At 43.6% G+C, this 283,997-nt stretch overlaps 1 protein-coding gene across 4 annotated transcripts; it reads right to left on the bottom strand.

Moving 5' to 3' along the window:
• Positions 1-58,260: 58,260 nt before the first annotated feature.
• SCHIP1 (schwannomin interacting protein 1) lies at positions 58,261-215,303 on the bottom strand. Of its 4 annotated transcripts, none has more exons than XM_084847378.1 (9): positions 215,170-215,303; positions 214,136-214,831; positions 103,567-103,685; positions 68,688-68,805; positions 67,522-67,719; positions 66,001-66,124; positions 64,154-64,247; positions 62,293-62,343; positions 58,261-59,367 (listed from the first exon to the last, which is right to left on the bottom strand). In XM_084847378.1, the coding sequence occupies exons 2-9, from the start codon at positions 214,823-214,825 to the stop codon at positions 59,316-59,318; spliced, it is 1,446 nt and encodes a 481-aa protein (XP_084703504.1). In that variant the 5' UTR covers positions 214,826-214,831; positions 215,170-215,303; the 3' UTR covers positions 58,261-59,315. The 4 variants fall into 4 exon arrangements, with proteins under 4 accessions (XP_084703504.1, XP_084703503.1, XP_084703505.1 ...); XM_084847377.1 differs by having other exon boundaries at positions 215,175-215,303; XM_084847379.1 differs by lacking the exon at positions 62,293-62,343.
• Between the last annotated feature and the right edge of the window lie 68,694 nt (positions 215,304-283,997).

The following is a 283,997-nucleotide window of genomic DNA, read 5'->3' as shown; positions in this document are numbered from 1 at the left end:
AGGCTTAGTTACTGGCAATAAAAGTTTTAAGCTAAAATATGCTTGTATTTTTGGCCCCAACTATTTGGCCTTTGGCCTTGCCTCCTGTCCTGCCCATCTCTTGAATGCAGCCTCTGAGACCGTCTCCAAAATGGAATTTGGCCCTCGGGCTGAAAGAGGTTCAACACCCCTGAATTAAAGGCAAGTTGCAAAAAAAGGTTCTGCCAGCATAAGCCTCAAAATTCTATTGCTTATAAAAATGACATGCGTTGATCTAATAACTTGAAATTCAGAATCTATTATCTACTTCAGCCTTCCCCAAACTGGTGCCCTCCAGATGTTTTGGACTTCACCTCCCATCAGCCCCTGCTAGCATGGTGAGTGGATTCTGGGAGTTGTAGTCCAAAATATCTGGAGAGCACCAGGTTGGGGAAGGCTGATCAACTTGATGAGGTCTGTAATTGTGCTAAAATTCAAACCCATCAATAAAAATTGCCACAGTTCATTCATAGTAGTGTTTCTGGTAGGTAGATTCTTTTTCCAAAACAAAAACAAAAAACAAACCTATACATAACTGTACTACTTACATTTATAATGGTTTATGTAGGAATTATTAACTTTTCCAGACAGTGCAATCCTATGCAAACTTCCCTAAATACACTAGGACTGCGTGTCAATAAGCAGCAGTACTTTCCTGAGCAATTGGTTGAATTAAACGAAAAACAACCCATTTACTCAAGATTCAACCATTCCTTATTTATACTGGACAATATCTAATGCTGCCCTCATCCCAATGGGACCCCTTGCCAGCCCAATGGAAAGCTCTCTCTTCCTAAAGCAACTGAAACAAGCTGAAATATTAGTTTCTGAAATGGAAGAGGTAGAAGAGCTGGCAGAAGGGAGCTTTGCTGTCCTGTCCCATTCTGGAAACGTGCATTTTGGCTTGTTTCTGTGGTTGCTCTGTTGTGCTAACAGTGGGTCCTACAGGTGCAACATGAACAGCGGAGCACAGCAGCAGTATTGGATACAGCCTACTGTCTCTTAATCAAAAAGCTAGAATACATCAGCAGTGCAAGAGTTACAGTATTCTATCACATGTTCTTCCAGGTGAAGGAATAGCCTTCAAGTCAGGAAAAAGATACTGGTTGTTGTTGTTGTTGTTGTTCAGTCGTTCAGTCGTGTCCGACTCTTCGTGACCCCATGGACCATAGCACGCCAGGCCTTCCTGTCCTGCGCTCTCTCCCGGAGCGTGCTCAAGTTCATATTCGTTGCATCGGTGATGCTATCTAGCCATCTCATCCTCTGCCGTCCCCTTCTCCTTTTGCCTTCAGTCTTTCCCAGCATCAGGGTCTTTTCCAGGGAGTTTTCTCTTCGCATTAGGTGGCCAGAATATTGGAGCTTCAGCTTCATTATCTGTCCTTCCAATGAGCACTCAGGGTTGATTTCCTTTAGGATGGACTGATTTGACCTCCTTGCAGTCCAGGGGACTCGATACTGGGCTATCATCTAAAAACACTGGGCTATCATCTATGAACACACGTACACTCCATTAGGTTTGAATAACTGGACAGCGCATATATCTACAATCTCCATTCAGTGTACATCATGGGAGTGCAACGCATAGCCCACAGGCCTCATGTGACATCTTTAGCCAGTTTTGTGATCCCCCCTGCCCTTCCCACTGCACTGCTGAATTTGCTGCTGAAATTTGGTGATGCGGGAAAAAATTGTGATTTTCCTTTAAAACAAAACATGTGGGGAGTGCACACTTTGTCTTAAAACATAATTGCGCTCCTGGAAGTGGCCAGCTCCCTGTACTCTTTCCCCACTGCTGCACTGCTGAATTTTGGTGGCATGTTCAGTAGTATAGTGACAGCAGGGTGCAGCTCCTTGGTAGGTTCTGGTGGGGGAGGGGGGAGATTGGGAGGCTGCCCAGTCCTAGTGTACATAGATGGTACACAAGTTGAATGTAACATTAGTATTACTATACGTGTGCACAGATCAACAATCTGTATACACACACAGATTACACATGCATTGAATGTAAGATATGAACACCTCTGTTCTCTCAGCCTCCCCTAACCTCTGTATTGTGAAGATAGGCAGGGGGAGGATGACAATCATGTAAGCTACCTTGAGGAGTTTTCTTGAGGAAGAAAGGTGGGATAAAATGTAATTTTTAGAAGGATTTAATGTGTGGATACTTGGCAACGTTGTTTTTGTACCCTGATTGTAGTTATTTATTCATACTTATTTCTTTAAGTTTAGCATACCCAACAGAGCTCCCCAGGTCACATAGGCATCTGTTTCCTAAGAAGTTTCTCTTCCTAAAGAGAGCTGCTTGCTTGGACTACTAATATTCTCTAATTTTCCAGTTTCACCGTATATTTCCCACTCTTTGGCTAAAGTTATTGAGACTCTAGCTGTGGTGATAACTGGGTTAAGAGACCATTTTCTCAATAGAAGTGAAAGTGGTTATAAAAAGATATGAGTGTGCATTCTTCAAAAGACTTCCCAGGTTTTTCTGTATGGAAAAGAATTATAATAGTTTTATTTCATGCTTCATATTTTCCAGTGGATGGAACTTTTGACAGAGCCATTCCTGATGTCACATTAGTGGGGAAGCAGGCAGAAAATGGTGAGAAATATATTTTAAACATCTTGCAATGTTCCCTAAGAGTTAATACATCTTATAACATGGGAAAAGCAGAGTGAGAAAATGTCTAGTCACTTAAATCTTCTATGTGCTAATGATGATATGACATAACAGGTCACTCTGATTGTTTTACAGGGTTTCTCACTCAGATCAGATTCAGTGTGATGCAACTAGTGAATAAATGCTCTGTCATATTAGATTTGGGGAAATCTAGGTTCAAAATTTAGCTCAGCCATGACACTCACTGGGTTTGATTAATGAAAGTCACAGATCAGATAAGACACAGAAAGAAAAAAAATCATAAAAAAAATAATAGCTGTCAGTTGGAACTCGCCAGCCTTGGTTGTGTCTTTCCTTTTTCTTTTTTGTGTGAATATATATTTATTTTATTTTTATAAATGAAATAAACAATACCAAAATTACCAACAACCATCAATTTCACAACTGTACAATATTCTGATGAGGACACCACAATAACAAAGAGAGAAGAAAAAAGAGGGAAAAAAAGAAAAAAAAGGGGAAAGGGAGGAGGAAAGGAAGAAAAAAGAAAAATTCCCTCCCCCTCTCCCTCTCCCTCCCCCTTAAAGAACTGAGTTTAAACTCCAACACCCCCTAGCCTCCGATGCCATTCTGTTTTAAGAACGATATCTATAACCTTAACAATCTTACAGTTTAATAAACAACCTTACATTTCTATATCATATCATCAATCTTATATCAAAGAAACAGATCCACAATTCATTCCCCAAAGCCTATATATATATATATATATAAAACTGAATATAAACCTTCAACCATCAATATATTTTATACTAGATATATTATCTATTTAAAAATATATAAAGAAAAGCAAGAAAAAATAAAAGATGAAAGAGGGTAAACCAATATAAATATAATCATTTATTTTCTAAATTAGCTTGGATTGTGTAGACTAAACACAAACAGTTAACTTGTTTAAAGATTCCAGTTCATGGGGTTGTAACAGAATTCTCACGCATTTTTACGTTAAGCCATGCCTCTGCCATTTCATGATTTAGAGACTTCTTCATCTGACCTTCAGACACAACACAAAGTGTAGCAGGATATTTTAAATAATATTGTAAGTTCACTTGTTTTGCCATATTCTTTGCTTTGATAAATTGCCTTCTTTTATTCACCACCTCTTTGATGTAGTCTGGAAATAACATAACTTTATTTTGTTTCCAGGAAAGGCTTCCAGCCTCCCTTGCCAAACGCAGGATATAATTCTTTGTGGAGACTTTTGCAAATTGAGCTATGATCATGTAATCAGTCCCTTTAGCATTTGGCACACGAAATGCCTGCTCAATATCAAGTAAATAATCAGATGGAATAGGGAGTATCTCATGCAAAAGTTTATCAAAAAAAATAGGCAATTTTACATCATTAGGCAGATTTTTAATCCCAATAATACGTACATTGGATCTTTTCGTGAAGGCCTCCAGTTGAGAGATTCTATCAGAGATATTTTTAAAACAAATTTGAGTGATAGTTTCATTTCCTGCCACTCGGTCTTCGAGCTCATTAATTTTCGTCTCCATTTTTTGCCGTGACGCATTAATTAAATCTACAGCTCCTTGCAGGGCGGTGATGGAATTTTGGATTAAATCCAACCTTTTGACTTGTTCCATAAATTGTGAAGATAAAGTCTTTATCAGCATAAATAATTCCCCTATATCTTCTGTTTTCGACACTTCTGACACAGAGGATGCGGGGGGAGTAGATGCCAGCTCCCTTCTTCTGCTCGGCGCAGACATGTTTCTCTCAAACAGATCTTACAGGTCCTCAGATGTTCTCAAATATTGTTAATGTTTCTTAAATCATCCCTCAGAGATGATCATCCCTCATCCCTTGTTGATATTTCTTGAAGCATATATTATTATGGAACACGTCAGCCTTGTTTTCTTCTATGAAACAGGAGTCTCATCACAGCTTTTTGCATTGGTAAAACTCTGGGGAAATAATCCTGGAATCCAGCCCCCCCCACTATCTCGAGGGGGGTACTTTTCTCCAAGATGTTGTCCAGATGCCTCCTTGCCCTCCCTTTAATTCCAGGGGGGAGATGAAAAGGTTTTTCAACCTTTTAAAAAGCTGTTTGAGAAAGCTCCCATGGAGACCCCGTGGGAAGCTGCCAGAGCGACATTGGTCCCAGCCAGAAGTCCAGTGTTTCTCGGTTGTGTCTTTCCAACCAACTAAAACTTCTGACCAGTATGTGAATTGTCAATGTCATAAAAATGCAACAATGAATTTAGATTTCCTTCCTACATTTCACAGATGAAAAAAAGGGCACACAAGTCCCTGTTTGCATACCGTAGAACAGGGGTAGGCAACCTTTTTGGGCCTGTGGACTCATTTGGCAATTTGAGAAACTTGTGGGCACCACCACAAAATGGCTACCATAGGAGGCATGTCTAGTCGTAAAGGGCCTGTCCAAAAGAGGCACACTAAACTATTCCTTTCAACCCACACTTTTCAGTACCAACAGACACCTATTTGTTAATTTTTTAAAAAAGTGGGAGTGGTAAGTCACCTTAGTGGGTGTCCTGGGGCAAACTGTGCCTGTGGGTACCTCGTTGCTATTTCAAAGTTGGGGGGCCACCACCGAGAAGGCCCTCTCGCGTGTTGCCACCATCAGAGGAGGCGCTCAGCAGAAGGCCCCAGATGTTGATTGTAGCGTCCGGGTAGGTTCATTATGTATGTGTACATTAATGACAAGATGCACCCTCCTCACATCCCAGCTCAGAGATTTAAGTTCTATAGATCTGGGGCAGGGAGCCAAGACCTGTAGAATGGCAAATTATCTAGCAACTTTGCAGACAAAATCGCTCAGATCCGCTCTGACTTGGATGCTATAGTTACATTAGTCACGCAGCAAGAGTCTCTGTACGTTTACCATGCTTTTACATAGCTGGGCGCTTTAATTTCTAGTTCTCTGTAGCACTATATGTAGGTCAGATTTCCATGCTGCATTTTTGCACATTGTGTGCCTGCATGCACACACTACTGTGTGTGTATGTTGTCTGTCTGTCTGCCTGCATGCCTGTCTGCTTGTCTGGCTTTAAAGTCTGGGACATTACATGGATATAAACCCCCAAATGGGTTTAGCACCTTGGATAGCTCCTTTAGAGTTCTGGCTGGCTCTGACTGAAACCCAGAGTGGATTCACTGACAAGACCTGATGACTCCCTGTGGGTTAGTCTCAAGAGAAAATAATGTCTAAAAGATTTCACAGTCACTCATCCGATAGTAAGTGGATAGTCCTCACACTTTCCAGCAAACTCCAGCAACCAATTTTGTTTGTTTGTTTGTTTGTTTGTTTAATTTATTAATTGCCCATCTGGCGAATTTATTAATCGCCACTCTGGGCGATGTACAGAGTGTATAATAAAACAGTTTAAAACAATAAAAAACTACAATAAAAACACCATATTTCTAAAAATACCCTAACCCACCCCAAATGCCTGCCTGAACATCCACGTTTTTAATGCGTGGCGGAAGCTCATTAAGGGGGCATGGCGGAGTTCCCTAGGGAGGGAGTTCCACAGAGCCAAACTCATTGGATGCTACCTCTCCTCTGGATTCAGCTTGGGACGGCAAGAGAGCAGGTATTGAGTGAATCTCAGTAGCACTGTGCAGGCTTTTTGCTAGTAAGCTCTCCTAAATCAAACCTCAGAGAGGGCACTTCATCCTTATCTTCACCCAAGGGAATACTGCATACTGAGTATCTTACAAGGGGTTTCTTTACATGGAGCTTTTATCCTACTATTGAGATTGGTTAGTCACGGAGGTTTGCAGGTCCTTTAGATGATGTCGTCAATCTCCACAGCGTCTCCCCCACTAAATGACCTTTATTCCATTTTTAAAAGATTGGAGATAATGAGCTATCAACTTACAGTGCTTGAGTTCTACTTGAGTTCCCTTGTGAAAAGAGGAAAACCCACAGTAAGAGGAGCTAGGCCACAGTGCCATCTAGCAGCTGTATAATGAAACATATTGAAGACTCCGATAAGGGGGGAAAAGAGGGGGAAAGGGGCGGGGAGAGTGAAGTGCATGTAAAGGGAGTCTGTCGTGATCCTGCATTTAAAACTGAAGCAGAAAGACCCATTTTAAATGCGGGATTTTAGGCTGGTGTAGAGATGCTCAAGGACAATTGCAAGAAGTGAACTCCCTAAAGGTAGTGGATTTAGGGATGTCAGAGAATTCCGCGACGGATCTCGGTGAAATCCCCCGAAATCCATCGCAGAACGGCCTGCCACCCCCCCGCCCCTCGCGGATCGCCCCCGGGACGAGACTTACCTGGGGCGGATGTTTCGGACGGCGGCGGCTCCAGCGGCAGTGGCGGCTGGTCTTCCAACCAGCTGCCACCGCCGCCATTTGTAGTCTGTGTTTTTTTCTTTTTTTTCCCCCTATAGATGTGATAGGCTACGTAAAGACTTACGTAGCCTATCACATCTAGGTAAAAAACAAACAAACATGCGTACACAAATGCATTCCTTATTTTTCGCCGTCTTAGTCTACGTAAATATTTACATAGACTAAGACGAAGACAAGAAAGGAGAACACAAATAGCGCCCAGTACGCTATTTGCGTTCCCCTTTCTTTTCCATAATGATCCAATATGGTGGTGTTTTAACAAAGGTCTCACCACCGCCTCCTTCAAGCAGGCTGGAATTCTGCCTCGCCTAAGGGAGGAATTAACCACTCCCTTACCCACTTGGCCAGTCCACCTCTGGCTGCTTTTATGAGCCAGGAAGATCAAGGCATTGGCTCATAAAACACACATGGTTTATGAGAACACACATGTTCATAAAACACACATGTTTTATGAGAACATGGCTCATAAAACACACATGTTTTATGAGAACACACATGGTAGCTCTCACCTCTCCCAGGATCCTGTCCACATCCTCAGGCTGTACAAATTGAAAAGTATTCAACAACACTGGACAAGCAGGGGCAAAAGTTTCCCGCCTCCCAGCTGAGCAGAGCAGAGCAGAGCAAGCTGCTCCAGCTGGTCCAGGGACTACAGAAGCAGGCAAGCTCCCAGAGAGCGAGCGAACAGAGTGAGCAGACAGGGGGAGCAAACAGGAGTTGGCCAGGGGAGTTCGGCAGGGGAGGTCAAGGGGGAGGCCCCTAACATTTTTTATTTTATTTTATTTTATTTTTTTTTACTAACTTTTTTTCATTTATTTGTCTTGTAACACACACTTCCACACCAGTGGGACTCTGCTTTTAACCTCTACTGAGTAGAGGAGCAGGCACAGGCTAGTCTAGAACAATCACAAAGCTAGACACAAAAAGGGAAAAGAGGCTATGGAAGGACAAGACTCTCCAGTTTGTTTTCTTGCCTGAGAACAACATGGCCTACACCTGCAACAAGTGCAAGTTGATCACGCTGCTGGAGGAAAAAGTAAGTGGACTGGAGCGGCGACTGTCAACCCTCCGGGGAATAAGAGAACACGAAGAGTTCTTGGACAGAATGGGGGAACTACAGCAGCAAAGGGCAGACCAGAAGCTTGAAGAGCAACAGCAAGATGAGGCAGTGGGAAATGCTGAGGTGAAGAAAAATGGAGTAGAGGATACTCCTTGGAAAACGGTGACAGTTAGGAGAAGAAGAACTAGACGACACTCTGCACCAGTGGAAGCGGTGGAGCTGTGGAACCGATTCCAGGTACTTGCAGATGAGACTGGAGGACAGCCTGCAGAGGAAGAATCACAGGGGAACCTGCATGAGAGTGAGCAAGAGGCTAAAGGTCAGTCAAACAGAGGCGATGAAACCCAGGCCTACAAGAAGAAGAAGAGAAGAGTGGTAGTAGTGGGAGACTCCTTGCTGCGTGGGATCGAGACCCAAGTATGTCGCGAAGACCCGTGGACTCGCCAGGTATGTTGTCTCCCGGGAGGACAGATTAGAGACGTGACTGAAAGGTTGCCTGCACTCATAAAGCCCACTGACAGGTATCCCTTTCTTCTCATCCATGTGGGAACAAATGATACCGCCAAGCGGAGCTACGAAGAGATCACGTCAGACTTTGAAGCTTTGGGAAGGAAACTCAAGAACTTTGGGGCCCAGATAGTTTTCTCATCCATCCTTCCAGTAGTTAGAAGAGGGATAGAAAGGGAACGAAAAATACTCCGGGTGAATGACTGGCTACGAAGGTGGTGCCGACGAGAGAGATTTGGATTCTGGGACCACGGGCTATACTTCCTGGAAGATGGGCTGTTGGCTAGGGATGGGTTGCACCTCACAAAGGCTGGGAAGAATGTGTTTGGCCACAGCATGAAGAACTTCATCAGGAGGGCTTTAAACTGAATCCTACGGGGAAGGGAGATGTAATGTTGGGGGTAACAATGGACATAGGCGCATGCACTGCAATGGAGAGAACAGCTCTGATAGCGTCCAATAATAGTCTTCAGACACAGGTAGGAAGAAAGCCAGACTATGAAGCACATGGTCTTCGATGTCTATATACTAATGCCCAGAGTATGGGAAACAAACAGAACGAACTTGAACTCTTAATACAGGAGGGAAATTATGACTTGATAGGTATAACTGAGACTTGGTGGGATGACTCTCATGACTGGAATACAGCAATTGAAGGATATAACTTGTTCAAAAAGAACAGGAGGAACAGAAAGGGAGGCGGGGTTGCACTGTATGTGAAAAATACATATCTCTGCACAGAAATACAGGAGGAGGAGCTTGGTAGCCCCATCGAGAGCATCTGGGTTGAAATAAATGGAGCAAAGAATAAAAGGAACCTGGTGGTCGGAGTCTACTACCGGCCACCCAATCAAGGAGAAGACAAGGATGAAACTTTTGAAAAGCAAATAGCCAATGTTTTAAGGAAGCTTGATGTAGTAGTAATGGGGGACTTCAATTTCCCCGATATTTGTTGGGAGACAAATTCTGCAAAACATGGCCCCTCCAGGAAATTCCTGACTTGTGTGGCGGATAACTTCCTCCTACAGAAAGTAGAGGAAGGAACTAGAGGATCGGCTATCCTTGACTTGATCCTAACCAACAGAGATGACTTAGTGGAGAAAGTAGCAGTTACAGGAACTCTGGGGGAAAGCGACCATGTTGTACTTGAGTTCTTGGTTCTAAGGGAAGCAAAAGCCGAGTGTACTCAAACGCGTACCCTGGATTTTAGGAAAGCTGATTTTAATAAACTCAGAACAATGATCAGTAAGGTCCCATGGCAAGCAATGCTAGCGAGAAAAGGAGTCCAAGATGGGTGGGAACTTTTAAAAAAGGAAATTCTCAAGGCACAATCACAAACAATTCCAACAAGAAGAAAAGGTGGAAGACAACAGAAGAAGCCAATGTGGCTTCACAAAAAGCTTAGGGATGACCTGAAAACAAAAAAGGACACATATAGGAAGTGGAAAGAAGGCCAAGTAACAAAGGAAGAGTACAGGCAGGTAGCACAGAATTGCAGGGATGGCGTCAGGAAGGCTAAAGCGGAGAACGAGGTGAGGTTAGCGAGGGATGCTAAAAACAACAAAAAGGCTTTCTTCAGCTACGTGCATAGTAAAAGGCAGAGGAAAGAAATGGTTGTTCAGCTATTAAATAAGGATGGCAAAATGATAACAGAGGACAAAGAAAAGGCAGAGGTGTTCAATTCCTACTTTGGCTCAGTCTTCTCCCAAAAGAGGGTCTATGACCCCCCTGGCAAAGGCGAAGTACAGGCTGAAGGGGCAGGATTGCAGCTTGAGATCGACAGGCATATGGTCAAGGAACACCTCATTACTTTGAATGAGTTCAAATCTCCAGGGCCAGATGAACTGCATCCTAGAGTCATAAAGGAACTGGCAGAAGAACTCTCAGAACCGCTGTCTATTCTCTTTGAGAAATCATGGAGGACCGGGGAAGTGCCAGATGACTGGAGGAGGGCTAACGTTGTCCCTATCTTCAAAAAGGGTAAAAAGGAGGAACCTGGGAACTACAGACCAGTCAGTCTGACATCAATCCCTGGGAAAATTCTGGAGCAGATCATAAAGCAATCCATCTGGAAGCACCTTGACAACAATGCCGTGATTACTCGAAGCCAACATGGATTTGTCAAAAACAAGTCCTGCCAGACAAATCTGATCTCATTTTTTGATCAAGTCACCTCCCTTGTAGACCGTGGGAATGCTGTAGACATCATATACCTCGACTTCAGCAAAGCTTTCGACAAAGTGCCCCATGATATCCTGATGAGCAAACTTGCTCGAAGTGGGCTAGATGAAACAACGATCCGGTGGATCCACAGTTGGCTACAGAATCGGACTCAAAGAGTGCTTATCAATGGGACCTTCTCAAGCTGGGGAGAGGTAACGAGTGGGGTACCGCAGGGCTCAGTCCTGGGCCCAGTGCTCTTCAACATTTTTATTAATGACTTGGAGGAGGAGGTGCAGGGAATGCTGATCAAATTTGCAGATGACACAAAATTGGGAGGGATAGCTAATACTTTGGAAGACAGAAACAAAATTCAAAGTGATCTGGATAGACTGGAGTGCTGGGCAGAAAACAACAGAATGACATTTAATAGGGACAAATGCCAAGTTCTGCACCTAGGAAAAAGAAACCAAATGCACAGTTACAAGATGGGGGATACGTGGCTCAACCACACTACGAGCGAGAAGGATCTTGGAATTGTTGTCGATCACAAGCTGAATATGAGCCAACAATGTGATGTGGCTGCAAAAAAGGCAAATGCTATTTTGGGCTGCATTCATAGAAGCATCGCTTCCAAATCCCGGGAAGTACTAGTTCCCCTCTACTCAGCACTGGTTAGGCCTCATCTGGAGTACTGTGTCCAGTTCTGGGCACCACACTTTAAGAAGGATGCAGACAAGCTGGAGAGGGTTCAAAGGAGGGCAACAAAGATGATCAGGGGACTGGAAACAAAGCCCTATGAAGAGAGACTGAAAGAACTGGGCATGTTTAGCCTTGAGAAGAGAAGACTGAGGGGAGATATGATAGCACTCTTCAAGTACTTGAAAGGTTGTCACAGAGAAGAAGGCCAGGATCTCTTCTTGATCATCCCAGAGTGCAGGACACGGAATAATGGGCTCAAGTTACAGGAAGCCAGATTCCGACTGAACATCAGGAAAAACTTCCTGAGTGTCAGAGCAATACGGCAATGGAACCAATTACCTGGGGAGGTGGTGGGCTCTCCCACACTGGAGGCCTTCAAGACGAGGCTGGACAGCCATTTGTCAGGGATACTCTGACTTGGATTCCTGCATTGAGCAGGGGGTTGGACTCGATGGCCTTGTAGGCCCCTTCCAACCCTACTATTCTATGATTCTATGATTCTATGATGTACTCGTAACAAGTCATGCATCCAGAATGTTCATTGAGAACACAATTTTGGGACAGGGGAGGGAAACAGCCACACAGCTTGTTTTCTGAGAGGAAACGATATTGTGGTTATAATACGGATTTAGATTTACAGTACTGAAATGAGGCCCATGGAACTGAATTACTCACTGAGAACTTCCAGTTGTACATTTCAGTCGGGCTTCAGGCCTGGGCATGGGACAGAAATGGCCTTGGTCGCCTTGGTGGATGATATGAGGAGGGCTCTGGATAGGGGTGAATGCTCCTTCCTTGTTCTCCTCGACCTCTCAGCGGCCTTTGATATCGTTGACCACGGTATCCTCCTGGACCGCCTGGAGGGGTTGGGCACTGGAGACACTGTATTATGGTGGTTCTGGTCCTTCCTCTCTGGCAGGTACAAGAGGGTAACACTGGGAGAGGAGGTTTCAGACCCATGGCCGCTCACTTGTGGGGTGCCACAGGGTTCCATCCTCTCCCCGATGCTATTTAACATCTATGTGAAACCGCTGGGGGCTATCATCAGGAGGTTTGGGGTGTGGTGTCATCAACAGGCAGATGACACGCAGCTCTACCTCTCATTCAAATCTTCACTAAGGTTGGCCATAGAATCCCTGTCCAAATGTCTGGAGATGGTGAGTGGCTGGATGAGGAGGAATAAGCTGAAGCTGAACCCTGACAAGACCGAGGTACTTTTGGTGGGAGACAAGAGGAGGTTGGGGGATGATGACCTGGTGTTGAATGGGGTACGGCTACCCTTAAAAGACCAAGTCCGCAGCCTGGGGGTCATTTTGGACTCCCAGCTGTCCATGGAGGCTCAGGTGTCAGCAGTGAGCCAGACAGCACTGTATCAACTCCATCTGATACGGCGGCTGCACCCCTACCTTCCCGAACATCTGCTCCCATCGGTAGTACATGCCCTGGTCTCCTCTTTTTTAGACTATTGTAATGCGCTCTACATAGGGTTACCCTTGAAGATGGTTTGGAAGCTGCAGCTGGTACAGAACGCGGCGGCTCGCCTGATTAAAGGCAGCCGCTGGCGAGATCACATCACTCCAGTGCTGAAGGAGTTGCACTGGTTACCAGTTGTTTTCCGGGCCAAATTCAAGGTGTTGGTTTTGACCTTTAAAACCCTATATGGTTCTGGCCCAGCCCATCTTAAGGAGCACCTCCAGCAACACCAGACAGGCCACTTAACAAGATCAGCCTTGGATGGCCTTCCCTCTGTCCCATCAGCCAGGACAGCTAGACTGGTGGGGATGAGGGAGAGGGCCTTCTCTGTGGTGGCCCCCCCCCTCTGTGGAGCTCCCTCCCTAGGGAACTCCGCCATGCCCCCTCTTTAATGAGCTTCCACCGCGCATTAAAACGTGGTTGTTCAGGCAGGCATTTGGGGTGAGTTAGGATATTTTTAGAAATATGTTTTTACTGTAGAATTTTATAGTTTAAAACTGTTTTATTATACACTCTGTACATCGCCCAGAGTGGCTGGGTGAACAGCCAGATGGGCGATTAATAACTTTAATAAATAAATAAATACAGCAAGCAGAAAGCATATACTCTTCTATAGTATGGTACCAACATAAAACCAAAGTTGTGCTGAGCTTGCTCATGGTTTCACTTAGATCCTTCTTTGTCTTGATGTGACGTCACTGAGTACGGCAGTTTCAAATTAATGTTTGTCATATTGGATCAGAATCAGCTTTGCAGAGATGAGGTTTTTAAAACAACTCAGGTATTTGTACACTGGAATATTACCATCTGGGATAGGTACTCTTTGGGGCTGATACATGCGGGGAAAAAAATTGCAATGGCAGCCAGCACCCATCTCACCCCATGCGATGGCTGCCAACTTGGGATAGCTTTAAAAGGGGATTAGACAAACCCATGGAGGATAGGTCTATCAATGGCCACTACTCATGATGGCTATATGCTACCTCCAGTATTGGGTACAGTATGCCTCTGAATACCAGTAGCTGGAGAACATGAGCGGGAGGGTGCTATTGTGCACATATCCTGCTTGTGGGCTTCCCTGTAGTTGTCTACTGGTGGAACAGGAGGTAGAATTGGCTGAGATTTGGTGCTGCTTGTGGGTTTTAGACATCAGCTTGTGGGACCATTTTGGAATATGCCACAGGTGAATTAAATACTAAACAGTTACTTCCTCTTAATATAAGTCATTAACCTGATTGCATCAATTGCGGTTTTATTGAAGCCCATAGCATTTTTCAAGCACGCAAGTGCAGTCAAGATTGCGGCATAAAACCCCCTCCATCAAGACATGAAAAAAGCCTACTTGTATATTTTGATTCAGTTAGGTTGACTTTGGTTTCACACCATTTCAACCATTCACTGACTCCTCCCCCTCTTTAGTTGGTCATAGCATTCTGATTTTGTTTAATTACTTCATACGTACCCCTCATTTCTTGCTAGGAATCTGAGGCAATGCCCTGTGAGGGGGGCTATCCCAGAAGCTTCATGGCTGAATAGGGATTTCCAGTGATAGTATTGCCAACTTGGCAATATGCCCCAGTAGCCTTTTACAGTGGTTTAAGCTGCCAGAATTAGCAGGTCGACATTTTCACAGGGTTCAGGCAACATCACATGAATATATTTTGTGCTGGGGCAAACAGATGAATCGTTCATGCTTGATGTGGTAATGTAACATTATGCCTACTGCTATCTCCTGCATTATTTGTCCTTTGGTCCTAAGTCTGGGGAAAAAAAACAAACAATGCTAGTGTGTGAAATCATGTCTCATGTTATTTGTCTACTTCTGTGAGCAGTATAATGCAGTGCAAAGAATGTATGTGAGAGTGCCTGCTCACTTCCAAGAACCAGAAAATCAAAATGTGTGATTATTTCATTTGTACGAAGGATTAGGAGAAGCTCTGGTGTGTTACTTGCAATGCTCGCACATTGTGCTGCTGATGTGGCTAGTATTTTTGCAGGAGCAATGGCCTTTGGGAGAAGTTGTGGAATCAGGCAATTGTTGGAAGATCTAAAAATCTCTTATATTCAAAGATGTTATGGCTCCACCCATGTCTGCTTCTTAATTTAAATCTACTTATGAATTTGATTAATCAGTTAAAGTCAGGTGGTCAATCAATTAGAAATGTTCAGTTGTGGGGAAGGCGCCTGTGGGGAACAGGAGTAGCTGCGCTTGAGGCTGAACTCAGGCTGTGTTTGCTTTTGTCTCCACCCTCTCCTGGAAATAAAAGGCTAGGGCCTGCCTCCAATGCCGGGGAGGAGCATGTGGGGAAGAGGATTAGCTGCACCTGTGGGCCCTAAGGCTGAACTCAGGCTGTGTTTGTTTATGTCCCCACCCCCCGCCCTTAGTGAAATGCTAGTCCTACCAGGGGTGTGAGCCCTTGGTGCAAGCCTAAGGGCAAGTGCTAAAGGGCTCTTGTGTGGTGGCTCTTAGCATGTGACTTGAAGCATGTGACCTGGGAGGCAAAGAGACATAGGAAGTGAGAGAGCCAAATTCAAATGATCTACTCAACTCTGTTAAGATGAGACTGTACAGACCTCTGCTACCATTTTAAACGCTGTTTGCATCTCTGGAACTGACAGGAATGGAAGACTACCTTCAATTACTCCTTCCGTTCCCTCTTGATTGTTGGATTTCTTTTCCTCCCTTTTATTCAAGGAATTTATAGTATTGATGTTAAAATAGGTTCTTTTTTTTTGTATTTAAAATGGGAACTTAGTGGAGAATATATGTAGTTGTTTTACTTCCCTTTACTTGTTTGACTCCCTTTTCTTCTATTCCTTCTCCCTTCCCTCCCTTGGTGTTTTGATTATAATTGATTCAGTACTCTGACTTTAAATGAAGAAGACCTGTCAGAGAAATCTTAACTCTGTTTGGAAGTTTCAAGGAGGTCAAGAACATAGAGTTTTGACTAGAAGAAGGAAGAAATTGATAGGAAATATGGTTGACTCTCAATTTTACACTGTGGAGGAAATGCAAAGAATATTGAGGGACGATTTTAAAATGTTTAAAACTGGATGTATGGAAACGTGGGAAGAGGTGGAGAAAAAGTTTGCTTCTAGATTTACAGCAGTGTTAAAAAAGGAAAGGAGACAGAAAAGATAAAACAATTAGAGACAGAATTGGAGATTCAATGTTTTGGTAATAATGCGTTATCAAGAGAGGCAGTATTGGTGAAACAACAAGTTGAAGAGTTGGCCAATAAAATGGAACAAGCTAATGAAAAGAGTTTAGATTTAGTAATGGAAATGGATAATACTAAGAGTAATCTAATTCTAAAGGGGATGCCAGAACATATTGCAGATTATCTGTTTGGTTTGGTAGAAAATGTCTTTATGGAGATGATGGGAGAGGAGGTAGAAGAAATAATACCAATAGACTCAATGTATATAATTAATTCACCATCAAGATTTTGTTCTGCTAAAATTAGGTAAAATTTTCTTTCTTTAAAGCAAGACAACTTATGAAAAAAATAAATAGAGAAAGGGATCCTAGGATAGCAGGGACAGAAATCTCAAGTTTTTGCAGATATTAACCCTAGAACGTTGGGTAAGATAATTTAGAGGGGTTACTGAGGAATTAAGGAAGTTTAACTTATATTAAATACTAAGCTGGAGAAAGCACCTGGTTTAGATGGATTCCCTTTTGAATTTTATAAAACATTTCTGAAGAAGATCTTAAAACCATTAACAAAAGCAATTAATGCTATTTTAGACATAGGAAATATACCAAATACCTGGAATGAGGCAAAGGTAGTGATTATTCCAAAAGCAGATAAAGATCTATATTTACTAATCTTGTATCACTCTAGATAAAATCTTTGCTGCAGTTTACAGACAGGTTAGATTTAGTTATGCATAAATTAATTCACACTGATCAGCAAGGGTTTATTAAAAACAGAATGGGTTATAATATTTGCAAAATGATTAACCTGATAGATTATATGAGCTGGGAAATAAATAAGGCTGCAGTAAAGCTTTTGTAGACGAAGAGAAAGCTACAGGGTAGAGTGATCCAAATTATTTCAGGTTTTACAATACTATGGATTTAGACTGAAATTTAGGAGTTGGATTAATGGTATTAACAGCTTCAGACACTCTTGGATAAGACCAATTATCTGGATCCATTTCAGTTGGGGTTCAGGCCAGGTTTTGGCACAACTTCATATATTGTATTTTATGAATATATGAAGTTTAAATGCCATTTACATAAAAGCACACAGACAATATGCACAAACAACATATAACTAAAAACAACTTTGAACAGTCAGTCATAACTAAAGACACATTCCAATCTCCCACTTCTGATACCCAGTTAACAGCACAGCTACTGATGAGGGTAGAAGCTGAAACATTTAGCTTAAAATATATTTTAATACTCTGTTGTTAGTCTTTCTATCTTTTTAATAGATTTTACTTTAAGACTGACTGCATCCACAGTAGATCCAGAGCTTCCTTGTTGCTTTGCTGTTATGCCACTTTACACCAACCTCTCTCTCTCTCTCTCTCTCTTGTGTGTGTGTGTATATAATTTAGAACAAAGTTTTGTTAAAATACCATTAAAAGCCCTGCTTTAGATGAATCCAAAAGACAGAAAAGTATTAAAGGAAATCAGTTGTATTATCCCAGAGTTAGACAGTTTGGAATAAACTAGGAATCTATTAATGTCCTTCAAAATCACCATTGGATCCACAATTTAATACAAATGGGGTAAATGCTATTTTTATAAAATGTCATAAATATGGTGTTGATAAATGTGTTGATTGGGTTGATGGTAATCAGGTTAAGCCTTTAGACCAAATGGAGGATATAATGCTTGCTGTTGTTTATTCGTTCAGTCGCTTCCGACTCTTCATGACTTCATGGACCAGCCCACGCCAGAGCTTCCTGTCGGCTGTTGCCACCCCCAGCTCCCCCAAGGTCGAGTCTGTCACCTCCAGAATATCATCCATCCATCTAAAATGCTTGCTACAAGACTGATATTGTTTGAATACTTTCAGACTACAGTTTAAATAAATAGCTGGTTAAGAAATCAGTAGGGAGGATTAAAAACAATCAAATACATTTGAGAAAATAATGTGAACAAACCAAAAAATATGCTAACTGAAATCAACCAAATTATAATGCATATAGAAGAAAACAGAAGACCAGATTACTTTCAAAGATGGGAAAAAATACTTGGAGAAAGAACATCAAATGAAATGTGGAAGTATATTTGGAATAACTTAAATAGATATACAGTCTCTATGTCTTTAACAGAAAATTCAGTTAAGCTCCTGACTCAGTGGTACATGATTTCTTTACGGTTATCCAAGATCTATGAAAATTGTAAGAATATTTGCTGGAAGTGTGGAAAGGGAGGAGCAGACATGGAGCATCTCAACATCAGTCTAAAATCCTGCATTTAAAACGGGGCTTTCTGCTTCCGTTTTAAATGCAGGATCACAATGGGCTCCCTTTACACGTGCTTCCTCCCCAATTTTCCCCCTTATCTGAGTCTTCCATATGTTTCATTACACAGCCACTAGATGACACTCTGGTCTAGCTCCTCTTATTGCAGGTTTTCCTTTTTCACAAGGGCACTGAAGCGAAACTCACAGGAATTTGATAGCTCATTATGTCCAAGGTATTAAAAAATGATATGTCCTGGAGCTTGATGACATCATCTAAAGGGCCCACAAACTTCTGTGAGTAACCAATCTCAATAGCAGGATAAAAGCTCTATGTGAAGAAGCCCTTTATGCATTATTGGTGGAATTGCTCTGAGGCAAGGAGATTCTGGAAATAAACTATTTTTTACTATTAGTAATATTCTGCAATATACTACAACTTTTGATCCTAGAATTTGCTTGTTCACTTATCTGAAAGATCCAAAGAATGAAGAAACACTACTCTTTTATATGATATTAGCAGGACGTCTTCTTTATGCCAAGTATTGGAAAACAAAGAAAATACCTCAATTAAAAGAACGGTACATTAAAATGTGGGATTTGGCATTATATCTCTTCTTTGGGTTAGGCAGGGAAGATATAGGATAAATCAATTACAACAGAAATGGGAGTAATTCGGGAAGTTTTGGAATGATGAACAAGGTCTGATACATGATAACCCATTTCCTTTACTGTGATGTCTCGTTGTTCAAAGGTTATAGAATCATAAAATAGAATCATAGAATAGTAGGGCTGAAAGGGGCCTATAAGACCATCAAGTCCAGCCCCTTGCTCAATGCAGGAATCCAAGTCAAAGCATCCCTGACAGATGGCTGTCCAGCCTCATCTTGAATGCCTCCAGTGTGGGAGAGCCGACTACCTCCCTAGGTCATTGGGTCCATTGTTTTATTGCTCTAACAGTCAGGATGTTTTTCCTGATGTTCAGCCGGAATCTGGCTTCCTGTAACTTGAGCCCATTATTCCATGTCTTGCACTCTGGGATGATCGAGAAGGGCTTCCTCTCTGTGACAACCTTCAAGTACTTGAAGAGCACTATCATAGCTCCCCTCAGTCTTCTCTTCTCAAGGCTAAACAAGCCCAGTTCTTTCAGTCTCTCCTCATAGGGCTTTGTTTCCAGTCCCCTGATCATCTTTGTTGCCCTCCTCTGAACCCTCTCCAGTTGGTCTGCATCCTTCTTAAAGTGTGGTGCCCAGAACTGGACACAGTACTCCAGATGAGGCCTAACCAGTGCTGAGTAGAGGGGAACTAGTACTTCACAGGATTTGGAAGCTATACTTCTATTAATGCAGCCCAAAAGAGCATTGGCCTTTTTTGCAGCTTCATCACATTGTTGGCTCATATTCAGCTTGTGATCGACAACAATTCCAAGATCCTTCTCGCTTGTAGTGTTGTTGAGCCAAGTATCCCCCATCTTATAACTGTGCATTTGGTTTCTTTTTCCTAGGTGCACAACTTGGCATTTATCCCTATTCAATGTCATTCTGTTGTTTTCTGCCCAGCACTCCAAGATCACCTTGAATTCTGTTTCTGTCTTCCAAGGTATTAGCTATCCCATCCAATTCTGTGTCATCTGCAAATCTGATAAGCATTCCCTGCACCTCCTCCTCCAAGTCATTAAAAAAAATGTTGAAGAGCACTGGGCCCAGGACTGAGCCCTGCGGTACCCTGCTCGTTACCTCTGCCCAGTTTGAGAAGAACCCATTGATAAGCACTCTTTGAGTCCGATTCTGTAGCCACCTGTGGATCCACCTGATGGTTGTTTCACTTGGCCCACTTTGAGCTAGTTTGCTTATCAGGATATCATGGGGCACTTTGCCAAAAGCTTTGCTGAAGTCGAGGTATATTATGTCCACAGCATTCCCACATTCGCAAGGGAAGTTACTTGATAAAAAAATTAGATTAGATTAGTATGGCGGGATTTGTTCTTGACAAATCCATGTTGGCTTTGAGTCATCACGGCATTGTTTTCAAGGTGCTTCCAGATGGACTGCTTTGTCATCTGCTCCAGAATTTTCCCAGGGATTGATGTCAGACTGACTGCTCTGTAGTTCCCAGGTTCCTCCTTTTTACCCTTTTTGAAGATAGGGACAACATTAGCCCTCCTCCAGTCATCTGGCACTTCACCCGTCCTCCATGATTGGTCAAAGATAATAGACAGTGGTTCTGAGAGTTCTTCTGCCAGTTCCTTTGTGAGCGGAGATGGGGAAATAAAGAGACTGACACAGGTACTTGGGTTCAAATTGGGCCACATTTATTGATAAATCTGCAAAGGGGAAAACAGGATGGGCAGCTAAACTGGGGCATCCTCTAGCTGTCCCTGACATGGGCAAAAGCATTCAAAGCCTGTGGGGTGGCATGTCATCTCACCACCCCACAGGTCTACCCCTTTTGGGGGAGGTAGGCCTTCCCCCGTCACCCCCACCCAGGCCGCGTGCCCCGAAAGGGGTGTGGCATCACCTCCAGGCCGTATCTGAGGGGATATGGAAGTGTCAAGTGCGCCCACAGCAGCCAAGGTGTCAGAGCTAGCATGTGCCATGGCTGACCCTCCTGTTGGCATTACTGGGGCAGGTGGGGGTTGCAAAACTATCTGAGGCAAAACCTCATTCCCAGCTGCGTTTGGATTGACTTGATCTCCTGTAGGCGGAGAAAAAGGCCATTGAGGGGCCAACATCCATGGGAACCATCCCCATGGCCCCATCAGGCCCCACCCCTACCAGTGGAAGGTGTTAGAGAAAGTTGTCTCACCTGCAACTGAGACAGTTGGAGCAGGATCCCCCAGAGATGCAGTAAGCAAGGCTGCCGCTGACCCTGATGCCTGTGTCGCCGCAGACATTGCACTTTCCGCTGCAGGGGGAGCCGGTATGGAATTCTGAGTGAAGGCAGAGCTGGAAGGTGCCTCAACTGCATCTAAATGCTCTGAAAGGGAAGACAACAACGTATGCTGGGACTGTCGTCTAGTCTGTTTAGGTTGAGACCCGCCCAAAGTGGTTGGCCTAGGTACAGGTGGTGTAATCCCTTTGTCTTTTTCCATGGCTGCCACACGGGCCAGAATCAGTGCCAAATCGGGATCCTCCTCCCCCTCTGACAAAGACTCATGCTTCCATCGAGGCCTTTTTGCTGGAGGGCAAGGGGCTTTGCCCTTACCTTCTTGCTCCCTTGTCCTTTTTTAGGGGGCATATTAGCTAGATGGTCGGGCACAGGAGTTGGTGCCTGGGAAGGTATAGAGTGCCCAGCGAGAGGGGAAGAGGTGTTGGGAATAACCCTCCTGCCCCCCCACAAAGGAAGATGAGGCGTTGTTGTTTTTTTTGGCAAACTCTATAGGCTTATCTAATTGGTCACCCCAACACAGCCTCAGGACTCAGTGCAAGGACCCTCCTCAAGGCTGGGAGAAACCCCCCAGAAGGAAGCTGTCCCCAAGGCCCCCTCCAAACCTCGGGCCGGCAGGCCCCAGAAGCTCAGGCCCAGATGCCCAGAGTCACCACCGTGCCACAGATCTCGTGGCCCCATGGCCACCCAAGAGGGAAAACCAGGACTGGACACTAGGGCCAGCCAGACCGTGAGGCCTGGGATCACTGGAGCAGGTACGATCTGGGCCACCCAGAGCCTGAGGGCAAGAAAATCAGCTGCCTTCTGCTGCTGCGGCTGTGGCCACGGCAAGAAACGGCTGGTTGGCGTCCGGGCGAGGAGAGGCCAAGACCACCACTGCCGCTGTCCTCCAGATGCTGCTGCAGAAGGGGGAAGAGTCGATTGCTGCCGACGCAGCCGCACATCAAATGTGGCTGCTCTCGCCCAAAGCTGGCGATCGCCTCTCCAGGGCAAGCGTTGCCACCGCCCACATTTCTCTGGCTGCAGAAGCACATGGCACCCACTCTGCAGCCAGCTGCACGTTGGAAAGGCATTTGGGAGGGACGTGGAGAGCTTGTGATGGCTCTCCGGCACCTCGCACTCTGGTGGAACCACCGCAGGCCGCCAATCATGGCCGGGGACGTCAGCTCACCCCACCCGCCCACAACGGCCCACCACGAGGCCAAGCATGCTGGACTTGGGGTGTGGCATTTATTACCCTAGGGAGCAGTTCATCTGGCCCTGGAGATTTGGACCCATTCAAAGTAATTAAGTGTTCCTTGACCATATGTCTATCGATCTCAAGCTGCAGTCCTGCCCCTTCAGCCTGCACGCCTTTGCCAGGGGGCTCATAGACCATCTTTTGGGAGAAGACTTAGCCAAAGTAGGAACTGAGCACTTCTGCCTTTTCTTTGTTATCTGTTATCATTTTGCCATCCTTATTTAATAGCTGAACCACCATTTCTTTCCTCTGTCTTTTACTGTGCACGGAGCTAAAGAAAGCTTTTTTGTTGCTTTTAGCATCCCTCGCTAACCTCAGCTCGTTCTCAGCTTTAGCCTTCCTGACGCCATCCCTGCAATTCTGTGCTACCTGCCTGCACTCTTCCTTTGTTGCTTGGCCTTCCTTCCACTTCCTATATGTGTACTTTTTTGTTTTCAGGTCACCTCTAAGCTTTTTGTGAAGCCACACTGGCTTCTTTTGTTGCTCCCACCCATCTTGGACTCTGAGTTGCTTGCCATGGGACCCTACTTATCATTGTTCTGAGTTATTAAAATTGGCTTTCCTAAAATCCAGGGTATGCGTTTGGCTACACTTGGCTTTTGCTTCCTTTAGAACCAAGAACTCAAGTATAACATGGTCACTTTCGCCCAGAGTTCCCGTAACTGCTACTTTATCCACTAAGTCATCTCTGTTGGTTAGGATCAAGTCAAGGATAGCCAGTCCTCTAGTTCCTTTGTCTACTTTCTGTAGGAGGAAATTATCAGCAACACAAGTCCGGAATCTCTTGGAGGGGACATGTTTTGGAGAATTTGTCTACCAACAAATATCTGGGGAAATTGAAGCCCCCATTGCTACTACATCATGCTTCCTTGAAACATTGGCTATTTGCTTTTCAAAAGTTTCATCCTCGTATTCTCCTTGATTGGGTGGCTGGTAGTAGACTCCAACAACCATGTTGCATTTATTCTTTGCTCCATTTATTTTAACGCAGGTGCTCTCAATGGGGCTACCAAACTCATCCTCCTGTATTTCTGTGCAGAGATATGTATTTTTAACATATAGTGCAACTCCACCTCCCTTTCTGTCCCTCCTATTCTTTTTGAAGAAGTTATATCCTTCAATTGCTATATTCCAGTCATGGGAGTCATCCCACCAAGTTTCAGTTATACCTATCAAGTCATAATTTTCCTCCTGTATTAAGAGTTCAAGTTCATTCTGTTTGTTTCCCATACTCTGGGCATTAGTATATAGACATTGAAGACCATGTGCTTTATAGTCTGGCTTTCTTCCTATATGTTTCTGAAGACCATTATTGAGCGCTATTGGAGCTGTTCGCTTGGTTGTGGTGCATGAGCCTTCATCCATTGTTACCCCCAACTTTACGTCTCCCTTCCCCATAGGATTCAGTTTAAAGCCCTCCTGATTAAGTTCTTCATGCTGTAGCCAAACACATTCTTCCCAGCCTTTGTGAGGTGCAACCCATCCCTTGCCAACAGTAAATTTTCCAGGAAGTTTAGCCCGTGGTCCCAGAATCCAAATATCTCGTGCTGGCACCACCTTCGAAGCCAGTAATTCACCCAGAGTATTTTTCTTTTCCTTTCTATCCCTCTTCTAACTACTGGAAGGAAGGATGAGAAAACTATCTGGGCCCCAAAGTTCTTGAGTTTCCTTCCCAAAGCTTCAAAGTCTGATGTGATTTCTTCATAGCTCTGCTTGGCAACATCATTTGTTCCCACATGGATGAGAAGAAAGAGATACGGGTCAGTGGGCTTTATGAGTGTAGGCAACCCTTCAGTCACATCTCTAATCCATCCTCCTGGGAGACAGCATACCTGGCGAGTCCACAGGTGTTCGTGACATTATACCTAGATGTTTTATTGTTGTAAGGTATGTGATGGTTCTTACTGCTTTATAATGTTTATAGTAGGTTTTAGTGTGTTAAATGTCCAAAGAATAGTGATGTCTTATTTTTCACAGTGATTTGTTTTGTAAAATAATCTGTTAAAAATAATAAATAAATGCTTAGAAAAGAAAACATTCAGTTGCTTTGTAGCTCTAGGAGTAAAGTTTTGCTACTTTCTGAAGAGATTTGGTCAGTTTCTGAACTTTTCTACTCCACTGAATACTTGAAAAGAATTCTGTTGAAGTTAACCAAATCACCCTAGATTTATTGCATCATGAGAATGTGTCTGTCATATTACGGAACATGCACTTTACATAAGCTGGTGGTTTCCTCTGTGGTTAACTAATGTTTGGAACAAGTAAAATTCAGGAAGAACCTGTGGGTCATAGTGGAAAGGACTGGGGAAGACACTATAATTTCTTTCACTAAGCTTATTTTTGAAGTTATTAAGCTGCTTCTGTAGGGAATCCTTTTGAAACTGTTGTACATTTACAGTAATTGAACACATGATACAAAACAGAGTTTGAAAGATGGCACTCCCCGCCCCCCCCCCCCAAGAAATCTGCCTCCAACTGAAGGTTATGCTGGGGCAGGTATTTGTCTATGATGCAGGAGGTTACATATACTCATGATCATAGAATCATAGAATAGCAGGGTTGGAAGGGGCCTACAAGGCCATCGAGTCCAACCCCCTGCTCAATGCAGGAATCCAAATCAGAGCATCCCTGACAGATGGCTGTCCAGCCTCACCTTGAATGCCTCCAGTGTGGGAGAGCCCACTACCTCCCTAGGTAATTGGTTACATTGTCGTATTGCTCCAATAGTCAGGACGTTTTTCCTGATGTTCAGCCGGAATCTGGCTTCCTGTAACTTCAGCCCATTATTCCGTGTCCTGCACTCTGGGATGATCAAGAAGAGATCCTGGCCTGATAATGACTAGTAGCCATTGGTAGCCTTATGTTCTTCCTCTTTTCTTCTTGTAGTTTAACCACTTACTGATTAGAGGACTTGACATCTTATCTCTTAAATCTTATGCTTTAAATTAGCCTTTAATCATAGGCTATGGTCTATTTCTCTGTTCACACAGTGGCCAACTAGCTGCCTGTGGAAAGCCCACAAGCAGGACATGAGTTCAATATCACCCTCCCACTCATGTTCCCCAACAACTGGTACTGAGAGGCATACTGCCCCTGATACTGGAGATAGCATATAGACATCATGATAGTAGTTACCACTGGCCTCATCCTCCATGAATTTATCTAATCCCCTTTGAAAGCCATCTAGGTTTGTGGCCATCACTACACCTTACATGTTTGTTACATGGTAGCAAATTCCATAGCTTTTACTATGCACTGTGTGAAGTACTTCCATTCATCTATCCTGAATCTCCCACTAATCAGCTTCATGGGATGACCCCAGTTTCTAGTATTATGACTTTCTCCATACCATGCATAATTTTATACACCTCTATCATGTCCCTCCTAACTTGCCATTTTTTCTGAACTAATAAAGCCCAAATGTTGTAATCTTTGCTCATAGGGGAGTTGCACCAACCCCCCTGATTATTCTGACTGGCCTTTTCTGTGCCTTTTCCAGCTCTACAGCATCATTTTGGAGGTTCGGTACATAGTATTCTGAGTGCAGTTGCACCATATGTTTGTATAAGAGTATTATGATATTGGCAGTTTTATTTTTGATCCCTTTCTTTCTTAATGATCCCTAATCTTGAATTTGCACTTTTCACAGCAGCCCTGGTTGACATTTTCATTGAGCTATCCACTATGACTCCAAGATGCCTTTCCTGGAGGGGTTGGGGGGGAAACTGCACAAAAGCCAGGAAATCACCAAATGATTGGTGGTTGTGGGAAAGGGGGCCTGGCCATCTGGGAAACCCCAGAGGGTTCAATTGGGACCCAGGAGGACCACATTTGCCACTTGGGCCTGAGGGACCTCATCCTTGCCTTATTGTCTGCTTACATTTCTTCTGCTAGATTTGCTTTCCTCATTTGGACAAAAGACTTCATTTTTCTGAAGGGAGCCTTCTTGTCTCCAATAGCTTCCTTGACTCTTTTCATTAACCATGCTGGCATCTTCTTGGATTTTGAGTTACCTTTTCTGACTTGTGATATGCATTCTAGATGAGTTTCTATTATTATAGTTTTGAATGACTCTCAAGTGTTTTGGAGAGATTTGACTCTCTTGACTTTTCCTATCAAATTCCTTTTTACCAGTCCCCTCATTTTTTAGACGTTTCCTCTTTTGAAGTCAAGTGTGACAGTGTTGGACTTTTGCATTTTCCCACTTGCATATACATTGAATTTGATAGCACTGTGGTCACTGTTTCTAATTGGTTCCACAACACTGACATCTTGCAACATATCTTAGGCACCACTTAGGATTAAGACCATTGTCATTTCCCTTGTGGTTGCTTCCATGATCAACTGTTTTAGGGAACAGTTATTTATCTAGACATTTTACCAATTTTTGTTATCTAAATATGCATTTATCTAGTCTACATGAAGGTGACTGAAACCATCCATTGCTATAACACTTCCTCCTTTGGATATTTATTTATTTATTTATTTATTTCATTTCCATACCGCCCAATAGCCAAAGCTCTCTGGGTGGTTCACAAAAATTTAAACCAAAAAGCACGCAGTAAAACAATATAAAATATAAAAGCATTAAAACCACAATATAACAATACAATTTGAATAAAACCAGAATAAAACCTAGCAGCAATGCAGACATTTAAAATACAGATTTAAAACAGCAAAGTTCAAAGACTAGAAAGCTAAAATACTAAAACACCTGGGAAAATAAAAAGGTCTTCACCTGGTGCCAAAAGGAATACAATGTAGGTGCCAGGTGAACCTCACTAGGGAGCTCATTCCACAGCCGGGGTGCCACAGCAGAAAAGGCCCTCCTTCTAGTAGCCACCCACCTCACTTCCCTTGGCAGGGGCTCATGGAGAAGGACTGCTGAGGATGATCTTAAGGTCTGGGCAGACACATATGGGAGGAGGTGATCCTTCAGATAACCTGGCCCCAAGCCATTAAGGGCTTTAAATGTTAATACCAGCACTTTGAATCGGGCCTAGAAATGGACTGGCAGCCAGTTCCAGAAGTACTGGTGTAATATGAGCTCAAAGGCAGCCCCATGTATAATACATTGCAGTAATCGAGATGAGAAGTTGGATGTCTCCCGAATTTCATTCTCTATCTCAAGATCACCCTGAGCATTTTGGTTAGGGGGCCAATAGTATGACCCTGTACTATATTACTTTTGGGGCCTGATATTGCCACCGTAGCAATTCTATTGAGGAGTCTGCCCCTTCTGAGCTTTCTAGTTTGTTTGACTTCATGCGTTCTTTGATGTACAGAGCAACTCTGCCTCCTGTACACCTTTCTCTGTCCTACCAATAGAGTTTGTATCCAAAGATAACCATTGCCATTAGTTCTCCCAATTCCACCAGGTTTCTGTGTACCTACTATATCTATGTTCTCCTTTAAAACCAAGAACTTCAACTCCCCCACCTTGGCTCAGAGGCTTCTAGCATTAGCATGTACACATCTATGCAGTGTCTCTCTCCGAATGTCTCTGGCAAATGCATGTTCCCTACGACCCTTTAGCCTTGTGACTGGCTATCATGGCCTACTGAAATTGGGGTATTTGCCTGTTCTGGATAAAGCGGCACTCCCTCTGAAGGAGCAGGTCCATAGTTTGGGGTGCTCCTGGATCCATCTTTGTTACTGGAGGCCTAGGTGGCCTCAATGGCCAAGAGCGTCCATTACCAACTTCGGTTGGTGCACCAACTATGTTCATTCCTGGATAGAGATAGCCTAGCCACAGTGATCCATGCACTGGTAACCTCACGATTAGACTACTGCAATACGCTGTATGTGGGGCTGCCCTTGTGTGTGGTTCAGAAGCTGCAGCTAGTGCGGAATGTAGCAGCTGGGGTGCTCACTGGGACACCTACCTGTGCTCACATAACACCTGTGTTAAAAGAATTGCCCTGGCTGCCTATTAGCTACTGAGCCACGTACAAGGTTATGCTATTGTCATATAAAGCCCTAAACAACTTGTGACCAGGATACCCAGCAGCCCACCTTCCCTTATACATACTCAGGTGAATTTTAAGAAAATCAGAGGAGGCCTTGCTGGTTACACAAAAATGAATGGAATGTTGCCATGAAGTACCGAGATGGCAGGCCTTCTCTGTAGCAGCACCTGCTCTCTGGAAAACCTTCCCTCATGCAGTTCGTGAGGGAGAAAATGTGTCATCTTTTAATCCCTTCCTAAAAACACCAAGGCTTTCCCTGGGCTGTATGTAAACTGATTTGGTCCTTGTATTGTTTTTATTGTAGTTGTTGGTGAAGCTGGTGGTTGGTGAAGAGACTCCCTGCATATAGAAAAACAGCATGTCAAGGAGAAGCTCAAATCTACAGAAAGTTGGATTTTGTTTTGTTTATTGTGGAGATTCATTCAAGTGGTCCAACCCAGGAAAAGTTTTACTACTTGATTCTGCTGGTTGTATAAAGTAGCCCTGAGCAGGTTGCAGGGGAACAGAAAGAAAAGGGGAACTTCTGCATACTTTTGGGTTAATGCACTTCTAGGTACAGTATTCATGGACTAATTGCCAGTCCCAGACAAATGTTGCCCCAGTAATGTAATGTTTGAATTCCCTGACATTGGTATGTCTCCTCCTTCATATTGCATTGTCATGTCTTTCCCAATTTAATTTCTGTAGGTGTAGAACTCAGACAGCTGAGAAATGTCTCTCCTCTCGCTTGCTCTCACTGCCAGGAGGAAGTGAAAATATTCTGTTGCGTTTCATGAATCGCTTGTTGGCTTTTTGACTCATACTTTCTCTGCATTGCCTGCAAATGCTTAATACGGACCTCTGCTTTTCTTTCTTTTGCCAAAACGAATGACAAGCTTAGATTACTAGTTTCATTTTTTCTTCTTCCAGCAACAGCATCAGAAGCGTGAACTAAAATACCCTTAAGTACAGAAACTCCAGGCTGCCAGCAATTTAGCCAATGTTTGTTTCCCAAATTTCTGATAGCAGAAGCACACTCTTTTTCCTGTGTGACTCCTTGTTCTGGGCATTGTTTCTGATTGGAAGGAAGCCATTTCAAAGCATTCAAGTTGCGCAGAGATGTCACAGGGAATGCTGGGAGTTGTAGGACTTTTTTCTGTCTAAACCTGCCTAGGATTCTGCCTTAAATTAAATCACTTGATTTCTCACAGAATGCTAACACCTCATGTATCATTTATCTTGCAGCACACTACTGTGTGGTCTGCCACATCATTTCGGAATGCATGGATTAGACCAGTGGTCCCCAGCCTTTTTTGCACCAGGGACCAGTCTCGTGGAAGACCATTTTTCCACAGACCAGGGTGGTGGTGGTTTCACGGGCAGACTTCTGGCCGCTGGGACGCCATTTGCATCCCTGTTCTTTGCAGTAATAGGTTACGTAAAGATTTACATAGCCTATTACTTGAAGAACAGGGACGCAAATGGCATCCCAGCGGCTGGAAGTCCGCCAGCAGCCGGAGCCGGCAGGCAGCTCTGCGGACTTGCTGCGGAGCGGAGCCGGCCGGGGCCGGCGAGGATTCTGGGGAGGAGGGACGGTTCGCCTCCCCCCCCCGCGGACCACCACGGACCCAAGGTAAGGGGGTTTCACACACCCCTATGCGGCCCAGTTCCTAACAGGCCATGTATTGGTACTGGTCTGCGGCCTGGGGGTGGGGACCCCTGGATTAGACAGTTCTGAATGTCCTACAAGCAATGGTAGGGCTGGAGGTTACGCTAGGTTTCTGATGACAGGCTTTTAACTTAAAATGTCTTAGAACTGAGGTAGGCAAACTTCTTGGGTTTGTGGGCATATTTGGCAATTTGAGAAACTGTCCTGGCACCAGCTCAAAATGGCTGCTATGGGAGGCATGGCTAGTAGGGATGTTGGAGAATTCTGCCGCGGATCTCAGTGAGGCCAAATGCCAGTGCATTCGGCCCCCCGAAATCCGTGGCAGAACGAAGCCCCCCGCCCCACCACCCCGCGAAAGGCACGCGAAATGGAGCACTTACCTGGTGCTGTTCGCGCTGTTTTGCGAATGGCAGCCGCGTTTGCGGCCGCCATTCGCTTCTTCATTATTGCCGTGATAGGCTATATAAATACTTACGTAGCCAGTAGCCTATCATGGCTAATGCAGGGATGCTATTTGCGTCCTTGCAGAGGCCGTGATAAGCTACGTAAATATTTACGTAGCCTATCACGGCAAAAAAGGGAACGCAAATGGCAGCCGCCATAGCTGCCACCATTTGCGCCCCTGTTTTTTGCCGCGATAGGCTACGTAAACATTTATGTAGCCTATCACAGCAAAAGACAGGGGTGCAAATGGCAGCTGCTACGCCATTTGTGCCCCTGTCTTTTGCCATGATAGGCTATGTAAATATTTACGTAGCCTATCACGGCAAAAAAACTGGAATGCAAATGGCAGCCGCCGTAGCTGCCACCATTTGCGTTGCCTTTTTTTTGCCGTGATAGGCTACGTAAATATATATGTAGCCTATCACGGCAGAAGACAGGGACGCAAATGGCGGCTACGGCGGCCGCCATTTGCGTCCCTGCGCAGCCCAGGGGCCAGATGTACGGTTGTGGGTGGCCCCGGCCAGCGGCTCCGCAGAGTCGCCACAGAGCGGAGCCGGCTGAGGAGAATTTCAGGGGGAGGGACGGGGTGCCTCCTCCCCACCGCAGATGTCCCTGGGTGAAACCAGGTAAGTGTTTTGTACATCCCTAATGGCTAGTCACAAAGGGCTAGCTGCACATCTTCCCCAAAGTACAAGGCAGAGGTGAGATTTGAGGCCCAACTCACTAAGCAACTCCTTTGAACCCACAGTTTTCAGCATCATCAGAAAACTATTTCACAGAAGAGAAACTCTTTTTGTTCCTCTCCCCATCTACCGATCAACTCATCCCCCACATCTCTTTTATTCTCTCACTCTAGCTCAATGCCCATAGGGGTGTTCGGACAATTGTAGGGGGGAAACGAAGCCATTGTGGCTTCTCCCCCCATCCCTGTATGTGCCATGTGCGCACCTCTTGGTTACATAATTATCTGTGCTGCAGCATGGGTTGGCTGCAGCGTAGGAAATTATGTAAACAAGGGGTGTGCGTATGGCATCGGGGAGTGGGGAGAAGCCACAATGGCTTCTTTTCCTCCCGTGACTGTCTGAACCTGGTGACTGACTGATTCTCTCTCTCTCTCTCTCTCTCTCTCTCTCTCACACACACACACACACACATCATGGCTGCAACTCCCATAATCTCCAACCAGCATGGCCATTGGGGATGATAGAAGTTGTAGTCCAACACATCTCAATGGCACAAGGTTTGGGAAAGCTGTGTTACAGAGTGCATTTAAACACTTAGTCCCAGTGGTGTGGGAGTCTGCTTCAGTAAGTGATTTAAATGGGACCAAGGGGTGGCCCCTTCCTATCCTGTCATTCCCCCTGCTGTGAGGAAAGTGATGATCAGGAGCTAGGCAATTGACCCTGGAAGGGATCATGCAGTTGAATCTGACCACATGGTTTCTGAATCTGAAAAAAGCATAGTTCTGTAAGATTGCACTAATGCTCTTACACAACTCTTGTACATTTCACCAAGGCTTACACATGTGAGAATCTCCTGGTAGATGTTCCCCATGTTAATTAATGGGAAGAGGTATCATTTTCATTTTCCTTATACACCAGAATGCCTTGGTCTGGCTGTGAGCAACAGTGGAGGTGTATTTTTCTGTACTGAACTGAGTAGTCATCATGATATTAAGCTGATCAGCTACATTCTTCATGTGTATCCCTTTTATTCCTGCAATCTTTGAAGGCAACGGACCTGTTTTCTGAGTGTGGCAGATCAGACAAATTTTACATATTTGCGTCATCTAACCCCTACTGCCCAGTTAGGAAATTCTAAAACCAAATGTCTCCAAGAGAATTCTGGAATTAAAAATGAGATTCCAGTGGCTAATGCAACACAGCTTGGCCTCCAGACCCACAAGTAATAAAAGTGTCTCATCTCTGAGGTTTGCCAGATAAGTATCGGCAATGTCAGGCCATGGGAGATTGATCATTGCCACTCTTTACTGATAAGAAAGGAATCCAGAAATGGAGGTAAACATGTTAAATTTATAGTTATGTCTTCCCCTTAGCATTGTAAAAAAAGAAAGAAAAAAGAATACTATAAAACAATTAGCTTCATAACAAAGCCAGGTAGGCTATCAGATAAGTAACCTTATCTTACCTTATCAGATAAGTAAGCTTATCCCAGATCGTAAAATACAACAGATATGAAATAAGAAAACAAGCTCACAAGACAGGATGAAATCAAGGGAATATTTTTGTGTCACAAACACATCTGTAACATGTCAAGAAAGGTTAAAAGCTTTGCATAAGTACTGTATATTGTTATGGTCGTTTATTTTGATAAGATGTTTGGAAATTCAATAATCTTATTGAGACATATTAAAATTTAGGGTACAAGTGCATCTTTGGAATTGTTAGATAAGTAACATAAAGAAGTAGCAAAAATAGTTTGAACATATTTTATAGCATCCAAAACGCATATAAAGGAGGCTCAGAACACGCGACAGGAGGAGCTCTTCTCTTGGATCAGCCTCCCCGACCAGTTGCCTGTAGAATCAGTGTGGTAAGGTTGCTATTGATTATCACTGAGAACTACCAATTGTACTTGAGAAGCCTTGTTTAGAATGATGCTGAATATTTCATGTGTTTGAATTTATGCATGCATAAACTTTTGCATTTAGTGCTGTTATGCTGATACTTCTGTAGTAAAAGACAAATCTTGTCTTAGGGTTTTTTAAAGAAATAATTCCGTATCACCCATATCGAAAGTGAAGTATTAGGCTTGCTCTATTATGGTATCTGGTTTTGGGAGGCTTTGAATATGTGTGGCTAATCAGGTAGCTCAGAGTTGCCTACATACTGGTAACATATTTTGAAAGAACCTCTGAATCAGGACATATGCCACATGAGGTAGCAATTCTAGGTTTGTCACCAGATGTACATCACTTAAGCAACTCATGTAGCATCTTTCTGAAAATCTCTATACCCAACATTTGCTAAATAGACTTCACTATCAAGTGAGCAGTCAAAATGATATTCTTCTCTACCTGGTAATGCTTACCTTGGATTCACTTTGGTAACTCAAATTTATTTATTCTGAAACTGCTGCTGCTTCCCACCCTTTCTTATAAAGCTATATTTCACATTTATTTTGAAGCTGTGCTTATTCCCTTCATTTTTTTATGTTTAAGCCCATAATATGAGTAGATAAAATATAGAACCTTGAATTTTGAATGGCTCCAAGTGTGGAGTAATGGCTGTTACTATGATACAAAAAGAATATAATAATAAGAAATGGTTTGATAAAAAGATGTTTTGGATAACTGATCTAATAGTGAATGTATAAATGAAGTCAGAGGTCTGCTACTCTCATCCATGCCTTATAGTCATATCTCACTTTGTCTACTATAACTTATTTTAACCATCTTGCCCTCTTTTTATTACAATCTTATTCACAAAATAGAGGATAATTCCCTATGACAATTTTTGAGCTCAGAATCACTATGAAAGTATGGCATCCTGAAAAGAAAACACACTTGTTTTATAGTGTGTTGCTAGGGTGGCCGTATGTCCTCTTTACAGAGGACAGTCCTCTCTTTGAAAGGCTGCCACAGGATTGTCCTCTGTTTTGAAAGTGTCTACTATCTGAAGGGGTGTCCAGTCCAAGTCTGGTTTGAAGATAATGAACCACGAGAAAGAAGATGTTGCTCATCAACAGCACCTGGACAGCAGACTGAGCAAGGCATGCAGGTCACCTCATCAGAGTCTTTCCACATTGTAGTGAGATATATTATAATTCTATTTAAATAATAATAATAATAATAATAATAATAATAATAATAATTACTGACTTTGCATCTATACATATAAATTGGCATCTGCATTTCCCCCCCAAATTGGTGTCCTCTTTTTGTGTGTGATGCAGGTCCTTTCCCCCCACGCCCAGCAAATCACAAGTGGCCCCCCTATTTGGGACTGCAGCATCAGGTCTAAAATGATCAGTTGGAACTTGCTAGAGGAAACCAAGGTTCCATCTAGTCCAGCATCCTGCTTCTAACAACCAGATGCCTAAGGCGGCGGCAGTGGGGTGGGGTGGGGGCTACATTCCCTCAGGGATAATCTTTCGGGAGTGCATGCTGCGGGGGGGGGGAGTGCTAAATGTGGGTGGAGCTACCCTTTTGTCTCTCAACCCATTTTCTTTCTTGCTTGCTGACACCCTTCTCTCTCTCTCTCTGTGTCGCCAACAGGTTGCCAAGGGAGGGACAGTTTACTCATGCCAGTGGTCTGAACTGATCACTTGCAGGGGACATTTGAAATTAGGCTGAGGGCCACAGACTTAGCCTAAAGGAAGCCCACAAGCAGGACATGAAGGCAACAGCCCTTTATGGTTGCTCCCAGCAACTAGTTATTGGCTACTAGTCATGCTGGCTCTGTATTATCTTCAGTATCAGAGACAACTTGCCTCAGTGAATACCAGTTGCTGGTGAACATAAGCAGGAACATGTATACCTGTCTTCCTTGAGGAATGGGAAGTGGGTACAAGATGGGCATATAAGGAAACATTCTTGGTCTCCCTGCCATAATCATAGAATCATAGAATAGTAGGGTTGGAAGGGGCCTACAAGGCCATCGAGTCCAACCCCCTGCTCAAGGCAGGAATCCAAGTCAGAGCATCCCTGACAAATGGCTGTCCAGCCTCGTCTTGAAGGCCTCCAGTGTGGGAGAGCCCACCACCTCCCTAGGTCATTGGTTCCATTGCCGTATTGCTCTAACAGTCAGGAGGTTTTTAAATCATTAGTAATCATTCTTATTCTTATTAATTCAATGTACGTGTTACTAATGCAAGAAGCAATCTCAAAGACAGTAGAGGATGGTTAGTTGTGGTTCAATCACTACTAAATACACAGATGCTGGTAAATATTAACTACTCATAGTATTTAGGAGTAACAGTAATAACAACAACAACAACAAAGAGGGGGCAAAGCCCATCAGAAAATGCAAAATAAGGTAGAAACTCATGCGTGCAAAAACACTGGTCTGGTTTGGATTCCCCCCCCCCCTCTTGTCTGCATCACACTTGAGTCTCCACCTCTTAAGTTTGTTTTGTTTCTGTTTCAACTCTGGAACAGAATTAGGATGCAATCTGACAGCAGCTTCACCCAATAACTTTCTAAGCAGGCACTGGTGGATATACTCAATCAGGCTATGAATCACTGATTTGGACTGTGCCATTTAGCATGATCCACAGAAAGGCTGGCACAGTCCTTATGTTGCTTGTCAGCTGTATATCTGATTCCGTACAGCTGACACTTTCAAACTCTTCTGTTTGGATATGTTCTTGCATGACATGTGTGCCAAGGCTGTCTGAGTGTGTCTTTTCTTTTCAGCTCTACATTTCCACTGTGGCAGCCCCTGTGCATCTTTCCAGACAGTCCTGGGGACTCCCATCACAGTCATACTCTTCTAAGCAGAGTACTTCCTTCCTGTCAAATTGTTACAGGGATGGTATCAATGTACTGTACTACATTTCTTATGAATGGGACAGCTCACGTTATTAGAGTTAAGTAGAACTGGAAGTCTTACTATTTAGTAGATGGCTCTGGAAATACTATCCTAGTAAGTACAATACACGTACAAAATTTTCCTGCGTGGAGGTTTTGGTTTGCTTTATAGTAAGAAGGAAGAGAAATTTCCAAAAGCTCTTTCTTAGAGAATCCAGGAATCTAAACTTCCCAAGCTGTGCATTTTCCTGTTCAAATTTTCTTGGGGATGCCCTTTTGGCAGGGTCTTGACAGATACTGAATCAAGACCTCCAAGAAACAACAAGAGACTGAAGGCAGGAAATGACCCTGAACTGTGAGAGTTATATGTCAAAGCAACATGTAGTCAGGAGGTGGGTGGGATCTGTGGAATCTTCTCTGGAAGTTCACAGTTCCACTTAGACAAGCCAGCTGTAGCTGGGGTTGGATGAAATCGTATTTCGGGATGTTCAAGCTCTGATTTTATGATAGTAAGATATTTTGGGGAGGGGCAACCACCCAGCCATGAGATTTGTTGTCCTTATACCCATGAGACTCAGTGTTGAACAAGATAGACCTTGAACAAGATAGATCCAAGAGTTCAGCACTTATGTTCTTATTTTTCAACACGTGAAAATGCTACTTATGAAATAGGAGGGCTGATTTAAACATTATACCAGCTACATGAAGGCGGACTGAAACAGTTTCTGAACAGAGATTGCAGCCTGCTCCATGGGCATAATGGGCACAGTAGATCCCCATTATGATTTTATACCCATAGGATGGAACTGTTGCTACCAGGCAGGTTTTTCAGCTAGCCTCCCCATGACAGAGAGTCCAGCCCAAAGTCAGAAAGTATTTTTCTTTACTTGCTTCCTTGACCCTTCCAGTCTCTCAGTAATCAAACACTGCATAAAGCCATCCAGTTAATAAGTCTGGGGTTCATTTGTATGAGCACTATTTGGCTGGCCTCCTTTTGGTCTCACTTCAAAAAAGTAATGAAAACTCATCTTTTCTCTCTAGCATTTCATTTGGTGCTCTATTTAGTTTTTTTAAAATTCTTTCCTACCTCTAGGTTGATTGCTGAAGTCTTTAACTCTTTTTCTTCCTTTTTCTCTCTCCCAGCTAGTGTACATTTTTGCCTTTCCTCCAAATTCGCTCTCCCTGTTGTCTCATTTTTTTAAAGTTTGTGATCCTGAGGGCAGGGATGCATATTTTCCAATACTGTAGAGCAAGCAGTGCATAGGAGATGTTTTTATAAACATTTAGACCACAGTTGGCAACATCTAAGGAGCTGGGGGGGATTTCTCCCCCCCAGAACTCACTGGGCATTGCCCCCCACCCCACTGACTTTGCCACTGAAACTGCTGCCATGGTGGCAGCAAAAAAGCAGTGATTTTGCTTGAAAACAAGGCACACAGGAAGCACGTGCCTTGTTTGGAAGCAGAATGGCATTCCCATGAGGCTTCTGGCCACATGATTCTGTTTCCAAACAGGGCATGTGGGAAGCAGTGTGTGTGTGTGTGTGTGTGTGTGTGTTGGGGGGGAGGAATGAGTGCCACAAAAATGTCCACGGGGGGCCACATGCGGGCTGTGAGCCATGTGTTGTCCACCCCTGACATTTATATTCTGCCTTTCTACGATTTTTTAAAAAATTATGGCAGGTTACAAATGAAAATATAAATTACTTCAAAATTAAAAACAATCCTGACAGATCAGGATGATGGAGAAAAGACTGCCTCAACAGCATACATTGTTTTGTGCAGTGCCTCAACTGTCTTCCAGTGAAGCACTTAAGAGAAAGCTGCGATACTGAAGTCCCTAAGTGTTCCACTTTCAGCCCACGGCAGCTTTCTGCCTGTGACAAACATAAATCATTTTAACTCTTTCCCCATGAGCAAAAGGGGACACATTGCGAGTGTGTGCGCGCCTGCAAATTATTCCTAATTTCAGGTGAAGATCACACAAAAGCAGCTGGTGGAGAGTGAGACGACTGCACTTTGCTTACCCATGCATTTTGTTAACAGTTGTCAGGCGGTACCATTTAGGAAGGCGTGGGCAGCAGTTTCAGACCACAAGTGATTATTCTGCAGGAGCGCTTATGTCACTGGCCAACTCGCTGCTGTGCTTCTACACACTGAGCAATGCCAGCCAGTGAGGCAGTCCACTAGGGGAAACTGCAGGCTGCCATGGCATAGCAGTAGAAGGAGAGGCCTTCCTGCTGTTACCTTGAGGGACCGGGGGGGGGGGCTGCGATGTCAGCATGGGAGGTCCCAGCCAGCACTGCGGAAGCACATGGTAGTTTGTTTGTTATTTAAAGCATTTCTACCTTGTTCTCCAGCCAAAAAAGGCTTCCAGAATGAATTACAAATATGAATAGTAAGAACTCAGTCCCTGCCTTCAGGCTCACAATCTAAAAAGACACAACACAAAAGGAAAGGGATTATGGGGGAGGGGAAAAAAGCAAACTCCGGCACTAGTTTTTACTTAACAGAGTTCTTATAGGTGCTCTTTCTGGCAGGAAGGGTAAACTAATCCACCTGCAGATCCTTCTCTGTCCAATGTATGGGCACAGATTGGTCTCCCCCTTGCTGGGATGTTCTTCCTGCGAAGCAGGGGAAACAGCCTCGCACTGACCCTTGGTCCCCTGGCCAATAAGAACATAAGAAGAGCCCTGCTGGATCAGACCAAGGGTCCATCTAGTCCAGCATTCTGTTCACACAGTGGCCATCCAGCTGCCCACAGTAAACTGACAAGCAGGACATGAGTGCAACAGCAGGACACGAGTGCAATGGAGGAGGCCACAACCCTTCCGCTCTGCAGTCCCAGGGTTGCTGAGTGGATGGTTGTCCTAGTGCGGAAGCAGGCTACTGATACCATCAGAATGACCATCCACTCAGCTACTGTGCACTTGCACAATGCTGGCTGCAACACCCCTCGCCTCCACCGAGCAACCAATGGTACCAGTGGGAAGGGCTCTCCATTGTCATGCTGTGGTAGCCAGCAGCTTCACCTAGCAAACTGCCTTGTCAGCAAGCGGCTGCCAATAATGGTTTATTGTAAACCAGAAATGGACAGAAAGTAGACCACAGCCACTGGAAGAAAACTGGCCCATTTCCTGTGGACCACTTAGCACCTGCTGGGCATTGGGATTCTTGCCATGAATGCTGGGCTATGTGGAGGTTGATCTGATCCAGCAAGACACTTACACAAGCATGTATACTAAGCATCACTCAACACAGATGAGTAAGGTGGCCACATGTCTTCTTTTACAGAGGATAGTCCTCTATTTGAAAGGCTACCAAATGGAGGACCATCTTCTGTTTGAAGGTGTCCTGTATTTGAAGGACTGTCCTGCCTCCTGTCCAAGGCCATTTAAAAGACAAAGAAAAGGGGAGAACAAGGGCCCTGAAATTAGCCATCAACAGTTAACATAGAAACGTAGGAAGCTGCCTTATCCTGAGTCAGACCGTTGGTCAACCTAGCCCAATATTGTTGACACTAACCGGCAGTGGCTCTCCAGGGTTTCAAGCAGGATTTTTTCTAGCCCTACCTGGAGATGCCAGGGACTGAATTTGAGCCCTTCTGCATGCAAAGCTTGTGCTGTACCACTGAGCCATGGCCTCTTCACCTGGACACTTACAGCAGACTGATCAGGCAAGCACACAGGTCACCTGGTCACTGTCTTCCCCACTATGGTGAAACTGCATTTCTGTTTAAATTATAATACTTTGGAATGATCCAGTTGTGCCCATGCACTGCCATTGTTGACTTAGCACTAGTGGAAGCTAATGCTTGAAGAATGCCAGTAGCTCTTGTTAGAGTGATGGGTTTCCCAGGATCCAGGTTTCCCAGATACAGGCACTCTTGAATGAGACTGCTTTTCTGAATCCATTTCAGTCAGAGTTCAGACCCAGTTTTGATACTGAGATGGCCTTGGTTGCCCTGTATGATGATCTGTGTTGGGAGAGAGACAGGAGAAGTGTGTCCCTCATGATACTCTTTGATCTCTCAGCAACGTTCAATACAATCGATCATGGTATCGTTCTGGAGTGGCTGTCTGAGTTGGGAGTTGGGGCACTGCTTTGCAGTGGTTTTATTTCTATCTGGATGGTCATTTCTAGAGGGTTGTGCTTGGGGGGAGGGGGTATTGCTCCAGTGTGGGGTTCCACGGGATCAGTTCTATCCTCCATGTTGTTTAACATCAACATGAAACTGCTGTGTGGGGTCATCCAGAATTTTTGGGTGTGTTGTTATCAGTATGCTGATGACACACAACTCTGCTTCTCCTTTTAATCTCAGGCAAGTGTAGAAATGGATGTGCTGAACCATTGTCTGGCCTCGACAATGGACTGGATGAGAGCCAATAAATCGAAGCTAAATCCAGACAAGACTGAGGCTCTGCTGATGCGTGATTCCTCTGTCCAGATGAGGGAAGTGCCGCTGACTCTGGATGGGGGGAGGGTCACACTTCCCCTGAAGGAGCAGATGTACAGCTTGGCAGTACTCCAGGACCCATGATTGTCACTGGAAGCTCAGGTGGCCTCCATAGTGCGGAGTGCTTTCTACCAGCTTTGGCTGGTAGCCCAGCTGGATGGATATAGCCTAGCATCAGTGGTAACAGGCCTTCTGTGATAGCCCCATGTTTATGAAATGCTCTCCCCAAGGAAGCTTGTCTGGTGCCGAAACTGTCATCTTTTTGGCATCATGCCACCATCTTTTCAGCACCTAGTTTCCAAGGCACTTGGACATTAGTTATGGCCCAATTGTTTTGGGATGCTTTTGTGGTGTTCATTTTAGGTTGTGAGAAGAGGGGGGAGATTTTGTGTATTGTGGATGAAAACCTTTTGTATTGTATAGTTTTTAGATTATGTTTTTATGGTAATTATTTTTATTTGTAGTATTGTGCTGATTATGGTTTATATGGTTTTTGGGTTTTTCTCCCTGTTATATTAATCTTAGGTATCAGTATTGTGTGTGTAAGTTGCTTCAAGATGGCTTTTTGTGATGGAAAGTGACACAGATATTATTATTATTAATAATAAAGAAGATAGGACCTATAGACATTGCTGAAATTTGCTTCCCCCACCCCATGGAAATAAATAAATAAGTAAGTGTGTGTGTGTGTGTGTGCATGCAAGACATTTATATGCTGCTTTTGGCTTGCAACGCAGATAAAAAACATAGAAACATAATTTGAAGACAATAACAACAATGTAAAATAATACTCTAGAAACAATGCAACACCAGAAATTAGCAGCCACACTGCCAATCGAAACATGTCTAGCAATTCTCATGGAAGGCAGTGCAGAAGGAACATCCCCTAACCTTAGCAGGTATGTCTCTTAGGACAATCCTACCCACATCCAGTGGAGGCTGATGCCTCCAATATCAGTGGGGTGGTGAATCTGCTCTGGGTTTCAGTCAGAACTAGTCAGTACCCTAAAGGAGCTACCCAAGGTGTGAAGCACCTTGGATAGCTCCTTTAGAGTTCTGACCGAAACCCGAAGCGGAATCACTGCCCCACTGACATCGGAGCCACCGGCTTCCACTGCTCATGTTGTTGTTGTTGTTCAGTCGTTCAGATGTGTCCGACTCTTCGTGACCCTGTGGATCATAGCATGCCAGGCCCTCCTGTCCTCCGCTCTCTCCCGGAGCATGCTCAAGTCCATATTCATTGCATCGGTGATGCTATCTAGCCATCTCATCCTCTGCCGTCCCCTTCTCCTTTTGCCTTCAGTCTTTCCCAGCATCAGGGTCTTTTCCAGAGAGTTTTCTCTTCGCATTAGGTGGCCAAAATATTTCAGCTTCAGCAAAAATATAAATGCAAATTTAGAAATTATAATTTAAATAGAAATACTATTTCATAGTGCAGAAGACTGTAACCAGGTGATCTGTGCGCCTGCCTGTTCAGTCCAGGTGCTAACTGTAGATGCAAAACTTCAGGGCCCATGATCTCCCTTGTTATAGTTCTTTATCTTTAAACCAGACTTGGTCAGGACAACCCTTTAAACAGAGGATGCCTTCAAATAGCAGACAGTTCTCTGGCACCCCTTCACATGGTGAAGAGGACAAATGGCATTTGGCAGGACAGCATGGGAGGCAGGGCCTTTTCTATAGTGGCACCCAGATCGTGGACTGATCCTCCTGCCTCCATTCTTGATTGCTTTTTGTAGGGTGGTCAAGACTTATTTATTTCAACAGGCATTTTGCTTCCAAGATGAATATGATTTGTTGAAGCTCCTATACTGATGTTTTTATATGCCACCCCTTTATTTTAATGGATGTTTTAAAATATTTTACTATTATTGTATAAGCTGCTTTGATTATTGATAGAAAAGTGGAGGTAGAAATTCATCAAAAGAAACCTCTGTTTCCTAGTGCATATCTATCTGAGCATAGTGTCTACTAAGTCCGCTGCTCTTGCCTGCCTACTTAATGAAAGATAGAGCTGGGTGTCATCAGAATATCATGTAACATTTTCACTGTGCCCTTTATTAAAGTATGTCTAAACAGCAGCTTTGTCTACAAACGCGCATGAGCTACCACTAGGAAAGGATTCTGGGACAAAAGCTGGGTTTTATAGTATGTGAGGACAATTAATAAATGACACCGTGCCTGTGTGCTTTATGTACACAGAGGAATATATGAAGTGGCTCTCAGTGTTAAGCAAAAGGGGGGAAATCTTGCTTTCTCTTTTATTACTTGGAACACTGTGCTTAAGCAACTATCTCCAACTGCTCTGACCTTTGGGACAAGGTTTCTTGTAATGTGCATGCTTTTGCCATCAACAAAACAGGAAGTGCTTATAACAGAGTATTTTGATCTTACTCTTCTGGATGAAACCTGTTAACCAAGACCTCTGAACCTCTTTGGGGAAATTTGAACATTGTCAGCATCAATTCTCTGTGAAACTATACAAACATCCAACACCTCAGTCCTACGCACACTTACTTGGAAACAAATCCTGTTCATTTTCAGTTATCCTTACAACTATGTAAATGGCTTCAGATTGAAGTGTTAGTCATTCAAAATTTTAAAAAACTCTAATTAAGGGCTACCCTATGCGTTATATCAGCTTTCTTCAACCACTTGCCATGCTGTCTGGGGATGATAGTAATAGTAGTCCAACACCAGGTTTGGAAAAGATGTATCCAGTATGTGTCAATTATTCTCTCTCTCTCTCTCTCTCTCTCTCCCCCCCCTCTCTCCCCCCTGAGATTTCAGTTTGAAGAAGATGATCAGTGAGGGGCTTTAAAACCCTTTCCCCTCATCCTGTCTTTCTGCTGAAAGATTACCCCCAGCTGTTTTATTGGTGAAAAGACAGAAATACCTGCATTTTCTCCCATGCAGCAGTAATACCTGGGAGCTGCGGGCAGAGGGAAAGAGTGATTTTCAGCAGATTTTTTCCCCATTAAACATTGGCAGAGAATTCCTATGGCCTCCTGACAGTGTTGGGGGTATCAGAGGATGCTGTGGATCCTCTCCTCTGAGGCAGGAGACAGAACTCTGGCCTTGGAGAAAATCTGATTGAGGATCTTCCCCCAGCCCCTCAGGTGACTGTCATTCAGATTTTTTTTTTTTAAGCTGTAATTAATGTCTGGGATACATGTCAGCGTCCCCTAACCCAGTGCCTTTATTTGCTCTGCTGGTTGGGGATTACAGGAGCTGTAGTCCAACACATTTGGAGGGCACCAAGTCTGGAAAGGCTAAGTTCTGTATTAGTCAATTATTCCCCCGCCCCTTTTCCTGAGGTTGCAATTTGAAGCAGAAGATCAGCATGGGTGGAGCTCTGACCTTGGGAAGAGAATGGAGGGAGAGAGGAATAAAGGGAGGGGGCATGCCTGTGGATGGAATGGAAAGGGGACAGCAGAGACCCCAAACCCACTGGATCCAAAGGTCTCTCAGGTCCCACCTCCAGTGGTGCTCAGATGCCTGACTAGCTAATATCACTGCAAAGGAGGAGGCTGTAAATGCCTGAGCTAGCAGGGTTTACGATGGATGGAAGGCTCTGATGTCCATGAACTGAAGAGTAGCTTCTAGAGCTGGGGTGGGCAACATGTGCCACTGAAAATCGTGGCAGTGGCAAAAAAAATCCCATTATTTGTCACCAAATTTCAATGGCAAAACGCTATGGAGGGGTAAAAAGGCCAAATTTATCATGTAGACCCACCCCGCAAAGTTGCCTGCTCCTGTTCTAGAGATTCCAAATCAGTGCATTTAAAGCAGACTTTCCTAATCTTGGGTCCTGAGATATTGTTGGATGACAACTCCCATCATTCTCAGCCAGCATGGCCAATAGACCATCCGAATCAATGTGTTTAAAGCAGCCTTTCTCAACCTTGGGCCTCCAGATGTTGTTAGACTACAACTTCCAGCACCTCAACTAGTGGCCATGCTGGCTGGGAATGATGGGAGTTGTAGTTCAACAATACCCCAGGACCCTAGAACATCAAAAAAAGGAAAGCATGTTGGAGCAGATAACGATCTTCCAGTACTTACACATTTGCAATTTTGTGCACAAAGAAACGAATCAGAAATACAAATGCCAAGGACAAGGACTCGACTTGACTATTTAATTCAGACGATTGAAGGTGACACAGATGGTTTGATCTAAGCTGTGCACCACATCCTTCTACAGTTAACTCTCTATAGTACAACAATTGGCATGGCTCATTGGTAGACAAACTTAATTGTATCACAGACAGAAGAAGGTTTGGAACAGGACCGGCCCTGGGATTAATAGCGCCCTGGGCGAAGAGTGCCTTTGGTGCCCCCTCCGCCAGTCAGATTCATAAACCCCACCCGGAGGGGGCTGGTGCAGGTGTGATGTCCTTCAAGAACAACATTGCTCAAAACTTGATCTCGCAGCCACTGTGCTCAGTTTGCACAAGCCAAAGTTCGAAAAGTCACATTCTGAGCAGTGGCAGTGCACCATGCAACAGAGCAGAACTATCACAGGTTTTACTTACAATGTTTGATGTTTTATAGCAGTTCCAATCTTTTGGTAAGCATTCTTTATTTTAGAATATCAAATTATTATCATCTTTAAAAATAATAAAGAAAAGTTATAAATAAAAAAGGTATCCGGCTGACCGCTTTCAGCTTTATTTTATTATTATTTAGATAGTGCTTATAGTGTTTACAGTATTTGAAGTGGTAAGTGCTTGGTGACGTTGCCTCATAGTAAAGCTGAGTTCTTCTGATTTTTCCCTAGCACAAATAACATCAAAGCGGAAATTGAAAAAGAAACATACTTTAACGCTAACTGAAGGAAGATCATTGTTGCAGTTAGTACCCAAGCAACCTGTAGAATGCTGAAAGAAAGGTTACAGACACTTGCTTTTTGTCACCCTAGTTGCAGACAGTACATTAAAAAAAACACAGCCACTGACCTCAGCTTGGTGGTCCCCCCAGCTCAGTCCTGGTTGGCTGCCCAGTTTGCCCACCCCTGGTTCAGAAGTTTGGGCCACACCCTCAAAGTGTATTTTTGCACAATTTAGACAGACACAGCCAAGACTGGCCTTAGGTGTAGGCGAGTTAGGCGGTTGCCTGGGGCGCCAAGTTGAGCTGAGTTCTCAGCTTTTTAAAAAAGCATTTTTATCTAAAATGTCCACATTTTACGTGGACAGAAGTAAAAATCCTTTGAAAACAGGCATGGGGAACCTCTGGCCCCCAGGTTAGATCTGGCCCATCAAGCCTGTCCATTTGGCCCCCTAAGCTGTTCTGCCAGGCCAGGCTCCCTCTCCTAGGCTATGCCCCAGTGTCTCCTCACCAACGGTCCTCCTGCACTCCTCCTGCTGGCACATTTTATCCCCACGACAACCGTGAAAGGTAGATTGAGCTATGAGATAATGACTGGTCTAAGCTTCAAGGCTGTGTGGAGATTTGAACGCGGTCTTCCTTGTTCTAGGCCGTGTCTCTAACCACTACACTACATTGGCTCTCTCATGATAATTAACAGTGCCTTTCCTGCAGTTATCTGTTTTGCTGTAGGGCAGGGTGGGGAAACCCCTTCATGGATCACTGCCTTGTTGTGGCGAAGGGGCTTGCATAACTCAGTGAAGCCATAAGCTATGCCGTGCAGGGCCACCCAAGACGGACAGGTCATGGCAGAGAGTTCTGACAAAATGTGGTCCACTGGAGAAGGAAATGGCAACCCACTCCAGTATTCTTGCCAAGAAAACCCCATGGAACGTATCACAAGGCTAAAAGATATGACGCCGGAAGATGAGCCCCTCAGGTCGGAAGGTGTCCAATATGCTACTGGGGAAGAGCAGAGGGTATTTCCAAGTAGCGCCAGAAAGAGTGAAGCGGCTGGGCCAAACCCGAAAGGACACTCAGCTGTGGATGTGTCTGGCGGTGAAAAGAAAATCTGATGCTGTAAAGAACAATATTGTTTAGGAACCTGGAATGTCAGATCAATGAATCAAGGTAAGCTGGAGGTGGTCAAACATGAGATGGCAAGATTGAACATTGACATCTTGGGAATCAGCGAACTAAAATGGACAGGCATGGGCGAATTTAATTCAGGTGACCATCATATCTACTATTGTGGGCAAGAATCCCTTAGAAGAAATGGAGTAGCACTCATAGTCAACAAAAGGGTGGGAAAAGCAGTAATGGGGTACAATCTTAAAAATGATAGAATGATCTCAGTACGAATCCAAGGCAAACCATTCAACATCACAGTAATTCAAGTGTATGCCCCAGCCACTGAGGCCGAAGAAGCTGAGGTTGATCGGTTCTATGAAGACCTACAACACCTTCTAGAACTAACACCAAAAAAAGATGTCCTCTTCATCATAGGGGATTGGAATGCTAAAGTAGGAAGTCAAGAAATCACCGGGATAACAGGCAGGCATGGCCTTGGTGTACAAAATGAAGCAGGACAAAAGCTAATAGAGTTTTGCCAAGAGAACATGCTGATCATAGCAAACACTCTTTTCCAACAACACAAGAGGCGACTCTACACATGGACGTCACCAGATGGTCAATATTGAAATCAGATTGATTATGTCCTTTGCAGCCAAAGATGGAGAAGCTCCATACAGTCAGTCAAAACAAGACCTGGAGCTGACTGTGGCTCAGATCATGAGCTGCTTCTTGCAAAATTTTGGCTTAAATTGAAGAACGTCGGGAAAACCACTAAACCGTTCAGGTATGACCTAAATCATATCCCTGATGAATATACAGTGGAGGTGAGGAATAGATTTCAGGGATTAGACCTGATAGACAGAGTGCCTGAGGAACTATGGACAGAGGTCCGTAACATTGTTCAGGAGGCAGCAACGAAATCCGTCCCAAAGAAAAAGAAATGCAAGAAAGCCAAGTGGCTGTCTGATGAGGCTTTACAAGTAGCTCACGAAAGAAGGGAAGCGAAAAGCAAGGGAGAAAGGGGAAGATATACCCAACTGAATGCAGAGTTCCAGAGAATAGCAAGGAGAGACAAGAAGGCCTTCTTCAATGAACAATGCAAAGAAATCGAGGAAAACAACAGAATGGGAAAGACTAGAGATCTCTTCAAGAAAATTGGAGATCTCAAGGGAACGTTTTGTGCAAAGACGGGCATGATAAAGGACAAAGAAGGCAGGGACCTAACAGAAGCAGATGAGATTAAGAAGAGGTGGCAAGAATACACAGAAGAACTATACAGGAAAGATTTGAATGTCCCTGATAGCCATGATAGTGCGGTCACTGAACTTGAGCCGGACATCCTAGACAGTGAAGTCAAGTGGGCCTTAGGAAGCATTAGTAACAACAAAGCTAGCGGAGATGACAGTATTCCAGCCGAGCTATTTAAAATCCTAAAAGATGATGCTGTTAAAGTGCTGCATTCAATATGCCAACAAATCTGGAACACTCAACAGTGGCCACAAGACTGGAAAAGGTCAGTTTACATTCCAATTCCAAAGAAGGGCAACGCCAAAGAGTGTTCAAACTACCGCACAATTGCGCTCATTTCACATGCCAGCAAGGTGATGCTCAAAATCCTACAAGCTAGGCTTCAGCAGTATGCGAACCGAGAACTACCGGAAGTACAAGCTGGGTTTAGAAGAGGCAGAGGAACTAGAGATCAAATCGCCAACATTCGCTGCATCATGGAGAAAGCAAGAGAATTCCAGAAAAACGTTTATTTCTGCTTCATTGACTACGCTAAAGCCTTTGATTGTGTGGATCACAACAAACTGTGGCAAATTCTGAAAGTGATGGGAGTACCAGACCACCTTACCTGTCTCCTGAGAAACCTGTATGAGGGTCAAGAAGCAACAGTAAGAACCAGAGATGGAACAACCGATTGGTTCAAAATTGGGAAAGGAGTACGACAAGGCTGCATATTGTCACCCTGCTTATTTAACTTATATGCAGAGTACATCATGAGAAATGCCGGGTTGGATGAATCAGAGATCGGAATTAAGATTGCCGGGAGAATTATCAACAACCTCCGATATGCAGACGATACCACCCTAATGGCAGAAAGCGAAGAGGATCTCAAGAGCCTCTTGTTGAGGGTGAAAGAGGAGAGTGCAAAAGCTGGTTTGAAACTCAACATTAAAAAAACTAAGATCATGGCATCTGGCCCTATCACTTCCTGGCATATAGAAGGGGAAGAAATGGAAGCAGTGACAGATTTTACTTTCTTGGGCTCCAAGATCACCGCAGATGGTGACTGTAGCCATGAAATTAAAAGACGCTTGCTCCTTGGGAGGAAAGCTATGGCCAACCTAGACAGCATAGTAAGAAGCAGAGACATCACCTTGCCTACAAAGGTCCATCTAATCAAAGCTATGGTTTTCCCAGTAGTAATGTATGGCTGTGAGAGCTGGACTCTAAGGAAGGCTGAGCGCCGAAGAATTGATGCTTTCGAACTGTGGTGCTGGAGAAGACTCTTACGAGTCCCCTGGACTGCAAGGAGGTCAAATCAGTCCATCCTAAAGGAAATCAACCCTGAGTGCTCATTGGAAGGACAGATAATGAAGCTGAAGCTCCAATATTTTGGCCACCTAATGCGAAGAGAAAACTCCCTGGAAAAGACCCTGATGCTGGGAAAGACTGAAGGCAAAAGGAGAAGGGGACGGCAGAGGATGAGATGGCTAGATAGCATCACAGATGCAATGAATATGAACTTGAGCATGCTCCGGGAGAGAGCGCAGGACAGGAAGGCCTGGCGTGCTATGGTCCATGGGGTCACGAAGAGTCGGACACGACTGAACGACTGAACAACAACAACAACAACAGGGTGGGGAAAATGTTTCTGTCAAGGACAACTTGCCCTTGTGAGGTAATCTGTTGGGAGCAATATCTTGGCAGTGGGTGGAGCCAAAGACAAAAGTGGGTGAGGCCACCCTCCTTTTTCTCTTTCTGCCACCTTTTTTCTCTCCCTCTCTCCCCCCTGCCTCCCCCCTTATTTCCCTGTCTCCTCCCTCTTCTCCTTGCCAAGTGGGCTTCAAGGAGAAAGATAGATCGCTTTTGCCAGAGGTTTGAACTGATTGCTTGCAAAATGCTTTTGAAACTAGCTCAAGGGCTGCAGGTTGTCCACACCCTGCAATACGGCCATGTTTATAGGAATAAGCAACCATGATGCTGTTAACAATTCTTTCTTCAGAAATCCTTCAAGTACAGAACGCCTTTGCTAACCAGGATGGTTAAGCAAACAACGGCCCTAAGCTGTCCCACTCTTGTGCCACATAGATTATGTTGGTTTAAGGCAATCCATTTAACTGACGTTCCCTCAGATTTATGTCAGGGAAAGTGAGAAGAGAGCAGAAGCCGCAAGTGTCTAGGCCACAGATGTTCTTAAACGACCGATACATCACACTGCCTCAGGCTGAGAACTCCTGGCTTGCCTGAAACAACTCATTACTTCGAATTTGCAGTGATGTGCCTGTCTTTCACCTCTCTTCCAATTATTTCAGTGGCAGTGAACCAAGACAAATACAATGGAGCAAATGACTGTTGGCTTGGCTGTGCTACACTCAGAAGTGCATGGCTGCTGCACACAGTCAAGGCCACAAGGTTAAATAAGCTTTGGTCACTTTAACATGGCTGCTCTGGAACATGGTTAGAGGGCTTGTTGCTCTATTTCCACTACAGATTCTGCACTAAAATGGGAACAACTGTAAGGAATTATAGTCTATGTTTGGCCTAAATCCTGGGAATTGGTACTTTTGGTAGGGTTTCCTGAAGTTAGGTTGGGAGTCCAGGTTCATATTTTACCTGACGTCATTGCACTTAGCGGGTGCGCTTGTCTTCATTTGCCTGATGTTACCTTTTTGAGAAATAAACTCAGCTGGTAGAGAAACCTGTACATCTGAGGGAAACATACACAAAGGACAGTCAATCATGCAAAATCTTTGTCAGGAAGGCCTCCTTCTTCTTAATTTCGTAGCTACTACCTTTACCCCTTAACTCCCAAGTGCAGTGGTATGACTTTCTTGGCTGTCTTATGGAAGCAGTGAACTGCATAATTATTAGAAAGTTTCTTGTTGACTAACAGAATTACTTTTCTGATGCAGGACCAGCCCTACCCTTCTGATGCAGGACCAGCCTCAGGAAGCTGCTTTTGGCTGTCATGAAAGGGCAGGCAATTTTTAGTTATTTAATTCATTTTCATTGTATTTTTTCCACCAGGAAGATGCTTACAGGATTTTTTGCATCAGTTGCCAAAGTAACTTGGTTAGTATTGTGTACTGTGCACCTTAACTTGCGTGGAGGGAGGCACCATTTACTGTTCTGCCAATTTTTGAGAGGCTGAGGGAACAAATTTCAAGTCATAGGAGCAAATTAGCTGTCATGGTAACAGTTCCATGTGTTTAATCATATACCAGCCTGAGTCAGATCGAAGGAGGGGGATAGGGTCAAATTCTAACAGCAAAAGAGGAGCATGGTTGGTGATATGATGACCCTCTCCTCCCATGTCAGCTACTTACCTCTCCACAGTTTCTCCCATGTTTTTTGCCCAGCCAAGGATTTTAGGAGAATATCCAAGCTAAGGAGAAAAGTGTTTGGATAGAACAGCTGTCGTGAGATAAGATTCAGGTGCGGTGTTTCCTCCTCACTTTGCCCCCTCCTTCTAACTGGGTCTAGTTTGTCCCTTAGATAGGGCAACCACATTTTGATTTGGCAAATAAAATTGTTCTTGTTGAGTCGTTAAGTCGTGTCCGACTCTTCGTGACCCCATGGACCATAGCACGCCAGGCCTTCCTGTCCTCCACTTGCTACCGGAGTGTGCTCAAGTTCATATTCATTGCATCCGTGATGCTATCTAGCCATCTCATCCTCTGCTGTCCCCTTCTCCTTTTGCCTTCAATCTTTCCCAGCATCAGGGTCTTTTCCAGTGACTTTTCTCTTCACATTTGGTGGCCAAAATATTTGAGCTTCAGCTTCAGTATCTGTTCTTCCAATGAGCAGTCAGGGTTGATTTCCTGATTTGACCTCCTTGCAGTCCAGGGGACTCGTAAGAGACTTCTCCAGCACCACAGTTCGAAAGCATCAATTCTTCGGCGCTCAGCCTTCCTTAGAGTCCAGCTCTCACAGCCATACGTTACTACTGGGAAAACCATAGCTTTGATTAGACGGACCTTTGTCAGCAAGGTGATGTCTCTGCTTCTTACTATGCTGTCTAGGTTTGCCATAGCTTTCCTCCCAAGGAACAAGCGTCTTTTAATTTCATGGCTACAGTCACTGTCTGCGGTGATCTTGGAGCCCAAGAAAATACAATCTGTCACTGCTTCCATTTCTTCCCCTTCTATACGCCAGGAAGTGATGGGGCCAGATGCCATGATCTTCGTTTTTTTTAATGTTGAATTTCAAGCCAGCTTTTGCACTCTCCACTTTCACCCTCCACAAGAGGCTCTTTAGATCCTCTTCGCTTTCTGCCATTAGGGTGGTATCGTCTGCGTATCTGAGGTTGTTGATCATTCTCCCGGCAATCTTAGTTCCGACCTGTGGTTCATCCAACCCGGCGTTTCTCATGACGTAGTCTGCATATAAGTTAAATAAGCACGGCGACAATATGAAGCCTTGTCGTACTCCTTTCCCAGTTTTGAACCAATCGGTTGTTCCATGTCCGGTTCTTACTGTTGCTTCATGACCCTCGTACAGGTTTCTCAGGAGACAGGTAAGGTGGTCTGGTACTCCCATCACTTTCAGAATTTGCCACAGTTTGTTGTGATCCACACAATCAAAGGCTTTAGCGTAGTCAATGAAGCAGAAATAGACATTTTTCTGGAATTCTCTTGCTTTCTCCATGATCCAGCAAAGGTTGACGATTTGATCTCTAGTTCCTCTGCCTCTTCGGAACCCAGCTTGTACTTCCGGTAGTTCTCGGTTCACATACTGCTGAAGCCTAGCTTGTAGGATTTTGAGCATAACCTTGCTGGCATGTGAAATGAGAGCAATTGTATGGTAGTTTGAACACTCTCTGGCATTGCCCTTCTTTGGAATTGGAATGTAAACTGACCTTTTCCAGTCTTGTGGCCACTGTTGAGTGTTCCAGATTTGTTGGCATATTGAATGCAGCACTTTAACAGCATCATCTTTTAGGATCTTAAATAGCTCAACTGGAATACTGTCATCTCCGCTAGCTTTGTTGTTAGTAATGCTTCCTAAGGCCCACTTGACTTCACTGTCTAGGATGTCCGGCTCAAGTTCAGTGACCGCACTATCATGGCTATCAGGGACATTAAGATCTTTCCTGTATAGTTCTTCTGTGTATTCTTTCCACCTCTTCTTAATCTCATCTGTTTCTGTTAGGCCCCTGCCTTCTTTGTCCTTTATCATGCCCGTCTTTGCACAAAATGTTCCCTTGATATCTCTGATTTTCTTGAAAAGATCTCTAATCTTTCCCATTCTATTGTTTTCCTCAATTTCTTTGCATTGTTCATTTAAGAAGGCCTTCTTATCTCTCCTTGCTATTCTCTGGAAGTCTGCATTCAGTTGGATATATCTTCTCCTTTCTCCTTTGCCTTTTGCTTCCCTTCTTTCGTGAGCTACTTGTAAAGCCTCCTCAGACAGCCACCTGGCTTTCTTGCATTTCTTTTTCTTTGGGATGGATTGAGTTGCTGCCTCCTGAACAATGTGACGGACCTCCGTCCATAGTTTCTCAGGCACTCTGTCTATCAGGTCTAATCCCTGAAATCTATTCCTCACCTCCACTGTATATTCATAAGGGATATGATTTAGGTCATACCTGAATGGTTTAGTGGTTTTCCCTACGTTCTTCAATTTAAGCCAAAATTTTGCAACAAGAAGCTCATGATCTGAGTCACAGTCAGCTCCAGGTCTTGTTTTGACTGACTGTATAGAGCTTCTCCATCTTTGGCTGCAAAGGACATAATCAATCTGATTTCGATATTGACCATCTGGTGATGTCCATGTGTAGAGTCGCCTCTTGTGCTGTTGGAAAAGAGTGTTTCCTATGATCAGCGTGTTCTCTTGGCAAAACTCTATTAGCCTTTGTCCTGCTTCATTTTGTACACCAAGGCCATGCTTGCCTGTTATCCCGGTGATTTCTTGACTTCCTACTTTAGCATTCCAATCCCGTAGGATGAAAAGGATATCTTTTTTTGGTGTTAGTTCTAGAAGGTGTTGTAGGTCTTCATAGAACTGATCAACCTCAGCTTCTTTGGCCTTAGTGGATGGCGCATAGACTTGAATTACTGTGATGTTGAATGGTTTGCCTTGGATTCATACTGAGATCATTCTGTCGTTTTTGAGATGGCAAATAAAACTACAGGTAGGCTAGTCATTCATTCTCTTAGCGATGAATCTAACATCTGCAAGCTTATTGCAGTCAAGCACAATAATGGGTAATATAACATTACTTCCTTTTAATGATTACATACGGAGTTGGAAAACAGGCCACTGATATCTAAAAGCCCTTTCAGCTCCTCATTCTTACATAGCATTTGTACTTTTCTGGATGGAGATAAGAAAATGATGTATAGTCCAGACTTCCCAACCCTAGTGTCCTTCAAATGTGTCGGACTACAACTCCCATCACCAACCAGCGTGACCATTGGCTGGGGATTATGGGAGTTGCAGTCTGCCACATCTGGAGAGGGCACCAGGTTCGGGAAGGCTGGTGTAATCTTATTTCCACAAAGCAACTTCCCCTTATTCGTTTCTTTTTTCTTTTTAAAGCATGCTTGCTATCACAGTTTATTCCTTCCAGAAGCTCTATTTTCCACAAACACATTAAACTTATGAATGGGTGGTGGCAACTCTTAAATCTTTTTGGAGGGAGGAGAGGTGGAGCCCTATGCACAGAAAACATACAAATTGGCATTTGTATGTTTGGTGCCAAAATCTTTATTCCAGTCCAGGCAGCGTAGAGATGGAATGAATCAGAAGGCGGCACGTATGTACGGCTTCAGCTCTTTTACCCACCCGCTTAGATCCTCCTCCTGCTGGGATGTCCTTATCCATTATAAACATGTTTTTAAGCAGTTTAGCCTAGCCATTGTATAACTGTTTGCTGTGCACTCTTTAAAACAAATCTATTCATTTAGGCCTACAATTCCAGTTGCGGTTTAGAAGAGCACACATGGGAGGGAGCACAGCTGCCATCAAACGGCTATCCTTGCAAGCAATTAATGCTGAACAATGAATCACTGTGGAATGACTTAGCACAGCTTCTGAGACGAGCACAGGTCCTGTGCAGTAAGACTGCCACTGCTGTTCCAGTCGGTGTGGTTCATTCAGCACTATGCTTCAAAGATGCATATTCACTACTCAGTTTGCTCATTATTTTAAACTGTGTTTTATGGGAGGCTGCCTTGAGGCTTGGAGAGGGAGGATAGGGGGGTTTAAAATAAATAGGTGAATTGCAATGCATAATGCAAGTGTTCCATCAGCTGCAAGTTTTTTGTTACAGGGGAAGGCTCAAGGCAGCATTTGTGAGGCAGTAATGTTTACGCTGGAATCCATTATCTTTTTTTTGTTCTCAAAAAACCTAGGAAAAACATTTGCCAGTGAATGTCCTTTATGGTGCAATCATATGGGTTGCACCCTGGATACTCATAAGCCCCCAAACTAGGAGGCTTATGAGTAGCCTATGCAGAGGGAGGCATGCCTGGTGCCTCCAGCTCTGTATTTAAGCTAGACAGGCATTTTTGCCCATCTAGCAGAGGCTTTGGGGAGGGGGAGGGAAGGAGGCTGGGGTGGCCATAGGATTTCTCTAATGGCAGCTGCCCCGGTCTCCTCCCCTCTCCACCTTTTTCCCGTCTCCATGCTCTGTTTTGTGAGTGAAGAGAGGTAGCTGGGACAGTTCTCTCCACACTGGCTCTAAGGGGGAGGGGGTGGGGAGCGCTGTTTCCTGGCTCTGAGCTTGGAGCCCCATCTCTGAGCTTGGAGCCAGGAAACTGAACAATCCTATGTTCCCTAGGCGCTGTCTAGGGGACATAGGATTGCTCCTTTAATATGTTTTTCCCACCAGAGTTTTAACACACATTGGATGAGAAAAAAGTGAAACACACATCCAAATAAATGGGTTTTATCCCCATCAGTTTAAATCAGTACTTTATTCAGGCTTTTCAGTATCAATAACAATAATAAAAATGAAGGAGAATGATAGGTAAAGCTATATTTTTGCTTGTATATATTTAGGAGGCTACCTCAGTAGCAGTTCCCAGGCTTTTGCGAACTGTGCATGACTTTGTAAAACAGATTTTTCTTTCCCCCATAGGCTCCTCTCACAAGATTGATATTATGTAAAACAGTTTGAAGGGACAGATTGAAAATCACTTTCCCAATTCATTGTGACATTTGGTACCTGTGTTAGTTAATTCCTTAATCAAACCGCACTCAAGGATATTAACAGATGTTATTTTCAAAAACAGACAACCATGGATTCCATTTATGCCAGTAAGAAGGTCTTTCTAACACGAGGACATCACATCAAAAGACAATCTGCCCAGCACTTTTATTGCCAACAGCACCAGATGACTCTGGGAGCTCCCAGGCAGGGTTTGATGGCGCTAGATAGGCACTATATGGTTGTCCGAAGCATCTTATAACCAGGGCCAAAACTAGATGTCATGTGTTATTAGATGTCACAATTAGATGTCATGTCATCTGCATGAATTCAATGAGTTAGCATGTTTTTTGTTATGTGAATAGCAGCCATGGGAGTGCATAATCAAGACAGCAGGATGTGGTGAGAAGTTTGAACCCTCCACCCCTGCTGTGGCCCTGATCAAAATCACCCCCACTCCCCTTGTTATTTGAATCAGGAGGAAGCCTCCATCGGCACCAATGGAAGTTTTCCTCCTGGTACTAATAGCAACAATCTGGGAATTTTGTTGGGAACATCAGGGACAGAGAGGAGGAAAGCATTAATCGCCTTCCCCACCCCTATGATCCCAGTGCTGCTCAGGATTCTTCATGGATGCTATTTATATAACAAAAATATGCATATAATACCAGATCACATCCACTTTGGCCAGAAGAAGTAGGCTCTAACATGGAAGTTACATTTTTAGCTATCAAAGTTAATATTCACTAAGAGACCTCCATGAATCTAAGAGACCTCTATTTTCACTAAGAGACCTCTATTTTCAACCCCCAAAAAACATTTATGCTAATGGCCATCACAACGTCCTGTGGCAATTCATGTAATAAATTAAGCACTGCGTGAAGAAATAGCTGGGGAATGCTGGGAGTTGTAGGACTTTTTTCTGTCTAAACATGCATAAGGATTATGCCCTTAGTGTGTTATGTTTCGGATCCTTCTAATTTGGACTTCCCATCGAAATACTAGTTTTACATCATAGTCAGAGAAATAGAATTCATTTTGGGGATTAAAGATGAAATTGTGATCTTAAGTAGCAGGAAGAAAGGAAATAACTGCTGAAGTAAAAGCAGTTGAACGTACCTGCTTTGGGAGAACTGATTAGGCTGAGAAACTGTGCTAGCCCTTGCTTCATAACATGTAAAGCGATGAGGACCATTTCCAAATGGTGTCCTTTCTGGTTGATATAAAGCACCCTATGCCCCCCCTGCTACTATTCCCATCTCTTGAAAAGCAGAGCGGTGTGCATTCCCTAACAGTTGATGACGAGAGATAGTATTACCCATTTTCTGCAGTTTCAGGCCTAGTCTACACATGAACATAAGAGCCCTGCTGGATCAGACTAAAGGTCTAGTTAGTACTTATTTCTAGCAGTAGCCAGATGCCCACGAGAAGCTCGCAAGCTGAACATGAAGGCAATAGCCCCAACAACTGGTATTCAGGGGCATAGTGCCTCTGAAACTGGAGATCCTCATGCCAGAGAACAAATGGCATATTGCACAGCAGAGGTGTTCCAAATTCCAAATGCTCTTCCACATTAAAAAACAAAAACAAAATCTCCTTGAAAATAGAAAAATAGCATGGCGGGGGGGGGGGAGATATCTTCTAATCCTTTGCCTGCTGTGTTAGTTTTCTGTTTGGAGGGAGCTTTTAATGCAGGGGAGATTTGAAAAATGTGACCACTCACTTGCAGTGGTACAATCCATTCCACCCCCTCAGCGCTGTACCACCTCATTCTGCTACACATGGAGACCAGGCCTCAGCATATTGAGGTGCAGAATATACATACACCAGAGTGCAATGTTTCTTGTTAAGAATGCATTTGTTTTACTGGGAAGACAGATGCACACGGGATATTCCCTTTGCTCCTGCTGCTCACAATGCGTGGCCTTCAGCCCATATACTATAACTACACCTACCACATTCATTTCTTCAATTTGAGGAACCACACAGGTGTTATAAGCAGCAATTCAAATAAATAGCAAAAATAATATAGGCCATATGCACCATGACACTTTTCAAAGATGTTGAGCGATTCATTTTTCATACAACTTGTTCAAAAGGAATTTTTCAAAGCGCGCGCGCGCGCACACACACGCACACACAAATTACAAGACAGATCATAAGCAGAACCTACTTCACCTGTTGTATATTATAGCTGCTGCTACAGTGAGAAGATAGAAAGCTTTGGAAAATCAACACGAGTCCAGCTTTAAATAAAATGTGGTCCAATTAAAACATGCAGACCTCACTTGTTCACAAGGGCTGCTCCATTCGATTCAGAAGGCATGCATTCATAGCTGCCCCCTCCATGAAAATGAATGGGATAGATGCTGACAAACTGAGCTATGGATTTGGACAGAAGGGTAGAGTTTGTAGCTCTTATTAAAATGCATGATGACAGTAAGTGCAATTTTAGCCAAAGCAAAATATTTAATCAATTCCCATGTCAAGTGTGCTATGTAGAGTTTAATTCAAGTTTTGTACATAGTTGAGAAGTGGTGTTACTTTAATCATTCAGCCCACAGAGTAATTTTTGTTAATGTTAAACCTACTGATGTGCCTGCCTTCAAGTGATTCTAACATTGATCTATTTGTGTTCTCAATTAATACTAAATTACAAGATGGTTAAACGTTTAAGATATACATATGTATGGATTAATATGAAGATAAAGAGTTTTTACTTTTTGACGATGAGAAAAGTAGGAACTTTACATGAAGATATTACAGGTAAATATCCTACTAGTCAACAAAAAGACATATCATATGAAAGAAATTTTTAATTTTTATTTTACATATTTATACATAAAACTTTCAAGATAACTCTTTCAACCCAACCGCATGTTAATAGCACATCTAAAAATGGATGTCAGGTAGTCAACATTTACAAAATGTTGAAAACCGATTAAAATATATATATTACTGAAAGCTACAACTTCACTACGAGGCAGGCATGTATGTTTCTCTTTTACTTGTATAGCACCGTCAAATTACAGTCTCATTTGTTTAAAACTACGGTGAAATAACAAAAAGTAGTCAATGGTAAAATACTGTTCAACTTAAGTCTCTAAAATAAACAAAAATAAGAGTTAAACTACCCTCTCTCTTCTTCTTTCATGTTTGCAATGTTTATAAGTACTGTACATTTTGTTCTACAATAAGATTATTGAACTGTCCAATATTTAGTGGCACAAGTAAAAAAACAAACAACAGCAAATAAATTAAAAAGCGTAGGCCAATCACTGGACATAAAGCTTCAGACACCGGGAGCAATTCGCCAAGCACTGTTGCTGTGCATCCACCATTCGTTTCAAGGGGGGGACTCGTGCAGGGTTCCTGGTGCTTGGCAGATTGCACCCATAATCAATGACTAACACTGATTTTCTTGTGCGCCACACGTGGAGCATCAGCGTTTGTACAACCACAGAAGCGAAAAGTTCTAGCTCTTTCTTTAGTCTGATGGCGTCTCACTTTATTTTGCTGGCATTTTCTCAGCCATGTGCTTCTGCTGACTTTCAGCGTGTCTGCAGGGAAATGGAAAAAGCTACATTATTACATAAGATCAGGAAACAGTATGCTGTGCTGTTGTTGTAAATGCAAAGTGTAAAGAATAATATCTAGAAAGTAGACGAAGGCAACTGTTGAGGTTAGTTTAGTGCTATGCTACTTTTGCTGCAATTATAGAGCCAGTCCTATTCATCACACTAGTTTGGGCTACAAATCTATCAAAAAATAAAAATAAAAATCACAGCCTTCAACAGGTTAAACTAATTAAGAACACAATGTAGACTTAAAGAAAATTGCTTCCAAAATCCAATTGTAGGATGCAATAATATTGAAAGGAAGTTTGTTTTTGAGGAGTAAAGAGAAATGGAGGAGAGTTTCATCTCCTTCCTGTAGAAATTAAACTTGTTGTCTTCACATAATCCAAGGATATTTCAAGATGACCCCAGCCTGGAATTGGGTTGCTTTGCTTCATGTAGCAAAATGTCAAGATACAAAAGAACAACAAACAAAAATATCACCCCCCCCCCCCAAACCACCAATAATCTGATGGTCTGTGAAGGGAGGTTTAGTCGGGCATCTGACTGGATAATTAAACATTTAAGCAGTGAAAGTGTTTTCAGAAGAACACAGGAAACAAAAAGAGTGACAGGGGAGACACATGTTCAAACCCTCATTCATATCCATGAAGCTCACTGGTTGACTTTGGAGTAGTCACCATCTGTCCACTTAACCTCCCTCACATAGATGTGAGGATAAAATGAAACAGAACAAATAGCCAAATATTTTGTTGCAGCTTTTGAGATGAAATCACAATTAATGAATGGCTGCCAGGCAGTAACAGTTATTGAGAGATAAATGGTATGGGCACTGTTTATAATGTAAAATTGGTCATTGATTTTATGTTATGTATTTATGTTCAGCTTTTAATCTTTTTATGATTAGTTATATTATATACTCTATTTATTTTACATGTCTTAATTTGTGCTTGTTTTACTTTTCTGCTCTAATAACTATTTTTATGTACTGATATGTGGAAAGGTCTATGGACTAAATAAACACTCAAGACATTTGGTTTGAGTTAAGGCTTACTAATTGTAGCCATGTAAATCTTGCCCATGTTTGCTCCTCCCCACATGTAGGATTTGGATTTGCTAGTCTAGCAAAAGCAACGTTTGGTGCATAGTTGCTGTTAGCACATAATGAACTTGCCAACACAGACAAGACTTTTTTCTTGGTCACTGACACATGTTCAGGACAAGCTACATGTGATGATAAATGTGTCATTAGGAAGCCCCTCAGGTTTTTAAAAATGAATAGCAATTGCAGCTGTCTCCCACTTCCTAAGTTTTCATTGAGACAGCAGTGTCTGCCAATGGGAACTTTTTAATGGGCCTAATAGGAGTGTGGAGGGACATTTTCAATAGGACTGCAGCAGGTGAGGAAAGGGCTTAATCTTCCCTTCCCTCATGTTGAACTCCTGATTAAAATCACCCCACCCCATGCCTGCTATTAATTAAAACAATAATGAACAGGCTTCCTAATTATGTGTTTAGTGTCACATCTCATTTGAACCTCAGATATTTGTATATGTAAGCCCTTAGTCATGTTTTTACAAACTAAACATGCATTTCTTAATATTGCCCATAGGTGGCATGCAAGCTACTTCTAATGATGGTACCCATCTTCTATTATCATCATATACCAGATTTTCTCTCCCTCTCCATATAAATTCAAACCAATTTTTAAACAGGGCAGCCTAGACTTGCCCGATGTTTTTGGTTCCAGACCATAACTATAGCCTCTGAACCAGCCTTCCCCATCCTGGCGCCCTCCAGATTTTTGGACTTCCCCTTCCATCAACCCCAGCCAGCATGGATAATGGTCAGAAATTCTGGGAATTGTTGTGCAAAACATCTGGGGGGCACCAGCTTGGGGAAGGATGCTTTGAACCATTAAAGGCTGCTTCTGCTATCAATTAGTGAAAGCAATTTGTGTTCACTGTGTGCTCCATAGTGAACATGAGGCAGCTTTATGCTCAGGTATTTCACTATGTTTACACTGTGAGTGGAGATCAACGCTGGTTCCCTGCAACTTGTTTTCATGGTGAATATGAGATAAAGGGTTGCATCCAGTGTTAGACCTACTTAGAGAAGACCCATTGAAATGAACGGGACCAGTTGGACTAACAATGGATATAACACAATAAATGCATGTGGCTGCTTCACATATTACAGAACCCACTGTAAAAACACCGCATCCCTAACTTTCAATGCAAATGAAATGATAGATTCTATACCATCTTGGTGAGGACTCGACATGTGGGTAGATTTATGCAATCGGTTTTCTTGAAACAACTTTCCTCCCTAGTCCTCTTTGAGACCTTTGTGACACTGATTCTTTTAACTTTTTGAAAGTGAATCCTTTTTGCAGCTCCTTTGCATTTTGTGAGCTTCGAAGAGGATGGGATGAGGGTAAAAGAGAGAGGGGAACATACATTTGTGAAATATTTGGTAGCCACTGAAGCACCCCACCCAAAGTGTTGGCTCCATCAGAATACCCTCTTCTGCATGGTACTACAATAAATTAATCATGTGGATCCAAGCCATCAATAAATAGCACTGAAAATATGGTTTGCATGGTAGGACACTTTTCTTTTTTTGCAAGACCCTAGAACTCATTTTCTGGAGTTGCAAAGGTGCTAGTGTAGTGGAAAAGTTGGAAGACATCTATGGCAGGAAGCTGTAACAGAAGCGACTTAGCATTTCTTGCTGCGGAGTTATCACAGAACCTTCTCTAATCAGACAATCTGAGAAAAGTGAAAGTCATCTGGAACGGAGAGTGATAAGAGGATTTATAGACGGGAAAAACATTAGGTGTGTACTGCATGAGGAAGGGTCTGGATTAAAGGGATCTGGGTAAGTTGAGATTTAACAGTAGTTTACCTTGTCTGCAGCAATGGTGCTAAATTACCATGGTACTGATAGGGGGCCGCACTGTAAAAGAAATATTACAGAAAAAAATAGTAGTTGGGTTTGCTTTGGCTCAGCTAAGCCTCAACTTTGTCTGCAGATGACGAACACAGTTCTTCCCCCTTGAGGTTAAAAACTAGCACAGGAAGAGAAGCACTTAGGCGAAAGGTCTGGCAAGAGCGATAGCAAAAGTAATTAATATCAAGTTCTATATTCAGACTGCTGATAAGAAGTATCTCATAGTATGCATTAAAGCAGGGAAAAGCAACTTCATCCACCCAACAGACAGCACTCCTGCTTTCATTATGGAGGATGTAGATTGTGAACTGCCCCCACCTCATCTATTTTTTCCATCAAGCTCTATCCTCTGACAAGAAAAGTGAAATCATTTCTGGACAAGAAACATGTACAGTCATCAGATGTTGACACTGTTTTGGCCTTTCCTGCTGAGCCTCCTGGAACTGGAAAGATCTACTGTCAACATGCACTTTACTTTTTAAGTCTTCCCAGGTCCTGAAGTCATGTTTGAAGTTACCCTTATTGATTTTGGCTCCTACAGGTCAAGGATTTGAAGGTCTTTTTCTATTGCCAGCCATCATGCCAATTCCCTGACCAGACTGAATAATTAATGGCAACTTTTCAGACAGAGGGGCAAGTCATTAACAGGACATGTTGCTGCCTATCCAGACAAGTCAGGCACAAGAAAAAGAAGTGGCAAGGTCCTTAAGAAAAGGAAACTTAGGAAGGGAAGGAAGAGTTAAGAAAAGATGATGGCGGCTAAATTACTGAGGGAGAAGTGACTGGAGCTGAAATCAGAGAATTCTAATTGAGAGAGGGAGGAATCACAAAGATAGAGTGCCTAATGAAGGAAGTTCCGGAATCCACCTTTAGGACCACTCTCTTTGACTTCTCATACAAAATTCACCAATATTTCCTAGTACCAATCACTTCCCCAAAGAAAAGAACCAAAGACCATTTCAGGGCAAGCAACTACAGGAAACATCAGGCACTGGATGTTATATAAATTGATGCAATAACCCAAGAAGCTTCATTAATCATCTGACAAGACAGTGTGAATAACAAAGAGAAGTTCTACTGTACAAATTTGCAGTTATCTGATTTTAAAAAATAACCACCCTCCCCCCACCAAACAGTCACAGCAAGAGGCGTGCAAGCAGTTAGAAAACTAGCAGGAAAAAAACAGAACAGTAGATGCAACAACAACCACAGACAGCGGTAAATGTGATAGATCCACATTTCCCGAACAGGCGCACTTTTAATAATCTAATCTTTGATTAGGGCTGGAGACAGAACCAACTACTATATTTTATATATTCAAAAAATGGAGGGAGAGTATTACTTCTTTGTTGCAATAGCTCTGGATACAACATTCTGAGGCCAATCCAATTTATGCGTAACTCCTCCTACATTACACCTTAAGACTACAGACTAAGGGGAAACATCATGCCCAGCCTTTATACCCCCTGCCCCCATTTTTCTCAACATCCAGCATGATGAAGAGTTCTGGAGAACTCAAAAAGCAGGAATGTGGGAGGGTTCTGCCCTTAAAGGTGGCCTAAGAAGCAGTTTTAAATAAATAATAAATTTAAATAATTAAAGCTTGCGACATTTAGATCAGAGCTAATAAAGGTATTTACTGTGGCTTTTTGGGATATGACCCAAGCTGATATCGATCAGAAAACAGTTTGATCTAGGTGTTGGCTGGGGAGATTTTAGCACCAAAAATTCAGAGATCATTTTTCTGTTTCAATGATATAACAAAAGGACTGGAGATAGCCCATACCAACAGAACTTATCAGAAAATATTACCAACCTGGTCAAGTCTTCAATGTCTACCAGCATAGCATCCTGTTCTGTGTGCAATTCGTCTCGAATAAGCAGCAGTTGCACCAATTCTTCATTCAAGCCTGACAGCAGAAAGGAGAAAAAGAGAGTTTAATTTCATTTAGTTCCCCTGTGACTAATTTTTGGAATCTGTTAGTCATTGCGGTATAGAAATTCAGCAGCTCATTCAAAGGAATAGGTGGGCACTCACTCGTTTTTTGGCATGCATATAAACAAGGAAGGCTATGAAGTAATGGTTTAAGAACAATGACTAGTATTGTTAAAAACAAGCTTTAGCAAAACATCAGAATGACACTACCGTAGGTCTCATGAGTTAATCAAGGATGACTTTTAAAGTGGAATGGACTCTTAAATTCTGAAGCTTAGTAGCAACATGGAACATCTGGCATTTCTGCAGTTGAGGGAGGTGATGGAAAATTCTCAGCACTAGGGTTGATCTACCAAGGCTTTACTTGTCTGGGGACATATGATGCATCGGGCTATTGTGCTGATTTGCACATAACACTAATCCATGGTATGGGTTTTTGAATTCTGAGTTGTTATGATGTGTGAATGCAGCTGTGCTAACAAACCATGCAATAACCCAGAAATGGAAGACATGGTTTGTTGTTTGGTTATTTAAATCATGGGTTGTCATTACATGCCAATGCAGAACATGGGTTCTGTTTCACCATGCTACAGAGGTGGCAGGCAAGAGCAGGAACAAACCCCAGCCACTCTACATGCCAGTACTACAGTGCTACAAAGGGGCTGGGATTCAGGGAGGGAGCAGGCGAATGAGGAGTGAAACAACTCAAGAACTGAGAAAACAAAACATGGTTTGTTTGATTGCCTACCAGTAGGGCAATAAACCATGGATTAAATAAACAATGGTTTGGTGTTATGTGTACAACCAGGCCAAGAAAAGGGTAGGGAACCTGGCACCCTCCAGATGTTTTGGACTACAATGCCCACATTTCCTGACCATTAGCCATGCTGGCTGGTGCTGATGGGAGTTGTAGCCCAAAACATATGGAGGGCACCAGGTTGCCTACACCTGATCTACGACATTGCTCTATCTACAGCGGCAAGAAAGTAGCTTTACTATTGTTTCAAGGAGAGCAGAAAAGTGAAAGATATGGAAAGGACTGGCTTCTTCTTTAATTAGGGATGTCGGAAAAATTCACAACTGATTCTAATGATTTGGGATTTCTACTAATCCAACCTGCAGATTCCGTGGACCATTAAAAGGGGGGGGGGATTTGTGCAGATGTGCACTTGCGCAAATATGCATTAGCAAACAGGAACTAAATTCTTGTACACCCCTAACCCCCCGCCCCCGATTCTGTCAATAAGCAGACAATAGAACAAAAGATGCCTGACAATCCATGAAACACAGGCAGAATGGATTTAACAAAATCTGTACATCACTATCCTCAGTGGGATTAGGTTATGGAATAATGGCTGTTTCTGGTATAACAACTGAAGGCATTTCAAATAAGTGATTCTCCCTCTCCATATCTAAGGCAGAAAATATGAGAAGAGAAGTGAGTTACAAGCTAGTACTGAATTAGAAAATTTATCCTTGTAGAATAAGAAACCCAATATTCATTGATTAAAATCTTGCTTTGGGACAACAGAACCCAATGTTCGTTGAAGAGAATGATCCCTCTCCCATATTGGAGGTGGTATAATCCTATGACTACTGTATCATGTATCCTGGTTCAGTGTTGGTATCAGCTCTTACATGAATCTGAACTGCTTTTTTCATCTAAGCTGAAGTGCCATGAACAATGATAAGAGTAAAATGTAGTACCGCTGCTATTTTCCACTTACTTTCTATCTGTGAATGTAGATCATTGACTATCACTTGTAGCTGCCCAATTGTCATATCTCTCAGGTCTGTGGGTTTTAAGCTTCTTTTCATCAAGCATTCACTTATATGAGGCATATGCGGCAGCTAAACATAACATTGAAAATACTTTTAGCTAGTGTCCTGGCCAGCAATACACATTTTACAAAAAATTCACTTCCGTAGCATATTTTCTTATGTTGTAATAATAGCAATAACACTGATAATAATCTATATATTTAAGTGTTCTGAAACTAGGCACTGTACACATATAATTTTCCAGTTCTACACACTACATATTAAGAACGTATATGTATACTAGTCTTGCAACTGAGTAGTAGTACATAAGGGTTAAGGAAAACTCTTCAAAGTCTACCTGAACATTGTATTGCTCAATCTACATATGCAGCAATCACATGGAGCAGCTCTTCCCAGACTGCACCACCTCAGACTGCAGGTGGGGTAATCTTAATGCTCTGAATGTGCCCATATGAAAAAAACAACAACTCAGATTCCATGCATGGCAAAAACTGGCATGTCAGAGAAAAGGCTGAAGGCTTTTTAGGGACAAGCTGTGTTTCCCAAGGTTACATCTTGTTAGAGAGAGGTCTAGTATGTCATTGTCATAAACCCATTCTATCTTATATAATAATACCTCCACTTTTGCCTAAGGTCTGGAGGATCTAGCAAAGTTAGAACAAGTGCACAAATTTAGAAGGGCTATGTTTCAGAAATGCTCATGTAACACAGGTTGAGTGAATAACTATGCAGGCACCATAGGGCAGTATTCTATGTTATCCCCTCTCTTGCAATGGGACCCACCACTAGTGAAAGGGGGAGTTAGCAGTTCTTAAAGCAACCAGAAATGCTCATTTCTGGAATTGACCGGTCAGCGGAGCTTGCAGAATGGAGCTCTGCTGACCTGTCCCAATTCAGAAATGAGTGTTTTCACTCATTTCTGGGGTTCCTTTACAAAGCATTGACTCCTTGTTGTGCTAGCGGTGGATACTGCTGGTGCAGTGGAATGACTAGGAGTGCAGTGGCAGTATGGGATACTGTCTATAGCGCCTTCAAGACGGTGGTCAAAAGGCAGCAACTAGACTGTTTGGGGATAAATTGGGGGGGGGGGGGCTCTCCAACTTGCTACAGAGAGGTCTGGGAATTAATTTAACACTGTTCAACAAATTCACAGACAATGTTAAGACCATACAGAAGCTTTATTCCAGCTGTGTAACTACACTGGCTGGGCAAATCTGATTTTGCAGAACAGTAATGTAAAACATTAACGGCATGACATTTATTTTCCCTGCGTGATTTGACTCTAATATAGTCAATATAATTTACGTATGCTCTACTTTTAACTTTTTTCTAAAGATTGCGGAGCTATATGTTTTCTTAAGCCTACAAAAAACAAAAACAAAAGAACAAACAAAGGGTTATGGAGAGTTGGGTGACCCTAAAAGTGGAAACAACAGGTAGGCATCGATCTTTTGTGAAATACATACAAGATCAGCTACTGGAGATTTTTTCCTGTTTTGCTTTTCCACCTCTACTTGCATTTTGGCCATTGGTTTTGCCATTGCCAAGGCCATTTTGGCTTCAGCTTGAAGTTTCTTTTGTCTTGTGAGAAAATCCATGTCATCCAGAGATTCAGATTCCTCTTCAGTAGTGTCTCTGTCAGAATAGGAAGAGCTCTGCTTGCTCTAGAAAGGGCGACAATATGCACACGAATCAGCTCTAAGATCTGAACAGGCTTGTCTGCTTCAGCAACTACTCAATTAATCAACCAATTAAAATAGCTAACATTATCGCTATCATAGTGTGAATTCACCCATGTGAACTGGAACTAAACTGATTGGTTCAGATGTGCTGATGACAAAGAGGAACCATGTCTCAGGATGTTGGAAAATGAATGTTTTACTCCAAGCCCTTGGAATAAAACATACATATTCCTGCATTCTGAGACATGGTCTCTATTTGTCATTGGTTTGTAGTAGATGCTTTCTAGGTTTTTTTTTTTCTTTTTCATGTTTTTCAGATGCTCTGAACCAGTTACTGAATCCCTGTTGGAGTGAACAGCAACGAAACCATATCACCAGCCTTGGATTAAGGGTTTGATTCTTTGATCCGTGGTTAAATGCCTAGCATTTCTGAACTAAAGGATCTAGCATATTATGGCTGGGGAAAAAATTTGCCTGAGGCATTAGAGAGCTGCAACAAGTCTGATTAGTTGTGAAGGGCTAGATGGACCCCTATGCGACACAGTTCAAGATAGCTTCTTTATATTTGCATGCAATCTAAGAACTAGACCCACTTGCCTAATTAACTGGACAATGCTATCAGCAATCACTTCCCCATCATATTTTAAAATGATCTTAGGACTGGCTTACACATAACCTGGGTCCCCCAGTGTGGTGAAGGAAGCAGTCTTGGGCCTGGGTACCTTCCCTGCCATGCATATAACCTCTAATGATATCTGAGCCCTATAGTTCTCAATATAGTTTAAATACATAAGTAACCTATTTATCAGGGCCTTATGCAAAAACCAGGCTTTAATTATCTAACAGACAGTAATTGTGAAAACAATGATATCTCATCTGAATTGTCTGCAATGTTAAATTTGGGTGGTTCACCATTCCCAACCGTATATAAGATTGCAACTGAGACTCACCATGGGGGATAAAGGTGTATCCAGACTTGTTTCAGTCTTGCTGTCATCAGCATCACTATCCTTGTCGCTGCCACTGTCATTTACAAAACAAATTTGCAAATTCATCCCACTTTGTAACCTTGGGAACAAAAAAGAGAGAATAGATTATTTATTTATTACATTTCTATACTGCCCAATAGCCAAAGCTCTCTGGGTGGTTCACAAAATAAAACTTAAAACCATAAAATAGTAAATCATACTATAAAAACCTTTAAAGTTTAAAACAACAAAATAAAACTAAAGTAAAAGCTAGCAACAACGTAAAGATCTAAAAATATACTAATACATTTTCTGCAATGATACAAGATATACCAATTGCTATAAAAACATTGTGGATCTAGCCCAGGGAGAAATCCACAATGGATTCAAATGAGTTTGGATTTCTAAGAATGACCTGCAGATTCCACAGCGAAGCTGTGTGGATACGAAGTTGTGCGGATACTGTGGACCTTTTTTTACCGGCGGGGGAGGGTTGTGCAAATGTACACTTGCACTAATGTTCATTAGCATACATGTGAATTAGCACTAATGTACAATACCACAAGTGGAACAAAATTCTTATACATCCCTAAAAAAATCCAATTCTGTCAACGAGTGGACGATGGAACATAAGATGCCTGACAATATGCAAAACACAGATGGAACAGATTTAATAAAGTCCCTACATCTCTAATCTAGTCCTCTGTCTAAGAAGACCTCCCTCCCCGAACTAGGATTATTTCTGTTCTCAAGCCTCCACACTCCAATGTAACACACTGGTACAAGGACAGCCACTTAGCTTAACTTTCTATCAGTCTGACTTAGGGCTGGGGAACCTATGGTCTTCCAAATGTTGTTGGCTGGGGCTAATGGGGGTAGGAGTCCAATAACATCTGGAGAGCCATATGTTCATTACTCCTGGCACAGGACAAATCACCCTTAGCAACCCTAAGGGCTTTTCTACATGAAGCTTTTGACTTGCACCTTTACTGAGGCTTTGGCTTCCAGATTCTTTGCAGGATAAAGCTCTGCTCCTTTACACATGTTTTTTTCTGGGGGTTTTCTTTCTCTGCCTCCTCTGTGTTCTATTATACAACCACTAGGTGGTGCTGTGGTATAGTAGAATTGTGCAATTACTCGAGATTTCTATGGCCTTATAGAGGCCATTCAGAAAAAAATACCTCCTGTTAAGAAAAAAAGCTGAGATAATGGTCACAAAGCACAGGAGAGATCCTGGAGGAGGAGGATGTCATGTAAAGGACCCGCAAACTACCCTGAGTGAGCAATCACGAGTGCACAATAAACGCCTCATGTAGAAAGGCTCTAAGAGGAAGAGCACTTTTTAGAAATCACTCTGTGGTACTGGTACTCATTGTTGTAGCACACTTTTGCAGATAAAGAAGAAGAAGCAAGTTTTATTTATTTTAAAACTGCCAGAAGAATACAATGTGCATCAACTGCAGAAGCATGAAAAATCACTTTGCTCTTTAATGCTCCCTATGTTGCAAATAGTGAATGGGAGGAGCTATGTCAAGCCACATCTCTGATCTCTCCTGCACACTCCATCCTCACCCCCAGCTTTCAGTAGAGCTTTTTCTGATCTACCCTACCCCTCACTTTCTATGTTCCCTCTCACTTTCATATACCTCCATGTAACCCACTCAATTTCCACTATTCTTTTGCCAATACTACTATGCTTCCATCAGTTCTTGGACTGACCAGTGAAGACTGTGAACTCTTGAGACAGGAGCTGCCCCTCTTCTATTAAAGAACAAGACCTGGTCCACTGTCAGTGCCAAGTATCATCACTTTTTGAAAATGTTGCCAAATGTTGTATTTGGGAATATTTTGTGAAGGAGGATAGTATTAGTATTTTAAAACAGTGGGTTGTTCAACGGGTTGTTAGTCTATCTTAAGTCCCATTAATTTCAATGGGTATACGCTAAGAAGGGCTAACACTGGATGCAACCCTATGTCCTGCTTTTCTTGTCCAAATGAGGATTCTCAAGGTAGTTAAAGCCAGTAAAAGCAAGTATAAATACACAGTAAATACACAAAATAACTATATGAACAAACTAAAGATTAGTCCACACCAGCAGTACAGCACACTCAACCAATGCTAAAAACATCTAAGAACATAAGAAGAGCCCTGCTGGATCAGACCAAGGGTCCATCTAGTCCAGCATTCTGTTCATACAGTGGCCAACCAGCTGTCGACTGGGAACCCACAAGCAGGGCATGAGCACAGCAGGACCCACCCACCAATGTTCCCCAGCAACTGGTGTACCTAGGCTCACTGCCTCTGGTACTGTAGGGAGCACATAGCCATCAAGACTAGTAGCCATTGATAGCCTTTTCCTCCAGGAATTTGTCCATCTGTCTTAGCCAGGGGTGCAGAACAGGTTTCTGGGTTCCCCAGAGGAACACCCCTTCCCTGCACCCACTGAACATTTGATGCCTTCTCAGCTTTTGTGCAGTTTCCTTCCCATTCTAAAAGCTTTTCCCAACTGTCTAAGTCAGTGGTCTCCAAACATTTTTGATCGCGCACCCCTATCAGTGAAAAAATTTTGAGCACTCCCCCAATATATGTATATTTATTTATAAATTATATACATGTACTGTTGTACTAATATATTATGTACATTATAAAACATACACAAATATAAAAATTAAACAGGATAAGATAGAGATGAAATAAACAATATTTTTATAATAATTTTTTGTTTTATTAACAGTACAAAACCCTTTTTTACTCTCACTTAAAAAATTATTAATATAACCTGTAAATCCACTTAACTGTGCACATGTCATTGCTATATGCTGACGATTGAGCTAGGGCACCACTGTCAACTTGCAAGCAGGGGAAAGGTCTCCTTGCAAGGAGGAGGGGAAAGGCATGCTTGGCCAGGCTCTGGCCTGTGCCAGAGCCAGGAGTCCTGGTCGCCAGCCCCACACCCTGCGCAGACTGGTGGCTTGGCCTGGGCTGTTAATCCTTCCCACTCTCCTTTGACTGGATGCAAGCTGAGAGGAAAGTGCTCGCTTCCTTCTTGGCTTCCTTCTGCGAAAGGAGAGTGGGAAGGGTTAATCTCCTTCCCGCTTTGCTGAGTGGGAAGGGTTACTCTCCTTCCTGCTTTCCTTCAGTGGCCACCACCACTGCCGCCACCCTCCTTGCACACAATGGCAGCTCGTAGGAGCAGTGAGAGGCAGCTCGCACACCCCACTTTGGAGACCACTGGCCTAAGTTACTGGCAGTAAGAGGTGTTTTTTTTTTAAGTCATGGAAGAACAAAAGAGCTTTAAACTAAAATGTCCTGGCATTTTGTCCCACCCCTTTGCCTTTGGCCCTGCCCAGTGCACCCTGAGAGCTTCTCCAAAATGGAATTTGGCCCCTGGGCTGAAAGAGATTCAATGCCCCCACCTGAGAATATTCCATGTTGTCATGCAGTATACCACTACAGTATGTCACACATTTTAAAGCCTTTTTAAAACTTGTCACTCCTCTGGTCACACTTTGTACTTTATTACATAATACTCCATCTCTTCTGGGTCAACATACTTTATGGATGGTCCTCTCATCTGCTCCAGAGAACCAAGTGTAACCCACTGGTATATTTTTCTTTAAGAATTTTGAGTGGGAATATTCCTGCACATGCTCAGGAAAGGAGTGAGATAGGGAGTGGTCACCATTTTAGGCAGTTACCAAAATGCAGTGTGGAAGAAGCTTCCTTTCTCCTCCCTGTAAGACCCTGAACCCTTGAGACAGAGCTGTTTAACAAGTTGTTCCTGTGTTGCTGGATCCTGATATATTTTTGAGAAGATTGCTGAGGAGATGGAATGAACTGAGTAGAGACTGTTTTCCTTCTTCGGCCAGCAGAAAAATCAAGCTTCAGAGAAAAGTTTATATTTTTGTTGTGGACTCAAGCTGAAAGACAGAACTTTGGGAGGGCTGTGCTCCATTTTTTTTTTCGTGATAAGTGTATCGTTATGCATGTAAAATTATTTTGTTGTTGTTCAGTTGTTCAGTCGTGTCCGACTCTTCGTGACCCCATGGACCATAGCATGCCAGGCCTTCCTGTTATTACATGTGCATTATTGTTTTTAATTAAGAAATTAAAATGATATATGTTAATTGTCCCTGTGCGAGGCCTTTAGCATCACTGATGCAATGAATACGAACTTGAGCACAGTCCGGGAAAGAGCGGAGGACAGGAAGGCCTGGCGTGCTATGGTCCATGGGGTCACGAAGAGTCAGACACGACTTAACGACTGAACAACAACAACAAGGCCTTTGCTGTGAGTCCCTTTAGAGACCTTGAAGAAAAGTGTTATACAAGTGCATGCTGAACTGGGAGTGACATGGGGTAAAATATCAATGGGTAGTGGATATTAGCACTGGGAAAGAAAAACAGCTCAAGCCTATTTAGGGAACAATTTAAAACTTTACAGGAATGAATTATCCAAGTATCTACCCGCACTGCAAGTATTCCATTATGCAGCAAACATTAGCATTTATCAGGTGTGAAATGTTGAGAAGTGGAATATTTCCAAGTTACCATCTTTGAATATAAATCACAACACAAACCGTTCAAAGCCATAAAGTGGATCTTTTCTGCATCTAAATCTTGAGACAATGCAAAAACCATATCCAAATCACAGGAAATGTTGAGCCTTTGAGGCAGAGGGCCAGTTTATACATTTAACAGAATCCAGTTGGAAAGCTTGTCCTAGACTGTAATGCTTCAGCCTGTGCCTGTCATTTTTTTTTTTTTTTTTACTACTCTTCCACCTAACCCCCACCCCCTCCACTGTACTTTCAAAGCTAGTAGTGCTCTGTTTTACCACATCCATACCATGGTATTTTTCCTATGTGCAGGGAGGATTTGGTGGTGGTGGGGTTAAGGTAGGAGAACATTCAAAGATGTAACCCCTTCTTCTCGCAAATAGAAGCAATACAGTGTAGGATAAGCTTTGCTCCTTCATTCAGGTAGACACGGGCACCTGGAGAATTACATGCCTATATCCCCATTCTTCTAAATGAGGAATTCTTTCTGTAGCTGTGGCCATGTGATGCTCTTCCAGCATCAAGATTTTACTATTATGTTTTCAGAGAGCTTTTAGGACAGAGTCAGGATGCAATTGAGGCAGCTTTCCTAGTGAGAATAAAATGAGGGAGGCAACCTTAAAAATGTGGGAAATCACCTTAGCACCACTTTTTCACTGAGTAAAAGTAGGGAGACCTTCTTATGCCCTAAAACCTGTAATTCCTTTGCCTTCTCTTGTTGAGGTAATAATCAAGAATGCTGCACTCAAGAATGCGACAACAGTGCAGTTAATAGAAAAGGCTGTTTGAAAAGCTGTTTAGGTAGGTTTAGGTTTCACAGTGAATTTGCTGGACTCTTAGGTCAGCTGACAGAAATTTATCCTTAAGGGTACAATCCTATGCATGGTTAGAGCGAAAAAAGTCCTATAATGCCATGCTGGCTGGGGAATGCTGGGAGTTGTAGGGCTTTTTTCTTTCTAAACGTGCATAGGATTGCACCCTAAATGACTTTTTTTAAGGGGGAAATTTGTTTATTGCTACTTACTCTGCCCATGTGGACAACAAGAAAAAATGGACAGATGATTCTTAGTGGTTTGTTGCGGTAAGAACAATACCTTTCAGGCTTCATTATAACACGCACGCGCACACACACACACACGTTTGTTAACGTAATGCATGAGTTCTGGTCTACCTGAGCAGTTCTAACATTTCCCAGATGTGTAGAAAAACAACGGAAGACCAGCAGATCATGGATCTGATTAGCAGCCATTCCTGTGGCCATAATGCCTGGGATGAGCGATGATAGGATCATGCGAATCATTACTGGCTATATTTGTGATCCATATGATCAATTTTTTAATGAAAATGTGGAAAGCTGGGACTGCTCATACTGACTTGCCCCACTCCCAAGTGTGAGGTGGTCCAAGGAATGAGCTTCTCCCCATTCAGAGTGAGGAGATGTGTCTGCCTTAATTGCGTCATGTACAGTGCATGCCATCCAACACAAGGGCTGGCAGTCACTTTTGGAGGTCAATAGAGCAGCACATTGTTTTACATGAGATTTTAAACATGAATCGGGGCTGGTATTCTGGGGACTTAAATTGGGGAAGAACTAAGTGCTATATAGGACAAAAGGCTACTACAGGAAATAGTCTCCTTATGTTGAGCTCTGTCCCTGATTGTTGTCATGCATAGCATCGCTTACCATAAATCATGACATGAACACATAGTACATTTTCACATTCCATATCATCATCATCATCATCATCATCATCATCATCAACTACTGGTAGAGGTGGGAAGTGGCACAACGTGATGTCATCACAACATGGGATAGAGAACAGGGAAAATCTATTTTTATTTGTATTTTATTCAAAATAGGTAACACCTAGCATCTTCAGGTGGCAGAACATGGGGATGCTGTTTTCAGCAGAGGCTAGGGTGACCTACTTTACAGGAGATAGTCTTCTGATTGAAGGGCATCCAATCAAAATCTGGTTTAAAGATAAAGAACCATCCGAAAGGAGAGTAGGGGCACTGAAGATGTCTATCAACTGTATGTACCTGGAGAGTCACCAGAGCAGCTAGTCACAGTTCACCCCACTATGGTGAGATGTGTATTTCTATTTAAATCATAGTAATTTTTTCTAAATTTGCGCCTATACATATAAATTAGTATATGCAATTTTTATGCAAATCCATGTCCTATATTTGGGGGGAGTGAAGCATAAGTTACGACCCTAGTTGAAGCCCCATGGCCTGTGTAACATGTAGCTACACCCTTATGATATGAATTCAACTAGCCCTATTCCCTACTTTTTCTTTTGTTCGTGCCCCTGAACTCATAAGAAAACAAATGAGCTCTACAAGGCAAGCTGCTTGTGCTTCATTTCAGTTGCAACTGAGGAGACTAAAAAGACAAAGAGGAGGGGGAATGGTTACATATGCAGGTTCATTACTAGGACACTATGAGATCCCCTGGTGTAGACAGATATTTTACTGCATTAGTTTTGCAAAGACATTACCAATCTGTAGTTGTGCTAAATTTGGAATTTTAAAATAGTGCAATCATTCTGAGAAAATGAATGGAAAAAATACACATGCAAATCATGGAGAATCCTACTCTGAAAACAGTTTACATGCTTGAGTAATAAATGCACAATTGCTTTTAAAACTCGCATATCCAATTTGCTTTTACCTTTTGATTTACAGTTGCCCATAAAATGAAAGGCATGCAAAGATCTGCTCTCTTTGCCTTGTTTTTGAGAAATGGGAGCAGCTGCTGCTGTTCATGTGTCTCTGAGAACAAATATTTCCTGTTTCCCTGATTAGCTTTGGGTGCTCTTCTGTTGCGCAGAATGGCTGCCACCAACTTCAAAAGGACTTTCTTTACACCAGAGTAATCTATCATTTTTGTACACTAAAGCCTGGTAATATACTTTAAAAAGAAACCCTCTTCCCACACATTACCGCCAAGGTACGAGTCCCTCATTAAATAAAAATAATGAGGAAGCAAGCTGAAGTCATTTAAAAATCTGCCAACAGATATTTTGAAACTGAAATGAGAATACCTGGGAAGCCAGTTCTAGATAAATATGCCACCTAGTTTAGCGGGTATTGCTTTAGAAAACAGCAATGGTGTTGGCAAATACGGAAGACATGTGCCTAGCAGCTTCCATGAAGCAACCTCTGCTCTTTGGATGAGAGCATCTTGGCAGTCGTTCAAGAGCTCACTTTCCCTCTTCATGTAAATCCCCTCGAGATCCCCCAAAGTGTGTCAATCAAGAGGCTTTAGACAGAACACATGCAATAAATCTGTTCACACACCCTCTCTTCAAGCCTTATCGCAATAATTACATGCAGATGCTCTTTACCACAGGCCTTTCCTTACCATCTCATTGTTTTACTGAGCCTCCTTCCCGTCCTCCTCCCCCACCCTGCACTGTCCAGATCCTTTTCGACAGAATGCTTTGGGAGCAAGGGAATACATTCTCTTTATACACATATACTAGACACCCACCTAGCTCACTTTTTGGCACTACAGAAATCTAATGTCAAAACTGATTTGAACACCACAGTCTCTCTGAAAAGAACAGCTGGCAATTATTTTATTTATTTATTTATTTATTTATTAAATTTATTAATCGCCCATCTGACTGGTCACCCAGCCACTCTGGGCGATGTACAACCCACCATAAACAATTTAAAACAATAAAATTTTACCAATTTAAAAAAAAAAAAAAAATACCCTAACCCACCCCAAATGCCTGCCTGAACAACCACGTTTTTAATGCACGACGGAAGCTCATTAAAGAGGGGGCATGACGGAGTTCCCTAGGGAGGGAGTTCCACAGAGTGGGGGCCACCACAGAGAAGGCCCTCTCCCTCGTCCCCACCAGTCTAGCTGTCCTGGCTGATGGGACAGACAGAAGGCCATCCGAGGCTGATCTTGTTAAGCGGCCTGTCTGGTGTTGCTGGAGGCGCTCCTTAAGATAGGCTGGGCCGGAACCATATAGGGTTTTAAAGGTCAAAACCAACACCTTGAATTTGGCCCGGAAAACAACTGGTAACCAGTGCAACTCCTTCAGCACTGGAGTGATGTGATCTCGCCGGCGGCTGCCTTTAATCAGGCGAGCCGCCGCGTTCTGTACCAGCTGCAGTTTCCGAACCGTCTTCAAGGGTAACCTCACGTAGAGCGCATTACAGTAGTCTAAACGAGAGGAGACCAGGGCATGTACTACCGATGGGAGCAGATGGTCAGGAAGGTAGGGGCGCAGCCGCCGTATCAGATGGAGTTGATACAGCGCTGTCCGGCTCACAGCTGACACCTGAGCCTCCATGGACAGCTGGGAGTCCAAAATGACCCCCAGGCTGCGGACCTGGTCTTTCAAGGGTAGCTGTACCCCATTCAACACCAGGTCAACATCCCCCAGCCTCCTCTTGTCTCCCACCAAAAGTACCTCGGTCTTGTCAGGGTTGAGCTTCAGCTTATTCCTCCCCATCCAGCCACTCACCGTCTCCAGACATTTGGACAGGGATTCTACGGCCAACCTTGGTGAAGATTTGAATGAGAGGTAGAGCTGAGTGTCATCCGCATATTGATGACACTGCACCCCAAACCTCCTGATGATAGCCCCCAGTGGCTTCACATAGATGTTAAATAGCATCGGGGAGAGGATGGAACCCTGTGGCACCCCACAAGTAAGTGGCCACGGGTCCGAAACCTCCTCTCCCAGTGCTACCCTCTGGTACCTGCTGGAGAGGAAGGACCGGAACCACCGCAATACAGTGTCTCCAATGCCCAACCCCTCCAGGCGGTCCAGGAGGATACCGTGGTCAACGGTATCAAAAGCCGCTGAGAGGTCGAGGAGAACAAGGAGCATTCACCCCTATCCAGAGCCCTCCTCATATCATCCACCAAGGCGACCAAGGCCGTTTCTGTCCCATGCCCAGGCCTGAAGCCCGACTGAAATGGGTCTAGATAATCAGTTTCTTCCAAGTGTGCCTTCAACTGCACCGCCACCACCCGCTCAATCACCTTGCCCAAAAATGGCAGATTTGAGACTGGGCGAAAGTTGTTCAGAACTTGAGGATCCAAGGAGGGCTTCTTTAAGAGCGGTCTTATCACTGCCTCCTTGAGGGCTGATGGCATCACTCCCTCCTCAAGGGAGGCGTTCACCACTGCCTTGATCCCCTCACCCAGTCTCTCTCTGCAGCTCATAATGAGCCAAGATGGGCAAGGATCAAGTAAGCAGGTGGTTGGCCTTACAGATGATAGCACCTTGTCCACTTCATCAGGAGGAAGAAGCTGGAACCGATCCCACAAAACCGGTTTGCCACAGGCCGCCTCTTGCTCACTAACTGTATCCACAGTGTGCAGAGTAACACACCTAATCTGATCAATTTTATCTGCAAAGTGCCTTGCCAAAGCCTCACAGGAGGCCTTAGAATGCTCCAGTGGTTCCGGAGCCACAGGACCGACCAGGCTCTGGACCACTTGGAACAGCCTCCTGGGGCAGCACTCTGCAGACGCGATGGAGGCAGCATAATATTCCTTTTTTGCTGCCTTCACCGCCACGTGATAGGCTGAAAATATAGCTCTAGCCCGTGTCTGATCGTCTTTGGAGCGAGACTTCCGCCACCGGCGCTCTAGCCGTCTCACCTCCTGTTTCAGAGCTCGTAACCGCGGATTGAACCATGGTGCAGTCCGAGCCCTGTTCAGGGGGAGAGGGCGTTTCGGAGCCACCCGATCTAATGCCCCAGTGATTGCGGCATTCCAGCCACCCACCAGGGTCTCGACCGAGTGGCCGTTGGCATGCCCCAGAGAATCCCCAAGCGCGTTCAGGAATCCATTTGGATCCATAAGACGCCTGGGGCGGACCATTTTAATGGGTCCTCCACCCCTGCGGAGGGGTTGTGGAACCGAGAAGTCCAACATCACCAGATAGTGATCTGACCATGACAAGGGGGTGGTGGATATACCCCCGACTTCCAGATCACTCCCCGCTTCTCCAGAAACAAACACAAGGTCTAGTGCATGACCGGCTACATGGGTGGGCCCAGTTAGAATATGGTGCAGCTCCCAGGAGGCCATGGTCTCCATGAAGTCCCGAGGTGCTCCTGTGAGGATGGCCTCCGAATGTACGTTGAAGTCCCCCAACACCAGTAAGTTAGGGGACTGTACACGCACATCAGAGACCACCTCAAGCACCTCGGCCAGGGAGTCAGTCGTGCAGCGGGGTGGACGGTACACGAGCAGAATCCCCAGACTGCCCTTCGGGCCCAACCTCCAGTACATGCACTCAACAACCTTGGTCTCCCGGAGAGGGGGTCTGGTGAAGACCAAGGACTCTCGGTAGATAACAGCCACTCCCCCTCCCCAATCCCCAGCCCTCGGCTGCTGTGCATACGAAAATCCAGCTGGACACATGGCTGCAAGGGTTGGAGCAGCAGCCTCGGCCAGCCAGGTCTCCGTAATACATGCCAGGTCTGCACCCTCATCCAGGATCATGTCATGGATGAGGGAGGTTTTCTGGGTAACAGACCTGGCATTGCAGAGCAGCAAACGAAGGCCAGAAGATGGGGTCACGCCTCCCCCAGCCATCCTTTGGCTCTGGACAGGCCCGGAGCAGGGAACAGATACTACACATCTCTCCCTTGTTCCCCTTACCTGGCATGGCCTGCCCCTAGCGCTCCGCCAGCGCCTGCTGCCCAGCCTTGGTATGTTCTGGCCCCCAACACTCCCCCCACTGCCTCCATCAGGTGGACACATGCCCCCTCGCTCCCGCCTATCAGGCAGGCTACCCACCCCTAAAAACACAACAAAATCCCCCCCAACAAAATAAAACAAACAAACAAAACAATTAAAATCCCCTTAAAAATGCCAGGCAGGAGTCCACAGGGAAGGCCCGGTGGCGGTGGCAGCGGCGACGGCAGCAGCAGGCCCAGCGGCGGCAAGCACGCCTCCCCCCCGGCGGCGGTGGCGGCGGTGGCCCCCCCCCGCAGGCCCCAGCTCTCCCAGGCCACCTCAGCCAGCCAGCTTATGTAGCCCCTCCAGGGAGGGGCAGGTGGAGCAGCACAGCTGGCTCGGTACCTGGGGGCCTGGTCCTGCAGGGACTGGCGGTCTGCCAGGCAGAAGTCCACAAGGAAGGCCTGGTGGTGGTGGCAGCGGCGGCGGCAGCAGGCCCAGCGGCGGCAGCAGCAGGCCCAGCGGCGGCAAGCACGCCTCTTCCCCGGTGGTGGTGGTGGTGGCTTCTCCTGCAGGCCCTGGCTCTCCCAGGCCACCTCAGCCAGCCAGCTTATGTAGCCCCTCCAGGGAGGGGCAGGTGGAGCAGCACAGCTGGCTCGGTACCTGGGGGCCTGGTCCTGCAGGGACTGGCGGTCTGCCAGGCAGAAGTCCACAAGGAAGGCCTGGTGGTGGTGGCAGCGGCGGCGGCAGCAGGCCCAGCGGCGGCGGCAGCAGGCCCAGCGGCGGCAAGCACGCCTCTTCCCCGGTGGTGGTGGTAGCTTCTCCTGCAGGCCCTGGCTCTCCCAGGCCACCTCAGCCAGCCAGCTTATGTAGCCCCTCCAGGGAGGGGCAGGTGGAGCAGCACAGCTGGCTCGGTACCTGGGGGCCTGGTCCTGCAGGGACTGGCGGTCTGCCAGGCAGAAGTCCACAAGGAAGGCCTGGTGGTGGTGGCAGCGGCGGCGGCAGCAGGCCCAGCGGCGGCAGCAGCAGGCCCAGCGGCGGCAGCAGCAAGCCCAGCGGCGGCAGCAGCAGGCCCAGCGGCGGCAAGCACGCCTCTTCCCCGGTGGTGGTGGTGGTGGTGGCTTCTCCTGCAGGCCCTGGCTCTCTTATTCAGCAGTACAGCCCACAAAAACTAACAACAGTCATGGGTCTGTGTTTCTTCTTTCTAACGTATGGGGCAGTGTTTGCAGAGCACAGTGAATATCATTTTGCCACATTGATTAGATACTAAAGCAGGGGTGCACAACCTGCAGCCCCTGGATGCGGCTCCCTCACTCCCTGCCACTGGTGAATTCCTTCCACTACTACCAATTTCCTCCCTGCTTCTCACCACTGGTCAGTACCACTGCTTCTGCATTGCTAATGATGGTGTGGAAGCGGTGATGCACGTATGGGGACCAGGAGAGGAGGAAGGTAAAGCTTCCTCCTCCCTCCTGGCGACCCTGCAGGGGCCAGTATTGCTGTTTCTGCACTGTCATTAATGGTGCGGAATCAGGAACGCATGGAGGCGGTTGCTGGGACCTGCAGTGATGCCGATTGGCTGAGCACAGGAGCAAGTATTATCTTAGAAGAAGCATTCCTCCTGTGTGTGAACCAAGGGAGAATATCTTCTTTAAGATGGTGTTAGCCATCTGAAGTTGTTATAAGCACTTGTATTTAAAATACTATTTTTTTAACAAATCAGCTGCCCATTCAATCAAGGCATCTCTTTTGTTCATTCAATTATTTTTTTAAAATGGTAATTTTAATCCATTAATTATTTGAACATTGTAAACCTGTATTTTAAAGATTTCACCATTTATAAAATAGGCCTGTTGAAGAAATCTCAGGTCTATTAATCATATGAGTTTTAGGTTGCAATCTTCAACTCTCTCTACTGGGAGTAAGTCCTATTGAACTTAATGGGGCTTAATTCTGCGTAGACATTATAGGGCTGCATTGTCAGCCAACTGATTCTCAGCAATTATGGCTTATCATTATGTTCAGATGTGGCCATTGTCTCAGTAATCATTACATCAACCCTATAAGGTATGTTACTCAGTATTATTATTCCTATACTGAGAATTGGGGACTGAAGCTGACAGAAACTTCCCTAAAACCACCTAACAGTATCAGGTCCCTGTTTCAGGGCTCAGTCTGTTACATATTATGTTAGACTAACTAAAAATCCCCCTTCATGGATCACTGCCTTGTTGTGGCGAAGGGGCTTGCGTAACTCAGTGAAACCATAAGCTATGCCGTGCAGGGCCACCCAAGACGGACAGGTCATGGCAGAGAGTTCTGACAAAATGTGGTCCCCTGGAGAAGGAAATGGCAACCCACTCCAGTATTCTTGCCAAGAAAACCCCATGGAACGTATCACAAGGCTAAAAGATATGACGCCGGAAGATGAGCCCCTCAGGTCGGAAGGTGTCCAATATACTACTGGGGAAGAGCAGAGGGTATTTCCAAGTAGCGCCAGAAAGAGTGAAGCGGCTGGGCCAAAGCCGAAAGGACACTCAGCTGTGGATGTGTCTGGTGGTAAAAAGAAAATCCGATGCTGTAAAGAACAATATTGTTTAGGAACCTGGAATGTCAGATCAATGAATCAAGGTAAGCTGGAGGTGGTCAAACATGAGATGGCAAGATTGAACATCGACATCTTGGGAATCAGTGAACTCAAATGGACAGGCATGGGCGAATTTAATTCAGGTGACCATCATATCTACTATTGTGGGCAAGAATCCCTTAGAAGACATGGAGTAGCACTCATAGTCAACAAAAGGGTGGGAAAAACAAGACTTGTCAAAACAAGACCTGGAGCTGACTATGGCTCAGATCATGAGCTTCTTGTTGCAAAATTTCGGCTTAAATTGAAGAACGTAGGGAAAACCACTAAACCATTCAGGTATGACCTAAATCATATCCCTTATGAATATACAGTGGAGGTGAGGAATAGATTTCAGGGATTAGACCTGATAGACAGAGTGACTGAGGAACTATGGACGGAGGTCCGTAACATTGTTCAGGAGGCAGCAACTCAATCCATCCCAAAGAAAAAGAAATGCAAGAAAGCCAAGTGGCTGTCTGAGGAGGCTTTACAAGTAGCTGAGGAAAGAAGGGAAGCAAAAAGCAAGGGAGAAAGGGGAAGATATATCCAACTGAATGCAGAGTTTCAGAGAATAGCAAGGAGAGACAAGAAGGCCTTCTTAAATGAACAATGCAAAGAAATCAAGGAAAACAACAGAATGGGAAAGACTAGAGATCTCTTCAAGAAAATCGGAGATCTCAAGGGAACGTTTTGTGCAAAGACGGGCATGATAAAGGACCAAGAAGGTAGGGACCTAACAGATGCAGATGAGATTAAGAAGAGGTGGCAAGAATACACAGAAGAACTATACAGGAAAGATCTTAATGTCCCTGACAGCCATGATAGTGCGGTCACTGAACTTGAGCCGGACATCCTAGACAGTGAAGTCAAGTGGGCCTTAGGAAGCATTACTAACAACAAAGCTAGTGGAGATGACAGTATTCCAGCTGAGCTATTTAAAATCCTAAAAGATGATGCTGTTAAAGTGCTGCATTCAATATGCCAACAAATTTGGAACACTCAACAATGGCCGCAAGACTGGAAAAGGTCAGTTTATATTCCAATTCCAAAGAAGGGCAACGCCAAAGAGTGTTCAAACTACGGCACAATTGCGCTCATTTCACATGCCAGCAAGGTGATGCTCAAAATCCTACAAGCTAGGCTTCAGCAGTATGCGAACCGAGAACTACCGGAAGTACAAGCTGGGTTTCGAAGAGGCAGAGGAACTAGAGATCAAATCGCCAACATTCGCTGCATCATGGAGAAAGCAAGAGAATTCCAGAAAAACGTCTATTTCTGCTTCACTGACTACGCTAAAGCCTTTGATTGTGTGGATCACAACAAACTGTGGCAAATTCTTAAAGTGATGGGAGTACCAGACCACCTTACCTGTCTCCTGAGAAACCTGTACGAGGGTCAAGAAGCAACAGTAAGAACCAGACATGGAACAACCGAGTGGTTCAAAATTGGGAAAGGAGTACGACAAGGCTGCATATTGTTACCCTGCTTATTTAACTTATATGCAGAGTACATCTTGAGAAATGCCAGGTTGGATGAATCAGAGGTCGGAATTAAGATTGCTGGGAGAATTATCAACAACCTCCGATATGAAGACGATACCACCCTAATGGCAGAAAGCGAAGAGGATCTCAAGAGCCTCTTGTTGAGGGTGAAAAAGGAGAGTGCAAAATCTGGTTTGAAACTCAACATTAAAAAAACGAAGATCATGGCATCTGGCCCTATCACTTCCTGGCATATAGAAGGGGAAGAAATGGAAGCAGTGACAGATTTTATTTTCTTGGGCTCCAAGATCGCAGACAGTGACTGTAGCCATGAAATTAAAAGACGCTTGCTCCTTGGGAGGAAAGCTATGGCAAACCTAGACAGCATAGTAAGAAGCAGAGACATCACCTTGCCGACAAAGGTCCGTCTAATCAAAGCTATGGTTTTCCCAGTAGTAATGTATGGCTGTGAGAGCTGGACTATAAGGAAGGCTGAGCGCCGAAGAATTGATGCTTTCGAACTGTGGTGCTGGAGAAGACTCTTACGAGTCCCCTGGACTGCAAGGAGGTCCAATCAGTCCATCCTAAAGGAAATCAACCCTGACTGCTCATTGGAAGGACAGATACTGAAGCTGAAGCTCAAATATTTTGGCCACCTAATGTGAAGAGAAAACTCTCTGGAAAAGACCCTGATGCTGGGAAAGACTGAAGGCAAAAGGAGAAGGGGACAGCAGAGGATGAGATGGCTAGATAGCATCACGGATGCAATGAATATGAACTTGAGCACGCTCCGGGAGAGAGCGCAGGACAGGAAGGCCTGGCGTGTTATGGTCCATGGGGTCATGAAGAGTCCGACACGACTGAACGACTGAACCACAAAACTAAAAATCATCTCCAGTACCAGTAGTTGACTGTTCAAGGCTGGAAAGCAGCACCTTTGAGCTTGTTTAATCAGCAGACAATACTTTAACTATATATTTACCACCAAACGTGGATGATGATTTCTTTTTCTAAAACAATCCTGATCTCAGCCACAAGGTGGCTTATAGAACATTCTGCAACTTTTGGCATCCAGTAGTTATAAAATAAGGTGTGATGCAATGGCAACCACACACACATTAAAGGATTAAATTTAAAATTCACCCATCATGCAGGTATTTGCGTATACAGACAGCACCTTCTAAAGTACTTTTAATGTGCATGTAAGGCAGAAAGATTACCTTTTTAAATGGTTGTTTCAATGATACATTCTGCTGGTTTCTCTAGTTCAAAATAATTATTCCATAAAGATGTTTATTGTGGTGGTATACTTCTGGCCATCTGGGCTTATACTCAGCCATATCCCTTGACAAAATCCCTAAACAGTATAATGTCAAGCCATAAAAATGCTAACTGTGATTTATAGCCATGGAGACTGTGTAGACAACACAGAAACTTATGTTTTTCCTAGATAGATATGGAATGTCCATGGGGTAACTGTGATTTACAGGAAAATAATTCCTAATTTGTTATTTCATTAAGAACTGGAAGAAGTATGATGGTAAACGAAACATATCACCATACAGACAAGACATGTATAACTAATAAACATAGGCTTCGATTCATGCTATCCCTCGTTAGCTTCTCCACCACCCAAGAGATTTAATCTTGTATTACTCCTCAGTGGAAATGGACAGTAAAATATTATTTTCCATTTACTTTAATGGCTCTTTGGATGCATTATTAATATGCAATATATAATGAATAATTGCATACTTACATTTTTATACCATGTCTTTTTCGGCTGCACAAGACTTTCAATATATTTTAGGCCTAAAGCATAAATTATAGCTACCCAGGGAAGGGTGTGATAGCATATACTGTTCTTTTCTTTATTACAGTATTGTTTGCAAAGGGAAATAGGTTAACTCCTTGCTTCTTTGCATGAGTCATAATCTCCCTTCCGAATGAGCACATACATGGTACAGCTAAAGTATTCAAAATTTCAGTCAGAGAACAAGAAGGTTTAAATAAGGCTAAGGCTGCAATCGTATATACACTTCATAGAATCACAGAATAGTAGGGTTGGGAGGGGCCTACAATGCCATCGAGTCCAAACCCCTGCTCAATACAGGAATCCAGGTCAGAGCATCCCCGACACATGGCTGTCCAGCCTCGTCTTGAATACCTCCAGTGTGGGAGAGCGCACCACCTCCCTAGGTAATTGGTTCCATTGTTGTATTGTTCTAACAGTCAGGAAGCTTTTCCTGATGTTCAGCCGGAATCTGGCTTCCTGTAACTTGAGCCCATTATTCCGTGTCCTGCACTCTGGGATGATCAAGAAGAGATCCTGGCCTTCCTCTCTGTGACAACCTTTCAAGTACTTGAAGAGTGCTATCTTATCTCCCCTCAGTCTTCTCTTCTCAAGGCTAAACATGCCCAGTTCTTTCAGTCTCTCTTCATACGGCTTTGTTTCCAGTCCCCTGATCATCTTTGTTGCCCTCCTCTGAACCCTCTCCAGCTTGTCTGCATCCTTCTTCAAGTGTGGTGCCCAGAACTGGACACAGTACTCCAGATGAGGCCTAACCAGTGCTGAGTAGAGGGGAACTAGTACTTCCCGGGATTTGGAAGCTATGCTTCTATTAATGCAGCCCAAAAGAGCATTGGCCTTTTTTGCAGCCACATCACATTGTTGGCTCATATTCAGCTTGAGATCGACAACAGTTCCAAGATCCTGCTCGCTTGTAGTGTTGTTGAGCCACGTATCCCCCATCTTGTAACTGTGTGTTTGGTTTCTTCTTCCTAGGTGCAGAACTTGGCATTTACCCCTATTAAATGTCATTCTGTTGTTTTCTGCCCAGCGCTCCAATCTATCAAGATCACTTTGAATTTTGTTTCTGTCTTCCAAAGTATTAGCTATCCCGCCCAATTCTGCGTCATCCGCAAATCTGATCAGCATTCCCTGCACCTCCTCCTCCAAGTCATTAATCAAAATGTTGAAGAGCACTGGGCCCAGGACTGAGCCCTGAGGTACCCCGCTCGTTACCTCTCCCCAGTTTGAGAAGGTCCCATTGATAAGCACTCTTTGAGTCCGATTCTGTAGCCAACTGTGGATCCACCGGATCGTTGCTTCATCTAGCCCATTTTGAGCTAGTTTGCTCATCAGGATATCATGGGGCACTTTGTCAAAAGCTTTGCTGAAGTCGAGATATATTGTGTCCACAGCATTCCCACAGTCCACAAGGGAGGTGACTTGATCAAAAAATGAGATCAGATTCGTCTGGCAGGACTTGTTTTTGACAAATCCATGTTGGCTTCAAACAAATCCATGTTGGCTTCGAAGAGTAAGTCCAACTGAAGTCAATAGGACTCACGTCTGAGTAGACTTGCATAGGATTGTACTGTGAGGCTGCACAGTAAGCAGAAAGTAAGCCTCACTGAATAGGGTAGGGTTTATTTCCAAGTAGCCATACATAGGAGAGTCGAGTTACGTATCTTAAGATCAGGTAATAAGGATTGAAATGTGTTAGTAAAGATAGGTAGTTCCCTTCAGCTGCTGTCATGCACCTCTATTTAAAAGCTCACACAACTGGTCTATTAGCATGAGCAGTGCCTCTTTCTCCTTCTGGCTCACTATCCAACCATCCTGATTGCTTTAGTGGAAAACCACTGGGTATAAAATACTTCTACTCAATGCCAGGTCAGTAACTAGCAGGAGCTTTGTGATCCAGGATGTGATTCTGGATGAACAAGCTGACTTGACATGCATGATGAAAACCTGGTTGGGCAAAGACGGAAGGGTCCATTTAACCCAAATACATCCACTATGTTAGCTGTAACATGTGTATGTATACACATGAGGAAAGAGATTATGATCCAAGTGAAGAAGCAAGGAGTTAAAGCGCCTTCCTTTTTTGAGTGCAGCAGCAGGTGAGATCTGATGGGCCATGGTGGAATCCCATTGATCTATCTTGATAGTGTGAGACACGATTGGTATTTTGTTGGTGTACTGTCCACCCCACTGCCTCCCTGCCTGAGCTGGTCTCAGAGATGGTGTTTATTTCCCCTAAACTGATTAGGTGGCACAGAAATGTAATAACATGAACACACTTCCATACCCGTGGGCCGGTGTTTTTAACCTCCAGTGAGTAGAGGACCAGGCACAGGCTACTCTAGAACAATCAGAAAGCTAGACACAAAAAGGGAATAGAGGCTATGGAAGGAAAAGACTCTCCAGCGGTGGTGACATGCAACGTTTGTGCCATGTTTGTCTTCTTGCCTGAGAACAACATGGCCTACACGTGCAACAAGTGAAAGTTGATCACGCTGTTGGAAGAAAAGCAAGAGGACTGGAGCGGCGAGTGTTGACCCTCCAGGGAATAAGAGAACACGAACAGTTCTTGGACAGAACGGTGGAACTACAGCAGCAAAGTGAAGACCAGAAGCTAGAAGAGGAACAGCAAGTTGAGGCAGAAGAGGAAACTGCTGAGGTGAGGAAAAATGAAGTAGAGCATACTCCTTGGAAAAGGGTGACAGTTAGGAGCAGAAGAACTAGAAGCCACTCTGCACCAGTGGAAGCAGTGGAGCTATGGAACCGATTCCAGGTACTTGAGGATGAGACTGGGGGACAGCCTGCAGAGGAAGAATTACAGGGGAACCTGCATGAGAGCGAGCAAGTGTCTGAAGGTTAGTCAAGCAGAGCTGATGAAACCAAGGTCTACAACAAGAAGAACAGAACAGTAATAGTAGTGGGAGGCTCCTTGCTGCGTGGGATCGAAATCCAAGTATGTTGTGAAGACCCATGACTCACCAGGTATGCTGTCTCCCAGGAGGATGGATTAGAGACGTGACTGAAGGGTTGCCTGCACTCATAAAGCCCACTGACAGGTATCCCTTTCTTTTCATCCATTTGGGAACAAATGATACAGCCAAGCGGAGCTATGAAGAAATCACGTCAGACTTTGAAGCTTTGGGGAGGAAACACAAGAACTTTGGGGCCCAGATAGTTTTCTCATCCATCCTTCCAGTAGTTAGAAGAGGGACAGAAAGGGAAAGAAAAATACTCTGGGTGAATGACTGGCTTCAAAGGTGGTGCCGATGAGAGAGATTTGGATTCTGGGACCATGGGCTATACTTCCTGGAAGATGGACAACGGATGGGTTGCACCTCACAAAGGCTGGGAAGAATGTGTTTGGCCACAGCATGAAGAACTTCATCAGGAGGGCTTTAAACTGAATCCTACAGGTATGAAATATGAATTTCAATTTACCCAGAACCACTCCGTTGATCAGGCTGAGAGGTTTGGGATCTTATGAGGTGGAGAAGAACACGCACACAAACAATGTAGATGAAAGAAAAGGAGATTTATTGAAATAAAAAGAAATACACAAAAGTACAACCTCCCCAGAGAGTTGCACACTCTCTGAGGCTGAAGAGATTACACACCTCTCAGGCACAAACTTTATTACAAACAAATCTCAGTGAGTTTTAGGCTCTCTGAAGCTCAAGACTGAAGAGGTTACACACCCCTTAGGTACAAACTTAATTACAAAGAAATCTCAAAGAGTTTCAAGCCCTCTGAATCTCAAGAGGTTGCACGCCTCTTAGACAGGAGCCCCAAACCAACAATCCTCAAGAAGCTGCACCCTTCTCATAGGCTTTAAGAGGTTGCACGCCTCTTAAGGTAGAAACTTAGTTACCCAAATGTGGTGGATTAAATGACTAAATATACAGTTAGCCCCTGTTTGTTGCTCAGCTCCAGATCGGTCCACTGCCACAAATGGCCCACTGAGGCAACGGTGATACAGTGTCAGCCAGGCCCAAGCCTAAGCCTGCTGTCTTATATCCAAACCAAACAGTGAGTATGACAGAACAAAGATAGCTGTGCCCATATCTAAGCCCTGGACAGTAAAATCCTTTCCCTAAATTTTACCCAACACATACTCACCACAACGCTATCAAGTACTTGGCCAGAGCACTCAATGCGTGTCCCATGGATTCAGCATACTGTTGGTATGTGCATATATGAACGATCCAGATGCAACCTCGCCCCCCCTGAACAATGGCAGAGTCAGAGGTTTTATACTCTTTTTCCCTCATTGCGGCTCATGAGATCAAAGAGGGGTTCAGTACGTTATTTGTTGTTAATACATCATGTTCTCAATTCCCAAGATTGACATTTGTTGTAGACAGTCTGGCACCTCCTTCTGATTCTCCAACATCTCCATGATCATGAAGTGCCATCCTTGTTATCAGAACATCTGCAGATTCCCCTCTTTTATTGGCCCATTTCCATCTTCTGCAACCGATACTTTGGCAATCTTCAGCACATACCAGAGCACCCTCATCTGGCCCTCCTGCAATAAAACTATACATTCTCCATTCACACCTCGCCTTCCTGATCTGGGCTATTCACATGACATGGACGTTGAGACTTGATACGTATAACTGAGACTTTGTGGGATGACTCTCATAACTGGAATACAGCAATTGGAGGCTATAACTTCTTCAAAAAGAACAGGAGGAACAGAAAGGGAGCTGGAGTTGCACTATATGTTAAAAATACATATCTCTGCACAGAAATACAGGAGGATGAGCTTGGTAGCCCCATCGAGAGCATCTGGGTTAAAATAAATGGAGCAAAGAATAAAAGGAACATGGTGGTTGGAGTCTACTACTGGCCACCCAATCAAGGAGAAGACGAGGGTGAAACTCTTGAAAAGCAAATAGCCAAGGTTTCAAGGGAGCATGATGTAGTAGTAATGGGGGACTTCAATTTCCTTGATATTTGTTGGGAGAATTCTGCAAAACAAATTCTACAAAACATGGCCCCTCCAGGAAATTCCTGACTTGTGTGGCGGATAACTTCCTCCTACAGAAAGTAGAGGAAGGAACTAGAGGATTGGCTATCCTTGACTTGATCCTAACCAACAGAGATGACTTAGTGGATAAAGTAGCAGTTACAGGAACTCTGGGGGAAAGTGACCATGTTATACTTGAGTTCTTGGTTCTAAAGGAAGCAAGAGCCGAGTGTAGCCAAATGCGTACCCTGGATTTAGGAAAGCCGATTTTAATAAACTTAGAACAATGATCGGTAAGGTCCCATGGCAAGTGATTCTAACGGGAAAAGGAGTCCAAGATGGGTGGGAGTTTTTAAAAAAGGAAATTCTCAAGGCACAATTACAAACAATTCCAACAAGAAGAAAAGGTGGAAGACAACAGAAGAAGCCAGCGTGGCTTCACAAAAAGCTTAGAGATGACCTGAAAACAAAAAGGGACGCATACAGGAAGTGGAAGGAAGGCCAAGCAACAAAGGAAGAGTACAGGCAGGTAGCACAGAATTGCAGGGATGGCATCAGGAAGGTTAAAGCTGAGAATGAGCTGAGGTTAGCAAGGGATGCTAAAAGCTTTCTTCAGCTCCGTGCATAGTAAAAGACAGAGGAAAGAAACGGTGGTTCAGCTATTAAATAAGGATGGCAAAATGATAATAGAGGACAAAGAAAAGGCAGAAGTGCTCAATTCCTACTTTGGCTCAGTCTTCTCCCAAAAGGGGGTCTATGAGCCCCCTGGCAAAGGCGAAGTACAGGCTGAAGGGGCAGGATTGCAGCTTGAGATCGATAGGCATATGGTCAAGGAACACCTAATTACTTTGAATGAGTTCAAATCTCCAGGGCCAGATGAGCTGCACCCTAGAGTAATAAAGGAATTGGCAGAAGAACTCTCAGAACCGCTGTCTATTATCTTTGACCAATCATGGAGGATGGGTGAAGTGCCAGATGACTGGAGGAGGGCTAATGTTGTCCCTGTCTTCCAAAAGGGTAAAAAGGAGGCACCTGGGAACTACAGACCAGTCAGTCTGACATCAACCCCTGGGAAAATTCTGGAGCCGATTATAAAGCAATCCACCTGTAAGCACCTTGAAAACAATGCAGTGATGACTCGAAGCCAACATGGATTTGTCAGGAACAAATCCTGCCAGACAAATCTGATCTCATTTTTTGACCAAGTAACCTCCCTTGTAAACTGTGGGAATGCTGTGATCATAATATATCTCGACTTCAGCAAAGCTTTTGACAAAGTGCCCCATGATATCCTGATGAGCAAACTAGCTCAAAGTAGGCTAGATGAAACAACGATCTGGTGGATCCACAGTTGGCTACAGAACTGGATTCAAAGAGGGCTTATCAATGGGTTCTTCTCAAACTGGGGTGAGGTAACAAGCGGGGTACCTCGGCGCTCAGTCCTGGGCCCAGTGCTCTTCAACATTTTGATTAATGACTTGGAGGTGGTGGTGCAGAGAATGCTGATCAAATTTGCAGATGACACAAAATTGGGCAGGATAGCTAATACTTTGGAAGACAGAATCAAAATTCAAAGTGTTCTGGATAGACTGGAGTAATGGGCAGAAAACAACAGAATGACATTGAATAGGGATAAATGCCAATTTCTGCACATAGGAAAAATAAACCAAATTCACAGTTACAAGATGGGGGATATGTGGCTCAACAACACTACAAGCGAGAAGGATCTTGGAATTGGTGTCGATCACAAGCTGAATATGAGCCAACAATGTGATGTGGCTGCAAAAAAGGCAAATGTTATTTTGGGCTGCATTAATAGAAGCATAGCTTCCAAATCCCGGGAAGTACTAGTTCCGCTCTACTCAGCACTGGTTAGGCCTCATCTGGAGTACTATATCCAGTTCTGGGCACCACACTTGAAGAAGGATGCAGACAAGCTGGAGAGGGTTCAGAGGAGGGCAACAAAGATGATCAGGGAACTGGAAACAAAGCCCTATGAAGAGAGACTGAAAGAACTGGGCATGTATAGCCTTGAGTAGAGAAAACTGAGGGAAGATATGATAGCGCTCTTCAAATACTTGAAAGGCTGTCACAGAAAGGAAGGCCAGGATCTCTTCTCGATCATCCCAGAGTGCAGGACATGGAATAATGGGCTCAAGTTACATGAAGCCAGATTCCGTCTGAACATCAGGAAAAACATCCTGACTATTGGAGCAATACGAAAATGTAACCAATTACCTAGGGAGGTAGTGGGCTCTCCCGCGCTGGAGGCATTCAAGGTGAGGCTGGACAGCCATCTGTCAGGGATGCTCTGACTTGTATTCCTGCCTTGAGCAGGGGGTTGGACTTGATGGTCTTATATGCCCCTTCCAACCCTACTAGTCTATGATTCTGTGAACCCAGAGACTGAGAAAACAACCATGGCTTGTTTGATTGTCTGCCAGACAAGCCCTAGTTAGGGCAGCAACCCATGATTTAACTAAACCATGGCTTAGCATTACATGTGAACCAGGCCATTTTCTGGTGCATTTTCTTCTGGATCATTGTTATTGTTATTTTTTTTATTGTGTACTGTTTTTATTGGTGTTGATTGGGACTAGACAATACGAACATATAAGTCTGGTCCTGGCTCGTCTGGCCAAGTTCAAAGTGCTGTTTTTAACCTATAAAGCCCTACGTGGCTTAAGACACCAATACCTCAAGAGTTGCTTCTCCCCATATGATCCTACCTGGTCCAGGAGAAACTTCAGGGGTGGCAGCTTGGGAATAGGCCTTTTCTGTGATAGCCCCAGGTTTATGGAACATAGTCCCCAGGGAAGGTCATCTGGCACTGATGCCGGAATCTTTTTGATGCCAGGTGAAGGATGTAATTATTTCCCCAAGCATTTGGACATTAGCTATGGCCCAATTGTTGTGCGCTGCTTTTGTGGTGTTCGCTCTGGGCTGTGAGAAGATTTTGTGTATTGTGAACACCTTTTTTACTGTATTGTTTTTAGAGTATGTTTTACAGTGTTTATTTTTATTGGTATTATTATGTTGATTACATAATATTTATATTGGTTTTGGATTTTTCATGTTATATTAATTATGGATTTTTGTATTAGCGTAAGTCGCTTTGAGAAACTTTTTGTGGTGGGAAGCGATGCATAAATTTAACAAATTTAATAAATAACAATAATAATTTATCATGTAATCTTCCCAGAGAACATTTTATTATTGGGGGAACTAAAAACAAGACCCTGATGCTGGGAAAGACTGAAGGCAAAAGGAGAAGGGGACAGCAGAGGATGAGATGGCTAGATAGCATCACCGATGCGATGAATATGAACTTGAGCACGCTCTGGGAGAGAGCACAGGACAGGAAGGCCTGGTGTGTTATGGTCCATGGGGTCACGAAGAGTAGGACACGACTGAACAACAACAACAAAACAATATAATAAATTCTTGTGAGGTGGCGCATTTTGGGGGAGAGATCCATGTTTATCAAGGACACCACTAACCACCATCCTCTCAGGGAATATTAAGCTCATATCCTCCAAGGAAATCATATGTTAGGGCAACACTGGAACTTTTGCTGGCTGTACCTGAAACTAGGTTGGGAGGCTATTTATTTAAAATTATTTTCAGACCACATTTGAGGGAGGATAAGGCTATCGATAGCTACTAGTCATGATGGCTATATATTATCTCGTTTTGGAGACCATATGGCTCTGATTACAGTTTCTAGACAACACGAGTGGGAGGGTGCTATTGCACTCATGTTCTGCTTGTGGTCTTCCCACAGGCAGTTGTTTGGACACTGTATGAACAGAACACTGGACTTGATAGGCCTCTGATTCAGTAAGAGCTCTTATGTTCTTAAGGGTAAAAGCAGATAAAGTGTGGAGTATATTCATCACTCCAAGGTCCCTGAGATCAGTTGCTGGAGCTGGGGGGTTTCAGCTGGATCTGGAAGATGAAAAACTGGAGCTTGAAATGTAGCAACCAGAAGATACTGCTCTGTTGCCCAGGCAACGGCAGAATGCCAGGCTCCTAGTATTTATACGAGGCCTGGCAAAGCCAAAGGCCAATGTCGTACACTCCAATTCCCTTCCATTTCCAAACAGGCCTCTGAGGCCTGCCCACAGACGACGCCACGTAGCTCATGCAGTAGGGATCAGCTTAATATGATGGCGGGAGACCTGTGTGGGAGAACTGGGCCACTGAATTCTGACAAAGTGGGGCGTAAAGTGGTAATATGTAAAACACAGCATAGGTGTGGTCAGCAAAGGGGTGCTGAACTGTTGCCTCTCCCTAGCTGGTTTTCTCCTGGTGGGGCACTAAGACCAAAAGCAATTCCTGCTGGAAGAAAACAGGAGAGGATAAGAGGGTTTCATTTGGAGCGGGGAGAGGTTAACTGTGAGCAGGTGAAGGGCTCCAGCATACCAGCCTCACAGTGCACTTTAAATTGCAGTTCCCACCCCAGCTTTATAGGGATTTGGCAAAAACAGTATCCAGTTGTTCAGCCTTCACATCCGGTTTGGGTCTCAGGCATGAGGTCCTCAGTTCAAGACCCAGAATCCCTGACACTATTTCATTTCTATACCACCCAGTAGCCAAAGCTTTCTGGGCAGTTCAGAAAATTAAAACAAGGTACAGCATAAAACAATATAAAGTATGATATAAATACTAAAACATACTTGATAACTCGTGTACAGAAACGTTCTTTTTAAAACAACCCACCAACATCAGATTTGCCAGATCACACATGCACTGCTGCAGGGCCTGCTCCAGGTTTTTGAGGGCCCTTGGGCAGCGTACCCTAAATGGGCCCCTTCCCTCAGTGAGTCTACCTTCTCACTGCCATTATCACCAGCTGCTATTGCTCCCCCTCTTCTTTTTCATCATTGCTACCACTTGCTTACTTGACAGGCAGAGATCCAGTGAGCAAGTAGGCAGTGGCATCTGTGGCTCCTCCTTCTCACTAACTCCATTGTCTGAGCCAGAGCGAGAGGCAGATAAACAAGTAGGCTGCAATAATGAAAAGAAGGCACAAACCCAGGAGGCTCTTGTCAGTGGGAGGTGAACCCTTGGCAGGTGCCCGACCACACTTACCCTTGGTGCTGGCCATGAACTGCTATTATGCTAAGGCAAGCAGGCAGAATTATCTTCCTTTGTCTCACTACACATATTCTTCAGCTTCCTAATCATTTATAAATTTACTTGTATCCTGTATCAAGATCAGTCAAATGGCCCATTTACACACTTACACACACCATAAAAACCCAAAATATTAAAACAAGAAAAACGAACAACAGCCTAGCAGCTCAACAAAGCAAAATAGAGGCAGAAAAAACATGAAAAGATAATGGCATAAAAAAAGCCCGCAAGAACAACATCACCACACATGCTGGAAGATACATATTCCATCCCAAACTGGGTAGAAGCAGTCATGTGTTTGCCTTTTGTTTTAATAATCAAACTAAGTAACCAAATAGAAAAACAGAAATGTTGGCTAGCAGTAAATCCCCCAAACTAACAAATCCATCCAATACATTGCTTGTGATTTCTTGTTCTAGATTAGCCTTCTCCAATGTGGTGCCCTAAAGATGTTTGATTGGAGGTTTAAATGCAGACTACATGTTACTATGCTGATTAGATCTGTTTACATGCTGACCGGGCACGATGGAAGTTGTAGTCGAACACACCTGGAGGGCATAAGATTGGGGTAGGCTGTTCTAGAGGCATCCCTACAGCAAGGTGAAAATCAGACTCTAGTTCTGGGAATAAGCTAGTTTCATTAGAATAGTGAGGACCTAGGAGTTACTCAGCCCCTTACATAGCTAAAAAAAGAAATTGACATTTTTTTCATCTTTGGCACTAGAAAATGGCAAGTGCTCCAAGGCTATGCCTGTTGCAGTATTGTGGTGGCCTTTAGATGTCACTGCAGCACTGTGGGAACTTCTTTTCTGTGCACTCTCATCTCACATAGCTGCTGCTCTAGTATTTAAAGGCCTCCCACCAGATAAACAGGGTTGATCACATGGTTTGTTGTTCAGTCGTTCAGTCGTCTCCGACTCTTCGTGACCCCATGGACCATAGCACGCCAGGCCTTCCTGTCCTGCGCTCTCTCCCGCAGCATGCTCAAGTTCATATTCATTGCATCCGTGATGCTATCTAGCCATCTCATCCTCTGCTGTCCCCTTCTCCTTTTGCCTTCAGTCTTTCCCAGCATCAGGGTCTTTTCCAGAGAGTTTTCTCTTCGCATTAGGTGGCCAAAATATTGGAGCTTCAGCTTCAGTATCTGTCCTTCCAATGAGCACTCAGGGTTGATTTCCTTTAGGATGGACTGACTGGACCTCCTTGCAGTCCAGGGGACTCGTAAGAGTCTTCTCCAGCACCTCAGTTCGAAAGCATCAATTCTTCGGCGCTCAGCCTTCCTTATAGTCCAGCTCTCACAGCCATACATTACTACTGGGAAAACCATAGCTTTGATTAGACGGACCTTTGTCGGCAAGGTGATGTCTCTGCTTCTTACTATGCTGTCTAGGTATGCCATAGATTTCCTCCCAAGGAGCAAGCGTCTTTTAATTTCATGGCTACAGTCACCGTCTGCAGTGATCTTGGAGCCCAAGAAAGTAAAATCTGTCACTGCTTCCATTTCTTCCCCTTCTATATGCCAGGAAGTGATAGGGCCAGATGCCATGATCTTCGTTTTTTTTAATGTTGAGTTTCAAACCAGCTTTTGCACTCTCCTCTTTCACCCTCAACAAGAGGCTCTTGAGATCCTCTTCGCTTTCTGCCATTAGGGTGGTATCGTCTGCATATCGGAGGTTGTTGATAATTCTCCCAGCAATCTTAATTCCGACCTGTGATTCATCCAACCTGGCATTTCTCATGATGTACTCTGCATATAAGTTAAATAAGCAGGGTGACAATATGCAGCCTTGTCATACTCCTTTCCCAATTTTGAACCACTCGGTTGTTCCATGTCTGGTTCTTACTGTTGCTTCTTGACCCTCGTACACGTTTCTCAGGAGACAGGTAAGGCAGTCTGGTACTCCCATCACTTTAAGAATTTGCCACAGTTTGTGGTGATCCACACAATCAAAGGCTTTAGCGTAGTCAATGAAGCAGAAATAGACGTTTTTCTGGAATTCTCTTGCTTTCTCCATGATCCAGCAAATGCTGGCGATTTGATCTCTAGTTCCTCTGCCTCTTCGAAACCCAGCTTGTACTTCCGGTAGTTCTCGGTTCTCATACTGCTGAAGCCTAGCTTGTAGGATTTTGAGCATCACCTTGCTGGCATGTGAAATGAGCGCAATTGTGTGGTAGTTTGAACACTCTTTGGCGTTGCCCTTCTTTGGAATTGGAATGTAAACTGACCTTTTCCAGTCTTGCGGCCATTGTTGAGTGTTCCAAATTTGTTGGCATATCGAATGCAGCACTTTAACAGCATCATCTTTTAGGATTTTAAATAGCTCAGCTGGAATACTGTCATCTCCGCTAGCTTTGTTGTTAGTAATGCTTCCTAAGGCCCACTTGACTTCACTCTCGAGGATGTCTGGCTCAAGTTCAGTGACCGCACTATCATGGCTATCAGGGACATTCAGATCTTTCCTGTATAGTTCTTCTGTGTATTCTTGCCACCTCTTCTTAATCTCATCTGCTTCTGTTAGGTCCCTGCCTTCTTTGTCCTTTATCATGCCCGTCTTTGCACAAAACGTTTCCTTGAGATCTCCAATTTTCTTGAAGAGATCTCTAGTCTTTCCCATTCTGTTGTTTTCCTCGATTTCTTTGCATTGTTCATTTAAGAAGGCCTTCTTGTCTCTCCTTGTTATTCTCTGGAACTCTGCATTCAGTTGGATATATCTTCCCCTTTCTCCCTTGCTTTTCGCTTCCCTTCTTTCCTCAGCTACTTGTACAGCCTCATCAGACAGCCACTTGGCTTTCTTGCATTTCTTTTTCTTTGGGATAGATTTCGTTGCTGCCTCCTGAACAATGTTATGGACCTCCATCCATAGTTCCTCAGGCACTCTGTCTATCAGGTCTAATCCCTGAAATCTATTCCTCACCTCCACTGTATATTCATAAGGGATATGATTTAGGTCATACCGGAATGGTTTCGTGGTTTTCCCTACGTTCTTCAATTTAAGCTGAAATTTTGCAACAAGAAGCTCATGATCTGAGCCACAGTCAGCTCCAGGTCTTGTTTTGACTGACTGTATAGAGCTTCTCCATCTTTGGCTGCAAAGGACATAATCAATCTGATTTCGATATTGACCTTCTGGTGATGTCCATGTGTAGAGTCACCTCTTGTGCTGTTGGAAAAGAGTGTTTGCTATGATCAGCGTGTTCTCTTGGCAAAACTCTATTAGCCTCTGTCCTGCTTCATTTTGTACACCAAGGCCATGCTTGCCTGTTATCCCGGTGATTTCTTGACTTCCTACTTTAGCATTCCAATCCCCTATGATGAAGAGGACATCTTTTGTTGGTGTTAGTTCTAGAAGGTGTTGTAGGTCTTCATAGAACTAATCAACCTCAGCTTCTTCGGCCTCAGTGGTTGGGGCATAGACTTGAATTACTGTGATGTTGAATGGTTTGCCTTGGATTCGTACTGAGATCATTCTATCGTTTTTATGATTGTACCCCAGTACTGCTTTTCCCACCCTTTTGTTGACTATGAGTGCTACTCCATGTCTTCTAAGGGATTCTTGCCCACAATAGTAGATATGATGGTCACCTGAATTAAATTCGCCCATGCCTGTCCATTTGAGTTCACTGATTCCCAAGATGTCGATGTTCAATCTTGCCATCTCATGTTTGACCACCTCCAGCTTACCTTGCTTCATTGATCTGACATTCCAGGTTCCTAAACAATATTGTTCTTTACAGCATCGGATTTTCTTTTCACCACCAGACACATCCACAGCTGAGTGTCCTTTCAGCTTTGGCCCAGCCGCTTCACTCTTTCTGGCGCTACTTGGAAATACCCTCTGCTCTTCCCCAGTAGTATATTGGGCACCTTCCGACCTGAGGGGCTCATCTTCCAGCGTCATATCTTTTAGCCTTGTGATACGTTCCATGGGTTTTTCTTGGCAAGAGTACTGGAGTGGGTTGCCATTTCCTTCTCCAGTGGACCACATTTTGTCAGAACTCTCTGCCATGACCTGTCCATCTTGGGTGGCCCTGCATGGCATAGCTTATGGCTTCACTGAGTTACACAAGCCCCTTCGCCACAACAAGGCAGTGATCCATGAAGGGGGATCACATGGTTACTTAACAAGCAATTCCCACCTAGCCAGAATCTGGGGCAAGAATCAAGTGGTAAGAACAAATGTGATTGACCCTGGCTACCTGATCGCAGGTTTTTAAACATCATAGCAGTGTCATGTGATGAACCCATGGGAAACTATCGAACAGTGGCACTTATTTCACATGCCAGTAAGGTAATGCTCAAGATCTTGCAAGGTAGACTCCAGCAATTCATGGAACGAGAATTGCCAGAAGTACAAGCTGGGTTTAGAAAAGGCAGAGGAACTAGAGACCAAATTGCCAATATCCGCTGGATAATGGAGAAAGCCAGGGAGTTTCAGAAAAACATCAATTTCTGTTTTATTGACTATTCTAAAGCCTTTGTGTGGATCATAACAAATTGTGGCAAGTTCTTGGTGGTATGGGGATACCAAGTCATCTTGTCTGCCTCCTGAGGAATCTGTATAACAACCAAGTAGCAATAGTAAGAACAGGCCACGGAACAATGGAATGGTTTAAGATTGGGAAAGGAGTACGGCAGGGTTGTATACTCTCACCCTACCTATTCAACCTGTATGCAGAACACATCATGCGATGTGCTGGGCTTGATGAAGCCAAGGCTGGTGTTAAAATCGCTGGAAGAAACATTAACAATCTCTGATAAGCTGATGATACCACTTTGATGGCTGAAAGCGAGGAGGAGCTGAGGAACCTCATGACAAAGGTGAAAGAAGAAAGTGCAAAAGCTGGGTTGCAGTTCAACCTCAAAAAAACCAAGATTATGGCAACCATCTGGATTGAGAACTGGCAAATAGAGGGAGAAAACGTGGAGGCAGTGACAGACTTTGTCTTTCTAGGCGCTAAGATTACTGCAGACGCTGACTGCAGCCAGGAAATCAGAAGGCATTTACTTCTTGGGAGGACAGCAATGACAAATCTTGATAAAATAGTGAAGAGCAGAGACATCACACTGACAACAAAGGTCCGCATAGTTCAAGCAATGGGATTCCCCGTATTAACCTATGGCTGCGAGAGCTGGACCATAAGGAAGGCTGAGCGAAGGAAGATAGATGCTTTTGAACTGTGGTGCTGGAGGAAAATTCTGAGAGTGCCTTGGACTGCAAGAAGATCAAACCAGTCCATACTCCAGGAAATAAAGCCAGACTGCTCACTTGAGGGAATGATATGAAAGGCAAAACTGAAGTACTTTGGCCACATAATGAGAAGACAGGATACCCTGGAGAAGATGCTGATGTTAGGGAAAGTGGAAGGCAAAAGGAAGAGGGGCCGACCAAGGGCAAGATGGATGGATGATATTCTGGAGGTGACGGACTTGACCTTGGGGGAGCTGGGGGTGGCGACGGCCAACAGGAAGCTCTAGCGTGGGCTGGTCCATGAAGTCACGAAGAGTCGGAAACGACTGAACGAATAAACAACAAACCTGATCGCAGGTTTTTAAACATCATAGCAGTGTCATGCGATGAACCCATGGGAAACCCTAGGATGGTACTATGTTGTGGAGGAAGGAAGAAATGGTTTAAATATGTCATCATGATTCCAGATTGTTGTTCTCTAGTTCAGGAGCTGGCAGACTTCAGGCATGCAGAATCTACTTCACCTTTCACTAGAACCAAGAGTGTCCGGTGCCAAATAGTGGCTCAGGAAGGCAGACACAGAATTGAGGAACAAGATGCCTCTGAACACATGGTCAGCCCAGGAATTCATTTTCAGTATCAGAAGCAGAGCTCACACACAAATGATTTTCACACACAACCCTACTCCTGTTCTCCCCCCTCCCCAAGCAAGCTTTCTTAAATTTCGTAATTTAGGAGGGAAAACGGCTTTTTTGTTTTTGCTATTGTTAAACCACTGGGAGTTGGAAATCCTTGGTGATCTACTCAAAATCACCTAGAAATCTACCAGAAGGTCCTGATTTACCTTCTGCTCTTCCCTGCTCTAGTTAATGAATTTAGGTTAAAGATTGTAGGGCATAAATCTACCCTGGTGCAAAGCCCCTATGGATTCTTTGCACAATCATTTTGCATTAAGTCTGAAACACCCTAACCTGGCAGGTTTCTTTTATTTATTTGTGTGTGTTTGGTTACATTTATATCCTGCCTTTCTTCCAAAAAGCCCAATGAAATGTACATGATCTGCCTTCTAGTCTCCATTTTTGTCCTCAGAACAACCCTGTCAGGTAGGTTAGGCTGAGAATCAGCGACTGGCCCAAAGTCACTCAGTGAGCTTCATGGCAGAGTGGGGACTAGAACCTGAGTCTTCCCAGTCGTAGTCCAACACTGGCTCTCCAGAGAAGTGGGTAGAGCTACATTATATGATATTAGCTATGCCAGCCTCCAGCCACAAGACAATATGCCACAATAGCATTACAGCACAGTGAGTGCTTGTCTATACCCAGAATGCTATGGTACATTTTTTGCCGAGGAATTCTCTGCTGTCCCTTTCCTGCTTCACAACCCAAATCTCACTGAATTCCCTCCAGCAAAGTCCCCATTTAAGGGTACAATCCTATGGCCCCTAGACATTTTCTGAGGGGCCACAGGATAATGGGGATTCCCTTCTCTGAGGTCAGAGATGCCGCTCTGGCCTCTGAAGGGGGTGGGGTTGGAAATATGCCCCCGTTCCCTTTTCAGCTGGTGCAGAAAGAACTGTGCTGGCTGGCCTCCGAGGTTGGAAACTCAACCTTGGAGAGGGGGAAAAGGGGGCATTCTGGTGGGCAGGAAGGGGAGGAGACTGGAGAGGCCAGGATATGAATTATCATCAGCCTCTTCCAGCCTCCTTCCCTCCACCTCTGAAGTGCCATCTCTAGACAGGCTAAAAAGCCTGTCTTGTGAAATCTTCAGGCTGGGAGGATGGGGTGGCGAAGATCACCTCTGCTGCTCCTCCCACCTTGCACTGGACAAGCAGAAGCTTCCAAGTTCAGGGGCTTTGGATCATTGAGGGCACAATCAATAAGACTGTGCCCTAAGAGGTGCAAAGTAACATCGACAGTTCAATTAGCATCTGACCTAATGTCCTGAAGGACTACAAAAAAAGCACTTTTAAATCCAGAACAAAAATTCCTTAAAGACGTTACTGATATTTCTTTAAATATTTACAACCTGCCTCTCCCAAGTTTGAGATGGTTTATGGGAAAGAATATAAAAGTGTACATTTTCCAACACATATTAAAAGAAAAACAGAACAGAGTTCTAGGAAAAACAATTTACATTCACCAAGGTGGAAAAAAAAGACATTTATATAGAACTTTAGAAATGCAGAACAACCATGACAAACACACGCCACTAGAAAGAAAAGACTAGAAGCTTACAAAAATGGTATTCAGAGAGATGGGGGTTTCCCTTTGTAGTCAAATCTTGAACGGACAGAACACTGAAGATAATGTCATGCAGTCTCAAAACCCTGGACTTCACATGTGTGACAGAAACTGTCTGATATTATGCCACATGGAAGCTATTAAAAGGAGAAATGTGCACAATACCATTTCACTCACCGAGAAGAAAGGCTTGGCTTGCCACTTTTACTACAGCTGGTATAAATTCCTGGGCCATCATCAAAGAAACTTCCAAGTGCCAGTTTTTGCCTGATAGACTCCCTCTCATTTTTTTGAGCCTAAAAAAATGCAGAAGAAAAAGGCAATGAACATCAGCCCCCTGATAGCAAACCACATTCCTGTGAACAGTACTTTAAAGGGAATTCTACACATCAATGCTCATGACACTATAACTTAAGGTATGTAAATACAGTGCTGTTACCAGGCGATAAGAATATTTATTCCCACAGTTTCTTACAAATATTGAATACATGTTGAGTGTCAGTCTCAGAACATTTAGTCTTTTCAGTTGATCATGATGGTAATAATGTTTTAACAAACTAACTAAAACACAAAGTAACTCATAAAATGGTCTAGTAAATAACAATCCAACCCACCATAATTCTTGTTTTCCTCCTTTTATACACCCAGCCTCATACTCTTAATATGTTTGCGTCTCTCTTCTGTACTATAAGGTCATAAGTACAGTACAGGCCTAGCATAGCCTAGGATGTAGTATACAATCCATCTGCATTTCGCGGATTGTCAGACATCTTTTGTTCCATCATCTGGTCATTGACAGAATTGCATTTTTTTATCCAGAATTTCGTTCTACTTGTGCTAATGCACACTTGTGCAAATGCACATTACTTAAAGCAAATTAGCACTAATTCAGAGTAACTAATATGGATTAGCGCATTTGCACATGTGCCCTTGAGTATTAATGCACACTTGAGCTAATGTGAATTAATGCAAATCACCCCACAAAAGTGAAAAAACGCTTTGAAGTCTGTGGAATCTACGTGGCTCAGGAAAAGCTGGTCCGCTGCAGAATCCACAAGTTGGATTCAAAGAAAACCAAACTCATCTCTGAAATTCCATTTATTTATTTATTACATTTATATCCGACCTTTCTTTCATTGTGGAACTCAAGGTGGCTACATGTGATTCCCACAGGGTCTCCCTTCCAAGCACTGACCAGACCAGATCTGCTTAGCTCAGCAAGGTGGCTGCTTCATGTGCCTTCAGACTATGCCCTGGAACTATGCCCTACTGTAGCATTATGGTACAAGCCTTGTGGTTCAAAGAAACCTGGAAAATGAGATTTGGTGAGAATGTAAAGAATTCTCCTGTTTGAAATCCCCACCTGATCATAGAACTACAACTTAGCTGCTAGCCAGTAGGAGCTTTTTCCTGCAGGGCAGAGGGGCGAGGCCAGGGGAGGAAGCTGCTGGGCAATTCAGTCCTTAGCCTCGTCCTGCTTACTTCTGAGTAGTCATAGTTGAAATGCTATCTGAAAGTGCTGCTGAGTGATTCAGTCCTGCTTCCTTCCAAGCCTTGTCTTGCAGAGGTTTATCCTGCTTACTTCTGAGTAGGCATGCAGAGCTTTGCTCAGCTTGCTTGTGAGAAGACATAATGCTCATATTTCTAATTAGACATACTCCCTACTATAAACTGGTAACAATGGAGTTGGGGGGGGGGGTTTAATAGCTCCCACCCACTTTTGTATGTGGCCCTACCCACCACCGGAATGCATCCAACAGCTTCTCCAAAATGGAATCTGGCCCTCAGGCCAAAAAAGATCCCCCCCCCCCCGGTCTAAATTCTAGTTAGAAGTCCTAGTTAGAAATCCTAAGGAGCAATATGTTTTAATTCTTACCTTGTTTATTACAGTAAGAAACTGATGCTAAACTGTCTGATTTGAAGCAATTACAGCAATGGCTCAGCTTAAATGAAATCTAGTTGCCTGGTGATTTTGAGCAGTGACACCATTAGTAGCACTCATTAATGATTACACGTAGATGCTACAGCTAACTGAATGCTGTTCCCCAGCCCTCCAAGAAACATCCTCAGCAATGCATGCGGCATCATACATCTGGCATATAGCTTTTCTGTCTCAAAAAGTGCAGAGGCAAACAAACTGCAACACAAGGGGAAAATCAATAGCTTTAAAAGCACATTTGCTGAACTTAATAAGCTGGTATACTCGTTTTCACTTTACCGCAAGTGCTGCAATAACATAAAGTAAACCTCAGAGGACTCTCTCATTAGGTTTTTTTCTTCATCTAATCTATTACATACTACTGAAAATGCTTCCATCTGTATCATTGTTTTGTGAGCCTTGAAAAATGTCCGTCTAAACAGCAGAGAAAGATGCGAAGTAGATACTCACATAGTTCCTATGACATTACTCCCCTGTCTTCCAAAAACTAGGTATAACAACATGAAGTTAGGCTAAACCAATATAGACACCTTTCTTAAGCTTTTAAAAATATTTCTGTCTCCCCACTAATATGGTCAATATTGAAATCAGATTGATTATGTCCTTTGCAGCCAAAGATGGAGAAGCTCTATACAGTCAGTCAAAACAAGACCTGGAGCTGACTGTGGCTCAGATCATGAGCTTCTTGTTGCAAAATTTCGGCTTAAATTGAAGAATGTAGGGAAAACCACGAAACCATTCAGGTATGACCTAAATCATATCCCTTATGAATATACAGTGGAGGTGAGGAATAGATTTCAGGGATTAGACCTGATAGACAGAGTGCCTGAGGAACTATGGACGGAGGTCCGTCACATTGTTCAGGAGGCAGCAACTCAATCCATCCCAAAGAAAAAGAAATGCAAGAAAGCAAAGTGGCTGTCTGAGGAGGCTTTACAAGTAGCTGAGGAAAGAAGGGAAGCGAAAAGCAAGGGAGAAAGGGGAAGATATATCCAACTGAATGCAGAGTTCCAGAGAATAGCAAGGAGAGACAAGAAGGCCTTCTTAAATGAACAATGCAAAGAAATCGAGGAAAACAACAGAATGGGAAAGACTAGAGATCTCTTCAAGAAAATCGGAGATCCCAAGGGAACGTTTTGTGCAAAGACGGGCATGATAAAGGACAAAGAAGGCAGGGACCTAACAGATGCAGATGAGATTAAGAAGAGGTGGCAAGAATACACAGAAGAACTATACAGGAAAGATCTGAATGTCCCTGATAGCCATGATAGTGTGGTCACTGAACTTGAGCCGGACATCCTCGAGAGTGAAGTCAAGTGGGCCTTAGGAAGCATTACTAACAACAAAGCTAGCGGAGATGGCAGTCTTCCAGCTGAGCTATTTAAAATCCTAAAAGATGATGCTGTTAAAGTGCTGCATTCAATATGCCAACAAATTTGGAACACTCAACAACGGCCGCAAGACTGGAAAAGGTCAGTTTACATTCCAATTTCAAAGAAGGGCAATGCCAAAGAGTGTTCAAACTACTGCACAATTGCGCTCATTTCACATGCCAGCAAGGTGATGCTCAAAATCTTACAAGCTAGGCTTCAGCAGTATGCGAACCGAGAACTACCGGAAGTACAAGCTGGGTTCCGAAGAGGCAGAGGAACTAGAGATCAAATCGCCAACATTTGCTGCATCATGGAGAAAGCAAGAGAATTCCAGAAAAACGTCTATTTCTGCTTCATTGACTACACTAAAGCCTTTGATTGTGTGGATCACAACAAACTGTGGCAAATTCTTAAAGTGATGGGAGTACCAGACCACCTTACCTGTCTCCTGAGAAACCTGTATGAGGGTCAAGAAGCAACAGTAAGAACCAGACATGGAACAACCGAGTGGTTCAAAATTGGGAAAGGAGTACGACAAGGCTGCATACTGTCACCCTGTTTATTTAACTTATATGCAGAGTACATCATGAGAAATGCCGGGCTGGATGAATCAGAGGTAATTAAGATTGCTGGGAGAATTATCAACAACCTCCGATATGCAGACGACACCACCCTAATGGCAGAAAGCGAAGAGGATCTCAAGAGCCTCTTGTTGAGGGTGAAAGAGGAGAGTGTAATAGCTGGTTTGAAACTCAACATTAAAAAAATGAAGATCATGGCATCTGGCCCTATCACTTCCTGGCATATAGAAGGGGAAGAAATGGAAGCAGTGACAGATTTTACTTTCTTGGGCTCCAAGGTCACCGCAGATGGTGACTGTAGCCATGAAATTAAAAGACGCTTGCTCCTTGGGAGGAAAGCTATGGCAAACCTAGACAGCATAGTAAGAAGCAGAGACATCACCTTGCCGACAAAGGTCCGTCTAATCAAAGCTATGGTTTTCCCAGTAGTAATGTATGGCTGTGAGAGCTGGACTATAAGGAAGGCTGAGCGCCGAAGAATTGATGCTTTCGAACTGTGGTGCTGGAGAAGACTCTTACGAGTCCCCTGGACTGCAAGGAGGTCAAATCAGTCCATCCTAAAGGAAATCAACCCTGAGTGCTCATTGGAAGGACAGATACTGAAGCTGAAGCTCAAATATTTTGGCCACCTAATGCGAAGAGAAAACTCTCTGGAAAAGACCCTGATGTTGGGAAAGACTGAAGGCAAAAGGAGAAGGGGACGGCAGAGGATGAGTTGGCTAGATAGCATCACCGATGCAATGAATATGAACTTGAGCATGCTCCGGGAGAGAGTGCAGGACAGGAAGGCCTGGCGTGCTATGGTCCATGGGGTCACGAAGAGTCGGACACGACTGAACGACTGAACAACAACAACAACAACAACCCCACTAACATTAAAATTACATAGGTACAGCAACTATATATGTGAGATATAATATTACCTGTGGGGTAAATATTTCAGTCAGTCAATCAACCTATCTCAGCCTCCCCCAACTTGGCTCTCTGCAGTTGTGTTAGACTACACACATACACCTACACCCCCTTGCCCTTCATCTAAAAGAGTTCAGGGTAGCATACATGCCTCACTTCCACTGTATCCTCACAACAACCTGTGAGGCAGGTTAGGCTGAGAGACAGTGATTGACTGAAGGTCACCCAGTGAAGTTCATGACTGAGCAAGGACTTGAACTCAGATCTCCCTGGTCCAAGTCTGACATTCTGTGTATACCACAGTATATACGTACTATAGCAAACCATGAATATATGGTTTTTCTCAAAGAAAAAAAATCTTATTTCAATGTATTCTCATAGCAGATCTCAAAATTTTTCCTCCACATAGCCACATGGCATAAGCTACTCAGGACAGGAAGGCCTGGCGTGCTATGGTCCATGGGGTCACGAAGAGTCGGACACGACTGAACGACTGAACAACAACAACAACTCACTGGGGGAAGGCTGGAGGCAAAGGCTGGAGGATAATTATTCTACAGGAGAAAAGGCGTGACTCGGTCAAATGGCTGAATGTTTTTCATGGGACACAATCACATCACACAAAAATGGGGAGTGGGGTAGCTCTGCTGGAAGTGGGTGATGTTATACGCTCAAAGTAGCTGCATGAGTGACAACGTAAGCTTGGGCAACAATGGCACAACCTTAGCTGGATCTTTTGTACTGTAGTTTCTTCTTCACTTCTAAACACCAGGCCCTAGGCACTGTAGTCTCAGATCACCAGAATTTCCCAAAGGACAGAGCGTTTTGGAACTGCTGTTCATTAGGAGCCTCCTCCCTTAACAACTAGGCATTTACAGAAGCAAGATGCTTCCCAACTCTCAAACTATAGATCATGAAAAACATCTAGCATGAGATCCTATAACTACAGTCATTTCTTAACCAAGAGTTTTCCTAATCTTCCCCCCTACATGTCCATCATGGGAGCCAGTTTCATAGTTTAGACATAACACTGGTGAAGTGAGCTTCGTGACTGAGCAAGCTTTCAGAAAAGCATCTGATTCAAGTAAGCATTTGTGATATTCAAAGACCCACATTATCACCAGTAAATACATCAACAGCTACTGCACAGACCATACTACCTACCACAAAGCTCATATATATTGAGAGCCAGGGTGGTGTATGGCTAGAGTGTTGGACGGGGAGTCGGGAGATCCGGGTTCTGGTCCCCACTCGGCCATGGAAGCTCACTGGGTGACTTTGGGCCAGTCACAGACTCTCAGCCCAACCCACCTCACATGGTTGTTGTTATGAGGATAAAATGGAGGAGGATTATGTATGCCACCTTGGGTTCTTTAAGGAGAAAAAAAGGCGGGATATAAATGAAATGAATGAATGAATGAATGAATGCTAATTCCCTATTATAATACAAGTTTCAGTGACAAATCCTTCAGTTTCGCATACACTGTCACTGTATTTGGAAGCATAAAGGAAGTATTGACCAAGGCGGCATGCCCTGTACAGTTCCATGTCTTGGAAGGCATCACACTCATTCTGCTTATAACCATAGATCAAAAGAGAGTGTGCAATTTTAGGCCCCAATCCTATGCATACTTTCTTATGAGTACTCCTGTATCAGTGCATTTGGGTCTTTGGCATTAATACTTAAGGTTTTACCTACATTTTGCCTACAATATGTATAGAATATGGGGACACAGGGAGAATAAAAAGATGCAATTAAATTGTGAAGTTGATGTAAGTGCAAGCAGTATAGCAATGACACAGTTAACATACTAACAAATGAGAGAGCAGAAATTGGCTTCATTATAAAATGACAGGCAGAAATGCAGCCCTTTGACTGCAGCAAAAATTCACAGCAGGAGACCGAAGAGTTTGTTTGTTTGTTTATTTATGTATGTATGTATGTATGTATGTCTGTATGTATTCCTTTATTTGTAATACTTATATACTACTTAATATAATAAAATCCCTAAGTGGGGATTAGGAAATCATTTTGTGTATTTTTAATATTTTTTTAAAGAGAGGTGTACATACACATATGGCCCAATAATGTTGGCTTTATTTTTCACTATACAATAGTGGAGGTCACGGGGTCTTTCCAACACATTAAAAAGCCAAATGTTATATCTCTGTGTTAGAGGGCTTGGGATTTATGCTATTAACTTTGGCAGCTGAACAACAGTTAAGGAATTTGGCCAACTCATCTAAAAGAATGTAAATGCTAGCTACTATATCAAGCTTACAAGTCTGCTGGCCAAATATTTGTACATGATAGGGTTGTTTCACAGGTTATTTCTCTATTTTTTTTTTAATAATGAAGGGTTTTTTAAAATCGTTTAAACATTTGAGAGTACTGTTTTTAGCCACTAAAAGCCTCAGTGGCTCTTCCTGCTAAAAGGACCCAGTCCAAACATTATGATCAATGCAAAACTAACAAGGGCAGTAAAGTGTCAGGTGTACCATATCCACTTGATTAAATCTTTGGATGAATGCAAATAAATATTGAGAATACCAAACATTAATTCAGGAGGCAAGTGGTTTCTTTTTATATATGGGATCAAATTTTACACGTAACTCCTTTTCATTCAAATAACCTGGTTCGCACGTAATGACAACCCAGAGTATGGGTTGAGTATGGGTTGTCATTGAATTGTGGGTTGCTGTTGAATCATGAGTTGTTGTTACATGTGAACTCTGTTGTTACTATGTGAACCCATAGTTTAACTATGGTTGGTAACCACAAACAACCCAGGAAGTGAACCCACGGTTTGTTGTGGGTTGTGAACTCTGGGTTGTTCATGGTTAACAACCCATAGTTAAACCATAGTGCAGGGTTCACACGTAACAACAACCCACTGAACTCATGATTCAGTGACAACCCATACAAATACTCTGGGTTGTCATTACGTGTGAATCAGGCCTATTTCAGTGTTTCTCCCCAAAACAATATCCTACTTTTCCCCTCCAAAAAGGAGTTGCTCAAGGAGGATAACAAAATATAAAAAACAGACATTAAAAATAACAATAATCCACCATTGAAAAGTACCAAGTCAAAAGCAGCATCAAGGTCAAGAAGCACGAAGAGCCAAAGCTAACAACAAACAAGCTAAACTAAGCAACAGCAGCATCAAAGGCTTGTTTAAAAAGAAATGTCTTCCATCACTGGTGAAACACAAATAGAGAGGAAGCTAACCTAATCTCTTGGGATCTCTTTCCTACCGTATCCTAGCAGCAGCATCTTTTTACACCATGTTTTGGACTTGTGTTAGCAAGCCTCAGGCTTCCTCTCTTCCCCGATTCTATTCCCTTCACAGCAAAGCATAAGCCACTGTCACAGCACAAGGTTCCAAACTAGCAAAATATATTTTGAACTTGCCCCTCATCAGAATTGCAAACCAAGTATAAACCACAGATTACTGCTTTGGATGTAATGGCAAACTAGGACTTGTCATGAAAGAGGAAGAACGGAAGGGAGCTATTGGAGGAGGAGGCATGCAAGCTTGAGTTTGGCTCATGCAGTGCCAAACTATGGTTTGCAATTACATCTGAACTGGCCAGAGACTTTCCAAAGCTAGCCCGGTCAGTTCATGAGTCAGAATCTGAATCTGGCTCTCCTGTATTCAAACCCAACACTACCTGCTACAGCATTCAAATTCAGGAAGAAGCTAAGAAAAATGCCACACATCACCACACTAAGTGTTAGAATGTGTATGGATGGGGTCTGTGTATCTCTCTCTATCTCCTGAAGCCCCCCAAATGTGTTGGACTGCAGCTCCCATAATTCCCAGCCAGCATGGTCAAAATCAGAGCCTTCCAGGGCTGCCCTGGAGGAAGAAAAACACACAGAAGAAATTATTCTGGATCTTCTCTGTCACATCTCTTAGGCACACTTACGAGTGGACTTCTTCAGCCTGGTGCCCTCTAAACACGTTTGTTTGTTTGTTTATTTATTTATTTATTTCATTTCTATACCGCCCAATAACCGAAGCTCTCTGGGCGGTTCACAAAAATTAAAACCAAACAACACACAATAAAACAATTTAAAATATATAGAACATTAAAACCACGTTGGACAAGGAATTATGGGAGTTGTAGTCCAACACATCTGGAGGGCACCAGGTTGGGGTAGGCTGATATAGACAGGCATACTATCAACAGATATGCCAATACCAACAGATATTGATATGGAACTATCTGGGGAGGACTCTTCTAGCCCTAAGGCCTATAGCTTAAAAACCTATAGATCAGGGATGGGGAACATGTGGCCCTCGAGATGTTGGATTGCAACACCCATCATCCCTCACCACTGGCTATGCTATCTAGGGCTGATTGGAGTTGCAGTCCAATGACATCTGGAGGGCCACGTGTTCTCCATCCCTGCTATAGATACTTGATATACTAGCTGTGTTTAGCATGAATAACATTTTGACCTGAAGTACAAGTATAATTTGTAAGAAAGGAACAGGAATTCTAAACCACATGTTATTCACACAATGCAGTTGAAGTCTCCAATGCTGTACACAGTTTTACTCGAAACATTTGATAGCATTACAAATTTGAAAAAATAAGTCAACACAAATGCAGACGCAAGCCTACGATGTACATGATGATGCCAATATCCTGCTATAAGCTTGGGCGGTTTTACTGAATACTCAGATTTTGTTATCATCTTTATCCAGGACTTCAGGTTATTTATTTACCAGGATACAGGATTATGTTTTTCTGAAATGGTCTTAACATGCTTGATACCTCTTAAAAAGCATTTGTATGGCCAACCCATACTTTCCCAGTTTTCTGGAAAACTGCCAGGAAGACTACTTCACCTAGAGGGCTTGCTGAGTAGCTCTGAATGATTATTTAATTAAGGGTGCAATTCTATGGCTGCTCAACTGCGTCTAGATGGTCATAGGATTTTTCAGTTTATGGGAACTGAGCTCGGAGCTGGCACTTCGAGCTCAGTTCCCAGAAATCCAACTCCCCTCCCCCTCCCCTGCCACCTCGTAGGAGGCATGGTTCGTCCCCGGCTCCATTTCCATGCTTGGAAGAGCAGCGCATAGTGGTCAAAAAAGCGGCAGTCCTGGCGGCAGGGAGGGGACTGAGGAAGCACTGGTACAATGCTTCTTATGTGCTGTCCTGCCTCTCCTCCCACTCTGAGGTGCCCTGGTTAGACAGCCCAAATCAGCTGTCTAGCTGCAAATGCAGGGTGGCCGGAGCATGGAGGAGAGGATCTCCTCCATGCTCCACCTGTCCTGCATTGGATAGTTGGCTGCCTCCAAGTTCGGAGGTGGCCAACTATTCCCATAGGATTGTGCCCTAAATGTATGTGTCATAGTTGCCCCAAAGAGTGGCATTTTAGCATCAAATCCACCTACAACGTGGGTTAGGCAAGGAGAGCTTACTTTGCCCAGAGCAACCCAGTAAGCAGGCTGACCAGGGATTAAAAACCTATATTTTCCCATATCCAACATTCTATCCAGTATGTCCTACAAAGTCTAATGATTTACTTTAACCTTGTTTCTTGGAAATCCATTCTGACTTTTCCTGCCCTCAGTAGGTCTGGTGAACAATTGTCCTCTTCAATATAGTGTGGATAGATGTTAAACTATAACACTGAAAGAACAAATTTATCAGACAAGGTTTGTTGCGTAGAGAGGGAGCACCTAGTGTTAACAAGGAGGAAATCTCTAGACATGGTATTCTATTTTCAAGAATGTTTCTTGATCTGGCCTGTCTTGGTGTGCTTCAAATAAACTTTATTGGATAAGCTTTGCAGCCTCTCTGTTTTATTGCTGCTTTTTATGGTGTTTCGGAAATGCTGCCGACTTATTCCCATTGTTTTGTCTGAATTGTTAAGGAGAGTCTGAATCCCACAAAAGCTAGAAGGATCATTAGCTGATTGCTCATGCAGCAGCAATAACACATCAGAGGATAATTTTATTGACCCTTTTGAAGTACACTTTATTCCATATATTACCCATAAATGAGTTTTATATGTTAACTGTGTACATTCATAGTGAGCTTTATATTGCATATATGCATGCTGAGAACAGTATGTCAATGTTTATATGAACCCAGCAGGTCTCTTTTTGGGCACTATTTCCCCTGCTTTCCCTCTCTCCATACAAGGCCTTTTGGCTAGAAGTATTACATGATAATTTCATGGGCACATTCCCTAAAACCCCTCACCAGCCTAGCATTTACAGGCCTCGAAATATGCCCACAAGTAGACTAACAGACAGAAATACAAACCTTAAAACAAGGCAAATTGTGTTTCTATTCTTACATCTCATTTATTGTATATAATCGGCAGTTCAATAGCCTGTGCATGTTAATTTACTTAGAAAAAAATAAACAAATCCAAATTAGAATGTCAGTTTAGCCCTATGATAATATGGAGCCCATTCAAAACCTGTGAGATCCCGCTTTAAGCTTAAGACTAGTATTTCAAATGTCTGTGCCCCAGAATCTAATTTTTAGGAGCCAGAAATTTTTTTTTAAAGTATGAGTTCTAGGAAGAGGTGAAAAATGACAACATTCTTAAATGCTAGCATCATAGTTTTGTGGCCACTTAGATTTCTCCAGCCTTGTATAGGGTAATTTGGGGAGGGGGAGATCCAAATATTATAAATGTGTAAACCCAGCTCATCTAAGTTCTGTAAGTGTGAACACATGAAGCTCCCTTATAGTTAGTCAGAGCATTAATCCATCTGGCCCAATACCGTCTATTCTCACTAGCAGTGTTTTTCCTGGGACTCTGGTCTTTCCTAATCTTGCATGGGAGACCTTTTATCTGGCAATCCCAAGGACTGAACACTGGACTATGTGCTTTTGCTATGCCCTCTCCCAAACATTACCACAGATTCCACAGCTCACAGGTTTGGTATTATGAGCTTCCCTTTATGCCATGCAACTGCAAAAATAAAAAAGTCACAAAACATTCTCGGTATCATTAACTTTCCATTTAGCTAGACAGTAAAATGTAGGAAATTCCTTCCCTAAGGAAAACTGGTGCGGCCAGTAACTATCTGCAACAACCTTTTAACAGATTGTCAGGCAACAAGTGCTGCTCAGAAGGAAAACATAGAACAACAGAACTTTTTGGCACTCTAAGGATAAGGACAAGCATATACTTCTAATTTGATGTCAAGACCTCAGCCATGCAACTAAAGTTATTTTTAAGTATGTCTGTTATTACCAGACATAGACAATTACTATATTTAAAGTTCCATATCACAGGTGGCATGCTTTTTAAAGACATGCCAATGTAGCAGTTTATACAAACCCTCCATGTCCTGGCAAACTCACCCTACTACTCAATTAAAAAAATTTATACTAACTTGGAGGTGAGGAGAAAGAAGAGAAAAATAAAAGTCTATCATGCAAGCCTCAAACATTTATCAAAACAGCATTGTAATAGGCCTTAGAAGTTGCCTAGCTGACTGCAATCCATAGGAATATATTTCTAGCTGCTGATTTTAATCAACGTATAAGGCTGCTGACAGCTAAAATGTTTTGTATGGCATAACAAAAGGCACATTGAATGCAATATTCTGAACTAGAACTTAGCAACAGAAAGTTGGTGTAATGTTGATCATGATAACAAATGACAACAAATGTCATTATGCAGCAAAATAAAGAGACACTATTGTGAAAGAAAACACTTATCTCTATCTTTGCAGCCTTCAAGGATGTTTTGTGGAAAGGGAGGGGGGGGGCTCCTTGATTTGTTTCCCTTGTGCAAAGGCAGAGTGATTGCTCCAAGACAAAAGAGCCCTTTTTATCCCTTACCTTTTTATAATTCCCCTCCATATCCAATGTGGATACTTCAGTGATGATGTCATCCATTCCATCACTGTCCAAATGCATTCTTTAACTCTTAAAGACCCAAAGACTCAAAAACAGTGGTCACTTTCTCCTCTGTCTGTCACTTATTATTCTGTGCTCTAAGTTTCCTGGCTCATGGCTCATTCTTGAAACTGCAGTATCAGCTGGCAACTTCAAACGAGGTGAGGACATCCAGTCTTTTTCATTCAGAGGAAGTTCCCCTTGCGTACTTCTTCCATTCTCTGCAGCTAAAAGTCTTCTCTTGGCTGACACTTGGACCTGTCAGGAGCCTACTTCTCATCAGCTGCTATCACCTACCTCTGAAGTAGGTTGCTAGAATCCACTCTTAAGCATGCTTCTTTTTTCCTAATAAAGTAAAGGCTGCCTTTGCGCTGCAGCCAGCTGCCTCCACTTCTTTGCTGGTTACACAAGGAAAGCAACGATCTTCCTCCGTCTACTGGCAGTACAGGATAAAAATAGATGGAAGCCTGCCTAGCAGACTACACCAGAGGGAGGGGGAAAAACTCTGCACAACCCTGCTATAGCACAACCCTGCTATTTTCAAAACACAGTGATATAAAAAGTCAAGGCCTCACAGGCTATATCCATAAACTATGAGCATGCAGTAGATTTCCAGAGGCCACACCTTCTAAAACAGCCTTCCCCAACCTGATGCCCCACCGGAAGTGTTGGATTACAACCCCCAGCATCTCCAGTCAACACTGGCCATGCTGGCTGGGGTGACGGGTGATTGCTGAAGTACCCACATTGGATATGGAGGGGAATTATAAAAAGGAAAGGGATAAAGGGGGATCTTTTGTCTTGGAACAATCACTCTGCTTTTACAGAAGGGAAACAAATCAAGGGCACCCCCCCACACACACATACACAATTCACAAAACATCCTTGAAGGCTGCAAAGACAGAGACAAGTGTTTTCTTTCACAATAGAGTCTCTTTATTTTGATACACAATGACATTTGTTGTCATTTGCTGTAGTCCCACACATCTGGAGGGTGCCATGTTGAGAAGGCTTTTCTTAAAGCTGCCCCCAGGTTCCCCAAACTCAGGGCAACTCCATGAGAAGCCTACGATGCAGCATAAGGAACTCTTTAAAAGCAGAGAAAGAAAACAGCACTGTCCTCTTGGTTCATGCAGAGAGGCACATCCAAGGCGGGGAATCGCAGTTCAGGGCCAAACCAGACATGACTTCAAGTCGATATCCAGCAACTACGTCTTTCTTTCATTTTTACTCTAGAGTAGGCATGGGCCCCGATCCAGCTTATAAGATCCAGATCAGCCTCTCTGCACTTACTCTAAAGTAAAAATAAAAAACAACAACACCTAGCTGTTAGATGCAGATTTAAAGAAATACCTGTTTTGGCCCTCAGTAGAGCACCTGCTCTGCATGCAGAAAAGCCCCGGATTTAAATGCTGGCATCTCATTAAAAGGATTGGACATAAGTTTATAGGAAAAACCCTTCATTGCTTGGGATCCTGGAGAGTTGCTGCTAGTCAGAACAGACCAGGCTTTCCCAACCTGGTTCCCTCCATATATGCTAACTACAAACCCCATCATCCCCAGGTTGTGGAGGGCAATACTGGGCTAGATGGAAGAACAGCCTAATCTGATAGCATCCCATCTTGTTCCTATCTAAAAGCTTTCTTTTGGCTGGGGCTACACAGATCATTTCTAGACTCCCAGCTTCCTTCCTTTCCCTCTTTTAATTTTTTTATATGCAGATCTTTTTGACAGGCAGTGCTTTGGCTAATTAAGAACAGCAAAGACAAATCAAGTAGTAGATCATTATGAAGTTTGCCCAGTATCACTCCACTTTACAGACATTTCTTCACATACATATTACTTACACACACATAGCCTACAACCCCCTCTCAGGTATTTTCTGCTTCAGGGGCTTGCTCAGAACAACATTTTTCCTACACATTAGTACAAAATAAATACATTTTTGAAGTTCACGCAGAACCTTGGAAAAGCTGTTGCCAAACACAAACATTTTCAGCAGCAAAGAGAAATTGCTACGTTTATGGGGAACATGGGTGTTTGAAGCACTCCACCTTTCAGATAGAGACAAAACCCCACTGGCATTAACAAGTGCCAGTTTCAAAAATGCTCGGAAGTTTAGTGGCGCTGCATGAGCAAAAACTGGAGATGGAAACCCACCGGTTCTCACTCTGTACATCTGGAGTCCATGTGGCTTTCCCATACAATGCACAAGCTGCTTTGGAGTTATGTCATTTGTTAATCTGGTGATGGTGGATAACCTGATACCATATTGCCTTGTCTTCCTCTTGATCTTGTGCAATGTTAATTTTTAAGCCCCACAGAGATTTCAGAACAGAGACACGGAAGATGATGACACCATAAACCACTCCAACAGAGAGATTCAGGTTCATATTAAATGCCAGTAGAACAGGGGTGGGCAGAAGGTAGATTTCCAGATGATTTGGACTTTAACTCCCAGAAGCTCTTGCCAACATGGCCAATGGACAGGAATGATGGGTGCTGAAGTCCAAAACATCTGGAGAGCTATTTTCTACCCATCCCTGCAGAAAGAGACACCAAAAATACCAGCGAAGAAATTACATCATAATTGTCTGAAGGATCTGTGCAAACCATGGCATGGTTTACTCAAAGCACAAGGGGTGGGGCTACAGTATGCCATTGGGAGGGGGGTTGCTTAATCCACAGTCCACATGCACTTTTCATATTATGGCTTCATGACTTATTTTCTGGATTTTCACCAAACTCCAGCTTTATAGTGCTACCTGTTTTTTGGAGGGGGGGGGGATGTCTGAGGAAACATGCTTCCATGCTGGTCTCTCCATTGTAGTGCGGTTATCATAGTGCCATTGCAAGAGTTTTTGTGACCATACAATCTGCTTCCACAAGGGGGATACCATGACAATCTTTTTTTAGGTGTTTTTTTTTTTTTTTAAAGTGGCCTAAGAACTGTTGAAAAGATGTGGCTTTAAAACAAGGGTGGGGCACCTCAAGCTGGAGGCCAAACCTGATCCTTCAGGGTTCCCAGGTGGCCATACACCCTCCCCCTGGCCCCACCAGCTTTCCCCAAACATCAATCATTTGGTGGTTTCCCAGGTTTTCTGCCATTCTGCCCCATTCTAAAAGGTTGAAAAGGCTCTCCTAAGGCTGTGACTGGCAGTAAGAACTTTAATTTGCCTTTAAAGATGCTCGTAAATATAAAATAAATAAATATGCTGGTATATTTTGCATTTTTGGCCGGGCCCCTTAGGCTTGGCCCCACTCAATACTGGAATGTGGTCCCCAAGAGCTTCTCCAAAATGGAATTAGGCCCCAGGCTGAAAGAAGTTCTGAACCTCTGCTTTAGAAGATGTTTCTTGAAGGGAGACAAAATATTAAAGTTAGGGAATCAAACCCTCTAAGTCAGCCTTCCTCAATCTGGTGCCCTCAAGTTGTATTGGACTACAACTCCCATAATTCCCAGCCAGCATGGCCAATGCTGGTTTGCAATTATGAGTAGTACAACACATCTGGAGAGCATCAGTTTGGGGAAGACTGGTCTAAGGACTCTCAGAGATTTGGTCCTGGGTCTCCTCTGTTGTCTTCTGTGTTTTTTTCCTACTCCACAGCAGCCCCGGGAAGTCTGATTTTGACCAGAGCAGTGGTGCTGGGAGTCACACTCTGAAGTTTTGGGAGACTAATGTAGAATACTCACATCACTATAGTGGGGAAAATTCAGACTTCCTTTTTGTTCCATGAAGACATTTTTTAGGTTTATCTATGGGGAAGACTTTCATTGGCTGTGTTTGGACGTAACGATAAACCATGATTTATTGTGACAGGAACTAGCCCAAGGTAAACTCAGGCTCATGTGTTCTTCTGCCCCCCACCCTCTTTGGCATGGCTGTGAGAGGAAACTGGAAGTGCTGACTTTCATCTTTGATTAGTGATTTCTCTCTGAATACTAAACTGTGGTTAATTTTACCTATGGTTTGTTGAAATAAGCCAGCCTCATAACCCATAATTTGAAGTTGGTTTGTCCCAAGCAAGCCATAGTAAAGATTAATCGCAGTTTATTGGGTTCAGAAGAAACGACAAGCAGCAGTCAATCAAAATGGAAGCAAACCAGTCTAAATTCCTCCTTGCAGCCTCGCCAGAAGAGAGGGGAGGGGTGAGTGTGCAAGCCTGGGCCTCACCTACACTAGTTCCTGTCATGAAAAACCATGATTTATCATGACAGAAAGGGACAGAGGCTCTGGGTTTGCTATCAGGGCTTGTGTATTTCCATCTGTCTTGCCACACTCCCAGCCCTAAGAACCTTCATAAGGAAACTGCTGCTACTTTGTGCATGAGTGTTTGTGCTGTCTCCAGGAAGCTTGGGGACATCTGCCTAGAGAAAGGCTTTTTCTACTTTGCCTGTCCTGATGCTTTGCTGCTGAGAGACAGCGAGAAGGGGAGCTGCATGAGGGTGCCCTTTCTTTGCTCTGGATTGGGACCCTGGCGAGAGGAGGGTCTCTTTCTGCTACAGGATAGGCTGCTTGAAATGCCTTGTGATTTTTTTCATTCCCTTTTTTTGCTGTGAGTTTGATGTGGATGAGCTATCTTATTGTTAGGTCCCTCAACATAAACTGTTTAGTGAATTGTTTAATGCGAGTATATGTTATTATTGATACTTGATATTATTAACTGGCCTACTGGCATGTCTTGTGCCTATTTAAATTTTGATATGTTTTAAATGAAGTGTAATTGAATTACACTCGTAACTGAATACGAGTCCCCTGGACTGCAAGGAGGTCAAATCAGTCAATCCTAAAGGAAATCTACCCTGAGTGCTCATTGGAAGGACAGATACTGAAGCTGAAGCTCAAATATTTTGGCCACCTAATGCGAAGAGAAAACTCTCTGGAAAAGACCCTGATGCTGGGAAAGACTGAAGGCAAAAGGAGAAGGGGACAGCAGAGGATGAGATGGCTAGATAGCATCACCGATGCGATGAATATGAACTTGAGCACGCTCCGGGAGAGAGCGCAGGACAGGAAGGCCTGGCGTGCTATGGTCCATGGGGTCACGAAGAGTCGGACACGACTGAACGACTGAACAACAAAAATTGAATTAAACACTATGTATTGTGCTTTGCACACAATGTATTGTAGAAAATGCGGTATACAAATAAACTGACTGTTATCACAATGTCTGAATGCAGCCATTATCTCCCAATGTTATTGGCATTTAATCAGTCATGTCTACTCAGGTAATGAAGGAGAAAATACAGCAAGATTAAAGAATATGGGCTTATCTATGAAGGGAGAAAGGGGACTGGCCATAGCTTATCTCTTTGGAATTTCTGCCTCTAAGGTTCTACTGCAGCAGAGATGTGGGATTCTACAATCTGCAATTGTTGATGCTAAATGGCTTCATCAGAAGTATTTTCAGGTCAGTAACAAGGTGAAGCATCTATGTTGCCTTTGCTTCTTGTCTTGACTCTAAAATGACATCAGTACTTCCCAAGGCCATTTGCAAGTGTTTGCAATTAAATTTCACCTTCTCCCCACAAAAGCACTTAGGATGATGAGACTACTTATATCTTTGTGTAAGTGCTTCAGAACTGGATAAATGCCTAAAATTTTGAGAAGAAGTATTAAGGAAAATAATTTTGGTGACCCATCCCAATGAAATAAGAATTGGTGTGAAATGTACACCTTATACCAGGTTAACTATAGAACTGGCTTTAACTTCCCCCCGCCCAAATCTCTTATAAAATACCCAGAAAGGTCTGATCCTGCAATACATTTACTAGCAACTCTAAAAAGGCTAGATTATGTTAAAATCTCTCTAATGTGCACTATTCAAAAGTTTAAATGAAGGCATACATTGATATATTTGGCTAGCTAAATTCAATTATTTTCCTAGTAGGCTCCTATGTAATTACTTTTCTGCATATAGGAATTACGATAATATGCTTTACTTTTTTAATGGCTCCCATCCTCATAGCTGACTCAGCATGTCATTTCCTAGCGTTACTAAAATTAATTCTTCCTTTTTCCTGTTCTTTCCGTGATAACATTGACTTGTACCTAAAAGTCAATTATCAGCTGAACAAAAGAAAATCCATTCATTTACTTGGGTGCAGATTTACAAAACACGTTTCAAATTTTATTAGCTGGGGACTTTAAATTATGACAAAATGTTCACATGACATCATTCACATCTTTTAAAAATACTCACACACTCCTTTTCCTGCACAAAAAGGCAATGTTAGTGGGAATTTGGCTTTTTGCATTTCTCAGTGGGAGTGAAAAATGAGTCACAATTAAATATGTCTGCATTACAAGTGAAGTCATCTTTCATGCACATAGAGCTGACAACTTAGTAAGGACATTAAGACTATCATACACAACCACAGAAAAACACTCTACTGCTCATTAATCCTCCATTCCTTGAATACTGTGAATGCAGGAGAAGCAGCTATGGCCTTGCAAAGTAAACACAGGGCAGCACAGGTTATAGTCTGGGTTAAAAGGGTTATGCATGCCCCTCCTAGCATGGAGATGAGAGTGTGAACAAAGAAAAGAATGTAATTGTACTACAAGCTGATTCACACATACCTGTACATTACTTAGTCCAGGGGTCCCAGTGGCACCCACGAAGGGGTCTTCAACGTGGTCCTCACAGGCACCTGCATTTCTTTTTACTTCCCCCTTTTTTAAATATATGTATATGGATTTGTATGAAATGCATAAAACTTTCTATCAATTATACATAAGCTTCAACAAAAGTGGACCAAATATCCAAATAAGTATCCATTTGAAAGTGGTGTCTATATGCCACCTGTTCAAATATTGAAAGTGTCATAAGGTCTTCAATCCATTGCATTATAGGAGGTGAGTGTAATGTTGTAATCAGTCTTTTAGCTGTCAAAAGGGCACAGAGAATCCATTTACAATGATCATTTGTTAATTTCCATGAAGCAGGAAATAATTTAAAAGAGTGTGTACATCAGTGAATATTACAGACTGTTCTAGTATAACATGTATCTGTGTAATAACCTTCCCCTCAAGAAAAGCAACTACTGGACATTGCCGAAACATATGTTTAAAAGCACTGCCAGCAATTAACCAAATTAGGCAATCCTTTATTAAAGACACATTGTGGTGGCCAATAGATACGAAACAAAAGTTTTTGCTGAATAAGACACCGCCTAAGACCCATAGACGTGTCAGGTAGATGCCAAAGCGGCAATCGACTGATAGGCATTGTGGCTGCCCACAGCAGTTTCTCAAATTCCCAAATGTGCCCATGGATCCCAAAAGGTTGGGGACCCCTGACTTAGTCTTTCATCACTTGATTTCTCAAGATTTTGGATTTTCAATAGTCGGCACCTCTTCTCTATAAATTGGTGCCAAATATCTCCATGTGATCATCTATGTAAGAGGTGTAGAGCCTCAGGTTCAGGGGGTCCCAATCCAAACCTCCAGGACTCCCCAGAAGACCACACCCCCTTCCCCTTTCCCTCAACCACTGATTGTTTGGTGGTTTCCCACCTTCTGTGCAGTTTTTTCCCCATTCCAGAAGGCCCCTCTTCAGGTTTAATAACTGTCAGCATGAGCTTTAAGCTAAAATATGAAGGTATGTTTTGAATTTTTGGCCTCCTTTGGCCAAAAAAGGTCCTTTGCCCTTGGCCTCTTGTTCCTTCAGCCTTGCCCACCACTGGAATGCAGCCCTTCAGAGTTTCTCCAAAATGGGGTTTGGTCCTTGGGCTGAAAGAGATTTTGCACCCCTGCTGTATGTGGTACAGAATCACATGGTGAAAGATTAGTATGAAATAGGCTGTGCAAGTTAGAGATTGTATGGTAGGTGGGCAGTGATTTCCCTCATTGTGGCTGCAATTTTACTAGCAGTCCCATTCAGAAAGATGGTTGTCAGTACTCTACATTTATAGACTGCTCTTCACATTACCCTTTCTTTACACTCTCATCTAGCCACATACATAATCATATGAAGGAAACTGGGAGTATGAATTAGCTACTGACTTCTTTGTTACATTTATATCTTGCCTATCTTCTAAGGAGCCCAAAGCAGCATACACGATACTCCTCCTCTCTATTCTATCCTCCCAACAACCCTGTGAGGTAGGTTAGGCTGAGAGTCAGTGGCTGGCCCAAAGTCACCCATGAGGACCAGGAATAGTGTGATGTCTGTGCACACATGTATCTCTGTGTGTGTGTGTAAGAAAAGGACTCATAGGAAATGAATCATGCTGTTTGCCTTTTCTGTTCCACTCTCTTCTCACATGGCTGCTTTGTATTTTTTTATTTATTTACAATATTTATATACCACTCCTCATCAGAAGATTTCGGAGTGGTAAACAACATGATAAAAGAATAAAACAAACAGGTGAAAAGAGTTAAAACTTTTTTTAAAAAAAAGACAAACCCAAACAAAGTGGAATTTAACAAACCACGGCTGGTCATGCAAGGAAGGCCTCTTGAAAGAACGTCTTTAGGAGGCGCCGGAAGGAACACAATGTTGGCACCTGTCTGACCTCAGAGGGCAGGGAATTCCACAGGAAGGGGGCCACCACACTGAAGGCTCTTTTCCTGGTGGACTCCAACCAGGCCATGGGTCTATGTGGAACCACCAGGAACATGCCCTCCAATGACCTCAGTGACCAAGCAGGTTGGTAAGGAAGGAGGCGCTCGCTCAGGTATCCTAGTCCCAAGTTGTTTAGGGCTTTGTACACTAGTACTAATACCTTAAACCTGGCCCGGCAGCGAATAGGCAGCCAGTGCAGTTCCCTCAGCAAAGGAGTTACACGCTGAAAAGGGGCAGCTCCCGACAACAGCCGAGCTGCTGCATTCTGCACTAGCTCTAGCTTCCAGACCAGCCTTAAGGGCAGCCCCACATAGAGCGCATTGCAGTAATCCAGTCTTGAAGATACTAATGCCTATACCACCGTAGTGAAGCTATCCCTGTCCAGGAGAGGTTGTAGCTGGTGAACCAGCCGAAGCTGCTAAAAGGCACTCGGAGATGCCACGACCACTTGGGCCTCCAGTGACAATGATGGATCTAGGAGTACTCCCAGACTACGGACCTGATCTTTCAGAGGGAGTGCAACCCCATCCAGAACAGTCAATGAGCCTGTCTCCTGGACCCGGGAACCACTCACCCACAGGGCTTCTGCCTTGCCAGGATTCAGCTTGTAGTACAATTACATTCTTTTCTTTGTTCACACTCTCATTTCCATGCTAGGAGGGGCATGCATAACCCTTTTAACCCTGACTATAACCTGTGCTGCTTTGCATTTACTTTGTAAGGCCATAGCTGCTTCTCCTGCATTCACAGTATTCAAGGAATGGAGGATTAATGAGCAGTAGGGTGTTTTTCTGTGGTTGTGTATGATAGTCTTAATGTCCTTACTAAGTTTATTGGCCCTCATCCAGCCCATTACTGAGTCTAGGCACTGATTCAGGACTTGCACAGCCTCTCCTGATTCAGGTGTCACAGGGAGATAGAGCTGTGTGTCATCAGCGTACTGATGGCATTTAGCTCCAAATCCCCTAATGACTGCTCCCAGCAGCTTCATATAGACGTTAAGCAACACTGGGGACAAGATGGTACCCTGCAGCACCCCATAGCTCAATTGCCAAGGGGCATAGGAATAGTCACCCAATGTTACTTTCTGAAATTGGCCCTGTAGGTAGGACCAGAACCACTGTAGCACAGTGCCTCCAATACCCATCCCACGGAGTCAATCCAGGAGGATACCATGGTCGATGGTATCAAAAGCCAATGAGAGATTGAGCAGAATTAATAGGGTTGCACTCCCCCTGTCCTTCTCTCATCAGGGCGACCAAGGCCGATTCAGTCCCGTAACCAGGACGAAACCCAGATTGAAATGGGTCTAGATAATCAGTATCCTCCAAGAGTGCCTGCAGTTGGTCCGCCACGACCCTCTCAAGTACCTTCCCTAGAAAAGGGGTATTTCCGACTGGGCGGTAGTTGTCTAATACTGTTGAGTCTGGAGTGGGCTTCTTCAGGAGTGACTGCACTACTGCCTCCTTAAGGAGAACAGGGACCACCCCTTCCCGTAGGGAAGAATTTATCACTCCCTGGACCCACCCAGTCCCTTGTATACAAGGTTGGGGGTTAGGGCAAGATTAGTACAAATCTATTCCACCCTATAATTAACTTATACAAAAGCAGCTTTCTGGTGTGTGCATTTTCGAGGTCCTTTTTCCAAGCAGAAAATACATTCAACATCTTTTAACAGATACCCATGTTGAAACTGCCCAGTCACCAAATGTCTAAAATCTTATGCTGGCAGCTAGGAATTAGGCAAATACCTTTCCAGCACATGCATACATGGGAACTGAAATTGATAACTTTCCTGAATACTAAAAGCATTGATTTGCACAGAAGTCTTAATAACCGTAGCACCTTTTGGAAAAAGGAAACAGAAAATGTTCCTAGAGCAACAGAAGCCACAATATATGACTTTCCTCTGGGTTTTGAGATACTCTGTATGTATTGCCAGATCTAGAAGAAAACATTCACATGTAATTTCTAGAAGCTTCAAGGAAAACCCTTAATAATATAAGGGTTAGATTTTAAAAAAGCATGCACATTAAGCTTGCAACTAACATGTCAGCAGCTTCCCCTCCAAAAGAAAAGGTTGTTGTTTCCAGAACCGTCAGACAAACCATCCACAAAGCTCCCATGTTTTAATGGCAAACCCAAAGCCAACATTTGTGAGTAATTCTGATTTTCATGCCAGCAGAACTGTGCCTAAAATGGATAATGCAGCTGTACAGGTAAAGAGACCACTACGTAACTGATATCAGCTGGGAAGTCAGAGTTAGGAGGCAGGTAATAATAAGTAGCCCCCATATTAGAAATCATTTAATGGTGATTAATGTGGGAGGATTGCAATCAGTGATTTTAAGCAGAGAACCAGGGGGTGGTAGTTACTCTGCATTAATGAATGTGTGGAGGTGGTAATAATTCTGAATTAATAAAGGACTAATCTTGTGTGTGTGGCCGTTAGTCACCATCTAGAAAGGAATTTAAAAATGATGTTCTTAATTTTTATTCCAAACCACAGTTTTACAAGAATGAATATTTTCAGATTTATAAAAGAAGCCAGTTATTAGAGTTCAAGTCTGCAGTTTAGCCTTCCCTTTTGTTATAATTACTTCTAGATACATCACATTTTTCTTCTTGAAATCATTAGCTTTTTATAATAATTTTGTAATAAGAAACATTTTCCTTTCAGAAAAATAGTGTAAGATAAAGCTATTAAGAAGGGTCCTTTGAGAGTGGATGTCCCTGAAACTGTAGAAGGCTCTTTGCATGTCCTAGATTACTAAGGCTCTTGGCCATAAAGGGATAAAGCCCACATAACATAAACCTATGATCAATGGTGAGAGTAGGTGCAATGGTTTGTTTGCGCCAATATCAACATTCATGTGTAGGCAGAACCTGTATATTACAAGGAGGTGGTGTGTGGGGTGTGTGTGGAAGTACAATGTATGGCTCTGTGAAGAGTGCTCACTGGCCTTCTCCAAATGAAGCCTCTTGGAAAACTGAGCCACCTAGTGTCTGTCTCCCAGGCTTTGCAGCATTGTCCCCAAGATTGATAATTCCAGAAAGCTTTGGACAAAGTCCCTCATCAAAGGCTTCTGCATAAACTTAGCTAACATGAGATAAGAAGACAGGTCCTCTTATGGATTGTTGACTGGTTAAAGATCAGGAAGTTGATGCTAGGAATAAACAGACAATTTTGACAGTGGAGGGAAATAAGCAAAAGGGAGAATCTGTATTGGGAACGTTGCAGTCAGGTGTGAGCAATGAGTCAGGCGTGATTCATCTAGTTTGTAGATGACACCAAATTATTTGGGGGTGTGTGCGCGTGCGTGTGTGTGTGAGAGAGAGAGCAAGAGAAAGAGAGAGGGGGAGAACTCAAGTAGACCAAGGTAAAGATGTCTCCAAACTGGACAATATAATGGCAAGAGCTCCAGTGTAAATAAGTTAGCAGTGGCAGCCGTTTAGGGTTGCGGAGACCACACTGGCCACCCAGAACCCTTGAAGGGCTCCCCCCCCACCAGAAGTTGCTGCACCATCGCAGAAATCCCAACACGCCCTGTTTCTCAGAGAATTACTCTCCTGACAGCCCACCTAATAGCAGTTGGCCGGGTTGCCGAGAGCCCAATTCTGCTGGGAAAAAAGGCACATGCTCCCTGAATACCTTGTTTCCCAGCAGAATTGTTGGGATTTCCGCAGCAGCACAGCAACTTCCCAGGGCAATGAAAACTCTTCAACAGAAACAGTGGCAGGGCTACCTGGGTCGGGGGTGTGTGCACAAATGGCGAGGGCAGGCCGCATGCTGCCCACCCCAGACATAAGTGATGCAAACTGGCGTAACTCCTACTCAACATCACATATATACTGATGGGTTCCGAATGTTCTGAATGGGTTCCGAATGGGTTGTGACTATCCAATAGAGAGATTGGAACAGCTCATTAAAAATGTCAATTCCATGTGCAGTGGGAGTGAAAAGGCAAATTGCATATTAGGAATAATTAGAAAGGAACTGAAAATAAAATGGCTAGTTTAATAAGGACTTTCTATAGATCAGCTTTCCACAACCTGGCTGGGAATGATGGGAGTTGCCGTCCATTTGGAGGGCACCAGGTTGGGGAAAGCTGATCTAGATCTGGGGCAGCCTTCCCCAACCTGATGCCCTCCAGATGTCTTGGACTTCAACTCCCATCAGCCCTACCCAGCATGGTCAAAGGTCAGGTACGTTGGGGTTATAGTCCAAAACAGCTGGATGGCACTAGGTTAGGAAAGGCTGATCTATGGTGTCTGCATTTGGAATACTCTGTACAGTCCTGGTAGTTGGCTCCATCACGAAATGGATACTGTAGAACTGGGAGAGGTGAAATGATTGGGGGGCTGGAGCAACTTTCCCTACAAGGAAAGACTGAGGCACTGGGGGCTTCTTAGAACACCAGAGAGACATGATAGGAGTTTGTAAAATTGTGAAAGGTATGGAGAAAGCAGAGACACAGAGAGAAAAATAGGAGTCAACCAATGAAATTAACCAGTAGTAGAGTCTGAAGAGACAAAAGAAACTGCTTCTTTACACAATGCATAATTAATTTACAGAATTCACTGCCATATGATATGGTAATGGCAGCTGGCTTAGATGGTTTTAATGGGGATTAAGCATATTCATGAATGGTAGGGCTAGCAATTAAAATGGAACCTCCATATTCAGAGGCAATAACAGTGACCAGGGAGGGACACACTAGGGGAAGGCTACTATTAGAATATTAGTAGTGCAGAAAATCTGCACTTGGATTGATATTTTAAGTAAATATGATCTCTATGTTTATAGTTCTGCTTACACACACACATACATACATACATATCTATCTATCTTGGGAGCACAAGCTCCCCTAAACAGAAAAAGAAAGGTTGTCATTTCTATCTAGCACATCACCAAATTAACTTATGATGGCACATAAGAACTCTCATTTTAAGCTAAACTTACACATTGGACCCTCTGCTTACCAGAACAAAGAAACAAAACTCCAAGCAGAATCTATATTACTGACTCAAATGTATTCATTCATTCATTCATTCATTCATTCATTTCATTTCTATACTGCCCAATAGCCGAAGCTCAAAATCTTCTATTTCGCAACAGCACCAAATGCATTCCCAATCATTTTGAAGCTATTTCACATGCGAAAGTGGTTCAAATGTTTAAAGGCTGGCTTTAAACACAAGAGTAAGAAGAACCCCTAAGCTCATTATATATGTTTGAAGCTGTACGTCCTGTTTGTTCATCCTGAACTGCCAATGAGCTTCATTGAGCGACCCTTAGTTCTAGTGTTCTAGAACTAATACTAATCCTGCTCACAATTTTATCAGTCTCCATCATGTCCTCTCTGAAGTACATTCTCACTTTACAGGTTACTTTTTAAAGCTAATAATGTAAGGTACAAATGACACAAGCGTGTACTTATAAGCAAGTGTATCACACAGGTACATTCAGAGAGCCAGGATTGGTTGCAGTTCCTTGTCAAGTGTACACTGAGCAGCAAACCCACATAATATAGCCTGCACTTGCACACCATTTTAAACCTTGGATTAGCGTTTAATAAACCAGAATGAGCAGCTTGTGGGTGCACACGGTTTGTTCGCACTCACTTTGTCCTTCCCTTCACATGAGTAAGTAAGCAAACCAGGAAAAGGAGGACCTTTGTGTGACATCCAAACATAAGATTATGGTTTATTGCTGAAAAACAACTTATGATTAAACCAGCAACAAACTCTGCTTTAAAGCTGCTTTATGCTCCTGGCTTGTTTGGGTGCAAGAAACCATGATTCTGGGTTTGGATGTTGCACAAACCTTTCCCTTTCCTGGTTTGTTTACTTGCTTGCATGAAGGGATGGGCAAAGTGGGAGTGAATGGGCTGAGTCCACCAGTACACTGCTCAGTCACATTCTGGTTTATTAAGCCATGACTTAAAATGTCTTGTGGCCAATGTGTGAAAAAGCGCTTACTCATCTTTATTTCTACATTAAAAGAAAACAGGTAACCTAATATTTAAACAGCATATCTCCCCCCACCCCCAATACAGAGCATTAAGCCTTAACAGCATATAGATACTCCTCTACTCAGTGCAATTAAAAGGCTCTGAGCTGGCTTGCAGTATGATGCAAACAAGGCATTTATTATTTAACCACAGATGGTACCAGTGCCAGCAGTAGCAGCAGCAGCACTGAACATTTTCCCTTCCCCCACTGGGAGAAACCACCTTTACTGCCTGGCCTGCTGAAATCTAATCATTTAAACCTTCCTCTCAAGGTTAACGGGCTTTGTCTTTTTGTTTTTGGTTAAACCATGTCACTGTAGCAAGGTGTTTACCACCCCACCCCTTTTTGTTTTTCTAAAACATACCTTTTTTTGTTTACAAAGATTTCACATGTTCATATGCAGCACTCAGCAAGCACACTGAATCTACATCACAGTGTGGCTTTGTTATGGCTACACAAAGATAAAATGCACAAATGTGTCAAAAAGCTGTCCATTGCAATACCAGAACCCACTCTTGATGGGTTCAGTGTACCTTCTCTTAATCACACTTCCCAAAGAACTGACATCCATTTCAAAGGAAACAATAGGCGACCTTTAACCCCTACCAGATTACAAAACGTGATTGTTGAAGCATTCTTTGTGACACAGCAACTGAGCTATTTATTAAAATGCCAAGAGATGTCAAACCAAGTAGTGATATTTACTAAGTGACCATAGGCAAAAATATTCAGAAATCCCTTTAACTGGAGAAATACAAGTGTAGAGAGACAAAGATTGAGGGGGGGGAGAGAATTATTCTAACTGTTGCTTGAATGAAAAATCTTAAGACTCGCAAAAGGAAAAAAAAAACACCTGCAGCTCATCCCTACTCTGTTCTGAAATCTCATCACATTGTTGTATTTGAATCTAAATGAGCTGTAGGAACACATACATTTTCTTCGTAAACAGACTGTGGATAATGTTAGATCCACACCAACTTCTCTTCTCTATTTTGGTTCATCTCTTTTCCTACATACACTTACTTTCACATTTCATAAACAACTTGTAAACTCAATATACTGGGCCTCTACGCATAAATTTTACTTCTGACTGCATGATATGCACAAATAAAATAAGTGTTAGAAGATGGGAGTGGGAACATATATATACCAAAACTTGGGAGTTGAGTCATATAAAAGTACTACATCCTAAACATACTTTAGGAAAGTACTGAGAGCAATGAAATATTCTGTGCTTTGGCATTATATATTGTTATATGAATGTAGATTTAAAATGGTGAATCCTCCCTATCACCTAGATACCTTCCATCCCAAATTACATCCATTTAAGCAGAATCTAAATGGGTAAGTCCTATTCCAGTTATGGTAAGCAAGATGGTAGAATACTATTTCTCAAAACAACTAGGAACCTATACAGTCTATATTTTGCTTCTCAAAGTGTCTATGCATATAGAAAACAATCGTAAGTACAAAAATATTTTAGAAAACAAGCACGGGATCTTTCCAAAGGTCTGTTTCCAAGGTCCATATATAGTAAATATGCCAAAATGGTACTACTTAAAAACACAGTATCTGGATTCTTAGAGACTGCAAACAACAACAAAATAGGTTGAAGTATATGCGCCGTACATGTAAATTTCCACGTCTCATCATAGTAAAACATACATTGGCTGACTGTGCTAACAAGTGTAAAGATAGCTTGAATTTAATACTCAGATTAATAAACGTGTTTTGTAACAACAATTGTACTCCATCAGTTAACCAGTTTCTCTTAAGATCATCCTCAGCATATCATCACCTATGGTATGGTATAAACCAAACTGTATACAGTTTTTAAAAAACCCAGTAAAATGCTGATAGAATGTTGATTTCAAGTAGAGCTGATTCTTTATAATTTGGCATACAGAGCTGTTTCCCTTCACTATAAAACAGACACGGAGACTTAGCAATAGGTGCTTAACAATCCACTATCTTAAAGCAAAGTAAGGATTATTTTTCCAGTCTGCTTATTGTGCCCATAAGAGCGGCATTGAAAACAGAACCCAAAAAATACAGCCCAGAAATCCTTTTTATTTCGAAAGGTGACCCAGTTTTGCAGAAGCTGAAAAAAAGCAACCTGCTGCATTGGGGGGAAAACAGGGCAGGCCCTCTTCAATTACAAGAGGGATGATGCTGATTATGACAAAAGAGCATTAATTCTTACCTGATATGAACAGTTTTCCTGGTGTACCATCTCAGTGCATCATATAGAAAGCAGACACCAAGAGCCAAGAAGGTTTACAGAAGCTGCAGTTAAATTTTACAGCATCTGAAGGAGAAAAGAACGCCCTTGTAAGGCGAGAGGCTTCCCACAGATTAAAATGGATGCTGTTTCTGCTGTTTCAACCTGCGCAATGGCACTGCCTTTGCTAGCGAGGAGCGTAGCAGAGCTGCTCTCCTCAGGGAACCAGCAATGAGGTTTAATAACATGCAGCCAAGACCGCTCTGAGGGAAGTGGGGAGGGTGTGTGTGTGCTCACTCATCACTAGCACAATCAGCCAATTATATTATAGACACAAAGAAAAAAGATCAGTGTGGCGCTGGTGTGACCTTCTGGTGCTTTATGTAGGCAGCTAACTGATGTGGAAACAGTCCAGTCCTCATTAAAGAGAAAAGGGAAAGCAAAAAGATAAATCAATACATTGCCTTGAACCACTAGCGCTATTCTGCCTGTCATTTTCCTGACAGGACATGTAAAAATCGTATGTGAACCTGTGTACTACCATAGTTCTAAGAACTTTAAAAGAGCTCAAAACATGTTAATAAAACACCAAAATATATAACTCTATAGTTTTTTTTAAATATGCACATAAAATGACATGTTCAGAGAAATATTATAATGAAAAATCTTTCCACATGCAAAAAACCTGACGTTTATCTGAAAAACATGTCTTTGACAAACTCTTTTCACACATGATCTGAAGCAACTATAGGGTGCAATGCTATTAATGTAATTATGTGTCCAGTTACATTTGCATTTTATTCTCTTGTTGGCTTCATTTTGCCAATTTCTTTAATGCAAAGTTAATGTTGGCTCCTAAAATTTGAGCATTCTCTCTCTCTCTCTCTGTCCCTGATTGTATCTTTTGTTTGTCAAGCAAAGAACAGCTGCATTGTGTATACTTCTTTTTGAAACAGAAGTGCCTTGATCCAGAGATCAGCATGCACTCAGATGGCTCTTGCATTCACGGCTCACCCAATTACTCCAACAGAGAAGGCAAGTGTGTGAGCGCAAAGGAATGTACATAATTTATTCCCTACATTGGGCTGGGTCCAGACTTAGTCATAATTAGAGTAAACCTAATGAAATCAGTAGGACTTAAGTTACTCATGATTGACTGAAGTCCCATTGATTTCAAAGGGTCTATTCTAAGTATGATCAACTATGCAATTCTATGCATGTTTACTCAGAAGTAAGTCCCACTGTACTCAGTGGGGCATACTCTCAGGTAAGGCAAATGTGTGTGAGCAAAGGAATGCATATAATCTGTTCCCTTCATTGGGCTAGGATCAGACGTAGTCATACTTTGAGTAGATCCAATGAAATCAATAGGACTTTAGTCATGATTAACTTAAGTCTCATTGATTAAGAACATAAGAACCCTGCTAGATAAGACCAAGGTTCCATCTAGTCCAGCATTCTGTTCACACAGTGGCCAACCGGCTGTTGACTGGTAACCCACAAGCAGGACACGAGTGCAACAGCACCCTCCTGCTCATGTTCCAAAGCAACTGGTGTACATAGGCATACTGGCTCTGATACTGGAGGTAGCATATAGCCATCAGGACTTGTAGCCATTGATAGACTTATCCTCCATGAATCTGTATAATCTCCTGATTTCAAAGGGTCTGTTCTAAGTATGACCAACAGTGCAGTCCTATGCATACTCAGAAATAAGTCCCACTGTACTCAATGGGGCATACTCTCAGGTAAATGTGCAGAGGATGGTAGCTTAAGCCTGGATTCACCCCACTGGTATGAACTGAAATGGTGGGGCTGTTTTGTGCAATGTCGTTCCAGAGTTACAGAATCAGGGCTGGCTAAATACATTTTGGGCCCACCCTCTAGACTGCCACCTGTTCCTTATTTAAAGGAATGGTCCTTATTTATGAACATTATTTCTTTGTGAAATGTATCGTAACTGCAAAAAGGGGGCAACTTTAGTTAACTACATTACAAAGATGGTATATTCCAGCCTTCCCCAACCTGGTGCACTCCAGATATTTTGGACACAACTCCCAGCATTCCTGACCATTGGTCCTTGCTGATCACAGTTGTAGTCCCAACACATCTGGAGGGCACCAGGTTGGGGAAGACTGGCATATTCTATTAAATAAATGTTCTGACACAAGCAATACACAAGGGTCTTATGGTTTTTGCAATGTGTTCTTTGGAGCTCTTCAGGCGGCAAACCTTCCACCCTCCTAGGCCAGGTGGAATGGGCCAGACAGAGAAGCAGAGTCCAGCTCTTACTGGACACAGTGCTAAACGATGTTTAAGCATTATGTGCACAAGTAGCAGTGAGCTTCCAACTTGTGTGCTCCCCACTTCCTCTGGCACAGCAATGAGGAAACCAGAAGCTTTAGCTTCCACGTTTAAACCAACCAGTTTCTCATTACATCTGAACTCAGAGGAATTCTAGATAGTTTAAACTATGGTTTGTTCAAACAGTCCAGGATTATATCTGCTTGGGGCTGGAGGAGTGGGAGTGTGCAAGCCTGAGTCCTACAGCTGCCGCTGTATGTAATGCTAAACCATAGTTTAGCATTATGTCTGAAAAGGGCTGCTGCTACGCGTGGAGTCCTGTTACATTTGCTTATGTCATTCAAGCAGCTCAAAGACTATTTGGCAACCTGACTCCCTTAGAGCTAGGGCAAAGGGATTATTCTTCAATAATGAAAATTGTTTTGGAATTTGGAGAAAATGCAGCATCATGCTGTCTTTTAACAATTATTTACATTCCACAGTCAACTGACTTAATAGTGTTTCACTGAGAGTAGCACTGCTACGTGAATTGGAGTTGAATAAAGTTCAGTTGGCATCAGTGATTTATGAAGAAGTACATAAAGCAGTCAGCATAGCTTTATATTACTCCCCAAATATGTATGCTTTGGAGTCAAAGATTTCACAGATATACCTCTCGATCTGCCCATCAAAGGGCAGTTGTGCAGTGCAGCTGGAAGTAAAAAGGCCATGCCAATGGAATCCAGGCATTTTTCTTAAAGGAACTAGGCAACAGACTGCATGGAATTTTCTTTAAAAACTTAAGTGCATGAGGAAGGGAAATTACTGTTTCCCAGGAAAGGACATTGCCAGAAGCACAACTGACAAGAATGTTCTCTTGTTTGGTTTGGACAAGCGAGAAGGAGATATGGCAGGAAAGTTTTCTGTATTTAGTTCTGACAAACTATATCTTTCATCCTGTTTATAAGGGGTGTGTGTGTGCGCGCACGCGCATGTGTGCACGTGCATGTGTTTTTAAAGACAGATCTAAATTTTACCTTAAATATACTTTATTTTTTATCTACAATCAATGAAAAAGCTGCAAATCACAGTACAAAAATAACTGTTCCATTGGAAAGATACATTGAACATGAAGATGATGAGACTGAGAGCATGGGAAACAAAAATTATAGGCAGATGTCCTTTCTCTGGACATTGGTTTGGTGTTTGTGAGAGGCTGTGAGACAGGAGGAGTGACATTTGAGAGACATGGTGGTGCTTCCAGACGGATGGCTCCTAGTGCCTTTTCCTCCTTAACTGATTTTTTTGTGGTAAGAAAAAAGTTGGTAGAAGTGGGAAAACATAGGAGGGTTATGAATGGGAGATCCCCTGTAAAATTCTGTAAATGATGCAGGTCAATGGAGCAATAAAAGCCTTGTTTGGAAGCACCCATGCTTAACATTCATGGACACATAATGTATACCGTCGTTAAAGTCAACCCTTGAAGAGGGAGACAGAGGAGCAAAAAGTCTGCACCAAGTCACTTTCAACAATGTAGATTAACGAACTCTTCATATTTTTGAGCCGTCTGATATCCCACAGATAAATAACAACTTCATTTTAGTGATGGACATGGGGCTGTTATTCTTGATATGCAGTTGCAGATAAATAGTGTGTATAACTAGCAGGCCCCTTCATGGATCACTGCCTTGTTGTGGCGAAGGGGCTTGCGTAACTCAGTGAAACCATAAGCTATGCCGTGCAGGGCCACCCAAGATGGACAGGTCATGGCAGAGAGTTCTGACAAAATGTGGTCCACTGGAGAAGGAAATGGCAACCCACTCCAGTATTCTTGCCAAGAAAACCCCACGGAACCGGTCAAAAGGCTAAAAGATATGACGCTGGAAGATGAGACCCTCAGGTCGGAAGGTGTCCAATATACTACTGGGGAAGAGCAGAGGGTATTTCCAAGTAGTGCCAGAAGGAGTGAAGCGGCTTGGCCAAAGCTGAAAGGACACTCAGCTGTGGATGTGTCTGGTGGTGAAAAGAAAATCCGAAGCTGTAAAGAACAATATTGTTTAGGAACCTGGAATGTCAGATCAATGAATCAAGGTAAGCTACAGGTGATCAAACATGAGATGGCAAGATTGAACATCGACATCTTGGGAATCAGTGAACTACAATGGACAGGTATGGGCGAATTTAATTCAGGTGACCATCATATCTACTACTGTGAGCAAGAATCCCTTAGAAGAAATGGAGTAGCACTCATAGTCAACAAAAGGGTGGGAAAAGCAGTACTGGGGTACAATCTTAAAAACGATAGAATGATCTCAGTACGAATCCAAGGCAAACCATTCAACCTCACAGTAATTCAAGTCTATGCCCCAACCACTGAGGCCGAAGAAGCTGAGGTTGATCGGTTCTATGAAGACCTACAACACCTTCTAGAACTAACACCCAAAAAAGATGTCCTCTTCATCATAGGCGATTGGAATGCTAAAGTAGGAAGTCAAGAAATCACCGGGATAACAGGCAGGCATGGCCTTGGTGCACAAAATGAAGCAGGACAAAAGCTAATAGAGTTTTGCCAGGAGAACACGCTGATCATAGCAAACACTCTTTTCCAACAGCACAAGAGGCGACTCTACACATGGACATCACCAGATGGTCAATATCGAAATCAGATTGATTATGTCCTTTGCAGTCAAAGATGGAGAAGCTCTATACAGTCAGTCAAAACAAGACCTGGAGCTGACTGTGGCTCAGATCATGAGCTGATTCTTGCAAAATTTCAGCTTAAATTGAAGAACGTAGGGAAAACCATGAAACCATTCAGGTATGACCTAAATCATATCCCTTATGAATATACAGTGGAGGTGAGGAATAGATTTCAGGGATTAGACCTGATAGACAGAGTGCCTGAGGAACTATGGACGGAGGTCCGTAACATTGTTCAGGAGGCAGCAACTCAATCCATCCCAAAGAAAAAGAAATGCAAGAAAGCCAAGTGGCTGTCTGATGAGGCTTTACAAGTAGCTGAAGAAAGAAGGGAAGCGAAAAGCAAGGGAGAAAGGGGAAGATATATCCAACTGAATGCAGAGTTCCAGAGAATAGCAAGGAGAGACAAGAAGGCCTTCTTAACTGAACAATGCAAAGAAATCGAGGAAAACAACAGAATGGGAAAGACTACAGATCTCTTCAAGAAAATCGGAGATCTCAAGGGAACATTTTGTGCAAAGACGGGCATGATAAAGGACAAAGAAGGCAGGGACCTAACAGAAGCAGATGAGATTAAGAAGAGGTGGCAAGAATACACAGAAGAACAATACAGGAAAGATCTGAATGTCCCTGATAGCCATGATAGTGCGGCCACTGAACTTGAGCCGGACATCCTAGACAGTGAAGTCAAGTGGGCCTTAGGAAGCATTACTAACAACAAAGGTAGCGGAGATGACAGTCTTCCAGCTGAGCTATTTAAAATCCTAAAAGATGATGCTGTTAAAGTGCTGCATTCAATATGCCAACAATTTTGGAACACTCAACAATGGCCGCAAGACTGGAAAAGGTCAGTTTACATTCCAATTCCAAAGAAGGGCAACGCCAAAGAGTGTTCAAACTACGGCACAATTGCACTCATTTCACATGCCAGCAAGGTGATGCTCAAAATCCTACAAGCTAGGCTTCATCAGTATGTGAACCGAGAACTACCGGAAGTACAAGCTGGGTTCCAAAGAGGCAGAGGAACTAGAGATCAAATCGCCAACGTTTGCTGGATCATGGCGAAAGCAAGAGAATTCCAGAAAAACGTCTATTTCTGCTTCATTGACTACGCTAAAGCCTTTGATTGTGTGGATCAAAACAAACTGTGGCAAATTCTTAAAGTGATGGGAGTACCAGACCACCTTATCTGTCTCCTGAGAAACCTGTACGAGGGTCAAGAAGCAACAGTAAGAACCAGACATGGAACAACCAAGTGGTTCAAAATTGGGAAAGGAGTATGACAAGGCTGCATATTGTCACCCTGCTTATTTAACTTATATGCAGAGTACATCATGAGAAATGCCGGGTTGGATGAATCACAGGTCGGAATTAAGATTGCCGAGAGAATTATCAACAACCTCCGATATGCAGATGATACCACCCTAATGGCAGAAAGCGAAGAGGATCTCAAGAGCCTCTTGTTGAGGGTGAAAGAGGAGAATGCAAAAGCTGGTTTGAAACTCAACATTAAAAAAACTAAGATCATGGCATCTGGCCCCATCAGTTCCTGGCATATAGAAGGGGAAGAAATGGAAGCAGTGACAGATTTTACTTTCTTGGGCTCCAAGATCACTGCAGACGGTGACTGTAGCCATGAAATTAAAAGACGCTTGCTCCTTGGGAGGAAAGCTATGGCAAACCTAGACAGCATAGTAAGAAGCAGAGACATCACCTTGCTGACAGAGGTCCGTCTAATCAAAGCTATGGTTTTCCCAGTAGTAATGTATGGCTGTGAGAGCTGGACTATAAGGAAGGCTGAGCGCCGAAGAATTGATGCTTTCGAACTGTGGTGCTGGAGAAGACTCTTACGAGTCTCCTGGACTGCAAGGAGGTCAAATCAGTCCATCCTAAAGGAAATCAACCCTGAGTGCTCATTGGAAGGACAGATACTAAAGCTGAAGCTCAAATGTTTTGGCCACCTAATGCGAAGAGAAAACTCTCTGGAAAAGACCCTGATGCTGGGAAAGACTGAAGGCAAAAGGAGAAGGGGACAGCAGAGGATGAGATGGCTAGATAGCATGACCAATGCAATGATTATGAACTTGAGCACACTCCGGGAGAGAGCGCAGGACAGGAAGGCCTGGCGTGCTATGGTCCATGGGGTCACGAAGAATCGGACACGACTGAACGACTGAACAACAACATAACTAGCAGGATAAAGTGGAATTAGCCCTCATTAACAGAACGCCATCATTCACAAGGCCTGAGCTCAGGTAGATTTTCTGCACTTGCACTCAGTTCTGGAATATGGGAAGTAGTAACAAAGGAAAGTGCACCTGAGCATGTTCAGAGTGTATTTTAAACTCTCCCTGTGGAGGAATCTCAGCCACATAGGACTAAGAAGCAGGTCATCCAGGGCAGATGATGTGACAGCCAGACAGGCAGTGGATTTGATCAAGAGCTGTTTGTTATTTCCCTAGCTGGGCAGAAGAGGTTAACTGCTGCTGTTAGCTATGCAGATCAGGCAATTTCTCTCTCTCTGCTGTCCCCCATCTCTTTTTCTTGATCTGCATCCATCATCCCCCCTTACCTCCTTTTGTCATAAACCTAAAGAATACTTATTAAATCTTTATTTTTTTGTACAAAATCAAAAATCAACCCAACTCCAGTTCTTAGAAACTCTCTCAGTTTGTACCTCTGTCTCTGGCCAGATTCACCTTACGTGTGGTTGCTGTGAAGAATTCCTTCTCTGTGTTCAGAGCTCCACGCAACTGTGGTTATGCCTAAGACGGCAATCTTAATGGGAAGGAGCCTGTCAGGAGCTCGCCCTTGCTGCCTTCTGAAATCCTCAGGTAGCCAGAATCAACACGCAGACAATAGGGCTCTTTTCCAAGGCTTTAATCCCATTCAACCTAATGACGCTTACAGACGCTAATTGCTTGCTCCTAGGATTGAGACTTAAGAGAGCTGCCTACTCGGGGGTTCTAGCCTTAGGAATCAGTTGATCTCCATTTGGAGGGGAAGGGAGGAAACCTCTGAACTTATGGGCTAGGAGGAGAGTCCATCCCTTTCCTGTGGGGCATCGGGGCGCCGCTGTTGCCGTTGCGCCAAGTGGGCTGAGCGCCTCCTCTCAGCACCTACCATCTCCCGCTTGATGCTGCGCCGGCACCTAGCGTCCAGAAACTGCTGTTGCACCTCCCTCTCCTTGCCAGGGTCACTATCACTCTCAGGAATGTGTACCGGGAGGGGCTCTCCCCCTGGCTGTGCCTCTGAACAGCACGCGGGTCCCTCTCCCGCGGTTTCTATCTCTTCCTCAGAATCAGAACTGCTTTGGGGCTCTCTGGGCTCCGATCCAACCCTGACAGAACCCAACCAATGGAGAGTTTTGATAGCGGAGCCTCTGAAAGCCTTGCTGTGCTCTTGTCAGCAGGGTGGGAGCAATGATGGAGGCAGCTTTCTCCTCCCCCCTGTTTTGTGAGGCAGTTTTTTGTCCTCAGAACAGGATGCCCATTTAGACCAACAATGCAGCTCCTTGGAGGGTCACTAGTGCTGGTACAGGACTTCTCACATGATCCAAGGATGCATATGAAAATCAGGATGAAACATTTCTTCAGTCTCATGGACCTTCCCTTGTTTTCTTTTTAAGAAACACAATTTTTAGAGCGCAATCCTGTGCATGTTTATATGGGAAAAAGGCCTACAACTTGCAGCGTTCCCCAGCCAGCCATATTGGCTGAGGAATGCTGGGAATTGTAAGACTTCTTTCTGTCTAAACATGCGCAGGACTGTGCCCAAAGTGAATTTGAATGTGTTTTCCATTGAATTTTGTAGTATTCTTTCAGAAACCACATGGTTATCAATTGTTTTTGGAGGGTGGATGCGGAGAATGCAATACAATTAAAAGTTATGTACACATTTGTTTTAAAAACTGCTGCATTCTTCTGTTAGGCAGCCTTTTTTTTTTAAAATCACCTATTATGTAACCTCCTCATAACAAATATAGTTAGGTCATAAAAAAATCCTAATAAAATTGTTCCTCGCTTCACACATTACTGATCTATTAATAGCTGAAGTGACTCAGAGATGTATCACACCTCACACCTTTCCGACAACTGCGGCTTATATCTTGCCGGATACAGCTTTGGTGTGGCAAGGTGAAAAACACTAACAGCAGCCCACATAACAGCTTTCCTTTTATAGATACCCAGGAAGGATGGGCTTCCTTTGCATTAATTTAGGGAGAAGATGTGATATGGATAATCTAGATATAGATAACCTGTGACTAGGTGATTGTGCTCAGAACCTAATTGAGCACTGAACTCAAGGCCTCATTAAAGACAAAGTGTGGCTGGATGTGTAGGACCTTGAAGCCAAGGCTTCTGGCAAAAAGTAACTGGCTAGATGAAGATAGGGCATTTTATGCATTGACTGGGTTCGCACAACATGCTAGCCCACACTCAGGGGATGAATGTGGGTTGTTGTTGAACGGTGGATTGTTGAACAGTAGGTTCAACAAACCCAGGACAATTTCCGCAGGGTGGCTTGTTAACAATGTAGTGTGACTTATTATTCTAGAACAAGCCACTTTGAGAAACCATGGTTTGTTTTGGGGTTGTTCAGGGTGGTTAACAAGCCTCCCTGCGGAAAATGTCCTGGGTTCAGACAACACGCTAACTCACAGTTCAACAAACAACCCACACTCAACCACTGAGTGCGGATTAGAGAGTTGTATGAACATGTGCGTTTTTTACATACACATTTAAAATGTCATCGATATGTGATACACACGTATGCACAGTATAAAGAAAGGTAGGTGTAACATATGCCTGTTATATTAATGTATGTGTTTGCATTGTTAAATGTGACCTAGGTAAGATAGGGTTCATAGAGTGTTAGGGAGTGAGTGAAAGGTGGGAGGGGCTTGTGTCTGTGTGAGGATTTCTGAGGTTATAAGAGGAATTAACTGACAGTCTGAAGTCAGATAGGGCCTTAGGGATTGAGGAAGCTATGTCTAGTGAGTGGGGTTTTAGAACCAGGAGTTGGGAGGGGTAGAGTTAGGACCAAGTATAGATTTATTAAGAATAGTGTGTGTGCGTGTGTGTGTGTGCGTGTGTATCTTTCTGTGTTTAATAAATTTTATTTGTTTGTTTTTAATACAAAATCCCATGTGTTTGTTTGGCTTATGCGCTACCATTAGAAAATCTGTTTCCTTGTTACTTCTCCTGTATTGGTCAGAGAGAACCAATCAGGCACACTCGGTGTCTCTTTAACCTAGAGAGTAAAAGGGGCTGAAGCTCTGTGTGTCAGTGAGGACAACTGACCAAAGTGGAGGCAGACGTCCTGAGGGGATTTTCATTTTCAACAGGTGGAAGATGAAGAAGGTATAACCTGAGGCAGGAACATCACAGTAGGCAACCTGTGGCTCTCGGGCCACATGCGGCCCTTGCAGCCCTCAGCCTAATGTCATGTGGCCCTCAGTCTAATTTCAGAAACCCTCTGCAAGTGATCAGTTCAGACTTCCAGCATGAGTTATCTGCTTCTCCCCTGGCAGCTTACTGGCAGGGGTGGGGGGAGAGACGGAGAAAAGGCAGTGGCTGAGAGATATAGAGAAAAGGACTGACCCTGCTCACTTTGGGCTCTGGCCTCACCCACATGCAGACCCTGACAGATTACCCCTAAGGAAATGTGGCCCGCAACAGGAAAAAAGAGAGTTCTTCACCCCTGCTGTACAGGAAACATGTTAAGCAGCTATTAAAGTAACAATGGGAAAAAGTAGAGTATCCCCCCCCCCCAGTTTGTTTGCTCACCTGGACAAGCAGTCAAAAAATGTGTAGTCCAATGCAATAAAAGCTAACATTGGAAGTAAAATTGGTGACTTCATTACAAATTAGCTTTTTCCACAGGCAGTACATACTCCTTTTTCTATACATGCCCTTGGGTACAAAAATATATGTACAAGGACATGTATATAATGTGTGTGTGTGTGTGTGTATGCATGTGTTATATCACTGTGAAAGCTCTCATTTCCTTCAACGGGACTTTTTCCCCCTATGCAAATTGCAGAAGCACCTCCCCCCGCCTCCCATCTGTATAGGAACCACAGCAGAGCAAAGGGTTAAATCCTCCCCTACCCGCTCATTCTCCTAAAGGAAATCAACCCTAAGTGCTCATTGGAAGGACAGATACTGAAGCTGAAGCTCAAATATTTTGGCCACCTAATGCGAAGAGAAAACTCTCTGGAAAAGACCCTGATGCTGGGAAAGACTGAAGGCAAAAGGAGAAGGGGACGGCAGAGGATGAGATGGCTAGATAGCATCACCGATGCAATGAATATGAACCTGAGCACACTCTGGGAGAGTGCGCAGGACAGGAAGGCCTGGCGTGCTATGGTCCATGGGGTCATGAAGAGTCGGACACGACTGAATGACTGAACAACAACAACAACCCGCTCATTCTAGGGCCCCAATACAGATTGGGTCCTTCACGCTTCTGAATGCGAAAAAGCACCAGCATAGTGCTTAATATATATCAAATGCTATATATTAAAGATAAAATGTAGTTTGAGCCTTAGTCTGTGGCCTTGAGAAACTTAGTTGTCTGTCTAATTCTGCCTGTTGTCAACAGTGACAAGTCAAATGCCTCTGAAAATCTCACAAGCGGGTTCCAAAGGCAACAGTGTTCTCCTACTGTTTGTCACCAACATCTGGTATCGAGAGAGAGAGAGAGAGAGAGAGAGAGAACATGCTACATTTTCTCTGTCAGTTTTGTGCCATGTACCCATCTATGAAACAGATAAAGTTTTTTTTTTAAGGAAGTGTCATACACATAATGAATATCAAGTGCAGCTTGGCTCACTTTCTTGGGGTATTTGCTGTGCATGCAGGCTATTTTCTCCTTCCTGACAGTAGCTCAGTTGTACTCTGGATTGTGTCCATCTGTGGTGGCCCAATATCAAGGCTGAGTACAGACAGCATACACTTATACAGCAATTCAGACAACCATAGTATTCTTTGTAGAATTCTATGGTTGCTACTGCTCTACCCTGGTTACTGACTTTGTTCTGTTGCTATGGTATGAAGAACTATCCCTCCATGCATACAGGTTTGCAGCCCTCTCTCCAAAGCTCTTATTTGCCCTGGCAGGGAAAACATACATGCAAATGTATATTTTCCTAATGAGGCAAACAGAAACTTTGGGGAGAGGGGACCTCCATTGGGAAAATGGTTCAGCTAAGCCCTCTCCTTCTGTTGTTGTTTAGTCGTTCAGTCGTGTCCGACTCTTCGTGACCCCATGGACCATAGCACGCCAGGCCTTCCTGTCCTGCGCTCTCTCCCGGTGCGTGCTCAAGTCCATATTCATTGCATCAGTGATGCTATCTAGCCATCTCATCCTCTGCCGTCCCCTTCTCCTTTTGCCTTCAGTCTTTCCCAGCATCAGGGTCTTTTCCAGAGAGTTTTCTCTTCACATTAGGTGGCGAAAAATCCAAATCCAGATCACCCCTCCCTGTGACTGTTCTTTGCAAAAACTGATGGAGATTCACCTGCATTCACCTATCCGCACTGCACATCTCTTCTGGCTGTAAGATCACTGATTTGAAGATTAATGCTGTCATCCTATATCATTATTTGAATGTAAGCCCCAATGAACTAAGTGGGATGCTCTCAATTAAAGATCGATGGTACTGGGCTGCAAGTGACCGGAACTTTGCATAAGTAGAGCTGATACTAACTGGGCAAAAACATGTTTCTGAAAAGAGATATACATTAAATCTTCATGGTTTTTGGTTCTCAAATTACAAATAAGTCTAAGAACAGAACATATTACAGTGTTCAGGTAGCTGAAGGAAGGTCCTGGTGTCATAACGAATTTCTCCTCCTGGGCCCTGTGATGACTTGCTGATTTTCCATGTTTGGACACAATGGCTGGGTTCACACATCACTTTAAACCATGGTTGTTTATAAGTTACTCACAGTAGCTTATAAACCACCATGGTTTACTGTATCGTCTGTGAGCAGTTTTCCCCAACCGCAGTGGCTTATTAAGCCAAAATAAGCCACCCTGATAAGCCATGGTCTGCAGTGAGGTTTATTTAGACCATCGTGGCTTATCATGTCATCTGGCGCACCACAGTGGCTTAAAATGGTTTAAAGATCTCCTACAGTGTCGCTTGGCAAGAGCAGTCAAAACCATTGCTGCTGCTCTGTTCCAGTTGGCAGATATCTGTTTCCAAGATCTGCCTAGCAACAGATTGTGCTCTGGGAAGGGAAGGTGAAGGAGAAAATGAAGGGTAGCAAGCAGCTGGTTTCTGGTCATTTCTCCATGAAAAAGGAAAGTCGTCCAGTTATTCAGTACAGCATTTGGAGGCTCCCCATGAGGAGACCCCATGTATAAAATTTTGCCCCACTTCAGTGAACTGTCAAGGGGTTAGAGCCCCCACCCCCTTTTGGTGTACATGGGCGAAGATAAGGGAACAGCTTTGAAAACCAGCTGGGAAGTGGGAGCAGGAAGGAATGCCTTGAGGATCAGGGCACCGTTGGTGGGGTGGGGCAGTAGGGGAGCGGAAAAGCGGCTAACAATCGTCAATGCACCGATAATGGCGGGGATCCGGTAGAGATAGGAGACTGAAGAATATACCCCCAGTGCGACACAGGCCAATCGGAGAGATGCAGGTGACGTAGTGGTGGTGCAAGGGATTCCGGGATTTGGTTTCCAATGCAAAGGAAGCTGGGATATCATCCTTGCTGAATGGGAGGACTGTAGAGAGAGGAGGGCTGAGGACAGGGAAAATAAGCTACACACAATAGCTTATTTGTCCAATTGTGCAGGGGATACAGTAGTTTATAAACTACTGCGTGTAATAATCCCCAAAGGAGTTGTTATTAAAGATGTAGATGTGGACAGTGGAATTAAAACAAAATGGAAAAAATGTTCAAAATTAATTTCAAACCAATAATGGTATGTAATATTTTGTTAAGTTCTTAATTTTTAAATGGATATAGCTGCAAGATTTTAAAAAAGTAATATACTATACGATATCATATTCCATATAAATGGCAAAAAATGCATCAGTTAGCCAATGTATTCTGTTAGAGATGTGGGCAAGAGCAAGTGATTTTTACACATGTATGGTGGGAGTGTAATGGAATAAAGTTCTAGATTAATGTAATTAGATTAATAGAAGAGATTATGGGATACATATTACCAGTGGATCCCATAGATAGGTTATTTGGTTGATTGAATGTACTGATAATATTTAGAAATGTAATCTTTGTGAACCACCCACAGAGCTTTAGCTATTTGGCGGTAAAGAAATGAAATGAATAAATAAATATATAGGAGATATGGTAGTTACTGGTTGAATATTAGTGGCCAAAAATTGGAAGGATGAACAACTACCATTATTAGAGCACTGGCAAAAAAAAATATGGCACAAAATACTTATTTATAATATAATACGGTATAAAAAACCATGGAAAGGATGTGGAAAGAAAGACTCAATGGTATAAATGTATTCAATATTAGAATCAGAACAAATTATCAGATATTAGAGGAGAGTCGTTAAATTAGCTTTAGAGAATATTGCGAAGAAAATAGATGCAATAATGGTACAATATAATTAGATGATGTAATCTATATTAAAATATATTATGTCTCTGTTAACTTGTGTGTGTGTGTGTGTGTGCGCGCGCGCGCGTATACACACACACACACACACATGCACGTGATTGCTAAACAAGACTACATGATAAAGCACTTCAGTCAGTCCTCCTTAAGGATCTCAATCAATATATTCTTATCTCTTTCTCCCTGAACTGTGATGGGCTGTGAGTACAAATAAACACGCTTTCAGTGCTTTAATTTTCACATGCTTTGAATTCACCAAGCCTGCTGGACTGTTTCACAGCCCCGCAGGCTCACTGTTACACCCTGTTCTGGTATTTCAGGTATTTCTATGACTCGAAACTCTTAATCCCCTAAGCAGCTGAAAGGGATATAGCTTTACTGAATGCAGCTAACATGCAACAATTATGAAATGCCTGTAGGAATAACTACACACAAAGGAGGTCTCAAGAGAAATTAGTTCCCTTTAAAACATTATCCGGGTAGTAGTAGAACAACATATGCAACGTATCAGAACTTATCTTCTGTTACTATGGAATAAAACTAGAAGAGACTCACTTAGAAGCTAAAGACCTATGACATGCACATAAGTACTGATTTCCTACTGTACCTTCATTCTAATTTTTAATACCAAGTTCAGCTTCTACCTTCTGACTGAAAAGAGTTTTCTAATGGAGTCAAAAGTACTGATATCTAACATTTAGGTTTTAACTCCCATATGTTTAGTACTGAAGGCATTGGTTTTTTTAACGGATTAATATCCTATCAGAATGTACATGAAATCTATCAAAAGTACCAAGAGCATAGTTAATTAAATAAATGATCTGTAAGAGTTACCAGATGCCTGATCCTATACTTACTACAGAAAAGTGCAATAGGCTTCCAGTGTCCGTGCCAAGGGTCTCCCTATTTCATTGTTCTGATTCCAAGAACCAGCCCAGAGGCAGCAATAATCATGGATGCTGCTTGGCTAGTTAACTACATAAATATGTTCTATGAACATTTTTATTCAATAGCTAAAGGGTAGACAGTGACCCCACTGAAAGAAAAAGAAGATATCCCTAGCTGCATTTTTTCACTTCAATGAAAGATCCTCTTCAGGACTAGTTTAACTATTATGGTAAACATACTGTGAATAGGATCCCAACTGTTCCTGGTGTAGTGTGCTCAGATTCAAATAGGGCTCCTGTACTGTGCATCCTACTCCTTGTGCAAAGCTTAAAATTCAGCTTGGAGCATGGAAACCTTAGGACACAAGACTTGGCTCAGCTGGGACCGTCCATCAGCTGCCATCGCATCCAGAGCTGCCTGCAGTCCAACAGGGGCCCACTGGAAAGAACCCCACAGACCTGCTCCCCCCCTTCACCTGCTTCTCACTCTGGCTCAGGCAAGGTTGGTGGTGAGATGGAGTAGTAGATGCCACTGCCTACTTGCTCACTGGGTCCCTGCCTTCCTGTCAAACAAGCAAGCAGTATCAATAATGAGAAAGAGGATGGGGAGCCATAGCAGCTGGGGAAATGCAGGTGAGAAGGTCCTGGCTGCCAATAAGCTACTGTGCCAAGTTTAAGATGGTGTTAGTAAGATATAAAGCCCTAAGCAGCTTAAGACCAGGTTACCTTAGGGAGACCTCACCTCCTATGTCCCTGCCCGATCTCTGCAATTGTCAGAGGGACCACTTCTGTTCACCTCAGGAGCATTCGCAGTAGAACATTTAGTGTTGCAGCACCCACCCTCTGGAACACTTAACCAATTGACATTAGACAGGCCCCCACAGTTCTGATGTTTAGACATCTTCTTAAAACTAATCTCTTTACACAGGCTTTCTCTGAAGTATGAACCAGGCAGCTATGGTTTGTAGTACACAGTAGAGTGTGCAGTTTTACTGCCGGTTCATTTTGTATTGTGTTGTTTTTATTGTTACATTTATTGGTGTTTTGATGCCATTGTATTTTATGTTTACCACTTTGATACCTATGTGGAAAGCGGTATATAAATTTGAGTAATAAACAGAAATAAATAAATAGAGTCATTGAGGGGGTCCATTGAGGGGGTCTTGCCAAGGGCCCTCAAAAACCTGGAATCAGCACTGATTCCATCTAGCATTATCAGAGGGAGAAGTGAGCCACTGAGGTTCTCTGTTGACTTGGCTAGGACAAACCACCACAAGACTCCTTCCTTCCCTGAACTGTCCCCAGGTGTTCTATTAAATAAGTTTGCTATATAACATCATGAAACACTTGGTACCTTGAATTTGCTCTTTTGTCTTTTCCCCTCCTCTTTTTTTATCTTGCCTTTTTGTCATTAGTTTAAATTGTAAACTGTCGTAAGTGCTTAAGTCAGAAAGGTAGCATATACATGTAATAAGTAAATACCTGCATCAATGTGGCCAGGTTCCCTGATGAGATGCCACCACAAGAATATTAATCAGAAGCTCTACTGACTCTTTAATCCAGGAATGAGCCTCATAGCTCAGAAATATTCAAGAATATCATCACCAAATGTTTGAGCTCATTATGGTTTGGGGTTGGCAGTATTCTCCAAGGGGCCTCTCCAAGAAGATAATTTTAACATTTAATATACATTTCCTAAGTTTTCAGTGCATATGGGTAAGGCAGAAATCTGTGCTCCTCTCTCTTTTGCTGTAATAACATGTAAGAGAAATTGTAATAAATCAGTCATTGGCTGGCCACTTATGCGGCAGTTATAATTACTCAGCTCTTACTCACACCAATGGCATATCTTGCTAAGCGTACCTGCCCATAATTAGTCATACTTTTTTGCATTGCCAGAGGCTAGAGTTTCCACAAACGCCAGAGGAAAGATATTTATTTAAACAAGAGGCAGTGCTAGCTTTCAAGGAACTCTGAAATGTATCTATGGAATAGGTTGAAAATATATGATACTTTTATTCACAATTTAGCTGTAAATCCACCAGCAATATATTAGGCTGAGAGTGGAAGTATGCCCTCATACATTATTTTTATATATACCCACGAGACTTCCAATTATTTTCTTATTTTAAAAATAATGTTGAAGTGTTTTTTAAGAGTTTTGACTATAAACCCACTCTTCTTGGTAATAAAAGAATCCTGTAGTTAGTAGCTTGAAAAGTGCTCTGCACGTATACAATAAGTTTCAACAAAATTCTTGGAAGGGATTTAGACTGCAAGCCTGTATACATTTTCCTCAGAGTAATCCCCAGGAAATGCCTAGGACTGCACTGTTGTATACCACATATAAGGGTGCAACCCTAAGCATACTTACTGGGAAATAAATCCTATATTATTACTTCTCAATAAACCTGATTAGGACTGAGATGAAACTTTCTAAAAAATTGCAATTTGGGGGAAAAATTTTGGTAATTTGTAATTTCAGAAAACAGAAATCAAGATATTACTTTGTGCTGAGCAGATTTCTACAAATTCAAAGATTTTGGCTTAAACCTCTCCTTCAAAGGCAGATGATATGGTTTACTAATTTTATTTTAAAAATAGCCTTTTTGTCCTCCAAAAAGCTAATGTCTCTGTCCCAAAACTGTGCTGTGCCAAGCGATTTGGACTTCCTGAAGCCTGTGTAATTAAGTTTGACTGGTCTCACATGGGTTGATATACAAAAGTGCCTCTTGCACCATGGAGAACAGCACGGTTACAATTTTAAGTATTTTATTTCTAATCTATTTTTAATTAACCCTTTTCTCTCCCTCTCTCCAGCCTACAGCATGTACTCTCTTCACACCATGCACTAACATTTCAGGTCCCTCCTTTTCTCTCTCCCTCATCTTTCTCTCCACAGGTTGCACTCTCTTCTCTTTCTGCACCACCACAGGCTGCTCCTTCATCTGTCAGTGACCCCCCTTTCTCCCGCAATACACAGGTATCTCTGCAGTGCCATATCTTAGTTACCCTCAGTGCTCAGATGATGGCAGAATAAACCCCACTGCCTGACCTCTCCTAATTTTAACCAAAACATGCCCCCATTGCCTTCTAAAAACAGTAGTTAAGGAGGCCATCACAAAAGGTAAAGGGCCTGGGCCCCTTCTGATCCTCCTGTAATTCAATCACTAGTTGACTCCTTTTTCTCTCTGTACCTATGGTGAGAGATGCCTCTTTACACTACTAGAAGACTCGCTGCATTCCCATTGGTTAATCCAGTTTTCCAGTTCCTCCCTTTACAGATCTCTGCTCTTCCATCTCTATGACTTGCTTCTCTTCTTCTGTTTCCCAACCCGCAGTGCTTCTAGACCCCATTTCTCAGCTATCCCTCTTCTTCTCTCAGGATCCCCACAGCATTCTCCTCCCCGTCTGTACCACCACGGGTATCTCTGCACCCCATCTCTCATCTAGCCCTGTTTCTTTTACTCATACATCTCTCTGCACCACAGTTTCTCAGCCGTGAAGCTCACTGGCAACTTTTGGCCAGTTGCTGTCACTCAGCCAAATGTATCTCACAAGAACGCTGTGAGGGGAGAGAGAGAAGGACATGAACCTTGTACACTGGCTTTGAAAGAAAAGTGGAACTTTTCTTAAAGTAAAATAAAGTAATTTGTTTAGTAGTTTGGGGCATTACTTTTTCAAAATTATCCATGTCCAAGTGAGGATTAGACAAATCTATCATCAAAAAGTTCTTGCATGTGACCTACAAGTCATATATTGTCTGACCACAGTTAGTAACACACATATAAACTTATCTTCCATAAAGCATCACAAATACGAATCTTGGCAGATATCACTCTTGTTCTCCTAACCAGAATTACAGGAGCCACTAAGGTATTAGATGCTTATCCAGGGTTTATCCTAATCCAAATAAAGCTGTTTTGAACACATTGCAAAATCACTACCTTGTCTAGAGAAGAAAAAGTAGATTGCTTCAAGGATTTACCGAAGCACGAACCTGCAATAAACGATATTCTAGTGTGGAGCACAACATGTTTTCTTGTATGTTTGATTCCCCTGTTACCAAGATTGCATGCTTCTAAAAATACATAGTTCCCCTGACAAAGGGCTATCTTTGGCTCAAAACATGTTTATTGGATACATTAGTCACTGCACCCTTCTATAGACTTTCTAATGTGGTGCTTATTTTGGGAACTTTCCTTTTGCTGGATGCTGTAAATGTTTGTTGTAGATGAACACCCGGTTTGCGAGTAATGACAATCCATGGGTTGTCGGGGCTGCAAGCAAGCTGCCTCCCACCTGCTCACTGTTTCCAGTTTGCATCCAGTTTAGCTAACAACCCAGGAATATCCTGTTCTTGGGTTGTTTGTTGTGGCATCTGAACCCAGCACTCTGGATTGTTGAGGAAGAAATAAGCCAAAGTTTTAATCCAACAACAAACCATGGGTTAAAACTCTGAATTGTTTCTCCCTCAACAACCCAGAGTACCAGGTTTGCACATTCCTAATTTGTTTGGGGCATACATAAGAATATAAGAAGAGCCATGATGGATCAGACCAAGGGTTCATCTAGTCCAGTATTCTGTTCACACAGGGGCCAACCAGCTGTCGACTAGGAACCCACAAGCAGGGCATGAGCACAAAAGCACTCTCCCACCCATGTTCCCCAGGAACTGGTGTACATATGCTCACTATCTCTGGTACTGGAGGTAGCACATAGCCATCAAGACTAGTAGCCATTGATAGCCTTCTCCTCCAGGAATTTGTCCAACCCCATTTGAAAGCCATCCAAATTGGTGACCATCCCTACATCCTGTGGTAGTGAGTTCCATAGTTTAACTATGTGCTGTGTGAAGAAGTACTTCCTTTTATCTGTCCTGAATCTCCCACCAATCAGCTTCATAGGATGACCCCGGGTTCCAGTATGTTGAGAGGGGGAGAAAAAAGTCTCCCGGTCTACGTTCTCCACACCACGCATAATTTTGTACACCTCTATCATGTCTCCCCTTACCCTCCTTTTTTTCCAAGCTAAACAATCCCAGCTGTTGTAACCTTCTCTCATAGGGAGATGCTCCAGCCCCTTGATCATTTTAGTTGCCCTTTTCTGCACTTTTTCCAGCTCTACAATATCTTTTTTTAGGTGTGGTGACCAGAACTGTACACAGTATTACAAGTGTGGCCGCACCATAGGTTTGCATAGGTGCAGTATACTATTGGCAGTTTTATTCTCAATTCCTTTTCTAATTATGCCTAACATGGAGTTTGCCTTTTTTACAGCGGCTGCACACTGGGTTGACAACTTCATTGAGCTGTCCACCACAACCCCAAGACCTCTTTCCTGGTCAGTCACCTGCTCAGATCCCATCAGGCTATACTTGAAGTTGGGATTTTTTGAACGTGCATCACTTTACACTTGCTTACAGTGAACCGCATTTGCCATTTAGATGCCCATTCTCCCAGTTTGGAGGGATTCTTTTGGAGCTCTTCACAATCCCTTTTTGTTTTAACCACCCTAAATAATTTGGTGTCATTCAGAAGCCTGGCCTCTTCACTGTTCACTCCTAATTCCAGATCATTTATGAACAGGTTGAAAGGCCTTGGTCCCAATACAGATCCCTGTGGGACCACACTATTTACCTCCCTCCATTGGGATAATTTACCATTTATTCCTAAATTGTTTGTTAAACTGGAAGCAATGTGAAAGTGGCAAGCGGGCAGGATGTAGCATGCTCACTTGCGACCCTGACCAACTGGGGTTAATTAACATTTGCTTGGCTATTAGATGCGAACCGGGTCACTGAGTGGGGATGGTATTTACAAACGTTTCAGAGCCACAAAATAATGACGGCTTCCTATGTTTCAGCACCAAAGCGAAGGCTGCTAAGTCAAGCAAAGGACTGGATGTGCCTGATCTTGTCTGATCTCGGAAGCTACGCAAGATCAGCCCTGGTTAGTACTTGGCTGGGAGACCACCTGGGAATCAGGCTTTCTGCACTGAGCAGGGGGTTGCACTCAGTGGTCTTATAGGCCCCTTCCAACCCTATGATTCTATGATATGATTCTATTGTTCTATGTTCTACTATATGTTCACTCTACACCAGTGCTAGCAAATGCTCTCCTTCCCATTCAGTGGTGGAGTCACAGCTGTTCTCAATACTTCTGCACCAACATTTGGGAGAGGCACCATGTGGCACATCAGTCGTGGGCAAGGGACCCTTTAGGGCTGAGAAAAAGATGCTCCTTAAGATTCTTGGCCCCCTTTCCCCATCACAAAGTAGCACTGGCAAAAATCTGCAGAAAGGGTGTTTGTGTGTTAATGATTGGAAAGTGGAAAACAGCTGAGCCAGTTTGCCAACAGTCACTCCGGAGTGCCAATTCACCTCTTCTGATGGCAGCCTCTGCTTGAGCTGCATCAGCTAAACGGGGAGATCAGCTGCTTGTGACCTTGAGCAAGTCACCATCTCTCCAATTAGAAATCCCAAAAACCAACATCACAGGGTTGTTGTGTGGATACTTCAAGACAAGGAAACTTTTCCCATCCTCCGCTGTATGGACCAGACTAAAGCTATATTAACATGAGAATAAATGGTAACAAATATAAGCCCCATTCACATATAACATGTAGAACCTATGCATGGAGAAGAGGCGGTGGATCTACACTGCTGACTCCACCACTTGACATCCCACATGCCACCAGTGCTGCCACTGAAGTCCATGTATTTGCACCAAAATGTCTCCAAAAGAACATAGGTGTGATGAGCTGATGCCTGGGGATGCTCCACATGATCAGGATCCCCCTTTGCATATATTAGGAGGAAACATGTGGGCACAGTGGGTGGGGCCGATAGTGTGTGGAACAATGTGGTCCCCCTCCCCCTTATCCATGCCCAAGTTCTACACATGATAATGGCTGGGTTTACACGACATGATAACTCACACTCAAGGGCTTAGTGTGAGTTGTCATTGAACCATGGGTTGTTGTGTTGTCTGAACCCAGCCACGCTAACAAATCATGGTTTGTTAACCACAAACAATCCACAGTTCACAACCCAACAAAAAACTATGTGTTCTTTTCATGGGTTGTTAGCACAGCTGAGTTCAGACAACAGAACAACCCATGGTTGTCCTCTCTGTTGTCCTTCTGCAATACATTTTTATTCAAGAAGGCCTTTGGCAAGGTAAGCTGGTCTGTTGCTGAAGTGTGTTCTATTGGGTTGGGTGCTGCTTTTCTATTTCTTTTATTGTTGTGCTTTTTAATTGTGATTTTAATCTTTGTTTTTATGATTATTTTAACAATGTTTATTTTGATTTTATTACTGTTAGCCAGCTTGAGCACTAGGTTTTGGGTGCAAAGATGGGGCATCAATCTATCAAACAAACAAACAATCAAACAAACAGACAAACCTGTATAACAACAAAACTTTTGAGTGGCCAACATTTGTGGCACATATGCTGTAAGACGGGTTCAGAGCCTACAATAGCACTGTGACTATGTGCTTTGAAATAGTTTTGCTTTTTGTCTGCTGAGCTGGGAAGCAGGCAGCAGCACTCCACCAGAGAGGCAAACCAGAGTGCTAACTACATGGGTTGCTTAGAAATATTCCTATACTTGCACACATATACAGTGAGACTGGGAGCAGGTCTTGGGCTAATGCACGCCTCCATACTCCTTATCTATATACAAGTGAATGCAGGATTTCCTTTTAGCCTGAATTTAACCTGACAAGCACTGTGGTGGGAGGGTACAAACATCTGGCTTATTCTGGCATGTTGTAGAAGGCCTTTCTGCTCCTGTCCAGGCGTGCAACAAACCACATTGCCAGGCAGGGCTGGCATCAAGGGTCGGCACGGTTGAGCACTTGCTGAGGGCCCAGACTCCAGAAGGGGGCCCAATGACAAGAGCCCTTCCTCTTCACCATTGCAACCTGCATATTCACCTGCCTCTCATTCTGGCTCAGACAATGGTGGTATGAGAATAAGGAACAGTAGATGCCCCTGCCTACTTGCCCACTGGCTCTCTGCCTGTCAAGCAAGTAAGTTGTAGCAGATGAGGAGCAATAGCAGCTGGTGACAATGGCAGTGAGAAGGCAGTCCCAGGGAGGGAGTGGGCCTATTGAGGATGTCTTGCCCAAGGGCCTCCAAAACCTGCTGCAGGCACTGCTGTCAGGGCCATTTGTGCTGCAGACTGCCTACCTGCAGGCTATACCATTATATTCACAGGAAAGGCAATCAAAGTGTATCCACAAAGCTAAAACTGAACCAGGGCACTGGCTTGCTGAGTGTTCCCATGCTGGCTAATCAACATGCCTTAATTGTCACTGGGAAACACAATAATAGAACAGGATTTCCCCTTCCCTCACTAGCTATGTGCATTCCCTCCACACCCCTAAGAAAAATACCAATTATCTCCAATCAAAGTAGTTTTCATTCATTAAAAGGAAAAGAATTGCAGGAAATTAATTCAGTGGATGAATACGCTGGCTGCAGAAGGAACATGCATGGGAAGAACAGAAGGGAAAGGAACATCTTCATAACACAGCATAATTAAATCAATATAGTGTGACCTGATTTATTCTCCTATGTTCAGGCTGCTGAACAAAATAGGCTCACAATGGTAGATTGTCAGAATGAAGCCAGACACCTAAGTATCACCTGCAAGATCAAAGGATGTAATGCAATTTTAATCACTAGAGGTCCCTATGACACAGCAGTAAGATACAGTGTTAATTTTTAAGCAATTGGAAAGAAACAAATACATTTTAAGCAGCTAGTTTCCAAAAGAAAAAAACGATTACGCTTAACATTGATTTATTCTAGTTTGATAAGATGTTAGTTTCAATTGACTAAACATATTGTCCTTTGAATGTAAACCTTTGCCTTTTTCTCCTGTCTAATGTTACAGAAGAGCAAAGCAACACACCTGAAGCACTTCAACAACATTGAGAATGCTAGCAATTAACAACCTCTTCTGATCTGCTACACAATTCCTGTGGGTTTAGCTATATCCTGAACCTGGGATTAAATTGATTGGGAGAATGGGATTGAACACCCATGTTTTGGATAAATAACATGAAAATATATTCTTTAGACTAGTGTACAGGTTTTAAGTAAGATTCCAATTTGAGTGATTAAGGGCCCAAATCAGTTTCATATCTCAAAATAGCCTTCAGACAATTCTCCATCTGGCTTCACTGGAAATAACAGGGTGGACCAAACTTGCTTTTAGGATGTTATAACCAGAATGCTGGGGTGTTGAACCTCTTTCAGCCTGAGGGCCAAATTCCATTTAGCTATATATCTCAGGGGCTGCATTCCAGTGATGGACAGGGCTGAAGGCAAAAGAAGCAGGGCCAAATATACCCAAAACACCAGCAGAGAGTTTTTACTGCCAGTAACTAGGCCATATCAAAAACTGTCAGCATCGCATCCCTGAGAACCCTGGCTTCACTACACCACTGGTCTTGTGGCACCTGAAGGACTAAGATTTATTCTCTCTTGTTTCACACACACACACACACACGGGAAAATATTACGGCTGTGCATGGACCCCCGATGTGACTCGGAAGCCACTTTGGAGCTTCCGAGGCAGGCCCAATTCATCTCTGGCTGATTCAGGGGTCCCTCGACTCACCTCGGCCTACGAAGCTGAAGCGGGATTCGGACATCTGAATCCCACCTTGGCCGCCCAGCATGCTGCCCAGGCCCCAGCTCCTTACCTGGGCCTTGTTCCATGGGGGGGGGGCTGCTGCCAGGGGAGCCGCCTCCTCCGTTGGTGCTGCCGGGGGAGTTGCTGCTGGCACTGCCCATTGCAGTCTGCCAGCCACCTGTTTTGCCCTCTTTGCAAAGATGGAGGAACGGGTGATGGGCAGGAGTCATGGGTTGCCTGTCAAACCTTTATGGCCTCCTTCCTTGCATGGAAGGAGACCATGCAGATTGGACAGGCACGAGGGCAGGAGTCGCCCTCCAACTGCATGCTCTCCCTTCCTTGTAAGGAAGGAAGGGTGCCCGGTTGGAGGAAGACTCCTGCCTCTGCTCAAGCTTTCGCAGGTTCCTTGCTTGCAAGGAGCCTGTGAAGGCTTGAGTAAGGCCAGCAGCAGCAGCTCACAATGTGGGCAGACTGCTGCCAGTGCTGCTGCCAGCTCCTAGGCCCTCTTATTGTTCCGGGGAATGGGGGGAGCCATTTTTAAAATGGCAACTCCCTGTATTTCTGGAAATACAGGGAGTAGCCATTTTAAAAATGGTTCTCCTCCCTCTGGAACAACAAGATGGCTGCTGTCGCATGTCCAGAGGACCCAGGTAAGAAGCTGGGGGCTGGGTGGCTGCATGGCAGCTGGGCCTCAGGATCTCAACGAAGTGCTTCGGAGCAACCCAATTTGCTTCAGGCTGCTTTGGGTCCCCCTCCACCTCAACGCAGAGGTGGTCCGAAGCACTCCGCTTCAACTCGGAGCTTGGGCTTCAGGCCAAAGCAGTGCACAGCCCTAGCAAATATTGGGAACAGTACGGCCAATCGGGCTTAAACTGCGGTGAGGTTGTAAAAATTCTACACGTAATCAAAATGTATCAAAGAACAGAACAGAGTGACTCATTCTCAACAGCAGTCTTTCTGATCATACTGTCTTTCTAGTTATAGTAGTTGGTAAATGGCAGAAAATATTTCCGGGTCTAGTTTATCAATGCGATTAGATACGTTATAACTTTCCTCAACATCAGACTTTGTTTCAGGTCTTTTTGAAGTTTTGCCTAACTTCAAAAAAGGGTGGCTGCCTCAGTCCCTGTCCTCACAAATGAACTGAGCATATGGTATGTACAGAAAAAAACCTACTCATGTTGGCTCCTACAGTATGGCAAGCAGTCAGAAGTGCTCACCTTCATATACAAGATTCAGAAAAATTAGGCGTTTCAATGCATGCTGAAAGCCAAATCTCAATATGATGGGACTAGTGAGCCAAGACATGCAAAATCTGACACCATGTACTGAAAGTTTGTGAGAACAGAGTTCTTGATCAAAATTAACCAACACATTCTTAACTCTGTAAGTGAAAACGGAGCAATACGACAACACAATACGACAATGGAATAATATTAGAGCAATATGACAATGGAACCAATTACCTAGGGAGGTGGTAGGCTCTCCCACACTGGCGGCATTCAAGATGAGGCTGGACAGCCATCTGTCGGGGATGCTCTGACTTGGATTCCTGCACTGAGCAGGGGGTTGGACTCGATGGTCTTGTAGGCCCCTTCCAACCCTACTATTCTATGATTCTATGGTCAAAATGCTACTGGCTTCAAGACAGGTGTGCAAGAACAGAAAAGGAATAATACATGTACTACTGAGATTCTCTGGAACAATTCACAAACTTATGTTTTGGAAGTCAAAGAAAATTCCTGACATAATGCCAGGAATATTATACAAATGAAGTGCTTGTAGTTTTTGAAAGACAGGGCTAGTAAACAAAAAAAGAGCAATATATTTGAAAGAAACATATGCTGGGGTATGTGTCCATGAATGCAGGCAAGCCTGTGTGCGCATGGGAATGAACACATACACTACATTCCCTTTTTGATACTGTCTAGTGGCAATGTCCCCTTCATGGATCACTGCCTTGTTGTGGCGAAGGGGCTTGCGTAACTCAGTGAAGCCATAAGCTATGCCGTGCAGGGCCACCCAAGACGGACAGGTCATGGCAGAGAGTTCTGACAAAATGTGGTCCGCTGGAGAAGGAAATGGCAACCCACTCCAGTATTCCTGCCAAGAAAACCCCATGGAACGTATCACAAGGCTAAAAGATATGACGCCGGAAGATGAGCCCCTCAGGTCGGAAGGTGTCCAGTATACTACTGGGGAAGAGCAGAGGGTATTTCCAAGTAGCGCCAGAAAGACTGAAGCGGCTGGGCCAAAGCCGAAAGGACACTCAGCTGTGGATGTGTCTGGTGGTGAAAAGAAAATCCGATGCTGTAAAGAACAATATTGTTTAGGAACCTGGAATGTCAGATCAATGAATCAAGGTAAGCTGGAGGTGGTCAAACATGAGATGGCAAGATTGAACATCGACATCTTGGGAATCAGCGAACTAAAATGGACAGGCATGGGCGAAATTCAGGTGACCATCATATCTACTATTGTGGGCAAGAATCCCTTAGAAGAAATGGAGTAGCACTCATAGTCAACAAAAGGGTGGGAAAAGCAGTAAAAAGGTAAAGGTGTCCCCAACCAGTCGTGTCCGACTCTAGGGTGCGGTGCTCATCCCCATTTCTAAGCCGAAGAGCCAGCGCTGTCCGAAGACGCTTCCGTGGTCATGTGGCCGGCATGATTGAACACCGAGGTGCACAGAACGCTGTTACCTTTCCCACCAAGGCGGTACCTATTTATCTACTTGCAATTTCTTGCTTTCGAACTGCTAGGTTGGCAGAAGCTGGGACTGAAGACGGGAGCTCACTCCGTCACGCAGCACTCGGGTCTCGAACTGCTGACCTGCCGACCTTCCAGTCTGCAGTTCAGCATCTTAACCACTAAGCCACCACGGCCCCGGGAAAAGCAGTACTGGGGTACAATCTTAAAAATGATAGAATGATCTCAGTACGAATCCAAGGCAAACCATTCAACATCACAGTAATTCAAGTCTATGCCCCAACCACTGATGCTGAAGAAGCGGAGGTTGATCGGTTCTATGAAGACCTACAACACCTTCTAGAACTAACACCCAAAAAAGATGTCCTCTTCATCATAGGGGATTGGAATGCTAAAGTAGGAAGTCAAGAAATCACTGGGATAACAGGCAGGTATGGCCTTGGTGTACAAAATGAAGCAGGACAAAAGCTAATAGAGTTTTGCCAAGAGAACACGCTGATCATAGCAAACACTCTTTTCCAACAGCACAAGTGACGACTCTACACATGGATATCACCAGATGGTCAGTACCGAAATCAGATTGATTATGTCCTTTGCAGCCAAAGATGGAGAAGCTCTATACAGTCAGTAAAAACAAGACCTGGAGCTGACTGTGGCTCAGATCATGAGCTGATTCTTGCAAAATTTCGGCTTAAATTGAAGAACGTAGGGAAAACCACTAAACCATTCAGGTATGACCTAAATCATATCCCTTATGAATATACAGCGGAGGTGAGGAATAGATTTCAGGGATTAGACCTGATAGACAGAGTGCCTGAGGAACTATGGACGGAGGTCCGTCACATTGTTCAGGAGGCAGCAACTCAATCCATCCCAAAGAAAAAGAAATGCAAGAAAGCCAAGTGGCTGTCTGAGGAGGCTTTACAAGTAGCTGAGGAAAGAAGGGAAGTGAAAAGCAAGGGAGAAAGGGGAAGCTATATCCAACTGAATGCAGCGTTCCAGAGAATAGCAAGGAAAGACAAGAAGGCCTTCTTAAATGAACAATGCAAAGAAATCAAGGAAAACAACAGAATGGGAAAGACTAGAGATCTCTTCAAGAAAATTGGAGATCTCAAGGGAACATTTTGTGCAAAGACGGGCATGATAAAGGACAAAGAAGGCAGGGACCTAACAGATGCAGATGAGATTAAGAAGAGGTGGCAAGAATACACAGAAGAACTATACAGGAAAGATCTGAATGTCCCTGATAGCCATGATAGTGCGGTCACTGAACTTGAGCCGGACATCCTCGAGAGTGAAGTCAAGTGGGCCTTAGGAAGCATTACTAACAACAAAGCTAGGGGAGATGACAGTCTTCCAGCTGAGCTATTTAAAATCCTAAAAGATGATGCTGTTAAAGTGCTGCATTCAATATGCCAACAAATTTGGAACACTCAACAATGGCCGCAAGACTGGAAAAGGTCAGTTTACATTCCAATTCCAAAGAAGGGCAATGCCAAAGAGTGTTCAAACTACCGCACAATTGCTCTCATTTCACATGCCAGCAAGGTGATGCTCAAAATCCTACAAGCTAGGCTTCAGCAGTATGCGAACCGAGAACTACCGGAAGTACAAGCTGGGTTTCCAAGAGGCAGGGGAACTAGAGATCAAATCGCCAACATTTGCTGCATCATGGAGAAAGCAAGAGAATTCCAGAAAAACGTCTATTTCTGCTTCATTGACTACGCTAAAGCCTTTGATTGTGTGGATCACAACAAACTGTGGCAAATTCTTAAAGTGATGGGAGTACCAGACCACCTTGCCTGTCTCCTGAGAAACGTGTACGAGGGTCAAGAAGCAACAGTAAGAACCAGACATGGAACAACCAAGTGGTTCAAAATTGGGAAAGGAGTACGACAAGGCTGCATATTGTCACCCTGCTTATTTAACTTATATGCAGAGTACATCTTGAGAAATGCCAGGTTGGATGAATCACAGGTCGGAATTAAGATTGCTGGGAGAATTATCAACAACCTCCGATATGCAGACGATACCACCCTAATGGCAGAAAGCGAAGAGGATCTCAAGAGCCTCTTGTTGAGGGTGAAAGAGGAGAGTGCAAAAGCTGGTTTGAAACTCAACATTAACAAAACTAAGATCATGGCATCTGGCCCTATCACTTCCTGGCATATAGAAGGGGAAGAAATGGAAGCAGTGACAGATTTTACTTTCTTGGGCTCCAAGATCACTGCAGACAGTGTAGCCATGAAATTAAAAGACGTTTGCTCCTTGGGAGGAAAGCTATGGCATACCTAGACAGCATAGTAAGAAGCAGAGACATCACCTTGCCGACAGAGGTCCGTCTAATCAAAGCTATGGTTTTCCCAGTAGTAATGTATGGCTGTGAGAGCTGGACTATAAGGAAGGCTGAGCACCGAAGAATTGATGCTTTCGAACTGTGGTGCTGGAGAAGACTCTTACGAGTCCCCTGGACTGCAAGGAGGTCAAATCAGTCCATCCAAAAGTAAATCAACCCTGAGTGCTCATTGGAAGGACAGATACTGAAGCTGAAGCTGAAATATTTTGGCCACCTAATGCGAAGAGAAAACTCTCTGGAAAAGACCCTGATGCTGGGAAAGACTGAAGGCAAAAGGAGAAGGGGACGGCAGAGGATGAGATGGCTAGATAGTATCACTGATGCAATGAATATGAACTTGAGCACGCTCCGGGAGAGAGCTCAGGACAGGAAGGCCTGGCGTGCTATGGTCCATGGGGTCACGAAGAGTTGGACACGACTGAACGACTGAACAACAACAAGTGGCAATGTGTTACCTAGTCCAACATACAAGACAGCCATTAAGTACTGAGAACCTGCAAAATATCCATTTCCTTCTTTTTAAGGATGTAGCATCACTATCTTCATATTTTCAAATCTACAGAAGGAAACCAGACACTTTATAAAGCAGCATTAAATTGCTTCTTTTGTAAAACAAAATTAACTACAAGGAGATCCCTTTATAATCCTTAGCTAATGGAGAGCATTTGAATCTTTAGCGGAAGTAACATGTGGTACAGAATAGCACAAAGGTGCCTAACTGCTAATGATCAAGCACAAGATGTACCAAAAAAGTACTCCCCACCCACACCACTCTTTTGCCATGTCTCCATTTACTTAGCCAATTTGTACAAGCAAAAGTATGACCCACAGACATTATTCAATCATTTTAGGGGTGCCACCACATAAAGATTATATTTGGGGGAGGGTGAGGTGTGTGTGTGAGAGCCAGGCTTTCTACATTTTTAATGTGGAAAATCAGCGTACCTCAAACTCATATAATTATATAGATTGTAACCACTAAGGATGGATTGGCTTTATATTACACAGCAAACAAACAGATGAGGATGGACTTACAGTAAACACAAGTATGCAACTCTGATATTCCCCAAGTCTCAATTTAATAAATTCAGTATAGAACTTATATTAAATAAAAACATATTTAAACTAAATTTTAAATAATGCACTAAAAGCATTTCTATTTTCTGAAAAGCAGATGCACCGATGAAACAAACCATTTTGTATGGTGGGGGCTTTGGACATACTCTGCTGTAGCCACTATTGCTAACTGCCAGACTATTTAAGGTTTTTTCATCACTCAACCTTGGCACTACTGTGAGCTACAGGCATTCTGTTCCTTTTTTTGAACTGCAGTGTGCCATGTTTTGCATCCATAAAAGCAACTGCTGCTGTCTAGGTTATTTGCCAAGATACAAAAGGCTATGCAGCACCTCCCCTTCACGGATCACTGCCTTGTTGTGGCGAAGGGGCTTGTGTAACTCAGTGAAGCCATAAGCTATGCCGTGCAGGGCCACCCAAGACGGACAGGTCATGGCAGAGAGTTCTGACAAAATGTGGTCCGCTGGAGAAGGAAATGGCAACCCACTCCAGTATTCCTGCCAAGAAAACCCCATGGAACGTATCACAAGGCTAAAAGATATGACACCGGAAGATGAGCCCCTCAGGTCGGAAGGTGCCCAATATACTACTGGGGAAGAGCAGAGGGAATTTCCAAGTAGCGCCAGAAAGACTGAAGCAGCTGGGCCAAAGCCGAAAGGACACTCAGCTGCGGATGTGTCTGGTGGTGAAAAGAAAATCCGATGCTGTAAAGAACAATATTGTTTAGGAACCTGGAATGTCAGATCAGTGAATCAAGGTAAGCTGGAGGTGGTCAAACATGAGATGGCAAGATTGAACATCAACATCTTGGGAATCAGCGAACTAAAATGGACAGGCATGGGCGAATTTAATTCAGGTGACCATCATATCTACTATTGTGGGCAAGAATCCCTTAGAAGAAATGGAGTAGCACTCATAGTCAACAAAAGGGTGGGAAAAGCAGTACTGGGGTACAATCTTAAAAATGATAGAATGACCTCAGTACGAATCCAAGGCAAACCATTCAACCTCACAGTAATTCAAGTCTATGCCCCAACCACTGATGCCGAAGAAGCTGAGGTTGATCGGTTCTATGAAGACCTACAACACCTTCTAGAACTAACACCCAAAAAAGATGTCCTCTTCATCATAGGCGATTGGAATGCTAAAGTAGGAAGTCCAGAAATCACCGGGATAACAGGCAGGCATGGCCTTGGTGTACAAAATGAAGCAGGACAAAAGCTAATAGAGTTTTGCCAAGAGAACACGCTGATCATAGCAAACACTCTTTTCCAACAGCACAAGAGACAACTCTACACATGGACATCACCAGATGGTCAATATCGAAATCAGATTGATTATGTCCTTTGCAGTCAAAGATGGAGAAGCTCCATACAGTCAGTCAAAACAAGACATGGAGCTGACTGTGGCTCAGATCATGAGCTGCTTCTTGCAAAATTTCGTCTTAAATTGAAGAACGTCGGGAAAACCACTAAACCATTCAGGTATGACCTAAATCATATCCCTTATGAATATACAGTGGAGGTGAGGAATAGATTTCAGGGATTAGACCTGATAGACAGAGTGCCTGAGGAACTATGGACGGAGGTCCGTCACATTGTTCAGGAGGCAGCAACTCAATCCATCCCAAAGAAAAGGAAATGCAAGAAAGCCAAGTGGCTGTCTGAGGAGGCTTTACAAGTAGCTGAGGAAAGAAGGGAAGTGAAAAGCAAGGGAGATAGGGGAAGATATATCCAACAGAATGCAGAGTTCCAGATAAAAGCAAGGAGAGACAAGAAGGCCTTCTTAAATGAACAATGCAAAGAAATCGAGGAAAACAACAGAATGGGAAAGACTAGAGATCTCTTCAAGAAAATTGGAGACCTCAAGGGAACGTTTTGTGCAAAGATGGGCATGATAAAGGACAAAGAAGGCAGGGACCTAACAGAAACAGATGAGATTAAGAAGAGGTGGCAAGAATACACAGAAGAACTATACAGGAAAGATCTGAATGTCCCTGATAGCCATGATAGTGCGGTCACTGAACTTGAGCCAGACATCCTCGAGAGTGAAGTCAAGTGGGCCTTAGGAAGCATTACTAACAACAAAGCTAGCGGAGATGGCAGTCTTCCAGCTGAGCTATTTAAAATCCTAAAAGATGATGCTGTTAAAGTGCTGCATTCAATATGCCAACAAATTTGGAACACTCAACAGTGGCCACAAGACGAAAAGGTCAGTTTACATTCCAATTCCAAAGAAGGGCAACGCCAAAAAGTGTTCAAACTACGGCACAATTGCGCTCATTTCACATGCCAGCAAGGTGATGCTCAAAATCCTACAAGCTAGGCTTCAGCAGTATGCGAACCGAGAACTACCGGAAGTACAAGCTGGGTTTCGAAGAGGCAGAGGAACCAGAGATCAAATCGCCAACATTCGCTGCATCATGGAGAAAGCAAGAGAATTCCAGAAAAACGTCTATTTCTGCTTCATTGACTACGCTAAAGCTTTTGATTGTGTGGATCACAAAAAACTGTGGCAAATTCTTAAAGTGATGGGAGTACCAGACCACCTTACCTGTCTCCTGAGAAACGTGTACGAGGGTCAAGAAGCAACAGTAAGAACCGGACACGGAACAACTGATTGGTTCAAAATTGGGAAAGGAGTACGACAAGGCTGCATATTGTCACCCTGCTTATTTAACTGATATGCAGAGTACATCTTGAGAAATGCCAGGTTGGATGAATCAGAGGTCGGAATTAAGATTGCTGGGAGAATTATCAACAACCTCCGATATGCAGACGATACCACCCTAATGGCAGAAAGTGAAGAGGATCTCAAGAGCCTCTTGTTGAGGGTGAAAGAGGAGAGTGCAAAAGCTGGTTTGAAACTCAACATTAACAAAACTAAGATCATGGCATCTGGCCCTATCACTTCCTGGCATATAGAAGGGGAAGAAATGGAAGCAGTGACAGATTTTACTTTCTTGGGCTCCAAGATCACCGCAGACGGTGACTGTAGCCATGAAATTAAAAGACGCTTGCTCCTTGGGAGGAAAGCTATGGCAAACCTAGACAGCATAGTAAGAAGCAGAGACATCACCTTGCCGACAAAGGTCCGTCTAATCAAAGCTATGGTTTTCCCAGTAGTAATGTATGGCTGTGAGAGCTGGACTATAAGGAAGGCTGAGTGCCGAAGAATTGATGCTTTCGAACTGTGGTGCTGGAGAAGACTCTTACGAGTCCCCTGGACTGCAAGGAGGTCCAATCAGTCCATCCTAAAGGAAATCAACCCTGAGTGCTCATTGGAAGGACAGATACTGAAGCTGAAGCTGAAATATTTTGGCCACCTAATGCGAAGAGAAAACTCTCTGGAAAAGACCCTGATGCTGGGAAAGACGGAAGGCAAAAGGAGAAGGGGACGGCAGAGGATGAGATGGCTAGATAGCATCACCAATGCAATGAATATGAACTTGAGCACACTCCGGGAGAGAGCGCAGGACAGGAAGGCCTGGCGTGCTATGGTCCATGGGGTCACGAAGAGTCGGACACGACTGAACGACTGAACAACAACAACAACATGCAGCACCTACCCCATTCTAACCAAGATAACTCTCTTTTTCATCCTCTTTTGACATATACATTGGCACAATGTCCACTGGCACTGTGTACAAGATGGTGTGGTTCCATCATGCCTAAAAGAGACAGTAGTGAGAACTCTGTTGAATAATTTTAAAAAGAGCATTCCTAGACAAAGTGTTTGAGCCTGTGGTGGCATCTCTGCTCCAGGAGATCCTAGATGAGGTAGATTATATGGATCCTGTAACGTTGTTGTTTTGTCCTCCACTAGGACTTTATTTGAATTTCAATCCAGACAAGACAGTGATTCTCATGGTCAGTACAGCTAACCTGGGAATTAGGGCTATCACCTCCCTTCACTTGTCTGGACCATTCTATAAGCAGGGCACCACCACTGAAAAGGGTCTCAACCTGGTTGCCAACCACTACAAGTTCAGAAACATGGCTTTTGCTACTTAAAGACTAGGCAAGTACATGTAGGACATCCTTCTCCAATCTAGTGCTCTACAGATGTTTTGGACTTCAACTCCCATCAGCCCTAGCCAGCATGGCCAATAGTCAGAAATGCTGGGAACTGTAGTCCAAAAGACCTGGATAGTAATAGGTTGGGGAAGGCTGATAGAGGAAAAGGCAGTCCTCTGAATATCAGATACCAGGACATGCAATGGCAGAAGAATGCTTGTAGGCTTGCTGGAGGCATAGAACTGGTAACAGTTGATCTAGTCCAGCATTCTTTTTTCAAGAAATTCCCAGCCTTGGGTCCCCAGATCGTTTTTGACTGAAATACCCAGCATCCCCAGCCAGCACCATGACCAGTTGTCAGCAGTGATGGCAGTGGTAGTCCAATAACATCTGTGGACCCAAGGCTGGGAATCACTGGACTAGACTCAGTAGGATTCTTCTTAGGCTCTCATGTAGAAATGTATAGATTTTCTTATGCTTTTAAAAGTCAGTCACGACCCACCTTTCCCTGCCTTGTTTAGGTTTCATCCTTGAAAATATGTTACAAAGAAGAAAAAGAACAATTTTAAAAACATGTTACAATGTTACACAGCATACAAGATTCCCCCCCCCCCGCCTCCCCAGGGCTGAGGACTAATCACATCGTTGTTGACAGCTGAGTAAGAATGAGAATAAGTGGACAAAGCCAACAGAGTAAGGATGTTGTAGAATAATTTACTATCTGTATTTCAGCACCCAGGGTGCTGCTGAAAGTAATGTGTGTATCATCTCAGTCACATGCAACTATCACATGCAAATTGACTTTAACCTTCCAGCTCATGATAAATTTGCAATGGAATTTCACCCCCTGCTCTCCCTACTGTGGAGAGAAGAGATGAGGTACAGTGTCAGTCTACTGATTTAAATTAGACATGCATCACTGCCAGGATCCCTGGGCTGGAAGGTAATCTAGGAGGAGAGCATGCTATTTTCATGGCAGGCAATTCACATAAAAGTGAAAGAACTCAGATTTGATTGCTGACTAGCTGTTGACTGTGTAAAACAAGAGTGAGTACTCTTAAGGTTATTTTTATGAGATGTACTGAAGTAGTCAAGAGAAGTTGCCAAATTCTTTGGGTGGGGGAATACTCCCAAGAGACTGCCACTGGACCATTTTTACCATCTCTGTAGCATAATGCAGACATAAAGTTACTGATCTCTTCATCTGGGTAAGAAGAGGGAATGGGTTATAGGCTCATATGCTCGGTCCTTCCCCTCCTTGCTCTCCAACACAACTTCCTTGTTGATCTTAACTATGGTTTCCTTGTTGATCTTAACTATGGTTGCCAGTGAAGCTAACTATGATTAAATGGTTAACTCTAACCAGGATCCCCATCTTCAAAGCAGGATCTGAAGTGAGTTTGTTTAAAGTGGGGGCAGCAGGGAGAATTCACTCTGGAAAGAAGAGGAAGAGAAGCAGCAAGCCCAAGGCCTTTACTTGCAGCATTACATCTTCAGAGGCCTATAAATAATTTCCCCACTTATACTTTGTACATTTTTAGTGACAGATGCAAACTCCAGAAGGTTAGATGTGCTGCTATAGCACCACATTCTGGTACTACATCATTTTCTTTTTTTGATATAATAATTTTTATTTTTTTTAAAAAAAGAAAAACACAACACAACAACAACATAAACAAATAATACACATACACTAAAATATCTCTTAAGATTGTAAGATATCTACCTTTGGCTCTCCTTACATAACAAATGCTCATTATTATTCTCTACTTCTTATCTTAGTTGTATATCATACATTGAGTTCACAGACATTATCTCATTTCTCTCCTAATTTTAACAACAACAACAAAAAAAGAGAATTAACCATCTCAAAGTTCAAAATCCACACACAGATATCATTTTTCTCTATTTCTTGTACAAATTCTATAAAAGGATTCCAATCTAACAAAAATTTAGTTGTTGATCCTTCTTTAATTTACTACATCATTTTCTGAATGAACATCTATACCAACCTTCTCTAACCTGATGCCTTCCAGATGTTTTGGACTTCAGCTCGCATCAGCCCCAGCCAGCATGGCCAATGGTCATGAAAGCTGAGAGTTGTAGTCCAAAACATCTGGAGGGCACCAAGCTGGGGAAGGCTGAGGTACATCATAGCAACCTCTCCAAAAGACATAAAATCTATAGTCTCCTTCATGTGTTAATTGCATGAAGGGGACTCTCCACACAATTCAGGCTAGAAAGTTTATGGTGAAAATCAGTACGGCTTTTACTTTCTATTCTGGGTTTTACTACAATATGTTCAGAATTCAAATTTCAGTTTTGTTGAGCCCCAAGACAGCTGCATCTTGGGGCTTGACAAACTAAATTTGGTATCTCAATACATTCTAGCAGAAACCAACATGTTTGAATAGAAAGAAAAAGTCCAATGGAAAAAGTTCAACGATCTGGCTTCCATAATACATAACTGAATACACCAAATGCAGCCCACCAGCTATGTATTATGGCAGGGATGTTGAACCTCTTTCAGTATTCCATTTTGGAGAAGCTCTCGGGGGCTGCATTCCAGTGGTAGGTGGGGCCAAAAATACCAGCATATTTTAGCTTAAAGCTCTTACTGCCAGTAACTCAGCCTTAGGAGAAGCCAAATTATTGGTCCTCGGGGGAAAAGGGGGCAAGGCCAAGGGTAGTGGGCACAGCCATCTGTGAAACCCCAGACAGCTGGGTTGGCACCCCAGGAGGGCCAGATTTGGCCCATGACCCTGAGGTTCTGCATCCCCGTAATATGGCCTGCCACGTTTGACAATCCCTCTTTTGCAGTCCAAAACAGGCAACCAGAAGAACTGATAGAGTCCCTGGTGAGCTGCTACCCACGCTTGGAGGGCTCAGGTGATCTTGGTGTATGGAAGTAGTAAGTAATACAGTAATACATTTGGAAAGTATTTATGAAGTTGATGTTCATAATAAAAAGCAATTATATTATAAATGTTCGTTATAATACAAGTCATAAACCAAATTATATGGAGATCAAACTTTTAAACACCACTGTTGTAATACCCCGGATAATAAGCTTAATGATATGTCATGTTGCAGATCTCTACACTATTTTCTTCTACAAAGAACAGTTCATAACAGTATCATGTATCCATAGTAACTCAGTGTCTACAGCAACAAATGTCATGAAACACACACATATATACTTGCAATAGGGTAGATTTAAATAATTTGTCAGAAAACAATATTAAGGCTACATAATCAATAAAAGGTTAATTAATTCTCCCTCCCTCCTTTCCCCATTATCTCTTGAAGAACATTTGCTTTTAATCTCACATGCTAAACTGGGAACTGGAACATCCTCGTTACACAAGATAAACATCATCCATTAACACACCTTCATAGATCCAATGTTTTTAGCATAAGAGCTTGTTATGCTCCTTATGAAATATATTCACAGTAGTAATTTTAAAAGACTATCACTATCCAGTTCCCACAATTTCCAGAAGAGGCAAGAGCTGCTAAATTTGTATTAATACTACTAAATTCAAGACATTTATAATATCATTTAGGCAATTTAAATGCAATATAAATTGCTGTAATTTTTAAAATCAGCAGTCATCGGTACCTTCACATTTTGTGACATATATTTTGCCATAAGCAGTCTTCTAAAGTATTAACAACCTTTTTCTTTATGAAGAAATTTATCTTTATTATTTGGCACAATATTCATGACAACAACCAATCCTCTTTAATCAAAATGGGTGGCATGACTATACTGTGAATCAGCACGTAATACTGCAAGTATTCCATAAGGCTTCCAGCACATAATATTTTTGGTTGCATAATATCACATAGTGCATCTTTAAAAGATTAGAACATGTCACTTCCACTTCAGTCCACATCTTTCTCAGTAGCATTACTAGTAACAACTCAACACACCACATTTCAACGATCCAAAATATTCAGAGCCACACAAGTATATATCCCAAAAATATCATGTGTCTTGAATAATGGAAAATGATTACCAGCTACCTCAGAGGCAGCAGCAATCTAGTTTTGTGAAATTATGGGCTGTATCCAATGGCATCATTTTGCCAGTGCAAGGGAACCATTGGGAGAACAGATTTTCCCTTCCCCCTACTGCCCCCTGAAAAAAACCCCATATCTGGTCCAGAGGTTTGGGGGACCCTGTATAGCAGATCTGGGGTGAACTTGTGGGGTTGCAGGGGGAGGAGAGGATGGGGAAGTCCCATTGTGTGAGTGGACTTCTACTCATGCAACAGCAGGATCCAACCCATAATCAGGAAAGCAAATTATAGGATCTTTTCAAAAATAACTGTGTTCAATGAAAAGATTTAACAAAGTCTGCAGAGAGTCATTAAATTTTAGAGAACAACATAAAAAGGGGATAGGAAATACTTTTATACTCAATGCATTCTTTGAAAGCACTCTCATAAAAACATGCCATACTATTGATCTGCCTCATTGCTTTGGAGGCCCTTCTCTGGGTGCTGATGGGTGGCCTTCTCTGTAGTGGCCTCCATTTGTGGAATGCCCTTCCTAGGGAGATTTGCCTGGCATCTTCACTGAGATGCCTGGTTAAGACCTTCCTCTTCCAGAAGGCATTTAATCTTTAAACTGTTGCTCTGATTATTAATTTTACTGCTGGGTCTTTAAAAAAATGTTTTAATATTTTGATATTTTCATCGGACACGACTTAACGACTGAACAACAAAATTTCTTGTTTGTTTTGTTATTTTATTGGTTTTTTAATTATCATAAACTGCCCCGAGGGCATCTGCCAGTTGGGTGGTATATGAATTTAATAACTAATGAAATAAAGAATAGATGCCATACTGCAATGCTGATCAAGACCCTGGAGTGCTACAAACCTATAGTGCAATAATAGCACCAACCACTCTTAAACCAGCATTTGGACTTGAAAAATCCTTTTACTGAAAAGGCAGCCCTGGAGATTTGCTGGAAAAATTGGCTCGGTCTAAAAAAGAATTTCATATCTAAACCCAAACACTGGGGGGTAATTTGGCTCAATTATAGTTAATGTGGAAACTCATCAATGTTATTGTCGTGGCCCACTGGAAAGTCTCCAGACTTTAGAAGTAAAATATAGTCAACAAGAAATTAATTTTCCCCCTAGATGTAGCAACAATCAAGTAAATAAAGTTTGTGGAAGAGCCTGATCATACACATTCAACTGATGAAACTGCTTCCACTCAAATAAATGTGTTACATGTGTAAAGGTTAGAAAGTTGAAATATTTTGTACTGTTTTACTTTGTTTTTAACTTTTGTAAACTGCCTATACATTTTTGAATACAAGGCATTCCACAATTAAGCAAAGATTTAAATATCATGCATTAAAATAATTTGCCTCAAAGTTTTGATGCTAGGATTTTAAAAAGCCATTGATTTATTCTTCAGAACCTACTCATTTTTGCCTCTGGCAAGAAGAAAAGGGCAACATCTCAGACAAGATGGCTTGCAACATACCTTCTTAAAGCTAAGTGGTAAACAATTTCATTTTTCTTCACTCTATGATTTTAAAGGAGAAAAGTTAGATCTAAGACCTGAGGGGAGAAATCAGGAGTCCTGACATAGCCAGCGGTCTATGTAATCTTTGCCAAAGTTGACAGCTGTCTGTGACATGCTTCCACGACTCTTTGAGGATAAAAGCATTCATATCTGTCATGATCTGGACTCAGCAATTTATACAGTTTAGTCAGTGAAGCACTGTCTGGTCCAATTTTTTTTTTTTTTTTAATGGACAACTTTGGGTTGTTGAAGCCTGAGGATATAGACAAGTCCAATGGACCACCTGTATGCATGATTCCTGCCCATCACAGTTAATTACATTTAATAAGGAGATAATGTCTGCCTTAGTCTGGGAGATTATTAATGCCTCCCTGAAGATTCCATGAAAGTAGTGACTTGACCACTTTTGAAGAAACCTAATCTGGATCCAGAAGATGTTAACACATACAGGCCAGTAGCTAATACTCAGCTGTGAGAGCTGGACTATAAGGAAGGCTGAGTGCCGAAGAACTGATGCTTTCGAAATGTGGTGCTGGAGAAGACTCTTACGAGTCCCCTGGACTGCAAGGAGGCCAAATCAGTCCATCCTAAAGGAAATCAACCCTGAGTGCTCATTGGAAGGACAGATACTGAAGCTGAAGCTCAAATATTTTGGCCACCAAATGCGAAGAGAAAACTCCCTGGAAAAGACCCTGATGCTGGGAATGATTGAAGGCAAAAGGAGAAGGGGACGGCAGAGGATGAGATGGCTAGATAGCATCACCGATGCAATGAATATGAACTTGAGCACACTCTGGGAGACAGCGGAGGACAGGAAGGCCTGGCGTGCTATGGTCCATGGGGTCACGAAGAGTCGGACACGACTTAACGACTGAACAACAACAAGCTAATATTCCCTTCTTTAGCAAGGTGCTCAAGTGGGTGGTTCTTGGGCAATTGCAGATACACTTGGATGGAGCTGAATTTCTGGATCATTTCCATTCAGATTCAGGCCTGGTTTTAGAAGTGACACTACTTTGATTCTTGTGTCAAGAGAAAGACAGGGGGAATGAGACCTCATTAATTTTCTTAGACCTCTCAGTGGCTTTTGATACCATTGATCATGGTACCCTTCTGGGTAGGGGTGGGGGTGGGGTTGGAGGCAATGCTTCAGAGTAGTTGCACTCCTGCTTGGATGGCTAACTCCAGAAGGTGCTGATGGGAGACATTTGCATGACCCTTTGGATTTTGCATTTTGGGGTCCCACAGGGTTCTATCTTATTCCCTATGCTGTTTAACATTTACATGAAACCACTGGGTGAGGTCATCCAGAGATATGGACTCCAAGCGTCACCAATATGCTGGTGACGCTTGGCTCTCTCAATCTCTCTTTCATCAAATCCAGGAGAGGCAGTGAACGTTCTGAATCTGAGTATGAATATGGTAATAGGCTGGATGAAGGCCAATCAACTGAAAAGACAGAGCTACTGTTAGTCCATGTCCTCATCTGAGTGATATTCAAACTGTTCTAGAGGGAGCTGCACATCCCCTAAACGATCAGGTTCATAGTGTGGGGGTACTCATTGATCTAACATTGTCACTACAGCCATTGGTGACTAGAACTGCCTTTTATTATCTTTAGCTGATAAACCAGCTGTGACCCTACTTAGACAGGGATAGGGTTGGCTGCTGTTATCTATGCTATGGTAACCTCCTGCTTAGATTACTATAATGTGCCGTATGTAGGGCTGCCTTAGAAAAAGGTCTGGAAACGCCAGTTAGTCCAAAATAGGGCTACAAGGTTGTTAACCAGGACCAGATGATTTGAAGAAATTACATGAGTCATTTGACAGTTATATTGGCTTCCATTCCATTTCCAGGCACAATTCAAAGTGCTGGTTTTAACCTTTAAAGCACCAAGTGGCTTGGGGCCAGGTTACCTGAGGGTTAAGCTCCTCAACATATACCTATCTCCTGATATATATATCCTGAGGTACATTTAGGTAGGTATATATGGAGGAGGTGATCCTTGAAGGAATGGTGGAATACAAAAGATGATACTGTTATTAATTATTATCAATAATAACATTGTTAAAGAGTCATTCCCCAAAGAAAAAGTTGCTTTTGGAGAAGTGTCAAAATCAATCTATCCTTCTCAATAGCAGAAACTGATAATCCTTTTTTTTGCTAAACATATGAGATGGTGGCCTGGTTTGTGGAATCTGAAACACTGTGATATTCAGATCAGTAGATGAAGGGCGAGCCACACTTATTTATGATGAAGCGCCTTGATTCACATGAACCTGTCTGCATGCAGAGTCCCTGGGCTATGTAACATCATGGTCCTGAATTACAATACCTGGTAGCCAGTGTTTATGCTGGTCTTCCTCAACCTGGTGCCCTCCAGATGTGCTGGACTACTATGTCCATAATCTCCAGTCAGCACATCCAAGAGGCATGCTGGGTGGAGATGATGGGAGTCGTAGTCCAACCCATCTGGAGGACGCCAGATTGGTGAAGGCTGCTTAATGCATTCAGTGTGCTTGGTGACAGTCAAGAGACTGAATTGTGTTACAATGCAAGTGAGAACAATACATGTCACATATAAGATTATTACAAAGCCCCCAGAGGTAATTTTCTAGAACTTTGCGTCTGAAATAATATTTTCAGCAATTCCTAAAATGCGGCTATTCTTAAACAGTTCTACTTCAACTACAGCTTCCTAGTCTTATATTTATTTATTATATTTATTTATATCCCGCCTTTTCCCCCAATACTGGGACTCAAGGTGGCCTTACAACGTTAGAACTTCTACAGTTAAAACCTATGAATAGAAATATAAATACAACTGTACAAAAGTTAAAAATATAATTAAATCATCAATATTAAAGTTGTAAAAACATTAAAACATTAAAAGACAACCACCACCACAAAAATAATATCCATATGTCAGATTTTCACAGGTCCAGACTAGTTATCCCCAAAGGCCTGTTGGAACAAAAATGTTTTTGCATGCCTACGAAAACATATCAAGGAGGGTGCCACTCTCACCTCCCTGGGAAGGGAGTTCCAGAGCCTTGGGGCAGCCACCAAGAAGGCCCTCTCCTGCGTTCCCACCAGGCGTGCCTGTGATGATGGTGGGATGGCGAGAAGGGCTTCCCCTGAAGATCTCAGGGCATGAGTAGGCTCATAGGGGAGAATACAGTCTTTCAGATAACCTGGACCCGAGCCGTATAGGGCTTTATAGGACATGACCAGCACTTTGAATTGTGCCCGGAAACAGACTGGGAGCCAGTGAAGCTGTTTTAACAGGGGAGTTGTATGCTCCCTCTAACCAGCCCCAGTCAGCAGTCTGGCTGCAGCTCTTTGAACCAGCTGAAGTTTCTGAACACTCTTCTGAGGCAGCCCCACGTAGAGTGCGTTACAGTAATCCAAACAGGATGTAACTAAGGCATGTGTTACTGTGGTCAAGACATCTCAAGGAACAGGCGCAGCTGGAGCACTAGCTTTAACTGTGCAAATGCACGCCTGGCCACCACTGAAACCTGGGCATCCAGGCTCAGGGCTGAATCCAGAAGTACACCCAAGCTGCGAACCTGTGTCTTCAGTGGGAGTGTAACCCCATCTAGCAGAAGCTGTATCCCTATTCCCTGATCTACCTTTCGACTGACCAGGGGCACCTCTGTCTTGTCTGGATTAAGCTTCAATTTGTTTGCGCTCATCCATTGTTTGCCCAATACGGCCGACAGACAGCGGCGGTTCAGCACCCCAACAGCTTCCTTGGAATTAGATGGAAAGGAAAAGTAGAGTTGGGTATCATCAGCGTACTGGTGACACCGAACCCCAAAACTCCGGACAACCTCCCCCAGTGGTTTTATGTATATGTTAAATAGCATGGGGGACAAAACAGAACCCGCCCTTCCAAGAGGGAATGGAGCCACTGTAAAACAGTGCCTCCAAGTTCCATCCCAGTGAGGTGGCTCAGAAGGATACCATGGCTGATGGTATCGAAAGCCGCTGAGAGGTCCAGCAGAACCAACAGGGACACACTCCCCCGTCTAGTTCCCAGTGTAGGTCATCCACCAAGGCGACCAAAGCTGTTTCTGTCCCATAACCGGGTCTGAAGCCAGACTGAAATGGATCAAGATGATCTGTCTCATCCAGGAATCCCTGGAGTTGAGAGGCTACCATGCGCTCGAATATCTTGCCCAGAAATGGAATATTGGAGACTGGCCGATAATCAGGGAGGGCTTTTTTTTTTTTTTAAACAAAGGTTTCACCCACCACCTCCTTCAAGCAGGCTGGAACTCTGCCTTGCCTAAGGGAGGCATTAACCACCCCCCTTACCCACTCGGCCAGTCCACCCCTGGCTGCTTTTATGAGCCAGGAAGGGCAAGGATCTAGAACACACGTGGTGGCTCTCACCTCTCCAAGGATCCTGTCCACATCCTCAGGCTATACAAATTGAAAAGTATCCAACAACATTGGACAAGCAGGGGCCAAAGTTACATCCATTGGGTCTGTAGCAACTATAGTGTCCAAGACAGAGTGGATCCAAGCGATTTTGTCTGCAAAGTGCTGAGCAAATTGTTCACAGCAGGATGTCGAGGGGTTTACATTATCCTCTTGCAGGCTAGCATGTAAAAGACCCCTAACCACTCGAAACAGCTCCGCTGGACAGCTCTTTGCAGATGCAATAGTGGCAGAAAAAATATTTTCTTTGCTGCTCATATTACCACAGAATCAGCCTTCAAATAGGCTCTAGCCCATGTTTGATCGAGTTTTTTTGCCAACGTAGCTCCAGTAGTCTTCTCACTCATCTTCTTTTATCTTTAAGTCCTATTTTATATTTGAAGGGGAGGAGGGGGATAGAGCACCATTAAAGCAAAAGTCCTTGGAAGCATGGAAACAGAAAGAACATTTGATTCCTAAGTTCATAAAAGGAGTTGCATTAACAGATGGTTGAAGGAATTGCTATCAGAAGAAATAGAAGTGAGAAATATGCCCGTATGGCTGACTGCACACTAATGCTGTACTCTGTATTGTGATCATTTTTTCTAATCCCAGTTCAACATATTTCTTAAATTAGCAAAAAAATAGCACACATAAGAATCTGGACTAGTTTTCACAGGTGGAAAACCCGTGACTGGGCTCTACCTCTTCAGATTGCAAGTCGGGGCTGACCTGCCTGAAAGAATCGTACCAAGGAATTTGCCTGCATGTGAAAAATAACATGCCAGGGACAAAGGTAGGTCAGAACTCTTCTTTCCAACACCTAGCTTTCTATGTGGAAGGAATTTTTTGAAGGGAGGATCATTCAATCATGTCAGCACCTTTCTGCAGCAGTTCAGTCAAGACACAGGTCTGCTATCTTAGCAAGAACTAAACTTAGGAGGGACAAAACAAATGATTGTACACTCCACAAACATCAGTGGCTCTCTCATACCACCTTCAATTATCTGGAAAAAATATTGGCTTGGATCGTAAGGTAAGTTAATTTAGAGAGCAATCATACAGCCCCTAGACTTTGTCCCCACTCAGATTTCCCACCCAACCCCTCCCAGCTGCCATGGAAAGTTCCGCAGTAACTCCCTCCCCCAAAGTCAGTGTCACGACCTCAAAAGGGGAGCAGATGGGCATTTATGGGGCAAGACTATGGGCAGGGAGGAAAGAGGACATGGCTCCACTGGAAACACAAGCCTCTCAGTTCTCATCCCCACCCACAGCCAGGCTGGTGAGCTAGATGGACTCAGAATCTTATTTAGCTCTAAATGCAAAACCAGAGGATATGGAGGCCATAAAAACCTCTGCTTCTCCTTCCACCTTGCCTGGCTCTGGCCAGCAGGGCTTAGGATAGATGGAGGACTCAGAGACTGGAGCCTTCTGTCTAGCAGGTGTCAGTCCTATAGGAGTACACCCCTATGGAAGTTCACAGAGGGGATGTTTTCCATCCCCTTCCCCCCATGCAAGCATCAGTACCTCCTGAAAAGCCTCACTGGAAGGTCAGGGGCCACTCCTGAACAATGTGGGGCAGGCTGTGTGGGGCTACTGGGAGAGGAAAATCTGGGGCCCAGCAGGCCCTTGTGCCTCATCCCACAATGTTCAGGAGGGCCTCCCAACATCCCAGAGATGGTTGGGGGGTGGGGTCAGGAGTTAGTAGGGATAATAAAACCTACATGCTACAAACTTCTTTAAGTTAACTGACCTTAGGATCCAAGCCATTGTGTTTGTTTGCAAGATCACGGCTGGGGAAATAAGCCACCATGGCTTGTTCCCCGCACCACTCATGCCACTGGGATTTGCATAATTACCCTTGGCACAGCAGCTTCCTGTGTTGTGTGAACCCAGCCAGGGTGGCTTGCTGCCGTAGGTAACAAGCCACTCCAGAACCCTACAACAGCCAATGGGTTCTTGATGGCTTGTTAACCATGGCAACAAGCTACCCTGGCAGGGTTCGCACGACATGAGAAGCTGTGCTTCTGAGGGTAATTATGCTCACTCCCTTAGCAGGTGACCAGTACATGCAGCAGGGGAAATAAGCCACTGTGGATTACTTCCCCTACCGTGATTGTGAGAATAGCTGTCTCCAGCCCCTCTAAGCACTGGCCTCTACCACAGATATAATAATAAGCTCAAATGGGCCATGAGACTCAACACAACAATGTTTACAATTGCAATGCATCGTTATTGCAGTCTCTTATTTTTAGGGGGAAAAAAACTCAATTATCTTTCTCTTTGATGATGCCTTTCCTGTGTGTTTTTAAACTTGCAAAAACATTTGTTTAAAAGGTTTTGAAGACAATTTGATAATAGCTATAGGATTGGGATGCATTGTCAGAGCAATTTACTCTAATTTGGAGTATATCAACAATCCAGATAGCAAGGTAAACAGAACAAAGTTGAGGGGTAGCTTTGCTTGAGGAGTTTTAACCTTGTTACAGGAATAAAGTATGTTTCTGCATCATCATAGAATACTAAGGTTGGAAGGGGCCTATAAGACCATCGAGTCCAACCCCCTCCTTAAGGCAGGAATCCAAGTCAAAGCATCCCTGAGAGGTGGCTGTCTAGCTTCATCTTGAATGCCTGTAGTGTGGGAGAGCCCACCACCTCCCTAGGTAATTGGTTCCATTGTCGTATTGCTCTAACAGTCAGGAAGTTTTTCCTGATGTTCAGCCAGAATCTGGCTTCCTGTAACTTGAGCCCATTATTCCATGTCCTGCTTCCTTTAGAAGCAAGAACTCAAGTATAACATGGTCACTTTCCCCCAGAGTTCCCCTAACTGCTACTTTATCCACTATGTTTAGTGGATTTAATCCACTAAGATTAAAGTTTAGTGGATAAACTAAACTTTAATCTTAAAGTTTAGTCTTTAGATAAACTAAGTTTAGTGGATAAACTTTATCCACTGATATATTTTTTTAATCTTTAAGTAGTCAGGCAGTTCTACAGGGGATGAGTAAATAGAATCATAGAATAGTAGGGTTGGAAGGTGCCTACAAGGCCATCAAGTCAATGCCTACAAGGCCATCAAGTCCAACCCCCTGCTCAATGCAGGAATCCAGGTCAGAGCATCCCTGACAGATGGCTGTCCAGCCTCATCTTGTAGGCCTCCAGTGTGGGAGAGCCCACCACCTCCCCAGGTAATTGGTTCCATTGTCATATTGCTCTAACAGTCAGGAGGTTTTTCCTGATGTTCAGCTGGAATCTGGCTTCCTGTAACTTGAGCCCATTATTCCATGTCCTGCACTCTGGGATGATCGAGAAGAGATCCTGGCCTTCTTCTCTGTGACAAACTTTCAAGTACTTGAAGAGAGCTATCATATCTCCCCTCAGTCTTCTCTTCTCAAGGCTAAACATGCCCAGTTCTTTCAGTCTCTCTTCATAGGGCTTTGTTTCCAGTCCCCTGATCATCTTTGTTGCCCTTCTCTGAACCCTCTCCAGTTTGTCTGCATCCTTCTTCAAGTGTGGTGCCCAGAACTGGGCACAGTACTCCAGATGAGGCCTAACCAGTGCTGAGTAGAGGGGAACTAGGACTTCCCGGGATTTGGAAGCTATGCTTCTATTAATGCAGCCCAAAATGGCATTGGCCTTTTTTGCAGCCACATCACATTGTTGGCTCATATTCAGCTTGTGATCGACAACAATTCCAAGATCCTTCTCGCCTGTAGTGTTGTTGAGCCACGTATCCCCCATCTTGTAACTGTGCATTTGGTTTCTTTTTCCTAGGTGCAGAACTTGCCATTTATCCCTATTCAATGTCATTCTGTTGTTTTCTGCGTAGCGCTCCAGTCTATCCAGATCACCTTGAATTTTGTTTCTGTCTTCCAAAGTATTAGCTATCCCACCCAATTTTGTGTCATCTGTGAATTTGATCAGCATTCCCTGCACCTCCTCCTCCAAGCCATTAATCAAAATGTTGAAGAGCACTGGGCCCAGGACTGAGCCCTGCGGTACCCCACTCGTTACCCCTCCCCAGTTTGAGAAGATCCCATTGATAAGCACTCTTTTGAGTCCAATTCTGTAGCCAACTGTGGATCCACAGGATCATTGTTTCATCTAGCCCACTTTGAGCTAGTTTGCTCATCAGGATATCATGGGGCGCTTTGTCAAAAGCTTTGCTGAAGTCGAGGTATATTATGTCCACAGCATTCCCACAGTCCACAAGGGAGGTTACGTGATCAAAAAGTGAGATCAGATTTGTCTGGCAGGATTTGTTCCTGACAAATCCATGTTGACTTTGAGTCATCACTGCATTGTTTTCAAGGTGCTTACAGATGGATTGCTTTATCATCTGCTCCAGAATTTTCCCAGGGATTGATGTCAGACTGACTGGTCTGTAGTTCCCAGGTGCCTCCTTTTTACCCTTTTTGAAGATAGGGACAACATTAGCCCTCCTCCAGTCATCTGGCACTTCCCCCATCCTCCATGATTGCTCAAAGAGAATAGACAGTAGTTCTGAGAGTTCTTATGCCAGTTCCTTTATTACTCTAGGATGCAGTTCATCTGGCCCTGGAGATCTGAAGTCATTCAAAGTAATTAGGTGTTCCTTGACCATATGCCTATCGATCTCAAGCCGCAATCCTGCCCCTTCAGCCTGTACTTCGCCTTTGCCAGGGGGGTCATAGACCCTCTTTTGGAAGAAGACTGAGCCAGACTGATAGACTGATATCTTGCAGCCTTGTGTTTTCAGAGGCACATATACACATTCTTTCTTCACTCACATTATAAATAAATACATTTTAACAACAGTTGCAAAATTGCTCAGGGATTAGGGAAGGGGAAGTGTGTTGGTGATTTCATAGATTTTAGCCAATCGGTGTCTACCAGGCCTCTGCAGCACAAATCAAGTATTCATTTCCCCTTCAGATAATCAACTTTTCCTTGGTTCACCTTGAACCACCCCCAAAATCTGCATAACATTTGGGGGCTCACAGAACTCACCCTGAGACAGAGAAAATATACATGCATTTCAAGAGTCACAGTGGCACCATCAGACTTCTTAAAATGTCACGTCAGTCTTCACCCTTTATTTGTGGTTTCAAAAAAATCTTCTCTAGCTGTATGTGAGCCATGCTGCTTTTCTGCTTGTAATATTTATTTTATCATGTTGTGTTAGGTACCCTAAGGTCTTTGGGCATGGTAAATCATATTTATTATTTACAAGCTTTGTCAGCAGCAGTTAACCTGTTTGCTCTCGACATGCAATTATTCCCAATACAAGCCCAGCCTGGCATTTTCAATGCTGATTGCTACATATGGAAGATGCTTCATGCTTCACTAAACCTAGATTTTCATTAAACTTCTCCCAGTTTACAAATGATTGTTAAAAAGACTTTACTGTGTGATTTTAAATTATGGCAGGTGTTTTGTAGGCTATTATGTTGCTGCAAGACTAAAAGTTACTACCTCACTTTCATGCAAATGTTTTTGCATTCCACAGTAAAAATAATAGTTTTGTATTATGTATGCCCGCTGAAAGCGTTATAAATCCTAACCATTTTAGTAATGCAAGTTACTAAAAAAAAAAAAAAAAATGCAGGCTACAGCATATCTGGAACTCTCTCCCAGAACAGTACATATTGTTACTTCTCTCTCTTTCTTCATTCAAATCTGCCCTCAAAAACCACCTTTTCTGCAAAATCCTTCCTTAAGTGTTCAACGCCAATCATAATTGAGCTTTAGTACACATAAGTGTATTTGCTTACCATCTGCTGTTACTTGTGTCCCTCACATTCCTTTCCTCCCTCTATTTTTCCCCTCACTGTCAAACTTTAGATTGTAAAAGCCTGGGGCAGACAGCTATCTCCCAAAGCAGTGTAACACATGCAAAAGCAATCTAAAGTGCAAATGTACAACTAGTTTCTTGAAAAATATTTTTTTAACTCCCTCCCTCCCCACACAGGTACACTTAAAACACAGCCCTAAAATGCATCCTGAAAATGCATCATTTGGACTGACAAACAAGCCATCCCAACAACTGCATATAGCAGTTAAAAGAGCACTTAGGAGAAGATAGAACCTTGCAGTACCCACAGGACAAAGACCTGGAAGGGCAGAGCAGCAGTGCCACCAAGTGATACCCTCTGCCACCAACCCATCAGTCAGGGGTGAAATTATGCCAAGCAGTGTCGATCAGTCCGACTCAGGCAGTCCAGAAGGATCTGGAAGTCAATCACATCAAGCACTTCTGAAAGTTCCAGATGACTGAGCAGAATTAGTCCCTCTCTAAATACAGATCACAGACCAGGGCAACCCATGTTGTGTTTGTTCCTGCACTCAAGCCTGGGTCCAGAAAGTCCATCACATTCAAAAATTCTTGGTGCTGCTGCATCACTATCCAGTAAATCACACTGCCCCCCAAAAGGCAAACTTGAAACCAAGCTATAATTTTTCAAATTATCCAAGTTGAGGGAGGACTTTCTTAATTTGTTCATACCTGAACATCATCTTAGGAAGCCCCTTCTCCATTTATCTAAGAGTATATTTAACCAGGGCAATGCAGATTTTAGTAGCCATGACTGAACAAGTGGTGTGCCTCAGATCTGTAATATTGTGTCCAATTCCATTAGCAACAGTAGTTAATACAGATCTATCAAAGCTAGAGAAACAGAAGATGCTTTGGCCACATTATACTGTAAACCACCATGTACACCCATAATGCTGCATAAATAAGAACCATCACAAAAATCTTTTATGACTTTGTTTTGTTTTGTTTCCTTATTGTTGTAACAAGAGTTATCTGATCACATTTAAACTCAAGCATGAATAAACGCTGATAGCTCCTTAAGGCATTAGGCTATAAAATTAGCTCAAATTACATATAAATATAGCCTTTCGTCTGCTAGAGATGGGAGAGGGTACAATGCGAAATCATTAATGTGAGCGAAAATGTTTACAATGTCTTTGCATAGGTATGCAAAGAACATTCACATTCAGAAAACAGACTGAAGATTAATAATATTTTCCTTGCAAAATATATGTGTTTTAATGTAATGCATAACTACATTTCCCTCAGTTATTTCAGCGATAAGCGTAACCATTTTCCTTATCACAAACTAAATTTAGATGACATTATTGTAGATGCAACTCGAATGGTTTATCAAGCCATCTCTCAATGCACCATCTTTCACTATGTACTATATGAAATTGTCACTTACCACACAATGATGAAGTGCAGTCAACTGATTTGCTGCCATATTGCATAGTCAATAGACAATTTGCAGAGTATGCTTATGTAGCCATGCTCATCCATTTATAATAAGTGCTTAGTTAACACAGAACGGTATAACTTTCCATTGAAATAGGCTGAGTGTGCAGTTAAAATGAGCTAAAAGTTTACAATGATGTCTAAATCACCTATGATGTTGCTATGTGCAAGTCTACACGACATGCACCCCTTCATGGATCACTGCCTTGTTGTGGCGAAGGGGCTTGCGTAACTCAGTGAAACCATAAGCTATGCCGTGCAGGGCCACCCAAGACGGACAGGTCATGGCAGAGAGTTCTGACAAAATGTGGTCCACTGGAGAAGGAAATGGCAACCCACTCCAGTATTCTTGCCAAGAAAACCCCATGGAACGTATCACAAGGCGAAAAGATATGACTCCGGAAGATGAGCCCCTCAGGTCGGAAGGTGTCCAATATGCTACTGGGGAAGAGCAGAGGGTATTTCCAAGTAGCGCCAGAAAGAGTGAAGCGGCTGGGCCAAAGCCGAAAGGACACTCAGCTGTGGATGTGTCTGGTGGTGAAAAGAAAATCCGATGCTGTAAAGAACAATATTGTTTAGGAACCTGGAATGTCAGATCAATGAATCAAGGTAAGCTGGAGGTGGTCAAACATGAGATGGCAAGATTGAACATCGACATCTTGGGAATCAGCGAACTCAAATGGACAGGCATGGGCGAATTTAATTTAGGTGAATATCATATCTACTATTGTGGGCAAGAATGCCTTAGAAGAAATGGAGTAGCACTCATAGTCAACAAAAGGGTGGGAAAAGCAGTACTGGGGTACAATCTTAAAAATGATAGAATGATCTCAGTACGAATCCAAGGCAAACCATTCAACATCACAGTAATTCAAGTCTATGCCCCAACCACTGATGCCGAAGAAGCTGAGGTTGATCGGTTCTATGAAGACCTACAACACCTTCTAGAACTAACACCAAAAAAAGATGTCCTCTTCATCATAGGGGATTGGAATGCTAAAGTAGGAAGTCAAGAAATCACCGGGATAACAGGCAGGCATGGCCTTGGTGTACAAAATGAAGCAGGACAAAAGCTAATAGAGTTTTGCCAAGAGAACATGCTGATCATAGCAAACACTCTTTTCCAACAGCACAAGAGGCGACTCTACACATGGACATCACCAGATGGTCAATATCGAAATCAGATTGATTATGTCCTTTGCAGCCAAAGATGGAGAAGCTCCATACAGTCAGTAAAAACAAGACCTGGAGCTGACTGTGGCTCAGATCATGAGCTGCTTCTTGCAAAATTTCAGCTTAAATTGAAGAACGTCGGGAAAACCACTAAACCGTTCAGGTATGACCTAAATCATATCCCTGATGAATATACAGTGGAGGTGAGGAATAGATTTCAGGGATTAGACCTGATAGACAGAGTGCCTGAGGAACTATGGACGGAGGTCCGTAACATTGTTCAGGAGGCAGCAACTCAATCCATCCCAAAGAAAAAGAAATGCAAGAAAGGCAAGTGGCTGTCTGAGGAGGCTTTACAAGTAGCTGAGGAAAGAAGGGAAGCGAAAAGCAAGGGAGAAAAGGGAAGACATACCCAACTGAATGCAGAGTTCCAGAGAATAGCAAGGAGAGACAAGAAGGCCTTCTTAAATGAACAATGCAAAGAAATCGAGGAAAACAACAGAATGGGAAAGACGAGAGATCTCTTCAAGAAAATTGGAGATCTCAAGGGAACGTTTTGTGCAAAGACGGGCATGATAAAGGACAAAGAAGGCAGGGACCTAACAGAAGCAGATGAGATTAAGAAGAGGTGGCAAGAATACACAGAAGAACTATACAGGAAAGATCTGAATGTCCCTGATAGCCATGATAGTGCGGTCACTGAACTTGAGCCGGACATCCTAGGGAGTGAAGTCAAGTGGGCCTTAGGAAGCATTAGTAACAACAAAGCTAGCGGAGATGACAGTATTCCAGCCGAGCTATTTAAAATCCTAAAAGATGATGCTGTTAAAGTGCTGCATTCAATATGCCAACAAATCTGGAACACTCAACAGTGGCCACAAGACTGGAAAAGGTCAGTTTACATTCCAATTCCAAAGAAGGGCAATGCCAAAGAGTGTTCAAACTACCGCACAATTGCGCTCATTTCACATGCCAGCAAGGTGATGCTCAAAATCCTACAAGCTAGGCTTCAGCAGTATGCGAACCGAGAACTACCGGAAGTACAAGCTGGGTTTCGAAGAGGCAGAGGAACTAGAGATCAAATCGCCAACATTCGCCGCATCATGGAGAAAGCAAGAGAATTCCAGAAAAACGTCTATTTCTGCTTCATTGACTACACTAAAGCCTTTGATTGTGTGGATCACAACAAACTGTGGCAAATTCTTAAAGTGATGGGAGTACCAGACCACCTTACCTGTCTCCTGAGAAACCTGTACGAGGGTCAAGAAGCAACAGTAAGAACCAGAGATGGAACAACCGATTGGTTCAAAATTGGGAAAGGAGTACGACAAGGCTGCATATTGTCACCCTGCTTATTTAACTTATATGCAGAGTACATCATGAGAAATGCCAGGTTGGATGAATCAGAGGTCGGAATTAAGATTGCTGGGAGAATTATCAACAACCTCCGATATGCAGATGATACCACCCTAATGGCAGAAAGCGAAGAGGATCTAAAGAGCCTCTTGTTGAGGGTGAAAGAGGAGAGTGCAAAAGCTGGTTTGAAACTCAACATTAAAAAAACTAAGATCATGGCATCTGGCCCCATCACTTCCTGGCACATAGAAGGGGAAGAAATGGAAGCAGTGACAGATTTTACTTTCTTGGGCTCCAAGATCACCGCAGACGGTGACTGTAGCCATGAAATTAAAAGACGCTTGCTCCTTGGGAGGAAAGCTATGGCCAACCTAGACAGCATAGTAAGAAGCAGAGACATCACCTTGCCGACAAAGGTCCGTCTAATCAAAGCTATGGTTTTCCCAGTAGTAATGTATGGCTGTGAGAGCTGGACTATAAGGAAGGCTGAGCGCCGAAGAATTGATGCTTTCGAACTGTGGTGCTGGAGAAGACTCTTACGAGTCCCCTGGACTGCAAGGAGGTCAAATCAGTCCATCCTAAAGGAAATCAACCCTGAGTGCTCATTGGAAGGACAGATACTGAAGCTGAAGCTGAAATATTTTGGCCACCTAATGCGAAGAGAAAACTCTTTGGAAAAGACCCTGATGCTGGGAAAGACTGAAGGCAAAAGGAGAAGGGGACGGCAGAGGATGAGATGGCTAGATAGCATCACGGATGCAATGAATATGAACTTGAGCACGCTCCGGGAGAGAGCGCAGGACAGGAAGGCCTGGCGTGCTATGGTCCATGGGGTCACGAAGAGTCGGACACGACTGAACGACTGAACAACAACAACAACAACACACGACATGCAACCTATAGGTATTTTTCCAAAGATGTCTCTTCTCTCAGCAGCACATACCTTAATAAAGGCAGAACCTTGCCTGCCTTATTCAACCTTTGAACTGAGCAAAAAGTGGCCAAAGTACAGCACCGCCTACCACAACAAGTTCCAGGTTAAATCAGGTGCATGCTCTAAGATTAGTGGTCATATTCCTCTGTATTGAGACACACTGGACAAAAAAAATCTAATCTTTACAACTAATCTTACACCGGGGCAGGACTTGGGAATAGAGTAATTTCAGTGCTCATGCCAAGCTTGTAAAAAAATAAATTAAGAGCTAAATTACATTGTTGTTGTTCAGACGTTCAGTCATGTCTGACTCTTCGTGACCCCATGGACCATAGCACGCCAGGTCTTCCTGTCCTGCGCTCTCTCCCGGAGTAAATTAATGTAAATTACATTAATGTAAATTAAATTTGTTGTTGTTCAGTCATTCAGTCGTGTCCGACTCTTCGTGACCCCATGGACCATAGCACGCCAGGCCTTCCTGTCCTGCGCTCTCTCCCGGAGCATGCTCAAGTTCATATTCATTGCATCCGTGATGCTATCTAGCCATCTCATCCTCTGCCGTCCCCTTCTCCTTTTGCCTTCAGTCTTTCCCAGCATCAGGGTCTTTTCCAGAGAGTTTTCTCTTCGCATTAGGTGGCCAAAATATTGGAGCTTCAGCTTCAGTATCTGTCCTTCCAATGAGCAGTCAGGGTTGATTTCCTTTAGGATGGACTGATTTGACCTCCTTGCAGTCCAGGGGACTCGTAAGAGTCTTCTCCAGCACCACAGTTCGAAAGCATCAATTCTTCGGCGCTCAGCCTTCCTTATAGTCCAGCTCTCACAGCCATACATTACTACTGGGAAAACCATAGCTTTGATTAGATGGACCTTTGTCGGCAAGGTGATGTCTCTGCTTCTTACTATGCTGTCTAGGTTTGCCATGGCTTTCCTCCCAAGGAGCAAGCGTCTTTTAATTTCATGGCTACAGTCACCGTCTGCGGTGATCTTGGAGCCCAAGAAAGTAAAATCTGTCACTGCTTCCATTTCTTCCCCTTCTATATGCCAGGAAGTGATAGGGCCAGATGCCATAATCTTAGCTTTTTTAATGTTGAGTTTCAAACCAGCTTTTGCACTCTCCTCTTTCACCCTCAACAAGAGGCTCTTGAGATCCTCTTTGCTTTTTGCCATTAGGGTGGTATCGTCTGCATATCGGAGGTTGTTGATAATTCTCCCAGCAATCTTAATTCCGACCTCTGATTCATCCAACCCGGCATTTCTCATGATGTACTCTGCATATAAGTTAATTAAGCAGGGTGACAATATGCAGCCTTGTCGTACTCCTTTCCCAATTTTGAACCACTTGGTTGTTCCATGTCTGGTTCTTACTGTTGCTTCTTGACCCTCGTACACGTTTCTCAGGAGACAGGTAAGGTGGTCTGGTACTCCCATCACTTTATGAATTTACCACAGTTTTTTGTGATCCACACAATCAAAGGCTTTAGCGTAGTCAATGAAGCAGAAATAGACGTTTTTCTGGAATTCTCTTGCTTTCTCCATGATGCAGCGAATGTTGGCGATTTGATCTCTAGTTCCTCTGCCTCTTCGAAACCCAGCTTGTACTTCCGGTAGTTCTCGGTTCGCATACTGCTGAAGCCTAGCTTGTAGGATTTTGAGCATCACCTTGCTGGCATGTGAAATGAGAGCAATTGTGCGGTAGTTTGAACACTCTTTGGCGTTGCCCTTCTTTGGAATTGGAATGTAAACTGACCTTTTCCAATCTTGCGGCCATTGTTGAGTGTTCCAAATTTGTTGACATATTGAATGCAGCACTTTAACAGCATCATCTTTTAGGATTTTAAATAGCTCAGCTGGAATACTGTCATCTCCACTAGCTTTGTTGTTAGTAATGCTTCCTAAGGCCCACTTGACTTCACTCTCGAGGATGTCTGGCTCAAGTTCAGTGACCGCACTATCATGGCTATCAGGGACATTCAGATCTTTCCTGTATAGTTCTTCTGTGTATTCTTGCCACCTCTTCTTAATCTCATCTGCTTCTGTTAGGTCCCTGCCTTCTTTGTCCTTTATCATGCCCGTCTTTGCACAAAACGTTCCCTTGAGATCTCCAATTTTCTTGAAGAGATCTCTAGTCTTTCCCATTCTGTTGTTTTCCTCGATTTCTTTGCATTGTTCATTTAAGAAGGCCTTCTTGTCTCTCCTTGCTATTCTCTGAAACTCTGCATTCAGTTGGATATATCTTCCCCTTTCTCCCTTGCTTTTCGCTTCCCTTCTTTCCTCAGCTACTTGTACAGCCTCCTCAGACAGCCACTTGGCTTTCTTGAATTTCTTTTTCTTTGGGATGGATTGAGTTGCTGCCTCCTGAACAATGTTACGGACCTCCGTCCATAGTTCCTCAGGCACTCTGTCTATCAGGTCTAATCCCTGAAATCTATTCCTCACCTCCACTGTATATTCATAAGGGATATGATTTAGGTCATACTTGAATGGTGTAGTGATTTTCCCTACGTTCTTCAATTTAAGCCGAAATTTTGCAAGAAGCAGCTCATGATCTGAGCCACAGTCAGCTCCAGGTCTTGTTTTGACTGACTGTATAGAGCTTCTCCATCTTTGGCTGCAAAGGACATAATCAATCTGATTTCGATATTGACCATCTGGTGATGTCCATGTGTAGAGTCGTCTCTTGTGCTGTTGGAAAAGAGTGTTTGCTATGATCAGCGTGTTCTCTTGGCAAAACTCTATTAGCTTTTGTCCTGCTTCATTTTGTACACCAAGGCCATGCCTGCCTGTTATCCCAGTGATTTCTTGACTTCCTACTTTAGCATTCCAATCCCCTGTGATGAAGAGGACATCTTTTTTGGGTGTTAGTTCTAGAAGGTGTTGTAGGTCTTCATAGAACCGATCAACCTCAGCTTTTTCGGCCTCAGTGGTTGGGGCATAGACTTGAATTACTGTGATGTTGAATGGTTTGCCTTGGATTCGTACTGAGATCATTCTATCATTTTTAAGATTGTACCCCAGTACTGCTTTTCTCACCCTTTTGTTGACTATGAGTGCTACTCCATTTCTTCTAAGGGATTCTTGCCCACAATAGTAGATACGATGGTCATCTGAATTAAATTCGCCCATGCCTGTCCATTTTAGTTCACTGATTCCCAAGATGTCGATGTTCAATCTTGCCATCTCATGTTTGACCACCTCCAGCTTACCTTGATTCATTGATCTGACATTCCAGGTTCCTAAACAATATTGTTCTTTACAGCATCGGAAACATTTATAGGCTTCTTATGGAGAGAGAAGGCCATTCAATATTTACCCTGTTAGGTGCTAGCATGTATGGCAGCGGTAAGCAAGTAGTTTTGGCCAGTATGATGTTGTACAGGGGACAAGCACCCACTCCCAAAAGGTGGCAACATGGCCAGCTACCTCTCCACTGAAACTCACCAACTTGAAACAGCTGATGGGATAGAGATCTGGCAAAGGGAGGGGAAGAGATAGCACCCATCAGGAGCCAGGATTTGGCCTGGAGATAGCTGTTTTCTGCCCTTTACTTATGGGCAATAAAGGGCAAAAAATTATGGGCAAAAAATAATATTCAGTATTTTAAATCAGGTCCCCATTGTTTATAGGTGAGAGTTCATTTTTATTTCCTGTGGGCCAAACATGCCCATCTATTTCCTCCTATATTTCAATTTGTGCAGTGAACCCAACACATTTCTCAACCAAAAGTGGGAGGGGGAAAGTGGCATCCTTCAGATGAATTCTTATAACCATGAAAAACTCTCATGGTGATATGGGTTGTGAACCACAGACAGACAGGAGTTCAACACGTGAAACAGAAACCAGGAAGGTTTCTCTGGAAATGCTCATCTTGGTTATCAATAAAATCAGTCTCTCTCCCTACCACGACTTGCGTCACCCAAGAAAACTGCCAACAGATTCAGAGCAGACCAAAGAAAAAAATACTTCTTCGCACAATGCATAATGTATAAAATTTGTTGTCACAAGACATGATGATGACCACAGGCTTTGACGATTCAACTAGTGATTTAGTGGTAAAATGTTGAAGGTCAGGCACTCATCATGGCAATCCTCATAGCCACGCCTACTCAAGGAGAGTCCAAAACTTTAAGCAGTTGTATTGATCCATATCAACAAAACAGTTCTAGCAGTTTTCATATCTACCAGGAGCAGGTCTTCTTTGGTAAAGCTAAAAAAGGTAAAGGTGTCCCCAACCAGTCGTGTCCGACTCTAGGGTGCGGTGCTCATCTCCATTTCTAAGCCGAAGAGCCAGCGCTGTCCGAAGACGCTTCCGTGGTCATGTGGCCGGCATGACTGAACTGAGGTGCACGGAACGCTGTCACCTTTCTTGCCAAAGCGGTACCTATTTATATACTTGCAATTTCTTGCTTTCGAACTGCTAGGTTGGCAGGAGCTGGGACTGAAGACGGGAGCTCACTCCGTCACGCGGCACTCGGGTCTCAAACTGCTGTCCTGCCGACCTTCCGGTCTGCAGTGCAGCGTCTTAACCACTAAGCCACCGTGGACTTTTGGTAAAGCTAATGGGTGTTAATTACCCATTCAAGAACAAGGCATCCCAAATAGTTTGCATTACAACATTGTTGGTACAAAACTAATTACCCACCCCTGCCAAGCTGCAGCAAAGCTTAGAGGGAACAGGGAATTCTGAGGGGGGTGTCAGGTGGCAGAGGACATCAGCGTCCCTGCTAATGTAAAAGTGCCAGTGCTGCTTCACTGAGAGCCCTGGCTCCACTACATCCGTGGAGGTCTGTCAGTGCTAATGAGTTATGATAATAAAATAGAACAGTGGAGCTGGGCTATTATCTTTATGTTGTGCTTATGGGCTTCCTGGAGGCATCTGACTGGCCACTGTGGAAAACAGAATGCTGGATTAGATGGACCTTTGATATGGTCCATAATCCAATAGGACTCTTCTTCTTTTCTCCTAGTTCATATTTTTTTCACTTTAGGTGAAAAATCGTGAGTTTCCTATATGTGGCCGATTGCCTATTTTCAGCTTTGTGGATCACAAGTTGAGCAGCCCTGGTCTACCCTCTAGATTAACTTTCCCTAACCTGGTGCCCTCCAGGTGTTTCAGACATCAAGTCCCATCAGCCCCAGCCAGCATGGCCAATGCTTCTGTCATAGTCCAAAACATCTGGATGGCACTAGGTTGGGAAAGGCTGCTCTGGGCTACTTGTGGACAAATGTACATTAAGTAAAAGATCATATAAGTGTATCAACTTCTTCTTTTTAAAAGTTCCTGCACAGTTTTCACACATGTATCATTTTCAGAAAATATCACATCTATTGATTATAATTATGATCCACGGAAAAACGATGAAAAGAATGAAACTAAACCTATTAGGGTAATGTTGATTTTGTAAGAATATTACTGATGCTGAGAATATGAGGGGGTTATTTCCTATTCACACAAAATGATCTTATTACACCCACTACTAAGTGTAATAAATCATGCTATGACACGTTTGCTATTCTTTCTAATGTAAGCTAAAAACGTGGAGTTGCCAGTAAAAATGAAATAATGGCAGCAGTTTTTCCACCGCTGAGTGGTATTACTTCACATTTGTTTCTATGAAATGTTAAGAATGTTTCTTCTGAAAGGTTGTAGTTGGCAGAAATGAAATAAATATTCAATAAGTGGCTTATTTATCAACTTAAGCATCTTAGAACCAAGAATGCCACTAGTTTGGAAGGTTCATGTTTCAACATAAAATGAAACCACGCGACTTCTAGGAGCTAAACTATGTGTGACAGGGCAGCCATCTGCATTTTGTCCATGCGCCTATTCCATTTACATTTAAAGGGTGGGGTTCTAGTCTTGACAGGTAAAGGAGAGTACAAGCATCCTCTGACTAGGAGAGAGGGACATATTTTGTTGGAATGGAATCATATCATTCACTCTGCCCAGATAAGTATGTCATCCAACCATTAGTAGAATGATATGGGAAGAAGATCCAGGGAAGCAAGTCTTACACCAGTGCTATAACATATCAGTCAGCCCACAGTTTACCGATCTCAGGAGAGGTTATGGCAAAATTTGAGATTTAGACTGGTGGGTGGACAGCTTTACAGCTTCCTTAAAGTTCAATACTAGATGTGACCAATGCTGCAGTTGGCTGATCTGCCCTCTATCCCACAAAAGTGACAAGCCCATCAACTCTTCACCATCCATCTAGAAACTGTCATTTTAAACAGTCCTATTTTAAGCATCTCAGCTTCCCAGTAGCAAGGAAAGGGCTGCTGAGAATTTTTAACACTTCAAGCAAAGTTGAGAGCAATGTAGGCTCAAATGTAGCCCTGCATATTTTGACTTATCTTTTATTTTTGGTTCAGCTGCATTATTTTTAAAAAAAATTATGTTTCAGTGACAAAACAACAATGAATATTTATACTACCTGGTCATCGTGAAGGTGGGGCTGATCCAGGGGGAAGGAAAGACAGTTTATCTACAGTCTCTCTCTCTTCTAGTTATGTAGATTGCAGAACCTTCTAGTTAGATTTGGCTTTCTTGGTTTCATGGTACTTCCAGCTCATTTGCCATTCCTGCATATAATGCAAGCTTCCGTTGCAACAGTGATCTTACCTTCTTGATCATACTGGGTTAGACAAGGGGTTTCTCCCAGGATGTCTAAGCAATCTGTGCTTCACTGTTACCTTCCCAGATCACATTTTTTGTTAAAAAGAATACACTTGCTAAATTTCACCCTCACAATAGAGCTCCACAATAGGCTCCTATTGGATTGCAACTCTCATGATGCTAATTGGTCATGCTGGCTGGAATGATGGGAGTTGCAGTCCAGCACATCTGGTGGGCTCCAGGTAGGAAAGGCTGCAATAGAAGAATTGCACAAAAATTAAGTGGAGAGGAAGGGAGGTGCAAAGCAGATGTGAAACAGATGGACCAGAGTAGGTGCTTCATAGATTGTGCCAGACAACACAGGGAATGGACACTAAGGGCTAAATGTGATGTGCAGGGTAACCAAGTATCGTTATGCACAGTATCAGAGCTGGGCCAGGGGGAAAAACTGATTAAAATCAGTGAAGTGCAGTGAAATAAGGATGGAAAGGGCAACAGGTTCGTTCTCCTTGCAGCTAGAAGTCTAGCTTTATATCCATATGGTTGACCAGCACATCTTAATTGACCCTTTGGCTGCAGTGTTATGCACAGTTTTGTGGAAGTAAGCACTATTTAACACCACAGTATGTTTCCAAGTAAACATGCTTAGAAATCAGTGTCAGCTGAGTATATGTGCGAGTCCCAGAATTAATGTAAGATTATGTTGTGCATTTAATTGAACTCATCCAAATTTAAACCTTCTTCTACCTGGGGAAGTTTTTAGCAGTTCAGTCCAGAGGTTATACATAGCCCTAGCTTTGCCTTATGGAGATACAAGTTAAATTAACATGACATTGAGATGAATGCTCAATAACATGATAGTAGAGACATTTGGTTCCCTCATATTTGGTTTCATGAGCCAGCAGCAGACTCCTAGCTATTATTTAAAAGACTTAGTAGAAGGCAGCAGTAGACCCATTATTAAATTCACCAGAAGTAACATCTGACCTGCTGCAGACGCAAAATTTTTCCATCAGCAAAGCCACTAAACCTTATACCATGAAACATCTGATAGCTGGGGACTAGGATTAATGATGGTATACCACAAAGTATTAACCATACCATGTTGCCTAGCTGGCTAGTTCTAGGATATACATCTTCTTTTCAAGGGCTTTGACAAAGGGGATTCCCAGCCTCAGTTTACGTGCCTTGATCCAGGGCTGGCTTCAGGTTTGAGTGTGCCCTCAGCACAGGGCTTTCTGGTAGGCCTCCTCATATACCAGAGGGGCTTATACTGGAGGGGCTTATATGGTGGCAGTGACAGTGCTGTGATCAGCACTGGATGTTGGGTGTGACCTACTGTTTAAATTTCCCACAATGCCCTGATCAACATTATACCAGGGGCATTGTGGGAAATTAAAATGGCAGCTCATGAAGAGCTGCCAGGTGCAGAGAGCCCAGGGCAGGCAACAGCACAGTGGTGGGCCTTGCCAGGGCATTGGCGTCTAAATATGCTGTGTGCTGATATTGGGCCTGGCTTGATCCAGGAACCTTATGGGCTGAGGCTGGGACTTCATCTAGAGACCTACCCATGGACTGTGTGCAATTAAGTCATAGAGCTCTCTTCAGGAACAGAAAGGAATGGAGTGTGCAACATTGGTCTATGTCACTGTAAGGCAGTATGAAGCTTTTGGATTGGCCAGGGATAGTATAAAAATACTAGAAGCCTAGTCTCCCTTTGCCTGGGCACAGCATAGCAGGACCTCTGGCTGCTGCATGTCAGATACCAGCTCCAGCAACTAACTATAGGAATTTTGGTTGGAGAACCCACATAATACTATGTTTTAAAATTATACGCCACTTTGAAGGCATTCTGGAGGAAAAGTTGCTAGAAACATTAATAAAAAACAATCCAGGTTTAGATTTAGGTACGATAGTCTATGGTCGCAGCTGAGCCCCGATACCAATGCTCTTCGCTTTAACTCTGCCACTGTTTGCACAAAAGTAGCAGGAAATCTCATTTCCACATAACCATCATCATCAAGTGTGGCCTTTGTGTTAAAAAAAGCACTCTCTTCAATAGCATTGGCAACTTTTTTCTCCAATCTCTCCAGCTACTTATGAGGCCTGTCAAATTCTCCAAGGACTGGTCCTTTTCTTTATTTCAACTGCAGGCCAAAAGCCATGGAGCAATCTTTGTCTCTTAACTTTGTTTTCCCCTGAATTTCCTTCCACATTTTCCTCGCCTGAAAGCATTTCGCAGCCTTCTCTGGAAAATTTCCAGAATTCCTTCTCACCTTGTCCCTACCTTACATATGCTTTGAAACACTTCAGTGATTTAAAATATACTGCTTGAGCTTCTGCAAATCCCTTTTCTCTCTCAACTCTTGAACATCCAAGATGTTCCAGAAATGAGCTTTTTTTTTTTTTTAAAGACCCTGTTATCACAATGCCCATAGCACAGGGGAGTTCAAAGAAATGGGCATTCCAGTCTCCGCTGTCAATTTAAATCGATCCCTGTTATGTAAAGTACAGGTGTATGCTTTATTTTGCAGCATTTCCTTAGTAAAATTATATGACATAGAATTTTTTAAAAATATGTCAGTAACGTATTGGAGTCATGTAGCAGATACAAACCTTGCAAGTTAGAACTACATTTTACAGTAAAACAAATTGGCAAATGAGGCTCCTTTGAATGAAAATGAACACATGGGGTTGGATCCAGATTAAGTTAGAGCATACCAACTGAAATCAATCAGACCCACTGATTTCAATCAGTCTGCTCTAACTATGACTAGATTTGGATCCAACCCATGCCCCCAAAATGCATCTGATGATTGGGGGTGGGGTGGGGGGTGTTGGGGCGGGGGGTGTTGGGGCCTTTCTACAAAAGTGCTTGACAAAAGTGCACTTATTATATTCAGCCCATAGAACCTTCCTTAATTGCCCACTTCAGGGTGGATCTACATCAGCCTTTCAACCTGGTGTTCTCCAGATGTTGTGGACTTCCACTCCTGTCAGCCCCAGCCAGCATTGCCAATGGTCAGGAATTCTGAGAGTTGGTCCAAGACATCTGGAGGGCACCAGGTTAGGGAAGGCTGATCTATATATTATAAAGAACTAAACACCACTCCATTCCATTCAGTACAATTTGATGCTTGTCCTTTCGGCCTTGTGCTGTGTTCCTCCCAGCTTCCACTCAACATAATTGGCTGCTATTGGCACACTTTCATAAAATAACAGGGGGGAGGAGGAACAGCAGCATGGCAGTTCCACCACAACCTTTGTCTACATGTACATGTATTTGTAGTGTACCTGTATATCTAGTACAGGTAATGTAGGTATGTAGGGCCAGTGCAGTGCTTTGAGTATTGGGCTAGGGCCAGGGAAACCCAAATTCAAATCCATACTTGGCCATGTAGCCCAATGGATGAACTAGGGCCAGTCACTCTCTCTCAGCTTCATCCAGGGGTGGGACACTTGTGGCCCTCCATATGTTTTGACCTACAATTCCCATCAGCACTAGACAGCATAGCCAATAGTGAGGGATACTAAGAGTTGTAGGCCAAAACTTCTGAAGGGCCACAAGTTGCCCTCCCCTGGCCTAACTGATCTTGCAGACTTGTTTTGAGGATCAAATGGAGGAGTGGGGCAGGGAAGCAGGGAATCAGACCATGAATGCTGCCTTGAGCTTCTTGGTGGGACAGACATGAACTATATGCATACATATGAATGGAAATTTCACACTATTTGTGCTTGGCTGGAGTTTGCAGGTGTATCATTTGGAACTCTCACCCTGAGAAATACAGCAAACTTTGAAAATACTTCTATTTAGAATGGCTTTCTATGATTTTATTCATTTAGTACATTTCTATATTGCCCAATAGCTGAAGCTATTGATTAGTCTTAACCTGTATGTGCTGGTATGTTTTTTAGCATAGTAGATATTTGTTATATTGTGATTTTATTGTTTTTATTGATTACTATTTTAATATTTACTGTTTTCCATTTATATCCACTTTTTATCCTAAAAGGTGCAGCAGAATTTCCACCTTTACCCTAAGCCGACCATCTTCTCCTACATATATCCAGAAGACTCTTGAGATCTTTGGAAGGGGCCTCAGTGGCTGTTCCACAACCAATAAGAATGTCACCATGTAGAACCATCAAAGCAGGCCTTCTCAGTAGTAGCACCCACCCTCTGGAACATCATCCCATGTGTGGTTCGACTGGCAGAACTTTGGCAAGTTTCTTAGAGAGACTTAGACAACTTAGAGAGCAATGCTATGGCCCCTAGACAGAGACTGGAGCCCATAGGATAGTTTGGATTCCTGGATCGGAGGTCAGAGACACCTTGCAGTCGGCAGGGAAGAGAGCCCCGCCAGCTGCTTCTCCATGGTCACAAATGCGAGCTTGGAGGGAGGGGGAAGGAGGCATGCCAGTGGGTGGAAAGGGGAGGGCCTCCCCAGCCTACATCCCTCACCCTGCCTGTTGCCTTAGCTAGACAAGCAAAAATGCCCATCTAGCAGAAATGCAGAGCCTATTGCTCTGTATTGAATGGCAGTAAGACTCCAAGTTCGGAGGCTTATGGCCATCCCTGTAGGATTACACCCTCATTTGTTTACACAGCCTTTCCCTAGCTTGCTTATTTATTTATTTAATTTCTATACTGCCCAATAGCCAAAGCTCTCTGGACGGTTCACAAAAATTAAAACCAAAAAGCACACAGTAAAACAAAATATAAAAGCATTAAAACCACAATATAACAATATAACCAGAATAAAACCTAGCATCAATGCTGAGATTTAAAATACAGATTTTAAACAGCAAAGCTCAAAGACTAGAATGCCTGGGAAAATAAAATGCCTGGGAAAATAAAATGCTACTAATGCCTGGGAAAATAAAAAGGTCTTCACCTGGCACTGGAAGGAATACAATGTAGGTGCCAGGTGAACCTCACTAGGGAGCTCACTCCTCAGCCAGGGTGCCACAGCAGAAAAGGCCCTCCTCCTAGTAGCCATCCGCCTCACTTCCGTTGGCAGGGGCTCATGGAGAAAGACTGCTGAGAATGATCTTAAGGTCCGGGCAGGCACATATGGGAGGAGGCAATCCTTCAGATAACCTGGCCCCAAGCTGTTAAGGGCTCTGAATGTTAATAGCAGTACTTTGAATCAGGCCCGGAAATGGACTGGCAGCCAGTGCAGCTGGAAAAGTACCGGCATAATATGAGTCGATGGCCAGTCCCTGTTAACAGTCTTGCTGCCCTATTTTGGACTAGCTGAAGTTTCCGGACCATTTTCGAAGGCAGCCCCACGTATAACGCATTGCAGTAATCCAGACGAGAAGTTATCAGAGCATGGATAACTGTAGCTAGGCTATCTCTGTCCAGATAAGGGCGTAGCTGGTATACCAGCCTAAGCTTGCAATGGACTATGTCACCGCTCTGTTTTACTGTTTATTGTTTCTTCTGTACATTATTATTTTTATATTGTATTATATATTTCAGGGGCATTGAGCCTCTTTCAGGCTGAGGGCCAAATGCAATTTCAGCAAAGCTTTTGGGGGCTGCGTCCAGTGGTGGGTGGGTGCAAAGGCAAAAAACAAACACCAGCCTATTTTAGCTTAAAGCTCTTACTCCCAGGACCTAAGCCTTGGGAGAGACATTTCAACCTTTTAGAATGGGGAAAAACCACACACAAAAGCCAGGAAACCATGGAATGACTGGCAGTCAGGCCTATCTGGCCATCCCTGGAGGGCCAGATTGGGACCCCAGCTGGGTGAGATTTGGCCCATAGGCTTGAGGTTCAACAGCCTTGATGTATGCATTTTGAGTTTTTTTTTAGTATTTGTGTGTGAACTTAACATTGCATCATATTAAGCAGTACCTAAGTATTGTAAATAAATGGTGAGGTAGGAATATATTAACTAGAATAAATAAATATCATACAATGGAGAAAAATGTGTTAGGCTGGGGCATGCTTTGACTGTGTACAAAGGCCTTACACATTTTTATTGGGAGGATTAAATATATGTTGCACAGGAAAACGTATCAGAAAAGGATGCAGTGTATCAAATCTGTATGCAGTAATTATGTATCAGACCTTTTGGTCTAATTGCACAATTTAATAGTCCTCATAGTGCAACATCTGTTCTTATGCCATTTACAGTTTTCTTATTGTAAATATTTCTGTTTCCTTTTTAACATGACACGCATATTATAATATTGTATGCTATTATTCCTGCTTATCATATATACTAACAGCAATCTTAATTCTTGAGGTGTCAGTCAATATGTAGCAAAAACGACATCTACCACACACACAAGGAAGGTACTGGTAGACTTGGGGGAACCCTGAGGTTTGTAGAATTACAAGAAGCCTTTAGGAGAAAACCCCCTCAGTGGGGAGAAGGGGATAACAATGGAGAAGTACTTCTATACTAGAAAATATATCAACTGCATGATCTAGCCAAAGTTAGGCCCATTGGAAAAGGTCTGAAATCAATAAGACTTAAACAGTTTTCAGCTTGGTTTGACTATGCTCATAATTATTTAGTTGTTTTGCCTTTCATCATACTACCTTCTTTCTTCCGCTGTTCCCACAATCACTGTTTCTATTCCAAGTTCACCTATGCAGATGAAACAAAAATTCCTTATGGACTGAGCTGCCATACAAGTCAGCATTATCCCAAATAAACATAAGATACACATACAGCGACTTCGGTAGTTTGACGCAGTACGTCTCCTGCTCAACTTAAAAACAGAGCTGTCAATATTGCTACAAAGGCTGCATATCAATTAGGGATGAAATGCAACAGAAGCAGGCCATTAATTACGTTCTCCAAAATTTCTATTATGAACAGTTGTTTATCAGACCAATTTCCCTCCAAACATGTTTAGTGTTCATTACTTCACAGTTATTCCTTGGATACAAACTCATGATTGATTGTTTCCAAAATGTGAAGTATGACTAACCATGTCAGATTGTTTAATCTTCAACCAGCATACGAACAAACTAGTTTAATGTACATGATCATAACCTTTGTTAAGTGAGTGTTCCAGAACGAATTTGACTGTCTTCTAGCATGACTAGCAGATTAAATAAACCCCAATTATAAAAACCCTTCCATACTACACCAAATATTGGAACATGTACGGACAGAAGAGAAATGCAAGTCTGTTCTGTACTGACAAATCTACCATTCATAAATTCCTCCTCCAGGTGATTTATACATGGCAGCTGAAGAAAAAAGGGATTGCTTGTCCTCCAGACTGCAGCCAGGATGCTACAATTGTTGTAGGAGAAACAGATTAAGTGGTAAAAGGAATCTTGCCAAAGGGACATGAAGAACTGTAATCTCCTTCCACCACAGGCAGCAGAGCAGGGAAGAAACTAGTATTCAATTCACTTGTACAATATAAAAGGAAGTAACAGGCATAACTGAGGAATGCTTGATTTGCTGTTTTTGAGTCCCCAACCAGCACTTACTCCTTCAGCTTAAGAGCTACCGTTATTACATATTGTGAGAGGTCAAATTTTACATACAACATCTCACACAAGTGGCATACAACTGGAAGGAATGATATTTTATTACATTTCAGCATTTTCTACTTAGCATTTATGTAGCACATTTTAGGTATTCCAATTGCTTCACATCCGTTCTCTCACTCATCCTCACAATAGTCCTATAAAGTTGGCCAGTTTTGTAATATCCATATTACAAATGGGGATAAGGGGCTAATATGACATCTGAATCACAAACTTCTCAACTCACCCCTCCTGAATAATAGAGGTGGACACATGTAGGCAAGTGTTCCTTAAAAAACAAGCAAACACAGATATACCCATCATATTGTGTGTCTGCAAGCTGCTGAGTTTCTGAATCAGGTCACAGAACTCAAAGGTTTCAAGAGACTATCCAGTCCAAAATGTCACCCAGTTACAAAAACAGATTATGTGCTTTACTGGTACCCTATCACTTTATGTTCCTGGAGTGAGAAAAACTAAACTGGCACCCCCTTTCAAGCATCAACCTAGATACCCCAAGACCATATGGTTAAAACAACAACAAAACAGCCAGTTGGCAACTAACGTCTCAATTAACATATTTGCAAAATGCCAGGGGAGCTGTTTCCCCATTGTTTAGTCCTACGCAGCTCTGGCAAAAACATCTATGAAAGGAACCACATGGATATACTGAATGTCTTGGCTTTTGCCTACGACAGTTCTACTTCTGGTGTGCGAAGGAACTGTGTCATTCAGCTGGCCCACACGGTCCTTCTTACAGGCAGATTGCCAGAGTAGTCTGGGACCAGACCTTTAAGATCTTCAACGGGTTCTCTTAGATGCCCCAAATCAACGCTTGATGAGGGAGAGGACCTTTTCAGGGGGCACACACCAAGCTCTAGATCTCTCTACTTAGGGAGACCTGCCTCAGCCCTTCCTTGATGGTCTTCTGCTACTGCTGGGAGAAGGAATCCTTTTTGGCCCAAGGGACTGATGCCATTTTGCAGAAGTTCTCTGAGTGGTGGGCAGTGCCAAAGGCAAAAGTGGGCAGGGCTGAAAATATCCACACACACCCCATTCCATTGTTACCAATTTATAGTAGGAAGAATGTCTGCTTAGAAGTAAGCATGAGTCGCATGTCTACTCAGAATCAAGCAGGAAAGAATTGCTCAGCAACGCTTTCAAATAGCATCCCAAACATAAAACCTCTGCATGTCTACTCAGATGTGAGTAGATATGATGCTCAAGCTTACAATAAGCAGAGCAAGCTTCTGCATGTTTACTCAAAAACAAGCAGGACAAACTTATGCAGGACAAAGCTCAGAAAAATAAGCAGGGCTGAATCACTCAGCAGGGAAGCAGGGCTGAATCACTCAGCAGCACTTTCAAATAGCATTTCTACTCATAAGTAAGCACCAGCATCATGTGCACTCATAAGTAAGTAGGTCAACTCTCTGCATGACTACTTAGGAATAAGCAGGACATCAAGTCTATAGCTGAGAGCAGTTTGAGGCCCAGCATGTTTGTGTCAGTTTGAAAGACACCCCTCCCCAAGAAAGTGGAGGGCAGAGAAAGAGAAGGAAATTACCTTCTCAAGCACCCAGAAAAAGCATTTGGAGGAGGGTATTGGGCTTGCAGGGAGATGCCTTTCCCATCTCTAGAACTGTGTGCCTTCTCCTATACATGTATACAATAGCTGGCAGCCTTCTGGGGCTATATAGCACAGCAGGGATAAAGCCTTGGGGCTGGAGAGAGAAGGTAAAAGACATCTGTCCTTTATGCATTCTCCACTCCTGAAACTCACCTCCTAAGAGGCCTGAACAACACTACAAGTCTTCTGTACCAAACTGCCTGGAGCCATGAACCAGAGCACTTATCTTTGTGGGTGGGAATATACTGCAATGTTTTCTCCTACTTGTACATATTCTATATACTAATAGTGAACTTCTTGTCTCAGTGTGGATAACTGCGCAGCCAAAATGGAACCATCCACACAGAAGTGGGAGATATCAGCAGGCTTGGGGGAACCCCAAGGTTTGCAGAAGTACAACAAAACTTTAGGTGAAAAAACCCTAAGTGTGTGCAGGGGGGACAGGATCCCAGAACAACCCAATGAGTACTGAGCATGGTCAGTGGCCACAGAATGCTAAACACTTGCGGGTGGGGGGACACACACACAGAAGAGGGATATGAAATGGGATATCACAGAATCACAGAATAGTAGGGCTGGAAGGGGCCCACAAGGCCATCGAGTCCAACCCCCTGCTCAATGCAGGAATCCAAGTCAGAGCATCCCTGACAGATGGCTGTCCAGCCTCGTCTTGAATGCCTCCAGTGTGGGGATATTCCATATGAAATGGAATATCCTGGAAAAGGGCATGAATAGCTGGTTAGAACCCTGAATAGGAGCCCTCTACACCAGGGGTGGGCAGAACATAGATCTCCAGATGTTTGGGATTTTAACTCCCAGCATTCCTTACCATTAGCCATGCTAGCAGGTGCTTCTGGGAGTTGAAGTCAAAACATCTGGAAATCTACCTTCTGCCCACCCCTTATCTATACACCACAGCATATTGCTGCAGGTCCCACACTTGCACATTTTTAAAGCGAGTTCTCCAAATTCCATCCAGCTCTCACAACATTCCATCACATCAAGGCGCTGCAGTTATAGACATTGTTGCAGTAAGTACAAAACCTGATGCCCACCTTTCCTGAAACATTGCCCCCACTGACAAGGATAAGTCCACAGAGATCCTTGCAATAACCAAAGTCTCCCTCCATATAAACCTTACTAGCACGAGAGTGAATAGGAATCCTTTTCTGCTCTCCCACATAGATTTTTGATGCAACTATACAGTTAGTAAGAAAGCAAAAAGGTACCCATTAGTCTTCTTTAAAAAATAAAAAAATCCTATGCTCACGTCTGTTTAAATGCACATTCCAATAGATCTTGCTTCATTTTCCTGCCTTTGATGCCTCTGTTGTTTCTCTTGATTTTCCCCCCCATCATATATTTCAGCCCAAAATGAGTGTTGGGGAGACAGGGTTGGAACAGGTGGTTTCAGTAAAAGAAAGTATGACAATTTTCCTTGCAGCTATTGGCAAAGCCAGCATTAATTCTTTGGCTGTGTTTATGCCCTTCAAACTGTTTCAGCTTTAGCTTGATACAAGACATGATAAACAGGAGAGACCTGAAATAAGTGAGACCTGTGAAACTTAGTCATGATAGAACTATTGAAAGTACAAGGACCATATACTTACTGCATAGGATTACCACTACTCCCAATGGGAAGGAAACAATAATGGAATATGAGGCCAAATTTGATGATGTGAGACAGAAGATAAAGCAAATAGCACAAGTATCGATAGAGTAGCAGTTCCACAGAGCCATCTCTCTAGGTCAGCCTTCCCCAGCCTGGTGTCCTCCAGTTTGCATACGTAGAAGGTGTGTTCAGTCGTTTTACGTTTTAAACAGCTGTTTAAGTTTTTAGTTGTCATTTTAAACAGCTGTTGTGATATTTCTGCTTTAAACTTGTATTTAGTGTATTTTTTAATATTGTATTTGTATATTTGTGAGCCACTTTGGGGGGCTTTGGGCTGAAAAGCAGCATAGAAATAAAGTATAATGTAACATGTGTTGCATTGGCTGGGGATGATAGGAGCTGCAATCAACACATCTGGAGGGCACCAACAGGTAGCTGATATTTACAGAAGAAGATAAAGAGGAAGAAATAACACCATCTTCTGACAGTCACAAAAAGCAACCCCATGCTTTCGGCCTGAAGGCGACTCTTCCAGATTACCTCCTGAGAGTGGCCAGTTTCACTGGAGAGCTGATGCCAACTATTGATTCCCATCTGCAATGGTGATACAGATGGCCCATTTAAGCCTAGACAGTTCCTGCATCAGATCTATGATGCTTTTTCTACATTGGCAACAATGGACCTTACGAAGTTTCTAAAAACCTCTATACCTTGAAACAGAGTCTGGATACAGTGGTGAATCCCTGCCACACATTGAAAGGCAGGGGATCTGAGATACCAAAGCATATGCTATAATAAAAATTATTACCCACTGTAATATCACTGAACAATGATAAAATAAGTCTTACTTGAGGATGCTAATTGACAGCTTTTCTTTTAAGCTGTATTACTTCTTATGACCAATTCAGGACACTTAGGGTAGAATCCAATGTTAATCCTACTTAGAGTAGACCAATAGAAATGAAGGAAACTTTAGTTACAACTAACAAGTCCCATTCATTTCAGTGGGTCTACTCAAAGTTGGACTAACACTGGATAGTACTGTTAGGATTACTTTACACATTATAGGAAATTGAGCAATTTCCACCTGTAGTTTGTAATGTGATGCAAATTTCTTCACATTCTTGTGTTGGGAAGTTGCTGTTGACAGCAGTTTCTCAAAGTATGAACACATAACAGTTTGTACATACATCATCTTCTACCCTTTATGATCTATGTGGAACAATCATAAGATTTCCTATGGGAATTGCATAGCCCAGCCTTCCCCAACCTGGTACCCTTCAGATGTGTTGGACTACAACTCCCTTAATCCCCAGCTTGCTTAGCCAAGTTGGGGAAGGTCAGCATATGCTATGAAGAAGGCTTCAAATACACAGATGTACAAGTGGGATTGAATGGAAGTAAATCAAGGAAGGATTTGGTCTAGAACATTTGAGAAAGAGAATTAAGAAAAAATGTTAGAAGCAAGATATTTGAAACACAAAATGAAACTGAACTTGCCAGAATGTGTAAGGCATATACCTAGGCCTGTGTGTCATTTTTGTTATTCAGAAGACTATGAGACAAATGGTAGATGAATTCAGTGAATCTCTCAGTCCAAATTAAGAATTATTATTTAATCATTCTGTGAAGACCTACATTCAAGGAATGGGGCTTTCTTATCTTCCCCTTCCCTCTACTGCCTCGTATCCCCAAAAATCTGCTCCCAAAGATTGGGGGACCCTTGCGAATAATGCAGGGAAAGTTGTGTGGGGACTGAAGTTGGCAGAAATTAGAATAAGCAGCCTTGTGCAAGCAGAAGAGCAACTTAGGATTCAAGGCATTGTTTTGCAAGGGAAGTGGAAAAGGGACGATCTATAATAATAAGAGGATGTGTGCCTGTCTGTCCGCACCATAGTTCCAAGACTGTGAAACCTAGACGCTTGGTGTGCATAATAAGGAGACTCTAAGGGTCTGTATCGGGGATATTTTTTGTTAATGCTTTAAGAGAGCAATCCTGTGGCCATAGGATATGGTATTTTCTGGGAACCGACCTTGGAGTGCGGGCTCTGAGGTCGGTTCCTGGAGAACTGACCTCCCCGCACTTCCGTGCTGCCTCCAAGGCAGCGCAGAACAGCCCTGTCCTCCGCACTTGCAAGAGGAGTGCGGAGCGGATGGAAAGGGGCATGGCTGGGGGCATTCCGGGGCAGGGAGGGCAGAACTACCTGTACGATACATCCTATGTGCCATACAGCAGCCTCCTCCTCCACTCACCCCCCCCCCCCCGTGGCTAGACAGCCAAAATCAGCTGTCTAGCAGAAAATGCAGAGCAGAAGAAGTGTAGAGAGAATGATCCCCTCCGTGCTTCTCCTGCCCTGCTTTGGATAGGCAGTTGCCTCTGAGTTCAGAGGCAGCCACCTATCTGGATAGGATTGCGCCCTAATTAACTTTAATGTGGCCATGTTTGAGGCATGCAGTACCATTTTCAGTCACTAGCTGGCAGACGTCCCTAACTAGAGCATAGCTCCCCGGCTGACACAGCAGGGGTGTAAAACCAAGGGCTCCAGGGTCCAATGTAGCCCTTCAGGTCCACAGATGGCCCCACCCCTACCTCTTCCCCCCTTGCCCCCCCACTATTTCATTTGGTGGTTCCCTGGCTTTTGTGTGGGTTCACCCCCCCCAATAAACGGTTGTAATGCCTCCCCTAAGGCTTATCGTTGCCAGTAGTAAGAGCTTTAAGCGAACATATGCTGGTATTTTTGGTCTGTGCCTTTTGCCTTTGGCCCTACCCAACACTGGAACGCATCTCTCAAGAGCTTCTCCAAAACAGAATTCAGCCCTTGGGCTGAAAGAAGTTCAACATCCTGTGATACCAGGAGGGAATAGCCTGTGGGACAGAGTTATGTGGCTGCCCCCCACTCTCTGCTGTGAAGCAGACCCCATTCATGGGAGTGGAGTAGACAGACCCCTCCCTCAGAGGGCTATTGGGGTGACCCAAGGCAAGGGCCACGCCTAGGGGTTCTGGTAGCCATGGCTTCACTCAGACAGGGCAGGCACAGTGCGTCCAACTCTGACAGCTGTATAACTTTGTTTGAAGGCTGTATCAAACTAAGGGCTATTCCAACCCATCCAAAGCTGGGTCAGTTCGTATATTTAAACAAATAGAGGAATCAGGCTTATCCATTACACATGAAATAATGGGGTCTATTACACATGGAAATACTGCTTCTGTGCCACAAATACTTATTCTGTTAGCATGGCATAGTCTACTTTCAAATGCATGGTATGATGGGAATTTATCCTTGGTAATGATACTACATTTTCCCCATGTAGTAGGAAAGCTTGTCCCAACCTGGTGCCCTCCAGATGTTTCGGATGAGAACTCTCATTATCTTTGATCATTTGTCATGCTGGCTGGGGGTGATGGGATTTGGAGTCAAACACATCTAGAGGGCACTGGGTTGGGGAATGTAGTAAGATATATATATATTTTTAATGCAGGGTTTAAAAAAATACAAGAAAAAAAAATTCCAATAGCCATGCCTGCCTGTGCTTGTAACGACTTTGGATTTTAAATTTGCAGTCAAATCATATGCATGTCTGCTAAGAAGTAAATCCTAGCTGAGGAATGCTGGGAGTTGTAGGACTTTTTTTTCTGTGTAAACATGCACAGGATTGTATCCTAAGAATTTTCTGATTATTCTGCCTGTACATCACATGTGCATGAAGGACCCCCTTATATTATTATTTTTATATTTTCTGTTGAAAACACCCAAAATGGCATATACAAAGGGTTAAAACAGTACAACCAAAATTATACCCAATATTGAAATGTACAGTCTGTAAATGATGCTGAAATAGGAACACTAAAACATATCACTTGGGACTCACTTCTGAGTAGACATATGTAAGACTGAACTGTGTGTACAGCAATCCATAACATTCAATAAAACAGTAGATCATTCGAGAGCAAATCGGGGGTGTTGCACTTCTATTGGCCTGAGGGCTGAATTCCATTTTGGGGAATCCCTTCAGCTGAAGCTGAAAGGAAGCACAGCCAACAGCAAAGGGGGAGGGCCAAAAATGCAAAATTTATTTATTTATTACATTTCTATACCGCCCAATAGCCAAAGCTAATATACCGGCTCATTGTAGCTTAAAGCTGTTAGGGTACAATCCTATGGCTGCTAGACAGCAGCTAGTCAGCCATAGGATTGGTCGGTTTCTGGGAACCGACCTCAGAGCTGTGCTCCGAGGTCAATTCCTGGAGAACCACCTCCCCTCCCCCACTGCCTCTCGTCCCTGGGCTCCAGGCCCATAAGAGCAGTGTGGAGTGGGGCAAAAGGGGGTGGGGAGTGCCAGTACGACCCTTCCTATGCGTCGTCCAGCCTCCCCACCGCCCACTCCAGCATCCCACGGCTAGACAGCCAAAATCAGCCATCTAGCTGCAAATGCAGGGCAGCTGGAGTGCAAAGGAGAGGATCCCCTCTGCGCTGCTCCCACTGTGCATTGGATAGGTGGTCGTCTCCGAGTCTGGAGGTGCCTGCCTGTCCCCATAGGACTGTGCCCCAAGTGCCAGTAACTAAGCCTGAGGAGAGGCATTTCCACTTTGATATATTTTTAAATATGTTCAGCGGTATATAGAGCTATTAAATAAATGAATAAATATCAACCTTTTAGAATGGGGAAAAACTGCACAAAAGCCAGAAAACCACCAAGCGATCGGTGGTTTGGGGGAGGGGGTGCGGCCAAGGGAAGGGGCATGGCCATCTGGAGAAGCTGGATTGCGACCCCAGCCAGATTGTGTCCCAGGCCTGAGCTTCTTCACCCTTACAGTAAGTGCTAGTTGAAATAAAAAGGCACCTAAGAACACAAAAAGAGGGAACCCAGCGGAACTCCACAAGGAGAGCCTATGCCACAATTTTAGCACCACCAGTGAAAAGGCCCCATCTCTTGTACACATCCATCTAATCCCATGTAACAATAAGACAGAGAGCAGGGCCTCTGATGCTGATCTTAAACCTCAGGCAGACTTGCACTGGAGAAAGCAGTTCAGGAGATAAGTCAAGGCAATTGAAAGTTACTGAATCCATTCCCCTGCAATCTCCCAGGCATTTTAGCTTTTCAGTTTCTGTTTTAAATCTAGTATTGTATTTTAATTCTTTCCACTATGGCTAGGTCCTATTTGGTTATTCTTTTATTTTTATGCTGTATTTCATAGTCTTGTATTTTATGGTCTTGTATTTTATGGTTTTTGATCGTTGTGAACTGCTCAAAGAGCTTCAGCTATCAGGCAGTATAGAAATGTAATAAAATAAATCTCATCAAAGGCTGAGCAACTTCCAGAAGTGTTATACTGATGAGTTCACACATGCAAATGTATCACTCAGTACTTATAAAGTGCTGTTGCATGTCTGAAACAACCACAGAACATCTACCACAAAAAGCACTTTCATATCACTGCCACTACACCTCAAACATGGTACTTTTCAATACAGGAAGCTCGCACATTCTCAATGAGCGGTATCAGTGCTTTTACATGTCGGAATTGCAGTTTCAAAGTTGATTCAATTGTTCAGGACGGATCCTGACTGAAACACCATAAAGTTCATAGTTTGAAAGTGCCTCCATGTTAAAAAGTGAAACTCACCATTTTTAAGTCAAGGTTTCTAGCCTAGCAAGTATAGAAGTAGTTCATTTTTCATACGGTCCCTAATTTTCAGGATGGATTTTTTTCAAGGAAGAAGCACCCTACATAAAATCTGTGGTGGTACAGTCACATAATATGACTGTACCCTGTCAGTTTCTAAGGGCACAATCCTATGCATGTTTAGACGGAAAAAGTCCTGCAACTCCCAGCATGCCCCAGCTAGCCAAAATGCTGGGAGCTGTAGGACTTTAAAAATTTTATTTATTATATTTTGAATCTGTCCAATAACTTTTTTTTTGTCTAAATGTGCACAGGATTGCACACTAAACCTCTGAATTAGCCCTTCAATAAATTCTCTTGCATGTTAGGGGAAAGAATGTAATTGGGGTTTTAAAACAGGCTGGGATTTTATAACGTACTCTCTGTCTTTCTCTCTCAAAGTTGCATCATTAGAATGTATGTATTTTTCAGTGTTGCTGCAACCTGTCTTGCACCTTCCTCATTATAATACAGGCTAAAAATCCAAATACGTCTCAAAATCAAACCTTTTGGTGACGTGTTCACACACTGATTAACTATAAAATCACAATATATTAATGCTTGAGGACAGGTAATGGAGGGCCTTTTTGCTACTACAGCTCCGAGTTCAAATTCTCAGTCAGGATTCCAGTAAAATGAATTGAACATTTGTCCCAACTCATTAACAAACACTCACTTCAGCTAAAAAGTGAAAAAACAGATGCCACATCTACCACTAGAGCCCTGTTCATGTAGCATCCGTCCAAGAGATTTCTAAGCCTAGAAAACAAAAAAATATTTTTGATCGGTGGGAAGTAGTCCCTTCGCAGAACACAGGAAATCCTGCCCCAGCATCATACAAAGCCAGACATTTCAGTCCTTCAGTTATGTCTCTAAATTCTCTTATCTACAGGCAAAATAGTCTTTCCCAAAACACTGTCTCCAAAACTAGAACACACTTAAAATGCAGTGTCATCAGCATCTCCCACTGTTGAATTCTAAACCTCATACTGCTTATTGTTAAAGTGAAAAATGCTGGGATACACAGCTATATAATCTGACTTTATATCTGATCTGTATTTTAAAAAAGGATTGTAAAATTCAATATGGAACCCAGATGGACATGGGTTTTTTTCCCTTGAATGAGATGACCCCTCCCCCATATTTATACTAAGAGCTGGATGCTGAGAAAAAGGCCAGCTAGACAGCAGCTATTAAAAGCAGAGAGGGGTGACAGTGGGGAGATATTTAGTGCCAGTTCCATTCTACTAGGGAAGAAACAAAACAAGTCCTCTTTCCTTTGCCCTTCTCTTGCTGGAGGGAGCTATGCCAATTACGCTGCAAAATGAAGTTACTTATCCTCATGCCCTACAGTCAAAGTGCACTGCACCCAATCTCCAGGAACTGGAGGGCTCTGGATCCTCAAGTCACACCCCAAAGGCAAAGTATTAAAATGACAAGCATATTGTCATGTTAGGATAGTCATTAGCAAGATTAGACGAGGCATTCTTAATAGGCCAAGGTGCACATAAAAAAAAAGCAAACAACTAGCGCAGCATCTCTGAAAGGAAGCTGCTACAGAGGAAAACATGCATCCGAACAGTACAAACCCTTTTCGCTGGGGCAAATCCACACTGGGACATGTACTAGCTTGGCTAGGATTCCTCCTTACGTTTTTCTTTTTCTCCTCCTCCTCTTCGTCCTCCTCTTGATGCCACCCACACTGTCTGGTTTTTCTGAATGCAGCCAGGTGTCCCTCCGATAAGAAACAGGAAGTAGCTCTGAACCCCCCTCCCCCCTGGCCACACAAAGGGTCACCAGCCTGATTCCTCCTTACTCCCTCATCCCCAGGGCCGGGCCGGGCCGGGCCGGGCCAGGCCAGAGCCAAGCAGCTCCCCTCCCTTGCCGAACAAAGAGACCACGGACAGCAATTCCCTCTTCAAAGCTTAAGAGAGCTATTCTGTCTCATACACAAGACACACACAATGTGCAGCTTCTCTGCAAGCACCACCGGTGACATATTTGTAGGGAGGAGAGCGAGCAAGAGGGAATGAAAAGCCATCCCAGCCCAAGTCACCGCAGCTGCCCATTTGCAAATTGCCTTCTATGGGAATAAAGAAAAGCCCTCCCTCAGCGAGGGAAGTGACTCACTGCATGCTCTCCCTAACTAATAATTCCACTGATATTAACACTTCCCTCCTCAGACATCTTTCTGAAGGTTTACGAGTGGGGAGGGGAAAGGAAGGAAAAGGAGCCAACTTACTGAGGTGTAGTTGCCCTTCTGGCTCCGGGTTTCCTGCTCTTGGAACTGTAAGCCCGCCAGGTGTTTCTCCAGCGCTTCCCAATCCATAGTGGGCAACTGAGGCTCCTGCTCTTTCAAGCCGGTTCCCCCGGAGGAGTTCTCCAAGGGGTGGAAGGAAACCAGCGGGCCCCCGTCGCTGAGCCTGCTCCCCGTGCCCCCTAGCTGCTGGCCTTTCTGGAGGTGGGGGGCTTTGCTGGAGCCCCCACCCGCTTTGTGTCCAGTCCTGCGGCCGGAGGGCACCACGTTGGCATTGTGCCGGAGATCCAGGGGATGGTGATGGGGGTGGTGTGGGGGTGGGTGATGCTGAGGAGGCGGGTTGCCATGGGGAGCCGGTGGTGGCATGGTGGGGACGGCGAGGCGGGTCCTCCTCACCTCCTCCAGCTCCTGTGCTAAACTCCTCCTGGCAGGGGAGGTTTTGGCACAGCAGCCGGCATAGCCCCCGGCCGCCGCCTCCCACACATCAGTCACCTTCCTCTCGTTGTACACCTGGAAGTCCCCCTCCTCCTCCGAGTCCTCCTCCGAGTCCTCCAAAGCAGCCAAGTCCAGGCCGGTAGGGGATGGGGAAGATTTGCATTCCGAGCAAGGGGTCACTTTGCTGGAGCTGGATTCCGAGCTGGAGCGGCTGCTGCAGGGGTCGCTGCCTAAGTCCATGCCATCCTAGAGAAGAAAAGAGAGAGACCCTGAGCATAAGAAAAGACTTCTGCTCTTGGCTGGCTGCTGCCGCCGCCGCCGCTGGAAGAACAGACCCGCCAGGCACAGAAAGCACCAGACACTGATTTTCCTCTCTCCAGATGCTGCCAGACTCTTGAGGGAAAAGAAAGCGGGGGCAGGGAAGAGCTCTCTGGGGAAAGGAAGGCGAATCGCCACCACTTCCCCAAAGTTTTCCGCAAAGCCTCCGCACCCCACCCCACCTAGGCAGGGCACCCGCAACACTTTCCAAGAGGGATCTCCAAATTAAAAAAAAAAAAAAAAGGGCAAGGAATGTCTCTGCTCACCTCACCTGGAAACAACTCGGGCACAGCCCAGGCGCCTGCTTTAAGGTCGCAGGGCGGAGGGGCAGAAACAGCAGCAGAAGCGCCGCCAACAGTTTTTCAAGCACCAGCCGCAAGTCCTGCCCCGCAATGGCACCGGAAACTTCCCGGCTCCCTCGCGCCTCAGTGGCGAATACGGAGATACGCCGGCAGCGCAGGAAAAGAGGAGGGAGGGGAAGAGCCAGGGAGCCCTCCCCACGCCGCCGGCGTAAGAAGTCAATGAGCCAAGGCCGTGCCCACATCGCCCCCTGCGGTACAGTCGGAGAGATCCCGGCGAAGAAGGCGCGACGCGGTCAGGGCTGCCGCTGGAGGAGGACGGGAAAAGCCGCCGTTCATGCGGAGGCGTGGAAGAGAGGAGGAGGGGCATGCCGTGTACATTTAGGGTGGGTCACTTTAACTGCGCCCCCCCCCCGTCTGTTCCTTTAGGGGGTTGGCGTGCATACAGCCTCTCATCGCTGGAATGCGCAAAAGCATTAAAAAAAAACCCAGAATACAAAGTACATAAAAGCGCAAAGATGCTACTCCGGGGGGGGGGGGGGGATCAAGATCCACAGTTGGGCAATGCCATTATCAGCACCAACTAAAATTACACAAAAATGTGCAAGCTTTTGAGTTCTCCAGAGCTCTTCATCAGGGTAGGCAACAGAGGGCAGGATCTCATTGTGTCCTTGCGTGGCCGGTGAGGCCCACCTGTCATGGTGCACAGCGGGACTGTCGGGCCTAGCCACCCACACAAGGGCACGGCTGGATACTGCCCATATTGTCTGCAGGCACCAATACGTCCCTGAAACCTTTCTTGGCTCTAGCCAAGGTGCCCTACAGCTCCCACTTTTTTTATCATTTAAATTATCATATTTTCTTAACACCATGCTGTGAAATAAGTTTCTGTTGGTGCTGAAAACTGTGGGTTCAAAGAAGTCGTCGAGTGCCAACTACTTTGTCCAGCTAGTACCAAACAAACTACTTTGGATGGAAGTTTACAACTAGTCTTCGATGGGGTTGCTCTCCCCCTGAAAGACCAAGTGCACAGTCTGTGGGAGTCCTCCTGGACTCCAGGCTAACTGGGGAGTCCAGGAGTGCTTTTTACCAGCTGAGGCTGGTACGCCAGCTGCAGCCCTATCCGGAGAGGATGGACCTTGCCTCAGTTATCCACATGCTAGTCACGCCCAGGCTGGACTACTGTAATGCGCTATACGTGGGGCTGCCTTTCAAGAGGGTTCAGAAACTTCAGCTTGTGCAGAATGCACCCGCATGAGTACTGGTGGGGGTGAGGCGATTCGATCACATAACGCCTATACTGCGCCAGCTGCACTGGTTACCAGTGCGTTTCCAAGCCCAATTCAAAGTGCTGGTTTTGACCTTTAAAGCCTTAAACGGTTTGGGACCAAGTTATTTGAAGGACCACTTTCACCCATATCAGCCTGCCCACACTTTAAGATCAGAAAGAAAGGCCCTTCTCATTTGCCCATCTGTGAGAGCAGTCAGAGGGCCTTCACTGCAGTGGCCCCACACCTTTGGAACAAGCTGCCATTGGAGGTCTGCCATGCTCCATCATTGCAGACTTTTAAGAAGGCCTTGAAAACATATTATTTTACCTTGGCCTTCTTGTGATATGACTGCTCTTGTTGCTGTTAATGCTGTTAATATTGCTAGTTTTATAGTTGGCCTTCATTGTTGTTTTCATTGTTTTTATATTGTTTATCACTTTTAATTTTTTAACTGTTTTTATATATATTTCTTGCTGTAAGATGCCTTGGGAGGGCTTCTACCCTGAAAGGTGGCCAAGAAATATTTTAAGTAAGTAAATAAATAGTCCTAAAGGAAATCAACCCTGACTGCTCATTGGAAGGACAGATTCTGAAGCTGAAGCTCCAATATTTTGGCCACCTAATGCGAAGAGAAAACTCCCTGGAAAAGACCCTGATGCTGGGAAAGACTGAAGGCAAAAGGAGAAGGGGACGGCAGAGGATGAGATGGCTAGATAGCATCACGGATGCAATGAATATGAACTTGAGCACGCTCCGGGAGAGAGCACAGGACAGGAAGGCCTGGCGTGCTATGGTCCATGGGGTCACGAAGAGTCGGACACGACTGAACGACTGAACAACAAATAAATAGTGTGTTGGAGCTCAGACCCACCTTTGCCTTGTAGTCGGTCTTTTGGGTAGTTAACTTGTCTTTTGTCACACCTCTCATGGCAGCCATTTTGTGTTGGTACTCAGAACAGTTTATCAAATTGCCAGTTCTGCCCATGGCCTAAAAAGGTTGCCTACCCCTGGGACAGACAGTACAAAAAGCAGTGGATGGGGGAAGAAACAGAAAAGTCCAAAAATTGGCCAGATGCAGTGATCATGAGGTCTGCAGTTTAGATAGACAAAGTCTCAAAATGGAGATTTGCAGACTGAATGAATTAGTACGGTGCAGATATCAAATTACACTTAGCAATGGACCAGCACAGCTATCTTTGCTTTTTTTAAATATGCTTTGGAAAATGTCAGATTTCGTCACCATCTAGCCTGATGAAAAGTTCTGGAGAACTCAAAAGCTTGCACGTTTTTGTGGAATTTTGGATGGTCCTAATAGAACTATTACCCAAATGTGGATTAAAAGAAAAGAAAGCTTATTGGCACTCACCCAGGAACCTGTTGCTTTTCATACCAAGAGTCAGCCCTGGAAACATTGGAATTAAAGAAAACGTGCCTTTGAACATTTGCAGAGTGCTTTCCCCTCACCGGTGAACAGCTGCATGCCTAGGGACAGGCTTCTTTTAAATTACTTTTTGATTAATATTACTTAAGTTGAGGCTGATAAGCAAAAACAGGTTCCAAAGGAAATCTTCTATCACCTCAGCTGGTGTTATTTGCACTTTCTTTTCAAACATTAGGAGGATACTGACCAATTAAGTTTTTTAGGGTATAATCCTATGCATGCTTAGATAGAAACAGTCCTACAACTCCAAGCATGCCCCAGCCAGCCATGGCTGGGAGTTGTAGGATATTTTATTCTGTCTAAACATGCATAAGGTTGCTCCTTATGCATGAAGTTAAAGCACTGCTGTTCCTCCTTTCCTTGTTCTGGGGGAGGGGGGCGAATTGCCCATATGAGAGTCAGTATGGTGTAGTGGCAAGAGTGTTGGACTGGGAGCTGGGAGATCCGGGTTCTAGTCTCCACTCGGCCATGGAAGCTCACTGGGTGACTTTGGGCCAGTCACACACTCTCAGCCCAACCTACCTCACAGGGTTGTTGTTGTGAGGATAAAATGGAGAGGAGGAGGATAATGTAAGCCGCCTTGGGTTCCTTGCAAGAGGAATAAAGGCGGGATATAAATGCAATAATAAATAAATAATAAATAAATGATTTCTTCATATTTAGTGAAGGCTGTGTGGAAAATGCTACCTTTGTGGGCTTGTTCAGATCGTCTTTACTTTGGAGTAATGAGAACTATTTCATCTAATAGCTCTCACTAACTGGTGATTCTGCAGCAATAAAAGTGTTTCAACTGTATACAAAAATAATAGTGCAAGAAGAGTGCAAGGAAAGCATTTAAAAATATGTGCTAACTTTCTTGTGGGCCCCAAATGTAAGGCTGTCATCCATGTACACTTATTTGGCAGCAAGCAACATTGAACTCAGTTGGAATTACTTTTGTGCTCTTCAAATGCATTTACTTGTGAGTAAATGCACCATTTATTTATACAAAAGCAAGTTAAGCTCGCACATTTGGACTCTAGGAAAGTCTCCAGAAAAACAGACTATATTGTATAAAATGTGCATTTAGGGCGCAATCCTATGGCCGCTAGTCAGCGGCTAGATGGCCATAGGATAGGTCTGTTCCCTGAGAACTGACCTTCACCCCATCCTGCTCTGCCTCGTAGGCAGTGTGGAACAGCTCTGTGCTCCGTGCTTGGAAGAGGAGTGTGGAGCGGCGAAAACAGGGTGTTCCTGGGGGCATCCCAGGGCAGGGAAGTCGTATGACACATCCAACGTGTCGTCCAGCTGCCGCTTCCCAAGCTCCCACTTCCTGCAGCTAGACAGCTGAAATCGGCTGTCTAGCCACAAATGCAGGGCAGCTGAAGCATGGATGGACGATCCCCTCCACGCTTCTCCTGCCCTGCACTGGATAGGTGGTCGCCTCCGAGTTTGGAGGCAGCCGCCTATTCTGGTAGGGTTGCTCCCTTAGTACAGTCTAATGTAGAGAGTGTATGTAATGATGACTTAGGCTGCAGTGGGACTTACTTCCAAATAACCAGAGAGAGATGTGTGAACTTCAAAGTCTCTGGTGTCAAATCTTGCTATAATTATAAGACTGGACACCACATGTACTTATGTAAGTGAATATATCTCAATTTAAATCCCCCCATTTGCAACATGGGAATAATAATGCCTTCTGTACAGGGTTATTGTAAGTATCACAGAGATAATATATGTGAACTGTTTGAATCACAGTAGAATCTTATATAAATGCTCAACATTATATTATTTTTCATACAAATATCAAAACACTGATCTGACATGGATGCTTTGGGAATTATATATATTTCAGCCAGATCACAACTCTGTAGACAAGTTGATGGAAAAGGATGGATCCGTAGTCTAATGTTAATCCTATTAATATGATCTAGTAAACAGTAATATCAGACATGTTCTTAAACCATGTTTTTTTGCCCTCATCTCAGTAATTAAGGCTGCAACCTACTAGAAAGTAACTCCCACTGAACTCAATGGATATTACTTATGAGTAACCGTGCGTAGGATTGTCTTCATTTCTTTCATCATCAAGTTTCTCCACTGATATATTTTGACACCTTGAATTCCTTGTGTTCAGCTATATCATTATGTCAGCCTTCCCCAACCTGGTGCCCTCCAGGTGTTTTGGACTACAACTCCCAGTATTGGCCATACTGACTGGGGCTGATGGGAGCTGAAGTCAAAAACATGTGAGGCTGAGAGAGATAAGTAAACTAAAGCTAGCTGATAGTGGAACTTTGGGTCAATTTAAGAACATAAGAACAGCCCTGCAGCAGCAGACCAAGGGCTCATCTAATCCAGCACCCTGATTTTAACACTAGCCAACCAGATGCTTCCAAAGAGCCCACAAGCCACGGCCATCTTGTGCTTCCCCACCACCACCACCATTCTGCCTTCAATTAGGGAACTTACAGTTGGTGGTCATAGCTAAGAGCTAATAACAATTGATAGATCCATCCTCCATTAATTTCTGTAATCCTTTTTGGAGGAAAGCAATCACCTTTTTTGGTCAGTGATTTCCATCATCTTGTCTAATGTCTTGCCAGTGCAGAAAATCCACTACTATAGTATCCCTAATTGGTGGCCATCCCACCTCTGCTTAAAATCTTCTAATGGAGGAGAGTTTACCACCTTTGGAGGGAGTCTGTTCCATTACTGAACAGTTCATACTATCGGAAAGTTTGTTCCTAATGTTTAGTTGATACTGTCTTTCTTGTAATTTCAACTCACTAGTTCTGTTCCTACCCTCTGGAAGAATAGAAAACAAACTTACTCCATCATCTACGATGTAGATTCTAGATGGCAGTCTTTCAGATATTTGCAGATGGCTGTCATGCTGCCTCTTAATTGTCTCCTCACTGGGTTAAACATACCCAGCTCCTTCAACCTTCCCTCATAGGATTTGGTCTCCAGGTCTCACACCATCTTTGTGGTCCTCCCATTGGTCAACATCCTTCTTAATTTGCAGTGCCTGGAACCAGACACAGTATTCCTGGTGGGGTCTGACTAAAGCAGAATAAAGCGATACCATTGTCTTGCTTTGGTCAGAACTTATTGAGTCAGTTATGCATTGTGTGAAGTTGTTCTTTCTTTAGTCTGGCCTGAATCTACTGCCAACCATATTCCTTGCATGAGCCCAGCTTCTAGTGAACAGCATTGGTATATGCAAGAGGTTTGCACATGGCAGCTGAAGCATGATTTTGCAAATGACAAGAAGGCAGAAACTCTGCTACAAGGGTGTTGAACCTCTTTCACTCTGAGAGCTGAATTCAATTTGAGATAAGCTCTCAGGAGGCTCATTCCACTGGTGGACAAAGCGGGCAGGACAAAAATACTGAAAAAATACAGGCCTATTTTCTCTTGAACCTCTTCCTGCCAATAACTAAGCCTTAGGAGAGGCATTTCAACCTTTTAGAATGGGGGGGGGGAAATGTGCAAAAGCTGTGAAACCACCATATGATAGGTGGTTGGGTGAAGGGCTGGAGAAGGGAGTGTGGCCTTCTGGAGAACCCCAGAGGGCCAGATTGGGACCCCAGTTGGGCCAAATTTGGCCCACAGGCCTGAGCATCTGCAGCCCTGCTCTGTTGGTAAATAGAGTTAACATACATACACCGTGTCTTCTATGACGCAGAAAAGCTACTTAGCTTAAAGGGAGTTGGAAAGGACCCTCCTCTTTCTTCACTCCTGTATTGATGGTGGGGTTGGATAAACAGGCTGCTTATTTCCACATGAGGGTCAGAATTGTTCCTCATGGCAGGACCTTTATGCCTCTTCCAGAGAGCTACAGCTTCAGCACAATGGCTCAGAGGACAGGATTGTTAGCTCCATTTACTTCAGTGATTCTCTAAGATAACTTACAGCTCGCAGTGTACTTAGGACTGCAGCCTTACAGTGCCACCCTATACATGGCTTCTCAAAAGTAAGTCCTGAGGAGTAACAGAATATAGAATTGTAGCCTTATTTATTTTGTGTATTTGTTGTTGTTATTATTATTATTATTATTATTATTTTATTTTGGTGCCTCCTTGGACATAATCTTAGCAGGCCACAGAGAGCGCTCTGCACTTTATAGGTGCTAACTCCTCATTGCAAAGATAAGTGGAAAAAAAGTAGCTTGTGAAGGTTATTTTGATTTATACAAATCAATTTTTAACCTGGGCATCAATTTTTAAGCTCTAGGCATCTGGCCAGGTTTTTTTTTAGTCTGTCCATAGCCTATGAAAAATGCTAGCAGATAACTTGCCACTCATAATAATAAAACACTTTTTAAAACAAGTCAATATTGAGAAAATATTTCAACTTATTCCAAAATACTACTACTGCTACTAATAAAAAAAATCCTAGTAAAGGAAAAAATTACATTCATATACCTTCTCACTAAGAAACTGAGCTCCCCCACCCCACATCACAAAACAGCCTGAGGAAATGGATGAGCTTTGCAAGTTGCAACAAGCTCAGAAGGTCAACAGATTCAGACTTCTTATAAATCAAGAGAAGTTCCACCAAAGACATCTTTGTTGATCGCAAAACAGCTGTAGAAATGGGAGGCTACTCCCAACAGGCGGACAAATGTGTAACCTTCAGGAACATATAGCTAAAACCTAACACTTTGATCTCCATCAGAAACCACATGGTAGCCAGGAGAAAATGTCCACAAATACACAAAGAGAGCAATCCTATCCAGATAGGCAGCTGCCTCCAAACTCGGAAGTGACTGCCTATCCAAAGCAGGGCAAGAGAACACGGAGGGGATCGCTCCTTCCACGCTTCTCCTGCCCTGCTTTTTCAGCTAGACAGCCGATTGTGGCTGTCTAGCCGCAGGAGGACAGAGCAGGGAATGAGGCTGCTATATAACACATAGGATGTGTTGTACAGGCAGTTCCGCCCGTCCCCGGAACGCCCCCAGGCACATCCCTTTTCGGCTGCTCTGCACCCCTCGTGCGTGCGCAGTGGATGAGGCTGTTCCATGCTGCTTCCAAGGCAGCGCAGAAGTGGGGGGAGGTTGGTTCCTGGAAAACAACATATCCTATGGCTGTCTAGCCACTGTCTAGCAGCCATAGGATTGTTCCCTAAGACTAAGAGACAGTCGTGATAACATACCATTATGGCTGCAATCCTATATTCACTTACCTGGGAGTAAACCCCATTGAAATCAGGGGGACCTGCTTATGAGTAGACATTTACACAATTGCAGTAAGCAACATGAACACCACAGCTTCCTTAGGCTATAGTGGTAAGCGCACTGCACAACCTTAATTTAAAAATTCACACTTAAAAGAAGTTTACATTTAGCTATTACAAATCAGTATGTTTTTCAGTGTGACATACAAATGTTGCTCCCAAATATTATATTCCTTAGAATGTACAACCTCAGTAGTGGAGGCTGGTGGCTCTGATTTCAGTGGGGCTGTGCTTCCATTCAGTCAGAACTAGCCAGAACTGTAAAGGAGCTATCCAAGATGCTTTACCCCATTTGGGGTAAAGGCTTTTCTTTTTTCAGGAGGGAACTCAAGTGCTGTAATTTGATAGCTCATTATCTCCGATCATTTAGGAATAAAGGTTATTTCATGTGGGAGATGCCCTGGAAGTTGACAATGTCATCTAAAGTGCCCTCAAACTTCCATGAGTGAGCAATCTCAATAGCAGGATAAAAGCTCGGTGTGAAGAAGCTCTGTGTTAGTTGCACGTAGTTCCTATTGAAATTAAAGGGACTCAAGTCACGATCAATTTTTCACATTGATTTCATGGGGTCTAAGTGTGACTTACTTCAGTTGGATCCAACCCATTGGTCCATCTAGCCCAGTATTGTCTATACTGATTGACAGCAGTCCTCCAGGGTTTCAGACAAGAATCTTTCCCAACCCTGGAGCTGCTAGAGATTGAACCTGGGACCTTTTTCACATGAAGCACATGCTCTACCATTGTAAGTCCACACTGAATACAGTGGGATTGGCTTTTGAATAAACATGCATAAGATTGCACTGTTTGATAACCATAGAAGAACTAAACCAGATTTATTTTATTTATAGCTTCCTTTTTTCCATCAGAGAACTCAAGGCTGTGTATAGAGCCTTGTATAGAGGGTTTCTCAGTGGTTCCCCTGTCTAGGCCTTAAGCAGACCCAGACTAGCTTGGTTTCAGCAAGGTCACTGCATCATGGATCTTCAGGCCATGACCAATTATTATTTTTTAAGTTGAAAGGTATAAATTAGTGTCTCCAACAGGAGCTTATCAACCAGTTTAATCTTAAATGGTTGTCAGACTTGTATCTTGATTATATCTACCACCAAAATATTGGCTATAAATCATATCCTATAAATACAGCTAATACTTTCTGACAGCCCATAACAGACAGCTTCTGCTTGGTACTGCATTAGGTTTGATTTATACCATCCGAGTTTCCCGATTAGCAATGTGTTTGCAAGTATCCAGAGATTTCTACGGTCATACTGTGACTTGTATGAGATGCAGTTGTTTGGCATATTGCTTAGGTTCCCTAAGAGATGGTGTACAATTCAGGAATGGGTAACCTGTGACCCTCCAGATGTTTTGACCTACAACTCCCATGAGCCCTCACCACTGGCTTTCCTGGCTAGGGCTGATGGAAGTTGTAGGCTGATACATGTGGCCCATACCTGTGTACATGCTAGACCCTTAGATCCATGACTGAGGGCACACTTACTTTGGAGTAAGCTTTGGGACTTGCTTCTGAGAAGACATGTATAGGATCAGGATGCAAGTCATTTGGCTTGTAGTAAAAACAAAACCCATCCAGTTCTGTAGCTACATGTGTAGAATCCCTTATGATATCAATGCAAATATTTTGAGGTTTCTGGCAATAAAGGCCAGGGATCCATTGAATTTGGTCATAAAGCCACTTTTTAAATGCTAAAGGCCAATATTTGCATGATCATGAGTAATTTTAAAGAACTTCCTCACACACTCACAGAGATAGCTTGTTACCATATGTAAAATTTAACAAAACAATAAGAGAAATGTGATACATGAAGTTCATTTAAATGGAGAAGATAAAGTGGCCCTTAGCTAAAGAATATTGTTTTGAACCACTGCTGTATTTAATATCCATGGACCACTTAGGGTGCAATCCTATGCATGTTTAGACAGAAAAAGGCCTACAACTTCCAGCATTCCCCAGCCAGCATGCTGGATGGGGAATGCTGGGAATTTTAGGGCTTTTTTCCCGTCTAAATCCTCAATGCATAGGATTTAACTTCAACTTTAAAATGTGAAATAAACCTATGCATATTTACTCAGAAGGAAGTCCTACTGACTGAATTAGGACCTATATTCAGGAAGATATTTGTACACACTTACTTGGGAGTAAGTCCCATTGAACAGTAGGGCTTACTTCTGGGTATACATGTGTAGGATTGCACTGTAGATGTAGCTACTTAAAAAGCTGGTATAGCATAACAACACAATCCTTTGTATGTTTACTCAAAAGTAAGCCCCATTGTTTTCAATGTAACTTACTCCCTAGTAAGTGTGTTTAAGATTGCAAACTAAGATATGAGGTACGGATTCCCTAGTTCAAATCTTTCCTCAGCTACAGACTCATATTCTCTCAGTCCTCTATCTGCAGTATGAAGATAATATTATTTCCTTGCTGGATAAGGCTGCAATAATTACTGCAATAGTGATTGCATTTCGATGTAATGTAAACTATGGTTTAGTGTTATGTGAATGAGCCTCGGGCTCATGAACTCTCCCCTTCTAACCCTTACTCTTGTGCAACCACGAGCAGAAGCTTTTGCTTGTGTTTTCAACTAACCATGGTTTGTCATTCTGTCCAAACTGGGTCAAACTATGTTAGTCTTAACTATAGTTTAGGGAAACAAGCCAACCTCAAACTGTGGTTTCTGATCCTGGCATGTTTCCCAACCTGGTGCCCTCCAGATGTGTTGGAATACAGCCTCCCTCAACTCCATTGACTAGAATGGCTGGAGATGATGGAAATTGTACTACAATATCTGGAGATCATCAAGCTGGGGAAGACTGCCCTAAACCATAATTAAGATTAACTATAGTTCTGGGCTTGGACATAACAACAAACCATGGTTAACTGAAAACTGAAGCAAACATCTCCAATCTCCTTGCACCCATGCTGGAAGAGAGAGGGGACTGCACAAGCCTGTTCTGAGATCAGTCAGGTAACCAAGTCAATATATGTGAAGTGATTTGAAGACTTTAAATGTGCTCTATGAAGGTTAAATAGTAGTAGCATTGTTACTTTAAAAAGACTACTGAAAAATATATTCAGCTACTCCCCCCCCCCCCAATATAAGGAAGTTACTTCTGGTAACTCACTCCCTAATTTCCCATTCTACAATATGTGTGCATGTATGTATGTATGAATGGATATTCATTTTAGCGTCTTTTATGCAGGTTTTGTGCAAAGCCTACAGCGGATAGCTACCTTAGGTTGCTTGTAGTTTTTAGGATTAGGCTTTGAAGAAATTATAACTCCAGGGATACTGAATGCCAGCTGCACCAGAGACTGTAAATATAGGTACATCCGCGTAATTATAAGTTTGCATTAACTTGGTGATTTACCCAATTTTTTAAATTGCAACTAATTGCTAGTAGCCTATAAATATCTCCATTAAAAAGATAATCTTTTTTATTATATCCTGGTTCAGTGAAGCTGCTCTATAATACAAATTTGCGGCCTTCAAAGAACAATGTTACAAAGGAAGGCTTTCCATAATGTATAATTAAACATCTTTCTGTTTCAGACACAGCAACACTTTCAAAATGTTATTTGCAAAAATAAAAGGATGTATGTTAGCAGAAATAACTTCCTAGGTTTAGATACTGCCAATGTCTTGGAAATATCAAAGTTTATTATGAGCCAATATAAAGAAGGCACTGTTAAACTTCTTGGATGGCCAAAATGGACTAAACCAGCAGGGCTCTCCTTATGTCCCTATGTTCTTCTATTATGAGATTGTACCTTTTTAAACAGCCATAATCTCAGAGAAGGGATTAAAGGATAATTTTAAATCTAGGTAATAGTAAACTTTTTAGGTTACTCTGTCCCCTTCTTCTCTGATATTATGTCCATGTAGACATTATGTCTAGTATCTAATTCTAGATACTAGACCAGCCCTCCCCAACCCTCACGGCAATCTTAAACTGATGTCCTACCAGCCGAGAAGAAGAGGAAAGGAAGACACTTGAGGGGAGACACTTGCAGGCAGAAGTGTCTTGGCTTGCTCTTCCAATAAGCTTTAGTAAATGCAGATGTGCCAACAAAACATCCTCTTCCACCATCATAAGAGGCACTAGGTCTGGAGCAGTATGACAAGGAGGCACTTCTGCCCTTGCTGCAGCTGGTCAGAAGATGACAATCCCTTGATGTTGTCCTCCCCAGTACTGTGAACATGGCAATGAAACCACAGTGGAGGATTGACTGTCCACCACATATTTGGTATAGAAGGAACGGGCAAAGGAAGATTATCTGTCTTTTATGAAAGAAGTGGTAGAATGCATGCAATAAAGAGCTAAAAACACATTGGTAAACTTCAGAGAGGAAAGCATTTTACTATGGTAACTTACTACGGCACAAGGGGATACCTTGGCCCCTTGTTGCAGCGTAATGGCCCTGATGTCACAGGAAGGAACTGCAGCTAGTTTAAGCTGGGATGCTACCATCACATCCAGGTCCTGCAAATCAGGTGATCCCAGAGAGCCAATCCCATGCTACTGCCTGTATAAAGTGCCAAGGTTGGTAGCACTCTTGTCAGTCTAATGGACTTATTGAAGGAAGCCATTAATTGGTCACTCAGCCTGCCCACCCTCCGTCTGCTCCAAGTACCCGCTGCTCTCCAGCCATGGGCAAATAAGATCACGGACACAGGCAGAAATGGCACTGACTGGGAGATCCCTGTTTCCTGCTTGAGAACAGAAAGGAAGCTACGAGGTAAAGAACTAGGGCGGCCACTTCTGCACCACCAAAAATTAGGAAATGCATCACAAAAGAGAGGACAAAAGAAGGCACAGGTTTGCATAAAATTTGCATATGCTAATTTATATGTATAAATGCAAATTTAGAAGAAAACCTATTATAATTTAAATAGAAATGCAATCTCACCATACTGGAGAAGCTTGTGACCAGGTGACCTGCGTGCTTTCCTGTTCAGTTTGCTGTCCAGGTGCTAACTCTTGATGGGCAACTCTCCTTTTTATAGTTCTTTGTTGTCAAACCTGACTTGGACAGGAGTCAGGACAACCCTTCAAACGGAGGATGCCTTCAAATAGAGGACAGTTCTCTGGCAGCCCTTCAAATAGAGAACTGTCCTCTGCAAAAGTGGGCCATTGGCTACCCGATAACTGAAAAGCAGATTTTGTGTACTTCTCTTTCTATGTGCTCTTTCTATTTGCCTTGGCTTTAGCATCCAAGGTTTTAGATAGGACCAAGGCTTTCTGAGGTTTTAGTGGATGTTTCTTTTATGCTCATATAAAGTCAAATGGTTTCATGGCACTGCAGCTTAAAATCATTTTGGGAATATTATAGTAATAACATGATCCTTTGTATCATTTTACAACATGTAAAGCAATTAATGGCCATCAACACATACTCATGGACGTTAGGAACCAGCTTAGCTGCAATTTGTAACATGCAGTTTAGAGGTTGTTATTTTATTTCTCAGTTGCCCAGTACCTTCGACTCATCATAGGCTTGAAATAATTGTTTAAACATATTTAAAACCTGCCTACTGTACCTAGAATGCAAAGTTAAAATGTAATATAGTAAACAGTTATTTACTTAAGGCAGATTTCACAATAAAGTCCAATACAATAATAAACATCAAAAATTAATAGAAGACAGCGATAATAATAAAACAAACACCTAGTCCAGAAAATACTAAAATAGCAACTGGGAACAATCAAGAGTCCGAATAAAATACAACTCAAAGAAAAGTGAAATAAAGATCCTGGGTCTTCAGGACTTTCTTGGAGGCCCACAATAATGGCGTCTGACAGACCTCAAATAGTAATGCATTCCAAAGGTGTTGGGCCACTACAAAAAAGTCCCTCTCCCTCATACCCACCAACCTTACAGCTCTCAAAAGCAGGTAGGTGTGAATGGCCTCCATTACCGATCATAACATGTGGGCAGGCTAAGATGCATGAAGGCAGTAATTCAAGTAACGTAGACCCAAATCACGTAAAGCTTCAAAAGTCAAAATCAGCACTTTAAACTGGACTCAGAAATGCACCAGCAACCAGCACAGCTGACACAATATTAGTGTCACATGAACCAACCACCTAGTTTGCACTTGTACCTGGCAGACATGTTCTGCACCACCTGAAGCTTTAGAACTGTTTTTAAAGGTAGCTTCATATAGAGTGCATTATAGGAGTCCAGCCTGGATGTCACTAGTGCTTAGGTAACAAAGCTAGATCTTTCTAAATAAGGCCTGAGCTGGTAAAAGGCACTCCTGGTCACTGCCACCACCTGAGCTTCCCAGTTAATGCCAAATCCAGGAGAATTTGCAAACTGCACACTTGGCCCTTCAGGGGGACTACAATCCCATCCAAGATCAGCTGTAAACCTTCATCCAGAGTTGTTGATTTCCCTGCCCACAGCACATCTTCTGTTGTCTGGATTAAGTCTCAGTTTGTATGCTGTCATCCATCCCTTGCACTTTGCTTCATTCCCACCCTTGTTCATCTTGTCTTACAGGCTTACAGACTGTACAACATGACAATGCAGGCAAAATGAGTACAATGGAAACCTGCCTGCACACTTAAGCCATCATCTGAGACCCTTCTCCGCACTTTGCTGTACGACATGCAATGGATGACTAAGCAAGACAGGGCCATTTCAAGTGCAGTGCCATGGTCTGGAAGTCTCTCTTGAGACAGGCCTGTTCAGCAGCCTTATTGTTTAGGGGTAGGCATGTAGCTAAAACAAATACCATTTTGGATATCATTTAGGGATATGTGAAGGTGCTCCTGCTATTGCTGTGATCTGTTCTTATTGCTGGCATTGTTGATTATTTGATATATATTTATATCTGCCTTCCCCAACCTGGTGCCCTCCAGATGTGTTGGACTACAGTTCCCATCATCCCTAACCAGCATAGCCTAATTGTCATGTGAGGTGATTTTAATGGGGAGCACAGTACACAAGGAAGGGAGGGCTAAGCCTTCCCTCCCAAAGTGGCATCCCCACAAAAGTCTCCCCAGGTGCAGCAAATAGGCTTAGGGAAAAAAGCTCCCATTCATGTAAAAAGCCTAATTGCCAAGTGGGGCTGGGTGGGGCTGGTGAGGAGAGGCCATGGGCCAGTTCCAGGGGTGACATAGGCTGCATCTGGCCCATAGGCCAGCAGTTCCCCATCCCTGACCTACTGTATGGTTCAAAGGGAGTCAGGGTCACTATGATGCCACTCCCCTCAAGACAACCACTTGGAAAGATGCCCCACTTGGGAAGACTACAGATTCAGGAGACCTGGTGCACCATCTGCCTAATTCTAAAATGTGCCACTGCATAGGACTCAAAATACATTTGGCATTTATATTTATGTGCATCTGTATTAGACTGTACATGTTTGGTTTATAATAAGTAGCCTTTTCTACCTTTCACCATTCTACCTTTCATAGGTTGTGATTATGGAGTTTTAAAGTTCTTTTATTGTAATTGTTAATGTATAGTACTTTGGTGTATTTTGTTATGAGTGTGTATATATTATATTAGTCTGTTTATATATATTCCATATTTTCAGCAACGTTTGTAGTTTTTGTACTAATCCTTCAAGTGGTCAGGATATTATTCCTTGTTTGCACTGTAACAGGTTCTACCCCTCTGCTCCAGACCCTCTAAAATCACCGTTTGGGCTGCAGGAGCAAAGACAGTGGGAAATCCAAGTGGAAGCCCATAACTGAAGGTGCAGCACAAGGCCTCCAGTCCTTGAGTCCTATTTGGGAGGAGGAAACCAGGTCCAACATGTGTTCAGGATTGGATGGGGCCACACAGCCTCTGTAAGGCTTGCTCAGTTGGTGCTCATCAGTTGCTAATGCAACACCTTCAGCTTTCAGAGACTCCTTAGCTGGACAGCTCCTTTGCTATATTAAAAACCTTTGCCCCTGCCGTGATCTACTGGATAGCTCCTTGTCCTCTCTGGTAAGACAGGGATCTCAGCCACACAGCTGTGGTGACAGGAACAGGACAATCACATACAATCTTTTGTCATGACCCTGTATTTGTGTCAATGGGCCCAAAGTTGAGGTATTATTTTACTGTTTAAAAACACACAATCTCAAACCTATATACGAACATCTTGTAATCAGTTGGTAACTTAGTTGCTCTTTGTATAGTCTTTCGTAAGCAAACCACCACACTTTAGTTTGGGAGTGGCATACAAGAGCAAGATGGGGTAAATGAGACAGGGCTGTTGCAGTTGATTTAATTCAACGATGAAAAATAGTTTTGTAACATAAATAATGTGTCTATTCAAAGTGAAGCCTGATGGCAAAAATAAAGGAATACTGTGAAGTGATGAATCAATTTCTGGGTAAAAATGTCTTGCCTAAACCAAGATAGTGCTTGATGTTTTAAAATAATTGCTGTTCTGCATTTGTAGAGTTCCAGCACATCAGCATAAAAAAACCAACGCACTGAGGTAGTTGTTAATACTCAGACACAGATTGCGTTTTACAAAATATTCAGAATCAGTTACTCCCTTTGAAGTGAGCTACTATACAAATAATGCTCTCCAGAACTCTGGATAATGTTAACACTATTGGGAAGATAAGAGGTCTCAAATCACATGCACACCCTTTATTCCAATAGCATTTTGTTCTTCAACCCATGGGCAACAGTAGGTTTTTGTTCTCTAGCAGAGGATGACATTACCAGAGCTACCATTCAATTATGACTTCATCTGCCCCCCACCTTGCAAAATTAAAGGCCTCATGAGAGACGACTCATCTCATATTCTGTTTAAGAAGAAAAGAGTCTCTGTTGCTGAAGGAAGGCCCTTTGTATGTTGGGAGTCACATTTCTTTCCAGCTCCATAATTCAGTAGCAACATCAACGAATTTTCGTACTTGCTGCTGTCACCATCTCCCTATTTCAGATGGCAAATTGGGCACTGGGGTGCCCAATATCCTGGAATTTTAGCACTTGCTTATCAGAAGCTGAATGCAGTTGCTGGGGGCAGGCAATAGTGAGGACAATGCTGTCTAAATGCCCTCTTGTGGGATTCCTATCCAGCATCTGGTTGGCCACTGTAGGGAACAGTGTACTGAACTAGATTGACCTTTGGTCTGATCCAGCAGGGCTCTTCCTATGCTCTTAATCCACAGATATGGTATACAATGAATAGGTTGAGAAGGGAGTTTCATGGTTTTGGGGTGCAATATGTTCACATGGCAATAGCATGGGTTCTGGAAGTGGGTGGTGGTGGCTCTGACTGGGGATATTTATCTATTTTGGGGATAGGGCAAGCACCTTGGATAGCTCCTTTAGCATTCTGGGTGGTTCTGACTGAAACCCTGAATGGATAAACAGCCCCACTGAAATTAGAGCCACCAGCCTCCACTAGGTTCTGGGTTCAGCATTGTCAATGAAGCACAGGAGACAGAGCAGGCCAGTAGTTCTGTCTGCTGTCAAATTATCATGGGAGTGCAATGATTAAGGTTGCTGGTGTACCTGGCTTGATCCCTTTCAAAGATGGCTGAAGGAGAAGCAAGGTGGCATCGTTGTTAGAATGCTGAACTTGGCCCAGGGAGACATGGGTTTGAATCTCCACACTTGCTATGAAGCTTACTGGGTGAGCGTGGGCCAGTCACAACTGTCAGTTTATCTGTCAGGAGCGCCCTGGTGGCCTCTTTCAGTAGACTCCAATAGCCAAGTCAAGACACAGACGAAAGGATTCTTTTCAAGGCTTTAATCCTTTTACAACTTAATGACTCTTTCAGATGCTAATCACCAGCAACTAAAGCAAGGAACAGCAGAGTAGCCTATGCTCTGAGTAGGCAGTTGATCCCCATTTGAAAGAGAGCTACTTGAAGACCCAGAACTTATGGGCTAGGGAGAGATTCTCCCTCTCTCCCTTGGGTCCATGGGAGGCGGCCGTTGCTTGCGCGCCAAACGGGCGCTACGCCTCCTTTCCGCACCCTCCATCGCTCGTCACTCTCTGGTTCTGTGTCGAGCATCTAGCAAGCCTCGTTCCCGCACTTTCTCACTGCTAGGATCACTATCTCAGGAATGCCGGCAGGAGGAATCTCTGCCAGCTGCTGTGCCTGTGAGGGATGAGCTGTCTCCTCTCCCATGGATTGCTGTTCCTCCTCAGAATCAGAACTGCTCTGGGGCTCTATGGCCTCAGTTTCTACCCTGACATCATCCCCACTCCCATGAGGCCCCCCTTGTGCTCCTCCCCTGGGGCCCTGGGTTTGTGGGGGTACAACTGGTGGAAGCACCTCAGCAGCAACGGAGCATGCATCCCAGGATCACTCATCTGGCCCATACCCTTTCCAGTGCACTAGATATTGCAGGCGGCCGCGAGAAAGGTGGGAGTCCAGAATCTCCGTGACCTCAAACTCCTCCTCCCCCTCCACCAGCACTGGTGGTGGGGGGGCACCGACAGAGCGATGAGGGTCACCAGAAACCAGGGGGGACAGCAAGGACCGATGAAAAACAGGAGGATCTTCATGGAGGGTGGGGAGAGCCAGGTGAAAAGCAACAGGGCTAATCTGGGCCATAATCTGGAAAGGCCCTGTGTGGTGAGGTGAAAGCTTCCTTGCAGGTGAGTGAGAGGGGAGGTATTGGGTGGACAGCCAAACCCAGTCCCCCAGTTGCAGAGACGGACCCAGCTGGTGCCACCGGTCTGCAGAGGCCTTGTAGGCTGTCTTGGCTTGCTCGAGGGAGTCCCGTAAGAGGTGGTGTATCGCTCACAACTCCTCTAAAAAGTCATGGGCCACTGGCACCGAAGAGGGAGCTAAGGTGGACAGGAAAGCCTTGGGGTGGTAAACAAAATTGGCAAAAAATGGAGTTTGGCGGGTGGAAGCATGGCAGGCATTGTTATAAGCAAATTATGCGAGAGGCAGCAAGGAAAACCAGTTATCTTGCTGGTAATTGACATAACAGCGCAAATATTGCTCCAGAGTCGCATTGGTGCGCTCAGCCTGACCGTCCATCTGTGGATGGTGGGCAGAGAAAAGATGGAGTGTCCCATGGAGAAGCCCAAGTAGCTCCCTCCAGAAATGGGCAGTGAATTGGGCCCCCCTATCCGAAATGAGACCCTTGGGCCATCTGTGGAGTCAGAAAACATGCGCCGAAAACAGCTCCACCGTCTCCCTGGCTGTGGGCAACTCAGAGCAGGGGATGAAATGGGCCATCTTAGAAAACAAATCCACCACCACCAGAATGGTGGTCTTACCGTATGAGCGAGGCAAGTCAGTGATGAAGTCAAGGAAGAGCAGTTTCCAAGGTCCTGAGGGGGTAGGCAGGGGGTGAAGCAAGCCTGTGGGCTTGCCTGAGGGGGCCTTCACCTGCTGGCAGGTTGGGCAGGAGGCGACATAGGTCTTGATGTCCCGACACACACATGGCCACCAAAAATCCTGCATCACTCCGTGCAGGGTCTTGGTGAAGCCAAAATGCCCAGCAGTGAGGGAGTTGTGGCACTGATGAAGGACCTTCTCGCGGAGGGATCTAGAAGGCACATAGACCCAGCCGGAATGGTAAAGCAGGCCACCTCTCAAAGAGAAGGGGGTAGAGTGGGGGAGGCAGAGGCTAGCCCCAATTCCCCCACTTTTGTGCAAACAAAAGCATCCTGAGCCTGTGCAGAGTGAAGGAACTCCTCCCAAGAGCGAGGCACCGCAGCTGCTGCCAGGCTCTGGGGGGGAAGAATCAGAGGGGGGGATTTCCCTCACTCCCTGGCTGGAGGTCCAGCTTACGAGAAAGAGCATCTGCTTGTAGATTGTCGGAGGCCTTCAAGTGGCAAATCGTAAGGTGGAACCGGAGGAAAAAAAGTGACCACCTAATCTGCCTCTGGGCTGTCTGAAGATGTTTCAGGTTGTGGTGGTCGGTTCTAACTTCAACTGGGTGCTGTGCCCCCTCCAGCAGATGACGCCAGGTCTCCAAAGCGGACTTGATGGCCAACAGTTCCTTCTCCCAGATGGTATAATTCCTCTCAGAATATGTTCAGCTTCCTTGGGTGGTACGCGTAGGGTTGCAAACTGCCGCCTGCCTGATCTGGCTGAAAAAGCACCGCCCCCACCGCAAAGTCAGAGGCATCAGTTTGCACCACAAAAGGCTTCTTCGGGTTGGGATGTAACAGGATCAGCTCAGAACTAAAAAGCTTCTTAAGTTCCTCGAAAGCCTGCTGGGCAGATGCCGTCCAATGAAAAGGAGATTTCCTGCCTTAAGGAGGTCTGTAAGAGGAGATGTCAGCCGAGCAAAGCTGGGCAGGAACTTCCTGTAGAAATTAGCAAACCCCAGAAAACATTGCAAATCCTTCTTGGTGGATGGAGCCTGCCAGGAGAGGACAGCCTGGACCTTTGCAGGATCCATCCTGATACCGTCAGCTGAGATAATGTAGCCAAGGTAGTCCAAAGAGGTTAGGTCAAATGCACATTTCTCCAGCTTGGCATAAAGATGGTGCTCGCAGAGGCGTTGGAGGACGGCGGAGACATGGTGCTGATGGGTGTGGGGGTCCTCAGAAAATATAAGTAAATCATCAGTATACACAATGAGGAAAGTGTCCAAATAGTCCCGGAAGATGGCATTCATAAAACACAAAAACATGTGGGGGGTGTGTGTGCAGGCGAGCCCAAACGGCATCACTAGGTATGCGTACGCTCCATACCGGGTGCCGAAACAGGTCTTCCACTCATCCCCCTCCCGGACGCGTATCAGATTGTAGGCGCCACGCAGGTCCAACTTTGTGAAAATCTTGGCTTGCCCCAGGCGCTCCAGCATCTCAGGGATCAGGGGAAGGGGGTACTTGTCAGGGATCGAGATGAAATTGAGGGCTCTATAGTTGTGCACTGGGCGGAGTTCTCCAGATTTTTTGGCCACAAAGATGGTAGGGGCGGAGGTGGGGGAGGAGGAAGGGCAAATGAAACCACGTTTGAGGTTTTTGTCCAAAAATTCTCACAGAGCTCGAAGTTCCGGCTCCAACATCGAATACAGTCGTCCAGCGGGGATGGTCGCCCCCAGAATGAGGTTAATGGCACAGTCAAATGGGCGATGGGGGGGGAGCTGGTCAGCCTCCTTCTTGTCGAATACATCCCAAAAAGCTGCATACTTCTCTGGGAGGATCACGGTAGCTGAAGAACTGCCAGCAGCAGACGAGGAGGGGGGGAAAGTGTTAAAGCCTGGACTGGGACTGGCACCTCGATCGGGAGGCAATGCTCCCAGCAGTAGGGAGATGAGAACTCCACTTGCTGAAGCTCCCAAGAAATCTGAGGATTATGCTTAGAGAGCCAGGAAACACCTAGCATGATTGGGTATTGGGGAACCTTGGTCAAGTGAAACTGAATCTGCTCAACGTGGGACTGGGTGCGCAGAGTGAGTGGAGCGGTAATCCGGGTCACCGCGCCCGAAGGAAGAGGACGCTCATCGATGGTCTCCGCTGCCAGGGGGGCAGGAAGAGGCAGGGTAGGAATCTTGTGGAAGAGGGCGAAGGTTTCATCCATGAAACTGGTTGTAGCCCCAGAGTCCACTAAAGCCAGGGCCTCCACCCCACCCCACTGGGAGGAGCGGAGGTGAACATGTAATAGCAGATGGGAGGGTGGGTGGGGTTGCAGAAGGCACCCACCAGGTGTGGAACCGACCCCCACACTGGAGACCCCCAACAGGCTTGAGGGGCAGCCTAGTCAGGCCTGGGGGTGAGGAGGTGGAGGAGGAGGAAGGAGAGGAGGGGGAGGCAGAGGAGCTGCGGGTCTAGCACGGCAGGTTTTGGCGAAATGTCCCAGTTTTCCACACCGAAAGCATCAGCGCTCAGTGCGCCACCGCTCTAGTTCCTCCGGCGGCAGTGGGGCTCGGGTAGCTCCCAGCTGCATCGGGGTCTCCTCCACCCCCACCACAGGGGTGGGGGGTGGGGGAGGAGGCAGGAAATGGGGAGGAATGGGAGGAGGGAAATCTCGGCCCCCAGCGCCCCGCTGGGTCTGCCGGCGGCCCTCCAGCCGACTATCTATCTGGAGGCAGGTCTGGATGAGGTCCTCCAAAGTAGGCGGGCTAGGCGTGCATGCCAACTCATCCAAGATCTCGCTGTTCAAACCGTCCAAAACCTGAGCCACCAGTGCAGCATCATTCTACTGTAAATCCTGCATCAGCAAGTGAAAAGTTGTCGCATAGCTGGAAACTTGCCCTGCCTGAGGCGGCGAATCTCACGAGAAGCCGTCTGCGTGCACAGGGGGTCACCGAAAAATCTGTCCATCGCTGTCATGAAACCTTGATAGTCCCTGAGCAGGGGGTCATTAGCGAGAAGAAGTCCCAAAGCCCATTTAGCTGCCGCGCCTGAAAGTAGGTTAATGATGAAGCCCACACGAACCTGTTCCATCAGGAAATCCTCAGGTCGAAGGCGCATGTACAGCTGTGATTGGGCCCGGAAAATCTGAAAAAGTCCTTTCTCCCCAGAAAACTTCTCTGGCAAAGCCACCGGGCACTTGCGGCGGGGGGGGGGGAATCGGAGGTGGTGGGGGTTGAACACGGATTGCTGTTCCTCCTCAGAATCAGAACTGCTCTGGGGCTCTATGGCCTCAGTTTCTACCCTGACATTATCCTGCCTCACAGGATCGTTGTGATGATCAAATGGGGTAAATCTCATGTATACTACCATAAGCTTCTTCGAAGAAGGATGGCATATAAATGTGAAAAATAAAATTGAAAAATAATAAAATGTTCCAAAGTATGCCCTAGCTGCCCCGCCCCCCCCGCCAATATCATGGTGAATATTAGGATACAATGTTTGAAATGTGCAATGCAAGCACTTGAGGCAAGCAGCATGTTTTGTGTCTATCCTGAGCAGAAGCATTGCAAATGTCCCAGAAAACATTTTCAGGACTGCATGATCTGCAGCTCCAGGGCCACGTGTGCCCTCAAAGCTTTCACTACAGCCCCTGCCTCCACCAAAGGTGCCCTGGCTGCCCTCATCACCACTGAATCCCCCCGCCCACCCATGACCACTTTTCCCGCCACTTGTACTCTTCACTCCCTCCCCCTGAGGGAGGGAGTGATAATTCTGTATGTGTCATGTGTACTCCCCTTGCAATGCAATCCTAAGCCCCAGTGAGTTCAGTGTGACCTACTCCCAGGTGTATATAGGATCGCAGCCTTTGTTTATTAAATCCACTCAGGTCTTTCATAACTGACAAAGATATGAACTCATGTACAGCAAAATAAGCTGGTTAAGTTAAATTTGATTTGAAACTCCCCGTTGAGGGCTCTGCCAAAGGTGTTCCCCCCCACATTTGTTTAATTCAGGACTGCATGATCTGCAGCTCCAGGGCCACGTGTGCCCTCAAAGCTTTCACTACAGCCCCTGCCTCCACCAAAGGTGCCCTGGCTGCCCTCATCACCACTGAATCCCCCCGCCCACCCATGACCACTTTTCCCGCCACTTGTACTCTTCACTCCCTCCCCCTGAGGGAGGGAGTGATAATTCTTTTCCAGCTGCTGCTGGCAGTGAGAAAAGTTCACTCTGTATCGGGATCAGCAGGGTGTGTATGTATGCAGATGTGTATATGTGTGTGCATCTGTGTGCATGCATGTGCATCTATGTGCTTGTGGCATCCCCATCCCCAACCTGGTATCACATGCGGCTCTCCAGGCCAAAAATGTTGCGTACCCCTGGCTTCGTTGGACTCTGATGTGCATGGATCTGGTGAGACATGCACGGATCTGGACCAGGCACTGAAAACAGAACAGGGTAGTCAATCCCTCCCTGGCCAGATGTGAGTCTCACATTGAGAGAATGGGAATGGCTGTCCCTCTTGTTTTTTAACCACTCTGGCTGTGAGTATGAAGAGCCATTAAAGTATGCTCAGTCACATAATAAATCTGAGGCAGTGTTGCTATTTTAAAAATTCTACAAAACACACCTCAGAGAGAGATCATAACAGGTAGGGTGCCTGTTTAATGCTCTCATTATGTACAAGAATGCGGATTTGGGCCTTCTCTTTATGCAATAACGATACATTAGGAAGGCTCTCTGAACTTTACTTTTGAGTTTTCAAGCTTTGGATACATTTTGTTTTTGAATGCAGACCTTATTTTTGGATTGGTTTGTCACAGGATGATTCTCTGCAGCTTTGTTTGCCCTTAAACTAAGAAGAGAGATTTGAACATTTGTTCAGTGTTTCAGTTTTACTGACTTTATAGAAGTCCAATTTAAGTCCAAGAAGGCTTGAACAGCTAGGAGCTTTCTTTTCTGTCAGTAATAATCATATTCTGTCCCTCAGACAAACAAGCAAATAAAGAAATGAAAAGTAATAAAATGTCTTCAGTTTGCAGAGTGGAAGCTATATTTGGAAAATGTGGGAGGTGAGGAGGAGCTTCGTGTGATTAATATGTTTGAAAGTATCACATTCTTGTCTTTTGCAGACAGGATGGAGCACTTGTGTTTTCAAATAAATATCCCTTGGTATCTTCAGCAGATAAATATTTTCAAAAGGAATGGAGTATGTAAGGAATTTTAATACAGTCTTACTTTCACTCCTCAGCACAACAGCTGCAGAGAAACTGCTCATCTTTGAGTGACTTGTGACACCTAAACCACACAATGAAAATAAATAAGAATAAGAATAACAAAGATGACCTTAAAAAAAGGTAAATATTTCTTGTTGGCTGGCTTTTCCTTGCCTGCTAATAAAGATGGATAATGGTTCATTTGGAAATGAACTCATACTATATGTACGGTATGTATTATAGAGTTATGTAAGGTTATAATTAATGTATTGTTGCTAACCATTTTGAGCATCCTATATGGAAAGGTGGAATAAAAATGCATATACTACAACAATTAATATCTGTTTTGCCAGCTATGCAAAGCTAAGCACTGCTCATTTTACTAAGTAATACAAAAATATAGCATTGGACACCAAACCTCTTACACAGTTATTGGTTCCATGAGACTCCCAACTAACTTGAAGTTTACATAAGGAAAATGGCCTTGATTTGGGGATTCCTAAAGAGAATCAGAAGGTGCAAAAATGAATAGCTGGAATAAGCTTGTGGTGAAATGACTCTTTGCCTCACAGGTAAACTTCTGGGCGGAAACAATCCTATGGCCATTAGACAGTGGCTAGACGGCCATAGGATATCATGTTATCTGGGAACTGACCTCGGAGCCCATGCTCTGAGGTCGGTTCCCGGAGAACTGACCTCCCCGCACTTCTGCGCTGCCTTGGAGGCAGCATGGAACAGCCCCGTCCTCCGTGCTTGCAAGAAGAGTGTGGAGTGTCTGAAAAGGGGCGTGGCTGGGGGCATTCTGGCGTGGGGAGGGTGGAAATGCCTGTACAGCACATCCAATGTGTCGTACAGCAGCATCCTTCCCCACTCTGTCCTCCTGCGGCTAGACAGCTGCAATCAGCCATCTAGACGAAAATGCAGGGCAGGAGAGGCACAGAGGGAATGATCCCCTCTGCACTTCTCCTGCCCTGCTTTGGATAGGCAGCCGCCTCCGGGTTTGGAGGTGGCTACCTATTTAGATAGGATTGCACCCTAAATGTCTTATTTTGCCTGCTTGTTCTAGCTGGAATTGATACTCACTCCTCAACCTGGGCAAATGAGCAAGTGGAGATGGTAGCTGGAAATGGTGGTTTCCACTGCATGCTTGGTCAGCCCTCCCTCAGAAGTGGCTGTTACTTCCAGCCAGTCAGGCATTGCTGGTGGGCAGGTAAACAGCAGCCACTGCTGCCTGCCTTCTACCTCTCTGGAAAAGAAGAATGGGGGAGAGGGGTTGGCACTGCTGCCTTTGGCAGGTGGACCTAATCCCTCCAAGGGGCTGAATTCTGCTGCAACCATTCAAAGAGAGGGGTGGATGGTGATGAATTGTTGTCCCCCCCCCACCTCCACAGCATTGGAGCCTTGACAGGTACCCAACGGTGAGAACCCCTCCTCCCAAAAGTCGTTTCACAGACTGTCAGCTGAGGTGGAAATATTTCCTTGGAGGTTCCAACTGTGGGCTAATTTATACATTAAGCAGAATCAAGTTGTAAATCTTCCTCTGGACTGGACTGTTCCATTTATTTGCTTTCAGTCATACGCCACCTTCCACAAGACTGTGCCTAAAGTGATGCACAACATGTCAAATGAAATAAATGAATGGGCGGTTCTATGTCTGAACCCTGAAAAAAGCCCATTCTGCACACAGAAAAAGAGCATATCCAGGAAAATTCTCCCCAACATAATAATTTTGGGTGTAATTTTCTTTGGATGAGTGCAAGAGAAGCATTCAGAACATACAAACGTAGACTAAAGTAGTACAGACCAGGACAAACATTAACACCAATTCTCCTGAATGTAAAAGCTGGCCCTGTGTGCCAAGAATGTGCACCTTTGCAACTGTGTGTGTGTGTGTGTATGTGTGTGTACACACACACGTAAATACACACACACACTCTTTCTCTCTCTCTTAGAAAGAAGTCCTATTGAGTTCAGTGGGAATTATTTCCAGGTAAACGGGTATAGGATTGCAGCCTAAGAGACATTCTCAGCTGCATCTCCCAAGTGATGGAGGAACTTCTTCTTGGAGGTAAGAAGGTACCTCCAAGGCAACTTATGCATTGCCAAAGAACAGGAAATGCATCACCGAAAAAGACATAGATTTTCATGGAATTTATATATGCTAATTTATATGTATGTATGCACATTTAGAAATAATTACTACAATTTAAATAGAAATACAATATATGTCACCATAGTGGGAAGTCTGTGGACAGATGACCTGTGTGCTTGCTCAGTCTGCTGTCCAGTTGTTAATTGTGGATAAGCAACTTCAGGACTTCTGTTCTCCTTTCTTATGGTTCTTTATCTTTAAACTGGACTAATAGCGCTCCAAATAGAGGACTGTCCTCTTTAAGTGAGGACACATGGCCACCCTAGTTGGAGGTCTATTTGAACCATGTTGTTGTTGTTGTTGTTGTTCAGTCATTCAGTCGTGTCCGACTCTTCGTGACCCCATGGACCATAGCACGCCAGGCCTTCCTGTCCTGCGCTCTCTCCCGGAGCGTGCTCAAGTTCATATTCATTGCATCCGTGATGCTATCTAGCCATCTCATCCTCTGCCGTCCCCTTCTCCTTTTGCCTTCAGTCTTTCCCAGCATCAGGGTCTTTTCCAGGGAGTTTTCTCTTCGCATTAGGTGGCCAAAATATTGGAGCTTCAGCTTCATCATCTGTCCTTCCAATGAGCACTCAGGGTTGATTTCCTTTAGGATGGACTGATTTGACCTCCTTGCAGTCCAGGGGACTCGTAAGAGTTTTCTCCAGCACCACAGTTCGAAAGCATCAATTCTTCGGCGCTCAGCCTTCCTTAGAGTCCAGCTCTCAGAGCCATACATTACTACTGGGAAAACCATAGCTTTGATTAGACGGACCTTTGTCGGCAAGGTGATGTCTCTGCTTCTTACTATGCTGTCTAGGTTGGCCATAGCTTTCCTCCCCAGGAGCAAGCGTCTTTTAATTTCATGGCTACAGTCACCGTCTGCGGTGATCTTGGAGCCCAAGAAAGTAAAATCTGTCACTGCTTCCATTTCTTCCCCTTCTATATGCCAGGAAGTGATGGGGCCAGATGCCATGATCTTAGTTTTTTTAATGTTGAGTTTCAAACCAGCTTTTGCACTCTCCTCTTTCACCCTCCACAAGAGGCTCTTGAGATCCTCTTCGCTTTCTGCCATTAGGGTGGTATCGTCTGCATATCGGAGGTTGTTGATAATTCTCCCAGCAATCTTAATTCCGACCTCTGATTCATCCAACCCGGCATTTCTCATGATGTACTCTGCATATCAGTTAAATAAGCAGGGTGACAATATGCAGCCTTGTCGTACTCCTTTCCCAATTTTGAACCAATCGGTTGTTCCATGTCTGGTTCTTACTGTTGCTTCTTGACCCTTGTACAGGTTTCTCAGGAGACAGGTAAGGTGGTCTGGTACTCCCATCACTTTAAGAATTTGCCACAGTTTGTGGTGATCCACACAATCAAAGGCTTTAGCGTAGTCAATGAAGCAGAAATAGACGTTTTTCTGGAATTCTCTTGCTTTCTCCATGATGCAGCGAATGTTGGCGATTTGATCTCTAGTTCCTCTGCCTCTTCAGAACCCAGCTTGTACTTCCGGTAGTTCTCGGTTCGCATACTGCTGAAGCCTAGCTTGTAGGATTTTGAGCGTCACCTTGCTGGCATGTGAAATGAGTGCAATTGTGCGGTAGTTTGAACACTCTTTGGCGTTGCCCTTCTTTGGAATTGGAATGTAAACTGACCTTTTCCAGTCTTGTGGCCACTGTTGAGTGTTCCAGATTTGTTGACATATTGAATGCAGCACTTTAACAGCATCATCTTTTAGGATTTTAAATAGCTCGGCTGGAATACTGTCATCTCCGCTACCTTTGTTGTTAGTAATGCTTCCTAAGGCCCACTTGACTTCACTGTCTAGGATGTCCGGCTCAAGTTCAGTGACCGCACTATCATGGCTATCAGGGACATTCAGATCTTTCCTGTATAGTTCTTCTGTGTATTCTTGCCACCTCTTCTTAATCTCATCTGCTTCTGTTAGGTCCCTGCCTTCTTTGTCCTTTATCATGCCCGTCTTTGCACAAAACGTTCCCTTGAGATCTCCAATTTTCTTGAAGAGATCTCTAGTCTTTCCCATTCTGTTGTTTTCCTCGATTTCTTTGCATTGTTCATTTAAGAAGGCCTTCTTGTCTCTCCTTGCTATTCTCTGGAACTCTGCGTTCAGTTGGGTATATCTTCCCCTTTCTCCCTTGCTTTTCGCTTCCCTTCTTTCGTGAGCTACTTGTAAAGCCTCCTCAGACAGCCACTTGGCTTTCTTGCATTTCTTTTTCTTTGGGATGGATTGAGTTGCTGCCTCCTGAACAATGTTACGGACCTCCGTCCATAGTTCCTCAGGCACTCTGTCTATCAGGTCTAATCCCTGAAATCTATTCCTCACCTCCACTATATATTCATAAGGGATATGATTTAGGTCATACCTGAACGGTTTAGTGGTTTTCCCGACGTTCTTCAATTTAAGCCGAAATTTTGCAAGAAGCAGCTCATGATCTGAGCCACAGTCAGCTCCAGGTCTTGTTTTTACTGACTGTATGGAGCTTCTCCATCTTTGGCTGCAAAGGACATAATCAATCTGATTTCGATATTGACCATCTGGTGATGTCCATGTGTAGAGTCGCCTCTTGTGCTGTTGGAAAAGAGTGTTTGCTATGATCAGCATGTTCTCTTGGCAAAACTCTATTAGCTTTTGTCCTGCTTCATTTTGTACACCAAGGCCATGCCTGCCTGTTATCCCGGTGATTTCTTGATTTCTTACTTTAGCATTCCAATCCCCTATAATGAAGAGGACATCTTTTTTTGGTGTTAGTTCTAGAAGGTGTTGTAGGTCTTCATAGAACCGATCAACCTCAGCTTCTTCGGCCTCAGTGGTTGGGGCATAGACTTGAATTACTGTGATGTTGAATGGTTTGCCTTGGATTCGTACTGAGATCATTCTATCATTTTTAAGATTGTACCCCAGTACTGCTTTTCCCACCCTTTTGTTGACTATGAGTGCTACTCCATTTCTTCTAAGGCATTCTTGCCCACAATAGTAGATATGATGGTCACCTGAATTAAATTCGCCCATGCCTGTCCATTTTAGTTCTCTGATTCCCAAGATGTCGATGTTCAATCTTGCCATCTCATGTTTGACCACCTCCAGCTTACCTTGATTCATTGATCTGACATTCCAGGTTCCTAAACAATATTGTTCTTTACAGCATCGGATTTTCTTTTCACCACCAGACACATCCACAGCTGAGTGTCCTTTCGGGTTTGGCCCAGCCACTTCACTCTTTCTGGCGCTACTTGGAAATACCCTCTGCTCTTCCCCAGTAGCATATTGGACACCTTCCGACCTGAGGGGCTCATCTTCCGGCGTCATATCTTTTCGCCTTGTGATACGTTCCATGGGGTTTTCTTGGCAAGAATACTGGAGTGGGTTGCCATTTCCTTCTCCAGTGGACCACATTTTGTCAGAACTCTCTGCCATGACCTGTCCGTCTTGGGTGGCCCTGCACGGCATAGCTTATGGCTTCACTGAGTTACGCAAGCCCCTTCGCCACAACAAGGCAGTGATCCATGAAGGGGATTTGAACCATGACCTGCTGTATTTCCAGATCATATGTTTAGAGCTATTTTTAGTGATTAGAACACTGATTTGTTTGTTTGTTTGTTGCCTCAGTTTAGAGGTGTTCATGGTGGCTTAATCATTTAAACAAACACACACACACACACACACACACACAGAGCTAAATTTTTTTTTTAAAAAAACTGGCAGACAAGGTACAGCAAATAATAAAATTACAGCATAATACAAAACGGAAGTTCAGTGAAACCAAATATTAAATGTATTGGAGTTTGTTTTTTGCTTTAAGAAATTGGATTTATGTTATATTTATTTGACTGATTGTATTGTATTGTATTTGTATTCGTGTTCCTCGTGAAGAGTCCAGGCTGGCTAACAACCTATATAAAAATACACCACATAGACAACATTAAAATCATGACTCTAAAATCACAAATATATAATAATACAATGCAATGAAACCATCAACAGAATCAATAAAAACAAAACAAATAGAGCACTTGTCTATATCCCCAAAGCCTGCACAAATAAATAGGTTTTTAATTGATGCCTAAATGACAACAGCATGAGAGACAGCTGAATCTCTACTGGAAGAGAGTTCTACAGCTGAGGTGCCACCACTAAAAGGCCCTTCCATGAGTTGTAGCCCTACAGGCCACGTTCTTCAAGGGCACCAGGAGCAAGACCTCTCCAGCTGATCTTAAATCCTGGGATGGTCGGTATTGGGGAAGGTAGTCCTTCAGGTACCTGGTCCTGAGCCATCAAGAGTTTTGTACACTAGGACTAACATCTTGACTTGAGCCCACTGGCAGCCAGTGCAGAGATTTCAAAACTGGTGTGATATACTCACATTTCATTGCCCCATCAACACATGGGTGGCAACATTCTGCACTAGCAGTTGCTTCCGAACCATCTTCAAAGGAAGCCCCACACAGGGAGCATTGCAAAAGTCCAACTGAGAAGTTATCAGAGCACTGACTATTGTTGCCAGTTTATCCCAGTCCAGGTACAGCCATATTCCTACCTACTGAGGCCACCTGTGCCTCCAGTGTCAGCACTGAATCAAGGAGTACTCCCAGACTACGGACCTGCTCCATCAGGGGGAATGCTCTTCCATTCAGGGCAGGCCATCTACCTAATTCCTGGACCCAGTGACCACCTATCTATAGAGCCTCCATCTTATCAGAATTTACAAATCAATAAACTGATTGGCTCCCATCCAGCCCACCACTGCCTCCAGGCACTGGTCCAGCACCTGCACAGTCTTTCCTGGTTCACATGGAATGGAGATATAGAACTGGGAGTCAGCTACATTTTTTTTTTAAATCAAGAACAATAATTAAAAGAAAGACTAGGAAATAAATAGGTTTCAATTTAAATGAATATTAGCCATACAAGCTTTGAGGACCTATCCTACCTCTGGTAAGCTGTACATGGTGAGTTATCATTCTACTTAGTTATCATTCTTTCATCCACAGGTTTCTTTTTTCCCATCAAGGTCAATAATATCTAGATCCCAAGATCATGATGTATCATGTGCCCAAAGAACTTTCATTTCCTTTGAACAGTTAAGATCTTAGTCTGAATGAGGTAATACATAATGTTGACTGCAGTGTTCCTTCAAGCCATGACACACGTTTATGCTATAATGGCATAAAAGAATTATCTGGGACAAGGGAAATCCATACATATTTGTCAGTCTGTACAGTGGAATGAGAAGAATGAAGATGTCTGGGGTGAGTTTTCTAGACATGAGGGTGGTTAAGAACAAAAAAGTCCAAGACCATGGTCTGAAGGCAGATGATCCAGCAACTTTGCTGAAGCTAAGCAGGGCTGGATCTGATCAGTGCCTGGATGGGAGTCCTCCTGGGAATACTATGCACAGTCCTTTGACATCCTTCACAGAGGGTATAAATGAAATAAACAAACAACATGGACTTGGCTGAAATGGTTCCAGGCCTTCGTATATGAAATGTGAGTGGTATTCTAGATGAGTATACACATCAGTGTATATTCTGCTTGCATACCCAGTGTTATGTCAGCAAATACCTTGTGGGACACTATGTCCAGGAAGATGTAATGCAATAACACATGTAAGGCAAAGTAAGAATCTTTTATTTTTCTAGCACTGAAAAAGGAAGCACTGAGAGCCTATTCTGGCTGGCAAGCTGAACTGTCCATGCAAATGGACAGTAGCACAGGAACATTTCCCCATGTTGTGATCACATGCTGCTGGAGAGTGTGTGTGAATGAAGTATGCTTGTGGGGCAGAGTAGGAGTTTTTCCCCAGCTGTTCACTGCCTGGCCAAAAGAGAACGCTATCTTCAGGTGGGAAAGACTTGGTCCTCTCATCTGGTTTCTCCATTCACACATGCTCCTCAGAAGCATGGTATCACCATGAGAAAGTGGCTTCAACACTGCTACGGGTATGTGCAAAGGGGGATGAAGAAATCCCTGGAAATGCTTCCATCAGTGCTAGATTCCCCCAGTGGATGCAATTTGTGAGCATCATTCACCATTGCCTCCATTTCTTATTTAATTCCAAACATTATTTACTACTACTACTACTACTACTACTACTAAAAAGGATGTGTGTCTGTCCATCTATCAGCACCATAGTACCATGACTGTGAAACGTAGAGCCCTGAAACATGCCATGCATACTTAAGGGAGCCCTAGGGGTTTGCACCTTGGGTTTATTTTATCAAAATGCATTAATTAATTTTAATTCATTTGAATGAGTCCATGTAGTTGAAGCCTGCAGTGACATCTTCAGCTACTAGGGGCAGATGTCCTTAACCAGCACATAGCTTTACATTGCACATGGTTTGAAGTCACAGGAGATTAGCAGGCCAAAGGACAGAGTTATACACCTGCCCCCTGCTGTGGGGCAGCCCCACTCAGGGGAAAGGAGTGAGCAGACCCCTCCCTTAGGGACCGTGCCTAGGGGTGCCTATGGGCATGGCTTCACCAAGGTGAGGCAGGCAGCTCTGTCCACCTCTGACATCTGTGTAAGTTTCCTTGAAGGCTTCATTGTATCAAACTAAGGGCTATTCCAACCTGTGCGAAGCTGGGTCCATTTGCTAGTTTAAAGCCCTAGATGTAATGTGTGAGAATCATTCACCATTACCCCCATTTCTTCTTTAATTTTTAAAATTATTTATTTAAGATATGCATATAATGCATTTCCTGAGAGTCTCCACTTGGTAACAGGCCAGTTGCTAGCAGAAGAGTGGGCCAATGGTGTGGGAACCCGCCACACAATTTGGACACCCCATGAGGTTAGTATTTCTCACATTTTATGGCTACTGCAAGGAACAGCTGCAGAATGGAAGTCTTTCCAGAGGCTTCAGTGTAGTGGCCATAAAGTAAGAGTCAGCCCTGAAAGATCACAGTGGACAAGTTATTTCTCATGTCGTCTCACTTCTTTATGTCTGGCCAGGTGGCTCAATGGGTTAGCTAAGAGAGATGCTTTCTTTCTTCGCTATAATAAATAATTTTCTCTAATGACCTGTAGCTGCAATATCGAAACTTGGAAGCCATAGGTAGTCTTTTGGAAAAATGCACATCAGCCTGAGAAAGTAGTGGAATAATAATAAAGAAGGATTTATTTATTTTTTTGTCTAAATGCAAATGCACCTTGAGAAGATCTGCTGATAATCCACCAATGTCTGGGACAGGGCTGCTTCCCTTTTTGCCTTATCCAGAGATATTCTGCTGCCTTCTTTGGATCCGGGAAGCTTATCTGGTAGCTGCTTCAAAGAGAATCGCCCTTTTGATATTCTGAATGTCAAAGGATTTTACTCCTGATGAATGGACCTTTAAGGCTGTCAGGGGAAATTGGCCATGGCTATTGCATGCCTCCAATATTAGATAGAGGTTGCTTTGCATTAAGTGCACAAGGTTTTCATAATGATTGCCACGAAACAAAATGAGCCAGTCACTTGCATGGAGTCTGGGGTCTGGCATGCCCTGCCAAAGAATTCTTGAGATAACATACACATTTTCTGACAATCCAAAAGGTGCATGTTCATGAGTGCATTTGCTGCTGCTGCTGCTGCTACTACTCCTTTTTGTTGTCATACAACTTGTCCCTAAACAGTAAAATATCCAGGTTCTCATAAAGCAAAGCTCTGAGACCCATTTCCCAAATATAACACATTACTGTTTGCCAAGAAAATAAGGAGTAGCTGTACAATTAAAGTCCAGCCTTACATACAAATGCAGTGCATGCCAGTAAACCACCCTTCTGCAACCTGCCCTCCAGATGTTTTGGACTACAACTCCCAGGATTCCTGACCACTTACCATGCTGCCTGGGACTGATGGTAGTTGATGTCCAAAACATCTGTAGGGCACCAGGTTGGGGAAGGCTGTGGTAAATTGTACATGTACTGGAGACTGAAAGTAGTTTTTCAGAGAGATGAAAGTAAAGGCATTGTTTTCTGTGGTGTACACTCTCATTTTTCTTGTCCTCCTTTTGTCTTGGGGCAAACAGGCTTTGCAGGTTTTTGAAGCACTTCCAAAACTTGTGAACAAAGAAGACAGCAGGGTGAATATGCACACATCACAGGCAATGATGCTTCTGTTATACCTCCTTCTCATCTTTTAAATCCCCCCTCCACCATATATCAAGTCATACTGCTAGTCGTAGTACCTCAAAGGGGCAAGGGGGTGGGGGGGACAGGATTGGTTGGATCCAGACTTTACTCATCCTTGACTAATTTAAGTTCCACTGATTTCAGTGGGTCTAATCTAAGTATTACCAAGTCTGGATCCAATCCAGTTACTAGAAAGTAAGTCCTATAACACAATGGTATTTATTTCTGAGTAAACATGGGTAGGTTTCTGCAGGAAGCTCAAGCATGGAATATGTTATATAGTTGAGATCTGACCTTCTCAGCCCCAATTGTGGGTTGTATTCAATGTTAGTCTAACTTAGGTCCAATTAATTTCAGTGGGTCTACTCAGCACTTCAATACTATCTCCATATGTGACTTCACCTCTGAACTAGACACAAATCTGTCATATGTACTCATGCTACATGGTCCTTGTCCTGTAATGGGTCTATGCAATGCTTCCAGAGGTTCTGGATTCCAGAAGTGAATGAGGGCAGTTCCTACAACAGCTGACTTGCGCTCCTCTAAATTCATGGCCCTCCCTACCTTCTGAGTCATCCTTTGCACCTTGGGCATCAGCTCAACCCCCTCGCTGCAATAGATACAGTTGGAGGCATGCTACGATCTGGATATGTACATACTGTTCCTTACAACTTGCTGTGTTAGCTTCTCTCCAGTTAAATGGTTCAAAAAACATTCACAGTATAAAGCTGCTTTATACATGTCTCCTTATCACTAACCATGCTTTGTAAACTGCTAAATATTCCGACTGTGCTCACAGTATTCATCTTCCCTCAGACAAGTTCTGATCATGCAACTTATTCTCTAATCATCAATAGTTCCAAACAATAAAGCTGCTTAATACACTGTTTACATTACTGAAAACAGCCTCTTGGAGCATTCCAAGCATCAGAACTGAGAGAGAGAGAGAGAGAGAGATTTCCTGGGGACAGTCTTGAAAAATGATTTAAGGATAGCTGGAGGCTTATTTTCTCCAGTCTCTTAGAATGCTGTTTCTTATTCTCCATATCATTACTTTTGTATAACCATGTTGAATGGGGTGCAGCTGCCCCTGAAGGACCAGCTCCGCAGCCTGGGGGTCATTTTAGACTCCCAGCTCTCCCCGGAGGCTCAGGTGCTGGCCGTGAGCCGGGCGGCACTGTACTAACTCCATCTGATACGGTGGCTGCGCCCCTACCTCCCTAGCCATCTGCTCCCATCAGTAGTTCATGCCCTGGTCTCCTCTTGCCTAGACTACTGCAATACACTGTACATGGGGTTACCCTTGAAGACGGTTCAGAAGTTGCAGCTCGTGCAGAATGCTGCGGCCTGCCAAAGGCAGCTGTCAGCGAGATCACACCACTCCAGTGCTGAAGGAGTGGCACATGTTATCAGTTGTTTTCCAGGCCCAATTCAAGGTGTTGGTATTGACCTTTAAAACCCTATACAGTTCCAGCCCAGCCTGTCTTAAGGAGTGCCTCCACCAGGGATGCTGCTCAACGAGATCGGCCTCGGAAGGCCTTCTGCCTGTCTCATCAGCCAGGACAGCTAGGCTGCTGAGGACTAGGCAGAGGTCCTTTTCTCTGGTGGCCCCCACTTTGTGGAATTCCCTCCTTAGTGACCTGCCCCCTCCCCCCTCTTTGATGAACTTCCACAGGGCTTTGAAAACTTGGCTGTTCAGGCGGGGATTTGGGGTGGGGTGATTTTTTTTTAGAGAAATGTGTTTTAGTTTAGTTGATTATATTGTATTTTGTGTTGTTATTTGTATTGTACACCACCTAGAGTGGCCAGGTAGCTGGCCAGATGGGCGGCTAATAAATCTAATAAATCAATAAAAAAAAAATAAATGATGACTGCAAGCTTCAAACAGTTTAAGGCTGCAATAAACACACTTACTAGAGAGTAACCCTATTCACCACAGTGGGACTTGGTTCCAAGTAAACAAGCATAGAACTGTGCTGTCAACCTTTATTTGATCAATTTGTGGGGTCCCAGTTTTTTTCTGTGAAGGCAAATTTTAATATGTGGGGCTGAAATTTAAGAGCCCACTTCTTGATTTTTTTGAGACAGTTTTGGTTCTGATGTTGTTATTGTAATAGGAGATGAGCATGAACATTCAATGATGAATGCTTGCTTGTTAAGCTGTAAGTTTTGCTGTGCACATTTATTTAAATGTAACTATTAAAGAATTAGATGATGGGACATGATTAATCAGTGACCATTCTTCTTGAGTTGATTAATCAATAAAATCAGTTGACAGCCCTGGTAACTAGGTATAGGTGCAATTTTAATTGCTTTGCCCACACAACTGAGAGTGACTCCAATCCAGAGATGTTGCCATGCCCCCAAACTACTTGCGGAGTCTGTAGAAGTGACAGAGACAGATAGGCATTTGCACCTGAGTGCAGAGGTGAATATTCCCATACAGATGAAATCAGAGACTTTGCACATTTGGAGCTTTGGAACCTCTCTTCCATTCGATAGACGATGCTCTGGTTTTCTGCATGCAGTGGAATGCTATGTCAGGTTGCATGACGAGGAGGAGGAGCTAGCTTCAAATGGGTACTTCCAAAATGATGATACGTTCTCTGATGTAAAATGCCCAAGATGACTCCTGGAACACAGCAACTTGAGAATGCCGTTCAGTTATAAGGTATAAATATAAAATCCTGTGCTCCAGACGAAGATACATATTTTTATCAAGCACTTTGGGCATTTACATTATATGAATATAAGAGAAACATTGCAACATCATCTTAAGTTTCACAACTCTTCTCATTTTTGAGTCTGGTGAAGACCCTCCCCCCCCCCCGCATTCCCGAATCTATTCTTCATCCCCATGTGTGTGTTTTTTATGGTTGTATTCTTAATTGTGTCTTTAATGTATTCATTTTATTATTGTTTTAACACACTTTTTATTTTAAAATTTCTGTTTTTATTATTGTCAGCTCCCATGAGCACCATCTCCTTGGTCAGAAGGTGGTGTATAAATCAAAGCAAGCAAGCAATAAAAACAAGCAGCGGTATCCATATTTCAATAGCCTCACCATGGGAGATGAAAAGTCGTAGGGTCAATCTGGATGGAAATGCCTGCCTTAACCTAAACATCTGATTTCTGTGGTTTGTTGGGTATTATTTGCACTGAAAATGCACCTGCTATATACTGCTTTCCCCCAAAATCAACGCGTAACAACGAGAGTGCAATACTTGCTGCCCCTGCACACCATCAGCCTAGGATTCAACAGTCTGTTCAATGACAGTCCAAAGCCTTTATTTGCAATTGCTGCTGATTCCTGGTTTTGACTCAAGGGCACCTGTATAGAGGGATATTCATAAAGCTTTGCCTCTGCATCTTTAGGAGGTATTATTCCCGCACTAGTGTGCCCTATTCAGAATTTGCATGAATGCTATTCAGGCTTTGCCTTTCTCCAGAGACTGTGGGAATGTTTTCTGTGGTTTTCTGTGTAAGGTGCTGCACTGTCATCACGGTGTTTTAAATTGACTATGAATATATATACATATATATATGTGTATGCTGTTCATTTCTTTTAAAATGACAGAAACGTAAACTTGATTCTCTAGGTTATGTTTGCTGAAGTGGTATGTATTTATATTTTAATGTAGTGTCTCCAGATGATGCTAGGTGGACAGTTGTGCTACTTCCATCCATGCAGCTTCATATGCAATGGTGGCTTAGCTGTTCTGCATCTCCACAGAAGAAGGCAAACACAGGCAGATCCTTTCTGCAGTGGAAGAGAACTCTGAGGGCCATGCAGGTTTGAACGTGGCTGGGTGGGCAAAGATAACAAGATGCTTCATGTCATGGCTGGGCTCTTTTGACAATGTTCCAACAACAGTAATCTAATATCTGGATCAATTTTAAAGAAATCCCTGAACAGGCTGTGTATCAATGGGCCCCACCCTCAGTTTCAGTGCAGGACCCTGGCACTCAGAGAGCACTAAACCAACAATAGTTGCATTGGCTTTTGCTTGGCTCCAACACCTTTAGGATGCTTCATCCTGTGCCCCAGCTGGGGCCGGTTCTGCCATTAGGCAGAATGAGGCAGTCGCCTCAGGTGGCAGATGTTGGGAGGTGGCATAAAGGTGTTGGAGGAGACAGCTGTATGGAGAACTGAGATTGAGATGTAGTGGACTTGAACTCAGCTTTTCCAGTGTGTGTATGTATGCGTTGCGTGTATGTATGTATGTATGTATGTATTTATTTAGGGAGCAATTGTATCACCCCTAGACAGAGGCTGGGGGGCCATAGGATATTTAGGATTCCTGGATCCGAGGTTGGGGACAGCACTCCAACCTCAGACCCAGGAATCTGAGTTCCCTGCCCTTTCCCCTTCCCTCCTGTAGCTGGCGTGGACAGAACCGCACTGACTGCCTCTCCAAGCTCCCAAAAGCGACCTCAGAGAGGAGGGAAAGGGAGCAGGCTGGTGGGCAGCCAGCTTACGCCGTATCCCCAGGCCTCCCCAGCCTCCTCCTCTCCTGCTCCAACATGCCCCAGCTAGATGGGTGAAAAAGCCCATCTAGCCAAAATGCAGAGTGGGAGGAGTGCGGAGGCTAAGATTGCCTCCACCACTCCTCCCGGTCTGCATGGAATGGCCATAAGCCTCCAAGTTTGGAGGCTTGCAGCCATCCCAAGAGGACTGCACCCTTATTTGTTACATTTCTATACTGCCCAGTAGCCAAAGCTCTGGACAGTTCACAATGATTAAGGCCATAAAATACAACATGATACGATACAGTACAGAAGTTTAAAACTTTAAAACTACAGTATAAAATACAAACTGAAAATGTAACAGTCTGCCCACATTCTGGCATCATCAGCAGAGGCCCTTCCCACCACCAAGGGCGGTTAGGTTGGTGAGTACAAAGGACAGGGCCCACTTCAACTTCCATCTGGGTTTTGTCAGGTCCTTTCTTGGCAGGCCTACAGGAAGGCTATGAAGACCCACTTGTTTTTGCTGGCATTTTCACAGTCTGTGGGCTGCAGGTTTTATTAGTGTTATCTGTTTTTATAAGGTTTTTTAAAATAGTGTTTTATTGAGTATGTATTGCTTTTCTATCTGTTTTTGTATATTTTTGTATGTTTATGTTGCACCTCACCTTGGGAGGGTTCTGCCCTTAAAGACGGCCTAAAGTCATTTTAAATAAATACAGTAAGAACATAGGAACATAAGAAGAGCTATGCTGGATACACCAGCTGGACACCAAGAGTCGTACCAAGAGGTAATACGCCGAATACATAGGTGTATTACCTCTGACTCTGGAGGTAACATATAACCATCTGGAATAGTAGCCTTCTCCTCCAGGAATTTGTCTAACCCCCTTTTAAAGCCATCCAAATTGGTGGCCATCACTACATCTTGTGGTAGCAAATTCCATAGTTTAACTATGTGCTGTGTGAAGAAGTACTGTCTTTTATCTGTCCTGAATCTCCCACCAATCAGCTTCATGGAATGATGTTGGGTTCTAGTATTATGAGAGAGGGAGAAAAATGCCTCCCTATCCACATTCTCCACAAAATAAATAAATATGTATGAATATACATTTGTGTGTATATTCCAGTCATGACTGATGACTGGAATACAGCAATTGAAGGATATAACTTGTTAAAAAAGAACAGGAAGAACAGAAAGGGAGGTGGGGTTGCACTATATGTTAAAAATTCTTATCTCTGCACAGAAATACAGGAGGATGAGCTTGGTAGCCCCATCGAGAGCATCTGGGTTAAAATAAATGCAGTGAAGAATAAAAGGAACCAGGTGGTCGGAGTCTACTACCGGCCACCCAATCAAGGAAAAGACAAAGATGAAACTTTTGAAAAGCAAATAGCCAATGTTTCAAGGAAGCATGATGTAGTAGTAATGGGGGACTTCAATTTCCATGATATTTGTTGGGAAACAAATTCTGCAAAACATGGCCCCTCCAGGAAATTCCTGACTTGTGTGGCGGATAATTTCCTCCTACAGAAAGTAGAGGAAGGAACTAGAGGATTGGCTATCCTTGACTTGATCCTAACCAACAGAGATGACTTAGTGGATAAAGTAGCAGTTACAGGAACTCTGGGGGAAAGCGACCATGTTATATTTGAGTTCATGGTTCTAAAGGAAGCAAAAGCCAAGTGTATCCAAACCCGTACCCTGGATTTCAGGAAAGCTGATCTTAATAAACTCAGAACAATGATCAGTAAGGTCCCATGGCAAGCGACGCTAACGAGAAAAGAGTCCAAGATGGGTGGGAGCTTTTAAAAAAGGAAATTCTCAAGGCACAATTACAAACAATTCCAACAAGAAGGAAAGGTGAAAGACCACAGAAGAAGCCAATGTGGCTTCACAAAAAGCTAAGAGATGACCTAAAAACAAAAAAGGACACATACAGGAAGTGGAAAGAAGGCCAAGCAACAAAGGAAGAGTACAGGCATGTAGCACAGAATTGCAGGGATGGTGTCAGGAAGGCTAAACCTGAGAACGAACTGAGGTTAGCAAGGGATGCTAAAAGCAACAAAAAAGCTTTCTTCAGCTACGTGCATAGTAAAAGATAGAGGGGAAAAATGGTGGTTCAGCTATTAAATAAGGATGGCAAAATGATAACAGATAACAAAGAAAAGGCAGAAGTGCTCAGTTCCTACTTTGGCTCAGTCTTCTCCCAAAAGAAGGTCTATAACCCCACTGGCAAAGGCGAAGGGGCAGGATTGCCGCTTGAAGATTGATAACCATATGGTCAAGGAACACCTAATAACTTTGGATGACTTCAAATCTCTAGGGCCAGATGAACTGCACCCTAGAGTAATAAAGGAACTGGCAGAAGAACTCTCAGAACCACTGTCTATTATCTTTGACCAATCATGGAGGACGGGTGAAGTGCCAGATGACTGGAGGAGGGCTAATGTTATCCCTATCTTCAAAAAGGGTAAAAAGGAGGAACCTGGGAACTACAGACCAGTCAGTCTGACATCAATCCCTGGGAAAATTCTGGAGCAGATTATCAAGCAATCCATCTGTAAGCACCTTGAAAACAATGCAGTGATGACTTGAAGCCAACGTGGATTTGTCAAGAACAAATCCTGCCAGACGAATCTGATCTCATTTTTTGATCAGGTCATCTCCCTTGTGGACTGTGGGAATGCTCTGGACATAATATACCTCAACTTCAGCAAAGCTTTTGACAAAGTGCCCCATGATATCCTGATGAACAAACTAGCTCAAAGTGGGCTAGATGAAACAACGATCCGGTGGATCCACAGTTGGCTACAGAATCGGACTCAAAGAGAACCGCTTATCAGTGGTACCTTCTCAAACTGGGGAGAGGTAATGAACGGCGTACTGCAGGGCTCAGTCCTGGGCCCAGTGCTCTTCAACATTTTTATAATGACTTGGAGGAGGAGGTGCAGGGAATGCTGATCAAATTTGCAGATGACACAAAATTGGGAGGGATAGCTAATACTTTGGAAGACAGAAACAAAATCCAAAGTGATCTGGATAGACTGGAGCGCTGGGCAGAAAACAACAGAATGACATTGAATAGGGATAAATGCCAAGTTCTGCACATAGGAAAAAGAAACCAAATGCACGTTTATAAGATGAATACGTGTCTCAACAACACTACAAACGAGAAGGATCTTGGAATTGTTGTCGATCACAAGCTGAATATGAGCCAACAATGTGATGTGGCTGCAAAAAAGGCCAATGCTCTTTTGGGCTGCATTAATAGAAGCATAACTTCCAAATCTTGTGAAGTACTCGTTTCCCTCTACCCAGCACTGGTTAGGCCTCATCTGGAGTACTGTGTCCAGTTCTGGTCACCGCACTTTAAGAAGGATGCAGATAAACTGGAGAGGGTTCAGAGGAGGGCAACAAAGATGATCAGGGAACTGGAAACAAAGCCCTATGAAGAGAGACTGAAAGAACTGGGCATGTTTAGCCTTGAGAAGAGAAGACTGAGGGGAGATATGAGAGCACCCTTTAAGAACTTGAAAGGTTGTCACAGAGGGGAAGGCCAGGATCTCTTCTCGATCATCCCGGATGCGGACACGGAATAATGGGCTCAAGTGACAGGAAGCCAGATTCTGACTGAACATCGGGAAAAACTTCCTGACTGTTAGAGCAATATGGTAATGGAACCAATGACCTAGGGAGGTGGTGCGCTCTCCCACACTGGAGGCGTTCAAGACGAGGCTGGACAGCCATCTGTCAGGGATGCTCTGACTTGGATTCCTGCATTGAGCAGGGGGTTGGACTCGATGGCCTTGTAGGCCTCTTCCAACCCTATTCTATGATTCTATGATTCTATGTGTGAGCACGCATGTGTATGCGCTATACCAGACTTCTCCAACCTAATGCCCTCCAGATGTGTTGGAATACAACAGCCATCATCCCCAGCCAGCATGGCCATGGGGATGGGGGCTGTAGGCCACACACCTAGAGGGTGCCACTATGCTTTCCTTTCTAACACAATGCTTTGAACAGCAGATGTGCTGAAATACAAAGAGCTGCCATAGGATAAATCTTGGTTTAGAAGGTCTCCTCTCAACCGTTCACCTGTTTGTACGAGCACTAAACAGAAGGCAACCAAATAGAAGCGCCAAAGTGCTCCACTGAAATAGCAAAGGCAAGATTTGTGCTAAAGGTTTATTAACGGCAAGGTCAGGGATGATTCTGGTTTGCTGCTAACCTGTTTAAGAAAAATGCAAAACAAAACAGAAAATGTGATAACATTTAAAAAATAATTACAGTGCCTCAAAGACTGGAATATAGAATTACAACACACACATTTATATCTGAATTGATACAATCTCGTTCCTGATGAAAAATTGTTTTTTTGCTTAGAACAGATGCAGCAAGCCCTTTTTATTCCAGTCCCATGCATAAATTATAATGTTTGCCTGAGAGCTACTGTAGGCATCATTCTATTTCTGCTTGTCCCTTTTGCATACTTTTAAACAATGAGATTGAAGTATAGTATGTGTTCACACATGCAAGACCCTGTTTTGATAGTGCTGGACTGAAGGATATTGCACTCCCACCTTTTCAGACCAATGTGTTTCAGGTCCAGCAGAGTAGTATGGTTGCCACGTCACCATGGAGGTTAAATTTATTGGTGGTTATTAACCATGATGGCAGTAAGCAGACTCCAGGTTCAGGCTCTGAGTGCCAGTTGCTGAAGAGCATCAGGCTTCTCAGAGCTATCTAGTTGGCCAGACGAGGTCAGATCCATCAAAATCTATCCATTTTCTTATGTTGGTGGCTGGAGACCACTCCATTATTTATTTATTTATTTATTTATTGCATTTATATCCCGCCTTTTTTCCTCTTGCAAGGAACCCAAGGTGGCTTACATGATCCTCCTCCTCTCCCTTTTATCCTCACAACAACAACCCTGTGAGGTAGGTTGGGCTGAGAGTCTGTGACTGGCCCAAAGTCAACCAGTGAGCTTCCATGGCTGAGTGGGGACTAGAACCCAGATCTCCCAGCTCCCAGTCCAACACTCTAGCCACTACGCCACACTGGCTCTTTAATGGCTCTTCCATTAAATCTGGAAGAAGGAATCTGTAGGTCATAAAGATTAGGTACTACCCAAATCAGTGCTAGTGGCCTGGATTGGCTAAGTGGGGTAGCACTCACGTAATGTGCTCCTCTCTCTCTCTCCCTCTCTCTCTCTCTCTCTCTTTCTCTTCCTCCCTCCCCACAGGTCTCCCCTCACAGTTCAAGAGAAAAGCAATATAAAATTAGGGTAGGAAGCCGGGTGCTGCTTGTTTATGTGGCAAGTAGGGAAATATTTTGCAATTTTATATGAGAAAAAGAGAACAGCATAGGTATCAAATGTAATTATGTTATTAAACTGTGCAAGTTCCTTCAGTTTTTCATAATCTCATTTAGTGCTTCTGATATCGAGCTAAATTATTTTTAATTGCTTTTATGAAAAATATCAGATGCATTAATGGTTTTTCTGAACTAGCTCTCTGAGGGCAATTTTGCGAGAGGATTTCTTTATCTTCTCTAAAGAGTTTTAGTTAATGTGTATGTATCGGTAATTGGAGTGACTAAGCTAGTAAGTAATCACAGTGTTATTATCATTAAGGAAAGCACACAATGTCACACCATAGTAATATTCCTCCTCCACACCACTTCTTGTCGGGCACAGTGGCAATGTTAAACATTAATGCCCGTTTCCTCCTATTGTTCAACTTCATATACCTTGAGAGTCATTTATAACTGAAACAACAGTGTAGTTGCATGCTATTAACCTCCTACACTCTCTTGTACCAGGAAGTACACAGAGAGAGTAAGCATGAGCGATGGTTACATGATTAATTTCATTGTAGAAAATCAGGAGTGGATATAAGTATGAACCCATCACTGTGAACTTTGACTTTGGGATAAATCAGATATTTGTATGTGGGATATTTTGAACTGATAGTGGGGCATACGGTTGCACCTGACCCACCCTGCTCCAGATGCATCTCACTTCCACTCTTTGACAAAATACACAGAATGCATGTGTAGGGATGGGTAAGAAATGTGCTCCATTTAGGGGTTTGTTTGTTTTTTAATGTATTTACCCAATCTGCACCTGCCTAAACCAAATGCAGAAATGGCCACAATTTGTGGTTGGAACTCTATATATTTCTGAAATGGAGAAGCATTCAACAACATGGGCATGTTTGAAACAAATGTGCAAAAACTGCATACGTTTCTAAATTGCATATAAACACACTTTAAACCATGGGGGCATGCAGCCATTAATGTCTCCGTTTTAAAAATGCACACAAAAATACATGATTTTTTTTCCCATGGGAAAAAATCCACAAGGAACCTGCACAGAATGGACTTAGAGGTTGGAAAAGGAGGACACCCATTGAAATAGACACGACAGATCCACCCATCCCTATGTATGTGCATTCATTTCAACATGAGTATGACAGAAAAGCATGATCCTCTTCCAATTCTGGAGTAAATACTGGGTTAGATACAGATGTGGGCATGTACAGCAGGGCTGACGGAAGTGGACTTGCTCACCCCCCCACCCCATGGCATCTTCTCCAACCCTCTGAAAATGTTACATAGAGGGTTGGGGCACCCTGCTGAATAGGGTGAGTTGTGATGTGGGTAAGGCGGGATCCCTGGAAATCGAGCAGAGGCACCTTCCATGGGTGGAGCCCTTCCATCCACAGAAAGCAGAACCTGGCTCCAGCCTACTACATGCATCCAGTATCCGAGTATTGGAATGAAGCTCATGCACCACATTCAAACAATATATGGTATGTTGAGAAAAAGGGGAGGAATAACCAGCGATGACACCATGGATGGGTATGGGTGCATTCATGTTACACTCCAGGATAGTTAGAATACACCAATTTATAATTTGGAATAAGTCTGCACTGTCTGTACTGGATTTCCTGGTTGTATTTTGTTCCCTTTTGGTTCACATGAGTCCTGTTCAGGCATTTTGTAGCCATTGGGGATGTATGGATTGTGTAAAATCCATTCTGTCCGTGTTTAGCAGGTTGTCCGGTGCTTTTTGTTCCATTGTCCACTATTGACGGAATTGACTTTTTTTGTTTCTGAATTTGCACAAATGTGCACGTGCAAAAATGCATAAATCCCCTCAAAATGCACAAATCTCCTCAAAATGTGCATGTTCACACTTTAGCCTATGGGGGAAATTCACATTTTTGGCTGGTTTTAAAAATTCTTTGTGTATTTTTCTATACTGAACTTTGTGCAAAATTCCTGAAGATTAGAAAAATGGTCCTCAAGCCCACAGAATCTGCCAGACAGGGGAAAAGCCGATCCACTGTGGAATCTGTAGGTCGGACTCATTTGGTTCTGCTGTGGATTTCTTTGATATCCCCTAGTAGCCATGGGAACCAAAAGCTGAAGGGGATTTCAGAAACATGCCAGCTAGCCCCACCCCCAAGCTCATGTGCCAACAGCATCAGTCTGAAGGGAGCTACACATGTATAAATGTATGTGCATAGGGCCCCCTCCTGGGGACACGAAGCCTGATGGACCAGCACTCACATCCCCGTGGCACAAGTCCAATGTGCATACATCTGTAGGCCACCTTAATTGAACATTGTCTGAGGCTAGTGTCTAGGGGGTGGGGCTAGCTGGCCATATTCTCAAAAGCCCCTTCATGTGTTTGGCACCAATCAAATGCCTGCTCAGAGCTATAGTTCGCTATACATTTGTCTTCTGTGGCCTGTCTCCTCCAGTGTTCTAGGATCCTTTGCACTTTTTCTGTTTTGCTCTCTGTCTCTATGCCTCAGGTTATAGCAGGTTTCCAGGACAGTCCCTAGGGATGCATAGATGGTATTTGCTTCTGTATTATTCCCGTAAATCAACTCTTTAAATGACCAGTTTGAAAGCAGTTGGCATTTTGCAGGTGTATGAGAATTGTGCAGTTACACACTTGTAAAGCACCAACAGACTTCAAATATTCAGGTGCAAAGTGGTGAAATATACAAGTAAGAGAGTGAGAGAACTTGCTGTACACCAGGTGGAAAGGAAGGGTACACAGAAAAGAAGATACTGAGCCTTCACAGTATGAACAAGACTTGAGAAGCATTTTATGGCTGTGTAATACTTCTTTTTTGTTTTAGGATGCTATAGGTTGTTTCTCCACAGGATTTTCCCCCTACTCCTTTTATTTTGGCAGTGTGTCTTCTGTATCACAAATGCCACATGCAGTGTATGTGCTTCTCAGAGGCTGCAAGCAAATGTCTTCAGAAAAACTATTTAAAAGTGTGACATTTCTAAATCACAGTGAATTCCTAAACTGGGGGATGGGAAGGCAATTGGTAAGATAGAATCCTTCCTCCTTCCTGTTACCTTCAGTGCCCCCAAAAGTGGTGGGCTCAAGAAGAGGCATGGTAGAAGATATATTTTAGTTGTTGATGTTCAGTCGTTAAGTCATGCCTGACTCTTCATGACCCCATGGACCATAGCACGCCAGGCCTTCCTGTCCTCCGCTCTCTCCCGGAGTGTGCTCAAGTTCATATTCATTGCATCAGTGATGCTATCTAGCCATCTCATCCTCTGCCGTCCCCTTCTCCTTTTGCCTTCAGTCTTTCCCAGCATCAGGGTCTTTTCCTGTGAGTTTTTTCTTTGCATTAGGTGGCCAAAATATTTGAGCTTCAGCTTCAGTAGGGATGGACAAATCTGTCAAGCTAGATTTCACTCAGGTTCTTATTTTTTCAATGCTAAGTTTGTTCCATCCTGATTCTGCATTAGACTGCAAGCTTTTTTCTTTTTTTTTAAGTCTGCTTGAAAATTTGTATGAATTATTGTGCACAGATTTTTAAAATCTATTTTCTGGTATTCATTTTTCCAAATGTGCACACTTTTGCAAATGTATGCATTTCCCCTCACATTGAATAAAGTGTTTTTGCGTGCATTTTTGCAAATATACACATTTTTTGAAATATTAGTATTTGTGAGTATATTGTTTATGGTTCAAATTCTAATCTAGACTGGAGAAGATGCAATAACAGTGGCCCTTAGACATACTTAAAAATAATCTTCTTGGATACTGGCTGGACCTGTTATTTATTTAGTTTTTTAAAAATTGTTTAAAGGTGTTATGTTATTGATGTTATTTTTTGAATGCTGTTCCACCTTTCAATATAGATTGCCATAGCAGTGTACAAATGTAAGTACATGCATACAGTAAATGCAGAGGGCCTGGTGCAGATTGGGCCACTAACGTGAGTGGGGGACCACCTTTAACTGTTTCTCCCTCTGCAGCTCTGATCTGGATCACACACACCCCACCCCCAAATACACATGCCTGCAATTTATAAATAGTGATTCATTAAGCAAATGGGCTGAAAACCAGTGCAGATGTCTCAAAGGTCCAGTTAATATGTGATTATGCCAATTCAAACCTATCAGTGTTCAAGTGGCAGCATTCTGCACTAGCTGAAGCTTCTGGACCACCTTTAAGGACAGCCCATATAAAGGGCAGTAAGGTCATCTCATCTTCTGGATGTGTGGCCTTCCTCACATTAGAGATCAGTGAGAGGGCCATGTCTAATTAAAAAAAAAAAAGTATCAATTTGGGCTAAGATCTGAGTGCCTGAAGACTTAGAAACACACAGGTTAGGGGTAGGGGTAGGCTTTCTCCCCCCATTGTTTTTTGATCACAGAGTGAAGGGGACCTCTGCCTAAGTCAGGTTTGATCTTAGGTTATTTGGTTTGGGTTCTGACTCTGATGCAGATTTGGATATCAAGCTAGAACAAGCCCAATCAAGACAGGGAACGGGGGAGGAAATTCCCCAAGACTCTCTAGGAGTCAGTGAAGAATCTTCCCAAGGGCTTATCAAGCAGGGAGGCCAGGCTCAGAGACCATCCCCTCCTCCCACTGTCCCCATGGGAACCTGGCCTCTGTCAGAGGGGGAGGAAGCACTGAAATTGACAGATGCCAGAGCCCGCTGCTGAGCTAAGTGGGCTGAGGGGAGAGGAGGTGGGAGACGTTCGTCAGATTGGCTGCCCATCAGAAGTTGGGTCAGGAAGACCCTTCCTGAAGGGAGGAGCCCCTGAAAAAGCCTCTCCCACATGGCAGGAAACCCATCTTTGAGTTGAAAGGCAACTGCCTTGCTTTTAGGCACTCTCTTTTAGGCACTCTCTTAACAAAAGCTCTATTAGGCCTAGAGGACAGCTGTCAGCTTTGTGGATGCAATAGGTGTGAATAGGTGCTTTTAACTGAATAAAAGGGTTTGTGGATTCCAAAGTGAGTCTGTTACTTCACTACTCAGAGGGAAGGCTTGGACAGCCTATATCACAGGGATACGGGGCCTCCAGCCCACAGAGGTTCCAAACCTGGCCCACAAAGCTTCTTTGCATTCCTCTAGGGGGTTGGGGTTGGCCTCCAAGCCTTGCACCCTGAAGGAATCCCCCCACTGGTAGCTTCAATCCACCGCATTCTGGTTCTGCACCCCTGCTATATCACAAGGGCAATATCCAACAGTGTCATTCTTCAAACTCAAATACCGCTAGCAGAAGCTCTGCCAAATCTTTCCACTGAGCAAATGCTTGCACATTATGCTTGCAAAAATGGTTGTGCAAGCAGTTGCGCAACCAGTTGCATAACCAGCTTTCACCAATGTTTGCACAACCGCTACACAACTGGGTGTGCAAGCAGTTGCATAACCAATTGCCTGACTGATTGTGCAACTGCACTTGTGCAAATGTAACTTTAGTTGGATTCTTTTCTTGTGCATAGTTGGGAACCTAGTTTCCACCAGCGCAACATCATTTGCAATCGCAGAATGACACAGTTGGAGAGTTGCCCAAAGTCTCCTCAGTTTCAAGAAGCAGATTGCTAATTAGAACAGAGGGCTGCTGCCCAAGAAACACAAGCCCAGGGAAACTAGCTGTGCAGTTCTTTGGTCCTGGACTGAATAAATAGATAAAAGAATAGGAGAGTAATCCTATGGCCCCTAGGCCATAGGATTCTTTGCATTCCTGGATCTGAGGTCAGAGTCCAAGCTCCCCACCCGCTCCCCGCTGGTGCAGAGAGAACCGCACTGGTTGCCTCTCCAAGATCGCAAAGGCAACCTCGGAGAGTGGGGAAAGGGTGCATGCTGGGGGGCAGGGAGGGAACTGAGGAAGCAAGGATATGAACTATCAGCCTTCCCCCACCTCCTTCCCCCCACCGCCCAACACTTCAGCTACATGGGCAAAAACACCCATCTAGCTACAATGCAGAGGGGGTAGGGGAGCGCGGAGCTGAAGATTGCCTCTGCCGCTCTTCTCACTCTGCATTGGATAGCTGTAAGCCTCAGAGTTCAGGGTTGCGCCCTAAATGCATGGTTTGATGGGAAAGTAGCCAGGGTCTGTGCAGGTGAAATGTATCAAGAGAAGTATCAGTGAAGTACTGAGTAGAAAGTACTCACTTTCCTACAGAAATTCATGGCTAGTATCTTGACGAAAACTGTCTATTGAAAATGCCTTCATAATCAGCATTCAATGTGTGGCACTTCAATTATATAAGGATCAGTACACATTTAATCCAGCCCTTGATAGCTTTATCTATTTACTTTACACAGCTGTTGCAAGGCTGAAGCCTCATCGTTCAGCAGCTCCTGTAGGCGGATTGCATATTTTGGAAAACGCAGCCGGCATGTGTGATTTCAACATTTGCATTCCTTTGTTGGAAAATTGTTTTGTACAGATGAGCAGAACTACATGTTTTTATAAATACTCACAAGGGAAATATACCAACCCAACTTTATATTAATAGGTGGGCTGAAGTCATCATTCATGATATGTCAGAGTGGTAGCGTAAGAAGTAAATATGAATGGAAAACATATCTAGGACAGAATTTGTTTCTCTGTTACTTTTTAGTGCACTCTCATGAATCACACCCAAGTGAAAAAGCAAGGTGAGAATGACTATGCAACAGTATCTGAAACAGTATCCATGTGGCAAGACTCTGGAATTGACTCCAGGGACATCTCGATATCCAAGGATAGATCACTACATATTAATTTTCATATCTGTCTTTTATGTATTTTTGATAGAGGTGCAACTCATCTTTTGATATAGTTAATATAAAAAGCCAGAAGATGAACCTGAAGTTTATTTGGGGAGGAAGATGGGATATTGTAGCAGCTATCTCCAATGCTTATTGGTGCCAATGGAAGTTTTTTTCTTTAGCTTCCATGTGTGCATTTAGGGGCAGAAGTGGCTGGGTGGTCCCTTTTAATCCCTTCAACCTATGTATGGTGGTCCCAATCCAGATTGGGACCCCGCACGCTTACACTAAAGTTAAAAAAATTAGGATCAATATGAGCTACGCATTTAATGTACCATGTAGTTTAGCCCAGACTTCTGGATTGTTGCCAGTGGCCACAACCCTGCACATTATGCACACAGAGAGTGGGGTGTAGAATGGGTACTCGTGGGGCTCTGGTTGAACTCTACACACACACTGTGCCGCCTCTACTCCCAGCATGCCCCTGCAGACTCAAGACACCCAGAGATGCAATTGGCTAGTCATCTGAAGGCAAGGCCCTCCTGCACCTGTGGGGCTACTGGGGATTGGGCGGCACTCATCTCTTCCAGGTACCTGGATGTGGCCTTCTCTCAACAGACATGGGAGAGGGATACACACTCACAAAGCCTGCTTCCATATGCACATGACCTCTACCGGATTGAAGAAAAAGTTCCCTAGCAAGGGGTAGAATCCAACACGACTTCTAAGCACAAACTGAAAGAGTGGACAGAATTGCCCTTTCACCAGGTTATAATCACTCTGTGGCAAGTTCAGAAGCATTGGTTTAACTCACCTTCCCTAACCAGGTGCCTCCAGATGTGTTGGACAGCAAACCTTGTCACCCTAAGCTGTAGGTGATGGTAGTTGTAGTCCAACACATCTGGAAGACACCATGTTGGGGAAGGCTGGCTTAACATTTTGGCATGGCACCAGAAAAAATATTTGTGGGACACAATAGGTTAGTATTATTAACATTAATAATAATTTTAGCATCATCATTATTAATGTTAAATATTAGTGGTGACACCAGCATTTTGTGTGTCATTATGGGACAGAAGGGCAAAGTGCATTTCAGTGGAGGGGAAGTTTTGTCCCAACTGTTTGATTTCTGAAGAAGAAATTATATTTCGCATTGATGCTCCCATCCTAAACATGTTTTCTGTTGAAGTCCTACTGATTTTGATGGAGACACCTTTCAAGTAGGCACACTTAGGGTTGCAGCCTTATTTTGATTTCCAGTTTATGATTCAGTTATAACTTGACTATGAAAACTGCCTTTCCTTCAAGTAACCACTGGGGTTCAGCAGTGGGGAGGGGGTACAGAAGGAGGGGGCGAGGTACGTATTTGTTGGGGAACTTACCCTTTGTGCCCTCCCGTACCACCCATGGGAGTAACTAATCCTCTTTAAGTGATCTTTATTATGCACTGTAAAATATACCGGGCACTGTTCAAGCACATGTTCAAACTTAATTATCAGTTTATATCCATGTTTGAATTTAAAGATTATTAGCTGGCATGGTTTAACATAAAAATCAGATTCTTTAGGACCAAGGAACCCAGAGTTACATTCAAAGGAATAAATGACATCTAACCGCTAACCAACTGGAGCGTATACCCAAATGTATCTTTTGGGGCTCTCGTCGCCAAATCGGTTATTCCTTGGTATTTACATTATGCTCTGGGCTGCCTGATTCTAAGAGAGTGGACTCAATGACCCCATCATCTGTAAGTACAGCAGTTTCACTCACATTACAAGATCTCTGGAATCAGTGATTAATTATATGACTTCGATAGTTTTATACAGGAAGGCACAACTTAGCGAAGCTTAAGCTGGAGCAACTTGATGAATGAAATGTCTAGTCACGGGTGAGCATGAAAATGCAAATATATACATTGACAACAATAAAAGTATTGATGCTCATACCTCTTCTCACAACAGGGCATCCCCCCATCACAGTATGAGCAGCAGCATCGAATTAATAGAATTTCACCTTCTCTGGTTCCATGTCACAGTCACTTGGTTTTGCTGAACAACAAATAGAACCACTTTGCCTAGTCAGGCTGGATGTATTTATATCTTGAAAACAGGATAAAGCTTTCGCTCTGCAGGCTATCTTAAAATAACACTGACAGCTGGACATGAAGAACTACTGATGTGTCCACAGACTATTGACTTGATGTGGACTATCAGATCTCCTTGGATTTACAGGATGCTGCTTTGCAACAAGTTAGACAGGTTAGCTAAAACATACACCCACACAAAAGCATAGTGGTAAGGAATGTAGTAATGGTATTACCATGGTTATTTCTTGCTAATTAAGAATAATGCACCAATACCTGCTGGCACCCATCTATGCACAATTTATGTGAATAGTCTATACACAGAAATACTGATGCTACAAGGAAATGCTTCATGTCAACATGGCTTTTTGACTTCTTTCGTACCCTCTGCTCTGGTTGTGGTTACTCATGGCTTAACTACACACTACATTAAATACGTAGTGTGCAGCTAATCCTCATTTTCTTTTTTATTTCCAAGTAAGAGTGTGGAGCCCAGATCTGGATCAGGACCACTATGCATGAGTAGGGTAGGTCTAAATTCTCTCTCTTCTACAAGGCTCAAAAGAAAGGGGGAGCAGCTGGGTAAGAAAGTTTAAACCTCTCCAGCCTGTGTAATGTGGTCCAATCCAGAGCAGGGCCCTCTATGCTTATTTGGAGGTAAAAAAAAAAAAAGTGTGGATAAGCTACACACTATGTATTTAATGTAGTATATAGTTTAGCCTTCAGTGCCAGGGCTAAGCCCCAGAAGCCGGTTTTCATCCACGGCTCAGTCTTGATAGATGTGAGGTTATAAGAAGAAGAGTTGCTGAGCATTTGCAGATTGTATCCCCTCTGTCATTAAGCAACCATAGCTTCTGTGATACATCTGAGTTTATTGAGCAAACCAGGTCAAAGGGTGAAGCTCCTAAATAATCTTTTAGCCCCATCACCTCTCTTTTTTAAGACATTAAATACTGCATAGAGCAAGGCTAGGGAGGCTGTGGGCCCTCCAGAAGTTGTTGGATCCCAATTCCCATCAGCTCCAGACATTATGGCCAATGGTCAGTGATTATGGGAGTTGGAGTACAGCAACATGTGGGAGGGCAGATGTTCCCCATCCCTGGCACAGGTACACAAAAGCCAAACAAACATGACTGGCAAGTTATGCCTTTGGAAAACAACATTACAGGGTCTGAAAGAAACAACAAGGGGAAAGTGATGAAAAAGTTAACATCCTCCAAAATAAGAAAAAAGGCAAAACACATCATAATCTAAAATAAATACTACTACTACTACACAATCCCTTAAACATGGGTGGGCAACTTGTGGACCTCCAGACAGTGCTGGCTCTAGGTTTGGGAGGACCCTTGAGTGAGACACACTCATTGAATCTACTGAATAAGACACTCTCATTGAGTCAAGACTCCCGCATTGAGTCTATTGATCAAGAAGCCCCCATGGAGTCAAGGCATCCCCATTGAGTCAAGACACCCTAATTGAGTCTACTGAATGAAACACTCTCATTGAGTCAAGACTCCTCATTGAGTCTACTGAACAAGACACACACCATTGAGTCAAGACACCCCCATTGAGTCAAGACTCCCTCACTTGAGGCTATTGAGCAAGTCACCCCCATCTAATCAAGGCACCCTCAGTGACTCAAGACACCTCCACTGAATCTATTGCGCAAGACACCCTCAATGAGTCTATTGAATAAGGCACTCTCATTGAACCAAGACACCTTCATTGAGTCTATTGAGTGAGACACCCCCATGGAATCAAGACACCCCCATGGAGTCAAGACACCCTCACTAAGTCTACTGAATAAAACACTCTCGTTGAGTCTATTGAGCAAGACACCCCCACTGAGTCAAGCCATCGTCAATAAGTCAAGAACCTTCACTGAATCTATTGAGCAAGACACCCTCAATGAGTCTATTGAATAACGCACTCTCATTGAATGAAGACAATATTGAGTCTATTGAGCAAGACACACTCAATAAGTCAAGACACTACAGTCTGTGGGACATGGGAATGCACTATGGGGATAGGGTTCAGCACCTTGGAGAGCTCTTTTAGAGTTCTGTCTGGTTCTGTCTAAAACCCAAAATGGAACATCAGCCCCACTGGAATTGGAGCCACCAGCTTCCACTGCATGAATGTACATAGGTCCCATGCTTATGCTGAACATGTCCAGGGGCATGTCCAGCTTACATGCTGTGATGGAGGGGACACAGCTAGTGGAAACGGTCCCACAAGCCCCCACGTGTGCATTGAATGTGTGTGGTGTATGTGTGTGGGTTGCTGGAAGACCCCTATTGTCTTCCACACAGTGGGTAGAGGAAGAGGTTGGCACTGGCATGTAGATATAAGGGGGAGTGTCTGAAAAGGGCACCATGTTTGCCTCAATATCTATAGTGGTGGAAAGCCAAGTGATGTAAGACACTGGGCTGAGAAAAACTAGAGCAAGGGTTGGGCTATGAAGGCCAGCAAAGGGGGGATTTGATTCATGGAACATCAGTCTGGGAGGGGCATCTGTAGGGGAGGTGTGGAGACCCATTATCAGGCCAGTTGTATGGTTCATCCAACACATCCCCCAAATACCACTGCCAAACCAGAACCCATGGGTTGTACGATTGCAGGCAAGATAAATTTGGGGGAAGGGTAGTTTGGTAAATCTTGGCTACAGACAGGTCCAGAGGTGCCCCAGTTGCAGTCCCCATAGAACAGGTAAAACTTCCAGCCAGTGAATCATAGAACAGAATAGTAGGGTTGGAAGGGGCCTATAAGGCCATTGAGTCCATGTGTCGAGTCCATAGTGATCGAGAATGTGATCACTAGGAGTGAGCAGAAAAAAATGGAGTTCAGGTAAACCATACAGATGGATCCCAGATGTTATTTCAAGTGGAAGCTTTAGATAACAGAGCCTGGGAGCTGACAGAGCTGGGACAAATGCATAGAACAAGACTGGCAAGTTTCACAATTTGCAAGGATAGGGCAGGAGAGGAAAATCACGTTTGCTCTGGAGCCATAAATTGTCTCAGGAACCCTTTGAAGAAACAAGAGTTATAAGTAGCTCCTTGAAAAATGTATTTGCAGGGTGTGTGGAGCCTACTGTACCAACTAAACACCAACTAAACGTTCCATTTAGGTTGCCAAAACATTCCTGGTCTCCTCTGTCTGTCTGTCTGTCTGTCTGTCTGTCTGTCTCTCTCACACACACACACACACACTAAAAGAAGAAAATAAGTCTATGGCTGCTTAGTCATAAAACCCAAGGCAATTCTACATGCTTGTGGATATTCGAAGGCTAGGCTGGGAACTGTAGTCCAACACATCCAGAGGGCACTTGATTGAGGAAGGCTGCCCAAAGCCAAGACAGCCCCAAATCTAGACATGTAGAAGCAGTTTTAAATTAGGGGTGCAGAACTCTTTCAGCCTAGGGGCCGAATTCCATTTCAGAGAAGCTCTCAGAATGCATTCTAGTGGTGGATGGGGCTGAAGGCAAAAGGGGTGGAGCTGAAGGCAAAAGGGGTGGGGCCAAAAACATGCCAGCCTATTTTAGCTTGCAGCTCTTACTGCCCAGTAACTAAGCCTTAGTGAAGGCACTTCATCCTTTTAGAATGGGGGAAAAACTGCACTAAACTACCAAATGATCAGCTGCTGGGGGGAAGAGGTGGAGCCGGGGGAGTGGGTGTGGCCTTCTGGGGAACCCTGGGGGGCCAGATTGGGACCCCTGGAGGGGTGGAATTGCCCACCACCCAGTTTAGGTGTTCCCATCCCTACAGTTCAGATTTGTATGATTCTTCCACTTCTTTACCTAAGATCCACACTGGTCCTCGTTAGGCCTGAGTTAGGTCAGCCAGTTTAACTCAGGGTGTGCTGTGTCTTTTATTCCAACACACACTTGAGGTCCTTCTCTGAAGGCAGTTAAGCATGTGCTACAGTGTGGAGGCAAGAACACAGGAACCTCCTTTCACATGTGCTCTAAGAGGGCTGTTCACATAGGGTGGGGCATGGTTGGGAATCTCAGGCCCATGGACTCCCCCAAGAAACAGAATGTCACAAGTGACCAGAACATGCATACGTATGATCTGTCCACTACAAAAAGTAGATGGGGCAGCACATACACCACACCTAGGATGGACATGATAATTTACTGATAGTCTACTGAGCCGTGGCTCAGTGTGAAAGAGCACATGCTTTGCGCGCAGAAGGTACCTGGTTTGATCCCCTTCATCGCCAGGTAGGGTTGGAAAAACTCCTGGCTGAAATTCTGGAAATCTGCTGCCAGTCAATGTCAACAAAACTGGGCTAGATGGGCCAACGGTCTGACTCAGTATAAGGCAGCTTCCTGTGTTCCTGTGTACATGTTGAGGGAGGAAGAGCCCAATGTAGAAGGTCCCAGGTTCAGTCCCTGGAATTTGCAGTTAAGAAGGATCAGCTAGCGTGTGATGGGGAAGACCTTCTGTCTGAGAACTTGGAGAACCACTGCCAATCAGAGTAGACAATGCTGGGCTAGATGGACCAATGGTCTCATTCAGTATTAGGCAGCTTCATATGTTCATATGATGGCACCTCAGCAAATCCTTCCATTGTGGTGGGAATGACTGCTTACCAAGAGGCTTGTAAATAGCCAAGTGGCTGTGAACCCAAGTGGCTAGTAAACAACCATTCTTGTCCCACTAAGGGCAACTCTTCCAGATGGCTTTGCTGCAGATTTGGGAGTTGGGAGCTGAGTTACTACTGAGTGTCCACAGTACCAAATAGGCCAAATGGAATGCATAGCCATCTTGTCAGTGTTCCTTCAGCAATTAGCAGATCTTGCTACACGAAAGCATTTATGCAAATGTTATCTTGGCATGCAATGAAATAAAGATTATCCTTCAAGGAAACTGAGGAGTTCTGTTCAGAGTTGGTGAGCGAGGGGTGCAGGGGAATCTTTTTTTGACACTTCATGCACCAATAGGCATTCCAATGCATCACAAATTCCACAGATGACCCTGTTTCTTTGATTTCCCTAGATCATATCTATCAGGGACGGAGACAAAGACTGACAATGATAGCTGCCTACCAATTCAATTAGCAAAGGCCACTTTAAAAGTCTGTTTCCTTTCATTCTTGGCTCATTTGATAATGTCTCCAGACATTCATTTGTATCATTGTGCCTGCACGCAACAGTAAAAAGAAAAGAAATGTGAAAATATTAAAACATTTTTTAAAAGGGAGAATGAAACAGTAGAGGTATGCCAAATTACTAATGATTTCATGTTTTCTTATTGTGGGGTGGTACAAGAAAGAAACAATTACAGTTTGTTTCTCAGATTTGGAGGAAGACCAGGGAACTCATTGAGTTTAGGTCCCAGTCTGGAGCATCAGAACCTGATGAAAATTTAGCCCTGTGGAGGAGTTGATCTTGCTCATGTGAGGACTAAAAGGGTGGTGGAGATGAGGCACATAGGCAAGTCCTGCCCCCAGCATCTCAGTCCCCACCTGCTCAGTCTATGAATTTTCTCTTTTGTCGGGGAAAGTCTGAAGAGGGCTTCTATTCATGTTTGCTTGAACACAAATAGAAGCCTCCGCGTAGAGTAGTGCAGAGGCTACGATTTCCAGCGTCTTCTGTTGTGCAGAGGCTTCTCTTTGTGTTCAAGCAAACTCGAGAAGAAGTCCCCTTCAGATCTCCTGGTTTAACATGGGAAGATCAAGGACTGCAGGGATAGGAACATTGCGAATGGAGCTTGCCTGTGTGCCACCCCCCCCCTTTAGTCCTCACATGAGCAGGCTAAACATCTGCATAGGATATGCGTGTGTGTCTTTGTTGAATGTAATGCATGTCTGCCTATGTTCTGTTATATTGTGAAGGTTTTTCACTTTGCAATAAAATTACTAACTGACAGCACACAAGAAGATTCCCAAGAGCTCACCCAGACCAGCATCCTGATGCTGACAGTGGCCAGCCAGATGCTTCTGGGAAGCTCAGAAGAAAAGCATTAAGTCACAAAGCTTCCCCTGCTATCTAGGGGTAAACTGCCTCTGAACAGGGAGGTTCCATTAAGATATTATGGTTAATTGTCAAAAGCTGTTGATAGGAAGTAAAAGAATTGCTGCCATCATATATACTCCCTTTCTAAAGACTGCTGTTTTAAAGAGAGCTTTTATTTTCCCTGCAAAAGTGTTCTGCTGTGCAGGTTTGCACACAAAAGAGTGCTGCTAGCGCCTACCCAGTCCCTTTCTGAGCACCTCCTCCAAGCCCACATATAAGTCCTGAGCTCATAAATATGTTCCCATTTCTAATATCTGATCTGTGTCCATTCACTCTCTTATTACATTGTGACTATCAGCACAAACATGCTCTTTGGCATTTTGCATTGGCCAAGAGACTTCTGGTGGGCAAGAGAATGACTGTGTGCTTGTACATTCCTTTTTGTCATCCTTTTGCAATTGTATTGTTTTCAGATTAAAGTTAAAAAGAGTTGCTCTACAAGCTTATTATGATAAATGGGGACAGGGATGCTATAATTTACACCAAGATATGGTACATAGGGACAATTTTATCTATAGGTACATTTCTTTAACAAATAGATGAGTAATTCACTCAGTGCTTCTGTGTCAAATCAATTCTAGTGGCTGGATTAATGAGGCGTTAGCAGTTGCTCCTGCAGATCAAGTGGTGAAGCCTTGAATTACAGATTTTTAGGTTTGAATCTCTTTGATGGGCAGGGATCTTACATGTGCACATGACTATAGCACAAGTCTAGGGCTATGTTTTATTGCAACAGTGGGAGCAGCACAGCAGCCAATGTGAAGGACCTCTAAATTCCACTGACTGAAACACATCCTTCAAACTTTCCCAGTGCAATCAAAGAGAGCTTAACTTTGCTTGGATAGTGCCCCAGGTGTTTCACATTTGATTTGTTTTTATGAACCAAGCTTAACTTGACACATTGTTGCATTAATTCCACTTCATAGTGCTGCCACGTTTACACCAAACACTGATGAAGGCTGCAATCTTATATACACTTACCTGGGAGTAAGTCTTATTGAACTCAGTGGGACTTACTTCTGAGTAGATGTGGATAGGATTGCACTGTACCTCTTCCTTTCTACTAGTGTAGAATCTACTTCTCTAGTATAAAGTCTGTCTGTCTGTCTATCATCATCATCCTCATCATCTATGTCGTCGTTATCATCATCATCAGAACGAATGTTGCATTGGGAGAAGAACTAGCAAGTTTGATATAAACTTGTAAATGTATAAGTAAGTGTGTTTGAGGTAAACTCTCACACACAGCAAATTATGTAACAGACTTTCAGCTTACCCATGGATGTTTGGTGTAGAGACATTTGATGAAGTTAGGGTCAAACTAAATGCTATGTTAAATGCTATGTAGCATGCAGCTGACACTTTATTTTTTATTCACAAGTGCATGGGGCCTTGATCCTCCCTGTGCAGGAGTTGTTGTTTTTTTAAAAGGGGGGGGGAGCCTCCATTGCTGACAATAGAGGCTTTCCCCTCTGTTTTCAGACCCCGTGTGGTGGTGAATTTCAGAGAACAAGCAGCTGGGGAGAGGTTTACAGTTCCCCTACCCACACATGTTGGTCCAGATGCAGGTGAGGGCCCCACATGCTTACTTGTGAGTAAGTAAGAAAGAGAAGGTCAACCGCATGCTACGTATTTAGTGTATCATGTAGTTTGACCCTTAGAGTTAAGAATATGGCAAATGATGTGTTGTTTAACTTCCTCACAAATTTGCCTCCACATTTAGGGCTAAATGCATGGGGGTGGGAGGAGAAGAATTGCACCTCCTGGCCCCATTCCCAAAACTGTGTGCCCCATCTCTGATGTCTGCATGTTCAATGTAGATGTCTGAAAATGGGGCTATGCCTCTTGGCCACACCCATGTTCTCTCTCTCCCTCCCCCCGCCCTCTCTCTCTCTCTCTCTCTCTCTCACACACACACACACACACACACACACACACTGCCACCCCTGATGTCCGTGCATTCAGTGTGGCCATCTGAAAAGGAGCGCTTGTCCATGTAGGCTTCCACAAAGTCAGTTTTGCAGGGTTCTTGATCACATGGATGCCTACACGTCTACACCTGTATGCATGCAAGCACTCCTTCTCCCTCCCTGCACTTATCCCTATGCATGGAGGTGAGTTTGTTAAGAGGACTCTTATCTATAGAAAAATGAGGAGTTACCTGTTGGTGAAGGAGAAGGCATGCATGAGAAGTGGACTGGCCATTTATGGATTTGGGTAGTGAATGAAATTAATGTAGGAAAATCTGCTCCAGCACAATCATCCTTTGTTGGGCACATGTGGAAGGATTGCGCTCCCTCAAGGATTATGATTGGCCCCACTCTCTTGGCCTTTGGAAAGGGTGTAACGACTCACCTTATACAGATATTACTAACTTTAGAGGAGTGTGTAGGCACTACCTTTGGTTTTGTATTATGGAACCACTGCTAATGTATTATAAATACAAATGTATTTACAATACAAAATACAAAACAGGAAGCTCAGGGAGGCTGGGGTTATTTTTCAGTTGGATCCCCCCCCCCCCACACACTTTTTTTTCATGCTCACGTTTGGTTCATATTCACAGGTTGCAGAGTGAAGAGGGAGGGTTTTTTATGGCAGTGGGGTGGGGTAGGGGTGATCAACATTTTCATCTGCCCCATCAGATCTGATGGAAATGGAGCTAATTGCTACATAGAAACTAATGCTGTCTTAATGGACTTCAAAAGACAAATATCCAAATGGCATTATTTCATGTAAGAACACATAAGATGATGCATTAGTGCATTTCCTCTGATACTGTGGAGGTAATTTTTGAACATGAAGCAAGTATAAATCACATATAAGTCTACCTAGCTATGGTGGAACATGGATCTAGCTGGAAGTGAGCTCTTTAAAGGTGTTATTTTTAGTTCACAATAAATCCAGTTTAAAAACGTGTTACCCAGAATTATTTCTACTGCCAAGATTATAGGATCACAAAACAGCCCAGCTGAAGACTGAAAAACAAGGGTTGAAAAGCCTTCCTGTATACCAGTACTTAGAAACAGCACGAGTATCAGACCAAATCAATCCAGTAGAGAAAAACACATTTAAGAGGAGTTAGGATTTACCCCTCAAATGCCTCTTGCATATATTCTGTTTGTTCAAACTGTGCCTAATTTTTAAAATTTCCCATTCTAACACTATTTTGCTATACATAATTAGCAATTGCCCTTCTAAATAAGCATTTCTGCAGGCTTCTGCTTTCCTGCCTATCAAAGTTGCAAAGCCTGCATAATTGATTATGAGTAGCACTAGATCAGAATTTTTCTTATTTACTTCCTACCTTTCAAGCAGCTGGAAAAAAAGCTAACCAGGGTATATTTTTGTGCTGGGCCATTTTATACATGCAAAATGCTAAAAATAAAAGTGCTCTCTTGCAGATTAAGCACCGCAGAGATGCAATTAAAGAGCGCTAAATCTGTAATGCATTCACCGGGGTGTAGATTTTATTTGTTCCCATGCGTTCAGTTCCATTTCAACCATGAGCTAGAATATCTGTGGACATACTTAAAACAAAGCCAAGCAAAAGTTTCTTTCTAAGTGGCTGGAATAGTCCGTGCACTGTTTAAACAGTTTGCCTCCTACAATAGCCATTGTCATCCATTTCAGGGGGAAATCAAATGACCATTATTGAAGCCAGAAATTATCTGAAAGCATTCCTGCCCCCACTTCAGCAATACTCACATTCATCTTCTACAAACAGACGTTCTCTTTCAAGCCATTTTGTAAGGAATCCCAGTCATTTCAATGGAATAAATAAAGTAGGGTCCTGTTCTCTGTACTGGCTGCCTGGGGTATTGTTAGTGCCTCCCTTTGCCTTTGATAACCATTCCTTCAGGATGTGGAAGTTGAGTTCAGAAATAGACTCCAATTCACTTGGCATCAAACATGCAGACTTCAGCCCTTCCAAGCATCTGTCAGGCTCCCCCTGAACCCAACCTGGTGCCAATAGATTTCAACATAATCTTTTCTTGGAGTGACGAGCTGGTGCGCTGTGCCGCATGAACTTGCCTTAACCCTCCAGATGGATGGTGAGCTCTCAACAACACTGAGAGAATATGAGCTGATCTGTCCTGTCTTTTTCATTCATCGACCTTGCAAGGAAAATCCGGCCTCTCCTTTGAATTATTCATGACTCCTTCCCTTTCACCACTCCCAGTATACACTTCAAATCATTTAATACAGCATGACTTTTTCATTTCATCTTTTTTTAAAAGAAGAAGAAGAAGAAAGAAAAACCCATGACTTGTGTCTTCAAAGGCAGTAGTTTCTGTATGTGGAGTGTTTTAAAGTGATGTTAATTATATAAGCTTCTGTTAAGTGCACCTAAGGCTGCAATCCTATGCACACTTACATAGAGTAAGCCCCATTGAGCACTGAGGGAGTTACTTATCATGCATAGGACTGGGCTGTCAGGATAACAAATTCCATTTTTAAAGAGCTGGTTATTTGAAAAAAAGAAAGCGAGTGAAAATAAAGTGATGAAAGGCAGAGCAGAATATGTTTGGGAAACCTGAGCTCACTCTCTTTCTTTCCTCTTTCTTTCTTTCTTTCTTTCTTTCTCTCTCTCTCTCTCTCTCTCTCTCTCTCAAAGCTCACATATACACCTTTTTTTAAGAGACAGTTTCATAGGAGATTAAAGGAATGACGACAGAGTCTCAAATGTTGTCCACTTTGCTGGATTAGTCATGTGTTTCTAATATAATATACTTCAGGGATGCGGAACCTCCAGCCTGCAGGGATAATCTGGCCTGCGGAGGTTGCACATGAGGTTGCACATGAGGTTGCACATGAGGCCTATGGAGCCTCACCGTCTCCTGGAGGAATCCCTGCTGTTAACTTGGATCTGAGACTGGAGCTAACAGCAGGGATGCGGGCAGGCAGCGGGAGGCTTGGACAGCACTGGGATGAGCAGCTGCTTTCCCAGCACTCGCCAAGAGGCTTCAAGCAGCATGTCCTACCTCTATCAGGCTGAGGCATGCTGTGTGAAGCCGGGGACTGAGCACCAATTGAGTGCTCTCGTGCAGGGTGCCCGCCCCCATATGGGTGGTGTGCATCGTGCAAAGTCAAGTATTCGGCCAGCACAGCCAGGTATTTGGTCGAGAAGAGCAGCCACTCTTTTTGATGCTGCCCAGGTGGCCTTGCACACCATGCTCTGCTGCCATGGGGTCAACATACATCATGCTAAGTGAAGGATTTGACCAGTGCTGGGAAGAGCAGCTGGCCAAGTTCCTGGCTTTAAAGTAATTTTAAATATTTTGGGGTGTTTTTTGTTTTGTTTTATTATCCTAGCCTTTGCAATATGGTTCTCCCTCTTATACCTGATATTGTATTTATGCTGCATTTACACATTTCTTAGTTTTATATTATTGATTTTATTCATATTTATTGTTGTTGTTGTTGTAAAATGTCTAGAGTAATTTCTTTTTTGAGGCATTTAATAATTGTTTTAGAAATCCTCCCCGGGGGGGGCAAGCTCCTCCCACCAAGTCCCTCTGTGTCTTTCCCAGCACAGAGAAAGGCATAATGGCCAGGGGCCAGGGAGATGGCCCACAGAGCACCTCAGCAACTAAAGCCTCCAGTGACAGTGACTCTGGGGAGGAACCAGAATCAGTTTCTGATCCTTCTGAAGTGGGGCCCACTGCCTCAGACCCCATGTCTTAACCACATGACCCCTAGGAGGCTCCCATGCTCCCTAATTCTAAGGAATGGACCTCAGACTCCTGTAGTGAACAAGGAGACCCTGCAGACCAGTCCCCAACTGGCTCCTCCCTCCTCCTTAGGAGAAGCCAACAACTGCAGGAGAAGACTGCTGGCCCTTTAACAGCCAGGTGCAGTACCTGAGAGGATGGAGTTTCCAGGGGTGTGTCTCCACCAGCAATTTACTCTGAGCCTGCTGCGGGCTGAGGTCATTAGGGATACATGATGTCGTGGCCATCCAGCAGCCACCTCGGAGCTTATCAGGGAAAAACTGGATTCCCTGAGACTGCTTAAAGTCTGATTCTTTTCCTCAAGTTGGGTTCTCCCCAGTTTAGTTGCGGTGTGCCCCAACCCCTGCATTGATCTCAGGTATGCTAGCCCTGCCCAGAGGTGTGCCTTCCACCATGACCCCGATCAAGGGGTGTTTCCTGTGTGTTTCCCATCCCTGCACAAGCCAGTTAGTGTCTCCTTGGAAGTAACTCCCATTGTGCTGAACGAGGCCTGCCCTCTGAATGCCCACATCAGAACTTACAGAGATCCCCCTCAATTGACATGGCACAGTTTAAATCCTAATTCCCTAAATGCGGTAAAGCGTGATCTCTAGGCTCCAATTCTCCTTTGTTTGGGTTATTGCCTTAGGAAGTAACTACTTTGACCCTTCATTATAGAGTTCCTATGGGTTCAAATGGGGGCTGGTTTCCTGTCTTTGTGTTCTCCCCACCTCTTTCCCAGCACAAGCAGCTGTGTGTCTACTTGGAAGTAACTCCCATTGTGCTCAATGAGGTTTGCTCCTGAAATGTAGGTGCATCTGGAGTTTCAGGGGAAAGGAGAAAGGGGGGAGGGGGGAAGCCTCTTTTTTTGGCTGAGCAGCCCCTGACAGTCAGATGACATTCACTCCAACCCCCACCCCCACCAGGAAGTATGTTCTGTGAAGTGTTTTTTACTGGTCTGGAGAACCTGCTCATGGAGCCCTGCATGGACCAAAGAGCAGCAAAGTTGATACTTAAAAAAATAAATAAATCCGGTACTCCTCCATTCGCTTCTCCTTCCATTGTCTTGGAACACGGACCAGAAGGATTCTCCTGCCCTGACTATAAAAGCCTGCTAGGTGCTCGTAGCCATTGCTGGTCTAACTTAGTTCTTTAGCTCTAGGGTTGCTGACCAAGGTCCTGAACTAACCCTAGTTCCAGAAGTGATTCAGCCACCTTGACCATATTGTGCCTTCTTGCCTGAGCTGTTGTCCAGGACATATGATGGATTCCCTGATGGAGCCTGGCAGCCTGGTGGGGGACAAATCAGTCCTCCACTACAATGTAGCTCTGCACCCCTACAGTAAATGCATGGAAGGCTGGTGTATGAACAGCCCTTTTGATGCACAGATATTATGGATGTGACTTCATAATGTATATCAGGGCTTGGGGAGGGGGGGAATGGTTTTGGCCTAGTAGCCAAATTCCAATTTGGGAAGTAACTTGGAGGCTGCATTTCGGCAGTGGGTGGGGCCAATGGTAGAATGGGAGGGGCCAAAGCAAAATGGGTGGGTCCAGATGTGACTTGTACCAATTTGGATATCCCCCCCAAGCATAGAAAGCACAGCTCAATTCTATGCATGTGTACACAGGAGTATGCTCCCGTGCAACAGCTTTCAGGCATACAAACCACAACTCAGTTCTATGCATGCTTACCCAGAAGTAAGCTACAGAAACTGACAAAACACAAGCCTCTAGGTTCCACACCTTCTCCTTAGAGGATCATTTTAATTTTTGTTAATTTAAAGGGATTTAAAGTAGAGCATTTAAAGCTTAAGTGCCTTTAAATCCCCTCTTATCTCTGATCACTGATAATAGGCAAGAGCAGGTTTGCGTGCACTGTACTGAACAGGCTGTCTTCCTTCAGCATTCAGCAGGTAAATCCAAGATGTTCTCTCTAATCAGTGATTGGATATAAGAGAAAGAATTTCCTGCACAGGGCTGGAGGGAGACAGGGTGAGGCCTATGGAAAAAGTTTGCAGGCTGGATGGGGAAACTTCATGGGCCAGTTCCAGAACAGAGGCTCCCCATCTTTGGTTTAAGAGATGGTAGACCAAAGACTGGCTGTTTTGCTAATGTCCTGTAACCTTTTATTGACTTCATGAGGACTAGATACAATTTGGACACTAACAGGTATAAACATTTTTCCCTGCTATCATTTGATTAAATGAATTACATTACACTAACATAAGCAAACTCTTACACAACTCGAATAGTGTTAGCTGGTATGATGGATTCCCCAGATAACCCATCATGCCAGGTAACACTATTGGTGTTGTGCTAGAGGTTCCTTATGCTAGCACAACATAATTTACATTAGCACCCCTGTCAACTTGGATCCTCCCCATGCTAACTAGATGTTCAGAACAATATTTTGTGGGAATGTTAGATAATATTGATGTGTGTGTTGGTTTTCTTGCATGAATGTCATATTTGTTTATAATATGTGTTATATATATTTATACATTATAATAAAAATAAGAGTATGATAATTATGAATACAAAAGTGATTATATCAAAGGAAAACTCTGGTTAGTATTAATATCTAAATTATATAATTTAATATAATTTAGTCCATAAAATAGACAAAAGGGGACCATGATGTTCTAAATGCTGTACACACGTACTGCAGTATGAAATGGTATAGACAAGAATTCTACCATTTCATACTGAATAATATGTAGATCAGCTCTTAAGAGGCTTTCAGGAATAATCTGCTTCCCCAGCAACGGACGATCTACTGACATGAAATTGACTTGGTTAAGTCTATCTCAAGGCCTTTTCCAACTCAATGTCAGCTTGAACCTAGATATCAACACCTGGAAAGTTCATTCTCTGAAATGCACTAGAGAGGATTCTCCCCCCCCCCAAACAGATATGAACAACTCATAAAGGATCAAATGCCATTGGTCTTTTGAGGAACAAAATTGTGCTGCATCCACATTCAGTAGAATTTTGGATTTACCTTCTTGTGTCTGGCACAGTCACTGAGCTTAAAGAGGACTACCTTGCCCGAGGTATACCCTGAAACCACCCACACTAGAATCTTCTTAACCTATATCTCCTAAAGAATAGAAACAATCACCATAGCAATTGCATCCTCATACAAAAGCTTGATTTGTCTCTGAAGGCCTATAAGTTTCTTCTCATATATGGATGACACTTATTCATTTAAAATAAGATCTAACAATTAGCTCGACTACAGGAGGCTAATGCCTTGTCCAAACCCTGCTGTTCAGCTTATGACTAGACAGTAAGAAATCTTGGCCATGTTTTCTGAACTGCTAAATGACATTTCAACAGCAGGGAATTCCTCTGAGTAAAATCACAGCACAAACTCACAGCTTTTTAAAAAATTATCAATTATATTACATTTCTATACTTGATGTAGATTTATTGCAAAGTTAGATTGCTGCATCAGCCAAAATCCTGACGTTGCCCTGGTGTGCTAGAACTTCATTAGGAAAAGTTTACAAGATGTATTTGCCTATCATGTCACATTTAAGAAACATTTAAAGTACCAAACACATTCATTTAGGACATAAAATAAATGAAGCACAGACGGCAAATGGAAGTCACACTCGGGGAGGTTTTTGCGCGGGCAGAATGTGACCCACAAGGCTGATTTAAGAGCTGGTGTTTCACAAGAGTTGCAAAGTCTTTCATGTTTGTCTGCACTGATCAGAGATTATAAATTAAAGATGAACATGGATAACTACCAGGAATATAATAACACAGTGAAAGCAAGC

The sequence above is a fragment of the Heloderma suspectum genome, chromosome 3 (genome assembly GCF_057233095.1).
Source record: "Heloderma suspectum isolate Gila_16-S chromosome 3, 16-S_ref, whole genome shotgun sequence".
Taxonomy (NCBI): Eukaryota; Metazoa; Chordata; class Lepidosauria; order Squamata; family Helodermatidae; genus Heloderma; species Heloderma suspectum.
Note: the sequence above shows the minus strand (reverse complement) of the source record. Positions and strands in the feature narration are given on the sequence as shown.

Excerpts from the sequence above, each read along its gene's own strand:
- SCHIP1 (XM_084847378.1), bottom strand. The coding sequence starts at position 214,825 with ATGGACTTAGGCAGCGACCCCTGCAGCAGCCGCTCCAGCTCGGAATCC. Across the intron at positions 103,686-214,135 it reads AGAAGGGCAACTACACCTCA|GCTCAAAAAAATGAGAGGGA; the intron begins GTAAGTTGGCTC and ends GCATTTTTTTAG. Across the intron at positions 62,344-64,153 it reads GACATTGAAGACTTGACCAG|TGCGGCCCCCTATCAGTACC; the intron begins GTTGGTAATATT and ends TTTCTTTTACAG.